Source organism: Peromyscus maniculatus, chromosome 16 (genome assembly GCF_049852395.1).
Source record: "Peromyscus maniculatus bairdii isolate BWxNUB_F1_BW_parent chromosome 16, HU_Pman_BW_mat_3.1, whole genome shotgun sequence".
NCBI classification, from domain to species: Eukaryota; Metazoa; Chordata; class Mammalia; order Rodentia; family Cricetidae; genus Peromyscus; species Peromyscus maniculatus.
In genome coordinates this window covers 33,356,713-33,645,070 of record NC_134867.1, presented here as the reverse complement: position 1 = coordinate 33,645,070, position 288,358 = coordinate 33,356,713, and the positions used below count along the sequence as shown (strand labels likewise).

Below are 288,358 nucleotides of genomic sequence, written 5' to 3'. Positions count from 1 at the left end.
GTACTTTTGGATGAACCTCCTTTTAGTAGATTAGGTTAGGTTCTGTACTTGATCCAACAGGCGAGAGAGTCGTATCTCATGATTTCCTGTAAAAGTTGTCATGTGAACTCAACAACAAGCCTGTGGGTAGTAGTGGAAGAGAAAGCATTACCTATTGAGCATGGGTAGTACTCAATGCTCCAAATTTTACACAGGGTATAGATACAAAGCTCCATGAAAATGAACCACAATAGAACACACAATGTTACTGCCCAGTGTCATCCAATTTCTAGGGAGAATATAAGAAAGAAACTGTATCCTGACCTTATAATTCACATCCTTTTTTTAAAAAAAATTATTTTATATGTGTGGTTGTTTTGCTTGCATGTATGTCTGTGTACCACATGCATGCCTGGTGCCCTTTTCTGAGTCCAGAAAAGGGTGTCAAATCCTCTGGAACTGAAGTTCTAGATACTTGTGGGTTGCCATGTAGGCACTAGGAATGGAACCCAGTGTAGCAGGAATCTTAAAAGTTCTTATTGATAAAATCAAACCTGAGGCCAGTAATTGGGGTCCATGCTGGTAGATCAGAGAGACAGAGCAAGCCACAGCTATCTCACCTCGCCACTTCCTCAGCTGGTCCTGTTTCCTCAGACTGGAAGCTTCTGTGTCCTCATCCAGAATGAATCTCAGCTGAACTATGTTGCTCCATAGCCTGAATGCTTAACCAGGCCAAATGCTTAACCAGCCAAATCCTTAACCAGCCAAAAGCCTCTAGTTTCTGGTCCTCACGCCTTATATATCTTTCTACTTTCTACCACCACTTCCTGGGATTAAAGGCTGGCTTTCTGGGATTAAAGGCGTGTCACCATGCTTGGCTGTTTCCAATGTGGCCTTGAACTCACAGAGATCCAAAGGGATTTCTGTCTCTGGAATACTAGGATTAAAGGCGTGTGCTATCACTGACTAACTAGTGGCTTGTCTGTTCTCTGACCCCAGGTAAGTTTATTAAGGTACACAATATTTTGGTGAACACAATACCACCACAACCCAGGTCCTCAGGAAGAACAGCCAGTGAGTACTCTTAACTGCTGAGCTGTCTTTCCTGCCCAGAATCCACATTTCTTCATTAATGGTTCTCATCACCCTGCGCTTTCACTTTTCTTTAGTTCTCCATTGTTATTCAAACCATATTTATTGAGTACTTACTAAAGCATAAGAATTAGTTTGGATGCTAGGGAATTATCCAGGACTAAAAGTGTGTGGAGACTGAGAAATGAACAGAAAGCTACGACACAAATGTGAGAAGATCTGAATGCTGTCAGGTATGTAAGGCACACACATAACACACTCAGAGAAGGAAACACATATGGCAGAGGTCTTGAACATACACGGCTCGCTCTACCACAAGGGTTCTCAACCTGTGGGTTTCAACCCCTTTGGGGGGTTGAATGACTTTTTCATGGGGGTTGCCTAAGACATCAGAAAACACAGATATTTACATTATGATTCATAACAGTAGCAAAATTGCAGTAATTTTATGAAATTTTATGATTAGGAGGTCACCACAATATGAGGGGGCTATGTTAAAGAGTCACAGCATTAGGAAGATTGAGAACTACTGCTTTAAAATGAGGAAGGAAGAGTGTCTGCCTTGTAAAATCACAAAAGGAATTCTGGTTTTCACTGACTTGGGGAATGTAATTGTAAAAGGACTACACCAAGATTTCCTGGGGAAAGTCTTCTAAGTCTTCAAAAACATGGTCCTGGTGTTACTCAAATTGTTTCTGAGCCTAGAAAAAGAAGAAGAACCATAGACCTTTTGATGAAACAAGGTTTCAAAAGGAGCTCATGACCTCTGGACATATAAACGTGAACTCAACCAGGGAGATCAGGTTGTTTCTGGATAGCTTGGGAAAGCATTATATAGCTACTATTGATTTCCATCTTAATAATAGAGCTACAGTAAAATAACTACAATAAAAATATTTAGATTGCTTTAGGAAGTCAGTCAAGTAGATTGTGAAGTTTCTATGGAAAAATAAAAACTATCCAAGAGAGACTGAAAATAAGATGGGAAGAAAATGGCTTCATTAGATTTTTTTTAAATCAGGTATCATTTATACAGCTTTAGCAAGGTATAAATACAAAAATTACACATTCTAAATGTTTACAATTTGATGAGTCTGCAAGGATTCACCGGTGAAACTGTGATAATGTAGATCGTAAGCAGTCTCATCGCTTCTTCAAGCCTTCATGTATTCCTTGAGGGTTTTGTGTGTACACATGTGTGGTAAGAACTCCTAACAGGAGCTCTGTCTCATGACGCACAGCTTACCACATACTAGAACACGTAGAAATCTTCAATAGCTAAGAGGGTGTGGTGTTGACTCATGGGTTAGTGGAGAGAGAAATGAGAGAGACCAGACAGCTCCCAAGTGAAGATGCCATGGAAATATGCAAAAGGTGTCTTGCTGGACCAGCGTGACATGGAGCTAGGAAATGATAGGTCATATGTAAAAGAGCACGGGTTTGCAACGTTGTCATATTTGGAATAGTTCACATCAGTAAGGAGTGTGGCAGTGCTTTGTTTGTTTGTTTGTTTGTTCCGTTTTGTTTGCAGTGTTGAAGATGAAACCCAGGGCCTCACAGGCTACACACACTCTGTCACGGAACTCAGTGCTGCTCCAAGAATGACAATGTTTAGAGGTTGATTATGAGGTATAGGAGATAAAGATTATAGGGTAGCATAAATAAGTGAATAAAGAATAAATGTGTAACGTAACACCTCAGTAAATAAAGGAAACCTCTGTGTGGAAGAACACCTTTTGCAAACTGTGGGGCAATAGTGAAACTACATTTTCAGTTTTCAACATCCGTGGAAGCAATTGATCCCAGCAAGGTGTTCGAATGGATGCCAAAACCAGTGAAACGTTTTGAGGGAATTCCACCTCAGCGATCACTTATTTATAAAGGATAAACAGGGCCATTAAGACAGAAAGCTCTGGCAGATGCTACCTTTATCAAACGATCAAACTGACCATCATTAATAACGAGATGAGTTACTATTGTGGGTCTTTTTGTATTCAATCGCTTTGTGGCACCATGATACAACATTGAACAGAAACAATGGAAGGCAGAGGGAATTTGCTTGGATTTGTGGTTTATGGAGACTCAGTCCAGCCTGGCAGGGAAGGCAGGAAGGGCTGCTCAGTTCACATCATGACAATCCAGGAAACAGAGAGCAGAATTCTGGAACTTAACCCTCTCTCTCTTGTATTTGGACTCCCATCCCATAGGATGGCACCACCTACATTCTTGGTGGGTCTTCCCTTGCCCCAGTTAATCCTCCACCAAAACCTCCTCACTGACATGGCATCTCCTCGGTGATTCTGAATCCAATCAGGTTCTTAAGATGGTCCACCACATTCCTCATGAGATACAGTGAGAGAGACACAATATGCCCTCGGTTGAGTTCTTTCCAAAGAATCTAACCACAAGGAATCCATCAGAAAAGTTCAAAGTATGACATGCAGGGAAACGACAAACAAATGTGCATTTTGAGTCTTTGATCAATCCTAGGATGCTCTGATTTTGGACAACTGGAGACATTTAAATATGGACTCCATACGAATAGTTTTTTATGCCCATATACGACTGTGTGCACCGTAATAGCTTTGTGGTTTTCTGGAGCAATCTTGTTTCTGTGAGATGTTAGAGAAAATACTTAAGTTCTTTGAAAAAATCCACCTTTATTTTCTGCCATTGAATAGCAAATGTGTTACAATTTCACATAAACATTGAATTTTATACTTTGTCATATTTTTCGAAAAGGCTGTTGTTAAATTTTAAATCATTTAAAGGGGGAACAAATACACATTAGTATAAAAAAGCAGACTATTTTGAAAGTAGGCATAATATATCATGAGGTGTGTGCATAAACTAATATTAATCTATTAATATTGATTAATTAATATTGATTTCTGAAATACCTTTCTTTGAGTAGGTCTTCAGGAAGTTAAACGATAGTGTTACTGAGAATGATATGAGCCTTTGTTAATGAGCATTAAAAATGAATCATGGTTTTCACTGCAGTTTCACTGATGAAAGGAATTTTGTTCAAAACACACAAAGTGAGCAGGCTTCACTATCTGTACATGAATAAAACAGGAGAATCCAGAAAGCCTAGTAGGGTGCATATGATGAGAGATACTCTAGGTTCTTAACCTCCACGTCTTGTTGTTCTGTGATTTTTCTGGAGTAATCTGTTATTCATCCTGTGGGGATGGCTGATCCTTACTTCAGGATATTATTGTGATGTCCCAGAATAAACCTGACAAAGTCAAAGGCATTGTTAAAGTGCCACAAGACAGAGGAGTAGAAGTCACTACATTTAAAACAAAACAAAACAAAAAACACAGATTGTGCAATCACAGCACTCGAGAGGCAGAGGAAGGCAGATCTCTGTGACCCTCCTGTCTCTGCCTCCATCTCCACACGGGAATACTGGGATTACAGATGCACGTTACGAAATCCAGCTTTTCCGTGCACTCCGGGGGATAGATCTCAGTTGCTTGGCACATCCTTCACCGGCTGAACTGTGTTCCCACACCCTCCAGTTACTAAGTTTTAAACAGACACATATGTTGGCTAATTTCATAGGAGAACAATGTTGTCCCGTTTTTTGTTTCAGTGTGCACGTCTTTTTAGTAAAACAAAATCCTGTATTTATTCATTTCGGATGGAAATCTGCTTCTTTCTGTTTTAGCTTAGAAACCCTAATCTCCGAGCTAGCTCCCTGTCCGATTCCAGTTTGGAATTTCTGCCTGAGAGAGAAACTAGGAGAAGCCAAGTCTTTTTATCACCTGAATTAGTTCCTAAGGGTTCAGCATATCTTTGCACTGCAGTATTGGAAGAGACTTGTTAAAATGCAGATGCCAGGGTTAAAAATAAAAATGAAGTTTGAGAAAGGGTATCTAGACTGACACCAAATATGAAGATTATGGGCTAGTATGACTTCTACTAATAGGCTGTGATTTTATGACCTCTAAACTGTGTCTCTTCTGTCAGGTAGTGTAACACAAATCTTAAAAGGTCTTATATAGCTGGAAGTTTTCCTGGTCTTGACCGGCACCAAGGTCTCACAGCCATTTATAAAATTCCTGTGTCCTGCCTGGTCCTGTAACTGCTCAGACTCAAGTAAACACACAGAAGCTTGTATCAATTACAAATTGCATGGCCTATGGCTCAAGCTTCTTGTTAGCTAGCTCTTATATCTTAAATTAACCCATTTCTATTAATCTATGTTTTGCCATGTGTTCCATAGCTTGCTGGTCTGTTAGCATATTGTTTCTCTTTCGGTGGTGGCTGGCGTCTCTCTCCTCCTTCTTTTTGTCTCTCTGTTTGGATTTCCCACCTGCCTCTAAGCTCCCTTGTCATAGACCAAAAGGCTTTATTTATAAACCAATCAGAGCAACACATATTCACAGCATACAGAAAGATATCCCCCATCAGTCTTATAATAAAAAACCCAGAGCCAGATATTGGAGTGAAAGCTGAAAGATCAGAGAAACACAAGAAACCACAGCCAACCTCACTTCACCAACTCCTCTGCTGATCCTGTTTCCACGAATTCTCAGACTGAAAGCCTTACCCCTGAGGGTCTCAGTTGAACTGCTTAAAAACCTCTAGTTCCTGGTCCTCACACCTTATACACCTTTCTGCTTCCTGCTATCACTTCCTGGGATGGAGCAAGATATAGGACAGGCACCAAAACTACATAGAGAAACCCTGTCTCAAAAAACCAAAAAAAAAAAAAAAAAAAAAAGCATGTGTCCTTCCCAAGCAAAGATTTGAGATTTCAATTGCTGGGATTAAAGGTATGTACTACCACACCTGGCTCTGTTCCCAGTGTGGCCTTGAACTCACAGAGATCACAGAACTCACAGATCTCTGCCTCCCGAGTGATAGGATTAAAGGCATGTGTGCCACCACTGTCTGGCATCTATGCCTAATCTAGTAGCTGTTGTGTTCTCGGATCCCCCAGGAAAGCTTTATTAGGGTGCACAATATATCAGCTACAAGGTAGTTTGTCCCTGTCATTAGAAGTACAAAGCACTTCATGATTGGGAGCCAAAAAGTATTTAAAAAAAAACTTAGATCAGCTGGGTGCTGATGGCACATGCCTTTAATCCCAGCATATGGAAGGCAGAGGCAAGCGGATCACTGAGTTTGAGGCCAGCCTGGTCTACAGTGAGAATCCCAGGACAGCTAAGATCATGCAAAGAAACCCTGTTTTATAAATAAATAAATAAATAAATAAATAAATAAATAAATAAATAAATAATCCTAAATCTTCTGATGGGAAAGTCACTTATTTTGTCTCCATTCTGCTTCTTCGCTTATGAGGGCAAATATAACCCTAGCCTGGGTGTTTCCTTGAAGTTTGCTCGGCAGTGTTGTGAAAGTGCCAGCTACACTTGCTTTTTTTCTATTGCTTATTGTGTAGTTATTTGCCCTCATCTCACCTCTTCTTTCTCAGGACAGCCTGGAACTGCTCTGGGCAGGATGTCCGCAGAAAGTACTTTCTGTCTTCTTTTTTTTTTTTTTTTTGTTCCTCGTCTTTATTAGTTCTTAGAGAAGTTTCTACACTGTATTTTGGTCATATTCACTCCTCTTACATCCCTCCCAGATCCTTCCTCCCTTTCCTACCCATCCAGGCTTGTGAACTTTTTTTTTTTCAATTCATCAAGTGTAGTTGGCACTACCCTTATACTCTTGGATGTATGGCCGTCACTGGACATTGTTAATCCACCAGAGGACACATCTGACTCTCCCCCTTCCTCCTGTGCCTATCTCCCCTCTTCATGCTAGGGTTTTGTCTTGCCTGTGTGTGTCTTGTGCATGCTGTCTTGTTGTCATGAATTCGCATATGCCCTGCTGGGTCCAGAAAACCCTGCTTCCTTGAAGCCATCCACCACCTCTGGCTCTAACAATCTTGCTGCCCCCTCTTCCACGATGATCTCCGAGTCTTGGAAGGAGAAAGTATGATATAGATGCTCCCTACAGGGCTACCCTTATTCTCCTCACCTTGACCAGTTGTGGATCTCAGTGTTAATTTTCATCTACTGTGAAAATAAGAATGAGGGTTGATGGATGCATGAATACAGGCCTGAACCACATGAGGAAACTATTTTTCTGATGGTTGATTTCTTATTGTTACCATAAAGGTTGCCTTTACCTTGAGTGGTGTCCTGTGCTTGGGACTCTGACCAGTCATAACAGATGCTCCTTAATTTGAGTGTCCTGGAGGTCTACGCTTCTGTCAGTATTTAAACTATACTGAGTCATACAATTTATATTCAGTGAGCACCTACTATGTGCCAGGAACCAACTATAGATTCATCAGTGAACCAAGTAGACCTATTGCTTCACACCCAGTACCTCCTTAATAAGTACATAGAACACTTAGGCTTGGTATCTTTCAGTATTTATTTGAATAACCATATGCTGAAGATATGCCTTTGCTGTATATTCAATCTCACAAGAGAAATTTAAGACCTACATGAAGAAAATGTGACTGTTGTAGGAGTCATGCCAAGTCAAGACAGGGTAGCAATTAGATTGGAATAGTCCTGCAGCCAGAGTGCTCAGGGTGTCCTAGAGCCTTGTATTATCAGGTCAGGACATTTGCACATGCTCAGAATTTATTGGGGTTCCAGCCTAGTGACCTGTTTTGGTTCTGGGGGATTCAGGAAACTCAAACCAATGCAGCTTTCCTTTAGTCTTTCCTTTTGTAAGTGCAGTCATTACTTAATTTCAACTCAATGAAGATGTGTCATTGTTCAGAGAATGGAAGCTGACATTAATAGATTGTTCAAAGAAGATGACAACTAGTTCGAGGTGTAGAAATTAGTAGGGTATTTTCCTAGCTTGGGAGGCCTGGGGTCTGGTCACCACCATTCTAGTCTCCCACAGAAGATGATAATGTAAAGACTGGCAACAGAAGGTAGTGAGAAAGTAGCTTCAAGGCTCTGGCCATGTCTCAAAGTGTCACTAGCAGCACACTTATGCCACTTCCAGAAGAGTTTCACCATAATATGAAAGGGAAAGAGGGCAGAAGCCTTGAAATTCTCCTCATGCCTATCTTCACACTGGGTTTTTGTCTGGCTTCAGCCTGTGCATGTCTTGTGTGCATTCATAACGTTCTGGATTAGGTAGACTATGATACAAGCTCAGTTCCAGTTGGCTGCTTCCCATGCATGGTCAGACCCATGAGGGCTGTATTTGAGGGTGGGTAGGATGCTAGTGAGCACCCAACAGAGTAGAATTTGTTTTTCTCTCAGAAATTATAAAGGGTGAATGTGGGTGCTGTGTTCCAGAGTAGACAGAGACCACGAAGGAGCCTGTAGAGGCCAGGGACAACCATCTGTAGACTAAATAACCCTGTGAAAGGGTTTTGTGTTTTCACATTTGAGACTGAATCACGGGTCATAGCACATGGAAAACAGACAGTGGATGAGGGTAGACTACCTAAAACCCTTTGTTGCTGACGTCCTGGGGGCCATTGGTGCTGTCAAAGACCTCATTGATCCCAAGGATACACAATGCATTTTGCTTCTTGCTAGCAGGCATAGCTAATAGTCTCTTACATTGTCACTGTCCTTACATTGTCTGGTGCTACAAGATGCTTTCTGGTCCCTGCGGTTTCGAGTTCACTACTCCACAATCCTCTTCCCCTCCTCCCACCTCATCTAAATACCCCCAGAGTGCTTTCTGTGAGGTTTGACTCCAGAGGTTTACAGGATTCTTATCATAAATGTGAATCACAGTTCTTGCCTCGTAGCATTACTGTAAGAATGAAAGGCAACGATGTTTGCCAAGTGCCTACTTGGCACTTGCATGCCTGGGTATTCAATAAAGATCATAACTCAACCCGCTGGGAACTGGGACACCCCTCAAAGTTTCCATCATCAGGACATACTCAGATATTGTAAAGCTGTTCACTGATTATGTATGTTTAGTAATGTTTATTGTGCAAAAGTAAACATGGGCTTAAATAAAACAACAGAATGAATTTCATTTACACTTCACCTAACTTTTCAAATATTAATTCACCTCCGGTCTTATCTCATTTACATTCCTTACTATTTTTTATATGTTCTTTGCACTCTTCATTTTGAAAATCTCCAACTTTTAGGCTATTATATCTGTAAATATCTCTCCATATATCTTTAAGAGTAAAGACTTTAAAAACAGGATATGTATGATCTACAATGTGTTGAGCTAGAACTGATTAGTTGGCAGGCTTTTGTTTTGAGTCTGCCTTGTAGGAATTAGAACATCAAAAGGATAAATAAAAGAGGGCTGAGCCCTGTCACACACAGGCCACGTGAGATATTATCACACTTAAAAAGAAGTAAGAATACTTTAATCACTAACTATTCAAATAGCCAACTATCTCATAAATATCATTATATTTTTATGGTCTGTTTGCTATAGATCCAAACATATTTCTAAATAATGATAGAAATCTTGGCAGCCAGTGAATATCTAGATTGCTACAAAATTCTTATTCATATGTATTGAATGTTATTACAATACAGTAAAATTATTAATAGCATAGTAAAGTTATGTATTCAGCCATTTGGATGCTGTTACTAAATGCCTTCCCATTGATAATTATGTGTGAATTCTGTATGTGTGTGTGTGTGTATGAATGCATATGTGGTTGAGGCAAACTTGTGTGTCCAGGTGTGCATTCCCAGGCACACACAGGGAAGCCAGAAGAGAGAGTTGGGTGTGTTGTTCTGTCAATCTCCACCTTATTCTTTTGAGGCAGGATCTCTCACTGAACCAGGAGCTTGGCTGGCAATCCACAAACTCCCATGATCCTCCTGTCTCTGTCCTGGATAGCACTGGAGTTATAGGCATATGCATGGCCACAGCTGGCTTTTTATGTGGGGGATGGGGATTCGAACTCCGGTCTTCATACTTGTGCACCAACCATTCTTATGCACTGAACCATTTCCCCAGCCCTACATTTTTTTTTTTCTAATTTCAACTGTGCCACTAACTAATCATTATGTCCATGAGCCATTCACCCAGACTATTTAAATGTCAGTTTCAGAATTTAAAGAAGACTGTGTTGAGCTAGAATTATTTGGTGGTGTTTTTATTTTGTGTTTACTATGTGAGAATTGGGATGTCACAGTGCTAAGTAAAATAGAGCCAAACCCTGCCACACATGATCCACATGAGGTGGGCCATCTTTCTTAACTTTCATCTCAGTTTCTGAATCTGTGAAATACAGAGTCATCAGCTAAACCTGGAGAGATTTTTTTTTTGTGTGTGAGCACGTACAAAATGAGAACATATGGGTGTGTTGATGGCTGCATAGCAATCCCCCAACTGTAATAAATATGGCGTGACTAGCAACTGTTGGTGGAGATGAAGCTAAAAGGTCAGGCGGTGATTGGAGCTCCACTGTCAGCTGTGGCACTTGCTAGCCACAGGTGGCTACTGAGCCCTCAAAATACGGCTATCCCAAATTGAGATGTGCTTTATGTCAAGCACATGCTTGATGCCTATGATGTAGCATGAGTAGACACCGTAGTAATGGCTAATGTTTGGTGCATGCTGAAAATAACATCGTGACAAAATTGGATTAAGTAAATAAGAAAATATTATTAAAATTAAGTTCACACTCTCTTTCTCCCTCTCCACCTCCCTCTCGAGATTAAGGTCTTGCTACATGGTTCAGGCTGCCTTGAAGATTGCCACATAGCCCAGGTTGGCTTCAAATCCATGATCTTCTTGTCTTGACCTTCTGAGTCCTGTGAGTACAAGCATACAACATCATGTGCAGCACTCAAGCTTTATACTTGTTTTTGATGAGTGGCCACAGAACGGTCAAAATTCCATATGTGGCTTGCATTATTTCTTTGAGATAGTACCAGGATCTGTCAACTGGTACCATTCCTGTCTTTTGAGACCCGTCTTTCTCCTTCTTGTCTATCCAGTCAAACAGGTCTGAAATTGGGTGATGTAACCCATGGGCCCCTCTCCCTTTCTACTCAATCCTTTTCAAATTTCTTGGCAGCTTCTGTTTCTTTGGTAACTCATGCATCTGTCCTGTTGTCCAGCTCTTTGCTGAGTTGAGTTATTACAATAACAACAACAAAAACAAAAACACTTAAATGTTTTCCCTACCTAATGGTTCCTTACTTTTATACTGCTCCTTTAAGCTTTCAATCTCCAAGGCACTCAGAGGCTCTCCAAATTCTTCAACAAGGCATAAATCACGATTGATCTCAATGTGTGTGTGTGTGTGTGTGTGTGTGTGTGTGTGTATGTGTGTGTGTGTGTACACAACCAGTGACTCTCAGATGAATGGTCCACCTCATTCTATGAAACAGAGTCTCTCACAGAGACCTGGCTGAGGCTTACTGACTAGGTTAATCTGGCTGATCAATGAGTCCCAGAGATCTACTTGTCTATATCTCCCTAGCATGTGCCACTAGTGTCTGGATTTTTACTTGGGTGTTGGGAATTGAACTCTGGTCCTCAGGCTTGCATGGCTGAGCCCTATCCTCAGGATCATGATCTCATCTCTTTTTGACACTGTCCATCTATTCCTCATCTTGTCTGCATGGGGCTTTTCCTTCTCAGTATGACAATTCCTCATGCCTGGTCCAGGTCATCACAAAGAGCATGATGTTTACAATTCAGAGAGCAGGGTTGGAATCCTAGCTCTGCATCTATCACCAAGCTTTGGAAAAGCTGCTAAGCCTCTTTAAGTCTCATTTTTTAAAAAAGTATAATAATATAACTTGCTACTCAGAAATTTTACAAGGCTTGAATGAGGTAAAGCACTTATAACGTCTGATACAAAGTAAAACTATAATAAATATTATTGTCAAGTATTTCCTGCAGAAATTTCCTCTCCCTCAACACCCCCCCCCCATACATCTTTACACCCTTGGTCTCCTGCATGGACATCTGCAACATTCTGAACACCCCTCAGTCACAGCTCTTCCCTCTGTGTTGTGGCTTTCTCTTTTCTTATTGTTGCCTTTACATCACGGCTTTCTAAACACGGTCAGAGATGTACAGACCCAGCATTCCCTGGGACCTCACTAGAACTGCAAATTCCTAGGACTAACCTCAGACCTAGGGCTGAGTCTTTTGGGCCTAGGATATATCCAAGGCCATCTCAGACTACTATCCAAACTCAGTGACTATTTGTCAAATGTACCAGGTATTTAAATGAATCCTAATGACAGTGTGGAACCATAGACAGATGTCAAGCAGGGCAATGTCATGAACTGATGGTCTTTTATGTTAGTTCTTGAAGGCTATGTATAGTAGAGATTAAATGAAGTTACTGGAAGTAAGTAAATCTACTAATAAAAATTTACTATTAAGATTCATAATTTAGTAGAAATGGTAATAATTTACAAAAAGGATACCTTGCTTTAAAAACTTACACATTCACAATAAAATGCATTTGCTGTGGATATTGTTCTATATAAATAAAACACTGGTGGCCAGTGACGAGGCAGGAAGTAGGTGGGACAAGGAGAGAGGAGAATTCTGGGAAGCGGAAGGCTGAGGGGAGAGACACTGCAGCCACGGCCAGGAGAGGCAACCTGTAAAGACGCCGGTAAGCCACCAGCCACGTGCAAGGTATAGATTTATAAAAATGGGTTAATTTAAGATAAAAGAACAGTTAGCAGAAAGCCTGCCACGGCCATACAATTTATAAGTGATATAAGCGTCTGAGTGATTATTTTATAAGTGGATTGTGGGACTGCGGGGCTTGGGGAACCTGGAGAGAAGCCCTCCAGCAACATGCATTCTTTTAATATTACGTTTATATATAAAGTTTTATAAGTTTGTTGGGAAAGTAGGTGTTTTATGTGCAAAATTTATAAACAAATACATTTTCTCACAAAATATGATTTAACTTCTAAAAACCAGTTCTAAAATGTTATATGGGCTTAACGTTTGTCATTTTTCTCTGCAGTATAATTTGATGGATTATGAAAGCAAGATTTCTTAGCAAGTTGGTAACCTTACAAAACTAAAATATATTGACACTTCATTGTTAATATAGAAATAAAAATAGTGTTATATTGTTTGAATATATATTAGTATAAAGATTATATATTATTCATTTTGTTTTGTATTAAAATGAAATAAAGTAATCACCTAGAAATATTTCAAATAGAGACTATTTAAATGAAAAGAAAACAAGTTAATATTAATACATAGTATAATGAGTCCAGCAAGGCCAAAGCCACATGACTCAAGAGAATTAAGAGACAAAGAAGCCCAAGATTGCTCTGTGTTATACATTCCTTTCCCATCTAGACACTCCTCTCAAAAGTTGGGAATTAATTGACCCTGTCTTCATGAGGACATAGTCAAAGGTTTCACATTATCATGGTCATAATGTCATCTCTAGGAAACCAGAGCTTTTAACTGGTTTTAAATCAAGTCCTTCACTTGGGTCACCCTGATAGTTATCCACTCCATGTCTTCTTCCTCACTAATAAAAAAATTTAGGAGATGCTGCCATGAAAGGTTTATAATATTGTGACTTTACTCCTGGGAATAGGCTCTTAACTACCCAAGGGGAAAAAAAAAACTGGGATTCTAGCATTGCAGTCTACTTTCAAACTGGCTCTGGGAAGGCTGGCTGTCTAGAAAAATGAAACTAGATTCCTATCTCTTACCCTGTACAAAAAAATCAACTAGAAATATCTTCATGTAAGACTTGAAACTAACAGAGAAAAGCAGAAGAAGCCATTTAAGATACAGGATTAGGCATATTCTGAAAAGGACGCCTGTAACTCAAAAAATAGTAGAAAGAATTGACAAAGTAGTTGCCTCACAGCAAAGACAACACAAGAATAAAGACACTGACTACAGAATAGCACAACAACTTTGCAAATTATTTATCTGATGGAATTAATACCCATAAAACATGAAGAACTCAAAAACTGAAAACTCAGAAGAACAACATTATCCAATCAATAAATAAATGATCTGAACACTTTTTCAAAAGAAGTACAGATGACCAAAGAGATATGAAAAAAAAATGTTCACTATCACTAGCCATCAGAGAAATACAAACCAAAACTATGTTCAGCTTCATCTCATCAAGATCAGAATGGATATCGCAAAAAGAAATAAAATCCACGGAAGTAAGAATGTCCAATGCTGGCAGGAATGTGGAAGAAACAGTCTTTATACATGAGCAAGAATGTAAATTAGTGCAGCCACTACAGAAATAAGTCTGGAAGGTCTTTAGAATGTAAAAATAAAAATGATGCATGAACCAGTTATGCCTTCCTTATATACAAAAGAACCAAGTTCAGTAACACAGCATGGAGAGCTGTGTGCGCATTTGTTGTGGTACCACTCAGGACAGTCGTGTTATGGAATTAGCTTGTTGCCCATCAGTGCATGAGTGGAGAGAGAAAATGTGGTACACAGATAGAACAAGGTACAAATCCACTATAAAGAATAAAGAATGTATGTCTTTGTCAGGAAAGCTGTGTTCTTACTAATTGAAATAAACTGAACTCAGAAAGACACATATTCCCTGTATTCTCTCGTATATTTAATCTGAGAGATGGGTGGAGAGAGAGAAGTGGGGGGAGAATAAGGAAAAGGGAAGGGGAAGATTCCTGTTAGTGAAGAAGAAGGGGAATGTAGAGAGGAGGGATTATCAAGAGGGATGGCTTGCATGCCATCAAAGTTGATTATATGCATATGCGACAATGTCAGCATGAAATAAATATTTTATGCAAATAATATGAGCAAAAATGTGCATGGGGATGGGGAGCTAGCTTAGCTGATAAAGTGTGTGTAGTCCAAGCGTGAGGATCTGGGCTCAGATCCCACTCTATGTAAAAAGCCAAGCATGGGGGTATGCATCCATAAGCCGAGTAGAAGGACAGAGAGCAGTTGATCCCCAGAGGTAAGCTCATTCAGTGAAATCAGTGAGAGGTACTTCCTTAGAAAATCATTTGGAGAGTGGCAGAAAAGGACACCTCACAGTGATTTCTGGCCTCCATATACACATGCACACACACACACACACACACACACACACACACACACACACACACACACCATGTACATGTATATACAACACACACACATATATACATGTACAAAATGTGGCCATCATGCCTCTACATGCCTGTGGATGTCTCTTGGAGAGAAAATGATGAAAGGAAACTAAGTGTTGAGGGGAAAGACCCAGACTCAAGAGGGAGGAGAGGTTAGAGCGTAAAGCCTGCGAGATATGAAAGGATAAGGATGGGATGAGTATGGAAGGCAGAGGGAAGAGTTCTGGTGTGCAAGTATGGGGGACATAGAGGCCAAGACTAGGAGGGGGTTGAGAATAATGCGGTGAATCTGAGTGGTGCCATTTCCAAAGGTCCCAGAACTCCAGAGTCTGGATTCATACATCCCCTGAGACAAGGTTGCTCATTCATTTTTAGATAGCTGAGAGAGGTAGACTCTTAATAAATCTGTAAATTCAGTTCCGCGGTGACAAAATTAGGCGTGGTATGCAACACCAGTGACTTTCCCCTTGTTTCTAGTGGACAGTGCCTTCTTTATGCAGGCCCATTAGGTTGGAAGATTTCAGTGAATCTATCACCCAGGGAAAACTGATTCCTAAAGTATTGTGTGTTGACTGAGCAAAAAATGATTTTAAACAAATTCCAAAGCAGGGCGACTAAATAGAAAATTTCCCACGTGAAATGTTGACATTTTAAAGAATGTGTTTTTGAAGATAGATGATGGATTCAGGAGGTTTTGATTGTTTCTTGGATTTTTAAGTGTTTCTTCACATGAAACACATATTTATATGTTTTGCTCATTTTTCTCTCCATTTGTTTGCCTTTTGTGGGAATTTATATTGTAGCTATCAAGCCCTTTCCTGTGATATATATGTTTCAAATATTTTCTCCCAATCTCTTCCTTGGCATTTAAGCCTTTAATCCATTTGGAAATTTATTATGGTATTTGGTACAAGACTAGAATCTAATGGGATTTTTTTTCTAGCTGGAAGCCAGACAATTTCACATCTTTTATTGAATAATCCATTGGTCTCCATTAATCTGTATCGCTTTTTGGTGAGGCTCACATGTAGAAGGGTCCATTTCAACATCATCTATTGTGTTTTAATCAATTGCTCTGAAAATTCTTGCAAACGGGCTTAGCCATTAATTGCATTATTATATGTGTGCAGGGGAGTATTATTTCAAAATGACCTCTTATTATTTTTAGTATTATATCTGGGGTTTAGCATGATTTTGTCAAGTTAGGATATAAATATTGTTGTGAGAGTCTACACAATTGATTGTCAACTTGAGAGAACCCAGAGTTATCTTTGGAAACAAATCTATGCCTATGCCTATGAGGGGGTTTGTAAATTGTGTTAATTGAGGTTGTATGACACACCTGATGTGCAGGCAGCATGGGTCCATGGCTGGGGTGCTGGACTATACACAAAGGAAGAATGATCCACCCGCTAGTGTTCTCGTCATCTCCTTCCTGAGTACAGACACATGACCAGCTTGCTTCAAGCTCTGGTCACCATGCCTTCTGTGCCCTGATATACTGGACCATCACACTGTGAACCCAAATCAACCTATCCTTCCTGGATTTTCTTTTTCTTTCTTTTTTCTTTTTTGTCAAGTATTTTATCACAGCAACACGAAAAGTGACGAACACAATTGGCGTGTAGGATGTCTCTTTGGATAAATGCAGGGTGAGTGGTATGGCTCTCTGGACTGCATTGATCCTGGGTGTCATGGTGTGACATGGCAGCTCATTCTGTCTGCAATACCAGGTACTCTGAGTCCCTTTCAGCCACAAGTATTCAAGTAATATGTAGTTTACCAATGCCACACATCAGTTATTCTTCTTTTCCTTGTTAAGTAAGTTATTGTACACAAAAGCTCAGTCCGCTAGATCTCTCCGCCCGATTCCTTACAGGTTGTTCTGCAGAAACCTTCTGGTGTGTGTCATCTTATTCTACACTGTTTACTACCCATCACTGAGCATGTGTTGCCACTCAAGGGAGCGGCAAGATGTCTTCAAACTCGATTTAAAAGTGGACATGGAGTAAAAGGAGTTTATACTTGATGACATGGCTTGATGGATTATAGCTTGTAGATTCTTGATGGCATCTAAAATTTTGTCTTGAAAGTAAATACAAACTAACATTCTGCTATTAAGAATGACCAAAGTCGGGCCAGGCGGTGGTGGCGCATGCCTTTAATCCCAGCACTCGGGAGCCAGAGGCAGGCAGATCTCTGTGAGTTCAAGGCCAGCCTGGGCTACCAAGCGAGTCCCAGGAAAGATGCACAGGTACACAGAGAAACCCTGTATCGAAAAATTAAAAAAAAAAACAAAAAACAAAAAACAAAAATGACAAAAGTCAGTGCCATGAACGAAGCTAGAACCAGGCAGAATTATTTCATACTGCAGGAAAAGTGAAACCATGTTCTTAGGGCTGGTATTGAAACAGAGAGAGTTTGCACTAGACAACATCTGAGAGAGAGCCCACATTCATTTAAGAATTTTCTAAAAACATACTAGACATAAGTTTGGACTGTAAGCCAGGGATGCATTCTGGCCCAGGTTCTTACTAACTTCCTGATTCACTTTTCAGAAGATCAACTGATTGACTTTTATGTGTGTGTGTGTGTGTGCGCGCACGTGTCTGAGTGCGCACACATGTCTGAGTTTATGTGCATCATGCCTAAGCAGGTACTTGCAGAGTATAGATGAGGGAAGACGCCCTTCAACCTGGGTCTTCAACAAAAGCAGGGAGCACATTTAACTGCTGAGCCATCTCTCCAGTTCCATTCTTGATTTGTCTTTAATTAGTCACAGAAGTTCTCTTATTTCAGTGTCTACATTTGTCTAGGGGAAATCATAATCTACAAAAAGGGTTGTCATGAGGACAAAATGAGATAATCTGTGTGCTTTAAAATTACATTTGTTTATTTATTACCTATGTGTATGTATGTGGGTGCATGTACCCACACCCAAGTAGCAGCTTTCTCTTTCCACCATGAGGAGTCAAGGGCTCCAACTGAGGTCGTCAGGGTTAGTGACAAGTGAATTTACCCACTGAACAGTCTCTCCAGCCCAACTGGTGGATTTTAATGATACAATTTGTCAGTTTGAGGCATTTTTGCCATTTTTTTTATCTTAGTCTAGTTGACATTTTTCTCTACAAATTTAAGTTGCCAACACAATTTCCTTAAAATAAATTATATATACTTACAATTAACTTCCTATAAATTGAGTATTTATGTAATTTAATTTTACTATGAAAGCAGAAAATTCCATTTCGCTATGCAAATTAATCCCAAAAATAAATCAACTGACTTTTGCAATGGAAAGAATGTCATTCAGCATGCTTGCTGACATACCCACAGAGGAATGCCCAGTGTATACTCATAATCTCAACTGTGGCCTTGGGCTAGAGATAGTAAAAACTATGCATACTCTTCCTGGCTCTCCAAGCAAATGAGCTGAAGATTCCGAGTTAATGTGAGTCTGTGGTGAGGAATTTTTGTTTGTTTCTTTGTGTTTGGTGGGGGGAAAAAAAGAGTGTCTGTGCAGTCCAGGCTGGCTCCAAAGCTCCCTGCGCCTCCTGCCTGTACCTCACTATTGCTGGGATTGTAAATATGTACCAACACTAGAAGTGGTGGCGCACCCCTTTAATTTCAGCATTAAGGAGCAGAGGCAGGCTGATCTCTGTGAGGCCAGCCTGGTCTATAAAGGGAGTTCCAGACAGCCAAGGCTGTTACACAGAGAAACCCTGTCTCAAAAAAAAAAAAAAAAAACCAAAACAAAACAAAACAAAAACAGACAAAAACTAGCTTTTATTGTTTTCATTGCTTTTAAATAAATACAAGTCAGATTATGTGCATAATTAATGTTATAATAGGTTACTTGTTGGTTATTGTTTGTTTCAAGAGAAATTCAGGCTACATAGCTCAGGATACTCCAAATATTCAGTCTTTCAACCTTAACTTTTCAAGAACTGAGATTTTGGGTGAGGGCTACTTTCCCAGCAGGGATAAAGAATTTGAGATAATTGGACCTTGAAGTTGTTGACAGCAGCTAACTGGTTGACCAGCTGCCCAGGATTTCATTCCTCATCGTAGTCCAGTCCAGGTGTATAACTTATAGACTCAGCTCTAAGAACAGGAAGGAACCTCACAAATTAATCTCTTTACTTTAAGGTTAAGAACTGAAACCCAGAGACCTTAAATGATTTGTCCAAGTTCACAGTTATAACAAGGCTTAGATTTGTGTCTTTTGGCTTCCAAGACCCTGTTCTCTCCATATTAAAGGTTCTCCTCGTTTACTGGACAGAACTACCAAGTTTACAGCTGAGACCTTAAATATAATTAAGATTACTTAATGATCAAAGTGGATTTAAATTTATTTATCGTTTGTTATTATTGTTATTTAAATAGGTGTGTGTGCTTGCATGAGTTTATGTACACCATGTTTGTGCAAACGCCTACTGAGGCCAGATGAAAGTCTCTGGGGTAGAAGTTAAAGATGCTTGTGAGCTGCAAGGTGAATGCTAGGAACTGAACCCAGGTCCTCTTCAAGAGCAATAAGCACTCTTAACCCTAGGCAATCTCTCCAGCCCTGACAAAAGTAGATTTAACTGAGCAGAGAAGGCAATACGGACAAGATGTTCATTGACGGCCATCCTGCCAGCCAGTTTCAAAATGTGCTCAACATAGGTGGGTCAAATGTCCTCATATGTGAAGAGTGAGGTGTAAAGCTTCGATGTACAGACCAGATTGATCTCCCTCAGAGCAAACTTTTCATTTGTAATCTCTCAGGGTGTGGGAACTGGATGTCCTGGCACCATTTGACTTCAAAACACGTCCTTCATGGCTCAACACAAATTATAAAGGTAATTGGTTTTTTTTTTAATCTTTTAATCCTTATTGATAAGTGGACCAAATGCAAGCAAAAATAAAATATTTTGTGAAGTAGAAAGTGCAAAAACATTAGGCTTTTCTTTTGATTATCCGTAGATGACATCTGACTTCATTAGGAAAAGTAGTATCAAAATTTTTAATGTGGAGTCCTCGAGGTGGCCCAGTGAAGCCTGAAAACCTTGGAACCATGGGAACTATGGGAGCCATGGAACCCAGGTGATAAAAAGAGAGGGCCACCTCCTCGGACCTTCACATGTATGCAGGTCGCAATAAATAATACATAGACATTTAAGCGAATATTCCTAGGATGTGGGTAAGAATAGCATAAATGTAGGGAAGGAATTAGAATTCTCACATTTTTTTTCTTTCTTTTTTTTTTTTTTCCGAGACAGGGTTTCTCTGTGTAGCTTTGCGTCTTTCCTGGTACTCACTCTGTAGCCCAGACTAGCCTTGAACTCACAGAGATCTGCCTTCCTCTGCCTCCCGAGTGCTGGGATTAAAGGCATGTGCCACCACCACCCTGTGAATTCTCACATTCTTATGTAAATTTTATTTCATTTTATTATCATCGACACACACAATACATACATAATACATACATGCACATACATACACATACACACACACACACACATATATATATATACATACATATATATATATATATATATATATATATATAGAGAGAGAGAGAGAGAGAGAGAGAGAGAGAGAGAGTGCGCGCTTTGTGCTATTTTTATCCATACCTGTCACTCTTACTCATTTGCTTCTTCCCAAATGCCCTCCATCATCTTCCCTACCTCCCTTTTTCTGGTGTGTTTCTTGCTGCATGTATCCCATTGCAGTAAATACATTTTCAAAAAAAGGGAGAGACATGGCAATGGATTGACACACAAAGTCTTTGTGAGGTACGAGACAGAGTGAAGCGGAGTTTGCACGGCATCGTTTCATTTTTGAGGAACAGACACCACGGTGTGCGTGGAAAGAAGCCCGGAGAATTCTGCATCGAGCCATGCTCTCCCCGCGGTGGTGACAGAGAACCTTCATGTCCTGCTTTGCACATTCCTGCTTTGTTTTGTTTTTCTTCTCCCAACAATGCAGACTTGCTTGCAAAGGAAATGTTCTGTAGCACAGAAGAGGGCGACTGGGGTTGGTGACAATTAATTGGATGTTTCAAAATAGCTAGTGGAGAGATCTGGAAAGCTCCTAACACAAAGAAATAACAATATATGTCTGAGATGACAGATATGCCAGTTAGCCTGAACTATCCGTTACACATCACGTACATGTATCAAAATGCCACACTGCACTCCATAAATAGACATAATTATCACGCATCAATTAAAAAGTAAAAAAAAAAAATCCACTTTACTCCAGGGGGAAACATTAAGAAAGAAGATACTCGGGCGGTGGTGGCACACGCCTTTAATCCCAGCACTCGGGAGGCAGAGCCAGGTGGATCTCTGTGAGTTTGAGGCCAGCCTGGGCTACAGAGTGAGTTCCAGGAAAGACACAAAGCTACACAGAGAAACCCTGTCTTGAAAAACCAAAGAAAGAAAGAAAGAAAGAAAGAAAGAGAGAGAGAGAGAGAGAGAAAGAAAGAAAGAAAGAAAGAAAGAAAGAAAGAAAGAAAGAAAGAAAGAAAGAAAGAAGATACTTAGAAAAAACGTGTCTCTTTTAAATTTGATATGTTTGCACAATAAATAACTTGTATCTCATAAATTCACAAGCCTGGTGTGTTAATAGGTGAACCCTTTTACTCTGATTGTACACAAAGCACACTTGTTTTGGGGCATTCATGAAGAGTTTGCTTCATTTTTAGAAAATTCAAGTTCAACATCATTTTTCTTTGTAAAATAAAACACATAAATCAGGAGAGCTTAAAACACCTAGATATAGAAAAGAGAAAAAGGAAATAAATCATAAATGTACTCTCTCATTGCAGTTATTCCTAATATTATGTTAAATTTCATCCTCCATTTCAAAAAATGTATTGTTGATTCTTTAAACATTAAAATTCACCAGGAAACCACGGAATGATCTTTTCTGGGAAAAAAAACTATGGAAATGTACAAACTTGCCTGAAGCTAGAAAAAAAACAGATTTCAAATAAATATGATTTGTATAGGAAACTTGGTCAGCTAGAATTACTGAATTCTAATAAAAAGTTTAAGATGTCTTCTTCCAATGGATAACCTTGTTTGGGGGCCATTATTGATTCAATTTTGGGTAGCAAAGAATCTGTCAGAGCAAGAGATGTTTATCGTAACAAGGTAGAAGATGTCAAGCACGCTATTAACTTTCTCTTCATGCACTTCCCTATTGAATTGGGTTTGTTTTTGCACCAAGACTGCAAAAATGATAGTTAGTTATTTAAAAAAGTCAGCTATGGACCGTACATGTATTTGGAATAGGGGAAAGATTTCAGACCCATCTGTTCATATTTATTCTTGCCTTTGGGTCAGTCAGTGAGGATGGGATGCCACAGGCTTTGTGGAGAAGAATATTTACATACAGTAGAGGTCAGTGGAGGTCCTTGGGTATCTAACTCAGGTTTCATTGTTATTTTCTTAAAGGAAACACGGATATTTGTGCACAAGTAAGTCCCTAACCTTGTAAATCTTTAATTTGGGGGCTTTGGAGGATGAAGCTTAGTTAGACCGCTTTAATTTTGTTGCTTTGAGAATCTAGGCTTGTCTGATTGGGAGGTAAGTTTCCTGGCAGTCTCAAAGCTCTGGCCTTGGATTTAGGGTCAAGTTTCTGGTCTGTTTCAACAGTTCTGTTGCCCTCAAGCTCAGATGTAGCAATGGCAATGGGAAATGTGCATCCAGTGAGTCTATTTCATGACTAATATCTTTCTGCTGTGTCGCACAGGTCAGTCTAGATCAAACAGTAGTCTGTTCCCAACCCTGCTCATTGTCCTTGAACTCTTCACCTTGAAGGTGATACTGAATTGCTGGTACCCTGGCCTCAAGTTCTGTACTTGGAATTGTGTTTGCTTTCAAACCCTAAGCAAAGCTTAAGTGTTCTTCATCAGTACATGCCAATACACCTTGTGACAAAAGACAAAATTCACCTTCTCCAAGCAGCTTTAAGTTAACTTATAAAATCAAATGTTGACAATAGAAATCTCTCTAGAATGTGTGTGGGAGCCCACAGAGGTTTCCTTGTGAGATCTGAGCTCGTTTTACCCAGAAGGGGTGCATAAGGTGATGACTTGATCACATGAGTGGTTACTAGGTGTTTGAAAGGATTGGCTTTCAATATACTTGGCTGTGCGATGTGCTTTGATCTAGCAAGGGGGAGGTCTTTTGCCTCACCCCTTCGCGTTGTTATAAAAAGGCCTATTGAAGCAACAAAAGGGGCCATTGGGTATTGACCTAGGTCCTCCCAAAGCTATCCCGTGTTTCTGTCTGTCTCATCTTTGCTATCTTTGTATCTAAAATGTTTCTTATTTCTCTCTCCTGCTCATAGGAACCTTTTAAAAAGGTGGGAGGGTCTCCCACAAATGTGGGATGTGGTGGCACAAACCTTTAATCTCAGAACTTGGGAGGCAGAGGCAGATGGATCTCTGTGAGTCTGAGACCAACATGGACTACATAGCAAATTCTAGGCCAGCCCTGGCTACATGGCCAGACCCTGTCTTTTTTTAAAAAAGCTGAGGAAGCAGAAGGAATGTGTACTAGGTGATATCAGTAAGATGCAGCACAATACTTCCTTCCTTGGTTTTAGTGTGCAGAACAGGATGAACTGATAGACATCTGACTTGATGGACAGGCTAACCTGATTTACATTAGTCAAAGGGATTTCCATGCCTTAGAAAAAGGAGTTGATGTGAATTCTCCATTCATTTTCCGAAACCTATTGAGTTAAATGGAATGAGACTGAAGAGGAGCATGAGGGATGCCTTCAGAAGACGTCGCCTGGAACTCGCTTGCTAGATGTCTTTCATATTCTCCCCTGCAATTTCTGGTTTGCTAGTTAATAAATTACCTCCACACAGTAGGAAATAGGGTGATTATTTTACTTTCTGCCCTGCAAAATATCACATTTGCCTGCCTACATGTATTGATTCCAGGATTATATGAACACACCAATCATTTGATAGTTTTAAAGTGAAGGAAAGGGAATTTTTATGGGACTAGTATTATTTACAAAGGGACTTTGGTGGCATATCAAATACATTTGTTAAAGTTGGATGGATCTCTTCCATGAAACTATTATCATCTTTAAAAGGCAAAGGGCTGTCCCTTCATATGCCCAAGGCACCAAGATTTGTGGTCCTGGCCTATAAATAACCAATTTTTTATATTCATTCATGGAAAACCCTGTGTGACAACCAGTGGATTTGGGAGCATTTCCAGCTACACCAGTCATTGATAAGGCTTTATTTCACCTATGGTGATAAACCTTGCTTCTCAGATGACTACCTGAACATACCAAATGATTGCACAAGCACGAAGGAACTTATTTCTAATTAAGCACTGTGTGTACCAAAAGAAAAGAAAATTACCATTGAATAAACCCATTCATCTTTTTATTCCTAAAAACTCAGAACTGAATTTTTTCATTAATTTCATTAATATTTCATACTTCTTAAAATTAGATTCACAATTCAATAGCTGGCCTGCCTGCATGGACTGTGTTGTAACTTCAATGTTAACCACAAAAACTGTGAAACAGAAATTATATTTTGTTGTTGTTTTTTTTAAACATGAGGATAATGAAGATAGAAAATGTGAGAAGTTCTTATCCACATTTGAATTTGGATAAGAGAACATTTGCAAAACTTCAACCAAAAATACTTTGCATGTATGTACATGTGTTTAGGAGTGACTACTTGAGTTTGGATAACCTATCAGGAGCTCCTCCCTGGGGAAGAATGATTCTCCCTCTCCTTGGAGCCACTAATGGCCTGCAGCTCCCCACGCATGGTGGCTTGTCAACTGATCAGTGTAGTGGGTGGCTGCTCCAGCCCTTGACCTGGAAGTACTACCCCCATTGAGGCTTCCAGTAACTGTCACACCTACGAGTCGGGGCCGAGAGAGGAGCCCTTAAGACCTGAGAACCAGATGCGCTGGCTCTCTCCATTCCTGGATCCTGGAAGCTGGAGGTAGACCGAGCAGAGTTCCCCAGAGAACACCGCGGGACTGCGCCACACCTTCCCCGGACCCTGTAACCTATCCCTTCACTTGTAAGTTACCCCACAAAATAAACCTTCTTTTCACTACGTGGAGTGGCCTTAATACTTCCACCAATAGATCAACCTTATGCAGGTCTTGTTAGGTGACAATGTGAACTCTGCAGGTTGTATTTATGCATGTATACATACATCTGCATATATATGTAACAATACCAATTAAAGAAAAAGAGGTCATGCATTTCGGAGGGAAAGGGAGAGACATGGTAGGAAGCATAAGAGTGAGGAGTGAAAATGATAGAAATACAGTGTTCAAGTATAAAGTTCTCTAATTTAAAAAACGATTAAATTTAAAGTAGTTCTTGGCAGATTAAGATTTCATGGTCGTGTGTTAATTGCATTTCAGAATTGTTAAATGTTCTAAGCACAAATAATCACCTTCTTTCTTCTGTTTGCAGTCCTCTTAGTCTCAACAGAAGTCACCTACTTGGTTTGTGGATTGCTTTTTGCTCTGATTGCATAAGAATGGGTTTGGGATTATGTGATTTCCATGACTATACTTCCTGTACTCATCACATCAGCTGGTACGCAAGATAAAATAACAGAAACAAGGAAGGTGTATTATATCTGATGTATCAAAACCACTCTTCTTTTTATTTAAAAATTTTTTTCATTTTACATACCAACCCCAGTTCCCCCTCCCTCCCCTTCTCCCACCCCACCAACCCCCCATCCACTCCTCAGAAAGGGAAAGGCCTCCCTTGGGGAGTCAACAAAGTCTGACAAACCAAGTTGAGGCAGGACCAAGCCCCTCCCCTCTGCATCAAGACTGAGCAAGGCATCCCTCCACAGGGAATGGGCTCCAATAGGCCAGTTCATGTGCCTGGGATAGATCCTGATCCCACTACCAGGGGTCCCACAAAACCACTCTTAAGAGTTGAACTTGTGCTTTGGCAGGGAATGGTTCCCACCAATTCTTTCACTCCAGGGCTGTACTGACATGCAAATGTTCCTCCTCTTTTCACATTTAACTACCATAGGCTTACATAGGCTTTGCCTCCTTAATAATTATTTTTTTTCCCCAAAACTTTTCCCTGGGACCAAAAAGATGAGGAAACAAAGAAAACCTAGTGTATTTACAGGTCAAAGGTTATTTTTCATAGTTCCAGTTCTGAGACAACAAAATGACTAAGGGGGTAACACTTCTGGTCACCAAGTCAGAAGACCTGAGTTCAATTCCTGGGATACACAGGGTGGATAGGAAAGAAATGACTCCAGCAAGTCATCTTTGGACCTGCACATGTGTGTTGTGGCCTGTGCATAGGTGTATTTAAAATGTGAGTGTATGTAACATGAATCTTAAAAGGTCTTATTAATAAAAAACAAAAACGAAAAACAAAAAACACAAAAGACAAAAGAACGCAGAGCCAGATATTGAGGTGAAAGCTGAAAGATCAGAGAAACAAAACAAGCCAGCCAAGTGCTTACCTCCACCAAATCCTCAGCCTCAAGAGAGAGACTTCCTGTTTACTCATACCTTATATAGCTTTCTGTGCCCTGCCATCTTACTTTCTTCCTAGTGCTGGGATTAAAGGCGTGTGCCACTGTTCCCAGTGTGGCCTTGAATTCACAGAGATCCAGATGGATCTCTGCCTCTGGAATGCTAGGATTAAAGGCGTGTGCTACCACTGCCTGACCTCTATGTTTAATATTGTGACTGGCTTTGTCCTCTGATTCCCAAGCAAGCTTTATTGGGGTACATAATATATCACCACACATGTACACATGCACACACACACACACACACACACACACACACACACACACATACGGGGTGGGGGTGGTGAGAATAAACATTAAAAAGGAATATCATTTCTAACATGTCTTTGTTTTTAACTGATGATCTTGGGAGTCAAAATTAAAATACATTTGCTTTGGAGTTCTACCTTTTACTAAGAGGGAAGTCATGAACAAGTCACACCTCCCACACAGATTTCCTTCACTGCAACAGTGGGGAGACCTGGTGGGTGAACTTTCAATGAGATCCTGAGAAACTGTCTGAAGAGCAGTTAGCACATGACACTCAGGGAGAGATAGATAGTTCCACCCATCTCTTCATCCAGCTGTTCAACATTTACTCTTCTCTAATCTTTTCTCCTTTTCTATCCTACATTATTATTATTTTTTTAAAGCATACTAGTCAAAGTGTGGATCATTTTCAAGCATGTTCTACCTCAACGTTAACTGTTGCTTATCACCAACTTAAACCAGTCTTGTATCTCCAGTGCCTTGATATATGGATAGAATGAGCTGCCACCAGCTCAGTAGCACACATGTCCAAGTGAATTGCTTCTTGCCAGCTTCACTGCCTTAGGAAGTCCCAGCCAATTTATCTTCTAGCTTTAGTATCATCAGACACAAGCTCTCCATCTCTCCATCAGTTTGTCAGAGAATCACTGGGTAGTCCCCCCTCCTCCACAGCCCTCTCAGATTCTCTATTTTACCTTAGGGATCTCAGTTTTCTATAAGATAGCCATAAGATAGTTGTTAAAAAAAGGGGGAGCATTTGGGAGCATCATATGGTCCAATCCTTAAGTTTGAGAGGAATTATTAACTCTGTAACCAGAAAAAAATGCTATCAAATTGCCTGATACATGCCATGCAGAAACTATTGAACAAATGCTTGATGGAGCACATATAGATCAAAGCCAGCAGTGTGGTGGTACACACCTGTAATCCCAGCACTCAAGAGACAAAGGTTGGATGATCACAAGTTCTAGGCCAGCTTGGGCTACATAGCAAGATTCTCAAAGCAATTAAAACAAAAGAGAAGTGATTCAGAATCCCTAGGGTGTGAGGTACTGGGTGCTTAGCACAGTCTTGGAATCATCACTACTGCTTATTCCTCCAGATGATCTCCAGACAATTCACGATGCCTTTCCTATGGGGGGTGTTAGAAATATTCACCTGAATAAATGAATGACCTTCTACAGAAGTGGTTCTCAACCTTCCTGGTGCTGCGACCCTTTATTACAGTTCTTTACATTGTGATGACCCCACACCATAAAATTATTTCCATTGCTACTTCATAACTGTAATTTTACTACTGTTTGCACCATAATGTAAATATGTGTTTTCCTATGTTCTTAGGTGACCCCTGTGAAAGGCTCAGTTGACCCCCAAAGGGGTCATGACCCACCAGTTGAGAACTGCTGCTCTACAGCAAAATAAATTTTGGCTACCTAGTTTCATGAGTTCAGACAAAAATGTTGTCATATGGATATATTTGATCAAACATAAATATCTCTTGGTAAGTTAATAAAAATGCATACTTTTGGACATGAATGTCAGCATTTTTTTTTCTTTTTCTATTGCAGATACATTGGCATTCCCCTTGACGTCACATTGGTGGGCTGCTTTAGGTACATGAAGGGCTCAAGTTTAGATGCTCTAATGCACAAAACAATGTTAAGTAGAATAAATGTTGGAAATAGACTTTACCTTAGGCATAGATTTTATTACATTATTCTAAGATAGTTATGAAATTGTCTGAATTATAAAAACCATCACAATTTTATTAAAGATAGAATCTACTGGTTGTCTCTTCTGGCACATACATGCTCCCAGGACAGCCCCAAAATAATCCACACCAGACTTGCTGCATTTTTAGCATGTGTTTGAGTCAAAAATAGATCAGTAAACACACACATACACACACACACACACACACACACACACACACACACACACACACACACACACCCTATACTCTACTTCTCCTTTTTATATAATTTGAACCTATGAAGGATTGCCATAAATGTCCCTTTATGTACTGAGCAATGTATAAGAGATATGAGGGGAAGGGAAAGTGACACAGCCTAGAACAGAACTCATTCCTAGCGATCCTGAGGACCTAAGTGAAGCATGCACAGCTGGGCATCAGGCCAGGCAGCACAGGCATTGCTGGCTCACAGCGGTTCAAATCCAGAACATTCCAAGCCTTATTAATTTTATGCAACACCTAACTTAAAACCAAAGCTGCCCACATCCAGCTCCTCCTTAGTTCTAAGCAAACGAACCTAAAAACTGTGTGTCTTGGAGTTGGATCCCATAGAAATCGTAGGTAGGAAAATCAAGTGAAACAGTCAACATGCAGGAAATGAGACAGTTGGTGTCAGTTTTCTTCCTTAATTATATTGTGTAACGATCAAAGAGTCAGGAAGGAGAGAGAAGTAGGTTCGCAGCTCCATCATTTGTTTATATTAATAAACGACCATGTAAAGCGAAGCCAGGCGTCTCTAAACAGATTTCAGTGCTTGTCAAGTATGGAAACTATTTACTTATAAATCTGTTGTATTTGGCTTCCAAATACAAAGATTATGTAATTTGTAAGAAATATTATTATTCTTGATTTGGCAATAATCTTGTCTAATATTTTCAATCTGTTTTGCAAACAGCAGGCAAACCCAAACATATTCTAGTATTGCTACTCAGTATTAATGGCCCACACAAAATTAAAATATTTAGGTTTATTGATTTCTTAATATGAGCCAGGGCCTTTGTACATATCTCACTAACTTTACTACAATTCTGTAGGGTATTATATTCTAATTTTTCAAATGTGACAACGAAGCTTATGGAGCCAGTGAGTCCTATAAGTAGGCAATTTTTGTGTGCTTCAGGCCACCGTCAAAGGCGCCTTTGCATAGATACCCCAGGACTATCCTACAGAGAGAGAGAGCAGAACTTACAGAAATGTATGGAGCCAACCACTCCTAGGCAATGCAAAGTGCTAACAAAGCTGAAAAAAAAAAAAAAAAAAAAAGCTAGCATGGTCATTGGAATCAACAGTTCCGAGAGGGCTCCCCTGTCTCTTTCTGACCCTAGAAATGTTTCTCCCCATCTCCTTGAACAACAGAAACATCCAAGACAGGTCTTGGGAAATAAGACTTGGTTGAAAAATAGCGAATTTCTATTTCCACTCTTGACAAGAAAATTACAGGATGGCTTTATTTATTTATTTTCAAGTATTTGAAACAACTCCCAAGGGCTATTTATAGCATATTCAGGATCCAACCCCCAGCATAATATCTGACCCATAATGGTGTTAATACATATGTGTTGTGTAAATATGGAAAGAATTAATGAGATGTCAAGAAGTACCAGAGCTTTCCCTTCAGTGTGGTAAGTTCATTGAGTTTCACGTAGGGAACATATTTTAGTGAATTATGAGGGAGGCTGTTGAATCTTTACCTTGGGAGGGTTAAGAAATAAAATAGATGATTGTTTTTGTAGACTATTATAGCTATTGAAAGTTTTACTATGATTACATCACATGATACTTCACTTTCATGTCATATATTTATATAATTATATGCTTGTATATAAAGTGGGAGAATAAAGATAATTTGATGTGGTTCCAGAGGACCACATGACTTTCATTACAAGATTATATGGAATCAAACCCTGGATGTGTATTTGTGACACACTCTTCTCTTCAAAAATGACATTGTCATTTCCACAAGAGTACAGGAAGCCATGGAACCATTGTGACTATTTTTGCTGCTCACACAGGAAACTGAATTCATTGATGTAGTAAGAAAATTAGCCAATGAGCTGGCAAGATGGCCACTGAATAGCTCCAGTGCTGGTATTATCTGTATTCACTACTTACTTTCCTATCTGTGGTTAAGAGCACTGGCTGCTCTTGCAGAGGACCTGAGTCCATTTCCTAGTACCCACATGGCACCTAACAATCATCTGTAACTCCAGTTCCAGAAGCTCCAGTGCCTTCCTCTGGCCTCTGTGGGCACTGTAAGCACACACACACACACACACACACACACAACACACACACACACACACACACACACACACACACACACACACACACACATAGGCCAAACACCCATGCACATAAAATAAAAATTAATGAATCTTTAAAAATAAGAAAGACAATGAATCAAGCCTTTTCATTCCCTTCAGCTGGCTGTTGTCAACAACAATTAATTATCTCTAGTGCCAGTGTTATCTGTATTCACTGCTTACTTTCATATCCATAAGGCCGAAGTCTTAACTTTCTACTTTTTTGCAGATATTGTTTGGTACATTCAGATAACACACATAGAAAGTACTGAGGTTTTATCTGGCATAAACCTTTCAAAGACGCAAATTTTAGTAAGCTTCAAAAAGAGGTGCTAAAATGGAGGAAAGAGGGCAGGTTGAAGGACCATACATAGAAGTTAGGGGTGTGGCACAATTGTGAAGTTCCTGCCTGGCCTGTGTATTATCCCCAGTACAGGAAAATAATGCTGTGGAAGCAATTTCCTTCCAACTGCATCTACAACATACAGAAGTCTACCTCACTGGGGCCCTGGCCGTCTCCCACACATAGAGAATGTCAACTCAAGGCCAGAGAAAGTTGCCTTTTGGACATAATAAACTAGTTCAAGGAATTTCAGTATTGATAGCTGGGGTTGTTTTAAGACGTGGGATTGTTCAGACAACAGTCACAGTATGACACATGACACTGTTGTCTTTGTTTTCCTTTGAGTAAAAATGTAGACAGCAAAGCCGGGCGGTGGTGGCGCACGCCTTTCATCCCAGCACTCGGGAGGCAGAGCCAGGAGGATCTCTGTGAGTTCGAGGCCAGCCTGGGCTACCAAGTGAGATCCAGGAAAGGCGCAAAGCTACACAGAGAAACCCTGTCTCGAAAAACCAAAAAAAAAAAAAAAAAAAAAAAATGTAGACAGCAGACTAAAATGGCTAGGTGTCTTGGAAAGGTGGTCGCTGAGTCTCTCTCATGGGTGAGGAAGCCCGTAATCCTCGGGGCTTCTACCTCAGGGCGGCTTACCTGTCACAGGCACTGTGCTGTTACTGGCACAGAGGCAGCGGCAGATTTATGAGAACTCTGTAATTGGATCAATAGTGGTTGGATCTATATTTTAAAGGGAACAAGAATCACTGAGCAAATGAAACAAAACCTAAAACAGGTCTCATTAAACCAAATAGCACAGATATGTTGAATTCTAGCTTTAAAAACTCGTCCTATACTGAAAGTTTAATGTGGATGGTTTCCTACCATAATTTTAAAAGATCATTTATAAACGCGTGTGGGTGTGCATGCGCGTGTGCTATGTAGTAGCGATACAGTAACAGTAATATCATTAAACAAAGGCAACAGCCAGGTCTGGTAAAACACAGCTGAAATGTTGCACCCCTGAGACAGAGGAATGGGGATTGTTGAGTCTATCCTGGGCTACATAGCATGACCATGTGTAAAACAACAAGAAAACAGTAACAACGGGAACACACGGCAGGCGGGTAAACTGAAAGAATTAAGAACTGTGAATTATATGGCGAGAGCTCTGACATCATGTCTCTGAACTGCCGAGTTTTAAGGGCTCCTTACTATTGATTTGTGCCTGTTCCCTGCAGGAAGTTCTAAAATTCAATGATTTACCAGCCCTAGAATATATGCACCGCTCTCTTCACTGATTCTGTAAATGACTTCATGGCAAATGCTATGTCAGTTTCAGGAACATTATTTTAGTGATGGTGATTGTTCTTATTCATAATCTTAAGCATGAATTATTCATTACTGGCAGTTAACCAGAACTTCCCTTTTATTTACTTGCAGTTTCCGGCTTAATTTCAATGATATGTGGAGGCCAGATTTTAGCATACTGTTTGTTCAAAGACAACTTTATCTATCCAGATCTGGATAATTTTTAACAGTACAACTGGATTCATTTACCTTGGAATTGCTAAGCTATAAATATTGTGTCGAGCTGTATTCCAAAATGAATCACTCCGTATACCTTATAACTATAAAAAGCACAGAAGTGAATGGAGAACAGAGTGATCTTAGCAAAGAATGCGTAAGCAAAATTTTGCAGAACTTCTAAAATGTGATGTTTCTGAAAAATGTTTTCTATAGAATATTAGTTCTGAAGAATGTTAAGGTTGTTGCTAAAGGAAAAATGTTTAATATTTAAGAATATTTGTAGTGTCTTGGGGCTGGAGGGATGTCTCAGTGGTTAAGAGCATTGGCTGTTCTTCAAGAGGACCCAGGTTCAAGTCCCAGCACCCTTATCAAGCAGATGACAACTTCCTGTAATTCCAGTTTCAGGGAAGTTGATATCCTCTTCCAGGCTCTATGAGAACTTGCAAACATGTGATGCCCAACACATATACAGGAACACACATGTGTACACATAAAATAAAATAAAACCTTTTAGGAAAAGAATGATTTGACTCTAGGACTTAAGCAGAACATACTTGTTTCATTGCTTCCGTCTTTGGCACACGATTGTTAGCCAACATTTTCCCACAGATGTTGATATGTTATGCTTATTTCATGGATTCCAAGTAACCCTCCCAAAACTCTGCTGTACTAATCCATTACTGCTTGAGAGAATTTAAAGTGTCATATACACTGTGCACTGTTTCCCTAGCATATTTAGGTAGAAAGCAATTACAGAAGAGGGTAGATTTGAAATCGCTGCAGATCTCTACACCAAAATTAGATTCCATTATTGCAGCACAGTATTTATTCTGGGCGAGAGCACTTCTTATGAAATTATTGCTTTTTTTAAAAACCAGTTTCTATTTCTGTCCCAGACTGCGGTCTTATAACATAGTACTTCTACACATTAACGTACATTTAATTTACCTGGGGATCTTGTTACAGTGCAGATTCTGCCTCAGAAGGGGTGTGCTGGACCCAAGATTCTGGATCTATAAAAATGCTCGTGAAATGCTGGTGCTGTGGGTCTGTGGGCCACATTGGGTAAAATAGGTCTCCATGGTTTGGGGTCTGCTTTGAACTGTGTAGAGCTTTGTATTACCAGTTCCGCAATGCTTACATTTCTGTCATTCAGGGCACTCAGTGAGCTGGATTTAAATGGAGATGAACCGACTTATTTAGCTGTTTTTAACATTTACCACGCTGTTGTTGTCGTTATTGTTGTTTTTGTGTTCTGAGACAGGGTTTCCCTGTGCAGCCCTGGCTGTCCTGGATCTCGCTCTGCAGACCAAGCTGGCCTCAGACTCACAGAGATCCGCCCGCCTCTGCCTTTCACTCTCAAGTGCTGGGATTATAGGCCACCGCCTGGCACACGGACCACTCTTAATAGAGTTAAAAAAAAATCTCTTGATGTAAAAGAAGTACATCATGGTTACAACTGAAACTTGAGTAGACAAAGAGAGACACAGAAGGAACACCCCCACAACCCCACCTCTACACATACGCACACATGCATTTGGGGCAAAAAAAAAAATTAAAAAGGAACCCATCTTTTAGAACTCTCTCTGATAAGTCTTCTTAACACTGAAAATCCATTTTATAAAAACATTCTTTTACTAAGAAATGCTGCTCTAACTTTGTATATTTCAGGTGGTCTTCTGAAGCCTGTGTTGTGATGGCCAGCTGCTCTTTTAGAAAATTAAACTCCCCCTGCCCCTGTGAACATGTCAATACTATTGCCTCTTTGCTTCTTAGTTTTTTTTGTATTCCCATAAGCTTTTGACTTCCATTCATGTTTCCATTCTTCCTGCTAATTTAATCTACAATGTTTGGTCATGGAGATAGCCAAACCTCTGCAAGGGCCTGGAGAGATGGTTTAAAAGCACTGGCTGCTCTCCCGGAGGACATGGGTTCTATTCCCAGCACCAACATGGCAGCTCACACCTTTTTTTTTTTTTTAACTCTAGGCTTAGGAGATTGGATGCCCTCCTCTGACCTCTGCAGGCACCAGGCACATAATTGGCACACAAACACGCAAACAAAGCACCCATACACATATAATAAAGTTTTGTTTTCTGAGACAGGGTTTCCCTGTGTACCAACCTTAGCTGTCCTGGAATTCACTTTGTAGACCAGGCTGTTCTCGAACTCACAGAGATCCCTTGCCTCTGCCTCCTGAGTGCTGGGATCAAAGGCATGCACCACCACACCCAGCTGGTGCCTGAACATGGACCTGAACCACATATAGTAATTTTTAAAAAGAGGGTAGAGGAATGAAGCCCTTTAAATGACTTTTGAGACTGGAGAGATGGCTCAGCATTAAAGAGCCCCTTTGGCTCTTGTGGAGGACCCAAGTTTGGTTCCCAACATCCACTTTGTCGCTCACAACCTCTGTAATGCCAGTGCCAGTGGACCTGGGTCCTTTTTCTGACCTCCCCAGGCACTGCATGGACATGATGTACGTGTGCGTGTGTGTGTGTGTGTGTGTGTGTGTGTGTGTGTGTGTGTGTGTGTGTGTACACAGGCAGGCAAAACACTCATGCAACACAAAATAAAATAAATCTAAAAACAAATTAAAACCTGAAAGGAAGGGTTTTTTAAATCTTTAATGATCACAGCATACGGTAGCTGTGAAAGTCCCACAGTGATGCTATTTGTCTCCTAATTAAAACTCTATTGGCAGCACACAGAAAACTGACTTGTCAGGGATCTAATAAAATCCAGTCCTGCTTCAGGAGAAATGTAGAGCCCCAACCACCCCTGAAGACTCTGAAGGCGGAGCCTGAGCCTCCAAAATGCACACTCGTGGAGGAAATTTATAGAAACATTGAAAGTGCCTAAATAAATTTGTTAATTAAGAAAGATTTGGTTGATTAAGTACTTTTTAATATAATGAGAATTAAGTTCCACTACTAAATCAGAACAGCAATCTCTCCAGACTCCGATCTTAATATCTCATCGTTGTGCAGTGCAGCTTAATTGCCATGTTTATTTCTAGGATTAGAGTTCTGCCTGCTCAGGTAATTACCATTGTGTTAATCTTGCTGATCCCAAGAATAATAGCTTTCCTTTTTCCTTCACAAAAATGATTCTGTGACACCCCTTGATGCACTAAAATTAAAAATAAGCCAGAATGTATGTTTTAGTGCAAAAAAAGTATATTTCAGACATATCAATAAGAATCTGCATTATAATACGCACAGCCTCCCAGGGGGCAAGGATCATACTCATTTCATTCCTTCCCAGGTATCCCCTTGTTATAATTGGCCAGAATCCTTCCTAGTGTCTTGATGCATGATTTCAGGACTAATATTTTTATGTTTTTAAGAAAGATACCTTTGTATATATTTTATAATGTAAAATGTATCATGTAAAACATGTATCTATTTGCAATGTAAACCCACACATATGGTCCTTTAATTACTTTTTACTTAACCGAATTATTACTAAGGAAGTTTGCTGATCCTCACACAATATACAGGAAGACCATTTGTTCCTTTCCAGTCTGTCCTGGGATCCTGTTTCAGGCTTTATGGGCTCTGTTCACTGATTGACCTCGGAGGCTGAGCTGGGCTGTTCTCACCTCGTGCTGTTTAGAATCAGTGAAACTGTAGAGACAGTCCTGTAAGAGGGACAGCAGGTGGGCTGATAGAGTACTTTTGTTTTGGTCAGACATCCCAAGGAAAAGTAAATGTGCTTCCTGAACTTTAGAACCTGAAGAGCTGGGAACATAAACACACGACAAAGGCATCCACAGACGTGATGTACTGAAGAATCGCCATGAAGGAGAGATGAGTTTACACAAAGACCATTGGACTCTCTTCTAGGAAACATCGCCTAAAGTCAACAAAAAGGCCCCAGAAAACATGATAAAACTTTGAGAATGTTGTACCTTTTGAATAGAAGACATTAAACTTGCAATTTTTTTCTATTTATTATTTCTTACTTACTCACCTGAGGCTTCTTACATGTATACTTTTATTCTATGTGAATGTTCCCAATTGTTCAGCCACAATAAACCCAAATGCATCTTAAAAAGCAGGGTTAGTTACTATGTGACATTTTTTCATCTAAAAAACAAACAGGAGGGTAGAAAACGCAAAGACTATCATCAGGGCTAGGGGGCATTGTGGCTACATCCAGTAATACACAATGTTGTGGTGACTTCTGTGGTGGAGCAGTAACTGAAAGCAGATTTTTTTCTTTCATGAGTATCTGGCATTACTGGATCTTTCTGTGAAAAAGTGTTGACCTTGATTTTCAAAACAGAAAATAACAATCAGTTATGAGGGATTTTAACCTTGAAAAGTATTTCCGTAATCTTGAACTCTAAGACCTCTTTCTTCTCTCTTTATCACTTCTTGCTCACCCCTCACCCCCATCAACTGACAGGGCTGTCACAGCCCAGAAGGACCCTGCCTTGCAAACCGTCAACATCCAAGTCATCATCATGGTCAAGGGAACAGTGTGTGGGAATGGAAGGGGGGCGCTGCTCTCCTGCATAAGCACATTTGCTCTCTTAGACCTCGGACCGCAGTGACTTTCAGCACTGAGTTTTCCTCTGGTTTCAAAGGCGTGAGGGCTGGAGACACTTTCTGTGCTCCCCGCTCCTCCCAGCAGCAGCCTGGGGAGTTCTTTTTCAGAAACCTCTCAGGTGAAGCTGGGTGCAATGGTTAGATGAGTTTTAATGGTCAACTTGACACAACTGAGAATTACGTGGGAAGAGAGCTTCACTGAGGGACAGTCCACATCAGGTTGGCTTGTGGGCATGTCGGAGGGGATTGTCTGGAGTGCCTCAGTTGATGTGGAAAGGCCATCTCTCATGTGGGTGATGCCTCCTGCTAGTGGCCCAGATAAAAGGGAATGGAAGAAAGAATCCCTTTTGCTTGCTTGGGCTTCATGCTCACTGGTGAGTTCCTCTATCCTATTGCTGTTCTGCTGATGCCCTTCCTGACATTAGAACTAACTCTTCTGGCTTGCAACACAGATGGAAGACCAGCAGCTTTCCAGGAATCCTCTAGGCCTTTGGTGTTGTGATGGGACTAGCAAGGCACACAACCTCATGGACCGAGCGACTACTAGACTCTCAGAGTGTCCACTGTGAGACAGCCATTGTTGAGCGACTCTGATGGTATTGTCTAATCCAACTTAATAAATATCCCTTTACTATCATTACATTCTCTTGATTCTGTTTCTCTAGCAAACTCTGACTAACACACTGAGATTTGTGACTTAAGCATGGAAAGAAATTCAGGACAAGTCAGTATAACGCAGAGCTGGAATTAATTAAAAAGAGACTTTGTGGTGGTTTGAAAGAAAATGGTCCCGAAAGGGAGTGACACTATTAGGAGGTGTGGCCTTGTTGGAGTAGGTGTGATCTTGTTGAAGGAAGTGTGTCACTGTGGGGGTGGGCTTTGAGGTCTTTTTCTCAGCTTCACTAAGTGAGACAGTCAGTTGGCTTCCTGTTGCCTACAAGACGTAGCACTCTGCTTCAGCACCACATCTGTCTGCCTGCATGCCGCCCTGCTTCCTATCATGATGATAATAGACTGAATCTCTGAAACTGTAAGCGAGCCATCCCAATTAAATGCTTTCTTTATAAGAGTTGCCGTGGCCATGGTATCTCTTCACAGCAATAAAAACCCAGATTAAAACAGACTTTAACACAGATTTAAGCATGGGAGTTTATAAAAAGAGAGACTACTGTGAGGTTGACCATGTTCCAATGAGTATATGGGCAATACAAATTGGACTTAAAAGTTTGATGGTTTTTTTCCCTCGGGGGGGTGGAGGGAGGGTTGCAAGGGTGGAAGGGTGGACCTGGGAGGAATTGGAATCGAATGTGATCTGTTCACTGTACAAAATCCCCCAAATAATTAATTAAGATAGATGTTGGGGAAAAAAGCGAGAGGCACCCAGAGAAAGAATAAGACACACCTGAGAGTGTGATTATGACTTCTCAAAGGACTCTTGTGCCTAAGTGTCTTAGCAGTAACTACAGGGACACTTTCGGGGACTTTAAGAGCTCAAAGAATTCCTGAGAAATGCTTGTTCATTCTTTCTTTCTTTCTTTCTTTCTTTCTTTCTTTCTTTCTTTCTTTCTTTCTTTCTTTCTTTCTTTCTTTCTTTTTTCTTTCTTTCTTTCTTTCTTTCTTTCTTTCTTTCTTTCTTTCTTTCTTTCTTTCTTTCTTTCGTTCTTTCTTTCTTTCTTTCTTTCTCTTTCTTTCTCTTCCTTCCTTCCTTCCTCCCTTCCTCTCTCCCTCCCTTCCTTTCTTCTCCTCTTCTTCTTCTGCTTCTCCTTTTTCTTCTTTTTGGTGAAATTTAATAGAGTGCCTTTAGAGGTACCTTGGATAGGATTATAATATAATCAGAGAAAACTACAGGCCACAAAAGGTTAAACCATTTTAAAACTATAAATGGGGTTCCTTGTGAGAGTCCTAAATAATTTATGTTTACAACTAAAAAAGAGAAAGGCACTCTACACTTAGACCTTAAACGTGACTAGTTGAGAATTTAACATTTTTATTTGAAGCGTGTCTATATAAAAGGAATACTGTCTTTGTGCAGTCAACAATCATAGCAAATGTTGACTGTTGCAATTCTTGACTCCCAGCTGGTTAAAAGACTTCAACCAGATTCCCAAGTGAGGGACTCCTTTCCCTCCCCGGGTGCCCTTAATTTTCCCTGTATGTCCTACCTCAATTCTCAATAAGTTATGAAATGAGTTAGGTTTCATTCACTCATCCATTCATTGGTACTGAAGGTGAACTCAGGGCTCATGCACTGTAAGCAAATATTTCTCCTTTAGCCCTGAATTAGGTTTTAATTGGTCATTTCCCAAAGATATTGTCAAATATTTTGAATTCTATCTTAATAGGAGTCTCACATGCTTATTCCTAAAAATGCTTCATAATCATTTCTTAATTTGGTGGGATTTTAAATTACCAGAACATTGCAGGTTTTTAGTCTTTTGCTTGACATTAGTACAACTTCAGTAAACTAAAATGTATACTTAATTTACCAAGTTGGATTTGGCTGTTTATTTTTTGAGCACATTCCATGTGGTGGTCAAGTCTTTTAATGAGTGCATCAATGGTACGGGGGTATGAATTACAAGGCTCTCCTTCTAGGAAATTGTCATAAGATTACATAGCTGCTAATGAAATGATGTTTTATAGCTGGTAGAAAACTTTCTATTTGGTTCCCTCTGCAAATATCAAAGTTTTTTTCTCTAGTAATCATGTATGACATATCATTGTACAAATGTATCAGATGTTAGCATTCTTTCACTGATCTCTGGCTACTGATCTTTCTCTCTCTCTTTTTCCTCTATCCTCAGTGCTTGGTCTTTGTATAAGATAATTCCTTTGCAAGTTTGATCCGACTTTGAGGCTGAACAAATATTTTGTGCCCAAGCCAGTAAGAGACCTCAATTACCATGAAACTTTCCACTAATGAACAAGACTAGAAACAGAGCTCTAACTAAGTTGCCCTGAGACCTGTCTAAGGTTAGCAAAAGCCATGGGAATATTTGATACAAACTCTGCTGTTTCCCTCTCAACAGCCTCTTTCCCTGAATGTATTATCTTCCTAGATGTTGCTGTAGTCGGGGCCTTCTGATACCCTTACTCTGCTTTCCTGCTTCTACTGAATGGGTGGATATAATGACTTCCCCTTCCCGTTACCCATGCCCCAGAGCTAGGTGATATTGGGATCTCCTTAAAAGTTTAAAGTGAGTGAGGGGGCGTTGCATTTCTCAGGAAACCCACAACTACAGAAGTAGTAAGAGCACAGCTCTGGCCCCTTGTGAAAGGAATTGTTAATGGACATGTCCCTGCTTGAACCAACACCAACACACCCCCTTCTAACACAGTCGAACTCCTCTAGAACAACTGTACAGGCAGTTTGGGGGAGATAGTGTCACAGGTCAGAGAACAGCATAAGATACATGTCAGGGATCTCTCAAAAAACACAAGTCAATTGGAAAAGTATGACCCTATGGAAGAACATTTAAAATAGGAAATAATTTCAACCACAGAAGGAAAAAAACCCAGGAATTTAAAACAAATATATAAATATTCAATACTTTCCTTCAAACAGGGGATATTAATATTTGCAATGAGAACAGTTGATAATCATATAAAAGCAGCTGTGTGTGTGTGTGTGTGTGTGTGTGTGTGTGTGTGTAGAGAGAGAGAGAGACAGACAGAGTATTTATATATACATAAATTTAGAAATCATGAGAGTGAAATATTCAGTCATTGCTATAAAAAGATAAGTACACAGGATAATTAGTGGTATAAATATGACTGAAGAGAAAAATTAATGACATGAAAAAAAGCATTGAGAAGTGCACTCAAAATTCATCACAGGGAGCGGGGATGGAAAGTATGGATGGTATTTTGAACTGTGGAAGATGTCTTGAGAAATATCAACAAGCATTTAACTAGAGCCTGCAAGTGAAAAATGTAGGAGAGAAAAATCTGCAGACCACCGTGGCTTAAAGACTGTTGGAAATGCAGGCCTATGTGTTTCTCGATTTAATTAATGATGTCGCTCAGATGTGGAGAGAACATAAGGAAGTTAGATAAGGAATGTGATGACCATAAAAATCATTAGAAACAGTGCAAGAGAAGAGGCTTTTGGGAATGTTGGTTGGCTTGAGTTACAGAGCCCACCATCAATAGGTATGGCTCTGTCCACCCTGCCCCGCCCCCCTTGACTCCATACCCTCCGCCCCCCCACCCACCCACTGTATCCCAACTTCCACTGATCACCTAAGGATTCAGCCCTGCTGATACTAAATCTGATTTATAAAAGAAAAATCTGACTGAGACTAAGAATCTCTAAATAACAAACAGAAAACTGACCTTCCTAGATCTACATTTCCATTGTCTTGAGTTGTAAATTCAAGTAAAGGAATATAGAAATCATACAAATGTATGGAGCTTAAATAACACACCAACTGAATGATGAGTGAATCAAAGAAGAAATTAATACGTCCTTAGAATTAAATGAAAATGAAAACATGACACAATAAGACCTCTGGGACAGACATAATAAAAGTAAAAGCAATCCTAAGAGAGAAATTTATATCTCTAAGCATGAATATTTAAAAACAAAAAACAACAAGAAAAACAAACAAAGACAATAGAAAGATTACAAATAAATGGCTTAACAATGCAACCCAAGGTTGGGTTGAACAAGAATACATTTGGGTAAACAAGAATAAACTAAACCCAAACCCAACTGACAGGAAGAAACAACAATCAGAACAGAAATTAATGAACTAAACACAAACAAAAGAATCAGTGAATCTATGAACTGGTTCTGTGAAAAGATAAACAAGATCAGCAGGTCCTTAGCCCACTTATGCAAAAGAAAGAGAGAGAGAGAGGACTCAAATGAACAGAATCAGACCTGAGCAGGAAAGCATTACAACAGACACCAAAGAAAGTCAGAACATTACCCAGGTGTACTTTCAAAATCTAGACCGAACTCTATTAAGTTAAGAAACTAAAAGAAGTGGAATTTCTAACTTCCTTAAAACCATCAAAGTTAAAACCAAGAAGAGATTAACAACTGAAAAGGTCCATTGAAATAGTAATAAAAAACATTCCAAATAAGAAAAGTGGTCAGATGGATTCACAGAAGAACTCTACCAACCTTTGAAAGAATTACAACCAATAGTTCTCAAATTATTTTTAAAAATGGAAACAGAAGGAATATTTTCAAGCTTCTTCAATGAAGCCAGAATTACCAAAACCAGGTAAAGATACAGCAAGAAAAGAGAAAACAATGGGCCAATATCCCTGATGAACAGAGATAAAAAAATTCCTGCAAAATGAATACAAGCACACAGGAAAAAGATCATCCATCATATCCAAGTTGACTTTATCCTACAGATGAAGGAATGTTCCACATATGTAAGTCAATAGAGGTAATGTGCTATATAAATGGACTTGAAGACAAAAATTTACATGATTTCCTAAATTGAGGTAGACAAGGCCTTTGACGAAGTTGAACATGCTCATGATAAAAGTCCTAGGGAAAGTGGGGCTGGAGGGAGCATACCTCAATATAATAAAGGCTGTACGTGACAAACCCACAATCAACATCTTCCTAAATGAAGAAAAATTCGATGCAACCTCATTAAAATCAGAAATGAGACAGGGTTGTCCACTTCATCTACTCCCTTTAAGTGTAATTCTTGAAACACAAGCTGAATTAAGGAAATACAAATAAGAAAACAAGCTAAATATCCCTGTGTGTAGGTGACATGATATTATAGGTAATGGATCCCCATAATACCACCAGAAAACGAGAAATGATCGGTAATTTATGCCAGGTGGCAGGTACAAAACCAATTTACAAAGGCCAGCCTTTCTATGCACCCACAACAAATATGCCGAGAAAGAGGTCATGGAAATTCTCCCATTCACAATAGTCTCCAAAGAATTAAATACCTAGGGATAAACCTAAGCAAGAATGTGAAAGATCTCTGTGATGAAAGCTTTAACTCTCGGGAGGAAAAAAGAGATTAAGAAAGAAACTAGACAATGGGAAGATCTTTTGTGCCCACAGATTGATAGACTTAATATTGTGAAGATGACCATCTAGGAAAAGCAATTTGCAGATTGAATGCAATCCCCATCAAAATCCCCATGATCTATAAGGACAGAAAAATCTATCCTTAAATTCACATAGAAGCACAAAGGACCCTTGATAGTCAAAGCAATTTTGATCAAAAATAATTGAGCTGGAAGGATTACCATTCCAGATATAAAGTTATAGAGGTACCATAATAAATGCAACATGGCATTGGCACAAAAACAGACCTGTAGATCATTGGAGTAGGATTGAAGACCCAAAGATGAGTGTTTGTCACTACAGCCACCTCATATTTGACAACGATTCCAAAAATTACATACTGGAAGAAAGACAGCATCTTCAACAAATGGTGCCAAGAAAACTGAATATTCACATGTAGAAGAATGAAATTGGACCCATACCTATAACACCACACAAAAAAATTCAACTCCATATGGGTCCACGGCCACAACCTTAACATGAAACTGAAACTGCTGGAAGAAAGCTTAGGCAGTGCCCTACAAGATACAGAAATAGGAAAGGGTTTTCTAAACAGGATTCCTTCTATTCACTCAGGAACTGACTCAACTCCATAAAACTAAAAAGCTTGTGTAGCAAAGGAAACAATCAATTGAGTAAAGAGGAAGGCCACCAAGTGGGAGAGAATCTTTGTGTGCTACACATCTGATAAAGGATTCCTAGGCAGAACACACAAAGAACTCAAAACTCAAAGAATCAAGAAAATAAATTGCCCAATTAAAAAAAATTGGACTATGGATTTCAACAGAGTTCTCAAAAAGGAGAAATAAAAATGATCAAGAAGTATCCCAAAAATTGTTCAAGATCCTTAGCAACTATGGTAATTCAAATTAAAATTATTTTGAGTTTTTTTTTTTTTTTTTTAATCTTACCCTGGTGAGAAGGGCCAAGGTCAGCAAAACAACCAACAACAAATGCTGCAGGGGGTTTGGGGAGAGGGGGGAACATTCATTCGTTGTTGGTGGGATTGCAGCAAAGTGCGGCAGCCACTCTGAATATCAGTGTGGAGAATTCTCTGAAAGCTAAATAAGATCGACCACATGACCCAGCTCTACCTCTCTTTGACACATACCCAAAGCACTCACCATCCTACGACAGAGACACTTGCTCAGCTGTGTCCATTGTCTCTCTATTCCCAGTAGCTAGGAACTGGAAACAACTTAGATGTCATTCAGTCAGTTAATGGATAATGGATATGTGGTCTACATGCACCATGGAATTCTATTCAGCTGTAAAGAAAAATTAAATCTGCAAGTAAAGGGATGTAATTGGGAAATACTATACTGAGTGTAGTAAGCCAGACCTAGAAAGACAAACGCTGCATCTCCTCTCTTATGGCTCCTAGGTTTGAACGTTTGAATCTCTGCATATAACCTGGAGCAACTGTAGAAGCCAGGAAAGTAGAAGGGGACCCTGAGGTGGGGCAGGGGAGAAGGACCTAGAGAGAGGGATAGTAGAACATTGGTGCCATGAAGGGGAAAGGGGGAACACAGGGAGCAGGGAGAAAGAGACAAGTAACACTAAGGATATCGAAAAAGCCATAGGGAACCATATTATTTTAAAGTCTACTTTAAATACATTGTGTGTGTGTGTGTGTGTGTGTGTGTGTGTGTGTGTGTGTGTGTGTGTGAACAATGATAATTATAGAAGAAGAGGTCATAAAGTTGAGAGGAAATGGGGGACACTAAAGAAGTTGGTAGGGGATAGGGTGCGGGTAGGTGGAGGTAGGGGTGGAAATGATATAAATACATTACTTATGTATGAAATTCTCAAAAAAATTCAAAAAGGGTAAAAGCCATCTAGTTTGTTTTCAAGTTTCACAATGCATCAATACCAAAAAAAATGCACAAATATAAAAATGAAAAATAGTAGATTGGTCTCACTTCGGAAAATATATTCAAAATCAAGGTGAAAATTGGGCCAGCTCACAGGAAATCCAGAAAGACAGTATTTAATAGCCAATAGCTTTTGTACTCTTCAAAAGAAGCTATAGTTTGGCTGTAGGAGAAACATAACTAAATTATCGAATAGACAACACGGCATTGTGTGAAATCTTGCACATAACGTTGTGTGAAATGTTGCACACCAGTAATGCTTTTTAAAATAACCTAATGCATGAAGGTAAGGGAATCAGAGAACATGCTGGCTGTTCCTATCATCAGAATGCTCTCCAAATATTTATCATGCACAAACTCTTGCCAGGAACTGTGTTAGGCTCTGCCACTTGTGAAGCCACTGCCCTCTCTGACCTTTAGATGGGAATATCACCCCAGCTTCCTCAAAGACTCGCAGGTACCAGTGTGTCCAAATGTCGACAGTGCATTGCTCTATGAACATAGCGAATTCTGTTCAATCAAACCAAATCATCTAATATTCTTATGTTCTTTCCCTTCCATAGAATATTTACTTCATGGTTTAGTCAAACCTTAATAGTTATTAAAACCGAACTATAAGATAACTTCCATGTAATATTTACAAGTGTCTACTTCTCTCTCAACTGAGGTAGCTTTAATTACCCATGCTGTAGCTCACTCTGCTCTTGGCTCTGATGTAATAATGAGCATGTGCTTCCTGCCCTGCTGTCTGTAAAGCACTTCCAAGTCCACCCATCCAATGGATCTGACAACTCTGTTGCTGGGAGTGTCATAACTGCTCCCATTTTGTACAAGAGAAACAGAAAACCACTACTAAAATTTCCGTGGTCAGAAGTCAGGTGATCCTACTGCTAAAAGAAGAACAAAACAAGAACAAAAACAAATATAGCTTAGAGATACCAACAAAAAAATTAGATTAGCAGAAGAAATCTAACTCTGCATTAAAAAAATAAATGCAGTGTGGCCAAATAGGACTTATCTCAGAAAGGCAAGTTCATTTCAAAAGTGCAAAATTTACTAAAGAGTCAATGTACATTTTGTTTTCATTTTTCTTTTTGGTTTTTCAAGACAGGGCTTGTCTGTGTAGCCCTGGCTGTCCTGTAACTCATTCTGTAGACCAGCTGTCCTCGACCTTACAAAGATCTGCCTGACTCTGCCTCCAGAATGCAGGGAACACCATGCATAAAAAATTTTAATGAAAAAAAAAATGATATGATAATTGTCACATTTTCTGGTGTTGGGGGAAGCCCTTGAGAAAAAAAATAATACCCTTTTATGATCAAAACATTGAAAAAAATATCTGAATTGATAAACACTTTCGTGTTTTGGTCAAGTATACATTCCTTAGTTTTGAAGCTGTAATCGTCATTGGAAAATGCTGACAAAGAGTACCAAAGCATTTTGCTCAGGCTTGCTGTTAGCACAGAACAGTGGCGTTGTCACACCAATGAATTCATGAGCTGAAATTGACAAATCAAATCAGTCAGAGGATTGCTCTTGGAGGGGTGAGAAATTAAGCTATTTTGAACATAATCTCTGGACTATCTTCCTTTATGCTAAAGGCAAAAAGTCCTCTAAGTATTGAAATATAATGAATACCCCCCAATGAAATGTAGGTCAACCATTCTTAATTATTTTTATATATCCCAACAATTGGACAAGTAGATACGTATATACATAGCTAATAATGGGAGAGAGATATCTTGTGGTTGGAAAAGATAGTGGGAAATATGTAATAAGTCTGGAATTAGAGATATCAGTTTGAACCATTGAGACAAAGATAGTCATGTAGTTATGAATGGATATAGATACGTTTGTCTGTCTCTATGTGTATGAACCTGTCCTGCCTATAACTCCATTGTTTGTATATGTAGTGATTAAGTGTGGGTCTCTCTCTCTTTATCTTTTTCTCTCTCCCACATCTCTTGCTTTTGTTTCTCCCACTCCCTGAGTTTTGTCTTCCAAGGGTACCTAGAAGCACTTATACCCTCTTCACATGAGGCCTTATTTTCCAAACATAATACTTTTTTTAAAAGGAGTGAGGCATCTTTGGGGAGATGGTAGACTAGATCTGGATTAGCAAAAGAACAAGACAGATTGGGAAAAAGTTGTGGTACCTAACACTAAATAAGCCATGAAAGGCTGAGGGGACATATCAGAGTAAATCAGGAGCTTGAAGGAGCTCCCCCTGGCAAAGCCTGGCACAAGTTGAGTATCAAAATAAAGACAATAAAGGACTATGAACTATTGTTAAAGTATCGAGGAGCTACAGTACAACAGACAAATTTGGGAAAGGTAAACTTTGCCTTACAAAAGAGTGCTGGCTCACAAATGGGGATAGAATGACGGAAACACAGACATCGTGATAATCGAGGTAACTTAGTGAAGATCTGTGTTTCTGTTGTTGTTGTTGTTGTTTAAAAGGTTAAAATACTGTTGTAGAAGAAAACCCTGCAGTAGGGACAAGCCACATCAGACAGTGGTTCAGGTAGACATTGCTGGAAACTGGTTCCCTCGGCACCTGGCTTCCTTCTTGGCACTCAGGAGGAGCTGGACATTGCCCTGTGGCCATCTAGTCCCATGTGGATGATCTCAACCTGACACATGCAAGCCACCCCAACAACCCCAACACTAGGGACATTTCTGCTCAACAGCTGCTCTGCACTTTATGAAGCTGCCAAGATTGGAGAAAATAAAAATATCTGAAATTCTTCAAGATGAAAGAAGTCAAAAGAAATCAAAACACCCCCCCAAAAAAACCCAAACCCCAAGCCCCAGTTATCTCAGCACATGGGAGATTGAGAGAGGAGGATTGCCATAGTTTGATGCCAATCTGGGCAGCAGAGTGAGCTCCAGGAAAGCCCGGGATACCATGTGAGACTGTCTCAAACAACAACAATAAATAAAATAAAATTTGAAAATAAAAATAAATATCTTAGCTGAACATGCCTCTAATCCTAGCACACATGTACTTTAATCAAGAAGTTCCACTGTTAGAACTTCCTTCTGCAGTTATAATTACAAAAAGCAAAAGTTGCAGAAGAAATGTTTACATAAATTATTATCCTATGACACAGTTATAAATTATCCTATGATGCATCATAAATAATGGGAGTGATGTATATATAAAATAAATAATGAAGATGAACATACATCTGTTTGGCGAAATGTGACACTACTATAATAAAGAATGAGTGACGTGTGTACAATAAAAAAATTCAAGTTAAGGCTTGTATTGTGGTTTGGATACGAATTGTCACCTGAAGGCTCATGTGACTCATGTATGCGGGCTTAATACTTCATGCAGCAATGTCCTGAGACTCAGCCTTAAGATGGGTTTGGATCACAAGGGCTCAAAACTCATCAATGGATCAATCCATCCGTGAATTCAGAGTTGAATCAACTATGAGGGGTTGGGTCCAAGTTGTACTAAGTAGGTCACTGAAAGCTTGCTTGCCCTTGAAGAAGGTGTCTTGTCTCTGATCTCTCCTCCCCTCCCCTTGCCTCCCTTTCGGTCCCTTTCTTTTCTCCCGCCCTTTCCCCTCCCTGTCATCCTACCTCCTTCCCACTCTCCCTGCCTCCTAGTTGCCAGGAGGCGAGCAGATCTGCTCTCTCATGCCCTCTCCACTGTGATGCTCCCATAGCAGCAGAAACAACAGACCCAAGTGGAAATTTTCAAGCCATGAGCCAAAATTAGTCCTTCGTCCTTTAAATTGTTTCCTCCAGCATTTCACAGCAAGGAGAAGCTAACACAGAAGCCTAGAGGTGGTCAAGATAAAGAGTTAAGTGATACAAATTCAGGGAGTGGCGAGGCTTCACGTCTGGGAACGTTCAGGAGGGACTGCGTACATGCTGGTTTCTAAAACAGCTTGGAGCAAGCCCAGAAGAAACCATTTATGGAAAAGGGGGAGCAGATGTGAAGAACGAAAATGCTTTCTTAATTTTAGGCCTTCCTATGACCTGCATTATCTACATGGAGCATTATCACATTACTTTAAAAGGTCAGAGACACTGTAAACAATAAATAATCACAATAAAAACAATGGGATAATAGTGTCCGTGAGCCATCCATGTGCCTCAGATATTCCACAGCACCTCACAAAGAATAGTTCATTTAATTTTCACACCTCTATAGATAGTAACTACCATTATCCCCACTTGGCACATCAGGAAATTCAAATGCAGAAAGTTAAGCTAGCCAGGCATGGAGAAGCACACCTGTAATTGTAGCGTGTGGGAGATCTTGGATTCAAAAACAGAAAAGAAGAGGGGAAAAAATTAAAAAAGGAGAAATAAGAAGGTTCTATGTCGCACGCTGAGGAAGAGAGATTAAATTGAGATCTCAGTCTAAACCCATGTTTTCACCCATTACTCTTAATGTGTTTTTTTTTTCCTGATTTTTTTTAAATAGCAAAATAAAAAGCCAAGCCAGATGTGTTGGCTCACACCAGTTATTTCAGCACATGGAAGGTTGAGAGAGGAAGACTGCTATAGTTTGAGGCCAAACTGTGCTGCAGAGTGAGCTCCAGGAAAGCTTGGGATACAAAGTGAGACTGTTACAAATAAAAACAATAAATAAAATGAAATTTGAAAATAAAATATATACTTTAACTGGACATAATAGTACATGCCTGTAATCCTAGCACTTGGGAGATGGAGCCAGGAGGAATAGCAGTTCAAGCTACATAATGAGTTTGAAGCCAGTCTAGGCTACTTAGGACCCTGTGTCTAATTAATTAATCAATTAAAAATAATAATGAAAGCAGTAAAGAGATGGCTCAGCACTCACAGATGCTTGTTGCTATTCCAGAAGGATCTGGGTTTGGTTCCTAGCACCGGCATGAGGCAGCTCTCAACTGTCTGTTACTCTACCGCCAGTATACCAGATACCTTCTTTTGACCTCAGTGATCATTGCAGACGTGCGCGCACACACACGCACACACACACACACACACCACCACCACCACCACCAACAACAACAACAACAACAACACAGAACAGGTAACCATAAATTTAAAAATTAAAAGGCAAGAAGAAAATCTTGATATCACTCCATGTCCTAATATCGTACTAATTTTCTTTACCAAAGCATCCAAACCACAGTGTCCTCTTTTGTAGTGGTTCGCAACCTTCCTAATGCTGTGACCCTTTAGTATAGTTCTTCATATTGTGGTGACCCTCCCCCCACCATAAAACTATTCTGGTGCTACTTCATAACTGTAATTTTGCTACTGTTATGAATTGTAAATACCTGGCATGTGACCCCTGCGAAAGGGTCTTTGTACCTTGCAAAGGGGTCTCGACCCACAGCTTGAGAAACCATACTCTAGAGCCCCTCCCTGCTCCACCCACAGGTTGAGAACCACTGATCTAGAGATACCCCACCCCCAACTAATATGGTGTGTATCCGTTAGGTCTTCAGACTCCCTCTGCTGAGTTCCCTCGTGGCTGACTAGGTCTGGTCTGGTGATTCCTCTCTAGTACAGCAAATGGTGTCGTACATGCCTCCAAGCAGTTCCTCAGCTGCATTTCAATAATTGATGTATCATACTAATTTTAACTTTTTTTTCTAATTTTCCATGTGATTTTTTTCATTGTTCATTGTATTATTAGTACATTTTAGATATGTGTTTTAAAACGTTACCGATGTCTCCCAATTATTCATTTGTACAGCAATGCTCTTACGTGCAAATGTTACTGACACATTGTATAGTTTTAATCTTTTAAAGCCCTTTTGAATCTATGACTTAGAACAGGGTTCTAAGTGATGGGATGGTGAATGTTCCACATGCCCTTAAAAAGAATTTGCATTTTGCTATTTGTTTGGTGAACTGTTCTATGAACAACAATTAGATGAAGTTGTCTGATGGAATTTACCTATACATCTAAAAGGTAGAGATGAAGGAATGTAGGTGTGGTTTTTTAATCTGTTTGTTTCTTTCCCTGTGTGTTATCATTGTTAGATATTATTGATGAATATATAAATATTCAACTTTTTTTAATTGGGAAATCTATATTCCCTGGTAACAATTTTTCTTTGGAAATCTACTTTGCCTAACTTTAAACAATAAAATCTTTCAAGCTAGATAGTGGTGGCACATGCCTTTGATACATCCCAGTGCTCAGGAGGCAGAGGCAGGTGTATCTCTCTGAGTTTGAGGCCAGGACAGACAGAGCTGCTACACAGAGAAACCCTGTCTCGAAAAACAAACAAACAAAATCTTTCTTTTGAACAATATTAGCACACGTCTTTTCCATGATATTTTTCACTTATCTGTTGAAAGTATCTTTTGTGTTCGTATTTAAAGAAAAACCTCAGATTTTTCTTTTCTGTTTTTCTGTCTTTTAAGACAAAATCACCCTGTGTAACCTGGGATGCCTGGAACTTACTATGTTGCCCAGGCTGGCCGCAAACTTATGGCAATCATCCTGCCTTAGCCCCTTGAGCCATGAGCCACCATGCCCGGCAAAAGCATATTTTTCTTGTAGAGAGTATCTCATTGTACTTGTTTTCATTCCATCTATCTCTGCTTTTTAATGGAGTTAGGCCATTTATATTTAATGAAATCAATAGACGGGCATATCCCCTACCTTTTCATCTATTTATACTTGTCTTCTGTCATCTTTGTTCCTTTTACCTTTTTATCTACCTTCCTGAGTTTATTTAGTAATTTTCAAGGTTCCACTTTTTTCTCCTCTTTAGGCTTAGTAAGCACAAAGTATTTTATGTGGTTGTATGGGGTTTATGATGTAAATATTTAACTTGTCTGGTTTACTTTCAGATAATACATTGTATTGAGTACTTCAGTTTTTATTTTTTTAATCTTTATTCTATTGTAGTATATTTTCCTTCTACATAAGATAAGAAACATGCACACATTAACTTACAATATATTTTGTCTTTGCTTTAGACCATTATTAATATATGGATTTTAATGGTAAACCTTTATTTTATATTCATCTATATTATTTTTACTATCTTCAGTGTTCTTCATTCCTTTGAATAGGTTCAAGTTTTTCTCAGATATCACACTCCTATCTATCTTCATGTTCTTGTAGTGCTAGTCTAGTGACAAAAAACCTCACTCTACTTTTGTTAGTAGACATGGTAGATAGTATTTGTGCTTTTATTATATTTCTATAACTGTTTGCCTCATTGCCTGACTCTGAACCTCACTCTGTCTCATAGGCTGGCTATCCAGCAAGAAGATCTCAGGATCCACCTGTCTCTATCCTCTCAATGTAGGTTATAGGTATGTGCAGCTGTGACTGTCTATTTATGTGTGTGTTGGAGATTTGAATGCAAATCTTCATATTTGCAGAATTAGCACTCTCACTCACTGAGAAATCTCCCTAATCCAGATACAATTTAAAGATCATATTATATACCAACTGCCCTTTTGCTCTTTAGAAAATAACTCCGTTTTTCATGACACTCAGCCATCTATTCATTTGCTCCTCTACTTGGAACTTTGTGCTAAATCATCTTTGTATCTCAAAGAACTGATGAAGAGCAAACATCCAGAGCCATTGATTTGTATAGGAGACCTTCAGATTTCTAAGCCAATTTTCTTGCTAGAATTAGGACCCCTTAATGAAAGATTCTGTCTGAAAAGTTCTTTACATGGCTGTCAGCCCTTTCCACCCATCCCATCTCTGTATTTATTGTTTTCTTCAAAAGAAGTCAAAGCAAAAATCCTAGATCACTACATAATTAATGCATGATTAGCCTTTTAGTCTTCTAGTACAAACCATTTATTGGCCATGTTGTATAATTTTGTCCTGATCTGCAGTTATTAAAAATGACTTCAGAATTAAGATCAGAATAATTTAATGGGTTCATAAAAACATACTCAAATTAATATGTTCTGATACCATCCAAAACACTGAAGGTTTTCTGAAAATAGAGTAGTTTACATAAGCTGGAAGCTCCCAGGTGGCACTGGCACACATCCCTCAGGAGACAGAGCCAGGAGGATCTCTGTGAGTTCGAGGCCAGCCTAGTCTACAGAGCGAGATCCAGGACGGGCACCAAAACTACACAGAAAAACCCTGTCTTGAATAGCAAAAACAGAAGACAAAAACAAAACAAAAAACCTAAACAAAACATAAGCTGGAAGCTTCTCACATAAAAATACATAGAGATAATGGAAAAGAGAAAATGGTATTTTAAATATATAACTATGCTCACAAGACAGTGAAGGAAGTCTCCAGAAGGAAATGGAATATAATAAGAATAAAAACAATTGATATACCAGCTTTCTAAGATGGATCTTAGACAAACTAGAAAAAAAATTGGTGAATTAAGACTTGGAATTATCAATGACTGAAGGATTGGCAATTAACTGAGAATGAATCCACACTGAAATAGTTTTTAAGGAACTCTGACTATATAGGTAAGAAAATGAAATTATCTGTTCCCAGTGCAGACAGGTTAACAGAGAAAACTATGCATCGCAGTCAAGGCTCTTTCTGAAGGGGGAGGGAAATAAAGCAAACAAAACAATTCTAATCAAGTTGTCAATCTTGGCCTTTCTTATACAGTGCCCCACTGAAGGTTTCAAAGATGTTTATTTGTGGTGTCTTTTAAGGTAAGGTCTCACTCTGTTGACTTGTCTGGCCTCAAACTCATGACAACCCCCCTTTATCAGTCTCCCAAGTGCTGGGATTTGATGTGTATACCCAGTTGTGTGGATATCGCTCTGTATAAATAAAATGCTGATTGGCCAGTAGCTAGGCAGGAAGTATAGGTGGGACAAGCAGAGAAGAGAATTCTGGGAACAGGAAGGCTCAATCAGAGAGACACTGCCAGCCACTGCCATGACAAGCGAGATGTAAGGTACTGGTAAGTCACGAGCCACGTGGCAACTTATAGACTAATAGATATGGGTTAATTTAAGATAGAAGAACTAGATAGCAAGAAGACTGCCACGGCCATACAGTTTGTAAGCAATGTAAGTCTCTTTGTGTTTCCTTGGTTGTGTCTGAGCGGCTGTGGTATTGGCAGGTAAGAGAGATTTGTCCTGACTCTGGGCCAGGCAGGAAAACTCTAGCTACACCCAGTGTGGTATTTTGAATGCAATTGGCCCCCCATAAGCCCATAGGGAGTGGCACTATTAGGAGATGTGGCCTTGTTGGAGGCAGTGTGTCACTGTGGGGGGTGGGCTTTGAGGTCTCATATATGCTCAAGGCATGCCCAGTGTCTCAGTTCCTTTCCTGTAGCCTACAAATCAAAGACTTAGCTCCTTCTCCAGCATCATGTCTGCCTGAACCCTGCCATGTCCCACCATGAGGATAATGGGCTGAACCTCTGAACTGTAAGCTACCCAATTAAATGTTTTCCTTTATAAGAGTTGCCGTGATCATGGTATCTCTTCATAGCTATAGAAATCCTAACTAAGACACCCCCAGCTTAAGAACAAATCTTGAGAACACAAAACAGACATATAATATGAGGAAAATTATCTCTCCAGTTTAAGAAGTAAAACTGAACACCCAATTTCACTATTATACTCACATTGGGGATGAGGTTTGTAACAGTAGGACATCAGTTGGCTCATGCCCCCCTTCCCCATCTCACTGACACTGAGATTTGAAACCAAATTGTCATATACAAGGACATTAGCCTGCAGAAGTTTAATAGTCCAGTGAGCCAGATGACTCTTTTAAGAAATGCTAATCATGGAATGGCATCTACCATTATCTAGAGGCAGGTTTGTTCCATGGACTTTAGGGAATAATACTTGATGGCTTTTGTGAGGAGGCCTGAGGCAAGGTTTCCAGAGTTCAGCTTAGTGTCATCGTAACAATGTGCTGGGATCTACTGTGGGGAACACATGGAGACAGAAGATAAATCCTGCCTTTAAGGAGTCTAAGATTCATTATATATATATATAATGGGGTAAATGTTTGGTGACGAGTAAGGCAGCTGAGCAAGTACTCTCCAACCCCTGGCTACAGGAAATGCCACTCACAAATGGCCTCCACTCTTCTAAAAGTCAATCCTGCAGGGGCCAAGCTGAAGCCACACTCCAAGGCTAGGACAGAGTACGGCAGAGGTCCCTGGGCAGCACAGTCCTGGAAAAAATCCACATTCCTCAGATGGAGGAAGACTGGCTTAAGGATCTCTTCTGAGATTTTATTATACACAACTTTGTTCTCCCTCCTCCCCTCCCTTCCTCCTTCACTCCGCCCTCTCTCCTCTCTTTCTCTTCTGTCCCTCCTTCTCCTTTCTTCTTGTTTCCTCTTCTGCTTCCTTTGTTCCTCTTCTTTCTCCCCTCTCCCCAAGGTCATGCTTACATCATAGTCTGATCACCATAGTCCTGGCTCCTACTCCATTTTTTTGGTCTTGAATATTTTCTCAAATGAACCTATCTTGGCTGCTTGGCTCCTTTGAGAACTCATTTATACACATGAGTACAAAATATATGAAAATGCAGAAATGTTAATTTGGGGGCTGAAAAATATCTTAGTTAGAGGGATAGCCTGGCATAGATGAAGTCTTTCCTTCTACCCTCATCAATGAATAAACTGGGCATAGTGGCATACCTGTAATCCCAGCACTTGAGAAGCAGATGCATGAGGATCAGAAGGTCATGGTCATCCTTGGCTACAAAGTAAATTCAAGGCCAGCCTGGGCTACAGAAAGCTGAGTCTCAATAAACAAACAATGGGGCTGGAGAGATACTTGTAAGCAGAAATTTCTGTTCCATAGTAGCTCCCAAATAACCGACTCAGAGGCTTAATATTAATTATAAATGCTTAGACAATAGCTCAGCTAACTTTTACATTTTAAATTAACCCATATTTCTTATCTATGCTTTGCCACATGGCCTGCACCTTTTCTCAGTATGGCATACCCATTTTACTTCTCCATGTGTCTATTGGCAACTCCAGACTCCACTCCTCTCTCTTCCCAGTCCTTAATTTGGTTGTCCTGCCTATACTTCCTGCCTGGTTACCAGCCAAGCAGCTTTTTATTAACAATGAGTGCAACCCATTTTCACAGTGTACAGGATCACTCCACAGCAGATAGCTCAGTGGTTAAGAGCACTGACTACTTTTTTATAGGACCTGGGTCCAATTCCCAGTAGCCACATGGTGACTCACAGCAGCCTGTCACTTCAGTTCCAACATATTCAACACTCTTTCTGGACTCCCTCAGATACCAGGCATGTCAGCATGTGGTATCAGATACCACAGCATGTGGTATACAGGCATAGAGGCAGGCAAAACACACATAAAATAAAAATTTAAACACAAACAAAGAGAAATAAAAAGAAATATTAATTTGGAAAACCTATCTCAGCTGGGCGGTGGTGGCATACACCTTTAATCCCAGCACTTGGGAGGCAGAGGAAGGCAGGTCTCTGTGAGTTCGAGCCAGCCTGGTCTACAGAGTGAGTCCCAAGACAGCCAGGACTACACAGAGAAACCCTGTCTCAAAAAACCAACAACAAAAAGAAAAAAAAAAGAAGGAAAACATATCTCAGAAAAAAAATGGATCTTGATTTTAAAAGCTGGGTTGGGTAGAGGACACAGGACAAGTAGTTGGCAGATAGATCAGCAAATGGCAAGACGAGAGCACATCTCAGGCATGGCTAGAATATGAAGTACACGGCCAAGTATAATGGGAGCCAATGGTGCCAAGGTAGAAGGGGCCATGGGAAAGCTCTCAAATACTGGGCACTGAATCTACTACAGCCTTGCGCATGCAAAGCAAGCGGCCTACCACTGAACTGTTCACCCAGTTGAGAAATTTAGTATTATTTTAAAGCATTTCAGCATGTTGAATAGGAAAACTTGGAAAGTTTATCTCAGACAAAAGGCTTTGTGACGGCGAGTAGAAAATCTAGTTCATTGGCCTTAAACAGACTTTATTGGTCCAAGGCAGTAGTTTCTCAATCTGTGGGTTGTGATGCCTTTGGGGGAGTCAAACAACTTTTCACATGTGTTGCATGCCAGACATTTACATTACAATTCATAACAGGAGCAGAATTACAGTTATGAAGTAGCAAGGAAAACAATTCTATGGTTTGGGGTCACCGCAACATGAGGAACTGTATTAAAGGGTCACGGCATTAGGAAGATTGAGAATCACTGGTCCAAGAGGTAAGGTGGGCATTTGGGTGTGTCAATCAAATCAGGGGTTCAAGTTTCTCACCTTTAGCTTCGTTTTGTCCAATGTCGGCTCCTTCTTCAGACCAAACTTTTCAGGAATAAAGGTAGTTCCTATAGCATTAGGGATGCCACACTCCCTGGTTTACATCTGCCTCACCAGTGGATTTGCATGAGTCTTGAGGAATGAACATTTCTAATACCACAGACCTGCCTGGCCTTTTCCTTAGTTAAACCCGAGTCACAATATTAGTTATTCTTTTCATTATTTTGACAAAATCCCAAAGAGAAGCAACCTAAGGGAAGAGTGTTTATTTTGGCTCATGACTTAAGAGGCAACCCATGACAAGACAGTTCTGCAGCAGGAACATGAGGCAGCTGGTCTAATTGCATTCATTCTTAAGAAGCAGAGAGAAATGAACGCTGGTGCTCAGTGGTGCCCCCATTTACCCTTTTTATTTTATCTAGAACCCAGTCCATGGGCTCCTGTTGTCTAGATCCAGAGATGTCTATCCCAGATGATTCTAAATTGACAATGAAGATTGTCAGTCTCTATGTTGACAATGAAGTTGACAATGAAGATTAACCGTCACAGTCTCTATGACCTGTTTCTTATTCAGTGCATGGCGAGGGTGTGCTGCTGCCATCATACCAACCAGCTCAGTCAAACGCCTTCAGCTAATGAACTATTGAGGTATGAATGGATAAAGACTAGTAATCTCATTAGAGAAAGCTCATTCTGTCAAAGCAAGAAACAAATTTTGCTGTAATGGTAAAGAAACTTTGAGGGAAGAGACTCTTGGTGGACTGTGATGGCTATTCTTGGTTGTCAACTTAACCTTCTGAAATTAATTAAAACTCTGAGTTTGGCCCTTAGCACTACACAAACTAGGTGAGGTAATACATATCTATAATCCCAGCCCTTGGGAGGAGAAGGCAGAAAAATCAAAAGTTGAAGAACATTATTGGCTATAGCAAGTAAGAAGCCAGTCTGGCATATATTAAGAACCATACTCAAAAAGAAAAGAAGAAAGAAAGAAAGAAAGAAAGAAAGAAAGAAAGAAAGAAAGAAAGAAAGAAAGAAAGAAAGAAAGAAAGAAAGAGAGGGGGAGGGAGGGAGGGAGAAAGGAAGGAAGGAAGAGAGAGAGAAAGAGAGAGAGGAAGGGAGGGAGAGAGAGAAGAGATGGACAGAAGGAAAAATAAAAGGAATATATATAGAGAGAGAGAACAATAGCAGAGTTAAAGATTCCAAAGAGGAAGGGTTTTACAGAGGAGTGAGAACATGTAACTGAGCACTAAAGCATCAAGTCAACTTGGAATTGTCCTTGTTTTCAGCTTTAAGCTCTGCTTCCTTCGGGGAAGGTACCTGAAGCACGGGACTGTGATCTAGACTAAGCATGGGTCAACTCCAGCGCCAAACAGCCTAGAGTTCACACCCACCTTGCTCTACCCGCTAGCTCTTAAACCATATTGGGCTCTTCAAGCCTCAGCTTGCAGCCACAGCAGCAGATAATAATATTCTCTGGCCTTTCATTTACTGACTGTTGTTTGTGTACATTTTTTTCCCCAACATTTCCAAGCATGTTATTTCGTATTGACAATTTTGAATGTGAAATTGTGGTACATGCTACTAAGAGACGCCTCTGGTGGTAACTAAACATGATGCTTACAAAGAACTAAACTGTGCCTGGGAGATCAGGAGGCCCAAGTTAGTGATAGCTATGACCTTGGCATTAAAACTGAGAAAGTCTTGGTTTTGGTAATGAGGACACCATACACAATGTTTAAGAGGCAAGTTCCTGGTGTATCAAGAACGGCAAAAAAAAAAAAAATTGATAAGTTTTTAAATTTGTAGGAAGTGGATGAGGGGGAGGAGGTGAGCTTCAGCCACGAGGCTGAGTGAATGGGCCCGGGGCCTGTAGCAGCAGCAGGTGAATCTCTATTCCTGCTTCTTTGGTGTTGGAATTAAAAGGCGTAGGACAGGGCTGGGGTCGAAGATGGCTCGGGCAGTAAAGTGCTCACCTGGCACACCTGACCCTGAGGACCTGAGTGCCATCCCTAGAATACACGAAAGGAAAAGAAAAGAAGCAAATAACAAAACCCCAGTCCGGGACTGGTACCTAATTGTTATTCTAGTGCTGGGAGGAAGACAGAAGGATCCCTGGGGCTTGCTGGTTAGTGGAGCCCAATTGCTGAGCTCCAGGCTGATGGGAGACTCTGTCTTAAAGGAGAAGCATGACATGGCATTTCTGTGGCCTTCAAATTCATGCAAACACACACACACACACACACACACACACACACACACACACACACACACACACCACAGAACGACTCTACCCTCGTCCTCTGGTCTTGTCAAGTCTGCACAAAGCAGCCCATATCCTCCCTTTCCAGCTATGGGATCTTTGCTTTGGTTGATTCTGAGAAAGTTCTTTCCCCTCCTGGCATCACCTCCTCTAGGAAATGTGTCTAGATGAATGGACTCCATCACTTTCCCAAGTGCCCACCCCGTAGGAGGATTCCTTCCTGTGCCGCCATCTCTTCTGAAAGCTCATGATAACAATAGGGCAGATGTCTACAATCATAGACACAAATGCCCAGCGGGCTCTGCACCAGTGAGGAAATACTTCACTGCTGGGAGTCAGACAGAATTCAACTAGAGACAATTCGAAAGCCGTGGTGATAACGTGGTGAACCCTGAGGAGTAGCAGGGTGGGTAGCCAGATGGGACTCGGATCTTAGGAGACATTCAGCATTTCTAGGGGGGAGATAGAAGGATGTAGAGAAAGGAGCAGTGGGATGGAGAAAGTGGGAGGAGGGAGGAGAGAGAGGAGAGGGAAGAGGAGGAGGAGGAGGAGGAGGAGGAGGAGGAGGAGGAGGAGGAAAAGGTTTTTCTGCCCCTTGGGACTGGATTAGTGAGACTAGGAGACACCTGTAAGGATTCCGGAACTTCCTGACTCCCAGCTCACTTCCATGTTTCCCAATGAATTTAAGAAAAATAATAATTGTGCTGGGGGAGGGGGGTAGTTGTGGGGCACCCATGCCATAGTGTGTCTGTGGCAGCCAGAAGACAACTTTGTAGAATGGATTCTCTCCTTCGGGGGATGAAACCAGGTCTCCCGGACTGCCCGGCAAGTGTATTTGCCTGCCAAGGCATCGCAGAAGCTCTTTCCTATGGACTTTTAACAGGCTGGGCTTTCAGGCTATTTCAGGCTCTTTGAGCCATGAAAGCCTTTTAAATTCGCCCTCTGTGGACTTGACAGTGTAACAGTGTAGCAGCTTTACCAAATGAAATCATTTCTTTATCCACAGTCCATGGAGAGACCTTGTTGGTTTCACTAGTGGCAGAGTACAGGCTGTGAACTTGGCTTAGCCCCAGCAAGGGAAGTAGCATGTTAGGTGCAGGGAAAAGAGAAGGCGGAAAAAATTGACAATTAAAACGTCAAAATACAAACCATCAACAGGCCAATTTGCTTATAGTGGAAATGTACAGTGTATTCTATGTTTAAATACTTGACTAGCCCTATTGGGAAGACAGAGGTCAAGGGCCAAGATCTTTGTTCATATGAAATTCGAGCACACTGACTCGCCAGTTAAGAGCGATGAGCAGATTACCTACCAAACCCGGAGTTCATCCTCTCACAAACATTAAGAGTCCTTGCCCTTTATCAAGCGTGGAGCAAAGATTTATGTTTACAATCTGGAATTAGCAGATGTTCTCTACTGACACTGAGGGTAACACTGAAGTTTCAATGTGTATGTTATTAAAATATATAGATTAACCTATATATCAGCATAATATATAAATTAACATTTCCATCTCACATATTGCAAATCACTTTATAGAACACTGCTTTAAGATATTAGTCTAGGCAGCAGATTATACACTCAGGGATCAATAATTTTGTGGCTCATTGCTTAAACTTTCAAACACAGGCAATTTTATACCTAAGCCATCAATGATAGTAATGGGTTTCACTGCTTATGCCAGGGGCGTTTGACCCCAGGGGCGATTTAATTGCACAGGGACAGTTAAGATTAAAAGCTATCGATAGCTTCCAAAACGGTCCTGTCAACCTGTCAAAAGAATTGCTAAATCCACAGCAATGCATCTTTGTTTCTCTTTTACAGCAGAAGGGTGAGGAAGGAGGTCATGCCCAAATTTAAAATTACCTCCACCGAGGTACTCATCTTGTACCACTTCCTCAGTATCCCTTTTTCATATTTAGAGATGTCAACAGTTGACAGGCCCTGGAGAGACAGCAGGGGCCTGAGCATGCTCAGTAGACCGCCGCTTTCTGTGCTTGCAGAGAGCTTCCCTTGGCACAGCAGCTCGCTCTAGACCTGAAGGCAGCCGGCTTGTGCGCAGCTGCTGCTCCTCGCTGGAAAGCCGATCGCTGCCTAGCGCCGGGCTTTGGATCCTCAGTAGCAGCTGAGCAGTCAGGGGTCCTGAGTGTGCACCAGCTGAAGCTTGTGCAAGCTCGGTGCTTGCGGATCCTCCTCCTCCTCCTCCTCTGGTGCCCACGTGCCCGCAGTCCTTAAAACAGCTGCTGGGATGATGGAGCAGAAATGACAGGTCCCGGATCCCGATTAACCGGAGGGGCCAGTGAGAGACCCAGAGAAGGAGTATCGCGCACAGAGTAAAGCGACTCTCGCCGAGCACTGGTGATCATGTTTTCTCATGATCACATTGCCTCACTTCTTGGGACTCTGGGGTCCCCTGCTCATGACCTGCGGAAGACAGTTACAGCCGTGACTAGGCTCGCACACTGCTTTCACCGCAGGTAAGGCGAGCGTCTCTGCACATTTGGTTAACTTAGAGGGTTGGCAGATCTCAGAGGGAGGGGTAAAGGGCTTTTAACTGTTGATGATATTCCCACAGCAGCGTTAATAGTTTGTTCCTAACGGAGACTGACGAAGGAATCTTTCTAGGATTGAAAACAAAATAAATAAATAAAAATAAATCCTTTCTGATTGAGATTAGACACCGCATTCTTGTTCCTTTTGACTTAAATCTCTTTGGACTCCACGGCTGACCGACCACCTTGGTAGAATCTTGCCTTGACCCTGTCATTTAACTTTCCATTTGCAAGCTCAGGATGAAGGTAATTTATTATTTTTAAAAATCAAGATTACTTTTTTTTTAAAGGAAAGGAACTTCATGCAATACAGGCAAATTGCTTAAAGCAAAACAAAACCAGCAAAAAACAAAAACCCTCCAAATAATTACCATCTCAGCCAAAAAGAGAACAGCTGATATTAAGGTTCGACATTAACTTGGTCAGTACTGAACCGAAGCGGACTGCGTGCATACTGCACTCATCTGATATTTTTATTGCTGTCAAAAAGTGTCCAGGATTTATTTCTTAGAAAAAAAGCACATAACTTTGTGTAATGTTATCATTCATATATCACTTGAATATCATGCAAAACAGACTCTCTGCAGGAGACATCAGCTGAAAAGGGAAGAGCCATTTTCCAAATGCAGTTAGGTGTGTGTGTGTGTGTGTGTGTGTGTTGGAAACTGTGGTATCAGATTTCCAGATGGCTCTTCATATAAGGAAAGCAGGAGAATGGTGGGCCTTTGAAACTTAAACCGAAAGCTTTTGAATAAAATTAAACACACATTTCCAAAGAAAATGCATCCAAATGGCCATTTAATTGCAGCTACAACTTCCATTGCTACCAGTTTGCCTGGATGTTTGCAAAAAAGGGCGTACTCTGCAAGCAAATGACGTGGGGATATAGCGTTGTGAGTATTACCTGATCTTCAGCAACCTGATCAGTCGGCCAGGAAGGTGCCTTCTTCCGACTTTGCATTAGTTGTCTTTCACTCTTACTTAAATGATGAGCATTAATAACTTACCCAAAATAGTAACTTACTTCTCTTAGATCTCAAAAGATTGGAGGTTGTTTTTTTTCCCCCCTATCGAAACTAAAACAAAAAGAAAAACTCTGGGAGCTAAAGCGGAAGCAAACCGCAAGGCTGCATGTGTCTCTCAGTGGTTAATAGTTGGAGAAAAGTTGGACTTTGTGGGCAGGGCTTTTAAAGTCTTTATGAAAATGTCCGCTAGCACTTAGGATGCGTTCCTTTGTGGGCACATGTAACTGTAAACAAGTGACGCTGTCACTCTGGGCACAATCAGCTGTTGCTTTAACACCCACTTTATTACGGAATTGATGCCGACCCTCCCCCCTTCCCCCTCTCCCCCCTCCCTCCTTCCCCCACCCCCGTAAGCCCTTGCTCTTCTCCACATCAGATCTATACAAGTTGTGAACATGGACCTGACACATGAGATTAAGGCAGGTAGACGAGGCCAGGGAGGTGTGCCTCGGCCTTGAAAAGGGCCAATTAAGGATAATGACTGCAGCCAGTCAGCACCTTGTGACAAAGCTAGATGAAAAGGGACACAAAGCACAAACTTGAGCACCTTGCCTCTAGGGAGGGGGCTAAAACTCCCCGTTTCTAGTTTGTTCTGAAGTAGAAGACCCTAACTGCATTGAATTAAGCAGTTTATAGCACAAGAGAAAGTAGCTCTTCATTGGTTTCCCTGGAGACCCATGCCACCCTCCTCCTCTTCATTACCATTACTATCATTATTATTATTATTATTATTATTATTATTATTATTATCATCTAAATACACAGGTAATAATACCATTAGCAACAGCCCCACTATGAGCACTTTGCTTACCTGTGACCCTGCAAAAGCCACCAGGAATCCCCTGTTAAGCCTGCCTCTGACTTGCTCACAGTGTAGATCTCCAAGGTCTCCATTCACAAGTCTCTCTGTGCAGTTAACATAAGCCATGTCTTTTTCAGAATCCCCCAATGACCTAATACCTTACTTGAGAAAATAACAACCACAAAACAAAACAAAAAAAAACCATCTCCCAGACCCTTGCCTTGGCTAGTCTTTTCTCTCTGTGGGGCAATGGCTTTTGGAAAGCGTGTTTCTAAGTCCTTACTTAGAAGTAACTGAGCTGGGTGTAGTTTGACATGTAACGCCCTGTTAAACTCTCTTGTAAGCAGTCACCTGGAATATCTTCATCAAGAAGAAGAAGAAGAAAACGATAAAGTTATTTGCGTATTTGAATGTGCAGGGTAGACAGTATTTTGGGCTCACTCTCTCCTCTTTCTCCATCTCTTAATTCGGACACAGGAGGAGGAGTCAAAATGTGCAATGCGAGTCTTGGTGCTTTCCATTTTAAAGATTGTGAGACTCGTCAGAGCTAGGCGACTCTCCTCTTTTACTGAGTTCCATCCTCACTGGGCACCAGTGTATCTCCAAAACCAGGGAGGAGGGGGATGAGGTTTCTTATAGCGAGTTAAGCTGTGAAGCAGGGCCTGGTGTGGATTTCATTTTCTCTTAGCAATTGAATAGGACTAGACAGATCTCCAGTCCTAACACACCTAAGAGCATGCTTTCCTTGCCCTTCATTGTGTGGGAATGTATGCCTGCCTCTATTATTTCTCCCGATTTTTTGAGATGCACTTAGTGTTTAGTATTTGTACAAAATTTACCTGTGGTCTGTTTATTCTCAAATCCTGGACAAGAAAATAGCCAAGGAGTTTCATTAGACGTCTTCATGAATAAAAGTGGTTTTGTTCCATTGATGAAGTCTAGGTTTTTCAAAACTAAGCACCTCATCAGGAGTTTTCAGCCAGTTTAAAGGAGCTAATCAATTATATTTGTATAACATTCAAGGTTTTAGTCCTGGTTCTTTGCTGGCTCATTTTCAATTGATTGAAGGAATTTTCCATTACTTAGATGACCCCCTAGTTTTCATCTTAGTGATTTACAAAAGAAGATAACTGCCTCTATGCAGGATGAGAAATAAATGTTAACAGGAATCTAGGTAAGAAACCTGAAATGTCCAGTTAAGTCTAGGATTGATATACTTGTGTCCAAATTTGCCAAGGAGTCCATACCATCCTAAAGAACGCTGTTAGCTCCAATCAGGACTTTGGGATTGCCACTGCTAGGAATACAGCCTGAGAACCCAGGCGCATGCTGAGCTTTGAGAAAGCCTGGCTCTGGTTCTCTGTGGCATTATTTGGTCAAGTAGCCCAGCAAGGGAAGATAAGTGTAGGTCATGGCTAGCATCTTTCAAACATTCTAGTCCTCAGAATCGGAATATTTGGACTTTCTCAGAGCTGTGAAGAGCTAAGAAGTAGCATGGAGGAAAGCTTTAGATAGATTCACAGGAACATCACCCCAGTGAGCCTACCCCAATGCAAGCAGGAGCCGGGACTGATCTAGGAGTAGAGTTAAAAACAGGGAACATAGTCCTGTGGTTTTTGTTTGTTTTGTCTTTGTGATAGAGATGCTTTGTTACATACAGCGGAGTTCACTGAAGGATATAGTGTATCCATAATAAGAGTCAATGTGTGTGTCTGAAATAGGCAGTGTCAGCAATGTGTGTAAGCAGGGTGAGGAGGTAAGGCCCACCAGGTGCAAGAAGATGTAGGAGACCAGGCCAGTCATGGACTGCAAAAACTGAATTTCTATTTTATTTTCAATTTAAAAACATTTGAAAATTTTATACCTGATTACTGTATTTGCATTTTCCACCCACTTCCTCCTCCCCACTGCAACTCCTCATTATATCTCCCACTCCCTCTCAAATTCATATCGTCTTTAATTATATTGTTACATGTATGGATACACACACATACACACAACCTACTACATCCATTTAGTGTTACTTGTATGTAAGTATATATACTTGGGATGGGATAATCTATCAGGGAACTTGTCCCTAGAGAAAAATTGACTCTTGCTCAGCAGCTATTGATTGCCTGGAGCTCTTCATCTACGAGAGGGACTTTGTGAATTTTCCTCCGTTTATGTTGACATGTTAATTGGTGACGTCATAATGCAGGTCTTATTTAGGCAATCATATAGTTGAGATTTCAAGGATGAAGCTTCCTTTTCATGTTAAGAAGAATACATGAAATTTGTGGGTAAATGCATAGAACTGGAAAATGTTATACTGAGTGAGGTCACGCCGACCCAGCAAGACAAGTGCAGCATGTTCTCTTCTCCTTGTGGGTCTTAGTTCCTGGTCTTTGGGTTTGAGTATATAACCTGAAGTAGCCAAGGAAGTAGAAAGGGATCATGGGGAATGGAGAGGAGACTGGATTTTTAAGGTACAGCAGAATTCACTGAAGTATTTCACACTTGAAGTGTGGCAGCTTCGTGAAAGAAAAATGCACACAGTAGGACTAAGAAGTTATGCAGTCAAAACCAGTGCACCATAGGTATTGTCGGGTCTGGATTGTTGCTTATTAGCAGTTTGCATTTTCAAGCTCGAGGGGCTTTTCACCTGACTTGTTTTATGAAATAAGTGTGTACTGGTTTGTCTCCAGGTATCTAAAATTCAACAGCCATGACAGAGCAGTTTGTGTTGGTAACCCAAGCTAGTCTTCATATCATATTTCCTGTCTCAGTTAGGAGTTGCAGCCTTTTTTTGTTTGGTTTTGATTTTGGTTTATGAGACTGGTCTTGAACTTATGATCCTTGGAGCGAAGGCTTCCAAGTGTTGTAAATGTGAGTGTGCACCAGCCCACTCAGTCAGGAGTCTTACTTTTCTTTTCTTTCTTTTTAATTTTTATTTTCCAGTCAGGGCTTCTCTGTGTAGTCCTGGCTATCCTAGAACTCACTCTGTAGATCAGACTGGCCCTGAACTCACAGAGATCCACCTGCCTCTACCTCCTGAGTGCTGGGATTAAAAGGCCTGTCATCACTTTCCAAAAGAAAAGGAAGAGGATTCGTCCAGAAGACTGAGTATCTATGCAAATTCAGAAAGACCATGCATAAACATTTCTCCCCTTTATTCTACAAGTGTTTGCTTTAGTTCAATCAACCCTTGACTGTTTGCTGTGATAAACACTATCCTGGAATGGTCCCTGTTGACATTTGATATCAAAGTTCCCCTACAGGCTTAGATGTGTCAATACTTGTTCCTCAGCAGGTGGCACCTTCTGGGAGGTTTTGCAGCCCCTAGGAGTTGGAACCCAGCTGGAGGAAGTAAGCTGCTGAGGTGCAGACCTTTTGGGTCTGAGCGCCACATCTGGCCCTGGTCTCTGTTTCCTAATCTGCAAGATCTGAGTCAAAGCCACATGCTCCTGTGACCACTGACCACACCACCATGGACTATGGCCTCAGAAGCCACAAGCCAAAATGAATCCTTTCTTCCTTAAGTTGCTTCTGTTCAGGGTTTTGATCACAGTGATAAGAAAAGTAACTAACACAATCCCCTATTTCGTCCTCTGTGTTTGAGGACAGTTTTCCTATCTTCTCTTTCCTTTCTTTTCTTAAGCTTGGTCTTGGCAGTTTTAACTTATTTAATACCACATATCTACACAACTCTCAACTTCCCAGATGTCCACCTCGGTTTATCCTAGTTTTCCGTCTTCTTCCCTTCCTTTTATGAGCTCTTTTCCGACTTCCTCAACATTGAGCTGTAAGGTCCCTGCACCTGCTATTTCCTCCAGCTAGATTTCTTTTTTTTTAAACTTTTCTCTACAAGTGGCATAATCCTACCCACGGATTCAGACTTGGGCCTAATGTCATCTGTTTTGTGACTCCAGAGCTTGGTGCTACCATATCCTCACCTGTAGAATAACATGATCAATATTAAAGCATTGTTTCTAAGTGCTTAAAGGCTTGTCTTCTTCTATTGGACCCCCGTCAATGTGACTTCAGCTTAGATGTCTGGTTCTACGTATGTGGATGTACCTAACTGGTATTTTATTGGTTCAAACGTGACATGTGGACAAATGACATTTAGTACCTTTTTCTTTAGCGTCTGTCCTTAAGCAGCTTCCAGACTGGAGACGTTTGTGCTTACAAGAGAGTGCTCATTTCTTGGTATGAGCTGGGAATGTTTTGCTCTGTTTCTGTATTTCTTCCCGGGCTGTTCCGAATTATTTTCTTACACTTAGGAGTTGGGTGAATTATAGCCCTGGGGCCCAATCTGGCCTGCTAGCTGGTTTTGTAACTGAAGGTGTCATCAGAACAAACTGCTTCCGTTCACTTCTGGATTGTATGGGATACCTTTGAGTGTTTGGGACAGAAGCCATAGGACCTGTAAAGGAGAAAATGCTGACGTTGTAGCTGAAGTTCGCTGACCTTTGCTGTGACCTGAGGAAAAAAGCTGCAAGGTAAGATCGGGGTAGCAAATGTGACGACTGTGAGGACATTTTCAAAGTGGCAGCTGCTAGGCCCTTTTATGGAGTAATAAATGCTAATGTTCATGTTGATTGTGAATACAGGGGGAAAAAGCTGGAGCAAGGTCTGGTAGCTTTTAGTTATTATAATTACCTAAGGGCTTGTAGCATCACCTCCTTTGTCCCCTTGGGCCTGAAGGGTCCCTAATTTAGCACGCCTGAGTGATGATCTGCTTTGCATTGGAAGTCAGTTCTCAGCTGGCTCTGGTCTCCAGGTGCCATTCTCAGAAGCATGGTTTAGAATAGTGGTTCACAGCTCTAAGCATTATTTCAGAATCACCTTGGGAGTTTAAAAAGTTGTTTTCTAAAAATGATCATAAGCCTCACCTTGGTCAGACTTTGCAAGTCTGAAGCTCCATGGATGTCCTGCATTTTAAAAAGAATGATCCTAAGGCGGTGGTTCTCAGCCTTCCAAATGCTGCAACCCTTTAATACAGTTCCTCATGTTGTGGTGACCCCTCATTGTAAAATTATTTTCATTGCTACTTCATAACTGTAATTTTGCTACTGTTATGAATTAAAATGTAAATATTTTTGGAGATGTTTGCCAAGGGGTCTCAACCCACAGGTGCAAAACAGCTATCCTGAAGTATGATTGGCTTGCTTTTTGAACTATCTTTTATATAGGTTTTGTCTCAGGTGTGTTTGAGATGTTTTGACTAAAGGTTTGGCTGTAGATTTGAAGCAACAATTTGGTAGGGATTTCATTACATTATTAATTTTAGGAAAAACTTTGAACTGGAGTTTTGTTTATAAAGTGGCTGCTGGGTTTGGCAGAGAACTGCAATATAACCATCAGCTGAAAGGTATACCACGTTCAGCAACACAAGAAAGAGTCTTTCCATTTTTCATAGTGAAGTTAGTAAGAGTGAATCTGGAAACCTATGTTGGGTTCTGTGTGTGAAACTCCTTTTCCCCCTTCCTGGAAAAAGACTAAGACTTTCTTTTGAAGGGGACGTGGGTGATTCACATTTGCCGCTCTTACACAAAGTTCACAGCACCAGTTGGCTTCTAAAAGTGAAAACATTATGGGGGAAGTCTTTCTTGGCTCTTCCTACACTGCTAATGGGAGAAATTGCCTGTTCTCTAAACAGTTAAAGGTCCTGTGCTCTGCGTGTACTTTTGCTTGGAGATTAGTTTCCAGCCTCTGCCACAAGATCTGCATAGTCTATCATTCACTGTTTGTTTCTTTATTAAATTGATCTTTTAAAATGTCTTTATTTTTATGTGCATGTATGTGGGGTTCACATATGTGTGCAGGAGCACAAGTATACACATGCAAGCTAGAGGTGGATGCTATGTGTTCTCCTTTCTAGGTATTTATCTTATTTTTGAGACAGGATTTCTCGATGAGCTCACTGTTTTGGCTAGGCTGGCTGGTACATAATCCCCAGGATCTGCCTCTTCCCTACTCCACCCCCCAAGATGGACAGTGTCACACAGTCTGTATATAGTTGTTGTGAATCCAAATTGAGGTTCTCCACACTTGTGAAGCACGTTACCCACTGGGGCATCTCTCCAGCCTTCATTTTAATTTCTTTTGTTGCTATTTGTATTTCTTTGAAGCAGAGTATTATGCCAGAATACAAATAAGGAAAAACAACAATGAAATAAGAAATGTAGAAATACCAATTCCTTGATGCTTTGGTGATCAGTATAGTGATGGACAAGTGTGAACCATGTCCAAAGCTCCCAAGTTCTGTGTATGAAGAGCTGGCATTTCTGACGTGCTGGGGCCTATATACTTTTTTAAAAAAAAATTGCTCTTAAAAGTCTAGGAATAATTACTGAAACTTTTTTTATAGATTGTCGAATCTATATGACTAAATAACTACCAACTCTCTAGGTATGTAATTCTATACTATGAATCATGATTGTTGATGTATAGTATAGAAATATAAGCTTGACAAATGGCTGAACAAGAATAATAATCTATAGATTGGAAGGGCTCGTGTATTAAGTACATTTGGATTCATTCAAGTTTTGACCTGGCTGGTTTCAGTGAACGTTTACATGTTTTCTTGGGCGTTTCATGAAAATTCAAAGGGATATTTGGAAGCTGTTGTTAAGGTAGACCTGTTGTTCTCTTCTAGTACATGGATGCCACTCATACTTGGCCTCCTTTTGCTCTACAAAGAGGGCCTTTTCTTCCTAAGGGCTTTCCTTGGGAAGGGGACTTATGACATTTCTGTGTTGTCTCAGTTAGCCGCATTCTCAGGCATTATTGAAGTCCACCTGCCTCAGCCCATCTAGCGGGGACAGACACACACCAAAACACTTGCTTCTTCAGGAGTTTATGGTTTCTAGGAAGCTGTAGTGCCCAGAGCAATCACAGAGCAAGAGAGAATATTAATTCATTATTGTTACACTGAATGTGGCTGCAGGATTTTGTTGTTGTTGCTGTTCTTGTTTGTGTGGAGTTATGTTTTTTTGTTTTAAGACATGGTATCACTATGTAGCCTTGGCTGGCTGGGAACTAGTTATGTAGATCAGGCTGGACTTACAGAGATCCGCCTGCCTCTGCCCCTCAAGTGCCTAGATTAAAGGTGTGTACCCTCATGTCCAGCTATGTTGGTACACTCATCTATAAGTGCAAGATTCAGTGAACTACTCAACTGGAAGAACTGATTAAAATGTTTCCTAGGGTTAATACTAGATTGTTAGTATATTGTGAGTAAGTCATCACTATTTATCTATTAATTAAATTTTCGAGTCAAGGAGTTATAGATCCCTTTTACAGGCTAGGCCAATGCCATAGGTGTAGATCTGAGGACGCTCTTTGCTTTGAGAACAAAATTGTGACTTTTGTTTTGTGTTCTACTCATAGGAGGTCATTTACATCATTGAGTTTCTTTGTGAATGGGGTTTTACTTATGCATAGATGCAGTCTGTCCTTGGTTTAATGCTTTGCTCTTGCTTTCTTAAGGTTCTTAATATGTTCTTAACAAGGAACTCTGCATTTTACCTTGAATACTGCCCATAAGGAATGGAGTTATTTTTGCCCATATTAACTTTTTTATTTATCATTAGTTCCCTGTAGAGGTTCAGCATGATGCCTATTGGACAAATGAATAAATCTTTCTCTTACTGAGAGCAAAATGAAGAATCTACCACTGCTCCTGCACTGTTATAGGTCTATACTCTAGGCCACTGTATTCCCAAGTTGAATTCAGATGAATCCTGACACAATGAGGGAAATGGGTGAACAGTGCTTTGGAAGAAGTTCAGGGACTACAAAATTTAAGAAATATAAGTGTGTTTCCTAGATATTAGATGGATAGGTAAAATATCTATCTGTCTGCCTGTCTATCTACTCTCTCTCTCTCTCTCTCTCTCTCTCTCTCTCTCTCTCTCTCTCTGAATGAGGATTTCTTGAAACTGAACCCAGGAATCCATATTAAAAACTCATTAGTTTTGGTTATGACTGTGTATGTTTTCGTCTTCCATTGTAAAGATCTGCAAAGGCTGAAGTTCTGTGCCAAGCTATGCATGAGTTCTGATTGAATGAGACATTTGTCTAGGTGGTTGGAGGTAGGGTGGGAAGGCTTATTATGATACCAAGAGAAATATAAGATAAAATAGGAAAAGTCCACACAAGAGTAAATACAGTTCACTCATGTATGGAATGGTTCTATGTGATGAGATCAGCAAGTCTGCCATTGTCTAACAGCTCTTGCTGCTGCTTCTTGAGAGGGCTATGATGCTCTGTGTAGCTTGTGCTTATAGATGGACTGGAAGATGGTTGGTTAAAACCAGGTCATGATATAAAGTACTGGCTTATTGCCAACTACTGTTTTCTTCATTTTTCCCAGCTGAGATAACTAGAGAATATAAACTATGGAATGCCTTGGATGGTCAGCCTAGTGCCTTTTCAGTACAATCTTGGCATGTATCTGACCAGAACAAACAGTGTGTGAGGGGGTGCTCTGAGGTGAGTTCAGGTTGTGGGTTGATCTCTCTCACAGTATGTAATGATGGTCACATTGCCCTTCAGAAAGCAAGGGTTATTGAAGTGTAGATACATCTCTTGATGACTGATTGCTTAGGAGATGGAAGTGACAATAGAGAATGAAACCTGTAACTCTGGGAATGATGGAAATATGCAAAGTTCACATTCTAAAGGAGAGTGTCTCATCTATTAAAAGACTCACTAGAAAGAAATTTCAAAAGATGCAGAACATTTCTGAAATGTGCCTTGTCTAGAGGGAAGGTCATATATTCAGAGGGTGTGCATCTGCAGAGCTCAGAAGCAAGGGGCTAACATCTAATTCCAAGTCATCATTGTCTACCATTGTGAAGACTTTTCCAATTGAAACACAAGGAGATTGGCCATAGTGAGTAAAGAGACAGAAAGGACAATGACTAGCAGCAAAGGGTAAGGGTCAGAAGTTACCCAGAAAGAGTTTACCATGTTCTGAGTACCTATCCACTATATACATATTAGGTAGTTATATAACCTAGGTACCAGTGATACAGAGATTAGAAGATAAGAGTAGTCCCCAATTTCATGGAACCTGAATTTTGACAGATCAAGAGAAAGATAATATAATATAATATTAACACATCATGATAGGAATGTAATATAGTATAGCCATTATGGAAAACATACAGAGGTTGCTTGACTTAAAAATAAACTGCCATATGGTCCAGCTGTTTCACCACTGGAAATATATCAAAAGATTGTACAACCAGGATGCAAAAAGATGTCTATATTCTTGTGTTCATGGTAGCCAAGAAATGGAGTCAGCCAATGTGCTGGATAAAGAACATGTAGTATAAACGCTCAGTGTGTTACTACTCAGCCTCAAATAAGAAAATTCTGTTATTGGCAACAACATGGAAGAGCCTAAAAGGACACTAAGACAAGTGAGATAAGCCAGGCACAGAAGAACAAACGCCGTGTAATCTTTAATAGGGGGATTGAAAGGAGCCAAACCCAGAGAAACAGGGAGTATGCACGGTAGTTGTGAGTGGGCGAAGTTCAGCGAAGAAGATGGGTTGGTGAAATGGCAGCTGAAGAATGTACAAGACTAAGCTTGAGAGATCTGTTGTGCATGATGACAACGGTAGTTAAGTGTAATATATTAAAGTTGCTAACAGTAGTCTTAAGTATTCTCTCCACAGGTGAGTGTGAGACAATGCATATGTCCATGAACTTAATTAGATATTCCATAATGTATACATAGCTTGAAACAAGCTATAAGCGATAAATGTATCCAATCTTGTCAATTAAAAATTAGAAAATGAGGGCTGGCTAAACGGCTCAGTGGGTAAAAACACTGGCTGCCCAAGCCTGACAACCCGTTAATCCCCGAGGCCCACATGGTGGAAGGAGAGAACTGTGCACTGAATGTTGCTCTCTGCCCTCCACATTCATGCCATGGTATATTCATACTCATATCTACTCACATTCATTATGTAAATAAAACATTCAAAAAATTAAAATTAGAGAATGTGGCTGAGGAGATGACTCTATGATAAAGTATTTTTACAAGTGTGGGGACCTGAGTTCAAATCCTCAGAACCCACATAGAGTTGTGTATGGTAATATGCATCTGGAATTGTAGTGCTTCTATGGAGAGATGGGAAACAGAGACAGGAGAATACCTAGTAGCTCTTGGGTCAGATAGTCTGGCTTATGCAGTAGTGAACAATGGAGAAACCCTGACTCAAACAAGGTAGAAGTCAAAGACCAATTCCTAAGGTGCTGTGCCATGCACATAACCACAGTTATGCCCAAGAATCATATATACACATATACATGACCATATATCATGTGTATGTTACACACACATACTCTCTCTCTCTCTCTCTCTGAGAAAATGAATAAGGGGCATATCAGGGTTGTGAGTACTACAGGGAAGATGCAAATATGAAAGATTACTGATCCTACAGAGGTTCCTGGGAGTATAAAACTGTACTTTTCTTTCCTTTCTCCAAATACAGTTACTACACGATGTGTTGATTTGTTAAGAATGTTATTCTCCTATGTCATAATCTATTCTTGATCAAGACATTGCAGACTTGAGCAGTGTGACTTATGGGTCTTACATTGAATTCAGTGCTCTCTGTCATGCCAATACTATACTATCAAATAGCCCATTTCCAAATGCCAGAGGTATATCAAGTAAGTGATATGGTGGTTAGCTGTAATTGCCAACTTGACACACTCTAGAATCACCTGGGAAGATAGTCTCACTGGGGGATTTTCTAGATCTGGTTAGTCAGTGGGCATGTCTGTACAGTATTGTCTTAATTATATTAATTAAGATAGGAGGATGGTCCACTATGGGCAGCACCATCCCCTAAGTAGAAGATGTGAAACTGTATGAGTGTGTGAAGAGGCTGGCCACTTCAAGTTCCTGCTGTCTTCACTTTCCCACAGTGATGGACTGTATCCTGGAATTGTAAGCTAAAATAACACTTTCTTTCCAAAGTTGTTTTTGCCAGGGTATCTTTAAATCACAAAAACAGGAAATAAAGCTAAGACAAATGCTAAAGCATGGGAGATTACACTGATTTTTCTACCTTCATATTTCTCATGACTATATTTGTCTCATAAGAAAAATAAAAGCAAAGTATCAGAAGATTATTACTATCAATATTTAAGTTACTTGTGGCATGTTTCTCTAATTTACATTTATTAATATAAATTAATAGGATGACTAATAAGGATATATTTTAATTTTCAATATTTAGATATTATGGAGTAAGAAAATATGTGGAATCTAGCAAGTGGCATGATGTTGCCTAATTTAAGAGAGAATACATGATGCATTTGATGCTTCATTTATGCAAGAAGAGTTGGTCATCTTAAATATTTTGAGGTCTAAATTAGTATCTTTGCTCTTACATAGGTAACATTCTTTAAAATACCACTTAGAGAGTCTAACAGAAAAATTCCACTGTGCCCTAAATACTGGTGTCTTGCCCAAATGCAGAGGTTGATACACCCAACCTCATGGAGTGATATTAGGACGGGAGATTGTTGGAAGCAAGCAGGCCTGAGGTTAGGATCCTCTCCTGGTTTGAGTGTGAATGTTTACTGCAGACTCGGTTTTGAGTGCTTGAGCTGGTGGCTACTGGGGTGTAGTGGGTAGTCATTCCAGCTTTGGTCTGGAAGTTCCAACCCCCATTGCAGTTTTGGTAAATATCACACCCACAAGGCAGGCCCAAGGGAGGGCCTGAAGACCCGAGATTGGGAGGTGCTGCGCTCTCTTGCTGCTGGAAGCCCAGATGCTAGAGGTGGATGGAGGAGAGTTCTCCAGAGAACATCACCAAACTACTGCTGCGTCTTTCCGAGAACCCTCAACCTACCTATTCCTTCATTTGTAAGTTACACCATTCAATAAATCTCCTTTTAACTACGTGGAGTGGCCTTAATAATTTCACCAATACTGGCGGGAAGGCGGCGTATATTTATCACTTTCCTTGTTGCTTTGACAAAATAACTGCCAGCAAGCAACTTGAGGAAGAAGTGTTACTTCGGCTCACAGAGGGCACTTTCCACCGTGGAAGGGATGCATGGTGACAGGGATGGAAGGCTGACTCGTCCCAGTCCACCTGCATGTAGGAAGCCAAGTACAAACAAGAAGGGGAGCCAGGCCCTAAAACCTTAAAGTCAGCTCTCAGTGACCCACATCATCGAGCAAAGCTCCGCCTCCTACATGTCAGTAACCTTCCCAAAGCAGCCTCTAATGTGGATCAAGTGTTTGAACGCATGAACCTATATATTTAAGCCATAACAGAGGCTGGGGAATCTTCAGAAGATAAGGTCTAGATGATAGATGTGGGTGACCGGGAGGGGGGGTTGGCTGTTAAAGGTTCAGCCCCATTGTCTCTTCTTGTCTGCTGCTATGTGAACAGCGACCACCTCACTCTCCCACATTCACCTCTACAGACAAAGCCATGTTGCAATGCCTTCCCTGTGCGACAGACTGAAACTGAGCCCAAATAAATCTGTCCTCACTTAAGTCCTTCCTGTCAGGTATTTTACCATGGTGACTCAAAAATAACTGTTACAGTGAATGCCCTCCTAAGAGGCCACAGAGAACTACCTGGACATCCCCGTGTGATGACACAGAACAAGATTGTATTTTTGAACTAGAAAGTGGACCTTTACAAGACACCTCCCCAGTCTGCCTTGATCTTGAACAATGAGAAGTTTCTATTTACTATCCATCTAGTTTATAATATTTTTGTAACAGGCAGTTCAAACAAATGAAAGCAAACCCTTAGCAAATTCCTAGATTTCCCATTCATATCATAGGGTAATAACATTAAGTTACATCTTGGATCATCTGATACAGTCACTGTTGTTTGCATTTAAGAGAAACAGAGATGAAAGCAGTTAAACAGCTTGCTTTAGAAGGTAGAGATTGCTCCCTTCCATTGGAATCCCGTTTCAATGGCTTATAAGAAGAATGGCAGTTTTCTCATCGTTACAACATTCTTAAAGTTTTTGTATGCATGGAGCTGGTTTTTGTGTGTATGCTGGGCCAGTGTTCTACAGAGCTGCATTTCTGGAACTAAAACCGGTTCCTTCTCTTGCCTCATGCACACTAGCTTTGTGACTTACTCCTGTAAGACTTTAGTAATATGTAGATGTTCTACATTGTAGTGTATGTAGACAGCTACATTGTATTGTATGTAGACAGCCACATTGTATTGTGTGTAGATAGCCACATTGTATTGTGTGTAGAAGTCTACATTGTATTATTGTATGTAGAAGTCTACAATGTATTGTATGTAGACAGCTACATTGCATTGTATGTAAAAGCCTACATTGTATTATATGTAGAAGTTTACAGTGTATTCTATGTAGACAGCTACATTGCATTGTATGCAGAAGTCTACAGTGTATTCTATGTAGACAGCTACATTGTATTGTTTGTAGAAGTATACAGTGTATTATTGTATGTAGAAGTATACAGTGTATTATTGTATGTAGAAGTCTACATTGTATTTTATGTAGACAACTTCAATGAATTGTATGTATGTAGATAGCTACATTGTATGTAGAAGTCTATATTGTATTCTATGTAGACAGCTACATTGTATTAATGTAAAATTCTACATTGTATTATTGTATGTAGAAATCTACATTATATTGTATGTAGAAGTCTACATTGTATTGTATGTAGAAGTCTACAGTGTAGTCTATGTACATGGTTACATTGCATTGTGCATACACTGTAGAAAGTTCACGCTCCTCTGCCTTCTGGGTTGTTGTAGAAGTAACAGTTAGGGTAAACGTGGTAGAGAGTAGAGGACAAGGATAAAGGAAAACGATGATTATTGTTTTAACCAAATACTTATTCCAAAAAGATTTTTCAAGAAGATGGTATTTTATCCAGGTGTGGCTGTATATGCCTGTATTCTTCTACTCAGGAAGGTGAGACAGGAGGATTTCAAATCTTAGGTTAGCCTAAGCTACATGATGGAATCCTGTCTCAAAAATAAAAGTTCTCTTAGAAGAATATGATAGAAAACACCCTAACACATTTTCCTAGTTATATGTGATTAAATAACTCAACCTTTATACTGTAGCAGACTTTTGTTGAATTTATATTTTATTAAATATTGGTTTTTGAACAGTAGTATTAGTACGTGTACCAAATAAATTACTTTTTGTTGTTTGGTTTAAGATTACAGCAAATACTTAGGAAGTTCTAAATATGGTGGCTGAGATACTTACGGTCGGTATTAGTAACCCTATTGGACAGATGTTGAAATGTCCCCATTGAGAACTGAATGTAAAGCCCGAGGTCACTTAGCCAGCAAGTGTGAAGAATGATGGGGCTGAGTTCATGCTTGCTTAAACGGCCATTGCTCTTGCCCATGACACCGTACTGCATTAACCCAGGGGAAGAACTGTTGGGGAGTAAAGCATCCATAGTTAGTCACCAGTCTGTGTCTGAGTTGCCCACATGGGTCACAATATTACTTCAGTGTGAACGACGGCTGTTGCCAGTGGACACTGTCATAGGTTATGGGGTCTATTAGGCACTTTGGTATTCTTTCCATGACAACTCTCTGAGGTAGCCATGACAGATAGCTGGTAGATATGATACCCATTCTATAGGTGATAAACTGCCTCTGGATGAAGTATATACGTTACCCAAATTCTCAGTAATTGGTCTAATTTCAACACCACTGTATTGCTTAATTCTTTTCTTTTTCTGTGTTGTGTGTGTGTATAATGTGGGGTATGTATTTGTGTGTAGTGGTGTATATATACATGTATATGTGATTGAACATACAGAGGCCAAAGGAAGATATCAGGTGCTATGTTATTTTAGATTAAACAGTACATTTCCTGCTCTGTCCCAGATTCCTGTCCCAGCCTCCTGCTCTGGAGTCCCTAGTGCTTGGGTTCAAAGCATGTACCACCAGGCCCGGCTTTTTTATGGGTTCTGGGGCCTGAACTCATACCTTAATTCTTGAACACCAAGTTCTCTTGCCCATTGGCTGTTTCTCTAAGAACCTTGTGTGTTTTTTAGTTTTGTTACGCTGAAAGTGATAATGATGAACAGTGAAAGTCAAAATCCAAGAATAAAGTCAAATCCATGATTTGTTAGTAGTTTTCTGTGTTGCACACAACCAGAAAGCAGCAACTTAGCTTCGTGGGGAAAAAAACAAAGGCAAGGCATTGAACTAGATACGGTCTTTGTTGACTAAGGCTTTCGTTTTTCCTAGCCAGGATCCAGCATGAAAATTCAGTGAACTATTCCTCCAATGACCACTAGATGGCGCGTGAGAACAAAAGAGATAGTGATATTTATAGGCCACATGCAATCCTTCTTTCAAACAGTTGTAGAATTTATTTTCTAAGTGTCTTGTTGAATTCGGACTAATAACCAATGTCAGGAACGCCTGACCTTTTATTTCTCCAATATGAAACTCTGCCTTATTTCCAATTTGGGATGGAACTTTGATAAATCTAAGTAGAAAGCCAATTCTTTATTTTTCTTTTCTTTTTTTTTCTTTTTTGGCAGAGGATTAGCCAAAAAGAGCTCCTTGGCATCATGTCTATTCAATAACTCTGGCCCTAGCTGCAGCAAAATTACAGTAAATTGAATGTATGAAAAAGATGACAGAGTCCAGGATTGTTCCTGTGAACTCTGTGAAATGAATTGCAATGCTATTTGGGATGACAATATGTTTGTTATCATGAATACAGGCTTCTCACATTACACAAAGCACTGGGCCAAAATTCTTCTGAGCTCCGTCTGCAGAGGTGAAGCAAAAAGCTAGAGAGGACTGTGTGTTTAGGTTGTAAAATTGGCAGATGGTGGATTCTGTAACTCAATTGGTTTTTATTTCGACTACTACTTATCACTTTAATTTTAAACATTCCCTTATAGTTATTTATTATGTGTGCTGTGGTCTACATGCGGGGTCATGGGCATGTGCTTGTGCATGTCATGGCACATATGTGGAGCTCCAAGCACAGCTTGGGGAAGTGAGTTCTCTTCGGCCAACATGTAGGACCTGAGAATCAAACTCAGGTCCTCAGGCTTGGTGGCAAGCACCCCTACATGCTGAAGCACCTTGTTGACGAGTAATTTTAATTTCTTCACTTCATTACTCCTGTTTTGTTTGAGGCATAGGACCCAGGGACGCAAGTAATAAGAAGCAGTAAATAAAAAGTAGAAAACTAGAGAAGACTATTGTGTAGCTGAGTCAAAGATGGAATGTTTCTATCAGATGATTGAATTTGACCAGCCCCATATGATTTCCCCTCATTTTTTTTAATTTCTCTAATGACAGGGAAATAATGGCGGTTATGATTAGAAGGGTTAGTCTGAGCCTTGTTGCCTTAAATAAGCCAAATCCTCAGTTAGAAAGCGCTTTCCAGTGTAGACTACAGAGGCCATCATCAAGGGACAATGGTAAGAGTCTTTCCTCGTCACAACTGCACAAACAAAGCCATAAAACCCTCACCGTAAGGTGAGCCAAGAGTTCCAACGCAAGTCTGAGAATTAACCTATTACGTACTCACTTGCAACTTAGTGTTTGCTGCCCGATTCTCTCAGTTCTGTGATGAAGGGGGCCTTGATAATCATCCCACTTTACATATGTAATATATGTGTGTGTGTGTGTGTGTGTGTGTGTGTGTGTGTGTGTGTGTGTGTGTGTGTGTGTGTGTAAGGAGGTACAGAAGTAAGCCCAGGGACTGGTGGTTGTCTGTCAAGTGATGGTGCCAGATCTGATTCCTTAAGGTCCAACTTTCAAGCACATCAGTGTCATCTTTCTTGAGATAAGTGACATTCAAATGTTTAGATTAGCATGATCTTTAGCTGCTACCTCCCCTCTCTGGTCCTATGCCCTTCTCTCCCTATTCCAGGGACCACAGAGAAGTAGGTCACTTAAAACATGTTGAAGCATCTCTGGGACCCCCTGACCAACAATTGCACAAGAGGCCCTTTTTTGGTAACCTATGGCTTCAATTAACAGTTGATGGCCATGGACAGTGAAGGTCGGTTTTCTTCAACATTGTGGCCCATGGCAGGTGCCTATGCTCCGGTGGATGACACCCCCGACCCAGGAGAATACGGGCAGCACTCACTAGACTCACTAAAAGAAGAAGAAAGAGTGGGAGAAAGCAAAGATAACAACACAAAGTTGAGAGAGTGATAGAAGAAATGCAGGGAAGGAGAGGGGGCAGGTAGCTATGATCTAAATACATTGTATTGTGTGTGAAGTAACCAAAGAATTAAAACAGATTTTAAGATGTAGATGGAAAAAATAAAAGAAACAGTTTGACCTGTTTTTCCCCACCCTTTACAAATTAAAGAAATTGTTGGAACCCAAATTCTAATGTTAGTCAAGTTGACTTTTCTTTTGTAAAACTCTTGTTTTATCTCTTCATGGATGTTCTGCCTACGTGAATGTCTGTGCATGTATGTCTGTGCGTTGCATGTGGGCCTGGTGGTCTCAGAGACCAGAAGAGGGCGTCAGAGCCCTTGGAACTGGAGTCACAGACAGTTCTATGGCACCAAGTGGGTGCTGGGAATTGGACTTGAGCCCTCTGGAAGAGCAGCCAGTGCTCTTACCTGCTGAGCTGCCTCTCCAGTGCCTAAAGTAGACTTTTCAGTGATTAAGGTTGACTTTCTTGGGCTTAAGTACTTTGTGTCTTTCATCTCCAAAACTGTATGCCATTGATCCTTTCTTCATTGTTTTGATATCCAGTGGGGAACATAAATATTACATAAAACAAATTCAAGGAGGGAAATGCCTTGCCCAAGCCTTCAAGTGAGGCATTATGAGGTTATATTATATTACATTGCATTATATTAATTATAACAGGCATTCCTATCTACTTGTCAACTTTATCTAAGAAAACTCTTCCCATGCTATTCTTTACAATAACTTAGGGGAAAGTGGGTAAAAGATGGAAAGGCTTTATTTTGGCACAAGTGTGGGGAAGGACTTTGGGGTGCAAGGCTCCTTCACTGCACCCATGGTTCTTGCACAGCAGGTGAAATCAGGCATGTCCCGAATTGCGCAGTCTCAGAAATTCGATCTTTAACATGTGAGGGAGGAGCCTCCTGTGCCCCAGAACCTAACCTGCTGGGCTTCTTCAGGCCCCACACCTGAGGAAAGCCCCTGAAAGGAGAGCAAAGATTTTTAATCAAAGCTAAAAATATTATTTCAAGATCATATTATAATTAATACTCAAAAGTTCTTAGAGATACTTAGATGAAAGCTCCAAAGGAAAGAGGATCCTGGCTTAGAAAACTGCATGAGTAATTAATTGCTGATGACTAATGCTCTTTTGCCTGCAGCCCTCCCTCTCCGGAGCCCAGAAGTAGGATAAACGCGATGACTGACTCAAACCTCCCTGCACCCAGAAAAAACAGCTCAGAGATTCCGGATGTGATTCAGTAGATATTCTTTTCTTTCTTTTTCTTCAATTGGTTTTTAAAATAAATTTCTTTGCATGTGTGTGGGAGTGCACACATGTGCATGCTCCATAGCATGCATGTGGAGGAGGTCAGACAACATGTGAGATTCAGTCCTCTCCTACTCGTGGATTTTGGGTGTCCAGTTCAGGTGGACAGGTTTGATGCCAAAGCTCATGTCTGCCACAATATATCACCTGTCTTTGTAGTCATTGTATTGGCAGAAAAGAAAAATGGAAAGCAGATAATTTCGTCCTGTCAGTCAAATTAGTTGATCCCCGCCCCCATTTATTGGTCTTCTACTTTTGTCTTGAGTTATAGGAACAGTTTTGTACATTATGGTGTTTGCAACATCTGACCTATCTGTCGCTTTCAAGAGAAAAGATGTGTAGAATTAACAACCTTTAAAAATGGACTTTTGGGAGCCGGGCAGTGGTGGCGCACGCCTTTAATCCCAGCACTCGGGAGGCAGAGGCAGGCGGATCTCTGTGAGTTCGAGGCCAGCCTGGTCTACCAAGTGAGTTCCAGGAAAGGCACAAAGCTACACAAAGAAACCCTGTCTCGAAAAAACAAAAACAAAAACAAAAACAAAAACAAAAAAAAAAAAATGGACTTTTGGGTGAGTTTATCATATATGCTTTAACATTAATGTTAAAGAAAGTAATGATAGGAATAACAACTAGTGATCTGGTTGGAATGCTGGATGTGTTTGTGGAGCGGCTGAGAACAGCCATGGAGTGCAACAGGCCGGCTCAGTGTCTGTCAGAACTCTTGCATAAGACACAGGCAGCCTCACTGAGGGCACGGCCACCTCTCCTGCCAGGAGCCCTCCCGTGATCTGCCTCCGTCCTGTCTCGCGTGAACAAATGGCAGTGCCACACTGGGGCTGCCCAGTCCCTGCCCAGTGCTGCTTCCGCTAACTCACACCGCATGCGCATGGTTTTGCAGCAGAACAGGAAAATTGCTGCTAGTCTGTAGTAGCTCTAGAATTTTCTACTTCCATTTGTTTCCTCAGAAATACAGAGCAAACCAGTTCCAGATCACAGGACCTAATCATCTTTAATTGAAATGATTTATGTATGTATTAATTTTTCTGCACTGTCCTCTTGAACTAGGTGGCTCCAGATCAGTGCAGATTAATCTCTCTCTCTCTCTCTCTCTCTCTCTCTCTCTCTCTCTCTCTCTCTCTCTCTCTCTCTCTCTCTCTCTCCTTCTCTCCCTCTCCCTCTCCCTCTCCCTCTCCCTCTCCCTCTCCCTCTCCCTCTCCCTCTCCCTCTCCCTCTCCCTCTCCCTCTCCCTCTCCCTCTCCCTCTCCCTCCCCGTATCTCTCCCACTTTCATCCCTTCCTCTCCCTCTCTCTGAAGGGTCTGAGTCAGAGTCTCACTGTGTAGCCTTGCCTGGCCTGAAACACACTATGTAGACCAGTCTGGCCTCCAACTCCTCATGATCCTCCTGCCTCTGCCTCCCAAGTGCTGGAATTAAAGATGTATGATGCCATGCCTGGCTTTCATCTTCTTCTTTAAGTAAATGAAATCTATTCCCAAGACTTTGACCACTGGAGCCAATACCCAGTGCAGAGGACTGAGGCTGATACCCATCATGTGTTGTCGTGTCCTTGGACATGTTGTGCCTGCTCTTGTCTGGAATCCAGGAACCTCTAAAAGTGTCTAGAAGTTTTTCCATTTTCCATATGGATGACAATATAAACAAGTTGGGTAACTCCAGGGAGCTTAAACCTTGCTTTCTTTGCAAATCAACTTTTAGGTACAGTACCTAATGCATAGTAAATGCCAAATATGTAAATAGTGGCTGCTATTTTAGCTTGTCTAATAAATAATTCACTCATCAGAGAAGAAAGAATTGACTAGGGCTTGTTTGCCTGTTTTATTTGTTTAAGCTTTAGTGAAGTATAAGATTTATTGGAAAGGGGAAAATATTAAGCTCTCAAAAGAATTGCTATGATATAATGAAAAGACATAGTCCCAAGTCTGTACACAGGTCTTGTTGAAGTGGTAGTTTACATTGTGGCAAAGCTAGAATTTTTCTTTCATGTTTCTTTCCCATTGCATTTTTTTCTTTTTTAGGTAAACTCTTTAAAAAGCACAAGAAGTCATCCTGAGGATATTTTCCCCTTAAATACTTGGGAATGCATTCTTGTGCTTAATAAGTGCCCTGTCCCTTATAATCAACAGACAGTAAAGCGTCTCTAGTCTGGTGTTGGGAAGTTATGTGATGGTGCTGGTTCTTGATGTTGGTTGATAACTAGCAACAGACATGCTTGGCTGAAGCGCCAGCCTGGGGCCAATCATTGAAAATCCACCAGAAGGCCAGTGACTGGGAGTGATAAGCAAGTCTACGGGCCACTGATAGCAGAAAACAAGCTCAACTTTCTATTCAAATACTACAGGTAGGGCTGGCAAGATAGCATCCACCAACAAATCTGATGACCTGAGTGGGAGCCCCAGAACCCACATGGTGGAAGGAAAAAAATTTACTTCTGCAAATTGTCCTCTGACCTGTTCACTGTAGTATGCATGCATGCACATATACACACACAAATGCACACACAAGTGAATAAATGTTAAACATTTAAAATACTATGAGTAAAGCTAGACCAAAAGCAAAACATCAAGAACTGTGCTGCCAGAAGTAAGAGCCTAAAGACTTCCAATGACTGATGTTTTAGCTCCTAAAAACTGGGTCTTAGATGCTGGAAGCTGAGTGGCAGGGGTAGTTCACCAAAGTCATTAGCCTTTGTGAACACTCCGCCAGTGGGGATCAAAAGTAATTGTCCTGGAATGTTTAGGTATTGATTTTCTTCTCTGTTTTGAGACAAGGTCTCATTATGTAGCCCAGGGTAGCCAGGAACTTGAGATACAATCCAGACTGGCCTGAAACTCACTGTGATCCTCCTGCCTCAGTCCTTCTGAGTGCTGGGATTACAACCATGTGTCACCATACCTGGCTTAGGCATTGGTTGCTTTTTATTCTCTGTGTCTAATCTCATGGCCCTTTTTCTTTTCTTTTTGTAGTTAATGAAAATGTGGTTATTGAAAATGTTGTAGTCGTGTAAAATATTCATTAAAAACGAAATGATGTATGAAAGTTAAACTGTTTGACAGGTGCGGAGGGGTATATGAGGAGTGTGCACTCTTGTGTTGCAGGCATGTGAGTGGACTGGTGTGTACTCACCCTTGTGTGTACATGTGCACACACACCCTTGTGTATACATGCAAGGCCAGAGAAGGCTATCGGGTATCTTCTTCTATTGGTGTCTACCTTATTGCCTTGAGAAAGCATCTCTCACTGAACTAGACCGTTTTGAGCTGGGCTGACTGGCAAGAAAAGCTCTCAAGATCTCTCCATCTCTGCCCCAAGTGCTAGGGACCCAGGGACAGCAGTCATGCCTGGCGTTTTACATGTGTGCTAGGGATTAGAACTAAGATTCTTCTGCGTGCAGAGTAAGTTTTAATTTGTTTGTTTGTTTGTTTGTTTTTTCCCCACTGAACCATCGCTCCAGCCTCACAGCTTGGCAGTCTTTTAAATGCCCACCCTCTCTTGATCCTTTGTGCTATGTACGGCATAGCTTTGCTCTGGGATTCTCTTTTTCCTCTACTTTAACCCACAATCACTTTCTAAACTGTGCTAAACAAAAAGAAGAAACTCGTTTCCAGCTTGCTGTGTGCATCTCCCCATATCTTTCTCTACACTCATACAGCGCGCGCGCGCGTGCGCACACACACACACACACACACACACACACACCCATGGACAAACACCAAGCTTGAAGTGTAATTGTTCTATAAATAAAAATGTTGTGCTAGAGCTAAAAGCCTCCTCAGATGTGGTTGTTGGACTTTTGATTTCTATTATTTCCCTTTCATTGTATGTCAAACTTACCCCATCTTCAGCAGCTGTTTCTCTTGGCGCCCTGCTTTTCTGAAGGACCCTCATGGCATTCAACTTAGTTTTCACAGAAATAATTTTTTTTCCAACCCATGTTCTATCAGTGTGAATGATAATATGTAATTTCCCCACTTAGAATAACAGAGTTGAGTAGTCCAAACAGCCGACTCACTCCTGGTAAGATGTAACTCAAATGAGGAGGGGAAGGCTTCACTAGCCCAGAGAAAAGTTCCTGTGTGCTCCCCTGCCAGAGGTCACCCTTACTCTTATACATACTTGTCCTATGCCTTTTCCCCAGTTGGTAGGAACGATACATGCTATTCCACATCTCTCTCACCATTAGTAGCTTGGTATTATCTAAAGATGCTTTCAAACATGTGGTTATTTGAAGAAAATGGACGGACTTGTGGAAAGCAAGGAAGTTTCCTCTCTCCTATTTCTGAGCATACTATACCTCACAGGACGTTCCAGGAGCAGTTCCCAGTTTGTCCTTCCTCATGCCTTGATGAAAAGCCTTATCTGATGAGAGGTCTTTCTGGAGAATCTCTCATGTGTTTCTTGGTTGGCTCATCGGATTCAGTCTTCACTTCATATACTTCTCCTCTTGAATCATGGGCCTTTTCACACATCCTCAGCTCTGCAGACTTGTCTCTTCCTCACTCTTGAAAGAGAGTGGCATGACTGCAAAATAACCTCACACTCTGATTTATGTGGATCATTTAGTCGAGAAATTGTAATGGAGGTAGCAGGCACACATCTGGAGTTTGGCCAGGTTGGCATCATGAATCTGGAGTGCCTAAAGTCAGGGCGAGTGGGTGTTGGCTAATTTGTGAAGAATGGGCCGGGAAATAGTGCTGGCAAATAGTGTCAACTCCAAGTCAACCAAAGGATGAGTCAGAAGCTCGAGCCTATCTTCCCACGGCCAGAGAAGAGACTTACTCACCTTTACGTGTAAGAATATAAAGTAGGCTACATACTGAAGCAAAATAACAGGATTTGATATTGGAATAACTTGGCAGGAATGGTAGCCCCATGATGAGGAACAGTGAATGGCAGGCAGGGCAGACTTGGTCTGCAGCTTTAATTTTGTGCTAGTTGGTTACATTTCTACAAATGTACCTATCCAGTCAAGATCTTCAAAGAAGTTGGAATCAGGGGCTGGAGAGATGGCTCAGTGGTTAAGACACTGGCTGCTCTTCCAGAGGACATGCGTTTGATTCCCAGCAACCATGTGGCAGCTCACAATTGTAATTCCAATTCCAAGTGATCGAATCTGGAATTCTGGCCTTCATAAACATCAGGGTACATAGACATACCTGCAGACAAAACACCAATATGCATGAAACAAAATAAAAATCTAAAAAAAAAAATTAAAAAAAAGTTGGGAACAAACAAGTGAGAGGTAGTGGGGAGTTCAGTGTCTGGAGTTCAGTGGGTCATTGTCTGCCCAGTGGAGTGAACAGGAAGAAGCTGCTATTTGGTTGGCCATCGCAGTTATGTATAAACTGTTGTGCTACTGTTTTTGAGTCTGGGTTATCTGATTCAGCAAAGTAGTGGAAAAATAAGCTCATTCCTTTAGCGTAGCCATTAAAGATGGTGGTGGGCCTGTTTCCTGTTGCTATTACCAAATACCCGTGGCTGGGTAATTTCCTTTTTAAACACAGAAGTTTAGTTCATGTTCTAGAGGTCTCTTTGGAAAGTCAAAGAGCAGGGCGCTAAACATCGACTGAAGTCTGCCTCATGCTGGGCATTGTACTGCTTCCTGTCATGGGAGAGGGGATTGCGTGGTGGGCTTGAGCAAGGACAGCTCTCCCTTTCTTCCTCATCTAAAGCCACTAATGGTGTCCGAGGACTCCACCTTTATGACCTTATCCAATCCTAATTACCTCCCAAATGACTCACTTCCAAACATCATTGATACAAGAACTTGGGGATTAAGTTCCCAGCCGGCGCTATGGTGGGAAGCTACTCTAGCAATGGCATCTTTTAAAAAGCTACGGAAGAGCAGGGGTTCCTGCCTTGATCTCAGCCACAAGATGCTCCTCCTACCAAATCAGGAAACAGATGATACTTTTCTTGCTTATTTATTTTTTTGCATTTGATTAAGAAAAAGTAACAGCCATAAAGAAAATTCCAGCATTTTTCCTTTCCTTAAAAACTGTTTCCCAGAAAGCACTTTTCTTGTAGCTCAATGACACATGTTATGTGATTAGTTGTTGTTGTTTTCTGCCAGGTCTCACTCTGTAGCCCAGGCTAGCCTAAAGTATGCAGACACTTCTGCTAGAATGGCGGGATGCACCCATTACCTGCTCTAACTGTATTTCCCCCTACTGTTCTGTCAGTTACAGGTTGCTTAGCTTAGAAGGAAACTCTGGGAAGTTGCAGTTGACCGGGTTTTAAAGCATACTTCATTTCAAGGAACATCAGGACAAAGACAATGACCCAAACCAGAACGTGTTGGATCTGTCTGCCTGTTAGTTAGGCGGATGACAGGTCACATGTAAGTGCAGCAGCTCTGTCCAACCTGTGCCACAAATGCCAATGCTTTCAGTTACAGAAAGTAGCTCCTGCCTTCTAGAACTTTACAGTCACTCCAGTGCAGATAAATCCACACGTAGAAATGTCCCCACGGAAGAAAATTTACGAGGAGTAAATGGCTGCGGGATCTGTTTTGACAACTGTGTCTCAGCTGTCAAACTGCTTGCAAACCACGGGCCTGGGATATCTTCTGGAAGAGACTTACGAGCCACATTTAAACAACCCCTTTCATAAACAACGTTTATATGGCATTTGAATGTACTCTATTGTAAAACCAGTTAACTAACTTGGTAATCAACTGCGCGCTATAAGCCACCCCATGCAAATAAAAAGTGGCACTAATGGGGATGTCATTTGCAGTGACTCTGTTCTTATTTTCTCTAATTAAGGAGCTGTTTTAATTTCATAATAAACGGAATATCTTTGTTTCTCTATTGCTTTTTTCGATGGCTTTGCTTTTGTCCTTAGTTTTGTTTCAATTTCATATCAACACATTTAAAAACTGTTGATCTTGCCATGGGTAGTGACACACACCTCTAAACTCGGCACTTGAGACATAGAAGTAGGACAATCAGGAGTTCAAGGTCATCCTCAACAGTATAGTGTAAGGCCTGTTAGGGTTATATAGGAACCTGTCTCAAATAACAATAGTAACAACAACAAAATTGTTGACCTTCTCAATGTGTTTCAAATCATTGTAGGTGTTAATGTTATTCAGTTTTTCTTTCCTGTGATGCTCAGATAAATACTCGTTGGCTTTACTATTGTGTTGAAATGTTAAACAACATAAAATTGATCATTTTAACTGTTTTTAAATGTAGAATTCAGTGGCATATAAGCTGCTTTTTATTCTAACACCTTTTTTCTTTATTAGTGATATTTTTATTGTTTGAGAATTTCATACACATATAATGTATATTGATCATATCCCACTATTGAAAGACAGTGAATCTAAAGTCACCAGATCTGTTCCTGTCCGCTGCAGGAAGCTTCTCCAGTGATGACTGAATAAGGCACTGATACATGAGTATAGCAGAATATCATTAGGAGTCATTTTATTGTTCTTATTTTTTAGACCAGTAGTGTTTGGTGTTTCCCTAGGCCTCTGGGATATTTGGTGTCTAGTTCCTGGTCACCCAAGCAGTGTCGGGCATGGGTTCCATCTCAGGGACGGGCCTTAAGTCACATCGGACAGTCGTTGGCCACTGCCACAACTTCTGTGCCTCCATTAGCCTAGCATGTCTTGCAGGCAGGACAGATTGGAGGTCAAAAACTTTGCGACTGGCTTGGTATTTATGTTTCTCTTTTGGTAGCCTGCAGAGTATCTTCCCACACCAAAGATACAAGAACATAGGGGTGAAGGCTCCATGGAGGCACCAGCTTGATTTCTCTATGTTCAGTGAGTTGTGCGGGTGTTGTCCCTGGCAATGGGGCTCTGCTGTCAGTTTGCAGAGAGCAAACTATTGTCTTGGGCAGCAGCCTGGGTGGTTTGAGGATCTCCATGGAACCCCCATAGCCAATAACTCAATTGAATGCAACCTAGTCCCACTGCTGGAAGCCTTGTTTGGTGACAAGAGATGGCCGGTTGGGATTCTGTCTCCCCATTATTAGGAAACCTCATTAGGATCACTTTCATATATTTTAGGAAGTTTCTACTGCACTAGGTTTCCATACCACCCCTCAATGCCTCTCATTTCTAGCGCTCTCTCTCTCTCTCTCCCTTCCTCTCTCTCTCTCTCTCTCTCCATTCCTTCTCTTAATGCAACTGCCCACCTGATCCTTCTTTTTGTCCCCACTCAACCTCAATCCACCCATAAAATCTATTCTATTCCCCCTCCCAAGGATATCCATGCGTCCCCCTGGTCTCTACCCTTCCTCTATACCTACTCTCTCTGGGTCTACAGATTGTTGGTTGGCTGTCATTTACTTAATGGCTGATATCCACATATAAGTGAATGTATACCTTATTTATCTTTCTGGGTCTGCAGTACCTTACTCAGAATGATTTTTTTCTATTTGCCTGCAAATTTCATGATGTCATTTGGTTTTAAGAGCTGAATAATACTCCATTGTGTAAATGTACCACATTTTCTTTATCCATTCTTTGGTTGAGGGACATCTAGGTTGTTTCCAGTTTCTGGCTATTATGAATAGAGCAGCAATGAACATGGTTGAGTAAGTATCCTTTTGGTAGGGTGAACCATCCTTTGGGTATATGTCCAGGAATCATACTTCTGGATCTTGAGATAGATCAATTCCCCACTTTCAGATGAACTGCCATAGTGATTTCCATAGTGGCTGTACAAGTTTACACTCCCACCAGCAAGGAATGAGTGTTCCCATTATTCCACACCCTTGCCAGCATGAGCTGTCACTTTGCTATTGATCTTAGCCATTCTGACAGGTGTAAGATGAAATCTCAAAGTAGTTTTGATTTTCATTTCCCTGTTGGCGAAGGATGTTGAACATTTCTTTAAGTGTTTCTCGGCCATTTGAGTTTCCTCTACTGAAAATTCTCGGTTTAGATCTGTACCCATTTTTTTTATGAGTTATTTGGGGTTTTTTTATCTAGTTTTTTTGAGTTCTTTATAAGTTTTGGATATCAGTCCTCTACCAGATGTGCAGTTGGTAAAAATCATTTTCCATTCTGTAGGCTGCTGTTTTGTCCAAATGACAGTGTCCTTTGCCTTACAGGAGCATTTCAGTATCCTGAGGACCCATTTATTAATTGTTTATCTCAATGCCTGCGCTGTTGATGTTCTTTTCAGGAAGTTGTCTCCTGTGCCAATGCATTCAAGGCTGTTCTCTTCTATCAGATTTAGTGTTTCTGGCTTTACGTTGAGGTCTTTGATCTACTTGGACTTGAGTTTTGTGCTGGCTGATTAGATATGGATCTATTTGCATTCTTCTGCATGCAGACATCAGTTTGACCAGCACCATTTGTTGAAGAGGCTTATTTCCAGCATGTATTTTAGGCTTTCTTATCAAAAATCAAGTGTCCATAGGTGTGTGGATTGATGTCTGGGTCCTCCATTCCATTCCATTGATCAACATGTCTATTTTTATGTCAATACCATGCATACTCTGTATTACTATACCTCTGTAGTACAACTTGAAACCCAGAATGGGAAGGCCTTCAGCAGTTCTTTTATTGTTCTAGATTGCTTTAGCTTTCTTGGGTTTTTGTTTTTCCACATAAAGTTGGGAATTGTCCTTTCAAGGTCTATGAATAATAATATTGGAATTTTGATGGACATTGCACTGAATCTGTAGATTGCTTTTGGTAGGATGGACATTTTTACTGTTAATTCATTTGAGCATGGGAGATCTTTTCATCTTCTGATATCTTCTTCAATTTCTTTCTTCAAAGACTTGAAGTTTTTATCATACAAGTCTTTTACTTGCTTGGTTAGAGTTACCCCAAAGGTGTTGTTTCCCTGATTCCTTTCTCAGTCCATTCGTCATTTGTGTATAGGAGGAGGGCTACTGATTTTTGTGAGTTAATTTTGTATTCAGAAACTTTGCTAAAAGTATTTATCAGCTGTAGGAGTTACCAGGTATAGTTTTTAGGGTTGTGTGTGTGTGTGTGTGTGTGTGTGTGTGTGTGTGTGTGTATACACACACACACACACACACACACATATATATATACATATATATATATATATACATAATCTTCAAAAAGGAAACAATTGACTTCTTTCTTTCCAATTTATATCACTGTGATCTCCTTCAGTTGTCTTATTGCTCAGGTTAAGGCATTAAGTACTATATCGAATAGGTATGGAGAGAATGGACAACCTTGTCTTTTTCCTGATGTTAGTGGAATTGCTTTGAGTTTCTCTCCATTTCAGTTGATGTTGGCTATGGGTTTGCTTTAAATTGTCTGTATTATATTGAGCTATGTTCCTTGCATCCCTTGTCTCTCCAAAACTTTTTATCATGAAGGGGTGTTGGGTTTTATCAAAGAACTTTTCACTATATAATGAGATAGCCACGTGGGTTTTGCCATTCAGTTTGCTTATATGGTAGATTACATCCCTTGGTTTTCATGTATTGAACCATCCCCACATCTCTAGGATGAAGCCTGCCTGATCATTGTGGATGATCTTGACGTTTTTGGATTGAGTTTACAAGTATTTTATTGACTATTTTTGCATCTATGTTCATAAAAGAAATTGGTCTGTAATTCTCTTTACTTATTGAGTTTTTATGTGGTTTGAGTAACTGTGGCCTCATAAAATGAATTTGACAAGGTTCCTTCTATTTCTTCTTTGTGGAATAATTTGAATGCTATTGGCATTAACTCGTCTTTGAAAGTGTGTTAGAATTCTGAGCAAAATCATCTGGCTCTGGGTTTTTTGTTTGGGATATTTGAATAACTGCTTCTATTTCACTCAGGGTTATAGGTTTGTTTAAATTATTTATATGATCTTGATTTAACTTTGGTAAGTGGTACTTATTGAGAAAATTATCCATTTCTTTAAAATTTTCCAATCTGATGGAGTACAGCTTTTTAAAGTATGTCCTTATGATTCTCTGGATTTTCTATGTGTCTGCTGTCATGGTCCCCTTTTCATTTCTGATTTTTTTAATTTGGATATTCTCTCTCCACATTTTAGTTTGGGTAAGGGTTTGTATATCTTGTTTATTCTCTCAAAGAACCAAGTCTTTGTTTCATTGATTCTTTGTATTGTTCTCTTTGTTTCTATTTTCTTGATTTTTGGCCTTGAGTTTGATTATTTCTTTTCATCTCCATCTCTAGTCCTCTTGGCTGTGATTACTTATTTTTGTTTAGAGCTTCCAAGTGTGCTGTTAAGTTGCTAATTTGAGATTTCCAGGTGGGGGTTTTTGTTTGTTTGTTTGTTTTATATAGGCAGTTACTGCTATGAACTTGCCTTTTAGAACTGTTTTGACTGTGTCCCAGAAGTTGGAAACTTTCTCTTGTTTCTGTTGTTGATATCCAGCTTTAATCTACAGTGATCTGACAGGATGAGGGGAGTTATCTCAATCTTCTTACATCTGTTGAGACTTGCTTTGTATCTGTGTATGTGGTCAGTTTTGGAGTAAGTTCCATGCAGTGAAGAAAAGAAGGTATATTCTTTTGTGTATGGGTAAAATGTCCTATAAATATCTTTTAGGTTCATTTGGTTTTATAACAACTGTTAGCTCCAGCATTTCTCTGTTTAATTTTTTGTCTAGATAACCTGTCTATTGGTGAGAAAAGGGTATTGAAGACTTCCACTCTTGGTGTGTGAGGATCCATATGTGATTTAAGCTGTAGAAGTGTTTCTTTTACAAACTTGGGTGCCCTAGTGTTTGAGGCATAGATGTTAAGATTTAAAATGTCATCTTGGTGGGTTTTTCCTTTGAGTATGTAGTGTCCTATGTCTTCTGATTAGTTTTGGCTTGAAGTCTATTTTCTTAGATATTAAAATGGCTACATGAGCTTGCTTCTTAGGTCCATTTGCTTGGAAAATCTTTTTCCAACCCTTTACCCTGAGGTAATGTCTGTCCTTGAGGCTGAGGTATTTCTTGGATACAGCAGAAGGATGGATCTTGTTTTCACATTCATTCTGTTAGTCTGTGTCTTTTTAGTTCAGGGATTGAGGCCCTGTGTTTTCATGATTATAGTTAACTTCCTTCTAGTACCTTTCATAGGGCTGGATGTGTAGATAGAGATTGTTTAAATTTGGCTTCGTCATGGAATATCTTTTTTTCTTCATCTATGGTGATTGAAAGTTTTACAGCTTATAATAGTCTGGGCTGATATCTGTGGTCTCTTGGGGTCTGCAGTACATCTGTTCAGGCCCTTCTGGCTTTTAGAGTCTCCTTTGAGAAGTTGGGTGCAATTCTAATAGGTCTGCCTTTTTATGTTACTTGGTCTTTTTCCCTTGCAGCTTTTAATATTTTTTTTTCATTCTGAGCATTTAGTATTTTGTTTATTATATACTGAAGTGACTTTCTTTTCTGATCCAATCTATTTAGTGTTCTGTATGCTTCTTGTATCTTTATCAGCATCTCCTTCTTTAGGTTAGAAATTTTCTTCTATGATTTTGTTGAAAATATTTTCTGAGCTTTTGAGCTGGGATTCCTCTCCTTCCTCTATTCCTATTACTCCAATGTTTGGTCTTTTTATAGTGTCCCAGATTCCCTGGATGTTTTGTGTTAGGAGTTTTTTGGATTTAACATTTTCTCTGACCAATATATCTCTTTCTTCTATTGTATCTTCAATGCCTGCAATTCTTTCTTCCATCTCTTGTATTACATTGCTGAAGCTTGCTTGTCAAGTTACTGTTTAATTTCACAAGTTTTTCATTTCTAGAATTCCCTCAGTTTGTATTTTCTTTATTGATTCTATTTTTATTTTCAGGTATTGAACATTTTTATTCATTTCTTTCTGTTGTTTGTGTTTTCCTGGATTTCTTGGAGGGATTTATTTTTTTTCCTTACACTGTTTATTTGTCTTTTTTAAAAAAATGAATTTATTAAGCTGGGTGGCGGCGGCGGCGGCGGCGGCGGCGGCGGCGGCGCACGCCTTTAATCCCAGCATTCGGGAGGCAGAGCCAGGCCTCTCTGAGTTCAAGACCAGCCTGGTCTACAGAGTGAGTTCCAGGACAGGCACTAAAACTACACAGAGAAACCCTGTCTCAAAAGGAAAAAAAAAAAAAGAATTTATTAATTTCCTCTTGAAGGAACATTGTCATCTTATACAGGTAGTTTTCAGGTCTTTTTCTTGTGCTTCAGCTATGTTGGAATATTCAGGACCTTCTGTGGTAGGACAGCTGGCCTCTAATGGAAACATATTGCCCTGGCTCTTATTGATTGTATTCTTATGCTGGCATCTAGGCATCTGGGATTGGGATGGCTATAGGTCTAGTTGCTGATTTCTGGGTTTGTCTTTGTTGGGTGTCTTGTTCCTTGCATTCTGTTTCATCTATGGATTTTCAGAGAGTATGATGGCTGTGTTGCCTGGTAGGAGATTTTCTTTGGACTTGATAGTTGTGGCCACTGGAGGTTCCAGGTAAAATGTGTTTCTGGGTATTGTGAGCTAAGACTTAGGAATGGGGATAGGTTAGGGGTCTGGAGGGGTTCACTGGAAAGAGGAGAGTCGAGTGTTCAGCCAGGATCTGCTTATTTTGTTTTCTTGGAATGGGAGGAGACAGTGATGAGAGGTCGCCCAAAGGGTCTGCTATAGTACTGGGGATGAAACTGGAGGGTTGGATCTAGAGGAACAGAAGGAGAGGGGAAAATCTACAGACAGCCAACCTATTTCTCTGGCAAGAGTAGTCGTTTGTGGGAAGTGCCTGCTGGAGTTGGAGGCTGGAATAAAGCAACAAGTGGAGAGTGGGAGGGTAGGAGGGAAAGGCTTGTGCCATCCACAGGAGATGGAGGGGACAGGGAAGGCTGCCACAGATGTTCTGCCACAGAGCTGGGGATGAGACTGGGGGATTGGGTCTGGGGGAACAGAGGAGGAAGATCCTTCCTGGAACTTAGAGGAATAAAGGGCATTTGCCACCATAGTGTTCACCAGGAGTGGCAGTGAAGCCACGATCATGTCCTCTAGGCGTGGCAGTGAGCTTGCTTCTGGTGGCTCTCTGGGTGTCTCTGAAAGATTGCAGCATTGAAATCAGAGTTAGTCTGTACCCGTAATCTGGTGTTTTCAAAGTTATAGCCTTGCTTTGAGACGTCTTCAGCTGTCACTTGGGAGGAGTAGAAAAACTTAGGTATCCAAACACACTTGGGGAATATTCCATAGAAGCACTGTTTTCTGTTGTAGGATCTTTGAGGAATGACTTCAGTGTGGGAATTCTGATTTCCCTCAAGTGAAAAAAGACACAAACCTTTTCCTTATGTGCATTGAACACTCTCCTCCCCATCCTGGGAAAGGGCTGCCCGGGGCCCCGACTCTCACTCATGCACTTGACTCTCGAGACTTTCAAGTTGTGGAGCCCTTATGTGTTCACAACCTACAAAATCTGCATTCGTATTCACTGAAACCGAGCTGGCACAAGGCCAAGCAAGTCTCAACATACTTGGTTGGTTTTAAAATGTGATTGGAAGTGACTGTAAATGTCACAAAGACCCCTGATCCCTTTATTTAGTGTAGAAAACTTTAGGCAAAACATATTCTAGTTGTTTCCTGTTCCGTTTTGTTCTTTTTAATGAGAAGTAAATCAATTAGAATTGGATTATTTTTTTAATGTTGGAAAGGATCCTTAAATATATGGTTAAAAATTCCTTATTAACTTGGGTATATTCCAGTAACAGAGCAAATAGTTTATTTTGCCACCATGAAAAGAAAATATTCTCAGTGGTGGGACTATAGACAATTTTCTTCATGCTTATTTGGATTTTCTCAGTTTTTTTTCTATGAATACGTAACTATTGTATATTCAGAAAGTATAAATATATTAAACTTTAATATAATAGGATATAATAAAATAGGATGCCAATACGGAGTGCATCTAGAACATCACTATTAGTGGTTTTTCTAGTTATGTATGTTATTCTGGTTAGAAGTTTTTAATCGCTATGTAGCATTCACTTTTCTTCTTTTTTAATACAAGTTCTGCTTAATGCTTGATATTCAATGGTTATGATAAATCCCTGGTGGTAGAAAAGATTTCTTTTAAAGGTGGCCACTCTTTTTTCCTTCAGCATTGGACTTTAGACATGGTTTATGGGTGCACAGAGCCGGTATACTAAGTGCTCAGCTTGATGAACATATAGGAGTCTGTATGATGTATAGTCATCATCTGAGGTCAGGATGAAGAGCACACCCACCACAGTAGCTATCTCTCCTGTGTGCTTTTCAGGCAAACCTAGCTCTAAATCCATCATTCTGATTTTTCTATCATGATTGATTGTTGTTATCTTGCTGGATTTTATTTAAAATAGATCCACAAATTGGTGCTTAGCATTTTTTAAAAAATATTTTTATTTTATAATTAACTTAATTTCACATATCAGCCATGGATTCCTCTGTCCTCCCACCCCCCAGTACTCTCCCCCAATCCACCCCCCCATTCCCACCTCCACCAAGGCAAGGTCTCCCCTGGGGAGTCAGCCCAGCCTGGTAGACTCAGCCGAGGCAGGTCCAGTCCTCTCCTGCCTATACCAAGGCTGAGCAAAGTGTCCCTGCATAGACTCCAGGCTCCAAAAAGCCAGCCCATGCACCAAGGACAGATCCTGGCTCCACTGCCTCCCATAGAGTTCAAGCTAATCAACTGTCTCACTTATCCAGAGGGCCTGGTCCAGTTAGTTCCATGGGGGCTCCTCGGCCATCGGTTCACAGTTCATGCGTTTCCACTAGTTTGGCTATTTGTCCCTGTGCTTTTTCCAATCATGGTCTCAATATCTCTGGCTCATACAATCCTCTCTCTCTCTCTCTCTCTCTCTCTCTCTCTCTCTCTCTCTCTCTCTCTCTCTCTCACCAATTGGACTCCCAGAGCTCCACCTATGGCTCGGCTGTGGATCTCATCCAGTGTCTGATGGAAGTGGATGCAGGGTGCTTAGCATTTTTGTGGGCATTTTTTCTCATGAATTTTTAGATACTCCCATATTCTTGTTTTAAAAGATACTACTTTTTAACCTTTAAACAGTTTATTGCTTTTATCTTTGAAATTATAATGAAATCATTTCCTCATTTCTTTTCATCCCTCTAAACCCTCTAATGTGTACCCCTGCCTTGCTCTCTTTTGAGTTTTTTGGTGTGCCCTTTCCTGGGGAAGACTGTTTCTCCCACACATTCCTTAGTTGTCTGTAGTTCTTTGTGTAGGGTTGAGGTCCTCGTGGTCCTTCCCCCATCCACATTAGCATCTCCATTGTTGTCCTTGCTAGCTCATGCTTAGTCAGTCATGATGGTGAGACTTTATGGGTGTAGCTTCTGACAGTACAAGGAGATTACCCTCTTCCTCAGTGTTCCTGAGTCTTAGGTATGGGACTTGTTTTGTAGATGTGTCCATTGGGATTGGGTTCAATAATTCTGTGTTCTGATTGGTTGCAGTTTTGTGCAATGGACTCCATCTGTTAAGTTTCCTTGATGAGGGTTGAGAACTACTATACTTATTTGTAGAGATAAGGACAAATATTTAGAACATCATTAGGATTATGCTAGTTAAGTGAAGTGGTAGTTGTGTGTTCACCTCTGAAATCCAGGACTTTACAAGCCTTGGGTAGTTGGCTAGATTTCCAGTGCCAGGCATGTTTTTTCTCTTATTGAATGGGTCTTACATCCAATTAGAGAGCTGTTAGTTACTGCCAATGTATGAAGGCCACTACTATACCCGTAGGGTTATTGTGCCACACTGGTCAATGTGAATCATAGGCATTATAGCTGGGTAGGACTATTGGTTGCCTTTGGAAGCTTGCAGGGTGCCTTTTGGCATCATGAAAGCTAGTCCTACCATGAAAGCTGGTCCTTGTGGAGGAGGCATTCAGTCAGTTCCAGCCCACGTACCCTAAGATCCTACATCTAAAGTGCACAGTGTCTTCAGTAATAGGATCTTACCTTCCTCTGGGAGACAGGGAGCAACTAAGGGCAATAGCTATAGTCTGTAATGTTTGGGGAGTCTTTTGGACAACCCCAACTAACACTCAGAAGAGGGCTTCTAATGCCTGGCTGGGATTTTTGTTAGATGGTCTTTGGGTCTTGGAGAAAGTATTCCCATTCCAGATGAGAAAATTTCTTTTTAATGATGTATTATATTTGTAGATAGGCTTATGTGCTTTTATAGGCTTATTTTTTAGAGTGTTAACAGTAGATTCTTTATGACTTTCAGACATCCTTATTTCTATCTTACCAACCTGAGTCTGTATTTATCTTTCCCCTCCCTAATTAGAGTCCCCCTTTCCTATTTCCATAATTAGGTACTTGTACCTGCCATTCCCTGTGTCAATGAGTAAATTAATGATTAAGCCCACAAAACAGAAATAATTACTTGGCCTGTAGTAATCCTTATATTTAAGCTAGAATAAGAAAATAGCTTAATGTTTCCTCCATATGATATCATGCCACCATATATTGTTAAGTCCCATTGGTAAGGAAGTATATAACCATGTAAGAAGAAGATCTAAATAGCAATCATTTGGTGATAGACACTGGGAAAAATACAGCGAAGTTCAGTCCCTGAGTCCTGCATGGTGGGAGGAGAGAACTGATTCCCATAGGTTGTTCTTTGGCTGCCGTACCTGTGCCCACGGCAGGTGCACCCCTCTATACACTACTACATAGCCACACCATCAATACATTTAAAAAGAAATATGTGTTTTAAAAGCTGAACTATCAATGACAGAACAAATAAAAATAAAAACAATCATATAACCCTAAAGCAAATTCTTGGAAGGCCTAATAAAATAACAAAGCACTTCTTAGATGAAGAAAAAAGGCTATCACACTAATCATGAGGAAAAACAACCAAACAAACCATGATATTACTGTGCTTAAGGGGCTTCCAACAGCAACTTTGGACTAATACATGTTGATGTTTGTTTTGGGTTCTTTTGGGGAACCCCCCCCCACTGAACTTCCAAATAAATCTCACATGGAGGGTTATTCTTAATTATGAATGCTCAGCCTTAGATTGGCTTGTTTCTAGCCAGCTGTCCATAACTGATTCCACCTACCTTTTGCCTCTGGGCTTTGCCTGTTCTCTTACTTCTGTGTATCTTACTCTTACTCCATGGCTTGCTGTGTAGTTGAGTGGCTGGCCCCTGGCTCCTCCTTTTTTTCTGGTTACTTCTTTTGTTCCTTGATCTTTTCTCCTCCCAGATTTCTCCTTCTATACAGTCTCTCTGCCTGCCAGCCCAGTCTATTTCTCTTTCCTGTCTTGCTATTGACCATTCAGCTCTTTATTAGACCATCAGGCATTTTAGACAGGCACAGTAACACAGCTTCACAGAGTTAAACAAACGCAACACAAGCAAAAGTAGCACACCTTAAAGTAATATTCTACAGCAAACATATTTGAAAAGTTACTTCAAATTTATACATTACAAGTAAGTATAACATTAAAGAAAAAAAGACATTACAAAGAAAACCCAGGAATTACCATAATAGGTTGAATTTGTAATTAAAGCCTCAATCACAGAGTACCCTCAGCCCAGCTGGCTTCATGTCTGAGCTCCACAGAACACTTAGGATGAGTGTTTCCAAAGAAAATAAGCCAGAATCAGAAAAACAGATATACCATGTGTTTTCTCTTATAGGTGGAATAAACACTTAAGATGGTGTATATATGTAAATATATGTGTGTTTGTATGTATATTTATGTGTGTGAATGCATGGGGGTCATGAAACTAGAAAGTGGATCGTGAGGGGGAGGAAGAGATCTTACAGGAGCAGAGAGATGGAGAAAGGAATGAGATATATGCTTTAGACAGAAGGGAGGGCTAACTGAAGGACGAAAGGGAATCTGCTGGACAGGGAGAGGGAGTCTGGAGAGGACCCTGGGGGAGCGGAACAAATGAGAACTTAACTAAACATAATGCAACATTGTCCAAAGATGTCATAATGAAGCTCTTTGCTTTGTATGCTAACTTGAAAAAATACTGATGTTTACAGTGTTTTTTTAAAAAAAATATATGTGTTTTAAATGAATGTTTCTTAGACACAAGACAGCAAAAAAGGGAAGTACTGAACGTTTTTCATGAGACTGGAATAACTGCACTATCAAACACCGGGAAGATTATCATGAACAGTTAATCTGACCATTCCTCGGGTGTCTTTGTATAGAGACTATCCAAACACATGCAGTACTTTTCTATTGAAGCTGTAGACAAAGGAAGACGTATGTAGCATCTAAAGTGCAAGTGTTATAGCTCTGGAGGGAAAGGTATCCTGACTTGTTGGGAAGTCAGGCTGTAACTGCAAGTGTTACAGTTCTGGACAGAAAGGTATCCTGACTTGTCCTGAAGTCAGGCTATACCTACAGCTGTGAAGGGATGGTATCCTGGATACCTACAGCTGTGAAGAGAAAGATATACTGACTTGTCAGGAAGTCAGGCCATACCTGAAGCTGGGGTCCGATGGGGTATGGTCTCCCCATAGTGTGTGGCAATCCTGCTCATCTCTGAGAGAAAGAGCTATTACAGCTGAGCTCTGCTCCACCCCTTAAGGGAGTTTTCCAGCAGAGGTATCCCTTTCTTCTTCTGCTCTGCCCAGCTAAGGGAGCTTCACAGCAGAGGTATCTGTTTCTTCTTAGCTCCAGCCCAAGATGTTACTTCTTCTGCTTCACTCTGCTAAGAGAGAAACCCCTGCAGAAATGTAGCAATCTGCTCAGGCTCCAGCAAAACGTTGTTGCTTCTCCATTCCCAAGGGAGCTTCCCAGCAGAGATTCTGCTCTGAGCTAGCAAAAGATGATCTTCACCCAAAATTCTTTCAAGAGATTTATTTGGGAAGGAGTCCAGGAGATTGGCTGCCTCTGCCAGGGTGGAGAAGGGACAGCTTATGACTGAATAGGCAGAGGGGCTTATATAGGGATTCTTAGGGGCGGAGTTTTTCCAGGAAGATGATTTTTCAGGGAGGGAATTGATCAGATTTTTATCTCATTGAGCTTGGACAAGCTCAGATTGGCTAGATTTTTGTGCTCAGGGATTGGTTGGTTTTCTGCTCAGGGATTGGTTGGTTTTGTGTTCAGTTGGTCGGGCAGATTTGGCTCTGGTTTCAGGGCCAAAGCATGTTTCCTTCACTGGCTCTCAGGGCCAGGGTGTGTTTCTTTCATTGGCTCTGATTCCAGGGCCAAATTGTGTTTCTTTGTCTCTGGTTTCAGGGTCAAGGTATGTTTCTTTGGTTCTGGTTTCGGACCAAAGTGTTTCTTTCTCTGGCTCTGGGTTCAGGGCCAGGGTGTGTTTCTTTCACTGACTCTGGGTTCAAGGCTGGGGTGGAATTCTGTGGCTGGTCCTTTTGCCCTATATAAAGTATTCTGGATTCGTTATCTGACAGTTATATGTATTACAAATGGAGCTGAAATCTGTGTAGGCCATGTGCCTGCTGCAGGTTCAAGTAGAGGACCCTGACCCCTTTTCCAGCTGCCTGCCTGTCTTATCTCTGCAGCCACCTTTATCTAAATGCCAACAACAGCAATCTAGTCCTGACTGTGTGCTATCCTCGGGGCCTCTTCTGCTTCCTCTCACTTCTAAGGATTTTTTTCTTGTTTCTGATTAATATGGATAATCCAGGCCAGTTTCCCGTTTTATGGTCAGTTGATTGACAGCCTTGGTTTCTCATTGCTGTATAGTATGACCTTCACATGTTCCAGGGATCAGGACATTTTATGGAGAAGGGCATTATTGTGCCTGCTATGATGTTATTCATGAACCTGGATGCACATAAATTCTGATAAAGTACAGAAAGCCTACTATATAGCCACCATGTAGGCTTACTCCAGAAACCTTACACTGGTTTAACACCAAAAGGATTCATACAATTTACCACAATACCAAAAGATAAATGATTGTCATGATTGTCTGATTAGATGTATGCAATGTTTGATAAAGTTCAACTCTATGATTTTATACTAGGTGGTGATGTAGACATGTAATCTTAACATTAGGAAAGCTGAGGCAGGGTCATGAGTTGAAGGCTACCTTGGACTACATAGCATGGTCTTGCCTAAATGAGAAAATCCTCACTTAATAAATTGGCTACAATTCAAAAGGCTGACAATGTCACATGATGGCAGTGTTACAGTGTCAAACCCTCTGGGAATGGTTTAGAATTTTCTGCTAAAGTTGATAATATGTGTGCCAATAACCCAGCAAGGTAGATATCCAACTGAAAAGTGTTTGCAGATGGGCTAATACACGAAGAATATTCATCATGGCAAATTCTTTATATGGATTAAAAAATGGAAATAGCCCCAATTTCTATTTATGATAGAGTGGATAAATAGCATTATACCTGTAATGGAGTGCTATGAAGTAATCAAAAAATTAACATCATTTAAAAATATGCAGATATTATCAGCATAATTCTAAGAGAAAAAGAAACATTAAAGAACAGATACTATATTTTTGTATTTGTATCAATTTCAGAAAACAAGTAAATCTAAACCACCATCTTAGGATTGCATGCTTAGGCATTAAGTTTATTTTTTAAAAGTCATAAGTCCTGATCATAGAGACTGGTTACTGAGAAAGAAAAGATGGAGGTTTCTGGGGCTGTCAATTGCCCATTTCTTCACTGTGGTAGAGTTACTTTACTATTTGTGTTGTGATAAACCATGTCACTACATAGTTCTGTATTACATTTATTTGGCTTATTACAAGGGTAAAATATTTAGGAAGGTGTAGTCAACTCACATTTTTGTTTATATATCTGTGTGAGTGTATATACCAGTCAGCCAGAAGAGGGCATCAGGTGTCCTTTATCACTCTCCACCTAGTCCTTTGAGGCAGGGTCTCTCCCTGAACATGGGACTAGAAGCTATCAAATCCCAATGACTTTCCTGTCTCTGCCCTCCTTGGAGTTACAGGTGTATGTGTGATGCCCTGCTTGTTACCCAGGTACTGGGATCTTGAGTTCTCATGTTGCACAGTGAGTACTCTTAACTGCTGAGCCTATCCTATCAAGTATGTTAGAAGCCATTATGTTTACACAGTATGAGCAGCTACTGTTTACAGTATGAGTATGACAGAGATGAGTACGGTTTTTACTTCTAGGCTCATCTGAAGCCATGTCATTAAAAAAATCAACAAAATCAAGAGTTCATATATATACTAGTCTTAGGATGATCCCAGTTGACTAAATTTAGCTACCTCATGTCCAGCTGACATGGCTCTTGGACATTTCCCTGTACATCTGGTCCCTGTTTACCTCTCTTGTCCAGATCTCCCTTTCCTGGATTCCTTGGCTTCACATCATCTTTCCTCGGATATATCAACTCAATGCATTGTAAACTAGTCCCCCTAATTATTCTCCTACAATCCTAGTTGTTATTCTGTCTTTCAAGTCAACTTTGAGTCCATCCTAACACATTTTCAATGCCCCTGAGCCATCTCTGTCTATAATTTTCACACACAGGATGAACAAAGAGAATTAGATGCTGAAGGAATTTCCATAGGGCATGTCTACCAGGTAATCTAAAGTGCAGAAACTGGCATTAAAATGGAGAAATTCAGCAAGGGGAGCTGACGGGCTCTGGGAGCCCCGCTTTGTCCATTACTGGCTAATGGCAGTCCCAGTCTTGTGCTGGCCCAGCATAGGTAGACTCAGTTGCTGTGTAGTCATGGTTGCCATGGAGACATCATACCCAGAAGGCAGCATTCCAAAGCCCTTCTCCCTGTCTTTTGCCTTTTAGGTTCTTTTGCAGAATCCCAAAGGAAAGGCAGCCTTTGTCTTTATTGAGTACTCATGGGTGAGCCCAGCCCCACGTACTGGACAGCCCCAAGCTCCCAGTGACACAGCCCTGCTTCAGTTAAACTCTGTGGATCACAAAATAAAAGACAGGAAGAGGAGAAAGGGATTTGTAGGAGAGAGAGGGGATTGGCAAGAGTGAGAAGGAGACGAGGAAGGGTTGGGGGACAAAAAGAACCAGAATGCAGACTTGTAGACATGTATGAAACTGTTAACACATTTAATAAAAATTAGAATAGAATGGAGGGAAATTAAGATAGGAATGACAGTTTTTAATTTTTAGAGCATAATGGGTTTTCCATCAATATCTAGCTTTAACCAGAACCTTGTTTTGATAGAAAAATAATGAGCATTATCATCAAAAAGTTTAAATCTGAGAAAGCATTTTGTTCAATATAGGCTGTCAACATGAAAGGTTTTTGCTGATTGTGGATGTTTGAAAACATTCTTCATCTGTAGTGCCAAATTATATTTCAACTGTTTGAAATTACTATTGTAATTTTAGCAATTGAGGGACTCCAAATTTGATTTGTTTGAAAGACATTGCTTCAAAGATAGAAAAATAATAACAATTAGAATTAAATTTAGAATTTTATTAGAAAATTTGAACACAGACTTGGCTTTCGGTTCAGTGTGCTATTTGGAGCCACATCAAATATATTGCTAAAATGTCAAGTATATTCAACGCTCACTGAGATTAAGACCTGTAGTTTCACTCATTTATTCTCAGTCTACACATTTTACTGTTTCATTTTACACAAAGGGCACCAGAAAAACACATACATCTTAGACAATCTCTATGTGATTTCATTCCTCCTAATTGTACCATCTACAGCCAAAAACAAACAAAACAACAACAAAACAAACAAAACATCCAACTTATTCCAGTTTGATATATCGTCAGATACCCATAGTCATATAAGTCCTTGTTTGTGCATGGAGTTCACAACTGGCTTAAAGCCATATTCCCAGGCTGGAGGCAACAGTTCCAAGTAGCACAGTCTTCAGCCGAGCTGGGCCCTTGTCTATGGAGGACACGGTTCCTAGAGTGGTCTGAAAGGCTGGAATGTGACACAGATCACAGATGTGTCACAGCCCCTCTAGCCAACCTGGGATCTTGGATAACTATGGAGTACTGAGTATCCCGGTCCTCAATTTCTTCATCTGCAAAGTTGAATCATACCTCATGCTGTAGCAATCACTGAACAACATAATGTAAACCATTTAACATGCTCTCTGATATACATCAGAACATCAGACACAGTCAGCAAACATTTGCTGCCATTTATTATTTCTTTTTAAATAATGATTTAAAAATATTATTAGTGTGTGTGTAGTCTGGGGTGTGGAGACCAACTGACAACTTTCAGGAGTTGGTTCTCTTGTTCCACCTTCCGGGGTTTTCTGGGCCTGAACTGAGGACACTGGGCTTGCTTAACAATGCTTTCTACCTGCTGAGCCATCTTGCCGGCCTGGCTTTTCCTTCTTGAAGGGCTGTGTCCCTATTTCCTTTCACTTTTCCTTATAGAATATGTTTTGGGAATTTCATGCCGCCATGATGATCCTCTCTAGATGAACATTTCTCTTGAACTGTTCTGTTAAATATAATTTATTTAGCTTTAGGATAGAGTATCATGCATGCCTTTTCAGGAAGTTGGCAGCGATGAAGAAGTATTTTAGGACACTAGAGGTTGTAATATTGCTGTAAAATTTTCTCTTGGGTCTTCATCACATACACATGGTACTTTCCATTCTCTCCATCACACTTTCACATTCCTCTGGCCTACATCTAAAGGGTTTGTCTTATGATATGGTGTGTGGGGGGGGAAGGGGGTGCCTTTTAATCACCAATTCCCTGAGAAGTTGAATAAAAGGAGTCAAAGAAGAAATGCCTGTCAACTCACTGGTGATCATTAGCCGTGATTTTGTGTCTATTTAATTTTGGACAGGTTAATTTTTCCTGATTCGTCGTCCTCATTATGCACTGCCTTTGGTGTCATTATTTTGTTTGATCGGTGATAAGTGCGAGTCATAACTACCGCTTTCAATTACAGCAGTCACCGACGAGCGTGAGAAATGGTTCTGAAATGGTAATCATTATTCCTTTCCAAAACTTCCAAATGAAGTCTCCTCTGGGATAATCATGTAGTGTGGGGTGACTTTCAGAAGGGTGCTGGATGTGGATTGTGATTCTTACCTCTTTCCCATGGACTCTAGACTATTAAGCTGACATTTGAATTTAGCCCGCAAGTTGACAGCTGTTCTGGTGTGATTAAACCATGTTGATGAGCATTCAAGTGTTTCTTCAGAGTACATACGAGCACTCGCTGAGAAGCATGGTCATTGCTTCTCATCTATAGAGGTGCTTCTTCACGCCAGGTTTTCCATGGAAGGGAGCTGGCTTCCAAGTTAGAGGAGAGGAACTCATGGCTTGGAGTAAGCCTCCTTTGTGTCAGCTCATCTGTAGTTCTTCTCTCAACAACCTGATCTCGAGGTTCCTTAAGCGATGTGTAGGGTTATTTTTCATGTTTGTGGTGATATGATTATTCACTCAATTTACTATTACTAATGTGGGGAGGGTGCGTATGCCACGCATAGGTGGAAGTCAGAGGACAGCTTTTGGGAGTCAGTTCCAGGAATCCAACTCATACTGTGAAGCTTCTGGGCCACAAACCTTTACCTGCTGAGCCAGCTCTCCATCTACCTGATATCATTGTTCTTGTTTTCAAAATCAAATGATGATAGGAAACAGGCTTAACAGATCATCTAAGGGTTAATCCCCCTTCTGTCTTTGCCTGCTGCATACCTGCAGAGAAGCTGATCAGTCACTGATCTTTCTCTCTATTCTTCTGATCAGCTAGAGCAATCACCTTTCTCTTAGAGGTTACAGATGTGAACTGTGCAGGGAGCCTGGGTTTACACACCGCTTCTATCATTTGAGAGGGCGTTGTGGAATTCCACAAGTTGCTTTCCTTCACATCCATTAAAGAAAGAGCAAGATACCAGTTCTCCTCTTAAAAACGCCAGTGCTTTCTTATCACCGTGTGAAGATTTAGTTATAAAGTGCTGAGACAATGCCTGACACAGTTAATCCCTCAGCCATTAGCCATCCAGGAATGCCTCTCAGACCTAAAGAAGAGATAGTAGAAGGGCAGAGGAAAGTCCAGTATTGATGTGCCTATCTAGCCAGGCCATGAATTGTCTGAGACCAGCCCGAAACGTTGTGTGTCTCAGGTAGCAGCACCCAATCAGTACAGGGAGTCAAGGGAACACGGGTAAGCATTGAGTGGAGCAAATGAAATAGGCATTCCCTCTTCTTCCATAATCATTTTAGCTGAAGAGTTGAATGAATGTTTATCATGAATTTATATTAAAAAAAAAAATCCTGGTCCCCCGTTGCTGCCTCTTAGTGTTCTTAACTCTATTGCATTTTGACTCGTTAGCATCTGCTCCCCCTGCAGGAGTGATGGAATGTTTTCCTGGTCTGCCTCTGCTTGGCTGGGAAATCCTCTGAATGCTCTGTGACTTGGCAGCCCCTTGCAGCCTTGCAGTAAGGCTTTCAGTCAGCATTTTCTATGTGCTGTGAGGTTACCTGGGCATCCCAGGGTGGAGGAAGCTTATGGGACGATAGAAAGAGGATATGCTGGGGATGGAGAAACACTCTGTCCGGCTTGTTTTGGGGTTCATCATCGCTCTTTGGTGGTATCTTCTAATGCCAGTTGCTTCTCCTTTCTTTCTTCAAAATGGTGGGCTGTCACATGGGTTATGGGTGAGTACAAGCAGCAACATGTCTGGAGAATCAGTGTAGTGTCAGGTCTGCAACACACACACACTCATACTCTCAGTATCGGCTCCCCTCTAATTTACAAGGAAGCCCAAACTCATCCACTATTTCTCTGCTGAGGGTTAGGATTTCTTTTGTTTACATGTTTCCTTCTCAGTCACTGAGCAGTTTCTGCGGCAGAGGGATTTTTTTTTTTTTTTTGTCTTTCAGCCAGCAGGTGGCAACCAAATTAAAGCTAAGAGCGCACCTAATTTCAGCCCAGGTGAAAACATTGGCTTTTGCATAACGGAAGTGACAGGGACTGGGGAGCTTTTGGACCTGAAGGGCAAGCACACCATGAATGTTCTCACTAGACCATAGGTGGGAAAGCTGGGTTTCTTGTGCCTGTCTTTGATTTCCATTCCTACATATCACTGTCATGCGCCTTCTTAGGAGATTGTTGGAGGAATCACCCCGTTTTATGCAGCATTGTGCTTAAAGTAATGAATATTCCCTTGATCTGGCAGTTGAAAAAGTGGGATGAAGAGTGAAGTCATGAGTTGGTGTGATAGAATGCTTATACAGATCCCATTTCATTGTGCTTTCAGTCCCGGTCTGAGGCTATGCATTTCTGGTTATCTGCTGTTTGTGGGTTTGCATGTTTTTGTTTTAGTTTTTCATTTATAAAATGATGAATATGTCATCACTATTCTGAGTATTAAGGTAGACATGAAAATGCACTTAGCATAGTTCATGGCACCTAGTGAGCATATGTTGTGGACTGTACATTTTAGATGATGTGTGCTATGCTTGTAGACACACCACTGATGGAAAGTGGTAGCCCATGTGGTCTGACTGGCCTTTCCCTTGTTGGCTGAGGCAGTGGAGACCTGGAAAGATTAATTTGCATACAGTTACAGAGCCTATTCATTTTTTTGGAATACAAATCATGGAAAGCACAACTCCCAAGCCAGTAGTCTTTTGTATCCCAATACCCCAGGGTTACTTATTATTTCTAGCTGGAGTCTGGTAGTACCGAGCCTGACTCACCATTGAGGGCTAACTGTCCTGTTTTGAGAGATTGTGGCCAGGTTGGGTAGTGTGGCAGGCACCATGATGGCTACATTCAGAAGTGTCCCAAGTCACCATCACATGATACATGCTGCTGACATCCCTTAGATAAAGTCAGTCCTGAACAGAAGAGATAACCTCCCATACTAGTTTTCTCTTCCAAGGAAAAGTCACTGCTGTCCACCTTTCTCTCCACTAGAAGATTATACCCACTAGCTATCGTCCTGATTACATAGCCAGTGTCATGTGATTGTAGGAATGGATAGTAGATATCTCTACTGCTATATTCCAGGAAAAGGAATCACTGACACTCACTGGCTTAGCAGCTACCCTATAAGTTTGCTTGGGATTAACCAAATCCTCTAAAGGACTAGCTAGGAAGGCAAACATTTCCCCCATTTAACTTGCTGCTGACCACTGTATGATATTTGATATCTGTAGAGGTAAGGAAGAGCTGGTCAATGTCTCTGTGGTTAGCTGATGACTGTCACTATCCTTTGTATATAACTGACAATGTGTGGTCTGTGAGTTACCAGACGATCAGTGTCAATCAACCGATCACAAACTTACCATATTGGAGATGAAAGAAGTTCAGAGGTTACTGAGCGCAATGTGGCCCTCCTTTTTATTTTATTTCTAAATCTCTGTCTGTCTGTCCCTACTCCACTTCACTCCCGCCCCCCTTGTGTGTGTGTGTGTGTGTGTGTGTGTGTGTGTGTGTGTGTGTGTGTGTTATGGTTATGGTTGTGTACATGTTTCTGTGCATGTGCAGGTGCATGCACAGAGGTCATAGAACATTAGATGTTCGTTCTTACTACTTATACCTTGTTAGTGACAGGTTCTGCCTTCTGTTGTTTGACACAGTATGCCAGGCTGGCTGGCTCATCAATGTTGGAGATTCGGCTGCTTCTGCCTGCCATCCTGCCATAGTATACAGATTTGGTTACTGTACCTGACATTACATGAATTCTGGGGATTCGAACTCAGGTCCTCATGCTTTACCCAATGAAACCTTTCCCCAGCCCCACAACCCTCCTTTTATACATGGAAAATCTCAGTATGATGTCATTGGACCACCAGCTCTCAGATGACTAGAATATTATTTATGTTATTACTTATCGTAGAGATAACCCATTTCAGTCATTTCAATTTGGATAAAATGCTCCAAACCCAACAGAACATAACTGATGGTGTTTGGAAACTAGAAACAAGAGGCTTACCTCCTTTGCTATGAACTTGTGTGTATTACAGTACAAATTTATCTCTTTCTGAGTCTTCCTTTCCAGTGTTGGGGATTTCTCTCCGGCTTTTGTTAAACTCACAGGGCTTGGATTTACCATATGCCCCATGATAAATAGATCAGGAGACTGAAAAAAACAAAATCTTAAACTCACAGAGATAAATGAAGTATAAAGAAAAGTGAGTTCTGAGTGGGAAACATTCGGATGCCCTGTCAGAGATTCCATTTCATGTTAAGTGATAGCTGGCCCTAGAGCTAGAAGATCCTGGTCGCCTGTCTGTTTCCAGGCCATGCAGAGGAGGCAAGAACCCACAAAGGAGGTTTCTAGCCTTGGAATAATTTCAAATAGTGAAGTTAATAATGTCTCTAATGTCTAGGATTTATAAAGCAAAGGTCTTCTAAAATTAGGTACTTGTAATTTATAATTAGACTTAATTATAGTTGTTGATTAGTTGGAAGTGGTAATTTAATGCTGTGCTGAGGAGGATTACGGACTTTGTGTTCTTGTGAATTTTTTTTAAAGCTTGTATACTGAAGCTTCAATAAGACAAAGACAGGTTGTGACTATTGACAAATTAGCAGTTCTAAGTGGTGATGATTCTGGATTCTTTACAAGGGGGTAGATAAAAGAACAGAGGGAAGGGCTGGAGAGATGGCTCAGCAGTTAAGAAGACTTTCTGCTCTTGTGAAGGACCTGGGTTCAGTTCCCAGCACCCACATGGTGGCTTGCACTATCCCTAACTCCAGTTCCAGGGTATCTGATGCCCTCAATTTGACGTCTGTGGGCACTGGGCATGTGTGTGGTGCACATAGATACTGCAGGTATAATGCTCACACTCATAAAATAAATAAATCCAAAGAAAGAATGAAAACTAGATTCCTTCTTATTTCAGAATGTGTAAGTAGGCACTGGATTTCCTTCTCAGGCGATAGAAGGTTTTATTAACCATGACCAATTCAGTAATGGTTTATTCTTAACTACAGACTTCCAACATCTATTCTTCCTACCAGGGAAGAATTCTACTATCAGGACTCTGAATATACTTCATTTCTTCATTATGCTCTCAGTGTTGTACTAATGCGCCTGCCTGTGCTCTGGAGAAGCAGGGCACCTGACATCCTGTGTCCTTGGCCAGATCTGTGGCATTTGGATTAGCAGCAATATCAACAAGTAACTGTATCCCTGGTATTACTTTGAAGACAGGGTGACAGTGGGAACTTTCTGCCCTCAGAGAATGTAGAGTTTGATGTGGTCTGTACTTGTGGCAGGTGAGGAGGAAGGCTTGAGAGAAAGATAAGTCTCTTCAGTATGGCATGGTCGAGGGCTAGAAGTATTGAAAAAGAATATAATAGAAGCAACATGATTATACATTGCAATGTCACTCAGATGTCAGTGGTTAGCCCTTTCTTGAAGGTATCTGAGAGAGATCTAAGTTAATGCCGAGGTCTTCTATATGAGAGCACACACACAAAAAAAGAAAAAGCTTTAACTTTAAGAACTATTAGGCTCTGATGGTTTTAGTCACACTTATTTAAAACACCTAAAAAGACAGTCTCAAGCAATTTTTACATGGGACAAGGAAGCAGGCAGGAAGTAGGTGTATACTTTCCTGCAATGCTGACTTTGACCCAGTGTGTTTGGATTATTGGGCCCAGAATTTTCTCAGTGTAAAAGTGGGTCACTTTGGGAAGTGGGTCCTCATTATAGAGTTGGAATTTATTATAAAAAGGTTATACTGCTGGTTACCATGGGGACGCCTGTAAGTCCAATACTCATGAGTTAGAGGCAGGTAGATTTGTTCCACATTTGAGGCCAGTCTCGTCTATGTAGCAAGTTCTAGGGTAGCTTGAGCTACATAGTGAGACCTGTTTACACCATACCCTCCAACACACATGAAGTATTCCAGAGTTATCATCATGCCTTTAAAGTATAAGAAGTCTAAGAAATATTCATGCTTAATATTTGCTTGCTGTGAGCACAGCACAAAGGTCTCTGAGCCCACAGATCTCTGGGGAGACCAGAGTATTAAGCGCTTTGGGTTGTCTTTCCAATGGGAAAGATGTAAAACCTGTTCTTCCATCCAGAAAGCTGGGAATTGGAGGTGGTTAATACCCTGGTGATCTGCGTTATCTGTTGGGTTAGGCCATGTCAAGCTCCTGTGACTGGGACAGGAGGCAGCTAGTAATCTGAATGACTCTTACAGTCAGGGGCTCCCTAAGATTTCACAACCAGGACCCAGAGATACCTAATAGTTTAAATGACTCTTCCATTATTTGTATAGCCAGAGGCTGCCCCAAGCTCCCACAACCAGGACCAGAGGTTGCCAATAGCCCAACTGACTTCTACACTATCTGTATGACTCAGAATAGGCCAGACCCTTAGGCCCTTAGGCTAATACAGGTAGCCTATCTCTAGAAACTATCTCGGAAGAAATGACATGTGCCCCGAGTTGAGTTTCTATGTAATTATGCTTCCTTATGCACCAGGGATTGTATTATAGCAGGAAACTTCGATTTTCCAAATTACAGTGTTTAAATTTGTTGGGAATAAACCACTTGGCATCAGACTCCCGAAAGTCTTGGACCGAACTTTATTCACCTCTTTGTGGACTGCATCCCTGCCTGCCATGAACCACCTGCAGGGTCCCTCTCATTTCATTTCCAAAGGTAAGACTAATTTACTGCAGAGAAAATATATGAAGCCCCTGTATGATTGCCTTGGATCTGTGTTGTTTTCCTTTGTCAGATGTAATAAGCATGCAGGCATCTTGGTTACCTATTTCTCCAAAAGCCCTCACAGTGTTTAGAATGCTATAGTGGTTCTGGTTGCTTTTGTACTCTATGGTTTCATTAGTCACACAAAAGGATGCTCAAATCTGACCCTGTTGCAAGGACTTCTGGGTTACTCGGCGAGGCAGCCAGTCTTTAAGATGAAGAAGGATACCTAAATAAATCTAGAGTTGGAGTTGCTGGGCTGAGAAGATAGCAGTCTGTAAAGTGTTTGCCTTGTAAGTATGACAACCAGGGTTCAGTGCCCAGAATCTATGTCAATAGAGAACCAGGCATGCTAGCATGTGCTCGGTAATCCCAGCACTGATGAGGTGAAGACAGGTAGATTCCCGGGGCTCTCTGGCCAGACAGTCAACCTATTACATAGTCTAGTTAATAAGTTCTAGGCCAATAAATGAACCTGTCTTAATTTAAAGAAAAGGAGGGGAGTGGCTCCTGAGGAATAACACCCAAGACTATCCTTTGGCCTCTATAAGTAGGCATGTGAGCATGTGCATATGTACACACACACACACACACACACACACACACACACACACACACATCCTACACAAGTAGAGGCTACCATTTTGAAATGAATGCCAGTTACTTTTTTTTTATACAAAACAAAAGGGGGTAACTACCTATAACTAACCTGCCCTTTGTGTTTATCACAAAAAGGTTGATGCATGTTCTGCTCCCAGAGTGACCCCCATTGTGTGTGCTCTCTTACCTTTTCTGTCAACTGTTCTCATCATCAGAACATTTAATTACCGTTTATCAGTAACATACCTCTTTCCTTGAGGGTCAGAACAGTACACAGAATTTTAAAAGATTATTGACCAAATACATGCATATATTGACAGTACTTATCTGTATTTACATTTATGAAAAATACAAAATACCTACTAAAAGAATCAAATTTGTTAAAATTATCCTGCACAGTGGCTTTCTGCAATCACAGTACCCAGGAGGCTGAGGTGGGAGAACAGGCAGGGGGATCACCACCATGAGTTTGAGGTCAGCCTGAGCTACCTAAGGAGGTTCCAAGCTAGTCTGACCTATAACATGAGATCTTGTCTCAACACCCCATCCCCCAACATTGGTTACACTGGAACATTTTATTCCTGTGTTTTATTGATCCTGCGATGTTTCTTTTATTCATATTAGTACTTCTCAAATTGGCATGTCAGATATCATTTTTGATATCCATAATATTATTGCCCATGCTATTTATTTACCTGTGACAAGCAAAGTAATGAATAATCATACAACTAACAAAGGGGAGCTCCTTTAGATTAGGGAAGTTATCATGTCACTACTAAACTCCCCTTAAAAGTCCCCATGATGTTTTGTATGTAGACTAGAATAATGGAAAAATCTAGACTTTCAGATCAAAAGAATTTTATTCTGGATTCGAGCCCTGCCTCCTTTCTTTGTGCCTTTCTCTTTAAACCTGACCCACTGATCTTTGAATGTGGTGGGGATGAAGTGCTGGTGTGAAACAGCTGCCTTGTGGAGCTGTTCAAAGAAGAGTAGCCAGGGATGCCCATCCTTTCTCCCCAGCCCAGTTGTACTCCAGGGCAGCCCTGCTCCTGCTCTGTAAGAATGCATCATTCCCACAGGCTCCAGAGCAGGAGCTTACTGGCTTCAGTGAGTGAAGACAGAGGCCTTCCAGGAGCCTTTGGTTTCAGAGCCTCCCTTGCTCCCACAGGCTTCTCCCAGGCTGCGGCTGTTGAGTGCTTCAGCGACTCCTATCCTGATAGCCTACTTGAGCAGCCGATGTGACAGCTTCACACAATAACTTCATAACCCTAACAAGCACTGCATCCTTTTTGGGAAGAATTTTTACCTCTTGCCCTTATCCTGTAAACAAGGATGGCCTCTGTTTAAATGAGAGGAAAGGGAAGAGGGAAGAGGATGTTGTATCACCTGGCCTGCTGGTTTGGGGGAACAGATGTTTTCCTTGTTTCATTGTTCCCAGAGAATGCTTTCAGGATAGGATAAACTAAATGCTCAAAAACACTGTCTTCCGTGAAGCAGCTCATACTTTTCTGGAGTATTAGAAGACAAAAACTTCTTGGATGGATTGGGGGGAATTATGGATACTTTTTTAAGACTTCTGAGTCTAGCCTCATCTGTGTGTGTGTGTGTGTGTGTGTATGTATGTATGTATATATATGTATATATGTATATGTACATAATTTTAAGGCACAGTTTTGCTATGTAACTAGCTATGGCTCACTGCAGTACTCACTATGTATAGCCCACACTTGCCTCAAACTCTCAAATGCTGAGATGACAGCCAAGTGCCAGAATGCCTATCATTTTCAATTATGAGATTTTATTTTGCTTTAGTGTTTTTCAAGTAGGCTACAAAGTGTCAAACAACAGGAAATAGATTTATTTCCGTAATAAAATATCAAACCAAAATGAAGAAGATACTGGTGGCTGCCATAAGAAGTTCAAGTTAGGTGTCTGAGTGGGTCTAGCCTATTCCCCGGCTACCACGGCTCGGCTGTGTGATGCCTTGGCTCATCTTTAATAGTGTCAGCCTGGAAGGCAATCGGGCAACACAGGAGAGAAAAGACTTGGAAGGGCTTCTCAGGAACTTCACAGCTGCTCCATAAGTTCACAAGTCTTTAGCCTCAAATCACAAAACAAACACAAAAGAGTCTGAAGTTTAATGCTCCAAGGAGACTCCCCTAATAGAAGTTAAGCATCCTTGATAAATGACCAAATACACCATTCAATAAGGAAGGCGCAGGAACAGCACACACACACACTCACACTCACACACACACACTTTGGCCAAATTACTCTCTTGGGGAAGAATGTCTAGAGATCTGCAAGTTCAGTCATGAAAGCTTTAATGCGTTCCCTTCACCTGTCACAAAGTTAGTTCATAACCACATGTCTTCTGAGGCCTTCCTACTATGGGGTTATATCAGGGCAGTTCTTCTCACTGTGTGTTAGATATCTACATTCATCCAGACTATAAACTTGCATAATTGTGTGCACTCTTCCAGTTCTTGAAGATTCTTTTGCCATGATGTCCCTCTGCATCATCCCTGCCTTGAGCAGCCCAGGCTGGGTGGAGGAGATGGGGTCCCAACAAGTCTGTCACTGCTGAAACATCACCCCAATGACCCATACTAACTACAGGGACCTTATAGCTGATTTCTGTCCTCTGTCTTCCATCCGTGTGATTCAGAACCAGGCAGCATTCCTTCTTTGCATGGATTTGATTATGTTTCTACTCTGTTCATTCATTTTGGGTTGTTTTCTACTGCTTCCAGAATATAAATATATAACGCACTAGAAGTTCCTAATGGTCTGGTACAAACTTATTTATTTTTATATTGACTCCTACTACCTCCCTCTCTCCATAGCACAATCTTCCCAGCACGTTTTAGAAATTGACATATGGTAATCATGCATATTTATGGAGTATAATATGATAATTTATACATGTATACAATGATCAAATCAGTGTAATTAGCATGTCCATTCCTTACTTTATCATTTCTTTATGTTGAGAAACTTTTAACTGTTTTCTAGTTCTTTGTAAACTGTGTTACAAATTATTTTGAACTACAGTCACCTTACAACACCAGATATAGAACATCAGAGCTAAACTCTTACGTAACTCACAACATGTTGACCTTGAACATAGACCGGATCTGCGTCTTCGCTTCTAATGGTTGTCACTCTCTTGAAGGAAGCTTTGCTCTTCCACCACCATTCAATTCTCTGTTGCCATTGCTTTGTGTAGGTTTGCAAGCATTTCTCTAGGCATGAAGTAGTAAATGGTCATGCAGAAACCTCAGCGCAGGTGAATCAGATGCAGTGTTCAGTGGTGCCCTCTTCCTTGGTACTTGGGTACACCCTGAAATTATTTGCCTTTTATTTGACATGTTCCCTGTCTTAATATTGAAATGTACTTTTTTTTCTGCACATCTGATCTAATGCTCAATATCACAGATAGTTACACTGTAGCCCACCCTCACTGAAAATAAATGTCAGAGGGCTGTGTAGTATCTAGCTGATTAAGCCTCTCCAGAAGTGTTTGTTAGTGTCTATGTAAGATGAGCCGGCCTGTGGCTTTAATGGAGACATGAATTGTGACAGCATATATATATTAGATATAGATATAGATTAGATATAGATATAGATATAGATATAGATATAGATATAGATATAGATATAGATATAGATATAGATATAGATATAGATATAGATATAGATATGGATGGATAGATAGACAGACAGACAGACTGACAGATAGATAGACAGAGAGAGAGAGAGAGGCAGGCTTGCTCATCTCAAAGCACTTCATTGAAGACATCATTAGAGGGCGGGGCTTCCTCTCGGATAGTGGAGGACTCTGCGATACTTTTATTCTATGGCTCTCATTCACATTTGAGGTGGTAGAATTTTAGCTCTGGACTGAAATCTTTGAAAAAGCCTTTTAAAGAACATGTCTGATGGTGGACTCCACTGATTTTCTTTTGATATTCCTGTAATACAGGTACATTCCCGACAGACTGTGTAGAATAGAGTAAAGGCAGTCTCCCTTGACAGAAATCAAAGTGTCCCTGTTTTTGACTGCTTCTGTGTGTGTGTGTGTGCGTGTGTGTGTGTGTGTGTGTGTGTGTGTGTGTGTGTGTGTGTGTGTATGTGTGTGTGTTTCTGAGTGATGTATTCATTTCACCCACCACAGCTTTTGTTTTGATGATCTTTGCAAGGTTAAGACAAATATTGCTTCTGAGCTAGCCAGGCTTACAGTAGGGAGGATTTCGGAATATGACTCATCTTTCTGACCAAACGTGTGATTCTACTGTGTTGATTCAAATCCTTGATAACTTAGAGAGAGATGCATTTCTCAGAACAACATCACAGCATGGAGTTTAAATTCAACGACTTAGAAGGTTATATTCACCTTCTGGAAAGATTTTTAAGACTGCTTCTGTTGAAGCAGAAGAGGCAACATGTTACCACATGTGTGTGTGAAGACTCCCAGAGATTTCATCACACCTAGGTTTCCTGCTTTCTGCCTTTCACACCAGTTGTGATGGAAAGCTGCGTTTTATGAATGTCCACTGTGTTCCAGACTATTTTATGTATGTACGAAAGGTATTGCCTCACGCTTGGAAGATGATGACCACATGGGATTTTATTATGTTTACTTCTGCTTATTAATTCTTACCTGTAGGAATGGGATGCATCTAATATTACAGTGTAAGTTTTTATTGAGAAAGGAAAAACACATAATAGATACTCTTAAAGAAAACTATAGAGATGAAATACTGGGAAAACAGACTGAGGGAAAATAGGCTTACTTTGTAGTGGAAGTCACTTGAGTTTTTTGTTTGTTTGTTTTTCTTGCTATTTGAATTATAGACAATCTTAGAGTTTTGCGGAGATTTTATTTTTATTTTCCCTAGGAGGTAGGGTATGACACAGGAGTTTAAAAAACGAAGTTATTTGAAAGGGATTAGTTGAGCTAGCAAGATGGCTCAGTAAGTAGGGAGACCGGCCACTAAGCCCAGTGACCTGTGTTTGACCCCTGGAACCTATCTGCAGGAGGGTTGTCCTCTAACTCTCCACATATCCTGTGATGCACACCCTCCCCCCCTACACAAAATAATTGTTTGAATATGGATTCATAAAGGCTGCCATAAATGCTGATAGTAGATTCTTTTGACTGTGCTGAGGCAGGTCCTAAACTTGAACTATTTAGGGAAAGTATATTGGTACTTTGGTACCAGGAGATGGAATTTTCCTGGTCTCTCAGTCTTGGCTCCATAACCATTTGACCTGCTCCTCCCCAACCCACCCCCTGCTGACTAGTAGCTGCTTCTATAAAAAGAGTAGCTTAGACTGGATGTAGATAACTTTTGGATAGCCTCAGCCCTATAATTTTGAGTCTCTCTTTAAAATTTCATAAGGCTTAGATCCTCTTGATTATAGCTGTGTTCTCAGTGCCTTGGTAACGACCAGAGGTCAGCAAATTATTAAACAGAATGATGGAAAATGCTTTTCTACATATTTTCAGAGGAGATTTCAAGAGCACAAGCTGTTTGGGTACAAGGACATTTAAGGATCTTGTCTCCATTTGAGTGAGAGCAGGGCATTTGGGGGAAATCCTTCGTAGTAATAAATCCAAAGAATGGTGGTTCTTGAATCACTGTAACAATCTGTGGAAACTTAGGCCATTGACCTGGTTTTGAAGTGGGATTGCTATGTGTGTCCAACCAGGCCTCAGGCCACCCACCCCAGGGTAGCCATAAAGCCCAACACAAAATTGTAAGGTGACTTAAAACACTGAGAATTTTTAGTGTGTGAAAAAAATTTTTTTAGCAGATTATATAGTTCTTGAGCACGAACCTTGTAGATGACAATGTCTGTTGCCACATCAAATGTGGGATTCTCTTGAATTAATTGTATTGCAAATTTTCTAAGTAATTCACTAGTTTTCCTGAAAATTCTTTCACAGAGAAAAAATGCAGCCAATGATACAAAGACATAAATTCAAGAAAGAAAACATCATACAGAAAGATTTTTTTCCCCCTGTGACTCTAGGCTGCTATTGGTGGATGAGTCAACTTTAATAGATTCTTGGGAAATAAAGTCTTGCCACAATATCAAATTGTTTCAAGGACTTAAAAGTATATACCATATTAAATAAAAAAAGCTAACAGTTATTTCCAAGGACTCTGTATTCACACACACACACACACACACACACACACACACACACACACACACTCAAAACTGAGTCAGTTACCCCAAACAAATTTTAATATAAAGCTTTGTTTTTAATTCAGAAATAATTTTACTTTCATTTCAGTAGCAGTAAGTTCTGTAAAGCCTGATTCTCAGAGTTCTGTGTGAACAGAGGAAGTAACAAGTCACATGACCAGCTCTGCTGGACTCAGGCCTATGTGAAGGCAGGCCTATGTAGAATCCTCCAAGAACCAGAGTGGATGGACATCGTATCAGGAAGTCAAGAACGAATTTCTGTTGAGCAGAAAATCCTGCAGAAGGGCTCTCAGATGTTTGTGTACAGAGACATGGAGAGGCTCTTCTCACCTACACCAGCCCCAGAATTACATCCTATGAAACATGGGCTTCAAAGACTGGCTTAGCATTTCAGCTGCCAACCTTGGTGGACTAGGAGGCTGCTGGTTTTGTAAAACAATGCCACATGTTCTCTATCTTTTGTTTTTAAGAAGATTATTTTTGTATTTTAATTATTGAACGTGCGTGTCTATGTAGGTATGCAGGGGAGAGTGCCAGGTGCCTACAGACCAGAGCACTGGAGCTGGAGTTCTAGACAGTTGTGACCTGCCCACTGTGGGTGTTGGGAACTGAGCTCAGTTCTTCCTGTGCCTTTCACTACAGAGGCATCTCTCCGGCAACCATGTGCTGTATCTTTAAAAATGAAAGGAGTTTCTTATTTAGCTGAGCAGAAAGAATTACTACTGAATAAGCCAAGCTCCCCCCAATTAAGTTCCTCACTGGAATTACTGTTAAAGATTCCTCACTGAAATTACTGTTGAAAAGTTTTTTTTTTTTTCTCTTGGAAACTGAAGCTTGTCCATAAAGCACAAACATGCTTAGATATACTCTAGCGAATTACTCAAACGCTGTCACTAAAGAAGGGATACTAGGATTTCCCTGTTGTTTCTTTCTGAAAAAGGTATTCATTTTATTTTTATTTATGTATATGTGTCTGTGTGTCACGTGTGTGGGTGACCCCAGAGACCAGAAGAGGGCATTGGATCTACTGCCCCAGGACTGGCAGGAGGTAGTGAACCATTCGTTGGAGGTGCTGGAAACTGAACTTGGGTCCTCTGGAAGAGTAGCAAGTGCTCTTGGCGGCTGAGCCATCTCTCCAGGCCCTTCCTGTTGTCTCTGATGGCCCAGTCTGAGAACTCAGTGAACAAGGCCCAAACTGTGATGAGGCTGATAATCACAGTGGTCCTGGGATAGTTGCTTTTGCCTTCAGACTGGGTCCTTCCAGAGAGCACGAGACAGGAGCATGTGCTTACATTGTCTTCACTCGAGAAAGAAAGTGGGGGTGTGGTACTGATGTTTGAGGTGCCCCAGTGGTGAGTACAGCATATAGGATGTTTTTAATTCTAGTAGATTACTTTTCCAGTTCTGAAGATCTCCCTGAAATTCTAAGCTTCTGGTAAGCCTCTCAACACAAATTCCTTTGGATGGCACCAGTGTGTGCAGTTGTAGTTAAGTATTCTAGTCAAACAGTGTGCTTATTCTGGACGTTTCTGTGGGACATTGGAACTGTCTTCATTTGCAAAGGGATACTACCCTTTTAAAAACAAAACAACAGAACAAAACAGGAAATGGTTTTTATTTCTATTTTCCTCCAAGGCACAAATCAACCCATCCCTGTTCTTTTTCTCCTTAATTTACTTTTTTTTTTTTGAGAGAGAGAGAGAGAGAAAGGGGTTGTGCCCTTGGTGTGTAGGTCAGAGGGTAGCTTTCAGGAGTTCGTTCTCTCCTTCGACCGTGTGAGGTCCCTGCCCTCACCTCCTGAGCCCTCTTGTTCCTTTACTTCCTCTTCCTGTACAGGAGACTTCCCCAAGTTTCTCTCAGCACTTTTGATCTGTCTGTTGTCCCCCCTACACACACCTCTATCCAGGAAGGAACCTAACCCCCCCCCCAGTGGTTTCTTTCTGTGAGGTAGAAGCATCCCTGGAGACTTTACCATCTATTTCTAGCTAAGACTTTTGTATTTTGAACAAATCGACAGCTTCAACTCTAGATTTTCCAAATTGCATCTCTATGCTAGGTAAAACTCAACTTCTCTAGTATGTGGAGCCCTAGGATGTTCTTCACTTGTATTTAAAACTTGATTCTTCAGCTGTATTTAAAACAAAGCTCTCACTAAACCGAGTAATGAGGAGAAAGAAAACTAATGGAAAAGTTAGTCATGCACTGCACTTGGCCTTGTTGGATGGTGTCTAGTTTCAACATGACAAGTGGGTTCACCGTGGAGCCCTATGACCTTGACCATGGACAGCTGTGTTCTAACACAGGCCCTTTTCCAAGACCCAGTGCTTAAGAAATTGGTGCTAATTGTCTCTGGGTTTACAAACTTAATCTGTCTGCCATTGCTGGACTTTTTTTTTTTTTTTTTTTTTTCCAAAAACAATGGAAGGATGTTGACAATGACCAAAGTGGTTTTGTTTCATTTCTATGGACAGAACACTTTCAGATAGGTTGTCTCTTAGAATGCCATACACCTCTAGTGTTTTGACGTAAGAAACATTTTCAAGGTACCAAGAAATACATTTGTGTGCTGGCGAGAATGCCAATCTCCAACCCAGTGCATTTTTTCTGTTTGCTTGAACACAATAAATTTGCTTTATGCTCTTCTCCTTTCTTGTCATCTACAGGGCTCTTTCTATAAAGGAAATAGCGTCAGTACTGAGACAGCTGTAGCTTTAACACTCACCAGTCACACACACACACACACACACACACACACACACACACACACACGTACACACACACACACATACACACGTACACACACGTGCATGCACACTGGCTCCTATCCTTGCTTCTGCTACCTACAAGCTAGATGTCACAACCCTCATGTCTAGAATAGGCATAATTTTAATATATCTTTTAGCATTCTTGTATGAGTAAATAAGAAACCTTATCATCCAAGTCTAAAAAAAAAAGTACACAAATATTAGCAAGTGTCATTTTTTAGCAGCAAACTCCTTAACTGTAAGAAAGGGCTTTTCTTTCCCCCTTAAATGTTTGCAAGAAGCCCTAAATTAGCCCCCCAGCTGTAACAGTTGCCTATTATTCTGGGTATGATTCATACATATTTTCCCTGGAGGGACAGTTAAAATAACTTTGATAATGAGGTAGAAATGTTTGAAGCTGTCCAGATAAAGGCAGACTCATCCCTCATTGACCCAGATAGAATTAGTAACGAGTGACATTTCCAAGGAAGTCCATTTCAGTTCTGTAGACAGAATGTTTTTTAGCTATAGTTCCTTTGCACAGAATTGACCAGAATGGAAGCTTTCAAGAATTATTCATGATAAAGGCCCATCAGCAAGACAGCATAGAAAACTCCCTCCTCATCACTCAGTACTACTCTAGATCCATTGTATCACTTAGGTTGAAAAAATAAAACTGTGACTGATTCATCTATTCAAGTTCTCATTATAACACATAATTAGAGATGGGGTTCAGTGTTGCCATTGGAAAGATCATTTTCCAAATGACTTTGTTTCTGTATAGGTTTTACATCACCATATAGAAGTGGATGATTTTTCCTTCACTTACTGGCATTTCCTTCACTGATGTAGACTGATGAGGAGGGAAAATATTAATAAATGTGTTAATGCCACTGCAATTTTGGTTTCTTCCCAGTCTAATTCTACATTACTAAATAAAGGCCCATGTCAAAATATGAACAGTTAGTAAATTCCTCCATACTAGTAGCACTGAACTTACGAATTTTTAAAATGAGTTTTGAACATGGTTGTCAAATTGTCAAACACTCCAGCACTGTATCGCCAACCTATTTTTAACAATTCATTTGAGTGCACAAATTACAGCTTTCTTCCCCCTTTCTGTGACATCCAGTACACCACACTTGAAGAGGATGAATGAAATGCATGGTTAAACTGTCTTGATGTTTTTAATTACTTTCTAAGATGACTCATAACAGGAAGCATTTGGAATGAGCTCAACAGCTTGGAAGATTCACATTTTCAAGGACATGAAATGTCTGAAGTAGGAGACACTAAAGTGTATGTTTATTGCATTCTACTTTTTTTTTTTTTTTGTAAAGATGATCTGTACAAGAATGCTGGCTGGTAGAGAACCAAAACTGAACTATGAATGTTGGTAGAGTTAAGGTTATGAAATAAGAACACTCTTTCATTGGTCCATGTTGGTGGTTAGGTTTACTTCTATGATGACATAGTAAAATTCTGACACTATTTTTAACTCCCTTGAGCTTAAGTCTGAAGCTGGGTCCACCACTCCTACCAGCTGTCTATCTGCCTGTGGCAGGCGTATCCTCAGACCAGTGACAACAGCACTTGGAAGAAATGAAGAGGAGCATGAGGAATTTCCATGTAATGAGTACGATTCAAAATTTATAATGTTTTGGAGTTTAATCTGTATCACAGTTCATTTTCTGCCTGGACCCAACTATTACTTGAACTTGTGAAATAGTTACATTTTAACCTATGCATTATGGTTAATTTATTCAATAAGTGAAGATGCTATAATTAGGTAGAGATATGACTTAATGACTGTTTGGGTTCCCAGTGGACAACATCTGTCATTATCAATTGACTCATGAGAGCTGGCAGTGTCCCCTGTGTGACACCCAGAGACTGGAGGTTCAGTGAAGGAAGGAGGGAGTAGAGAAGAGAAGTGAAGATATAAAGGAGGCCCAGGGAAGAGAAGGGAGGGAAGGAGTGGAGCAGAGAAAAGGAAAGAAAAAGAGAGTTTCCAAAACACAGAGGGGTTACCCTTAAGCGAGATGGTGGGATGGCCGGGTGGTGGTGGTGCACACCTTTAATCCCAGCCCTTGGGAGGCAGAGACAGGTGGATCTCTGTGAGTATGAGGCCAGCCTGGACTACAGAGTGAGATCCAGGACAGCCAGGACTGTTTCACAGAGAAACCCTGTCTCAGGGAATAAAAAAAAAAAAAAAAGATACTGGGATGTAAGAACCCTTTACCATTTTCCCATACAAGGTCATTTAAAAGGTAAAAACACCCAGTCTAACTTACAGACCTTCTGGCTGTCTCTTCCCTTCCTGTATTTTTTTCTTCTTCATTTTACCTGAAATGGTAAACTCTTCAGGGGTACTAGTATGTGCATGGGAGCCACTTGTCTGGCCAATTTTAATTCCAGGTTGATATTGAAGGAACGTGCAGATTCCCTTACCTCTTCCTCCATTTAGCATTGACTTAAGAGCCTGGGATACGGAAAAAATGAGAGGTCAGATGCAGAGGGAAGAGAAAGGAAGACAGTGTGCCCCGAGGGAAGAAGGATATGTAGGTGAGGTGAAAGCCTCACTTAGGGCAGGAAGTGACTGTCTGCAGATCAGGGAACTGTCTCCTTGGGCACTAGGGAATCAGTGAAGGCTTGGAAGGAGTCACATCATCTCAGTAGTGCTGGGGCAGATTCAGTAAGTACGTGCAGAATTTAGCGGAGGTGACAAGATGGACTAAAGACCAGTCAGTCCTAAGAGTGGAGCCATCACCCAGGTGGTGGCTCACACGTTTAATCCCAGCACCCAGAGGCAGAGGCAGGCAGATCTTCAAGTTTGGGACTAGCCTGGGCTACAGAGTGAGTTGCAGAGCAGCCAGGGCTACAAAAAGAAAACCTGTATTGAAAAACCAAAAAAAAAAAAAGAAAGAAAGAAAAAAGTAAGTAGAGTATAGCTAACACTAATTCTAAATCCCAGTGGAGAGGTGAGTGCAGCAGCGAGCCCTCAGGAGGAGGGATGGGAATATCCAGCAACTAATTGTGAAGAGAAAGGGAAGAATATATATAGTAGGGTCTTTTAAAAGAAAGATGTGGCCGGGCGGTAGTGGCCCACACCTTTAATCCCAGTGCTCGGGAGCAGAGAAAGGTGGATCTCTGTGAGTTCAAGGCCAGCCTGGGCTATAGTGTGAGTTTCTGGACAGCTAGGACTGTATTACAGAGAAATCCTGTCTTGAAAAACCAAAAAAAAAATAAATAAATAAATAAAAATAAAAAAAATTAAATAAAAATAAAAGAATAAAAATAAAAGCAAGGTGTGTGTGTGTGTGTGTGTGCGCGCGCGCGCCGAGTTCACTGCAGACATGACAGAAAAGACATTTTTTGAAAAATGGAGATACATCAGAAGTATATATGTGTGCATATATATTTATTTATATTTATATATTAATTTAATATTTATATGTTTATTTTATATTTATTTTTTCACCACAGGGTTTCTCTGTGTAGCCTTGGCTGTCCTGGATCTTGCCCTGTAGACCAGGCTGGCCTTGAACTCAGAGATCTACCTACCTGCCTCTGTTGGGACTAAGAGTGTGTGCCACCACACCCAGCTGACAGTGGATATTTTAAATATAAATAAAGTTATTTTTCAGTTTTTAAATATTGAAAAAATGCAAATCATATATGTATATGGAATGGCAAAATCAAAGGCAAAATCCTCTGAGGAATTTTAGCTAGATTAACCGAGAGTGGTCGCAAAGATAACCAAGAATTTTAGCTGGATTAACCAAGAGTCATCACAAAGATAGCCAAGAATTTTAGCTGGCTTAACCAAGAGTGATCACAAAGGTAACCAAGAATTTTAGGTTGTGGCTGGAGATTTGGATCCTTTGGTAGCTTCCTTCCCTTGCAAGTTCTGGATCCAGTGACCCCACCCCCCCACACTGGCAGCCATAGGGACAACTGGCAGACCTGCTGGTGTATGCCTGGCAAGAGAATCCCAAATTTAATGTTGTTTTCAACTGGGTAGCAAGTTCAAGTTGAAGGCCATCTTGGCTCTCATGAGATCTTGCCTCAACAACAACAACAATCAGGGCCGAAAGATGGCTCAGTAGTGAAGAGCACACACTATTTTTCCAAATGGCTCCCGGCACCCATGTTGGCCAGTTTACAACTTCCTTATAACTTCATCTCTGAGGAATCGGAAACTCTCTTCTAACCTCTGGCGAACCAGAACACATGTGGCAGACACATAGACAGACATACAACCATACACATGAATAATCCCTGCCCCCCGCCCCACCTAACAGTAATGACAATAACAGCAACAAATCAGTGTGTGGTGTCCTGAACAGCACTTGGGAGGCAGAAAGCTGGAGAATCTTGAATCTCTGAGTTTGAGGGCGGCCTGGTTTACACAGCAAATTCCAGGCCAGCCAGGGTTACAAAGATCCCATCTAATAGAGATATAATAATATACATGATAAGGAAATCCATATCAAGCAAAAGTGTTTCAATTCAGATTGCTACGTAGATCACAGTAGAAAGAGAACACAGAAAATGATTTTTTAAATCACTTTTGAGCTTGCTTTTTCATCAAACAAAACAGTCAAGATGGGCTTCCGCTGCCATTTCCTGACTTATTTTGGTCGAGGTATTTCACCTGTCCCTTGGCTATAATTCTTCTTACAATATTGATACATGTGCGCGCGCAAGCTGAAGTGCTCCTGGGCACCCGCCCGCCCACACACAGACATAGCTCCACCCCCCTCCCCCCCCCCCCACACACCACTGTAAAATAATAGATTCCCAGTAAATGTCGGGTCTTGTTTTATTTTTGAGCGATACCTCTTGACAGGTCGTTTAGCTGGCTATTTCCCCCTCTAAAGAGTGTTTTGATAAAACAAGAGGTATGTTTGACATTCCAGGGTACACAGTAACACAATATTTTTAATGTGAAAGCGAAGCCTTTCTCGGGGTGGCCAGATGGCACTGGGATGTTGGACGGGGGCTCCTCGGGTTTTGCTGTGGTGAATGTGGACGCCTTGCCTTGAAGGGGTTAAAGGAATGCCTTTCTCGAGTTACATGAAGTAGCAGAAATTATCAGATGGAAACAGGAATGGGGTAAGGGGAAAGGGCTCTGCCCCAACCCATGGTTTCCTTTCTCACTAGGCTTGTATTTACACCGGTTAGCTGTTCTTACTTTGGGCGCAGGGACCACCACACAACACCCGGGCCCCCTTAACTGCTGCTGCTGCCGCCGGCTGGGATGGCCCGGTTTAAACAAAGCTGTGAGTCACCCACAGCCTGTGACTGCAGGGCCAGGAAGCCCTGCCGGAGAGGCCACGCCCCTCTCCCTGTGAATCGCTGGCCGGGACAAGGGAGGGGCTGGCCCTTGCTAATGAGCAAGTTGCCAAGGCGAGACAGGAACTTCATTCCTCTCTGTGTCAGGATCCCAGAAATTATGCCCCTTCTCTCATCATGAGCTGGCTCTCGAGTTCCCCGGGAGTTGTGCTAACCGCTTACCACCCCAGCGGCAAGGACCAGGTCGTTGGGGAGAGCCATGCAAAGGGAGGCGACGAAGCCACCTCCAGGTAAGGAGACCAACCAACAAAAAAAATCCCCCACCTGCCCCAGGAACAAAGTGACAGGGAAGTTGTCATGAGGGAAGAGAATCACCTCTACACTTGAAGCCTGACCTCAGGCTGCAGCCTGGACCTTTGGCTCGTCCTTTGCATCTCAGCCGCTCCGCCGTGTGTGTGTGTGTGCAAGAGTCCTTCGGATTACCGGTGGAGGATGGGGGGACGTGGCTCTGTGGCGCTCTACCAGTTACTTAGCAGGTGCATGGGCAAATGCTGACTGATCAAATGACTGTATCGGAAACACTCTCTGTGAGATGGAATTCTTGAATGGGCTCAAAACTCCGCTGGAACTGGAAGCTGGGAAAGTCTGCCAAAAAACGCAGGGAGGCTGGTCACTCCGCTAGCTGTTTTGAGAGTGCCACCCTCCGCCCAGAGCGCTGAAAGCAGACCTCTTGGGCAAAATGCCCAAGATACTGGCCTGTGGCAGAGTTCACGCTCTTCAGTGTACGTAGATTACCGCCACAGCGCAACACACCCCCTACGAAAGGGATTTCAAAAGGGAGTTTTTGTCAGCAGCGTGGTTAATGTTAAATCACTTGATAGGCAGACAGGGTAAATGTTCTATAGACTATGGAGGCGCTTAGAGTCATCTGGGTACTTTGTTCTGTTTTTCAAGGTTGGTTCCCGCCCCCCTCTTCCTCTCTCTCCTTAATGACCTTCTCCCTAGCTGAAACTTTTAACCTCCAGTCTTAGATATACATTGCAAATATTGGCCTGGAAGATTGCCAAACCAAAAAAAAAATTAGTTATCAGCAAGTCTAATTCCATCTTGATGCTAAAAGTGATCATGAAAACGTCATTGTTCTTGGGTGACTTAACGCCCAGGACTTACACGAAAAGAATGCCTCCTTTCATTGGTTTTTCCAAATCCCCAAACATAAGGACGTGGGAAAGTCAAAGGAAAAGCTGTAGTATTCCGGGTTAGATCTTGGCTGAAGAACTTCGCCTCTCACATGTTGCCCATTGTATGGAAGCCATTGAATGAACTCATTTCCAAAGTTAAAAGCGAATGGCTGCCCTTGCGCCCCATGCGTTACCATTTTGCTTTCTGTTGTTTTGGGGGGTTATCTGTCGTTTCCATCCATGCTTCTGAACAACAGCAAAATATTCACCTTCGAGCAGCAAACAGCCAGCGACAGCTAACCGGTAGCTGGCCTAATTTGTCTTCTGCACAGGCAGTCAAAATAGCCAGAACTGTGCGAGCTTGCATATTCTTCAGTTGTAATGGCTTCAGGCTGGGTGGGCCTGAGGACTGGAGCTGAGTCATGGAGGTCTTGGTTGTAAGAATGAATGAAACTCGGGGGGGGGGGGGGGGCTTGTGTCCAAACCTCTCATCCCCATTGTTCAGGCTCAAACCCCAGCAATTCCTTCAGTTGGAGTCAAGTTTGTTTTTGCATGAGTCGGCGGCGGATGTTCCTAGACATTTTTTCCTGTTGTCTGCACTTTGATAGCTTGTGATGCATGGTTTAGACTTGAGCGGGTTGAACAAACGAGGAGGAATGGATTGTTTTCAGCTATTTTGGAAGTAGAACTCAAGTGGGTGGAGGAGCAGGGTGAACAGTAGCCCATGCAGTGTGTGTGTGTGTGGGGGGGGGGGCACGTCTCTAGGATGGCTCCAAAAGGCCTTTCTGCTGACTGCCATACTGCTTACCCACCCTGTTCTGGGATTTGGTTTTCATGGGGGATAGTAACTGATTGGAGAGTGGGGGAGAAGATGGAAGACTTGTTTGAGGCAGGAAGGAGAGAGGAGGGGGTTACTCCTCACTAATTTTTACCCTGATACTTAGTGTAAATTATCAGCCAAGCAGAATGTAGCTTTGGGATGTACCTTGTTTAGCCTCAAAGGGGTTAAGATATTAGAATTGGTGTGGAGTAAGGCTTGATGGAAGGAGGAGGGATTTGAGGGGTGGATCAGGAGTGACCATCTAAAGACAGTGATGTTGGTTAGGGGTGAATAGGATGTTGGCTGGGTGGGCTGGTTGGCCGGTAGTTTAAGCATTAGAAAGATGCTCCAAGGTTTCAGTGATGGTTGATGCCTAAAGGTTTCAGTGATGGTTGATGCCTATTTTGTAAATAAAGCCAATCTGGGCAGTGGTGGCGCATGCCCATAATCCCAGCACTCGGGAGGCAGAGGCAGGCAGATCTCTGTGAGTTCGAGAATAGCCTGGGCTACAAAGTGAGTTCCAGGAGAGCTACACAGAGAAACCCTGTCTCAAAAAAAAAAAAAAAGGTAAATAAAGCTGAAGTAAAATACATATAAAGAGGCTAATTTAGATCCTGCATGTCTTCATATCTATTTAAAAGTAGATGGAGGTATCTTAAAATTCTGACCTTGCTTATCAAAAGACTCCGTTTAGTCTAAATAATATATACATTGATGAACTATTTAATCAAACAAATGGTTCAATACATATATATATATACACACATACATAATGCAGTTAAAAAACACACAGTGTTATGTTCATGATTTCAGATGTTTATAGCAAATGTTTGATTTTTAGCTTTCTCTTGCCAAGTCTTTATTGCTGTTCCGGTCTTATGAAAACTTAGGATAGTGAGAAATTAACATTTTGTAAGTAGTCTGATATCCTCAGATTCCTCAGATTCCATTATCTCTCTTTATCAGAACACACATCCAGATCCCAGGTTGAAGAATTCCTCTTACTCCTGGTTGGGGCTTTGCAATTATAGAATCGTGTGTGTGTGTGTGTGTGTGTGTGTGTGTGTGTGTGTGTGTGTTGTTTTTTGAGGCAGGGTTTCTTTCTCTGTGTAGCCCTGGCTCTCCTGGAACTCACTCTGTAGACCAGGCTGACATCAGTCTCACAGAGATCTTACTGCCTCTTGAATGCTGGGATTAAAGGCATGTACCACCACGCCCAGATAGAACCCTGTTTTCTTATTTTCTTTTTTGTAATGTTTTTTTTCCTCCAACTACTGGGACTTGAAAGAGCATGGTAGCATTAGTTTTCTGGCTGACTGTATACAAATGTTTCCAAAGGAAACCACTTTTTATGGGCAGCTATATTTACAAGACTTTATTTACTTACTTGTTTCCCAGGCTGGCCTCTCAGTATTTGCTTTAGGAAAAGTAAGTTTTCAACAAAACTGTATTACATTACCATTCTCTTGACTTGAGCATCATTTTAAGGGGGAAAAAAAACTCTATGATTGCTTTATATGTTTTTGTTTTTGTTCTTTTAATATTATTGTCAAATGATATTTTCTGTCTTATTGGAAACTAACTCAAAAAAAATTAATAGTTTAAAATGGTTTGGAGAATGAGCTTTTTGTGTCTCTCTTGAACAAATATGGTGTTCCTTATATAAGGGTTATCACAAACCTGAAACCCAAGGCTGGGAGACCAACATGGCTGGATTCACACTCTGACTGACTCTTATAGTCATTATCAGTGTGAACCACCGGAGAGTTCATTCAGTCTCTGCCTGGAAGTTGGATGTCACGTTAGCCCTCCCCTTGCTGGGACAATGAAGTTAGAAATCCATGCAAAGCCCATGGGGCAGTGTCTGGCTCAAAGCCAGCCTGATGTTTTCCTTAACACTTTATGCCCTGTAGAGTATTTTTCCTCAGTTTGACACCGTGCTTGGGAATCTCATTTTGTCATGGGTTGAGGAATAGATGCATAGTCACCATGCTTAGTCAAGAATGATATTAGAAGCTAGATGTGATGGTACATAGCTATATGGGAGTGAAGGAGTGAAGGAGGATCAGAAATTCAAGCTAGCCTTGTCTATCCAGAAAGTTCAAGGTCAACCTGGGTCATATAATGCCATGTCTCAAACAAACTATCCACCACCACAATATCCAAGTAAATAAACAAATAAAATGACTTATTGGAAACTGGGTGTGGCTGGTAAATACCTATAATTTCAGCATACAAGAGGAACTAGGAAGATGAGGATTTCAAAGCCATCTTCAGCTGTATAACAAGTTTGAGTCTCATCTATAAAACTCCATCTCTCGCTCACTCTCTCCCCATTCCAGGTCAAAGAAAAAAGACATTGTAAAATGAAGATCAGTGTAAATCTTCTAGACTTTTGGAATCAGAAAGTCCTTGGAAATGTGTTTTGTTCCGCAGCAGTTTTGAGTTGGCCAGGAGACAGCTGCACATGGAAGTTGGGCACTGAAGTCCATAAACGTTGATGGAATGTGGGTGGGTCCTTTTTTGGCAGCTAGACTCGCCCCTGTCTTCATACCTCCCTCCTCCACCTTCAGGGACTTGGCCCAACAGCATGCCAAGCAGAAAGCGCTGTCACTTTCATACCCATATTTCAGCTCTAACCATGTTCGGGTTTCATCCATTGCTTTGTTCTATAAGCCTGGCCATCCAGTTGCTCAGTTACTCCAAATACAATCTCTAAGTTGTCACTGAGAATCAGACAAAGTGTCCCTTTGCTGGGGTTTCATGGAGAATGTGACCAGTTGCTTTTTCTCACTGTGACAAGTACCTGAGAAAAGCGAGAGAGTAAGCACTGTCCTTGAGTTCCACTTAGAGGCTTCAGCCCATGAATCCCATGGATTTAGGCTTGAGTCAAGGGTAAGCAGCTTGGTAGCAGGAGTGTGTGGTGGAGGAGGCAGCCAAGAAGCAACAAGACAGATAGGAGTCTGCGTTTAGCTAGAGCTGCCCAAGACACACCCCAAGTGGTTTATTTCTTCCTATCAGGCCTTACTTCCAGAAGCACTTTATCACCTCCCCAAATAGTGCCTCCAGCTGGGACCACTGTTTCAACACAGGAGCCCATAGAAGACATGTCAGATTCAAAATTTGTCAAAAAGTATGTCTTGGGGTAGAGAGAGGTATCCAGATGTCGACAATAAACCCTGAGCTGCTGATGGTCAGGATTAGCAGGTATCTGAGAGCAAGGGCTATTAAGGCAGAGAGGTCAAGAGGAATAAGAGCCATAGGTCTAGAGGAAGTCCTAGAGCAGATAACAGAGGCAAAGAGCCCTGCATGGCCAGAGGGCTGGGGAGAGAAGGAAGCTACCAGGCCGATGACAGCTGCTAGAACATTTGGGCTTTTTGATTATACTTAAAAAAAAAAAAAAAAAAAAAAAAAGGGTAATGTGGAGGGGAGATGGTTTTGAGCAGAGGAAGGACACAGAGGAGACTTCAGTTTTAAAAGGTCACTTTAGAATAGGGGGTCGATTATAAACTGTAGAAACAGCAGCCACATGTAGAAGGTAAAGGTAACAGTGGCCTGGGCCAAGGTCTTAGTCACTTCAGTCATAGAGGGAGTGGGTCATGAATTCCCTGAGGAAGAGTCTGCAGGATTTCCTGATGCCTGATGTGTGAGCAAATGAGAATAAAGGTTGTCACAGGGATCTGGATCTAAACTCTTGTAAGGATGGAGTTGTCACTGCTTTAGATGGGGAAACGTCCTACAGTGGATAAGGAAGTTGTATTGGGAAGACTCAGAAACCAGCCTTGAGTATATGTTTTAAGAAAAAGACATGATTGCTTTTCTTGACAAGGTCAGCATTTTGTTTGTCTCTCATGGTGCTGGGGATTGAACTCAGGGACCTGTGCATGCTAGGCAAGCACTCTACCACTGAGCTATGCACTGAGTCTGGGACCATCATTTTTATGTGATTGCCCATTGTATTTAAAAATCCGATGTATGGTACCATTAGTAATTCCTTCCAAATTTATATATCATCTGAAACTTTTATTATTTTGTGAAAGGGATACTTGTTAATAAGTTTTATTTTGAAGTTAGTTAAAGCATATTTCCTGGTCCTACTTTCACAGGATTTAATGAGGAAATGCATTCTTTGTACCCATCCATGTTGTTGATTGTTTTCTTAGTCTTGCCCTCAACTGAATGACATGAAGACTTTAAGACTTGTTGTCTGGCCGGGCGGTGGTGGCGCACGCCTTTAATCCCAGCACTCGGGAGGCAGAGCCAGGTGGATCTCTGTGAGTTCGAGGCCAGCCTGGGCTACCAAGTGAGCTCCAGGAAAGGCGCAAAACTATGCAGAGAAACCCTGTCTCGAAAAAAAAAAAAAACAAAACAAAAAACAAAAAAAACAAAACAAAACAAAACAAAAAAAAGACTTGTTGTCTTTGGTCTGTAGTACAGAAGCCCTGTCTATAATTTCCTCTCCAGTTGTTAAGATGCACACACTCTTGACTGGGCAGATCTTACCTTCATTTAGGCGGCAAAACATTGTCTTTTCATCATCCACATCTTTAAGGGGGGGGGGTAGAGGAAGTTATTTAAAGTTATCTCCATGGAACTTATTAAGTTTATGGTTTTCAAATGTAAGGGTTTAGTGATCACGTACTGTATCCCCAACCTCCTACTCAAACATCCCTTGTTATTCACACACACTGCTTCCTCCTCTTGCTGTGTTACAGCTCTGTCCTCTCTTGCCTCCTCTCAGTGGGGTTTGCTTGCTCTCATGGACAGCCTTATCACTGTTATCTCTTTAGTGGTGTATGTGGCAGACTATGTGCTGCATCCGATGTGTGGACGTCAGAGGACAACTTGAGGGAGTTGGTGTTCTCTTTTTACCACATAGATTCCTGGGGTCAAGCTCAGGTCCTCAGGCTTGGTGACATGGCTCTCACCAGCCCTTGTTATTCTTTTGATGTGGTTCTACTAAGTGTTGAAGCAAGATGGACTCAACAGTTGCTTGTTTAGCATGATGCGCAGGTTCAAGGATCGGCGGCACAGCAGCTGGACCTAAGTCCCCTTTTAAATTTTTATTTTATGCGCATCAGTGTTTTGCCTGCATGTATGTCTGTGCTAGGGTGTCAGACCTTAGAGTTAGAGCCAGCTGTGAATTGCCATGTGGGTGCTGGGATTTGAACCTGAGTTCTCCGGAAGAGCAATCAGTGCTCTTAACCGCTGAGCCACCTCTCCAGTCCCGAAGTCACTTTTAATATCGATGGGACACCAGACCAAATACTCCTTTTCTTTTAGTTCTCACTTCCTGTAAACATCAGTCTCCCCTATTTGGATAAACCCCTAGCACACCAGAGACCAAGGCTGCCCTGCTGGGAATTCTTTCTCCATGCTTCCAGCTCTTGAATGAATGAGGTCGCATTATTATAATCTGCTACCTTCTCTCCACTTCTTTATTGAGCTCTGCCTGAGCGTCCTGAGAAAGCTCTCTCTGCCATCTTTGGGGCATCACTGTGTGTGCTCAGACCTGCAGAAAACACAGGCTGGCAGGTCTTCTTACCCTGCTTGTTTGCATGGAGGAGGAGGGTGCACTAAGATGGTGTGATGACACGCCTCACATGAATTTCTCCCTCCGATGTTTACTCTCCTGGTCCAAACCTTTCATTTTTACCAAGTGCTAGGAGATGGGCTGTTTTGCTTTGTTTGATGGGTCATGAGCCTTTTCATTTGGTAAGATGTGGAACACAAGCTCATTATTAGAGGAGAGAGGGGATGCATTGAAGTGTCTGGAGTGAATTCAGGCAGGAGCAGCAGAAAGCGTGTCTAGATCTTTCTGTAGACATATTCTTTTCAATGCTGCATTTGTCACTTTGTACTGGCAAGGTATTTATTTGTAGAAGTAAACAGGAACCATAGAGACCTGTCTGGCCACTCCCCGTGTCTTGAGTCCTGTAAATACCAAGTCCACCAAATTATCTGTGTAGAGAGAGTGGCAAAACTTGTGTCTTGCAGTTGTATTTGGTAGCTGCTTTTTGGCTGAGAAAAGACATTTTTATAGGGGAAGTGGGGTTTATCATGTACAAGGATCTTGGTCACAGGGAAGGGATCCATTCCCTTTTCAGTCCAGTGACTGGTCATGTGGTGTCACTTGTGACAGACTTACTTTTTCTTTAAGACCATTACCCATCCATTAGCTTTATTGACTGATCATTTCAGCTTGACCATGGTGGCTCTTCATGGGGGTCTTTCTACCCTCTTGTGTCTTAGAGCTAAATGAATCATCTTTTTATTAAAAATTTTAAATTGGGATTTGACTTGCCTAGTTCATCTTGTTTTGATGCATGTATGTGGTGTGTGTGTGTGTGTGTGTGTGTGTGTGTGTGTGTGTGTGTGTGTGTGTGTTTGTATGTCTGAGAGGGAGAGGGAGGCAGAGGGAGATATGAATGTTCAGTGTGTGTATGGTAAGGTGTGAGTATGGAGGCCAGAGGAAGATGTTAGTCACCCTGCTCTGTCACTCTCTGTCCTATTTCTTTGGGGCAGAGTCTCTCGCTGAACTTGGACCTAGGTTGGTGGCCAGAAAGCCCCAGCATCCTTTCTATCTCTCTCTAGCACAGTGCTGGAATTAAAGGCATGTGAGTGGGAGTTACAGGCATGTGAGCGGCTACGCCCCACTTATTTATGGAGTGCTAGAATTCAAATTCAGGCCTTTCTGCTTACACACAAGCTTCCTTAACCCCTGAACCCCAGTTTAGTAGTAGGCCATAACCAGTCTCCAGGCAGTGGACTATTTAGTCAATCTGAATCTTTTTAGAGGTAAGGCCTGTGGATAGAGTAGGTTCCCATAGAAAGGATGTGTCATCTTTTCTAAGAAGTTTAGGACACAGTACTTTTATAGATTTCCTTTATCTATGAACTCAGTATAGCAACACTCTTATTCCCTTCACCTGATTAATTCTAAAAGAAATGTAAAATGAAGTTGAGAATGACCAGAAACCATTTTCTGTGTCTTAGGTTTTTCTCCAGAACTTTCATTTAGCCAGACCCCTGACATTTTGGTAAGATTTGTGCTGTCAATACTCAGGTATAAGATCTTGTACTCAGGGATCTTGTCTGTGGGTGGTTTCAGTGGACAGATTGGTTAGTTGTCTTAGCAGAGGTCTTGTTCCACTTTAGGCAGTCAGTAAAATGAGTAAATGAATCAATAAATGAGTGGGAGAGGGAAAAGGTGTAGACATTGCACACACAGACTGGGAGCCAGACTGCCTGGCTGGGACAGTCTGAGTTCTGGGCTGAAGCCACAGCAATTTACTGATAGTCTGGGGGCATCAGTTTGTTTCTTTTCTTTCTATTCCAGAGCTGTTCTGGTATTGACTGGGTTAACTTGGAGCATCCTAAGGAGAGTGCTTGTCTTAGAGGGCAGCTCCTTTCCCGTGGTGATGGAGGGCAGCGAGAGCCTGCTGCCTGTCAGTTGAACAAACGTGGACAAGTATTGAAAAGCAGTTTTGAAGCTAATTTGTTAATAGTTTCTGCAATGAATGTTTGCTTTGTTGCACTTACAGAATAACATCATTATCTTAAAAACCATTTTGGAGTAAGTCATGCATTTCAGATTGCCTATCTTAAGAACTATAAAGAATGCACAAAAAGTATCTTAAGGAAGGCTCCTAAGTATTGAAACATTAATCGGGGAGACTGCTTCGAGCAGCTTTTGTTTCTTACTTTTGGAGCATGGAAACTTATAAATCATTTGTTACCTTCAATAAACTATGAAGTTATCTAGGTTAGCAAGAAAAGCTGTTTGTTCATGGGCCTCCATGTAAAGATTGACTGTGGCTTACCTCAGTATTTGCAGGTACATTACTTTGTAGCTTACTGTATTTATACGCCCTGTTTTTGCCCTTAAAATGTAAATATATATTTAATGGGCTACTGTTAACCTCATAAACAGGAAGCAATTAATGCTTCCTGGAGCAGATATCCACAGCTATCCCATCTGGTTAAAAAAAAAGTTTGAAAACATGGGTTGCAGAGATAGCCCCGAGGACAAGGGCAGTTGCCATCCAGCTAACTGACACCCAGCTGATGACCTGAGTTGAGTTCCTGGGACCCTGCCCACAAGACAGAAGGAGAGAACAGACTCCTGCAAGCTGTCCTCTGACCTTCGGGTGTGGAAACTTTCCAGATGTTACCATTTCTCTCTATGTGACCCATAATGCCTTTCTTCAGCTGTCTGTGATGCACTGGGCTGTAGATCTGGAGAGTGTCCTACTAGCCTGCACTTTATACTCTTTTCAAGATCCTGCTTATGAAATGTCCACAGGGACAGGCCGCTCTGCTTCCATCGCAGAGGCAGTAGTGGAAGTAACTAGAAGGAAGAAATGAAGGTGAGACCCATGGAGGTCAGATCTGTGAGCCTCTTAAAAAGGCAAAAGCCATTTTCCGTAGGGGAGAAAGAATGTGGACGTGATGCCAAAGTTCTGTGGATCCTCCAATCATCCAGTTCTGCCCATTGTTAATTGGTTCCTTTTTAAAAAAATTCTTCTGTCATATATGTACACCCTGACCTCAGTTCCCCTCCCTCCTCTCCTCCTCGTGACCCAGTCCCCCCAAATCCACTCCTCTTCCATGTCCCTTCAGAAAAGAACAGGCTTCCAGTGATAGGTTCCTTTTTTAGGCAAAAAATGCCACTTAGTTGTAGCACTGCTGGGGAAATGCATTCTAATTTCCCATTAAATTTAGAAATAAACTTTCTGAACCCAAATAAAATCTTCAACTCTGCTGACAATTGCCATTCAGAGTGTAGAGTTCTTTGCTCTCAGGCCTTTTGTGTTTTGAGAAATGAAAAAAAAAAAATCTCTATCTTTTCTTGTGTTTAGTTTTGTTTTTCTATAACATAATATTCCTTTCCAAAGTATAAGAGACCTTGGCATAACTTCAATAACTATGTCTTCCTGTGTGCCCTAAAAAACTTTTTTTCTTTTTGAGACAAGGTTGAACTGTGTAGCCTTGTGGGCCTGAATGGCCTTGAACTCAGAGATCCTCCTTCCTCCACTTCCCTAGTGCTAGAATTAAAAGCATTTGGTACCACGCCTAGCCTACCTTGGAAAAAAAATTTAAATTCTTCCATCTATCATGTCTCTGCATGTGAGTGGGCATGTGTGCCATGGTGTGCCTGTGGAGGACAGAGGACAAGTGTTTGAGTAGATTCTCTTCTTCCACCCTGCGGGGCCTTGGGATGGGATTCAGGATGTCCTTGGTAGCAAGCTGAGTCATCCTGCCGGCCTTTGCCATCCATTTTGAAAGATTCAGGAAGGTGGAAATTGACATCTGTTCTTATGCCCTATCAAATCAGGTTTGAACTGGGATGGTGTCATTAATTTAGTGAAATAAAACATGCTTTACCTCCAAGCTGCTATATACCTGGAGTGGAAGAGCTGGGGAGATGACTCAGTGGGTAAAGGCTTGCTGTGTAAACTCGGGCCTGAGTTCAGATCCTCAGAACCCGTATAAAGCCTGGGTGATAGCAATCCAGTGAGATGGGAGGGAGGTGGAAATAGGACAAATCCCAGGGCCTTCCAGGCCAGCCTGTGTGGTGTACAGAGCAGGAAGCAGTAAGAGATACACATGAATGGAACATAACATACACCCACACTCACATAAAGATAAAACAAAAACAAAATAACTCCCAGACCCACATTAACTTGGAATGGTAAGATAATCTTTGGATTTTTACAAATCAGAATTGTGGATTTTGTATGGTTTAGCATTAGAGAGTTGATGTATCATCTCTGAAAGCCAATGATATCAAATATCATATATATTTGAGGAAAGCAATAGGTATTGTATTATATATTATTGATGAAATGAACAGCATATTCAAATTCAAATTCCTAGTTGGGTTTACTTGGGTGATATTTAGACAACTCAAACATTCTTTTAAGAATATGTAAGTATAAAATATCTTAAATCTGATATAGGTAAATATATATGTAAGGGTACATAAGTATAGAATATCTTAAATCATATATATATACACACTTTTAAATATCTGCTTTTTAAACTAAGTATCTACAGAGGTCTTTAGTGTGTAAAAATGATGAGTCTGGAGGAAAGCAAATATAAGAATTCCTGCTTTAAACAAGGTTGCAAGGAAATTCAATGAAATTCAGATATATTCTAGAACCACGTTTTTTAGAGTACCTCTTTTAAAGGACAGAATTCTTCAAGAATTTGGGCTGAGTTATTGAGGTTCAGTTTGGCTAAGAAAAGACAAGTTAGCTGCAGGAAGTTGAAAGGAACAAGCTATTTATAGGTGGTCTAGAAACATGTAACTTGATGAACGTGTTCTATAATTGATGCTTCACTAGGGTTACTCGTGTGGACCTGTTTATTTCTCTCTGTTCAAATAATACGGTCGAAGGCGTCATTGTCATCTGAGAAAAAATGATTTAGGGTAGACACAGATGTGTATAGTATTAGACACAGATGTGTATAGTATTTTATTTTTTAAACTCATTTTCATTGATAACAACTTTAGCTTTGAGGGCATGGACAGGTACAGTTATATTTCTAGACTATCTGAATTATAGCATCCTGAAATACTCTGTATTATAGTGGAGGTGGGTGGTTTTATATTTAGATGTGGTTGGGTAATTATATAAATCCCCTCCCTTTTTTTAGATTTATTTTTATTTATAAGGGTGTGTGTGTTTGTGATGTTCATATCGTGTGGATATCCATGGAGCCACAGAGGGTGTCCAATCTCCTGAAGCTGGAGTTACATGTCATTTTGAGCCTTGTAATGTAGGTGTTGGGAACCGAACATGGGTCCTGTGGAACAGCAGTGAGTACTCTGATGCTGAACCATCTCTCTAGCCCGTAACTCCCCCTTTTTCTTGAGTAAGGGTCTATCGTTAAGAATCAATAGAAGCTGGACAGTGGTGGTGCACACCTTTAATTCCAGCACTCAGGGGGCAGAGGCAGGTGGATCTTTGTGAGTTCGAGGCCAGCCTATTCTACAGAGTGAGTTCCAGGACAGCCAGGGCTACGCAGAGAAACCTTGTCTTGAAAACCAACCAAACAAGAAAGAATCAATAGACAAAAGTATGCTATGATATGTGTCTCTAACCCCAGTACTTGGGAGGCAGAGGATTGCCACAGGTTTGAGACAAGCCTGGGTTACATAGCAAATGCTAGGCCAGCTGTGCTATATAGAGAAGCCCTGTCTCAAAAAGAATCAATAGAGGTCTGACAGATAACATAGTGTGTGAAAGAAATGATGTTCTATAAAAAGCATGTTGATCTCAATTTTGGGTTTTAGTAAAATCTGTGAACAAAAAACGTAAGGATCCGGAATATGTGACTTAAATGTGAAATGCCTCCTCTGTAGGCTTAGGTGTTTGAACACTTTGTCCAGGCTGGTGGCTCTGTTTTTGGCTGTTATGAAACATTTTCATATGAGTCCACAGTGGGAAAGCTAGGGGGTTGTTGGCTAGTTCCCATTCTGGCCTGTGTTTTCTCTATCAACTGAGTCATGAAGGACTCTTTGGTTTGCATATCCCTTTTGGTTTGAGCCATCATGAGCTTTTCCTGACGTGACCCAAAATAAATCTTTCTCTTTTCTTGCTTCTCATAGGTGTTTTGTCACAGTTAGGAAAAGAACTAGGTAACTATATGGAGCCATCATACAGAAAGGGCTGAGCTGCTGTCATCAGTGCCTCCATATTGACGCATTTGCGCATAGGCAGGGAGGCAGCTCTTTTCTCCTTATGTAACATCTCTGCTTGGTTAGCTGAGGTTTCTTCGAGTATGGCCATGTCAAAGGTTGTCAGCTGTTTTACACTCTTATTGACTTTTTTCACAATGAATGTCCCAGGAAATCTAAGAGGACGCTACTAACTGGACTTGAGGAACCAATCAGAAGTGAGTGAGTTGAGCGGCATGCTATTTGCCAGTTGAATAAATCATAGGCCAGCTCAGATTCAAGAGCATGGAGGAATAGAAGGCAGCAGGGATACTATATAGGACATTCTCATTTAATGTTAGCTAACTATTATCCTGTGTGGTTTCCATTTGCTGGCAGCCATGTTGCCAAAGACCCCTGTTTGTTTACATCCAGTGAAATTTACTCTGAGGGGTTGTTGGTATTTTGTAGTACATGATAGTTTTGAGATCACATAGTACATATGAAAACATCCAAGAGATGGTGGGAAATTAATCTACAGTGTTTGAGTAACTTATGTCCCAACTCCCAGTACTTTGGTGCCTGTGTACATCCCGGCATCTTCAGAGACTGTGAACACTCAGCCAGACATACCTGAACAGCAGTCCTGTAAATTTTCCTTTCTTTCTTGTTTTAGAAGTGTTTGCTTTATTTGTGTCTATTATTAGATTATGCTTTCTTTCCACCATACTTCCATTATTTATTTTTAATGTTTTAATTTATTCTTTGAAGATTTTATAATATATTTTGATCATATTTAATCATATTCTTTCTTTCCCTTCCTCTAACTGCTTCCAGACCACATGCCCCTGGAAACTTCATGTTCTTTCTCCCTCTTCGTAAATTAAGGGGCTAGAGTGATGACTCAGAAGTTATGAGCACTGGCTGCTCTTCCAGAGGTCCTGAGTTCAATTCCCAGCACCCACATGGTGGCTCACAGCCATCTGTAGTGGAGTCTGATGTCCTCTTCTGGCATAAAGGCATATATGCAGATAGAGCACTCATACATTAGATAGGTAGATAGATAGATAGGTAGGTAGATAGATAGATAGATAGATAGATAGATAGATAGATAGATAGATAGATAGATAGTTAAAGAAGAAAAAAATTAAATAGAAAGAAAACAAAACAGAATAAATAAAACAAAACATGGAGGCTGATTTGTCTTGGCCAATTACTTGTGAGCACGGGGCCTGCCCTGGAGTATGGTTGATACTTAATGCCACTTCTTTGACAAAAACTGAGTTTCCCTCTCCAGCAGCTTTCAGTTGTGAATAGCTTCTTGTTTAGGGGAGGGGCTTTGTGTCCATTTGCCCTCTGGCATGCTGGGATTTTGTCTGGTTTCAGCTGATGCTGGTCTTGTGTATGCTTTCAGTCTCTGTGAGTTCATTTATGCATCTGCCCTGTCACATCTGGAAAACACTGTTTCCCGGAAGTCACCTGTCCCCTCTGGCTCTTACAATCTTTCCTCCCCACTCTTTCACCTGAGGTCCTTGAAGGGAGGGGGCAGTAACTGCATGTTGTTCAGATGTGGGTCTCAGTGTGAATTACCATCTACTGGAAGAAGAACCCTCTCTGAAGAGGGTTGAGCAGTGCACTGGTCTACAGGGTATTGCAATGTGTCATGAAGAGTTGTTTTACTGCTCTATTCATTTAGCAGAATGTTAGTTGTAGACCCCATTACCTCTATAGTCTCAGTTTCTGGGCCTACTGAACGTTGTCAGGTATGGGCTCAATAAAGTGAGCCTTAAGTCTAATTTTTATAAAAGTTGTTGGTCACTCCACCAATATTCATGCCGCTGTTGCACTCGAGGGCCTGTCTTGCACGCAGGTCATTATTGTAGCTCATAATGTTAATATCCAGATGAGACTGATGATTGCTTTCTCCTCTAATAGCGTGTATAGCTTCTTTCAGCACTAGCCAGTAGGGTTGAAGCTTCCAGTTGAGTATCCTTTTTCTTCATGCTTTTTGTCATAAGTAAGCTTGTGGTATCTTTAGCAATAGGGTCTTACTTATCCAATCGTATAGGGGTATCAATAGCATTGGCAATTGCCTGTAATTTGGGTATGTGTATCTAAAAGACTTCTTTGGCCAAATATTCAAAAAAGATGTGACCCATTCTTGGACTGGGAGTTTTATCTGGTAAAATAAAAATGTCTAGTTGAAGTATTATCTCCATCATTATATTCATTTAAATTCCTTTTCTATAGGTATAATCATTGGAAGCATCTACAGTGGTAGGTTCGAAAATGGCCTTTCAAAGGCTTTTCGTGCTGAGTATCTTTCCCCACGTCCCATCCTCTACCCTTCCTCCCCATTCCCATTTAATCCTCCTGTTCTCATTTCTTCTTTATCCACTTATGGCACTATACTTATTTTCTCTTCCTTAGAAGTTGTACTTCCTTTAAAAGGGAGGAAAACTATCACTTAATTAGCAAACTCTTTGAACTCTGGGGTGGGAGGTTTTCATCCAAATAAGGATTTTTATTTTGAAACAGCACTTTAGGATGTTTGTATTTCTTTAATATTACTTTCTATCTTCAATTTAGGATTGCCGTTGTTTAGGGTGGGACATAATGCATATTTAAATAACTTGTCTATAGAAATGATGGTATACTTTGTTAGATCATGTAACTTAGAGAACTAATTTTTAAACCACCTTTCTTATTTCTTAGACTTATTTATTAGGAATTTCTGGGACCTTCCTTCTGTAGGAGTGGGATGAGGCTAATTCTTTTTAAAAAGTTTTTTTAAGCTTTTATTGCTGTTATGATTGTTATCATTGTGTCTGTGGGCCTGTGTGGGCACAGTGCATGTATGGGGATTAGAGATCAGTATTGTGGAGTTTGTTCTCTCCTTCCACCATTATCTGGGTTCTGGGGATTGAACACAGGTTATCAGACTTCCAAGTGCTCTGCCCACTGAACCATCTCACCAGCTCCCTGACTCATTTTTTCAGCTTAGTTTGAAGGTTGAGGCTTAAAGACAGAGTCTAGGCATGACACCTCTAACACAAAAGACCCACTCTAATTGCTGTGTACTATGTACTATGTACCCCTCTCTCCAGGGGGACAAACACTTTGCCTATTTGCTTAAAGTACATGTTCTTGCATGAATTAGTGTTAGGTCCTTATTTCCCAAATTGCACGTGGAGTACTGTTGTTACTAAGTGTTATATTAAGAGGGATTTTGTGTGCCAGGCGACGGTGGCGCACATCTTTAACCCCAGCACTTGGGAGGCAGAGCCAGGCGGATCTCTGTGAGTTTGAGGCCAGCCTGGTCTACAGAGCGAGATCCAGGACAGGCACCAAAACTACACGGAGAAACCCTGCCTTGAAAAACAAAACAACACCAACAAAAAAGGATTTTATAGCTCAGTGTTTCAGTGTTTGGGTGTAAGCAACACTTGCAAGCCTTCTTGTAGCATACACTGTCCAGGTAGAATTTAAAGCCTCAAAAAAAAATAGAAGAAAAATTGTAGCAAGTAATAAATTCTGAATTTGATGAAAGAGCCCCTGTTTTGTGAAACACTTGAAGTTAACATTCTGGGGAACATAGTCTGTGAGAACTAAAAATATTATTTTCTGTTTACGTGTAGAAAAGTGTTAGGTATTGTATCCTTGGAATCAGTAAGGCACTTTGGTTCTTTTATACTGTGACATCAGCAGTTTTTAGCTTCCCTTCTGCTGCTGTCCACTGCACATTTATACCTACAGAACCGCTTCTTGGTAATCCTGTTCCCACAGTAGGAGAGTCTCTCCCTGCTGCCCCCAACTTGGAGACAGAGTCTCACTGTATATCCCTAGCTGTCCTGGAACTCACTCTGTAGACCAGGCTAGCCTCAAACTCACAGAGGTCCACCTGCCTCTGTCTCTTGAGTTCTGGGATTAAGGAGGTATACCATCACGATAGGCTGTAAGAGTGTTTCTTCTTTTTAGATATTTAAGTTTCAGCTGGGCATGGTGCTACACACTCACCATCTGAGCTCTGGACAGGTGGAAACAGTCGTGTTGAAAGTTCAGCTCACATAGTCTGTTCGGGATAGCTGGGGGTTTAGAAGGAAAAAAAGGGGAAAAGTTCATATAAGACATGTCTTTCAGAAAAAAAAATTATTACCTAGTATTTTTATAGGCAAAATTTACATGTATATCCCCAAACCTAACATGACAGTGAGGTATAGTTAAGGAGGAACTACCTTAGGGCAGTTTTAGTGTTGATATGTGGGAAACAGTGTCAAGAGGAACTGTGGCCTGGCCAAGCAAAGATTGGCTTTCAGATTTAGCTATTCTCCATTCCAGTATGGTGATTTTGTCCATTGTATCAGACATAGGTTGTATATTTTGGTTTAGGAAAATTCAATTGTATCTTGGGTATATATGTTACATGTTTTGTTACTTAAAAGAATTGGACAGTCTTAGTCACCACCTTTTCCTCTAGAACATCAGTCTTTAGCTATTTCACCTCCTTTAAGATGGTGAAGACACAGTAGTCCAGAGAAGTCAAGCAAGCTGCCCGAGGCTGTCCTGTTGTGGCAATCCTGGGATTTGGAGCTCGGCCCTGGGAACCTGGCTGTCAGGATCTTCACCACTATGCCATTCAAAAGAATAGTTTTAATTCCAACTTTTGTAAACTGAAAGTGATGTTTTGGAAGCGTACACAGCACAAGTTGAAGAGCAGTGAAATGTTTGAATTCTGGCTGATTTATGTTCATTTCCATAATAAAAGCTCCTCGGCTTTAGTCTTTAAAGGGAGTATTGCCAATCTGCATCTGGGACAACTCATGGATGGTAAAGCAGTCATTTTGGGGAAATCACTTTAGCAACTTTCAGACACCAAGATGATATTTATCCCAATGAGTAGTGGTTTTTTTTTTTTAACCCATTCTGCCATTTAATAAGTAATTTTATGTAATGTTAAGGTGTTCCTTGGAATTTTGTGGTTGGCTAGTCATGTAATTGGAGCAAATTGCATTGTAGAGGAAACGCAAAACAAACATTTGTTGAGCATACTCTGTGTTCCTGCGAACTTTAAAATGTACTTTATTTAATCCCTGTAAGATGAAGAAAATTGACACCCTTCTCCAAATGAGGGAAAGAACTGGTGTTTATAAATGAGCTCTGGCTTAAAGTCTGGCCACATAGTCATAGAATAAGTGACGTTGGCATGTTGGTGTCTGAATGGCACCAGGGTTTCAGTTTTCAGGGAAGACCTTGTCTGTGGCAGATGTGATGTGGGTTGTCCAGCAGTCCTGAGATGTAGGGCTGTGGCGGGCGCTGCAGAACCAGATGAGGAAGTCTGGGCTTCTGTAGATAGAGCAGAGGAGATAAGCCTGGGCAAGGACTTCTCTATCAGTAGCTTTTGTAAACTGGAAAGGCTTCCAAGGTTGACAGGGATACACTAACAAAATGCTTTTTACATCAGTCCCACTGCCATTATTAATAGTTGCATTTTTTTTTTAAAGATGAATAAGATTTTCCTTAAGCCTTAGAAAAAGGACAGTAAGGCTGCACTGGGACCACATTATCTCCAGGTCATCCCCAACAACTCAGTTAGTTTTAGTGTCCTCTCATTGTGTGAGAGTTTTCCACGGACAGTTGGGTTAGTACTCTTCTTTAGCCGTGAAGTTGGAGTTCTCACAGAGGCTCCTTTCACACTGATGAAGATGTTTAAATAGTTAGGGTTAGGGCGGCATGGGGCCATGAGGACATGAAAACCATGGCCTACCACAGACCCAGAGATCTCAAAATAAAATCACCTACTTCGTGGGTACTTTTTGATTAAGTTATTGTAGGTGTTTAAGAAGGTGGTGAGTGGGGGCTGACTGAGGCACGTGGACTACTATCTGTCACTCAGGCGCAGGTCATTCAGCCCCGTCTCTCATAATATTTAGACTCTTGGCTTATAAATGGTAATCAGGTAATAGACACACTGCACCTCTTTCAGGGGCATATCTCCAGTTTTAGGCTACGTAATTTGAAATGTGTCGGCAAACAAACCGAAGGTAAGTGAACTGGCTTATTCTTGCTCCTAAACCTAGACCTGAGTATAAACAGTTGATTTCCAGGCCAAGGTGTCCCTGTATGACATGCACCTAAAAAGTTCCTGCTGCCACAAGCTGCCAATCTTAGCCAAAATAGAGTTTTGTGTCTGTCCAGTCTGTTCTCGTCATAGGTCACTGTTGCTGGGGAGACTCTCTGAGAGAGTCAGCAAGCTTTCAAACTGGTGCTAAAATTTGACACTGACTGCTGAAGTTCCTTGGCTTTATACCATCCCTCCATGCTTAGGAAAGCAGTTTATTTTGAAAGATTTTTTTTTTCAAAACTGCAAAGTCTGGAGGCCCAGTCAGTGCAGGCAGGACAGGAAGGCCAGAGAAGAAAATGACCCATGTGTTGCAGGGAACCCAAGTTTAGTGGAGTTGTTTTTTTTTTTGAAAAAGGGGTCTGCTCAGTTATGCCTCACTCGACTGAGAGTCTGCCTTCTTGGGGAAAAGAAGGAAGGACGCATGCGTTTTGTAAACATTTCACAATGTAAAAATAAGATCCATAGACACGCTCATGCTGCCAAGTCCTTATCCTGGCCCAGGGGGCCCTGAGATCTCAGTCTAAGGGAAGATGGGATTTTTGAGGCTTCGGGGTCAAGAATGAAACAATGGTAAGAGGACTGAAGGAGGACCAGCTGTGGGTGGGAGGGACATTTTCGTCTTGTCACCATTCAGAGGTACTGACCGCATCAGCACTAAGGGAGCCCCAGGCCAGGCCCGGGTGGCCACAGAGGGACTGAACCTGAGATGCAATTGGCATTGGAAGTGGTGTGTTGGCACAGTCCAAGACACAGGAGAGTCCACCTTGGGCAGACTAGGAGTAGGGACAGAGCAATTACTAGAAAGCATGGCTGCAGCCTGGGTTATATGTTGCCTCTCGGCAGCCTTCTGGGAGCTTGCAAACTGGCTGTGACTAAGAGGATAATTATGTGGGTGAAGTACCAGGCAGACATCTTTCAGATGTTGCCTTTGTGGGTTGTTCATACCTGGGTCCACTGTACTTTCTAGCACAATAGCCTGGGAAGCTTTTGTTTGGACATGCTTGCTTACACTTTTTAATATTCCCGATATTAAAAGTGACTCTTCTAAAACTTTTTTCTTACGACCCATTGACCATTAAGTTTTGATACTTGCAAGACCATTGCTTTTAGGATTTCCTCCTGAAACTGTTACAACAAATGCATAATGAAATGATTGAAATAGTGAGTTTCATTAAAAAGTCAGCTTTGAAAACTGTCAACAGTAACAGAATAACTTCAAGGTCAAGGGAGATCTTTCCATGGGGAGAGCAACAGGGTTGGTCTGCATGATTCAATGTTAATCTACCACCATTTCCTATTTCCTTGATCTTTAAGTGGGTGTTCCCCAGGCTTCTGAGGGCCCCGTGCTGATGAGAGCTGGGGTCAAACTCTGTACAGCTTTTTATTGAGGACCAGGGCTATGGAAAGTATGTTGTGTATTTATGTTGAAGGTGAACAATTCTGGACCACTCACTTCCTCCCCTCATGCACACCCTCCTCATGGCCAGACAAAATAAATTATTGAACAGACAGATTGTGAGGTGTCTGTACAGTAGTGTGGCTGGCATGCTTTGTATTACTAGCCAGAAGATCGAACGAAGGACTTAAATGAGCCCCATGTGTAAATGAGACAGAGGGACAGCCATTGTTTCGTGGTGTTTTTGCACACAACCAGACTCGTGAGAAAAAAAAATAACTCCAAAGTTATTTGTATTGAATAAAATGTCAGTAGCATTGAAGTGAATTTACAATTTCAGAGATTTAAAGAAAAACTTCCCAATACTGTGCAAGCATATGTAATTGATTTGCTCCTCCATGAATCTTCTAGATTGTGACATATGTTGTTAGGCTCATGAAATTGTACTAGCACACATATCACACATTTATCTTCTTTTTGAAAGGAATATGAAATGCCACAAATCTTTACAATGGTGTGTTTTTGATATGTATCCTCTGTGTATGAATATTTTCAAAGTGAATATTTTATACCCCTGGATATTTGTATTATGTCTTCAGAAAACGTAAATCAGGAAAAAAAAATGTTTGTTTGAAAATGAGCCTTTTCTATAGATTCCGAAGCTGTGTTTGTGAGTTACGTGGTCAGTGGCTTCTTTACTGTGGGGATCACGTGTCTGGTTGTGCCGGGAATATCAGTCCTTATCCATTTGGGGCATCTACATGTAGTATATAATGCTAGATGATTTGAGATGAGGGTAAAATGTCCCTCTCCTGTTACAACCATATCACTTGTTGAAGTGTTTCTCAAAGTATAACGTTTGTAGGCATATACATGATAAACATATGTTTAGTTTACCAGTGGTGGTATTGTTTTTCATGGGTTGAACCTCTTTAGGCCTGGTGTGCATATGAAGATGTTAGTATTATGGATAAACAACTGTGCATATTTATATATCCTATGCCAATCACACATGTATTTTTACATGGGCAGGATATTTATGTTGATTTTTGTAATGAATACATATTGTAGATGGCCTAGTTATCCAAAGCACTTGCAGGCCTGCTCATTATTGACATTAGACTCAATTCAAATGCATCTGACTAGTTAAAACAAGAACAAATCTGCCTCCTTTTAAAATTGGATATGTTCTCTTCTCTGTAGTTGTAAGATTTAGAATGGAAATTTGAAAGCCAGGATGCCAGGCGCTGGGGTGGTAGAGAAAGTATGTTTTTTTCTAGGTCTTTATGAAAAGCAAATGTGTGATTTTTTTTTTCTGAATGAAGAAATGTAGGTGTTTCTGCTGTTATCAGGTGTCCATATGTACCAACCTCGCACAGAGTGAGTCATTTCTCAATTGAAGCTATCAGAATAGTTAGTGAGATGCTGCTGTAATGTGTAAGTAGATCTTCAAGCCTGTACCTAAGGGAAATACACTGCTAACATTTTCAAAGGCCATTCCGGCACGGGCCCATATCTCCATCTTGAGGGAAAGTTCTTTTCCTCTGAGAGGGCTGCCCTTGCACAGGCTACGTGAGGACTCAGACATGATTATTAGTGTTAGCAGTCCGTTATTCCTGTACGAATTAAAGATGACCCTCTGGGTTCAGCTCGTTCACTATGTTCTAAAGAAGACGAAGTTATTTGTATGTTAACAAATAACTCAGAGGGCTGGAGAGTTGGCTCAGTGGGGGAAGGGGTTTGCTGTGTAAGCATAAGGACCTGAGTCTTGTATTCACATACGAAAAGCCTGGCATGACGTTGTGTGCCTAGAATCCCAGTGCTGGACGGCAGATACAGGAGCCTAGAGGTCCCTTAGCCAGCAAGTATAGCTCACTGGATGAGCTCAGTGAGACATCCTCTCACAAAATATAAGATAGAGGGAGAGTAATTAAGGAAGACATCTGATGTCAACATTTGTCCCCCACACATGCACATGCCTGCGAATTTATGTGCATAGGCATGTACACACACACACACACACACACACACACACACACACACACACACACACACAAGAATAACATTTTCCTGGTTTGGGCCCTTCAGCACTTTGATTGTCAAGAAGCCAAAGAGAAAAACACTTATTTGTCTGTTAGGCAGTAGTACTTACTATAGGTGACGAGTGAGTTTTTTCTGTCAGTCTATGAAGTTCCAAAAGGCAGAGTTGTCGTCATTGGTAGTAGCTTTGTTCAGTGTTCACTACCCAGGATAGCAGCTGCCAGTGATGAGACATTTTCTTTTAAAGATTGTTCCACGTGAGTCCTTGGAGTTGGTTGGGTGTGAGCTTTGTTCACTGTCTCATGCTAGGCACACTGCTTTCCAGAGAGAAAGTTCTGGAAGGAGTTTCACAATTTCTACCAAGGATAATGAACTCGGTCACCTCTCCATGTTCCAGAATGGGAGGTTATATTCACTGCAGCAGCGACTCAGCTCAAGTATGCTCTACGTGTTTACAGACAGAAGACATCTTCCATCACCTGAGGACCAGAGAAGCTTGTAAGCTTCATTGGTCTGTCAGCTCTTACTGGTCCTGACTGAGCTTTAGGGGAGGGGATAGATGCACACTAAGGAGAGGGAGGAATATTATGAGGATGTTAACTTAGGTAGAGGACAGGACCCTTGGAATAGGGAGAACGCAAAACTGGAGAGTTGGGGCCAATTTACTCCAGGTCTGAAGAATTGGGATTTCTCCACATGATGATCTACCCACTTTATTTAAAAAATACTAAAGCGCCGTATCATAGACCCCTCGAATCCATTGAACTGGGATGTCTGTACTGAATAGCGCAGTGTTGGAAGGGAAGAGTCCTGGATTATGAGGTGGCAGGGTGTCGTGACTTTGATCTCTCAATTTCTGGTTATCTGACCTTGGCCAAGTGTCAAAACCACTTTGTACCTTAGGGATGTTGTGCAGACTAAGTGAGGTGAGCCAGGGATGGCATGGAGGCCCACTGCAAACAAGGAAAAAAAAAAAAAAACACCACAAACCAAAACACTTGGTCCCTGACGAACTTGTGCCATCTAAAAGTCTCCCCTGCTATCCCGTCAGGAGCGTAGTGGTGAATTCAGGGAGTGTCATGAGGAGTGAGAGAGGTGGCCAGCACAGGTGAACATGGAGACGAAATAGGAGTAGTTACATTTGTTTGCAATGAGACTTATCTTCCCAGAACACGCATGTGCCCGGGCTTCCTTTCTTTGCTCTGGTAAGAGAGGGAAAGGCGTGTGTGTCTCCATGTCAGGGCTGCTGTGGTCTAAGTCTGAATTAAGATATCTGGACATGTCCTATTTGGTAGCTGATTAGAGGGAAGGCGCTATGGCTTTTTTTCCCCTGGTCTCAGACAGACAGGAAACACTTTGAAATGCTGGTAGTCACATTTCAATCCCAGGCTCTGTCAACAGGCCCCCAGACCCTTGGCATTTCCAGACTCTGCAGGTGCAGTTTCTACTGTTTGTATTAACTTGGAAGGCTGGGCACCAGTGATTTACAGCTGCTCTGGGACCTGTGAACCACAGTTAAAAGTCCTGAGGGTGTGGTGTGGAGAAGCTGGTTTCTGGCCTGTAAGCAGAATCCCTGATCACCATCTGCAGCTAATTGTACTCAAGTAGAGAAACTGTACTTATGAAGAATGGCCTTTTAATGAAGGGGTGACGAGGTGGCTTCGTTAACTACTGAAAGATATAGAACTCTGGGAAAAGACCAGAATTCTGCATCAGTGCTTCTGTGGTTACATACCTGAAGATTCTGGAAGCTGTCAGCCCATAATTCTCCCAACTCTACTTGGAGGTGGCTGAACCTTGAAGAAATTAGAGCCCCCTGGAGAGCCAAGGAGATTTTTTGGGAAAACCTCTGGCAGATACCGGTTTAATTAAGGAAGGAACTTTTAGCCTGACATTTTACTGATGGCGTGGCTGGATGGAAGCTACACTTCTATTTGACAGAGTTGAGGTTGGGGAGGCATGGCTGGACCCCCGCCCCACAACCATGGTCACATTGGGTGTGCATAAGAGCTTTGTGTAATGGCCAAGACAAGCAGCTCACACATGAGCATATGACCAAGGATGATAGCGTAGTAGTAGGTAGCCCACGGTAGGGGGTCAGTACTGGTGGGTGTCAGTACTGGTGGGTGTCAGGACCTCTTACAATTCTGGTTCCTATCACATAGAGGATGACCCTGTTATTGGAAAGGTGACCTGAGGACACATTCATTGCTAGGCTCGGAGACCCTGTGTGGCCTTGAAGGAAATCATTGGGTTATTATAAGCCTCTGTAAAATAGAAATGTAGACACAGGTCCCCAGAGCAGACTTTTCCTTTTACAATAGGGACAGCTTGCTTCTGGCTTTAAAATGTTGTGCAACACATTGGGATTGTCAATAAAGAAATGGCCTTCCATTTCTAGGGGTAAGGAGAATGAGGTACAGTGGAGGAGGGAAAAAAAACAATAACAACAACAACAACAAAACACCCCAGCTAGGCCTCTCTTACCCCTGGGATGCTGTAAGTTTTGAGGAACTCTAGAATGATCTGCTTTAATCTTCATCGGTCAAAGGGGAAGAAGAGAGGAAGTGAAAAGACACAAAGTGACCTTGGCTAGGCTGGGTTTGGAAAAACTGTCGAATGGCCTCTAACACAGTCCGTCCAGTTCAGGGTCACATTTGAGCAGACTCCTTTAGAAGGCTGCACTTATTCCCTCCTTGATGGAAAATATCTAATAACTCATCCCCACTTAGTAACTTGGGCTCGCATGCTGCTGTCTTGTGTGTACCGAAATGGTCTGTGTATGCACACTGGTTGATATGAGCTTCATAACACCATAGGGGTAGATAGGGTAGCAACTTGCATTTTATGACTTGGGAAACCAAAGTACAGGAGTTATGAAACTCACTCAAGGTGACATGTCAGGATAGTGAAGCTGGATTTCAAACTCGGGTTTGGTTCCAGTCACTTAATTACCATGCCGTGACCCCTGTCTATAGCCTAAGCCAGAGGAAAGACCTGATTCTGTTCTGTACTTCAGTGACTTTGCCCACTAGGTTGTTTGAACCCTTGATTACTGGCTGGTGGCACTGTTTTAGGAAGTTATAGACCCTTTAGGAGGTGAAGGCAGGCTATTGGGTGTGGTCGCTGGCTGCTAGTCTTTCAGGTTTGCATCAAGGACCTGTTTTGTATTTTTCTTTTTTCTGTGAAGGCCAGAGTGGGTATTGGATCCCTTGGAACCAGAGTTATAGATGGTGGTTAGCTGTCATGTGTGTGCTGGGAATCGAACCCAGGTCCTCACCCAGCCAGTACTCTTAACCTACTAAATCAACTCTTGAACATGGACCTTCTTTTTTCCTTCCTTCCTTCCTTCCTTCCTTCCTTCCTTCCTTCCTTCCTTCCTTCCTTCCTTCCTTCCTTCCTTCCTTCCTTCCTTCCTTCCTTCCTTCCTTCTTTCCTTCATTTATATTTTGTCTGGCACCTTGTGTAAACTGCTACTGAATACTTGTGCCTCTGGAGAGAGGTGCCTCAGCTAGCAGATGTTCCCCACCATGGCGGACTGAAATCTACCTGAATCTATCTTCCCTTCTCTAAGTTTTTTTCCCTGCCAGATACATTGTCACAGTGATGAAAAAGGCAAGTCACACACCCAGGGTACCTTGTTTTGTTTTGGTACCAGAGCTTATGAATCCGGGTCAGGCTTAAGCTTGTGATCATCCTGTTTCAGCCTCGAGAGTACCAGGGTCACAAGCCTGTGCAAACACATCCAGCTCCCAGCATACTTGGTACATGATCCACATTTTTATGACTGAAGAGCTATATTTAGTACTGTAAACATGTTAGTGCTGATATCCTCTGTAATTGGAGAGGGTTTGTCATAGATCATAGGGAAAGCTTCCTGAGAAAAGGGCGGGGTCAATCAAGCTTTAGGTTATAACTTGGGTCCTCACTAGGGCTTCTCGACCTTTGTGGTTTGGCTGCAGTACAGTCAATCTGTCCAGCTGACACGTGAATAATAAGTGAAACTCATCAAGTGGCCAGCCACGATGGTCCTCGATGACTTCAGAGTCTCCCAGTGTGGTAAAAGCTCTGCATACTTAGTGAATTCATACTGTGTGCATCCGTGAAGCTGGTAAGTGAACACACGGCACTCTGACATTCTCAGCAGTGACATTAAATAGTATTTTCATTTTAAAAAAAATGAGAAAACTCTCAAGAGGAAATGTAGATCATTTACAGCATGATTTCAGAGCTAGCCACTGGTGAATTTTACTTTCAGGTTTGTTTGGGTTTTTTTTTTTCTGTCTTTTTTTTTTTCCATTGCACATACATTCTTAGACATGCTGTCTTAACGAAGTGGTTTGTATAGCTTAGACATTGTTACCTCCACAGTTAAATTTTAACCCAGCTGCAGAATGCAGAATAGACGTCTCAGCAGGCGTTTTCAGCTGGGGAAACCACAGATATGTCAGCATGTGTATGTTGCTAAGCCACTGCACACACACATCATTTCCTTCCCCACTTCCCCCGGTCACTGGCGGTCCTGTTGCGGCTCTCTACACATGATGGCTGAGTCATCACGGACACCTCTCTCAGGCCTGCTCCAGGGGCCTGTGACGGAGCTGGGTGGCTTTTTCTCTGCCCAAGCTTTCGTAGTTTGCAAGCGCCTCAACTCGACTTAATCTGTACTTCAATCCTCTCACACTGTCAAGGTCTGTCTGTGTCTTGGGCCCTGGCTTCTTCTCTTTTTCAGCCCTCAGTTTTTTTAAAAAAGTAATTTTCTAGGGCTCGGGGTATAGCCCAGTGGTACAGCATGTGCTTAGCATGCACCGAGGCCTGGTTTCAGCCTTCAGCACCATCACCAATGGAAATGAAATCATTGCTCATGTTTTCTCAGTGTTCTCTTAGCCAGTGTCCTGTGATAACGCCCCTGCCCTTCTCTCCAGCCCTCTTTCCACTGTTTATGTTCTCATTCACCTCACTCATCAAAAGTACACCATGCTTCTTCTTTCCTGTGCTGTTTAAGGTAAATCGTGCTGGCTCTAGGGCACAGTGTGGCGTAGGGAAAAATCTCTGACATTTCTAGCCTCTACCCTTCATGTCTTTATGACCCATTAGGGCTTTCTCTCTTCCTACTTATTATTGTGCTCCATAATTCACACTCCAATAAAAATATAAACAAACCAAAACCGTCATATTGGTTTATACTTGGGTGAGTTTGATGACAAATTTCCCTCCTTCCGACTCCTTTTTCAGACAAGCTTTCACTTCACAGTCCAGGTTAACCCCTAATTTGTCATCTTCCTGCCTCGGACTCTGAAGTGCTGGGGTTACTGGTATATGCTACAGCACTGATCACAAATTACTTCCTGTGATCAGATATTTTGATGAAATGGGGCTAATGAAAATAGTGGGTTTTTTCCCTTTAATTCCTTTCAGAGGGGCCCTTATTTGGCCAATTAAATAGATTGCAATACTGTGTTTGTTACTTTCCCCCCAAATCTAAAACAAGAATGGAACTGTGGTGGGGTTTATGTTCTGATGTGTAAGGCCATGTAAGTCTGAGAAAACTATTTCAAACTATAGCATCAAAAAGGGAAGAAGAGCAGGAGAGAGAGGAGAGAGAGATAGAGATGGGGGGGCTGTCAATATGAGATAGTTATATGATTATCTAAGTATGTGTTTTGATGAAAATGCATTTCTACAGGAATGTTGTTCTTTGACAAAAATGCATATGTGTGTGAATTTTTAAAAGCCACATTTTGTGTGTGTGTGTTCTCTTCAGTCTCTGTATTTCTTCTCAGCCACATGTGACCAGCCATCACATCTGTCTTAGACTGTACACTCAATGTCTTTGAGCCGGTTGTTTCCTGTATTCCGGGTCTCAACATCAAGTTTATATCAGCCATCATGTGTGCAAGTCAGTGTGTGCACACTGTGTGATGATGCTTCAGAATAATTTTCCTTGTATTTTTAGAGTTTGGGTTGATTTTCATAATAGGGATTAAGAATTTCTTCGTCCATCCCCGCTGTCAGAAATCCATGTTTCAGTTACTCCACCCACTTGACAACACTAGTTATCCACAAGGAGCAGCCCTTTGCAGCTTGTTTCCATTCCGCTGGGGCCATGTTCTCCTTGGGGCGGAGATCCTCTTTTTTTCCTCCCTGGGTTCCGTAAAACTTGGATACTAGCCCGAGGCCACATGGAAATGAAGCACGTGGTTCTGTGGTCAAGTCAGGATCCTAGCTTGGTAACAAGGAATGGTATAGGCTGTTTTCAATTCCAAAGCTACGGTTATCTCTTTGTGCCCGGTTAGATGCCTTCATACTCCCAGCTACCAATACTCTTTCTGTGGTTTGGCCAAACCCCAAGGGTGGGAAGAGATGGGAAAAGTCTTTTGTTCAGAAACAATGTTGGAGAATTTTTTGATGTCTGTGACATCACAAACAGTATTGGTACTGTCTACCAACGATTCTTCATGTTAAAAGGGTCTGTGGTTCTATGATTACAATGTGGTCTGTTTTTTATTTTTATTTATTTTTTTATTTAAGAATTTTTTTTTATTCATTTTACATACCAGCCACAAGTCCCCCTGTCATCCCTCTTCCTGCTCCCCTCAAGCCTTCTCCCTCCCCCTCCCCTTCTCCAAAAGGGCAAGGCCTCCCATGAGGAGTCAGCAAAGCCTGGTGCATTCATTTGAGGCAGGACCAAGCCCCTTCTCCATGCATCAAGGCTGGGCAAAGTGTCCCGCCATAGGTAATGGGCTCCAAAAAGCCAGCTCATGCACCACGGATGGATCCTGATCTCATTGCCAGGGGCCCTTCATGTGCATGTGGTCTTTATATACATGTGAACGTGTATGGGCATATGTGTGTATGTGGGTAGCATGCATGCACCAACAGAGGTTAGTGCCAATTGAATATCTTCTTCTATCGTTCTCTGTGTTATATATTGAAGCAGAGTTGCTCTCTGGAACCCAGAACTCTCTGCTTCAGCTTGTCTAGCTAGCCAGTTTCCTCCCTGGATTCTCTCTCTCATCCTCCGAGCACTGACTGGGGTTGCAGGTAGGCACTGCCACTCACCTGGCATTTATTTGTGAGGGTGCTGCGGACCTGAGCTCTAATTGTAAAATTATCTCTGGTAAGTTAAACGGAACTCTTGAAAGAGAACGTAGCGTTTTACTGGCATGGCAGGAATGTAGTGAGATCCAGTTGCGAGGAGACAAAGGACTTTTCATGTAGCTGCAGAGTACTTCTGCTTCCTGAGGTAAGGGTCTAAGGAGGGCAGAGCGGACAATGGTTTTCCTAACTCATGAGCTTGCTTATCATGCTGTTTGAGAATTAGGGGGATTTTGATGCTTGATGTCTTTGGACTGTCTCAAGGTGCTTGCCCTACATCAGGCTTACTTAACGAATGCCCAGTGGATTTTGAGTATTTATTTGAAATTCGCTTCTTCATTAGGTGTGTGTGTGTGTGTGTGTGTGTGTGTGTGTGTGCCCGCGCGTGCATGAGTGCGTGCGTTTTAAGCCAACACAAAAGTGAAGTAAATTATTTTGTCCATTCATTTTCCTTTTAAAGGTAAAAGGACATGAATGGCCCTGGCAAAACAGAAAAGCTTTTACACTGTAGTCTTACTGTGTGAGGTGACAGTTGTATTTCACTCAAGAGGCTAACGATGGAAGCCTTAAATGAAGGACAGTGCAGACCTAGCATGGGAAGAGAGCGGATATTCATATATGCTAGCAACCGTGGAATTACCCTTTCTTATTCAGTCTTCTACATCAGGGTATTTCCCATTTTGAGAATACCTTTAAGTATTAATCCCATTAAGAAATACTCTTGAATAAGAATCCTTCTTATATCCACATGTAGCACAATGTGGGCTTAATATTTGAAGATGAAGTCGGAACCGCTTGTATACAAGTTTCAGCAAAGAGTCACATGGGGCATACAGATTCTAGAACGGCGGCAGTTCCCCATCCAGGCTGCCGGAGCAGGAGGCGGGTCAGGCTGATATCGGTTCTACTGAAATTATCTGGCTGATCCCCCATTATAACAATTTCTGAAGTGGAAGTAGGATATTGGCATCTCAGTGTTGTTTTCTGTTTGTTTGTTTAATAATGTAAGATCTTATATAAATGCAGGCTTTGGATTTGCTGTGTAGCCAAGGATAACTTTCCAGTAGCCAAGGATGACCTCCCATCTCCACCTCCCAATGTGCTAGTTTTATAGGCTGATTGGCATGCTCCATGGCCTGCGTGTTTCAGGTTGTGACTGGAATGTCAAAGTTTCTCCCTCCTTCATGCATTATACAAATGATTATGGTCTTGGACTTCGTAGCCAAGACTGACTTTTGTAGTTACTGGGAAGTGACTGCTTATAGGGTCCCTAGACTGAATGCCATGCCCCTCTTCCAGTTCTGGAGGCTGGAAGGAACCCAGCTCCAGTGTTCTACCAACCCAGGCTTTGCCTGTGCCCAGGTTCTTTTCTTTTGTTCTAAGGACTCCTGGGAACTGGCACTTGGACTTCCTGGCCATCGTTGGGTTCTTTCTCTCAGTGCTTGTCAAATGAGGCCATAGGCTAGAACCAGGAAATGGATGAGTGTCTTAGTTACGCTTTTTTATCGCTGTGAAGAGACACCATGACCACAGCAACTCTTATGAATGAAAACATTTAATTGAGAAAGATCACTTAACAGTTTCAGAGGTTCAGTCCATTATCACATGGCGGGAGCATGGCAGCCTGCAGGCAGATGTGGTACTGGAGCTGAGCGTCCTACACCTTGACTCAGAGGCAACAGGAAGTTGACTGACCCTCACACTGAGGGAAGCTTGAGAAAAAGACCTCAAAGCCTGCCCCCACAGTGACACACTTCCTCCAACAAGGCCACACCTCTTAATATTGACACTCCCTTTGGGGCCATTTTCTTTTCTTTTTCTTTTTCTTTTTTTCTTTTTTAATTTTTCATGACAGGGTTTCTCTGTGTAGCTTTGCGCCTTTCCTGGAACTCACTCTGTAGCCCAGGCTGGCCTCGAACTCACAGAGATCCGCCTGCCTCTGCCTCCTGAGTGCTGGGATTAAAGGCATGCGCCATCACTGCCCAGTGGGGCCATTTTCTTTCAAACCAGCGCAATGAGTAAAAGTCATGGGTGGTGACTGAGGAGAAGGAAGAGGAAAACATGAAGGTAACATCATCAGTTTTAGTTGCGTGATGCTTTCCAGTTCTCATCTAATTAAATTCTCCATATAGCTTATCAATGGACGGAGGAGTAAATATTTGTCTATCCTTCAAAGATAGACAAATTCTTTAAATACATATTACAAATATTTTCATAAATGCTCTGGCTAATCAACTTGGATTTTCTACCTATTTCTATCATTTCCGTGCCTAGATTTTTTTTTTCCTTGTAAGTGTGGTGGTAAATCAGATAGTGGCTGTTAAAAAAGTCTCAACAAAGAATCTATGAATAATGGGTCGTTTGGCAAAGTGGGGTCCTTGTGGATGTGATTAAGGATCTTTTGAGAAGGCATTATCATGGATTACCCATTTTTACTCTAAGTGGGACTACACAAGTCCTTGTGTGGGGCACAGGGAGATTTGACTCCCATGGAGGGGAAGGCTGGGAGGCTGGAGGTTGGAGGACACATGGACATAAGGAATGCCAGCATCATCAGATACTGTGAGAGACAGAGACTCTCTTGGGGCCCTGGTGGGAGCCCAGCACTGCTCCCATTTTTATCTCAGCCCAAGGATCTTGGTTTGGATTTCACATTTCCAAACAGATGACAGTTTCCTGTTGACTTCAGCCTCCCACGTTCATGGTCACTAGTTACAGTACCGTGTACAACTATGGCAGGAAGAAAAGCAAAAATGAAATGTGAGGCATTTGATCAGGATGACTGCGGCACCATGCTCTGATGGAAGAATTCTCTTTTCTTTCCTTGTGTCATTGTGCATTCTGAAGGAAAAGGGGAGCCTAGTTCAATGCCATTCTTACTTTCAGATTAATTTCCCCCAAACAGCTCTCTAACTGGGTCATGAGTAATTGTCTGAAGTCCCAATTTGACTATAAATTTGCGGTTCTGTTTGGCCTGTTTATAATTATATCCATATTTTCTGGCACACAGTAGGTTCTCAGTGAATATTTTCCGAATGAGCACATCTCTAAGTATGAGTACTTTCCTAATTGGGGCCCCGGTCTGCCACTCCAGCTATTTCTCTTCCCAATTTTTTTCCATATTCTTGCCAAGGGGGAATCAAGTTGGTAAGATAATAAATAATGAATAGCAACTACAATTTCTCTTTTGAATAATAACTGTCCAGATGACAGATGGCACCAGAATAGACTGATTGGGTAATAAATATTAATTGAAACATTTTTGCTACATCTCTTAGGAAAGAGAGGCAAATTAGGACAAATCAAATGTGTATTAAAGATTTAGTAAAAAATGTACTTTGGAGTGTATTTTTAGAGTCGGTACAGATAAGACTCAAATGCATCCTACACCTGCAGAAGTCTACAAGATTGTGCTATTCACATTGTCAGTTAGGCTCCGAACCACACATTTTTAAAACGTGCTGGGGAGTGTTGAAACTAAAATTGTTTCAGTAGTGGAAATTGCAGCTCTTTGGTGAATTACTAACCATTCTTCCCACCTGACAGTAATGAGCTGCTGACCTTTGGGCTGGGGCCATTATCTTGTCTAGGACAGCAGGTGGAGAAATGGGTTTCCTCAACTCGTGAAAAATTCCAGCACTCGGAAATGTTTTCACGGCAGCTTAATGAATACAGATACATTTACATCGGAATTCAAAGTTTTCAATTGAGGAAAGTTAAAAATTCAACAGCTCAAGCCACATCCAAGACAAATGAATCTCAGTCCCCGGGCATTCAGCTTTTTGCTTCTTGGTTTTCGTGACACCCAGAGTGGTGTGGTGGGAATGCAGACGCTTTTGACAACGACGACTTTGTTCTACTATTCAGTCTATATTAAGATGCCCAGGCCCCTTCCATCTGAGACAGGGTCTCATGTGTACTAGCAGGGCTTGAACTCAAACTTGATATGTAACCAAGAATGACCTTGAACCCTCGACCTTCCTACCTCTACCCCCTAATTCCTTGGGACAACAGGCCTGATGCTGAGGATCAAACCCTGAGCTTCTTGAATATCAAGCAAGCCCTCTACCCACTGACCTATGCCTGCAGCCTGACCTCCCAGATGGTCTTTACAGCTAATTTTTGTTGGAAACTATAATATTTTGTTACTCCAGTTCCTGATTTTTGTACTCTGTATTCACTGTTGTATCCTAGTGTGTAATCAGGAGACTGGTACAGAGTGATGGATAACCGTGATTTTGTGAATTTATTCAGTGGCGTTGGCATCTTGCCAAACATCTGTTAAATCATCTTCCACTGACCAACTGTATGAGGCATGAGGAACAGCCATACAGCTTTGCTTGAGCCGGTAGTTGTATCACTTGTGGATTTTAAAAAAAGAGATCAGTGGAGAATGCAACTCTGTGATCAATTATGCATTTAGGTTCAAATATATATGCAGAGATGTAAGGTGGAATTTTATTTCATGTTTTGTGTAAACATTGCTCGATGACTCAAGGAGGCCCCCTTGTCCATGGATCCCTAGGGCTCAGTGGGGCCCCGTTTGAAAGAAACCCAGCTAGAAGATTGTTCTTCCTCCCGAGAGAGCTAGTCATTCTGCCAAATAGTCATTTTTCATCTTGCAACATCAAGTTGTATCATACGTTGGCAGAAATGGAAGGTATAATTTTGTTTTGTTTTCTTCAGTGTGAATGATACGTATCCATCTTTTATTTCTTAACTTATTTTTAATTTTTTTTTGAGATAATTTTCTGTAGCCCAGGCTCCACGGGAGCTCATTAGTGTTATTCCTAGTGGTCTTCCTGGCTCAGCCTCCCAATTGCTGGAATTACAGGAATGAGCTGCCATGCTAGGCATGTGTTACTTTTTACTTGCTGCTCTTTTGCATACTCTTTCCACTTTCCACATTCAACTTGTAGATTCAAGGGCAGTCATATGTTCTGTGTGGAAATTCACATGCCAGCTGCTGATGGGTTTGTTGAATTTTGGGAGCAAAGGTATCTGCAAAGCTATGGATTAATGATGATAGAAAGAGGTGGCTTTGGGGAATGGTGCCAAACACCAGGGCTAGAGAGGTGTGTCCAGGGAAAGAGCTGGAGAACCTTTCAAAGTACTCTCATTGATAACAAAAGTCTGCGAAAGAACTCACTCGTTGTTAATGTGTCTACGGTTGAATATTCTGTAAGCACCAACATTCCATTTTAGAAGAGCCTTGGTGATTTCCCAATAGTACACCCAAATCTAAGCAAGAGATGGAAACTTTTAGAAGTGGAATTGTTAAGTTGGTGTGCCTAGCGAAAGCAAACACTCACCACATTAGTTAACCAGGTGCCCGTCACCATAAACATGTGTGATTTTCATGGAGGTGACATGAGTCAGGGAAGGCAACTTATTCTTTAAACCTGATCTTTGGTGCAGGACTCTGACAAGCTCTTAATTCTGGCCTTGTGGTTTATTTTAATCTAGGTTTACTGATGTGAAAATTCAATATTTTTGCTGGATATTAATTGCTATTCTATTTTTCTCCCTTTAAAAAACACACAATTTTGTCTTCACCTGTTTTCATGCAAGCCACTGATTCTTAGTTCTCAAACATATTGCCTTTCCTCTCATATACCTTTTGGCATTTAAAGGACTTTGACTGTCATTAGCTTTATTGATTTCTATCCATTTATTGAATATGTACATGTATGGGCAAATATATGATGTGTATGTGTATGCATGTATGGGGTGCCTGAGCCTATGGGCATAGCTATGGAGGCCAGAGGAGAATGTTAAGTGTTCTGCTCTATCACTCTGCCTTATCCCCATGAGGCAGAGTCCTTACTGAGCCTGGAGATAACTGTTTTTCAACTGTGCTGGTGGCTAGAGAGCTGAGGATCCACCTATCTCCACCCACATCAACTCTGGGGTTGCAAGTGTGCATGACTTTTTCACATGGATGCTGGACATTCGAACTCAGGTGCTCATACTTGCACACTCTTATTTTTTTCCCCTCTTGTATGTGACAAAAACAGAGGCCCTGCCTGCCAAAATAACCGGTGAAAATAGCTCACACCTGGCTGGCAATGGAAGGAACAGAAGTCGGGCTGCCCCATGGATGTAACCTCAAGAAGCACTGTCTGAATGCTGTTTCCCTTCCAAGAGTTTTGAAGAGTGTAGTCTCATTTAACTTCCAGGTTAAGGGTGGATAGGGAATGCTCTTTGAGTAAGCATTGGGGACATGCTGAAGGCCCGGTGGCTTAGAAACCAGCCACAGTACCATGGCCCATAGGACAAAGGGTGAGCATGGCCGTCTTGGGGTCCATGTTTGCTTTTTGGATAGTTTGGTGCTTTATCTAAGATGTTTATGAACGTTCAGTGGCTAAGTACCTGAAGCACTATTAGTGGATCACCTTATGACATAGGTCTGCGTGGTGTCTGCCCTTTGCCAGTCTATAGTCCATGGGTTCATTCACCTTTATGACGGTCAGGAAGCATATACCATTCTCACTTTCACTGCTGACAGACACTGACTCCGGACTACAGGAGCCTTGACCACATGTGTAAGAGGGGTTCTCCCTTGGCTCCCCTTCCAGCAACCTTTTCTAGAATATAGGGGCAAAGAATCAAGAGGCTGACAGTAGATAGGATGGATCAAGTGCCTGATCAATGATGGTTGTCATGGAGAAGAAGGGGTTACTGCAAATTCAAGACCAGCCTGGTCTACATGGTAAGTTCTAGGCCAGCCAAGGTTATAGGGGAAGACATTGTTTTAACAGGCTCTCTTTTTCCAACCCTGCCATGTAGTGGTCCTTTGGCTACTTAGTCAGTTCCTACATATGGTTCCATTCCTTGTGCCTTCAGTGGTGGAGCGGAGTTTGGAGGAGTGATGGGGTGAGATGGCTATTGGTTAAACGTGGAGTGGAAGGTGGTCTGGAGTTATTTGATGGACAGCACCAGGAAGGTGTTTTTTTTTTTTTTAAACATAGGTCCCAAGGAATACATGGTGAAGAAAATCCAGTCTGTTTTTTTTCTTCATTTACTTAAATTTAAATTTCATTTTATGACTGGGGGGGGCAGTTTATTACTATGTCCATCTCTCAGAATATTAGTACTAGGTTTTTTTCCCCCCTAGGGTCATGGTTCTCAACCTTCCAAATGCTGTGACCCTTTAATACAGTTCCTCATGTTATGGTGACCCCCCAACCATAAATTTATTTTTGTTGCTACTTTATAACTGAAGTTTTGCAACTGTTATGAATTGTAATGGAAATATCTGATATGTGACCCCATGAAAGGGTCATTTCACCCCCCAATAGGGAGGGTTGTGACCCACAGGTTGAGAAACACTGCCCTAGGGTCTATGACTTAGCCAGGTAGGCAGGGCTGGCTCCGTTAACAGCCCCAGGAATGAGTTTGTCTTTGTGGAGTGGGCTCTAATTTCAAGCAAAGGGTGGTTGGTTACTTCCACTAACATCCATGGCACCGTTGTGCCTGGAGGTATATCTTTTAGTGCCAGCTATTGTTGTAGCTGAAAGGACTCACAACCAGGTTAGACTGTTGATGACTCTTCTCCTCTGGGAGCATATGGAATCTTCCAGCACTGTGAGAACTAAACAATAGTCATGAATCTTCCAGGACAGTAACAGCTTGATTTTCTCCATGTTCTCTGTGATTCCACTATGTGGTATCTTCGGTAACAGGCTCTGACCATTGTTCCAGAGAATAATGAAGTAGACAATGGCAATAGCCAGCAATGTCCATTTCTACTTTAAATAGGGGCGATAAGATGGCTTGCTACCGAACTGGACCTGAGTTTGGTTCCTGGAGCCCACATGGTAGAAAGAGAAAGCCAAGTTGTTTTCTACCTTCCACGAGCACACTGTGGCCCTAGCTCCTGCCCTACACACAAAATAAATAAATGTAAAGCAAAATGTCATGAGTGATTATAAAAATAAAAGTTGTGAATTAGTGATAGAATCAGCTACATTTAACATGTATAATGAGTTGATGTTACAAACATCAGGGACTGATAGTTAATTTAAGAAATTTGTCAAGGGACTTTAGTCATTTTATGGAAAAATGGTTCAGAACATTTATTATAATTTCCTAGAACCACAGAATGCTGATGATTAAGCAGATAACCATGTTCACATTCTCTACACTTGATTTGTAAGGAAGGAAGTGGGCCAGAGAAGTTAAGTGACATTTCCAAAAATTAAGCAGTTAATGATAGAGCCAGGCAAGCAGCCCAGGGCCTCTTCTTTTACCTTGTAGGCATATGCTATAAATCTTCATGTGAATCTCCTGTCTGGTTAACATCACACAGTGGTTTGCTTTAATTCTAAGTGGTTGTAATAATGAGAATTTCAGCCAATAGTTTTCATGTGGATAAAATATTGAAAATTTTGGACAGGTTATAAACCAGTGCTATGAAATATAGTTCCCTAATGATAGATTAAAAGCAGCCACAGCTGGGACGAAGCTCAGATCAGAGTGGCAACGGTCATCTTTGCAAAGAGAAGGGTGTGGGTGTGAGGAGGAGGGAGGGAGAGAAGGAGACAGAGAGGGGAGAGGAAGAGGGAGAGAAAGAATGAAAGGGAGAGGGAGGGAGGGACCGAGGGGGGGAAGAGGGAGAAAGGGAGAAAGAAGAGAGAGGGAGGAGGGAAGGAGGGAGAGAAGGAAGTGGAAGAGGAAGGGAGGAATGGGGGAGAGAGAGAAAGAGGGAGGAAGAAGAGAGAAAGAAGGAGAGAGAGAGAGAGAGAGAGAGAGAGAGAGAGAGAGAGAGAGAGAGAGAGAGAGAGAGAGAGACCTTCATAGTTAAGAGCAAGTACAGCTTCCTTTTTCTAGATGACCCAATTCAGTTCCTAGCACCCAAGTCGGACCCATCACAACCATCTGTTAACTCTGCCTCTAAGGGATGTGGTGCCCTCTTCTGGCCTCTGCAAGCAGTTGCACAGAAATAAAAATAAGGAAAGAAGAAATAAAGATTTGGGGGGGGGGATGGGGGCAGGGGGTGGAGGTGGGGGGTCGCTGGGGCTGGTAGCATGTACCTGAAGTCCCAGCACTTAGCAGGCTAAAGCAGGAATGTTACTTGAGTTCATGCGTTCAGGATGGACTTTGGCAATATAGTAAGACTTCATCTATGAAATTGTAAAATATTAAGGATTTCTTTATTGAGGACCTAACTATTTTGACTGGAGGCAACCTGTAGATGGTTTTGAGTTTGGGGAAAATGAGATTTAGCAAGGAAAATAGGAAACACATATTTGCATCAAATTTCCATGTAGTATGAAAATAATGTAACAAAACCATTTCCATTTTAAAGTACTCATGAATGGTAATTGTGAAGCACAGTAATATGAGCTTTCTAAAATTTATGCAAAAGCATAGTTTTTAAAGAAAAGTGTTCCGATATTTTTCAAGGCATATAAATATTATGGAAAATGACTCACCCACGTGTTTGAAAGGAGCTGGCCAGGGAGTGAAGATATCCAATTTGCAGCCTGTATGCAGACAGCTAGTCATATCACCAGATACGGCCTGCTCACCTCTCAGAGTCCTAGGACTATCTTTGATCTGTAAAATCAAATGACAAGACTGGGTGATCTAAAGATCCTTTTCACCTCTGCAATTCTGTTGTTGTTAATAATTTGAGAAATCAGAAATCAGTTTTAGTCAAGGGCCTGAAAGTTTTATTGAGGATGTTAATAGGAGCCAGATTCTGAATGAAATCTAAAACTTGATATTTTAGGAATAGCACATTCTATCTGGACATAGGGCATGAACAAGACAGGTCTAAAGGGGGGCATTTCACTATTTATTGTCCTGTTGTCTCATTATTTTTTTTTTTTTTTTTTTTGAGACAGGGTTTCTCTGTGTAGCTTTGCGCCTTTCCTGGGACTCACTTGGTAGTCCAGGCTGGCCTCGAACTCACAAAGATCCGCCTGGCTCTGCCTCCCGAGTGCTGGGATTAAAGGCGTGCGCCACCAACGCCCGGCCGTGTTGTCTCATTATTATGAAAGCAAAATTGTTCATTATTGGAGATTGAATAGGGGATTGGCTCACATTGGAGATATATATATATATATATATATATATATATATATATATATATATATGAAGTAGCCTAGATGAAGCAAGGACTAAAGGCAGTAACCAAAGCTCAGAATGCACACCATGCTCATTAGTTACTCTGTATGCCATTTGTGTTGATGTGAGGATATGTTGTAGCATATTTTAAGGTGTGTTACTTTTGTTTATGTTGCATTTGTTTAACTCTGAAGCTGTTGTTACTGTGCCTGTGTAAAACACCTGATAGTATAATTAAGAGCTGAACGGCCAGTGGCAAGGCAGGAGAAAGGATGGGTGGGGAGGGCTGGCAGAGAGAATATATAGACGGAGAAATCTGGGGGGAGAGGAACAAAAGAGATGGAGGAGTGAAAGGAAGTAGCCAGAGAAGGAGAAGGACTCCAGGGGCCAGCCACCCAGCTACACACACAGCAAGTCACGGAGTAAGAGTAAGATTTACAGAAGTAAGAAAACGAGAAAAGCCCAGAAGGCAAATAAATAAATAAATAAATAAATAAATAAATAAATAAATAAATAAATAAAAAAATAAAAAAATAAAAAGATAGATGGGATAATTTAAGAAAAGTTGGCTAGAAACTAAGCCAAGCTAAGACTGGGCATTCATAATTAATAATAAGCCTCCATGTGTGAATTTATTTGGGAGCTGGGTGGCTGGCCTTTGGGTCCCCCCCAAAAGAGTTAAATAACAGCCACAAGGAGGAACTAACAGAATGGGCTCTTTGGAAACCAGATAATGTCAATGACAGGAGGAAGGTCAGCCATTGTTCAGGAAGGGAAAGACTGAACTAGCCATCTTCATGTGTATGAGTGCCACAGAGCATGTGGAGGTCAGCAGACAACTTTTGGGTGTTACTTCTTTTCTTCCACCATGTGTTTGGGTTCCTATGATCAAACTCTGAGCCATCTCACCAGCCCCTGAATTACACATCATCGTGACTTGTGTTTTAAAAGGTGGTCTGTGACTCTGTTAGCAAGATGTACAGATGGAGAACCCTTTTGGCAGATACACTCAGGGAAGAGGTACATTTTCTGATTTTATTTTATTTTTTTGTAAATCTAAGCTTATTATCATCACATATGAAAAGTTTATTATCAAGTCTGCTATATGCCTTTTTGTATGACATTCAAGCACTTGCTGAAATGTGTGGTTTGTTTTATATTATTTCCCTTTATTTCGACATAATATGAGAAAGAGAATGTCTATATATCCACACGAGTATACATAGGCAAGTTGTCTAAATTTCTCTATAGAATGGTGAAGGTGAAGCAAAAGGTTGAGCGTTTTGTTACGGGTAAGTATGTTAAGACTGAGAGTCCTTCCCTCAATGGTTCCAAGCTTCCACTCAATGCATCTCAAGACAGACCTCTCAAAACGATACAGTTCTATGAATGTTAGGATGCCAAAAGGTTGGTTTTCTATCCAGAGAGTTTTAAGAACCTGACCACAGCAGCTTGGGAAGTGTGTGGGAACCCACACCTACTGGAGTCCAGGACCCAAAGAGGGTAAGACCCCTCTGTTAGAGACAGGGATGGTAGATGGGCAGCTATGGTAACAATGGAGAGGGTTGTTCTAGTTCCTAGCTTATAAACCTGTGGGAAACTTGGGAAAGATTCGGCAACAGTAGAAGAGTTTTTCACTGCACAATGGCTAAAAATTCAAACTCAAACATGTAACGAGCCCCAGTCATTTCTGACAATGCTTGTCATGTGGCATCTTGCCGTTTCACCGCGGCTTTGGTTCTGTGTACACAACATACACTGTGGGTCTGTCATCATGCTACTCAGCACCAACCAACGCTGCCCGGACACTTGCCTGGATTTGAGATGCTTGAATTAGGAAGCATAGTGTTTATACTATATGCACAAACTTTTCTGCAGTTCCAGAAGCATGATGGTTTCATTGTAGGGGAAAATGCTTTTATGTTTTATTTTCCTGCTGTCATTTTTCAGTATGTAACAAATTAACATATTGCTAGGTCATGTTCTGTTAAAATATTTACTTTAAAAAAACAAGGAAGACACCAACAAATATGCCGATCAGGACCAGGGACACCTGTGAGGAGTCTTCATTCCTTTACAAAGGACTCTAGGCAACTAAGGAAAGCTGAGATTCAGAGAGGTGGAAGTCCCCAGGGAAGAGGACACCGATTGATTGTCCAAACAGTCAATCCTGAAATCATACATACATGTAACATTATACAGACTGAATTATACATGCATGTATACACACACACACACACACACACACACACACACATATGCATGCAATAACAAACAGTGAAAAAAGTGTCCTTGAGTTGAGTGGGGGAGGGGGATATGGGAGAGTCCGGAGGGAAGGAAGGGAAGAAAAAAATATTGTTATTAAATTATAATTTCAAAAAAATAATTTTTTAAAAAATGACTGCTTGATTGAGTTGTTAATTTGAGTTTTATTAAATTGAATGAATTTTATCCTGGGATTAGGATATCATTTCCAACAATTTCTGAAATAGTCCTAAGCACACTTGTGTTATTTACGAGGTATATGAAGTGATTCTTTCAATTATGAGTATAAGATCAAAATATCCATGAGCTCTCATGTTCTGCATCCCGTAGTATCAAATATTCAGCCAACACTTAATTTGGTCTCTAGAAATGAGCAAGCACATCATTTCACTGGCGTGCAAATTCTATTTCTTTAATAAAGGCAAAGAATTGTTTGAAAACCAAACCTCATTTTTTTTTATTATTAAATGTTGATTTTCATACCTATCTTATATACCTATATGTAGGGTGGCATAAGATATCTGAGGTGAAAAGGGGTTGTCAGGGGAAAGAGTTCAGAAGCCTTGTGTAGTTTGAGAACCTACAGAATGGAGGAGAGTCAGTGGAGGGCTGGGTGGGGTGAGGGCCACTAAAACGTGGGTGCTTGAGTTACGACTTCACAGAGTTCTTTGGTGGAATTTGGATGATAGATTTTTTTTAGTGTGAAGTAGGTAGTATAAAAGATTTCTCAAGTCACTGAGGCATCCGTAAATACTTCTCTTCTGCAGTTGGTCTCAGCCCGAAAGCAGAGGAGGAGCAACATTCCTCTCCAGGTGCTTTACCTCACTTTTAACTATAAAACGCTGCTTCCCCCAAAGGAAGGAAAACAGTCGTCCCACACTAAGGGACCATCCTTTAATTTTCATAGGTGCGCAGCCATCTGCCATCACTTCAGCCCTGAGTTAGTGGATTTGTTTCCCATCTGTAAGCTTACATGATATTTTAAAATTTCTCTAATATGTGCTAAGAATGTGAGTGACTGTCAACAACTGCCCAGAGGAAATAAAATGTCAAAACAATGAGACATCCATAAAGCTCTGGTGTAGAATTTCTACCTTTTTTTTTTTTTTTTTTTTTTTTTTTTGGTATAAGGTTGATTTTAGACCAGGAAAATATAAAATAAATAAATAAATAAATAAATAAAAATAAAATAAAAACCTTTAAAACTTATATCTGGATTAAAACTCATTATGGTCACAACTAAAATTGTTAGGGCATGTTTTTGACTCAGATTTAAGGCCAATTTTAATTCAAATTGTCCTTTACTTCAGTCTAGAAAAAGTTGAGGAGAAAAAACCTGAGGAGGAAATTGAGACAAATTACCAAAGAAATAAGTAGACATAAAGAATAGGGAACCAAACCAAAACCAACCAACAAACCAAAGAACAATGTATTTTCATTTGCAGTGTATAACAGGGACCCCAAATTATTGAATATATTTAGCCTAACTTTGATAATATTTGTTCACTGTAGAAAACAGAGGTAGGTACAGTTGCTCACAATATTGTCTTTAAAGCTTGTTTCATGAATATCTTGGTGCAAATTATTTTAGGGTTTTATTTTATTTTTTTAAATGTTTATTCTGTAAAGTACCTGTTCAATGTTAAGCATAGAGGTTAAATTAGGAAGTGTCTGCTCTTGAGCCCACAGTATGTGGCTCATTCCTCTTTTTCTGGACTTGAAGCAATCACTCTGTTGGTTTTGTTTTTGTTTTGTTTTTCATTTTTGAATTAGAATCTTTATTTTTAGGGTTTTTTTTTTTTTTTTTTTTTTTTCAAGACAGAGTCTCAGTATGTAGCTCTGATTATCCTGGAACTCCCTATGTAGACCAGGCTGGACATTAACTCCCAGAGATCCACCTACACCTGTCTTCCAAGTGCTGGGATTAAAGGCATGTACCACTGTATGCCTAGCTTAATTTATTAGGTATTCCATGATAATCCAGGTTGCTACCCCTTATCTGAGATGCTTTAGACCAAATGCATTCCAGCTTTGAGGGTGGGAGTGGGGAGATTTTGCATTTGGGCAGAGTTGTATAGATCCTATAGGTTGATCACCACTAGTCTAAACTACATAATGCTCCAAATGTGGGATTTCAGGAGCACATGCGTTTCCGATTTTGGATACTTGATTTAGGTGCCTTGAACCTGTTATTTGGGCCTATTATGTAAATTATTTCTAATTCTCTTAACAACATGCAAGGTAGGTACTGTTTTGTTTTACAAATGAGAAAATGGTGGTATTCAAAGAGTTCAGATGGTTTGCTCTGAGCACTGCATCTAGTAAACTGCAGGTTACTGGGCTCCGATAATTGACTGTGCAACTTCCTATCCATTCACTAAAGGGAGCTCATTCCGCTGTTGGGGTGGTTCTGTGAGTGAACTTGGATGAAGACAGTGTGCAGTGGCAGAAGTTTGGATGTTGGATGGAGGGGCATTCTTGTGGTGTGGGGGTTAAGGAAAGAGGGAAGTTGTTAGTCGAGATGAGCATTGTACATACAGGGCTCTTGAGGTAGGGAAGTCCATGGGCCGCACAGGTCTCTTGCATTGGAGTGGGGTGCTTGTGAGAAAAGAGGGAGATAAGCCTGAGCCAGTGGGTCAGGGAAGTTGGGCCAGAGCTCATGGGGTCTGGAATGTCAGACTGAAGAGTCTAGGAACTTGAGGAACCAGGCTACTCTTATATTTGCTGCTTTTGTAGTGTAGAGACTTAAAAAAAAAAAGTTTCTGAGGACATGAAATGTGCTGAGTCCACAGCCTGTTTTGTGTATTTTGTGCTGAATATGTGGATAAGCTGATGTTTTTGAACTGATGGCTGAAGATACTGCATTTACACTGCATGTGTTGTTCATGCAGTGACAACCTTCTTCAGAAAAAGATCGCTCTGTAGTGGATTACAGCAGAAGGAGACAGCGGCCTTGCAACAGCAGCTTTGCTTGGGAAATAGGCCTTTCTGTGTCTTTAGAAAGCACAGGGACAAATATCCAAACGAAAGGAAACACATGAACTCTGAACCAATAGCTGAGGAGCCCCAACTGGATCAGGCCCTCTGAATAGGTGAGACAGTTGATTGGCTTGATCTGTTTGGGAGGCATCCAGGCAGTGGGACGGGGTCCTGTCCTCAGTGCATGAGTTAGCTGTTTGGAACCTGGGGCTTATACAGGGACTCTTGGCTCAGCCTGGGAGGAGGGGACTGGACCTGCCTGGACTGAATCTACCAGGTTGAACTCAATCCTCGGGGGAATCTTTGTCCTGGAGGAGATGGGAATGGGGGGTGGACTGGGGGGAAGTCGGGGGCGGGAGGAGATGGGAGCGGGGAGAACAAGGGAACCCATGGCTGATATGTAAAATTAAATTTCATAAATAAATTAAAAAAAAAAAGAATGGGGGCAGTGACTATAGATATAAACAGGTTAGCCTGTTACATGATAATTCCAAGGAGTACAGGCAGTGGCCAGCGAACCTTAAGTGTCTGTGGTGTCTCTAATTTGTACCCTGACTTTGTATTATCAAGGGTGTTTATGATTCAGAGGGAGGAGATAATTGAGGATTATGGTCAGTCTTTCTTCACTCCATTTTTACTATGCATGTATTTATATATGTATCATCTATCTATCTATCTATCTATCTATCTATCTATCTATCTATCTATCTATCTATCTACCTACCTACCTACCTATTTATTATCTATCATCTATCTTTCTATCATCTACCATCTGTCCATCCATCTATCCATCCGTCTGTCTATCTATCTATCTATCTATCTATCTATCTATCTATCTATCTATCTATCTATCTATCTGGGACAGGGTCTCTCTATATAGTTCAAGCTGGCCTCACTCAACTGTCTAGCCCAGGCTCGATCACTATGTCCCCTTTTCTGCCTCCCAAACGCTGGCATTGCAACCGATTTTATTCCTGTTGTAGGTGATGAACAAGGGACTACCACTGCTGCCTCCTCTTTGTTTCCCATCATCCCATTTTTTCATCACTGACTTCTTCCTTTTTCCTTTCTGTCCTTTTGCCCAGGCATGTATTTGAATGCCCAGTATCCTTCTGTTTCTTGGCTGAGAACCCAGCGGACATGACTAGACTCTTGCGCTGCCAGGAGCCTGCTGAGAACCCCTGAGGTTCTTGTCAGTTTCTTTTGCCCTCCGTGTACCTACTGCCATTGCTTGGCAGATCTTGATCTGACAGTAGCCAGGACCTCACAAGACAACTGGGGTCATGGTAAATGTTTCCAGAAGGAGCTCATTATGCATGAGGGAGAGGACCCTTTTATAAAGGACTTCCCCGTTGAGTACCTGGAGATCAAATATATTACTTTTCCTTTCCTGTAATCTGATTAATACCTGCCTTAATATTGCATGTCTTAATTTATTTTAAAAAATCTAAATGTTTTGTGCAAGAAGCATTTGTTGAAGACTGAGTAGTGGGTTGTCATGCACACCTATAATCTTAATACCTGTGGCTATAAGTTTGGGGTTGGACCACACTGCATAATGAGGGCCAGGGCAATTGGGGATACCCAGCAGAACCACACATCTCAAGAAAGCAAACAATGACCCCAGAAAACTTCTGACTTCTGGGACAAACACTGGTTATAATTCAGTTCTGTCAGTTCGTGAGAAAGGTAAGGACATGTCACTGCTTTCAGTCTTTACTAGTTTTGGAAATGTTGAGTAGTTGTTAACTCTCTGGAATGGGTGCTCCTTTTTGTCTTAAGAAAGGTAGAATCACCAACTCTTCAAAGTGGGAAGATGGCTTTTTTTTATAAGAAAATAAAGAGGAAAAATTACATTTATGGTTCATGAGATGGCTCAGTGGATAGGTGCTTGCTGCCAATTCTGACAACCCAAGTTCAATTCCTAGAGGCCATGAGGTGAAAAGGGATAAAAGTCTGTAGCAAGTTGTCCTCTGACTTCCATAGGTTTTTTGTTGTTGTTAATAAAGGAGTTTTTATTGAACACCCATTTAATGCTCAATATACCTTCATTCTGGACTTAAAAGGAAGAGGGTTAAGCATTGGCAAAGAGCAGGAAATAGGCTTCTGAGGGGCACAGTGCTGTGGAATGAATGGTCTGTATGTCAAATTACTCTGATTGGTCAATAAATAAAACACTGGCCAGTGGCTAGGCAGGAAGTATAGGCGGGACTAACAGAGGAGAAAAGAAAGAACAGAAAGGTAGAAGGAGTCACTGCCAGCCGCCACCATGACAAGCTGTATGTCAAGATGCCGGTAAGCTACGTGGCAAGGTATAGATTTATGGAAATGGATTAATTTAAGCTATGAACAGTTAGCAAGAAGCCTGCCATGGCCATACAGTTTGTAAGCAATACAAGTCTCTGTGTGTTTACTTGGTTGGGTCGGAGCAGCTGTGGGACTGGCCGGTGAGAGAGATTTGTCCTGACTGTGGGCCAGGCAGGACCAGAAAAACTCTAGCTACAGCACAGGGACAAAGAATGTGTTCCCTGTCATCAAGACTTACGATCTCATTTGGAGGATGAGGTCCACACACATGAAATTAGTGCACATGGCAGTGTTATTTAGAACCTGCATCATCTGTTTTCAATTTCTAGTCTGTATTCTCAAATGAGTTGGTATCTGTCGACATATGGGCGTATATAGTCAGGGTGTAAATCTGTTATAATAGGGTGCCCTGGAAGAGAATGAGCTGGGAAAGTGGGGGAGGAGGTCCCGGAGTTGGCTCGAAAGGATTTCCAGCATGGTTGTTTAGGGTGGAGTTGAACAGCAATGGGAGGGCCAGGAACATTCTTGGGATGGGAACTGTTTGATGATTAGTCGTGGGGTTGGTGAAGAATCTTCTTTATTGTCGCAGTGACGTGTGCTCTGATACTTAACGTTCTTTGGTTGTGTCCGTCTGCGTACCCATTCTGGGTTAGGAAAGTCCTACCTTCCAAGCCATGCTGAGAGGGAGCACTCTCCTTTCATTCACAGAGAAGTTGATGACTAGTGCAGCAGGCATGGGTGGCATGAGCAGAGCCATCTGCACCTCCCCACCCTCCACCCCCACCCCCATGCTCCTGAACCACACTCAAGCATGACTCGGAGTGGGACAATCTGGGAGTTACCCAGTAAACTTGTAGAAAACAATAGTCTTCTCTTTGGACAGAATTAAGTTTCATTAACTTCTGTAAACCTTACGGGACTAGTTAGATAGCATTGTGTTTGTATTGTCCTCCGTGGCCAGGAGCAGAATGGGTTTTGTCTACATCATCTTACTCGAGCTCCATCTCATCACTCAAAGGGGGTGCCGTTGTTGGTTCCAGTTCACAGAGAGGATGTACCACTGGGTCAAGGTCCCATAGACAGCGGATAGCTAGGAAGTAGCTCAGGGATTTCTGCCACAGAGACTGACCTACATCTCAGAGGCTTGGCCTTTCCTGCTGAGGAGAGTGGTTCAAAATGTTAGCACCCTGCATGTAGGTTGATGTGTGTTATCCTTCAAAGGTTCTTCTGAAAATACGAACTGAGGTAGGGTTTGGATCTGACCAGTGTAGCTTATCATCGTTGTTGTGTAGAATGTGAAGTTCAAGGCAGGCTTTCTGACCCTTCGCTTTGGTGCCTTTGGTGCTGACTGGAAATCGAAAAAGATAGACTGGGTCCCTAAGCCAGATGAGGGAATGAGGAAATGTAGAAGTGGAAAGTGATGAACGTGCATTCCAAACACACGCCGATGACTGTGTCCCGAGTTCTGTGTGTCATGCCACCATTTCATGATGCTGGGCATTTGCGGAAAGTGTCTGCGCTATAGATATCTGCACAGCCAACCTTGCCCCTCCCTCCTCCATCAAATCCTTCAAATTTGTTCATGCATCATCTTGCCAGCTCAAGAGGCCTTCAGCTCTGTGGTGATTCCACCCCATTCTCTTAGCTGCCATCATTTATTTTCAGGGCACTTCTCTCCACCTGGCAGTTCATAAATCCTTTTGTTTTCTGTCTCTTTGCTATTGTGTTTCACTAGAGTAAAGACTCTGATTGGCTGCTGAGTCCCCGTGTTTTGGATGGATTTGTTCTTTGGCAAATGTCTGGTTAATCATTTTGAATAGATGGAGGAATGTGAGAAAACCGAGGTGTAGAGTTTTAGATAATTTGCTTGCGACCTCAATGAAAAACTGATGCAATTAGGTTTTAGATTCTGTTTTACAATAATAGGTCTTATGATTGATTACATTGTGCCTCTACCATTCTCCCCTTCACCAGTGTCCCTCTGAGAAAAGTCTATTTTCCATAACTTATCTAAGATGTGTACCTTGGGATTTGGGGATAAAGGTAAAAATCCAAAGTAACCAGTCCATCTTTTTCCTTTTACAAATGAGAATTTCACCATGATGTGGATAACTTAATCAAAGTCGTACCACCATCGGGCCAGACTTGCGACTCCTGCTATCTACTCTGCCAAATTCACTTTATTCTTGCCATAGCAAACCCTATTTTGCTGCGGAACTTAGCTCATTGGTGATGGGTTTGAAATAGAGGACCTGTACTTTGAAATCATAGTAGGAATCTACTTGAACATTGGCTGCCATTCACCTCCCCCAAGGGCCTAGTGGATAGCATAAAATGAAACAAGACTGGGAGAAGCTGGGAAGTATTTCTCCAGTATAAAAAGAGACTAGCCCACTAGCACCTGCTATTGCTCCAAGAAGCAGGTTACAAGAGAAAAGGGTGGTACCCCAACCAAAAAGATCCAATGCTTGCTCTTGCCAAATAAACCCCTCTGCCTGCCAAATCTCCTTTGCAGATTCCTCAATGTGAGGTTTTCCCGTGCATTCTTAGCCTGTTTTTTTTTTTTTTTTCTTTTTTTCAAAGGAAGATGGGCCTAAGTAGGGAGGACTGCGTTGGAGAATAAGGTAGTATCGTTGGTTAATTGTTCTTTGGACTCACCCAAGCATCAGTGGGTTGGGTTGTCAAAGTTCACAAAGGGAAAATAACGATCAATAAAAGAGTATTTATTGCCCATCTTTATGACCCTGGCGATAAGGGTGAAGAGTAATGTGTTTTCTCTGCCCTAATGCCATCTCTCCTAATGGATGGTACTTGGTCATGCCATTTCCTCCCAGGGAGTCAGCATCAAAGAGCTTTGGCATGGATACAAACCACCTGGGTGTTCCTGGGAGCCTTACCCAAGTTGTCTGCTCTGCCAGCTACACAATGGATAATGGTTCAGGGCTGGACCCTGAGGCTGAGGCAAGAAATGATGCAGCAGATCTGATGTAGGATTTTAGTCTGAATTGTTACCTTCATCTCTTAAAAAAAAATCTATTATCAGAGGCAAGACCAGTTGTATTTACCATTTACGTACCTTGGACACAAGGGTAATCAAAATGTATTTGCCTTGTTTTCCCTAAAGTGAGCTCTGAAGCTGTGCATATGAGCAGACTAGTGACCTCTAGGGTCATTTTGGCTCTAATCTCCACCATAACTTGATGCCCTTTCTGAGAACTGGTGCCAGAACCCGTTACCCCATAGAGATGAAGAGTGTGGGTCTGGGGCCCCTTGACTTGGGTTGTAGTCTTTCCTAGTGAAGGGGCGTTATTTCTCCAAATTTCCATTTCTCATCTGTAAAATACAGGCCCAAATGCGAACCACCTCTTAGTATTATTGTAGCCACCATCCTTGGCACATTACCAAGCACCCCTTTTCTGAGGACAGAGCAACTGAGGGTGGAAATAACAAAAGCTGAATTAATTAACATTTACATTTCAGATGCAGAATGAGAGAAGGCTTCCCCCCCCCCCGCCCCCGCTTTCCCAGAAGATTTTCAGTCATTAAATTTCTCATTAATAACAGAGATGTGTTGGAATTAAAAGCTGTGAGACTTAAGCATGTGCTTGCTTACACATTCCATCCAGCCTAGTGTGCCTCTCTGTGTGCGATCCATTTATTCGTCCTTTGAGGTAGGGTCTGACTACGGAGCCCAGATAGGTTGCAAACTCACTATCTGAAGAAGTGTTGGGGTGACAGGAGTCATGCCTGGCTCCATAACTGAATAGTTCCAGTTCACTAAGGGGCAGAGCCTCGTGAATCTTACATCCAGATGTTAATGAGTAGGTTAGCTATATATATGGCCAGGAAGTCTCATACCGTGATGTGGAAAGTAGGCATGCACGTGGAGATTTGATGTCACTTAAAGGAGACCATTTGAAAGCAACTTTGCTAGATGGAGAAGTGTTTACCACACGGAAGAGACTTGTGGTTTTCATGGGCTAATGGGAAGGACCTCTGCGCGGGAAGAGCAAAACCATCTCTCCAGATCCACACTGGACATTATTTAAGGCAAGAGGCTGAAAGGACAAATTGCTTCCACTTCAGAAGGAGAGTGTGGGAGCACACTGGGTATTTGTTCCAAAGGGCTCAGAAGTAGGCATCGTGCCCTGATGGGCCTTTCACACTGGGGGCTGCTGTCGCTGCTGAAAGAGCAGCCTGTCCCTGTCTGCTCATTTTCATCTTCTGTCATATCTGTATTCATGTGCGCCAGTCCCCACATAAAAGAGCACAGCTTGCTATTCCTGTCTTTGCTTCTGTGACCTGCAGTAAAGCCATTAAAAGTATATTTTAAGGCTTTTACATGGAATAGTAATTTATGCATGGTGGGTTTTTTTTTTTTATTTATTTAAATCATTTGGCCTCCAGCAAGAAGCAGTAGTCAGAGGCTCTAATGCCTCAGGGAGCAGCAGCTAGCAGCTTGCAGGGGCCTTGGAAGGGCTGGGTTTCAAGGGCATTCATTGCACACCGTGTATATATGTGTGTGTGTGTGTGTGTGTGTGTGTGTGTGTGTGTGTGTGTGTGTGTGTGTGTATGTGTGTGTATGTGTGTGTGTCTTGGCAACACCAAGCAACTATAACAGTGTCACCCGGGAAACAGGATCTAGACAACTGCTTGGTGGACTTGAAACCTGCTTCAAACAGCCATTGCCTTCTGAAGAGGACTTCAGGAACCTTCTTTAGGCCGGTGAGCTGGTAGTCTGAGGAGTTTGGGGTGGTCCAAGAGTGGAGAATGTGGCAGCTGCTGCGTACATTCTCCATGTTAGTCTCAAAGGAGTGTTTGGAGTAGAATTGAATCCCACCTTGCAGGAACTTGGAGCACAGATAGTCACAGCCGGGAAAAGAGAATATTTTGTTCCCAAGGTTCTCATTATCCAGCTGATGGGACCCTGGTATATAGAGTGGTGAGGGCCTGCTTGAGGCCAGGCAGTACCTGGAGAAGCTAGCCTGAAGTCTAGACCTCTGACTGTCTACCTTCTTTGGCAATGGTCCTTTAAAAATTGTCTCATTTAAAGGAAAACAGCACTATATATTAACAAAATCAGTCGGGTGGGGTGGATTAGTAGACAAAATATTCAATGTCATACATAAATGTATACTTTTACCGAAGAACCATTCTTATTAACTTTATATTGATCATCTTGAATTTGTTTTTATTGTCTAGTACCCTTGAATATTAAATAAGTTTAACTTAATCATATGTGAGGGTGTTTGTTCTGTTATTTTTGTGGTATTAGACATTGAGCCCATGGCCTCCTACATGCTAAGGGAGCACTCCAGCAGTGATGAGCCCATGGCCTCCTACATGCTAAGGGAGCACTCCAGCAGTGATGAGTCCATGGCCTCCTACATGCTAAGGGAGCACTCCAGCAGTGATGAGTCCATGGCCTCCTACATGCTAAGGGAGCACTCCAGCAGTGATGAGCCCATGGCCTCCTGCATGCTAAGGGAGCACTCCAGCAGTGATGAGCCCATGGCCTCCTACATGCTAAGGGAGCACTCCAGCACTGAGCTACACTCCCCGCTACCCAACCTTCCTGCCCTCCCTTTTTAACTCAAAAGTTGCCCAGATTGCCCTTGAAATTTACTCTCTAGTGCAAGCCAAACTCAGACATGCAATCCTCCTGCCCCAGCCTTCTGAGTAGCAGTCATCACAGGCCTTTGGGACCATGACTGGCTAGTAGAAGCTCTTTGTAGCTTTAATGTGGATTCATTCCTCTTTTCCTTGCTTTTCTTCTTGTTTGTATTTATTTAGTGTACTTAGCAAGTGAGCTGCTATTTAACTTGATGATGTTTTATTTCCATTCCACACATGCAGCCTCTTCCACACCGTGCAGATTCTTTTATCCTGTATAAGTTTGTTTTCTGTGGGTAAGCTTTTCTTTTTTCAGTCCCATAGTTTTAACTCTCATGTATATGTTAATGATTCTAAAATTATCCTCTAGCCAATAACTCTTTCCTGAGCTCCCTTTACAAACGCCTGGAGCAATTGTTCTTGGTTGCTGGGACTCGGGAGTTACCTGAGGATGCTGAGTTGCAGACTGAGATTGAGCAAGTGTGAGGTGAAGTCTGAGATCCTACTTTCCTGGCAACCTTATGCCTGGTGCAGCTGGGTGGTAGTGATGAAGGGAACTTCCCTCTCTGGAGGTTCATTAATTCAGCTGAAATGATCAACAATGGACTGAGGAACTGAAGAAAAGGCTTGATGACCTATTTATGTACACAGGGCACTGTAGGAAAGTGAGCACCAACAGCCTGAAGAGATTTTTTTTTTTTTGGTTTTTTTTGAGACAGGGTTTCTCTGTGTAGCTTTGCGCCTTTCCTGGGACTCACTTGGTAGCCCAGGCTGGTCTCGAACTCACAGAGATCCGCCTGGCTCTGCCTCCCGAGTCCTGGGATTAAAGGCATGCGCCACCACCGCCCGGCAGCCTGAAGAGATTTAAAAGCTCATCAGCATCTAGCGTGGTGGCTCATGCTTATAATCTCTTTGTTTTGAGTTGGAGACCGTTCAGTTACATGGCAAACATGCACCTCAGAACAAAACAAACAAGAAATATTAAAAAGACTAAACTACCACAACAACAAAAAACAGCTTCATGTGTACCGTACCTAGGCTAGAGGGAGATGGGGTTGTTTATAGACATTTTATAATGGGTAAGAATGACTTGGCAGGCAGGTGAATAGGCCTAATATAAAAAGACAGTAGTTTGGGGGAGAAGTCACTCGATGTGTTAGGCGCTTTTCTTGTTGCCGTGATCAAACCCTTGACAAGAAGCAACTTCCTGGAGAAAGGGCTTCTTTTGGCTCTCAGTTTCAGGGCGTGCAGTCCACCATGGCAGGGGAGGTACAGTGGCTAGAGCAGGAAGGGGTTGGTCACCATACATTTGTAGTTGTGGAGCAGAGCGGGAGAGAAAATAGGGAATGTGGCCAACTTAAGAAGCTTCAGTGCACACCCCTGGTGACTTACCTGCAGGCCTGCCCCCAGCTGGGGCCCAAGTATTCAAACACAAGTGCCATTTCCCCTTCAAAGCCCAACACCTGTGCTCAGGATGTGGTTTTCCGTTCTGGTGTCTTCCTGCAGGTTGCTAATCGTTGAATTCTTCTCCAGGAACTGACTTTGAAGTGAGTAGTAGGACTTCAGAGAAAAGTTCCCATTGTGCTTCAGGAAGGAAAGGGGTGAGGGATGGAAGGGACGACAGGAGATCCAAGCGAATGTGGTTCTCCTTTAATTTAAAACATTCACTGCACCAAAACGCTTGACCTGGAAACATGATTTGGATAGCAAATGTTCTGAGCAAGTCTCCAATCTAGACTGAGGTCATGATATTCTCTATCAAAACTTACCTGGCAGTGGGAGATATGGCTTTAGATGGCCAATTGTGCAGCCTATGGAATTTCCTTACTTCTACTCAGGGAAGGCCAGTATGGTGACTGATATCACAGTAAAGAATCTCAGCATGAGCCAGCATGAGCCAGCATGAGCCAACATGAAGCAAGGAGTTAGTGTTCCTTAAGGAAAGTATGGGGCTTGGATTTAAACATAGTAGAGATGGTGTTGTGTTGTTAGATGTGTGGTGGATACTAGTAATTTTGCAAGGCTTAGGACGTGCTTCTCTAGAATGTCTCCAAACTCTGTGTGTGTGTGTGTGTGTGTGTGTGTGTGTGTGTGTGTGTTGACACCTGTGTGCCACAGCAGGCATATAGAGGTAAGGGCCAATTTACAACTTGCCAAGGTCAAGGACAATTCTATTAGAATTTAAAAGAAAAAAAAAAAAACTCGGGGCAGGCAAGCTATAATTAAACCTCAGTGTCTGCTCAGAGGAAGAGAGTGGAAGAGGAAAGACAAAAGGCTGTGATAGCGTGGTGGATAAGCAGCCACATCGTAAGGAAGACTACTTTAAAGAAAAAGTTAGGAGGTCCAAAATGTCAGGGAAACCCAAAGTATTAAGGACATCATGCTTAGAAAAGAGATAGAAGAGGACATTTCAGAAAGCAGACAGATACACAATGCTGCATAATATGACCCAGTCGCTACGCTGCTAGCGACAGGGATGCTGGGAAGGAAAAGTCCACTACTGTGTCACTAAGGGGCCAATTATTCTACCCATCTCTTTAGTGTGGCTTAAGGTGAGCCTGTGTCTAGAGACAGTCCCTTGGCCAAGTGATTGAACACACCCAACTGGAATGTTAGGTTCCCACACCAGCCAGAGATTGTATTCTCTTGACCAAAAGGAGATATTTTTCTGCTCTAACCTTATCACCTTTTGCCTTATTCTCTTGAGACAAAAGCTTACCTGTGGGCTAGGCTATGCTGGCTGGCCATCAGGTTTCCAGGACCCACTGATCTATTTCCCCCAGAATGCTTGTTTTGGTTGTAGATATGAGTGGCTATGTCTGCCTGTTTTTTTTTTTTTTTTTTTTTTTTTTTTTTCCCCACAGCTTCTGGAGACTCCAACTCAGTGGTTCTCAACCTGTATGTCATCACTCTTTGGGGGGGGGTGTGTGTCCAGTGACCCTTTCACAGGGGTCACCTAGGACCATAAGAAAACAGATATTTACATTGTGATGCACAGCAGTAGCAAAGTTACAGTTATGAAGTAGCAAGGAAAATAATTTTATGGCGGGGGGGGGGGGGGGTGTCACCACAACATGAAGAACTGTATTAAAGGGTCGCAGCTCCAACTCACATCCTTGTGCCTGCGGAGCAAGCGCTTTTTTTTACCCACTGAGCCACCTCCCCAGCTCCCAGTGGAGTCCTTAACAAGTGTCCCTACTAGAATGAGTGACTCCTGTGGTCTGTTTCCATAGCAGCCACTGCTTAGCATATTGTGTTGGAGTTGTACATGTCTTGCTTACTGAATGTTTGGCCTGTTTTTATCTAAAACGTATCTTCATTTCATTGTTTAAGGTAATAGAGAGCAAAGCAGGTTTTCAGTACATCTTGACTCAATAGACAACCAGACGTTCTGTGGACAATGGGCATCATATGTTGGAAGTAGAAGGAAATCTAGCAGTTGTGTGCATTGGGCTGCCTGGGGAGAACAGTTTACTGCCTCTCTCTCTCTGTCTCTCTGTCTCTCTCTGTGTCTCTGTCTCTGTCTCTCTGTGTAGCTGCTGTTGTCAGTATGGGAGTTACCAGCCATCTATGATGACTGAACATGAGAAATGTGTTGTTCAAACTGGGCTGAAAATTACAAAAGAAATTTCAAGGTCTGAGAATGAAGTAAAGGAGCTGGATGTAGTCCAAGCACTTGGGAGGCAGAGCCAGGCAGATCTCTGAGTTCGAGGCCAGCCTGGTCTACAGAGAGAGTTCCAGGACAGGCTCCAAAACTACATAGAGAAACCCTGTCTTGAAAAACAAACAAGCAAACAAACAAAAAAGAATGAAGTAAGGGATTTTGTTAATTTGCTTATTAATGATATGTTGCAATGATAGCATTTGGGGTGTATTGAGTTTAACTATATTGGCATTTAACATGGATTTTACCTACTTACTTTTTTTTTTTAAATTGCAGCAACTAGAAAATTTTAAATTTCTTTTGTGCTTCTGTTTATTTCGCTGGCCCTGGTTTCTAACATAATTTTTCCTTTACTCAGAACACATTCAGAACTTTTCCTACCACTCTAGTTGCTTTCTAAGATTTGGTTGAGCATTTACTTCTTAGCTGTTTGCAATCTTAGGAGTTAATAAATGACACAAAACAAATGCTAAGATACCACCTGTGAGCCTAGTTCTTCAGGTTAGATCTTGGAGATGATTTTTCTTATCACTGTATGTTAGAAGTTGTTGTTACTTATAAACGTGAAACTTGATGCGTGTCTTTATACTATGACCTACAAAATGATAGAAATCAGAAAATGAAACTGGAATGACACATCTAGGAAGCTGAGGCAGGGGGATAAAGAATTCAAGGGCAGCCTAGGCTGCACAGTGAAACTCTGTCTACAAATAAAAACTAAGTAGAAAATGAGAAATGTTATTTAAATTTAAAACTTCATTTGTGTGTGTGTGTGTGTGTGTGTGTGTGTGTGTGTGTGTGTGTATAATAGGCAGGTGTATGTGTGCCTACACTTGGGTTTGCGGAGGCTGAAGGAGGACTTTCATTGTCTTCTCCTATTACTTTTAACCTTATTGCTTTGAGACAGGATCTCCCATTGAACTTGTATCCTAACTATTTTGGCTAGCCTGCCTGGCCAGCAAGCTCCTAGACTCCACCTGGCTCTGCCCTCCAATGCTGGGTTTCAGACATATGAGGTCATGCCTGGTTTATTTATATGAATGCTGTGGATTTGAACTCAGGTCCTCATGATTGTAGAGCAAGTGCTCTAACCCACTAAGGCATTTATTTAGCCTGAGAAATTTTAATGTAAGGTTACCAGTCCATATTGTCTACACAGCATCTTGCTTATTCAAAATTGCAAGGCCTGGGATTTTATCCTGGATATTTTCTGCTTCATTGCTTTTTCAGTATTTAAAACTTAAAAATTTTACAACTTTAGATCTCTCTCTCTCTCTCAAACATACAGTGTCTAAGGCAGTTTTTTCTTTAAATTTCTATAGTCATGTAGTCCTTTTCTAGTGTATCCTAAAATATGTCTCCAAACAGCAAACCAATTAAAATGAAGCTGATGAGGTTGAGGGTTGGGATTGGTGGAGACCTAGAGATACCTTCCTCTGCTACATGGTCTTTAAAAGAGAGGGGGTGGGGGGAGGCGACCTAGTGGGCTGAATTAAGGTATGATGGTGAACGGCAGTGTTGACAGTGTAGAGTGGATACCACGTTTAGAACTGGATGTGACTTGAGGTACTGTCCTTGCATTTGTAGGATGAATGTATCTGTCAGGCCGACACACACACACACACACACACACACACACACACACACACACACACACAAAACCAAACCAAAACAACAACAAAAAAAAAAACCCCACCACAGTAGAGCTGGAAACAGGCCAAGTTTTTTTTATCTCCCAGTAGAATCTTCTTTCACAAACTACCCTGTGATAATAAACATAAAAAATAGACTGTCTTGGGCTATTAGTATGGGCTAAGAAAGAGGAGGACACTTCAGGTGTGAGAATGCACCAGAGATAAGATGTGGGTGCAACCACTGTGATTCATGGAGCAGTCGCCCCAAGTGAGAATTAGGCGGATGTTCAGGAGGTAGCTTAATAAATTTCTCTTCTCTCCGGTACACTCCATCGCTTACTGCAATGCACTGATTAGGGTTTAAAATGGCCCAATGAATTATGCAAAAACTGCATCTGCAGAAGGGGCTGTCTTGCAGCCTAATGCAGCACAGATGGAAAGACCCTCTTTTAATCATTGTTCCCACAGTACTTGGAAGCGTTTTGAGGAATAAGCACTCAGAAGTAGAAGTGAATGGCCTTCACCAGTAAATGAGTTCCTTCTGCAGGGAGGAACCGAGAGGTATTTGTGATGCAGATGGCTGCTCTGGGTTTGAATGTGCATCCTTATCATTTGAGATTTATAGAAGCAAAATGGAAATACTTGCTTTTAAGATGGTTCCACTAGAGAAATTACTTCTGCCCGCCTGGCCCAACATGCATTATTATTATTATTTTCAAAAATGGTGACAATGAACGTTTAAATGCCAATTCACTCCAATCAAGAAAACATGCAAATTACCTCTCTCTCTCTGATCCTTAGTTACTACTGAAGAGATGGAATTAGTTAGCATGCCCTCACTTTTATTAGCATAATATTAATGCAAATGATCAGGAAGGGCTTTTCTTGAAAAAGAAGGAGCCATGGAAAGCAATTAATAACAGTGCTTATTTCTTCAGAAAGGAAGCAAAAAAAACATTGATGGTTAGACCTTTAACTCTGTTATCTGTGCCAAAGACCTACTCCTTGGACCTAAACAGGTACCTGCTTCTAAAATCAATATCAGTTTAGCTCTTCCTCTCACAGAAGAGCAGACAGTGCACAGAAGCATTTCAGAACAAAAATGGTCTGTTGTCACCTCCCCTCAGTCCTTTCGGGGCCCATAACCCTGGGTGACCGTCTCCATTGGGGGGCTGCTTCAGGAGGATGGAGCATTCAAGGCCAGCTGGGCTGCCTCGCCAGTCCCTGTCTCAGCAGCACAAGCAGCAGCAGCAGCAGCAGCAGCAGCAGCAGCAGCAAATCCCAAACCGTCGCATAGGTTCTGGGAGGAAAAATCTAAAGTGATACTTATCGGCCAACTCCAGATGCCTTAAGGACTGGGTTCAAGGGGTGCCAGCAGCGGGACTACTATGAAAAGGACACTAATTCCTTATTTGCTCAGCGGAAATGGCCTTAAACTAAAGGGAAGTAAAGTTGAATTAAATAACAGGAAGGCATCCTTGGCCGTGGAGAGTTTTATAAAATTAGAACAAGGTATAGGAAGAGGCTGGGATTTCCTTCTTACCTCCCTACAATGCTACCATTTTTTTTTTTTCCTACTTTCTGGCATCTCATCCTTGTTTGTCCAGCCACAATACCTAGTGTCCCCACAGTCAGCCAGACCACACGCCGCAGCCCCTCCCCCACCGTGCCCTGCATTGTTCTTTTCCTGACCTCTTTGAACAATGCAGACTCTGGTCAGAGGTGACATCCAGGGCCTCTTTGGACTTTGGACATCAACATGGATTAGCACCTTGCAACTCACACGGAGCCAGTGTTTGCTGAATGAATGTCTAAATCACTGACTGCAAGTCTGTTGATTATTAGCAAGCAAGGGCCCCAGCTCTGGAGTATCACTGTACAAAAATGTTCAAGTGTTGCCACCATTAAATCTCAGTGATCTTTGTCATATTCATTACTTACAGAGGAAATATATGGGACAGGAATTTAGCTCAGTAGAGAGCATGTACTTAGCATACACAAGATCAGTGGTTCTCAACCTTCCTAATGCTGCAACCCTTTAATACAGTTCCTGGTGTTTGTTGTGGTGATTCCCCCCCCCCAGCCATAAAATTATTTCATTGCTACTTCATAGCTGTAATTGTGCTACTGTAATGAATTGTAATGCAAGTATATGATATGCGGGAGATCTGACAGGCAGCCCCAAAGGGGTCCAGACCCACAGGTTGAGAACTGCTACTCTAGATTTAATCCCCAGCAAACACCCACACTCACATACGCACATAACATACATAAGCACAAAATAAATATTAATTTCACTTTAAATCATAATTATAATTATTTTTAAAATTGAGCTTAAATGCAGCATTCAAATTAATATTTATAAAGGAGCAGTAATGAATAAATGTAGTCATTGTTTACTGAAACTGTATTGATGAAGTGATTAGATTAAAAAATTATCTTTCCTAGGCTGGGGAGATAGGTGAGTGAACAGAGTGCTTTCCACACAAGCTTGAGGACTTGGGTACAACCCCCCAAAACCCAAATAAATAGGCTGGGTTTGGTGGCATATGCGTGTAATCCCAGTATGGAGGAGGCAGAGCTTGGCGGATCTCCCAGGCTTGCTGTCAAGCTAGTCCAGGTTCTACCTATCTGGTGAGTCCCAGGCCAATGAGAGACCGCATCTCAAAAACCAAGATGGGTGGCTCCTGGGGAATGACATCAAATGTGAAACTCTGGCTTCCACACTTGTGTCTTCTTGTATGTACACCTGTGTACCCATGTCAACATCCCCCTCCACACACACACAAACACATACACAGACATTCCTGTGTTAGGTGAGTTTGCATATGCAAGTATGTTTAAGGACTTGATTGAAAAAAAAAGGTGAAAAAGGTAAGGAGGAGGACATGACTGCTTCTAGGTATGGTGGAGGAGCTGGTTTATTGTGGGTATGAGGCAGATCTTAGCCAGAGGCATCCAGAAGGATCTAGACTGAACATGATCCTGAGCTGGGCCATATGAAGAGAGGGAAGAAGGAGAGAGTGGAGACCAGGGGAGGGGCCAGGTGGCCAAAAGGCGAAAAAGGGCTGGTGTCGCCAAAATGGCTGAATTTATATAGGAAAGAACAGCTGGGGGAAGGGCAGCCCAGCCACTGGGCTGGAGAGTTTAGGGTAGTGGTGGTGGTGGGGGGGTGAGTTATGCCTGCCAGAAGGATCCTGTAGCCTGTAGGGACTAATGGATGCTGGAAGAACCTGATGGCTAAGGTCTGCTTTGATATGTTAAATGGGCACCTCAACTTTTTATCCCAGGTTTGAGAACAGGGCTAACAACATTTTTCATATGAAAGTCAGGCCTTTTACTTTACAGAGCTGCTTCAGCAAACAACTAGATTCATTGATGAGCCTGCACTCAGACATGAGATTGAAACAACCAAACCAAACAAAAAAAACCCCCCGAAAGACATCTAAGTATTGGATCCATACCTTAGCACAATGGTTCTTGACCTGTGGGTCACAATCCCTTTGGAGTCCAATGACCCTTTCACCGGAGTCCCTTATCAGATATCCAGCATATCAGATATTTACATTACGATTTATAGCAGTAGCAAAATTATAATTGTGAAGTTACAATGAAATAATTTTTGGTTGGGCGTCACCACAACATGAGGAACTGTATTAAAGGGTCCCAGCATTAGGAAGGTTGAGAATTGTAGTTGGAATTTTCTTTGGGCTACCAACCAGCTCCCAAATAAAGACACGGAGACTTATTATTAATTATGAATGCTCGGCCTTAGTTTAAGCTTCTCCCACTACCTTTTTTTTTTTTTTTAAGCTTCATTTAACTTTTTCCCTTCATCTACATTTTGCTTTAGGTTTTTTTTTTAAACCTTTCTTTCATTCTGTATGTCCTACTTTTCTGCTTCTTCCATGTCTGTCTAGCTGACGGCTGGCATCTCCTTTTCTTTCTTCTCTGAGCCTAATTTCCTTCTCCTACTTACTCTCCCTGCCCAGAAGTCCCACCTATACCTCCTCCCTCACTATTGACCGGCCAGCTTTTCATTAGATCAGTCAGGTGCCTTAGGCAGGCAAGGTAAAGAGAGCAACACATCTTTACATAATTAAACAGACGAAACACTTCTTCACATAGTTAATCAGATATTCCACAACATAAACACAACACATCTTTATATAGTTAAACAAATGTGACACATCTTTGCATAGTTAAACAAATATTCCACAATGGAGAACCATTGTTTTAGCATATCAGACAACAGCTTAGACCTTTTTGTAGACATTACCTTGGCAACCTAGCAAAGGAAGTTCTTTCTTTGATGCCATCATTTCCAATGGCCTCTATGCATGGTTTCCTCTGTGTGGATGTTGCCTTGTGTTCTAATGGGCACCCTGTACTCTTTTGAAACCTGTTCAGTCTATTCTGGTCCTTAGAGACTCTGCTCTCTGTTTAATAGCATCCTGATTAATGTCTTATGCAGTGATGGTTTTCTGCGACAACAGATTTTTCTTCTATGTATTTCTTGGTGAACTTGGGATGTAGATGAAACATGAGTCCTAGGAACCTTAGCCAGTGTCAAATTGGGGCCTGGAAGCTTTGTCTTAGAGTTGGCATTTTGTGAAAAAAGAATATATATATATATATATATATATATAACACCAACCTGTATTGTTTTCTTTGTAGAAATTTAGCAAGAAGGGAATCTGGGCCTGGAGCAATTATAGAGAATAGATGAATACAGAACACTGGAGAGGGAAATCCCTGAGTGGGAAATTCTGTCCTAATCCCAAGCCACAGTTCATTTAATGGATTTTTTTTTTAAAATACAGCTTAAGGCAGTAACTCAAATGCCAACTTTAAAAATCAAAACATTCCAAAAAATCCATTACAGAGATACACTAATTGGGTACTTGCATACTGAGAAATGGTGGTAGAAAAATATTACAAATTCTTGTTTCCCATAGTTAAATTATCATGTTTAATAAGAACAGAAGGCTTTTTATATAGTGAAAACACTGTAATTCTTCATTATATAGCCCTTTATTGTGCCAAATGTGCTCTCTCTCTCCTTCTCTTTCTCTCCCTCCCCCTCGTTCCCTCTCCTCCGCCCCCCTGCCCCATTCAGCTACAGGAGTCCAGATCTCACGTAACCCACGGTTTCAGAAGTGGTGTGCTAGATGGCACAGCATGCTACTGGCCAGGAGTAACATCAGTCGTGCTAGAGATTTCTGTTTCATCTACCTTTAGCATTTCCTCTTCTCCCACCTAGTCATTTAGGTCTCCCTGCTAGAGGTCCCCCTTGCCCTGCTAGAGATAGATATCCCTGAGTACCTTCTAAATGCAGTTTACTGTCTCTTACTGAAAAAATGCTTGTTTTTCTTTTTCTAGTCATTTTATTATTATTTATTATTATTGAGTGGCAAAGTAAGGCTTCACTCCCTCATGTCTTCGCTGTAGTTTTCAGTTAGAAAGTGAACTTCATTTCCTGTGCTGGTGTTTTTATCCTTCATAGACCTTTTGGGCTGCCTGTCCTCTCGTCTATTGGATCAGCTCAGGATCCAAAGCGTGCTAAGAAAAATGGATTTAGCCAGTATTATGAAATCGAACCTTCTAGATGGAGGTAGCCTTCAAATAAAAGGGTCTATTGAACAGTTAGAGATTCTAGCCTGAGAAAAGGGCCAGGTCCCGGGGTAAGATGGTTTACCTTCAAGTAACAAGGCTTTGAAGCAGGTGAAAAATAAAATGTTCACTGGACCTAAAGCTGGGAGTATTTGTATAAGGAAAATTTAGAGACAAAAAGTATAAGTTGGCTTTTTGAACCTACATTGTCTAGAGGTGTGAGGGACTGGATAAGGAAATGGGGAAGCCTTGGGGTAAGAAGACCATTCATAAGCAGCTGTACCCACTGCTTCTGGGTTGGCTGAAGTTGCAAGCAGAATGTGGTGGTACATGGAATACCTGGCACCCAATGGACTTGTATAAGGGTTTTAACATGGATTCACACATGTGTAAGGCTCTTGTTTTCAGCTATAGCTGTTCTTTCCCAATCACTCCTCCTTTCCATTCTCTAGGTTTGTGATGAAATGTAGGGCATCTGAATTTTTTTTTTTTTTATTATCAATCTCTGTTTAAAAGGAAAAATTGTCTTGATGTAGTCACAACATGTACTTTGTGACTGACTGCTGAGCACACTTTGAAGGAAATATAGGTGGATTGTTTTTAAGGTTGTCTACTTATTTTAAGCTGGAAGTTATTTCTTCACCCTCTATTTCGAAGCAGAGCTGACGTTGGCGCTTGATAAACACACTTACTGTCCTTCTGTGTCTTAAGGATCTTTGAAGGTCATTTGGAACTCCCAATAAAATTATGGTTTGCAGCCGACAGAATGCAGCCTGTTTTCTTTCTCATGTGGCATTTGCCACAGGGTTGCTGATGTTCCAAACTGTCCAGTTTGACCACTGGACAACATTACTCTGTATACACTTTTCCTTTTTTATAGTCTAATACCAGAGGTTCTCAACCTTTCTAATTCTGCGACCCTTTAATACAGTTCCTCTTGTTGTGGTGACCCCCCCTCTCCAACAACCATAAAATTATCTTCATTGCTGCCTCATAACTATAATTTTGCTGCTGTTATGGGTTATAGGATACATATCAGATAGGCAGGATATTTGATATGTGACACCTGGTGAAAGTTGTTTGACACCCCCCCTCCCTACCTCTAAGCGGATCAGGACCCACAAGTTGAGAACCACTGGTCTAACACAAATATGGATATCCTTTTATATTTAGTGTTTTCTTCCAGTGTTTGTCTGGCTACTGGAAGCTAGGTTTTATACCGTTGTAGCTTTCCTAAGGTACAGGATGACTTCTCTACTTTATTGGAATAATTAGGAAGAAGTAAGAAGGGTGGCTATTAACTTTCTCTTGTCCAGAACATGCCTACCTATTTAATTATTATCAGGAGATTTTTGCTTTTTTAAAATTGAACTTATTTATATATTCTTTTTGTTTGTTTGTTTGGCTTTTCAAGTCAGGGTTTTTCTGTGTAGCCTTGACTGTCCTGGAACTCACACTGTAGACCAGGGTGGCCTCAAACTCACAGAATTCTGCCACTTCTGCCTGCCTCTGCCTCCGGAGTGTTGGGATTAAAGTTGTCCACTACCACTACCCAGCTGTATTCATGTTTTAAAAGAGCATATGACAGTTGATGTTAGTATGCACATGAACGTCCTCCTGAAGGACAAGACATTGCCCATAATTTAGCATTATTGTCATTAGTACTATTTTAATATTACATTTTAAAATATTATTTGAAATTTTGTGTTGTCAACACATATTTTGTTAGTATTTATTTAAGATGTTGTAAGTCAATAGCAACTTTTGTTTTTATAAATTTGTGAGATTAAGAGCATTATATTTGAGGCCTGGAGTATAAATGATGAGGGCTGGCCTAGGCTAACATGCAAGAAGCTAGAGTTTGATACCTGGTAGAAAGTGGGGGTGGGTGGGTGGGGGTGGGGGTGAAAGAGAGAGGGAGGGAGAAAGAGAGGAAAATATGAATAAGAATGAGTATGAGGCTATGAACGAGGACATGAAAGACTATAGATCTGTTGTCACTCAGCACACAGAAATTTCTGGCCAAAATCCAATGTATATTTTCTAGATCTCAGATCGTGAAGTTAACTAATAAGGCTTATGTTTGTTTGTTTGTTTTGTTTTGTGTTCTTTTTTTTTTTTTTAAGGCAAGCTCCCATATGCCTCAGACTGACTTCAAACTCAATAGATAGCAGAGGGTGATCTTGGACTCCTGATCCTGCTCTTCTTGAATGTTGGATTGTAAGCAGGCACCACCAGTCATGACTGATTTTATGCAATGTTGAAGACCAAACCCAAGGCTTTGTGTGTTCTCAGCAAGTGGTCTATCAACCGAACTGCATCCTCTGCTCCCTGTTGCTAAGTCTTGAGGGGATTTTTCACCTTGATGTTCATTTATGATATTCATTGATGTTTGTATTCATCTCTGTCTAAGAGGTGTTGGCAAGTGGAACTTGGAGATTTTTTTTCTTTTTTCTTTTTTCTTTCTTCTTCTTCTTTTTTTTTTTTTTTTTTTTTGTTTTGTTTTGTTTTGTTTTGTTTTGGTTTTTGGTTTTTGGTTTTTCCTGACAGGGTATCTCCATGTAGCTTTGTGCCTTTCCTGGAACTCACTCTGTAGCCCAGGCTGGCCTTGAACTCAGAGAGATCCACCTGCCTCTGCCTGCCGAGTGCTGGGATTAAAGGCATGCGCCACCACTGCCCAGCTGGAACTTGGAGATTTTGAGGACTAATAAAAGTTGTGATAGGGGACTTCAGACATTGAGTTTGGGAGTATCAGGCTGTGGAATGGCCTTTGTTTGGTCTTTGTTGGTAAGCCTCCTCTTTGAGTTGCCCCTGAAAGTGTTTTTGGTAACTTGGTCTCCTCAGAGGAAAAGCAGGAGCAGACCTTGGAAAACTAAAAAGGAAAAAAAATGTAATGTCCAAGTGCAGTGAAAATAAATGGATGAAAGGTTGATTTAAGCTTACACTAATCAAAGCCATTGGACTGATTAAAGCCATTGGACAGGTATGGAAAAGAGCAAGCATTACCTATGTACTAGAGAATTGTGAGGAAGCCAGGTTCCATCTCAGAAAAGGAAAGCTTTAATCATGGGTTTCAGGCAAACCTTGGAAGGCTGGGAGAAAGAGACCCAGGGAGGGAAGGGTTCCAGGAAGAATGTCTTCATACATTGCTATTGCTAAGCACCGTAAACTGGGTGGCTTATAAAAGACAGAATTTTCTTACAGTTCCAGATGTTGGGAAATGCAAGATGAGAATACTGTCAGGGTCAGTTATGGTGGCCTACACCTATGATCCCAGCACTCCGAGGCTGAGACAGGAAGGTCCTATGTTCCAGGCCAGTCTAGACTATACAGCATGACCATGCCATAAAAGGGGCCGGGGTGAGGGGCGTTTTCTCTTTGTGTCTTCAGATGGTAGAAGAAGCAATGGAGCTTTCTTGGGCTCCTTTAGAAGGACAGCTTCTGTTACCATCACCTTGAGTACCCAGAGGTTGATGTGTGTATTTGGAGGTTTAAAAAAAAATCTATTTAGACCACAGCAAGGATGAGTGTTTCGCAGTGACAGGAGAGAGGAAGTGAAATTCTTACTGTGGAAGGTGTGGTAGTTACCACAGGGCTTGGGTCTGTGAAAGGAAGTAAGTACCACAGGGGTCATGACTTGGCTGCTCACACTGGAGAGCTGTCAGACTATTATAGTTCAGGAAGAGCTAGAATATTCTACCTACAACGTGTGTGGGTATCACTCATCATGTACCTCAGGCAAAAGGTTTGGAGAGCTTGCCTAAATGGTCATCTCTGAGAAAGGTGCTCTGCTCAGAATGCATTCAATGCCTAGTTTCTTATTATAGACATTGAGGGACCAGAATAGAACATTGACATGCATGTTTTACAAACTACAGGCCAAGGCTTTCTTGCAACTAAGTATTAGTTACAGTCTGGCATCATATCAGCTCCCCCTTGTGTATGCATCTGTTAGGAAGCTGGCTTTCAATCGCATATTGGAGAGAAGCATCATAGAGACATAGGACAATGAATGCTTTGGTCAGTGTTAGAATTTCTCACTTCACTTTTTTCATGTCTCTAATTTCTGTGTCGTTTTATGCAACTAAATAAAAAAAAAGTTGGAGCTGCTAGTTCAGAAAGAGGCTGAATTCATTATTAATTGAAAAGCTCACAAGTATCTGTGAGGCTCGAACCCAGGAAGACGAAGATGAAGAGAAACACACAGTTTTGTTCTAAGACACATGTTGAGAGGTAGAAACAGGAGCATGAGCAAGGCCACCAGAGTACCGGGTGTGGTAAGGGCTGTGGGAAGTCTGTAGGGGTAAGATGATACCAGCTCCCACAGGGAAAAAAAAAATAGGCACCAAGAAATGAAATTGAGTCAAGGCAGCAGGAGAGCAGAGCACGCTGCAGGGTTTTGCACAGAATGCAAAGCAGCTGCTAGTGTTTATATTCCAGGAGGCTGTTAGCTGCCTAAACCCAAAGAGGAAGGAGCCCTAGAGCAAGGGCTTGTGGGTCCTGGTGTCAGTGGTGACATAATCAGTGGAGTAGATATGCTAACTCCACTTGATGGTCTTTGGACCGATATCTCATGATCCTGGGATTTTTATGTCCAGCCCTACTATACATAACTTCATTCTTAGAAGATAATCTTGAGAATGAAGAACTCCCTGTTCCTGTCTGGCTAGTTATTATGTCTGTAAATTAGGAGGAAATACTGCCTCTAAGGAGAGGTTGGGAGAACTGAGGATCAACAGGAGCCAAGTCTACCAGGAACCAGAGTTCTAAATAAGAGCCTTGTCTGTGACCACTGTGTTATGAGTCTTCTGTCTGTGCCAAAGAAAGGAGTGGATGACTGCAACTTGTCTCCCAGTCACTTCTCCCAAGTCCTCTTTGTGCCTTCCCGAACTTCTTAATAGACTTTATGGCAGTTTTTGCCTGTCTCTTGATTCTTGTGGTGATCTTGACATAGAACGAAACATGTTGTTGTTGTTGTTGTTTTTCTGAGAAAGGGTTTCTCCTTGTAGTTTTGGTGCCTGGCTCTTGTTCTGTAGACCAGGCTGGCCTTGAACTCACAGAGATCCGCCTGGCTCTGCCTCCCAAGTGCTGGGATTAAAGATGTGTGCCACCACTGCCAGGCCGAAAATCTTTTAATGCAAAACAAAAGGAACAATTACAAAATCCCAAAGAGGCATGAGTTCAGCTTAGCCATATTTTTTTGGTGGAAGTGATATAGCCAAGTATTCAAAGGTACTTGTGAATTTTGCCAATACGCTTCTTTACTTTCTTCTTAGTTTTGTTGAGGTAAATGCTGTGTAAATAGACGACAGTCCATTCATTTGCTCATTGTTTTTCTGTGTAAATCCAGGTGTGGTTGAACACATCTGCATTCCTAGTCAGTGCTCAGAAGGCTGAAGCAGAATGACTCTGAGGTCTAGGACAGCCTGGGATATATGTCAAGACCCCTTCCCCCCTCTTCCATCCCCACAAACCTTCATTTCCTGTTGCTGTACTATAGGCTACCATCGGATGGATGCTCTAGACAATCGGAAAGCAACACGCAAGATGTTGAGTGACTTCTCTTTAATGGAAAATCTGAAAGAAATGAATCAATTCTCTTTTTCTCCTCTATGCAAATCACAGAGGATGGCAGTTTACATGAAAAGTGAAAATTAGCCTAGTAGCCCTTAAAAGGATGGCAATTAAACTGGATATATAGAGAGAAAGGTCTTCTTTCCCTGGAGTGTTATGTCCCCCGAATGTGGGGAGGGGCACTGTGGTACAGTTTGCTCACCAGTTTCTCTCTGTCCATAGGCATTGTCGGGGTTCTTTGTTCCTGGATGTCACAGACACTCCTAATAATTGCTACTTACAGCTAAACCATAGCCAGCATTCCCTTCCAAAGGAAAGCAAAGGACTTGGGTCATTCACAGGCTGTAGCTCTTCACAGTCATTCCAACCGAGCAGCTGCAGATAGACAGGGCCATTACACAGTATTAATAGCTTAGCCACTCACTGTAGTACTGATGACTTCTTTGATATCTCGGCTGCAGTGAAAGGAACCCGCTGATTAGAAGCACACTTCTTATATTTAACATGGAGATAACGTAGATGAGGAAGAGTGAAATTTGAAAAATGTAAAAAAAAAAAGTTTGCAAAGTTTTGTTTGTTTTTAATGGGTTAGATTTGAAGGCATGCTCCAGGATGACACCAATTATGTTTTAGAACATGGACTAGAAAAATGTTTCTGCCATGTCAAATGGTATCTGGAAGGGTGGGGGCCTAAGTGGGTAAACAGAATTTACTACGGGCTTGAGAAAACAAAAGAGAGACTTTATTGTAGCAGGCTGTAAGAGGAGTAGAGGGTGAGTTCCCAGAGAGATAATCACAACCCTGAAAGAGAATGTGTTTTTTGTTTTGTTTTAAATAACAGTTAAGTGAGTAGTTACTTGGTCTTTTCTCATGTATGGGCAATAATATGTACAATGGCCATATCTCTATCTATCTATCTATCTATCTATCTATCTATCTATCTATCTATCTATCTATCTATCTATCTATGTAAGCATCTCACTATCTGGTTCAAGTAATATATTTTACTGCAAATTACTCTTCTTGAGGCTGATCATCTAGGTAAAGTGCCCCAGAATCTTTAGAATACAGGCTTCAGATATTTATATGTGACACTTGAAGTCATTGGGTTCTGACTCCAAGTAATTATGGCCTAGCTGTTAATATGTGGATTTTTTTTGCCCTTTGCCTTTATATTTCATTCCCTGAAAGATCATTAGTATAAAATAATTAACAAAGTGTGAATGTGTATCTTCTGGAGTCACTTTGGAGCTGAATAGGTGTATGGAGGGTGGGGGTCCTGGTTGGTGCTACTTAGAAGCATAAGGCTGAAAAGGCTTGAACAGCATGGTAGAGAAGTCGGGGAATGTGTATTCCTAAAGGTTGAAGAGGAGAGGATGACTTAGTAAATGAAATGGCTGGGTAGGAGTTTTCAGTCCAATTGGGAGTTCAAGGCAGGCCACGCGGGCAGGCCTCTGTGAAGACTGAGTTGTATTTGATGAGATTGTGGAAAAGGCAATGGGGGAGTTGTCCATAAGATGTGGGGATAGGAGTAGGAAGGACCCCAAAAGTCACAATGGTTCAAAGGGTACCATAAGGTGATTTCAGGCAGATAGATGGGAGGCATGACAGTAGTGATTATGACGATGAGAAGAAACCCTAGGCCTATAATAGGTGCCCAGTGATGCCGCAGGAAGGGCAGAGAAGGGAAAACAGGACATAACTTGAGGGAAGTGGCGACACTAGCTAGCTGAGCAGTGTCTTCAGAATTCTCTCAGAAGGAAAGGGTTGAGGATGATTGCCCTCTGAGTTGGGTCTTTTAGGATGGGAAGGGAGGGAAAAGAATGAGCTAAGCTTCTAAAACTATGTGGTTAAATTTAGAAAGGTAAGAAAAAGATTCATGACTCTTTATTAGGGTCTAAAGGTGTTTAAGCATGGGTTTTACCTGGCCCTTACCAGAAAAGGAAAAAGGAGAACTCCAAGAGGATCAGAGTGGTGGGTAGGCCTTATAGCCTGACAGACAAGAAGTGGATACATGAGTAGGACATGATAAGAGCTAAGCCAATCAGATTTGAGTATTTTTTAATCCTGTGGGAGGGTTTTCTGAAAGTCCTTGTGTTATCTCTTGTAATTTGTTATAAGATAACAGCTTTGATAACAGCCTTCTTTATTCCTCCTAAGAGACAGGTAATCATATAGTTCTGACAGGTCCTTCCCCTATCATCTCTACCACTGGCCCATTATAACCAGCATGGTTCAGTATCAGCTTCTAACTAGAATGGAGTCTGCCCTGGCTGTGCCTGGATTAACTGCTTATAAACCTGCTAAAGGCCAAATTCAGATTCTGTACTTTAAGAGTACAGCAGGTGGGTCAGAATGATAAAAATGTCTGGCCAGGTTAGGGCAAAGGTCACAGACCTTTGCATTCCTTAATGAAGGTAGACACCTTGTCTAGGTAATGTTACTTCAAACTAGATTTGAGATGCATCACAGAGAAAAGGATGTGAATCCAGATGGTGCTAAGGTCCTCCCACCAACCACACCACAAAGGGGAGGATATTTTCCTGTGGAATGAGTATGGCTTCTACTTGTTCCCTGAGAGTCCAGAAGTGAATGTGGGAGGGATAGAATACATCTGGGTCAGGGGAAGAGCTGGTTGGGAAGGTTCCCTAGATAAAGGGAGGAACCAAAGGCATTTGAGGAGTAGAAAGGGGACGGTAGAGGCTTATCAGATGGATGGATGGGAGGTTGTCGACACAGAAAGGGGAGTGGAGCTCTAGGTTGAGCAGGAACTTGAATGCATCCAAAGCGGAATCATCAAGATTATCATTGGGGGCTGGTTTGTTTAAGGAAAACAAGCTATTGTTAGTAGGTCTGGTAAGAAATTTACTAGATATTTCCTACAATGGAAAGTCCTGTGATAAGTTCATTAAAATCTGAATATAGGAACCTTGGAGTTCTTTCCTTAACAATAGAGATATAGAATGATATTGTGGTAGTCAACAAGGACATTAAGGGGCCAATATTACTTATCTTATGAGAGTTTACCAAGGCCCTTCTTTATGAGGTTCTAAAGACAAATGTACACTAATTTTGAAGAGTACATCCCAGGGATGAGTCAGAGTGAATGAAGAATGAATAACCAATGGAGGGTCAATTGAGGGGTGACTTCCATCCAGAATGTTTCCTCTGTGGGTGATGGATCACTCAATTGTCTGCAAGAGACCTGAGGCAAGCATTCTTAGGCATTCCCTGAGAATAAAGGTGAAGTGGCTCATGAGATTGAAACCCAGTTTTGCTGTAGAGTCACCTACATTCCTGGCTAGGTTGAACCTGTCCTTAAAAGGGAACTCATAAACTGAACTTGGCTATAGGTTTGCCATGAGGGAAAAAGAGTGACTCACTGTCAGAAAGAAGTGAAAGTCTGGTCACTCAGTCTCTGAGATCAAGATCAGGAAGTCATCTGGGAGAGGGGATGTTGGCATGCAAACAATGGCCATGCACACTGAGTTGTAGATGCTGGGAAAGAAGGTTGAACTCAGGAGGCACCAGCCACATACTCTTTGGTCCCTCCAACTCCTGAGAGACGAAAAGAGAGCTGAGAGCAATGGGAGAAGTGGGGCTCTTTGAGAAAGAATTAGCCATGAACATGCTTTCAAGACAACTGTACCAAGGAGAAAGAGGGAGAGGATTCATAAAATAAGAAAAGCAGCACCTGATGCTATGGATCATAGTTGTCTGTCCTCTTTTATCCAGAGCCTTTAGGTTCCATCAAAGTGTTGCCTGGTCTGGGTACCTTCAGTTGTGAACAAGATGTAAGGCTTTTGAAAAAGGACAGAAAGGAACTCTTTAGTTTGTATCATATAGGACAAGAGTGGCCCAGAGTTCCCAGTCCAGGGGTCCTTTGAGTCACACTGGGGAGAAGCCCTGGCCAGAGACCTTCGGTCATTCACAGACCTTTTGATTGATCACTACAAATACCAGAGAGAAGAGAGACAAAGAGGGAGGGGGCCCATAGAGGCCACAAACATGTCGTATGAAATGGAATTTGGAAGGCCAGTGACAGGAATGGGTGTAAAAAGAGTTTATCAAGGACATGAAAAGACAATGAATTTTTTGAAAAGCACCATAAAAGAAGCAGCGTAGAAAAGACCCTGCCACCAAGTAATAGTTACTTGCTCTTATTTTGTGGGCTATTTGTGCAAGATCCATACCTGGGTACATAGGTAGGTACCTTACTCTTTTATGAAGAAGTTCGTATCATAAAATAAATTGTATTTCTTGAGACTGGACATTTGGGGAGGGTGATGTGGGTCATAGGATTAACATTTCAGATTTCTGTAAAAAGCACCATAAGTCTCTGGGTCGGGTTCTAGGTAGTCATGGCTCATGTGTGGGCATTTAGCTTTTGTTTTTGGCTTTTTAGCCTCTATGGTTTTCAGTGCTCTTTAAAGAAGTATGGTTTGACTTAAATGCATTTTTCTCTTGATTGCTATATTAACCAGGGTTCTGTAGAGGAACAGAACCAATAGAATGATTATATGTTAAAAGAGATTTTGTTACATTGGCTTACATGATAACATCTAGGTAGTGTAACAGTGGACATTTTCATACTAGAGAGGCTGAGAACCTGGTAGTTCATAAGGCTGAATGTCTCAGCAATTCTGGTCTGGCATTGAAGCTCTGGACGATTCCTGGAGAGCTGCTGGTCTTCAGTCTCCATTGGAAGGCAAAAGAAACTGGGTTTTGACGTCAGTAATGGAGGCAGCCGTACTGACTGGACAATGAACTTGACAGTGAGAAGGAAATAGGGCAGATGTGCTGGTTTGAAGGAGAATGGCCCCCATAGGGTTACATATTTGAATTGATAGTGGGAAGGATTAGGAGGTGTGTCCTTGTTGGAGAAGACATTGTCATTGGGGGCGGGGGTCAGATTTGAGGTTTCAATAGCGCACACCATTCCCAGCTAATTCTCTTTCTGCCTCGTGCTTATGGGTAAGGTGTAAAGTTTCTCCTACTGCTCCTGAAGCATACCTGCCTGCCTGCGGCCATATGCCCCACCATGATGGTCATGGACTCATCCGCTGGAATTATAAGCCCCCATTAAAGGCTTACTTCTATATGTTGCCTTGGTCATGGTATCCCTTCACAGTGTCGCTATATGACCGCGCATGCTCGGTCCAGTAGCCAAGCAAGAGGCTTAGTCATCCTGGGGTCTTACCTCCTATGCAGTCTGTGTGCTGCATGATCACTTAATCTGTGTGGCATAGCTACGTAAGCCCATATGCGCATGTGTGAGGGAATCCATGAAAAGCGGGTCACAGACTCCTCTTCCCCCTCTTCTTCCTCTCTCTTTCCCTGCACTATCTTCCATAGGTCTAAGCACATCTTTCCTTAGTAAACTCTTATAGCGGGCTTTGTTGTGCCTCGTGGCTTTTCTTGCATGTTAAACAGTGCCTCTTAACACAGCAGCTCATAATAATAACTAACACACAGTAATAGAAAAGTAACTAAGACAGGCGATGGCCTGGCCAGACACATAGGAAGGCAGCCCAGAGGCAAACAGGTGAAAAGCAGAGTGCAAAAGCTTTGCCCTTAGGGCCTTCTTTGATTTGGCTGCCGCTGGAATGTACCGTCCACGTTCAGGGTATGTCTGTCCACTGAAAATAACCTGCTTAAGAAGATTGTGCCCAGAGCCTTATCTCTTAGTTGATTACCTTTCCAGTCCTCTTAGATGGGTCATTCCAATGTGTATAATAGTCATTTAAGGATGGTGATTCTAGACTGTTTCATCAAGATAAATTTGGCCTAGCTAAATGCACCATAAGCTCAGAAAACTGCAACTGTTGAGACAGGACCAAGCTCTATCCTTGTGAATCTGTTTGGTATCATTAACTGATCCCTGAAAAAGGAATGATTCTGTTAATCCAAGTTTTCTCATCCCTTTGCTGAGGTAACTTGGAGAAAGATTGAGTATCTAGACCTTGTTACCTCATCTAGAAAAGGATGAGAGAGGTTGAAAACCTGTTTTTAATATTACCTTTAAGTTAATGTTTCAATAAATATAAAATTATTTTATATAAAATATTTGTAACCATTATGATTGATAACAATATTGTAGCCTGAATGGAAACTTTTTTCTCTGATTAGTCTAAAACACAAAAATAAATGCGATTCTTCTGTTTTATGTCCCCAACTCTGGCTACTTCTTGTCTTGTATAGAAATAAAGTAAAGGGGGAAGGAAGGATTCAAAATGGCTCAGAGAGTGAAGTCCTTGCTACAGAAGCCTGATGGCCTGAGTTCAGGTCCCCCTTCAAACTCATAGGAACAGAAGTTAACTCCCAATAGTTGTCCTCTGACCTTCATGCACTCGTGTGCACGCACGCATACACACACACACACACACACACACACACACACACACACACACGACGACGACGACGACAACGATGATGAGTAAAACTAATATTTTCATACTTAGAAAAGACTTTCTTTTTTAAGAAAATGAAATACAAAACCATGGTCAATTATCCAAGGACTTCAAAAAACAGAAGGTCACAAAAAGTTTGCCTCTGAAAGGGACAAAGGAGGGGGTGAGACTTGAAGCATTGCTTGCAGACCTGAAGGGAGGGGGGATTCTCTCCCCCTTCCAAAGGTCTTCTGACATGCATTGTCAATGGTCAGATTGGCAGGAAAAGGGGCTTATACATGTGTTTAATGTGCTTGTGTGCATCAGAGGCCCTAAGATAAGCAACTCAGAGAGGGTCAGATGGATGAAACATAAATTCTCTCTAATAGGGGAGAAAAAATAGAGCAGGGAATGCTTGACACCTTCAGGGGATAGTAAATGAGTTTTAGTAGAAATGAATGAGCCCCAAAGGCAGCCCACAGATTGGGACCAAGTTGCTCTCAGCTCTGGGGGTGGCAGCTACCAGGTAAGGAAGCAGGATGTCAATGTAAATCTGACCTTACATACACAAAAGTTTCTCCAGAAATCCTGCAAATCATAACATCGTAATTCCATCATCATACCCTTCTGAATATTGGGAGGGTTGTTGGTACATTTTCCTCTCCACTGGTTAACATTTCCTGGTTACTTGGTGAGGTTCCTAGGGAGGATGCTTAAGGAGGTTGTATTTCATTGAGAAGATATTTATTCTGTCAGAGAAGAGGATGTGAGAGAGTCCTTGCATGCTTTGGGGCAGAAGAAAGAAGAGAAAATTAGGTAGCCTTGCTTCAGAGGAAGCTCCTAAGGCTTTCCACTTTCTTTTAATTCAAAAGCATGCCCCAACCATACTTTGAAGTGTTGTTTTCTAAGCCTTAAGGAGGTAGAATACAAAAAATAAAAACTGGACCAGATTACTAAATCTGCATTCCAGTTCACAGCCTATAGTTACAAATAAATCTGCCTTGTAGTGACTTCAGAAAGAGACCATGGATGACCAAGGAGCACAGAGGTAAATACATATCATGAAACACCCCACCAGAGGGGAAAGTTGCTCACCCTTATTAGGGATGGATATGAGTGAATGATTAAGGACATTGGCAAGGTGGGGCTCTTAAATGATATCTTTATTCTTTGTCATTGTAATATCAATATGAAGATACTATTGGAATATATCCAGGTTGTTTTTTTTTTAATGAAATCCTGCAAAACTAAATGAAAACAAACAAAGAAGTAGGTCAAGAGGCACCAGGAAAGCATTCCTGTTTCTCTCAGTAGGGACTTCTGGAACACTGCCCACAGAATAAGATGCCCCCTTATTAGGATCCATTAGGAGTGTATTTGAGAAATGGAAGATCAGTGGTTTTCAGGGTGTGTGTGTGGGGGCGGGGGGCATGAGGGAATCTAAGAATCCTTTCAGGGAACTAGCAATCTAAACTGTTTTCCTAGTGTCCTCAGGATTCTCTTTGCTTCTTTGGTTCCCGTTCTGTCATGAGAACATAGTGGGGGATCCCAGAACATGTGGGATACAGCTAGTGATTGACTGCAGCAGCAGATGTGAGCATCCAGATGCCTCTGGGAAGCTGGACCATTAAAGGCCATTCCACAAACAGAACAGTACTGCTCATCTTGATTTTTTTTAACTTTCTTTTTACTTATTCTTTGTATCTTTCATATCATGAGTCTAGATCACATTCATTTCCCCATCCCTTTGTATCCACCCTCCACTCTTGCAATGCCCCCCCCCCAAAGAGACAAAATAAAATAAAATTGAAGAGGAAAAAAAAGGAAATAATGGAGAAAAGGAAAAAAAAACTCATCATGGAATCTGTAGTGTGATACAGTGAGTCACGCAGTATATTCTTTTGTTCATATATCTTTGTTTGCAAGTGTTCATTGAAAAGAGTCACTAGTCAGGTTTGAGGCCTTTGATATATGCTACATGATTGATGCTAGGACTCCTCTTGGATATCCTGTTGCTGCCCTGTGTTGTGGAGATCCTGCAGCTTTGGCTCTGCAGGACTGGCCCCTTCACAAGCTCCCGAAGATCATGGGTGGGGTGGGCCAACTCATAATCCTGGTTCTGGGCCTGGGTAGTTGCAGGGTTGGTCAGCCTGCCAGCTCTCCCTTGTCCTCAGCACCAGGGTGAGCTTGCTGGTGTTGCAAAAGCAAAAACAGGCATTCCTAATACCTTGAAGAGTATGGATACCTTTTAAATTTTCTGATCAGCTGGCAAAAATTATTGCAGCAAAATGAGATAAGTTATACCTAGGAAAAATACAGTAAAAAAGAGGTCCAATTATCTTTATAAGCATAGAAGACATGGTAGCAAGTTGGAAAAAGACCATTCCAGGAAGGCCCTTAAGTGTCTATGAAGTGAGTATTTCTTGGTGGTTTTGGTGGCCATGAAAAAAGGCAAAAGGACAATGCATGTATTAGGAAGAGCATGATATATGCACAACCAGGCTGGGAGCAACTGCCAGACAACTTCCCTGAGAGAACTATTTTCAGTTTGGTTATTATAGTTACAGGAGGTGAGTGATGCAGGATGCTTGAAGCCTGGCTCTAGGATGACCAGCGCAGAGGCTGCTGCAGGGAGAGAAAAGAACTTGGATAGTTGATTGACAGGAGGTCCGGAGGGGCCGTTGGTAGCCGCCTATGGTATAGTCTCTGTTTCCTTGATTTTACTACCATGTGCTGTGGCTGAGATCGTGTGGAAATGAATTCCCTTTCAGCTCTACTTCATTACACCTAGCAGATGGTGCTTTATGATTCTGAACTCAATTTTCAGAATGAGTGTTAAGATAAAAGACACAGTCCTCAAAAATCAAAAAGAGGAAATCGGGTAACTGGCCACTTACCAGGGCAGTCTTAGGAAGGTTCTAGACTTTGAGCTCTTGCCTGTCCTAAGTATAAAAGTTAAGTATGTTCTCAAAAGGGAAGTGATACAGCATATTAACTGTCTTCACTTGAAATGTTTGCTTTAAAGGAAAAAAAAAATAGCTTAACAGAATTCAGCAAAGAGTAGTTTATTACTGAACATTCCTCACCCTAATATTTAAAATGGAAAATATAGTCCAACAATACTTACCAGTGGTGGGAAAGAGAAAAAAAAAGAAAAAAAATGGAAAAGGCCCATGATTTAGTGATTTTCAAGTTATCACAAATTGACTCAGCACCCAAATCCAAGCAAAGTCACAATATTGAGTCATTTCATCAGCACTGAGATATAAGAGTGGTGCTGTGTGCATGTTTTGAAGGCAGGGCTTGACAGAGAAGATACGTTTATGTAACAACGCTGTGACTCAGTGCCCTGAATTTTTCTGCACATGCTATCTTAATGGGAATTTACTGGAAATTTCTTGCCAGAATAAACACATTCCTGCAGGAGTGAAAGGCTTAATGTTCTTCTATTCAGCTGCACTACTTTCCTGTGTGCAGATAAAACAAATTATTTGGTATTATTAGTTATTATGCTTCTCACAGTTCACAGGACACATTGTCGTCTCCAACAGAGACCATAGAGCTAGAGGTAGAAAACAAGAAAATGGCAGCCAATTTTATACTCTAATGAGAGAGAGAACAAGAGCAAAGACGTGATGCCGGCATAGTTAACATGGTGAAATAAACAAGAGCAAAAATGAATGGGGAACACTGTGAATCCGCCTTAGCTATCCAGACGGGCTGAGAAAGGAGGCGGACCCCACACAGGTGAATGATGTGTCTGATCCTGGAACTGTAAACATTTTATGAGAGGGCTGATTTTCATGAACGATTTGTAAATCAAGATTGAAAATTCTGCAGTGACAGTTGTGACTACACGTTGATAATGGGGCCAGTCACCTGGCTTGGGAGTTACATACACAGTGACCTAGACAGGGTGGGTGGGGCTCAGAGGGAGGAAGTAGCCCTTGAGTTAGGAGTGAGGGAGGCAGGCAATGGAGACTGGATGAAAGATTCCCAAACATTCCTGCCACTTCCTCTTGTTAACCCTGCTCCTGAAGTCCACCCATCCCATCACCACTCCATGGTTACTGACAGGAAAAGAGGCATTATTTGTGGGGTAGTGAATCTCACTCCACAACCCAAGGTGGCCTTGAATTTGCAAACCCGTTGGCTTAGTCTACGCAGCGTTGACATTGATAGGTTAGGGTTCCATACCCTACTCCAAGGAGAGATTTTAATGACCCTTCTTTTGATTCTCGCAAGCAGCATTAATAAAGTCCTTAGGATCTAAAGAACCAGCTGTAATGAATAAAATTTGCCTACTAGCACATCATAGCTAACTGGTTATGCTCTATTTCTTCAGAAGTTCTTTGACTTTTTTTTGGTTTAACAAATCATTTGGAATTCAACTGGATCGATTTGCCAGAGTTTAGGGACCTGCTCCTTCACACAGTGTTAAGATCCTATGCTTTTAAATATCAGAAAGACCAGTTAACTATCACTCATGCAATACTAAAGAATTTCATTTTATTATGTTTCTCTTTATTTTCAATATGTACAGGAAATAAAACCGGTCTAGCAAGTATTGCTTCTTAGTAGTCTTCGAGAGTTAAAATAGCATTTTGAAATTAGAATAATAAAACTCTTCTACCAATGATTATCCCCACTCAAATTGTACTCTATAAAAAGAAAATTATTTTATATGAAGCAAAGACACCAGAAATGAAAATGTATCTCTTTGAGGTACTGAAGGGCTGTTTTCTTTCTATCTGTAAATAATAAAAATAAAAAGTTCTGTTTTATATAGGTTTTTTATTGTAAATTCTCAAAATTCAATTTCAGAAGTTGGTGGGATAGGAGTATCATGGAAATGAAGTCATAAAAATCTCATTCAAGGGCTGATAAAGCAGCCAGTAGGTAAAGGCACTTGCTGACAAGCACATTGACCAGAGTTCCATCTCTGGGACCTACACCATGGAAGGAACTGATGGTCCTGAGCTGTCCTCTGACTTCCACACACTCTCCATGACTCCAGAGCCCTCTCCTGCCCATAATAAATAAATGACTGAGGGAAGCGGATGCAGAGATCCACGGCCAGGCCCCAGGTGGAGCTCCAGGAGTCCAATTGGCGAGAAAGAGGAGGGGTTGTATGAGTGAGAATTGTTGAGACCAAGATTGGAAAAAGCACAGGGACAAATAGCCAAACAAATGGAAACACATGAACTATGAACCAATAGCTGAGGAGCCCCCAACTGGATCAGGCCCTCTGGATAAGTGAGACAGTTGATTAGCTTGATCTGTTTGGGAGGCATCCAGGCAGTGGGACCGGGTCCTGTACTCAGTGCATGAGTTGGCTGTTTGAAACCTGGGGCTTATACAGGGACACTTGGCTCAGCCTGGGAGGAGGGGACTGGACCTGCCTGGACTGAGTCTACCAGGTTGATCTCAGTTCTCAGGGGAGTCTTTGCCCTGGAGGAGATGGGAATGGGGGGTGGGCTGGTGGGAAGGGGGAGAACAAGGGAATCCGTGGCTGATATGTAAAATTAAATTAAATTATAAAAGAAAAAAATGTAATGAAAACAAGTCTCATTCAATTTATCTTTTTCTTCATAAATAATAAGTATTTTGAGGCAATTTCAAGTTGTTCAGAATTTCCAGTAAATGAGTATTTAGTCGTGTTAGAAATTATTTATATGTATGTCATGAGTCCATTTATAAGTTTTAAAAGTGCTTTCTTAGAATTTCATAAATTAACTCCTATATATTTCAACATCAAAAATAAGATAGAAATTGAAATTAACACTTTATTCACTGATAGGAGCTATTGGCTATAAGTTGATTGAGTTTGGTATATATAATTGATAAAAATTATGCTTACATAAAATTTGTTCCCAATATATTTGTGAATAGCCAATAATCTAGGCTCACTCTATTGCTTTCTAAATACAAAATTTCAGATTTAAATGAATCTAAGCAAAAAGGTAAATTAGTAGCTGCTCCTTATTCTTTGTCATTATTTTCTGTAGAGCCTGAGACTCAGATGAATCATCAAACTGTTTCCCTTTAGGTGTTACTGACCATCATATATCCAAGTAAACAAAACAAGGGTGAACTTAAGTAGTTTCCAGATTTCCCAGCTCAGTGCTGTGGTGTTTTAGAAATGGTGCTAGTTTCTCTTGCTGAAATGAACCATGTTTTGTTCTATATTTATAGTCGCAGATATGGCCAGTACACCATGAACCAAGAAAGTTCCACCAAAGTTACAGAGAGGCCTCCATTTGATCGATCAAGTTCCCAGGATTCTTTGGACGAAGTATCGATGGAGGACTATTGGACGGAACTAGAAAATATCAAAAGGTCTAATGAAAATCGCCAAGAAGGTCAAGAGGCCGTTGTTGTCAAAGAGCCTGATGGTAATGACTGAGTGAATAAAATGTGTGTATACTAGTAGAAAACGGACATCCAGAAGGAAAGAGAACAGACCCTAAGTAGTCCTGCTGGTTGCCTTTGAACTTGAAGGTTATTAGACTGTAGCAGGTGTAAGAATCCAGTTACTAGGTACAAGTGTTATGAGCAAACTCACTTTGTAAAGATAGCTAAGCCCATTACACTGGAGATTCAGTGAGTTAGATTTGCTGTTTAAAATCATACACACTGATTTTAATTCCTTGCATAATATACTAGCATTATGGCTGTTTGGTTTCCAAGAAGTGTGGACGGCAACAGTAAGCTCTCTACTTTGCAGTGATTCTGTTTTTCCATTTGTTAAGTAGCTGGATATGTTAGAACTACGTTGGTTTGCAGTCTGTGTTCTTCTAACTCAGATTGCTTTAAGGAAGTTCATCCTACTTTCCCATATATGGTAGTCGTTTGAGCATTTGCGGGTATATATCTCGTTTCTAACCAGTACATCTCTACACTGCAGATGTGCATAAGCAACCTGTGTGGGTGGTTTTTTCAGACCTCTGGTAGATCTGAGTACCTACCAGATTCAGCACAGTATCCAGATCAGAGGCAACACAGCATGCTTCACTGATGGAAGGGTGCAGATTTCAATGCTGGAAGACAGTATTAGCATTTTCACCTTCCCGAGTTGCTTCTTTTTGGTATTTAATGCACTGTTTTTTGTTTCTTTTTCTTACATCTCTTTCCAATAGTATTTTATATTCACCTCACTACTATACTTGATATTCTGGAGGAAACATGCAAAACTTCACTTTAAAAATATTTTTCTTAATTTTTTTTCACTAATTCCTTTAATCTTATAAATTAAAGAAGTCCCCATATTTGTGATGCCAAATTTTGTTATCAAAACTATGACTTTCTTTCTATGCTATCCATTGTATATATGTTTTGGTGTACTAGTAGATATATAAATGTCAAAAAAGTAAAGTCATAATCAGTTCTGTGATCTACTAATACAGACATTCTTTTTTTTTTTTTTTTTTTTTTTGGTTTTTCGAGACAGGGTTTCTCTGTGTAGCTTTGCGCCTTTCCTGGAACTCACTTGGTAGTCCAGGCTGGCCTCAAACTCACAGAGATCCGCCTGGCTCTGCCTCCCGAGTGCTGGGATTAAAGGCGTGCGCCACCACCGCCCGGCTAATACAGACATTCTTAACTTACTGTCTACTGAACTACTGAGTTAAGTAACTATAAATAGGGTTTTCTCCTTTGCTACAATGTTGCTTTAAAAATAATCTACCAATAGTAATCTGGTGTAGGTGGAATTTTTCATTGGGACTGCTGGTCAGCTTTGTTTAACCAGCTGGCTCACAAATGACCACATAGAGACTTAATGTTAAGTATAAATGCTCATATGATAGCTTAGGCTTGTTACTAACTAGCTCTTACAACTCTAATTCACCCATATTTCTATCTATGTCCTACCACATGGCCCAGTACCTTATCTCAGTACAGCATGTTCATCTCTTGCTCCTCTGCATCTCCTTGAGACTCCTGAGACTTCCATGACTCCATCCTTCCTCTTCCCAGTGTCCTTTCTGCCTGAAAATCCTGCCTAACTATAGGCCATCATCTCTTTATTAGCCAATTAAAGTAATACATATTCGTATTGTACAAAACGATTGTTCCACAGCAATCTGGGGCCTGACTTCAGTGCTCTTCTTAAACAGGGTCTCACTATGTAGACTAGGATTATCTTGAATTTGTACTTCTCTTGCTTCAGCCTTCTAACAGCTGGCATCACATGTGTGTGTCATTGTACCAGGCTTGGATACTTTTCTCAATATTTTTCAGACTGATAAAAGAAAGTCATAGTTAGCTAATCTGATTTCTCATTTATTTTCCTCCACTTCTTTTCTAAATACATTATGAACAAAACATATATTGTTTATAATAATTAAAAAATATCATCTTTCAGTCTGTGTTTCAAGACAGACGCAACTTACCAGTTGCTCAGTAGGAAACAATATGCTAGGGAAAACCATATTTAAGTCTTATGTGTAGGAATGTGCTTTTGGCTGTTTGACACATCTCCGAAGTTAAATTGAATTCACAGATGATGAAGAACAATGGTCATTATTTTGTATACTCATATTTTCTTAGGTATTTTTTTTAAAGATTTATTTATTTATTATGTAGAAGAGGGTGCCAGATATCATTACAGATGGTTGTGAGCCACCATGTGGGTGCTGGGAATTGAACTCAGGACCTCTGGAAGAGCAGTCGGTGCTCTTAAGCCCTGAGCCTTCTCTCCAGCCCAGGTATTTTTATTATTATTATTATTTGAGACATGGTCTCCCTATATAGCCCTGGCTGTCCTGGGACTTGCTATATAGACCAAGCTGGCCTCCCATACATGGAGATCCGACTGTCTCTGCCACTTGGGCTGAGATTAAAGGTGGGAGCCACCATGCCTCCTGGCTTTTCTTAGATTTTAAACAGTTTGAATTTTTCTTATATTTTTAATGTACTAAATGGCTATAATCATCTTGTTCTCCTTGTCATGATAATGTCAAGCGTTCTTTCTTCTCCTCAGCACTCTGGGTTTATACACCTGTAGTGTGTTTTATCTATTCAGCAGTAATGACAATGGCCAGTTGTTTTATTCATGGCCAGGTCTATTGACATTTGATTTCTACATTCAAGGAGTGTCTAGTGTAGAAGGACAGAAATCAGTCACTAGTAATACAGATGATAATATTTGCAATATGTCTTGACCTTTGGTCATGAAGTAGCTCTGGTGGCCCTCATTTAGTTTTATGGAAGAAAAAGCAGAATTAGCTTGAGGCTGACTTGTTCAAAATGACATGGCTGTCAAGCTTCTGAAATGGGGTGTAGACTCTTTGTGTCTTTTGTGACCTGCCATTACTTTTTTATTTCTCTCTATAAACATGGTGCTTGAAGTGACTCTATTCTAGTTTTCCATCTGTTTTTCTACAAGCTTCATTAGGTCTTATAAAATATAGCATCCCTTGATATTTAGGAATGATTGGTTCCAGACCACACAAACAGATAGATGCTAAAATGTCTTTTATAAAAGCATAGAATCTGTGTAAACCTATTTACATACTCTTGTATACTTGAAACCAGCTCTAGTATTTATATATAGTACATGATACAACATGAAGTATTATATAGATACAATGTTGTTTTTAGGGAATGACAAGAAATGAAATGTCTATCGTTAGGCCTGGTAGGGCATGAAGGAGTCTGCTGTAGGAAGTCAAAAATTTAGAGCCTGCCCGAACTATGTAATGATACTCTGTCTAAAGAATAAAAGGTAAAAGGAAAAGGAAAAAAATAGTTCATACCAATGTTCAGCTCAGACACATTTGTTTTTTAGCAGTATATCCAATCCAGGATATTTGAGATGAATATCGAACATTGAATATTGAGATGCAGAGATCACAGATGTGGAAGAAACCCTATTTAAGTGACAGCCGAATCCCCACGTTCTGTGTTCTCAATTGATTCAGTTATTTAATTAGTCTACATACAAGCTCTTTTTTTTTTGTTGTTGTTGCTGCTGAAAGCCATGTGCTTTTAAAAGTTCTTTAATATCTATATTCTCTCATTTGAGGAAAAAAAAAGTAGAAAATTTAATTTGAAATTGAATAGTTCCCCATGCCCAGATTTTTTTTTCACTACCTTGCCATATGCCTCACTAGCTACACAGAACTGAGAAAACAAACCCTTTTAGAGATTAGTGTTGGACCCCAAGAGAGCCTTGAAATGAAGCCAAGAAACAGCCTGCACGTGTACTGTCAGCACCAACTTCCTGTGCCACCTGTTGGAGCAAGTTGTCTCTTCATGACTTGCTTGCTCACCCGCCCGCCTCTAAAAGGAGCACAGTACCGTCCTCCTTAGTTAGTATGCAGAAAGCTGTGGAGGTTAATTACATATGAAGCAATTTAAAAATTTTTAATTAAGTATATATGAAATTGACCCAAAATTTGCTATCACTATGGCCAGAATGGATGGCAGTTATCCAAGTTTCAGATAATGATTCTCAGCATTGGCTTGGTTATAATAGAAGAAGCGTTTCAGTCAGGGTTACTGATGGTCTAAAAACACGAACATTTTCATACTTCGTGACTTCAAAACTCTTTCTTTCTCTTCTTTTACAAAACTGTTTTAGAGGGAGAATTGGAAGAAGAATGGCTCAAAGAGGCTGGGTTGTCCAATCTTTTTGGAGAGTCTGCCGATGACCCCCAGGAAAGCATCGTGTTCTTAGCCACACTGACCCGGACTCAGGCAGCAGCTGTTCAGAAGCGGGTAGAAACGGTCTCCCAGACCTTGAGGAAGAAAAACAAACAGTACCACATTCCTGACGTCAGAGACATATTTGCTCAACAGAGAGAAGCACGAGAAAAAGTAAGATTCTTTACTTGATATGAAGGCAAACGATGAAATGCTTGGAGTCATCTGGACCAATCCAGTTTCATTCAAGTCTTTCCAGACTTAATGAGCACCTGTGATCTACCCTGTGTCAACGCCCCGTGTTGGTAGTCAACCAGTGGTCTTGAATTTTGCCGTTTTACAAGTTACCCCAGTGACACAAATACCTAAGCAAGTTCAAATTCAGTGCAATAATCCTGTGGGAGGTAGGATGGAGTCTTTGGGGGCATTTGGTTGTACCTGTCACACTATTGGCTGTGACAGAGTGGTGGAGGAGGCCTTATACACAGCCTGCCTGCCATTGGTTGTTTCTGATAGAGATGTTTGATTGAGGGGTGGGTGGGTTATTTCCTATCCTTTTTTTTTGTTTTTCAAGACAGGGTTTCTCTCTGTAGCCCTGGTTGTCCTGGAACTCACTCTGTTCACCAGGCTGGCCTCTAACTCACAAAGATTCCCCTTGCCTCTGCCTCCTGAGTCCTGGAATAAAGGTGTGTGCCACCACCAACTGGTCCTTATCTATTATTGCCTGAAGAAATCTTTGAAGTTTCAACCCACCCAAGGATGAGTAGAAGTGGAGTATGAGAAAAGGGATGGAAACTGAACTGTGAAGTTTGGGACCATGAGATGTGAAGGAATATCCTCTGTGTGTCTAACTCTAGGCACCTTCCGTGGCATATAGATTTGAGTTAACCCAGATGGTTAGTGTTTCCATGGAAGATGCTGGATTCTGGTGGAAACAGAGGACTAGTAAATGAAGAAGAGATTTTAGGGAGGTGGTAAAATTAGTAGATCCATGTGGCCCTGAAAAACACTGTGCAGAATAGCCAGTTGGAAATCATTCATTGCTTACCTATGAGGAAATAAAGAGCTTGCATGGGATTGAAATGATCATACTTAAGAAATTCTTGCTACCAACAAGGACAAGTCAGCTGAACTAAATGGTGTTTTTAAGAGCACAGAAAATTTGCCTTCTGGCCCCATCAGCTCTGGTTTAGAAAATTCAGTGAAGTCATTGGGAGGGTAACGAAAGGATTCTTGAATAATGGGTATAATGACAACATTTGCAGTAGCAATTGCTGCCACAGCTACTGAGCTAACTGCTTCACCTGCATAATCTCAATGAAGCCACACAGCTGTCTTATGAGTGAGGTGTTATCGTTTCCATCCTATGGCTGGGGTTCATAGACTTTAAGTAACTTGCTCAATGTCCCGTAGATACTAAACTCAAATTTGTCTGACTTTAAAGCGTTCTTTCTCCTCCTGTATTTCTACTTCCAAACATGACTCTGATGCTAAGCAGTCTGAATTTGAGAATCCATTTATAGTATAAGCAAAGGGCAATAAAATTTTCATGATTCTTCATAAAAAGTAGAATGGAAGAGCTTATATTTAAGGCACTTTTTTTTTTTTGGTTGTTGTTATGTAGAGAGCCTTTACTTTTTTCAATCATTTCACTCTTCTGCAAAAATCCTTTCAGTTACAGGCTATTATTCTGCTTGCATGGCCAACTGTGGATCAAACTCAGCCCATTTACAGGAATTCAGGGTCACTGGATTGCTCCAGGCACTTGTCTAAGTTACTTTCTTGCTTACTAGCCAGTGGTTATTTGGGACATCTACCAGTGCTAAAAGATAGAACTAGGTTTCCCGTTACAGAAAAATGAATGGTAAGGCTATACAATATGACATTTCCTTCCTAATTAAAAAGCATTGCTACCTCCCTGGCCTTACCCACCTATAAAACTCAGAGGAAGTGAGAAGCAAGAATGGGCAGAGAGCTGAACCTTTGCAAAATAGGTGGTGGGGGGTTCCTGCCAGTCTTGAGGACAACATTGTTACTTGGTGCTAAAATAAACTCTTTTTTTTTTTTTTTTCTCCGCGAATTTCTGGAAAAGTCTAACCCACGTGGTTTAGAATCTAAAATAATTGGTTTTTATTATCTGCTGGTCTCATGAAGAGAGAATAACACATGCATATTAAGATAATGTTTTCTTTTGCTGGATACCTTTAATTGAAATACTACTACCCTTTAGAAGATGTTTTTTCCATTGCCCATCCCTTAAGCATCCATCTTTGTTTGTGGCTCTTCTATTCTGGGATAAACGTGTATTCAGCTTTTCCAGTATCCATATTTAAGCCTATGCCAGGAAATTTAATGCCTAAATGTATCCATCTGAGTGCCTATCTTCAATTACTCACAAAAACAGTCTGACCACATACTCCAAATATATATCTATATGTAAAATTAGACTCCCTGGCTGTGTTCACTGTGCCATGGGAGGCCGATCCTCTGCAGACTTACAGGCAGAGGGAAGGAGAACGCTGTACGGCTGTCACCTAAGGTATACCACATGCCATGTGTCACTTGTGTGTCTATAGGCCTCTAACTCGTATGTTAATGACTTATTGGCACTAGTCCTTGTGAGTTTTGTCAAACTGTGGGTGAGGGAAAGGAGCCCTTTGTGGATAACAGCTGGTGACTAATTGTGTTTAGAGGGAACTAGAAGGGCCTTTTCTTTTTTAAGTGTGGAGGTGGAATCCAGTAGAGTGATTATCAAAACTAATGCATTCGAATAGGCTTCTTTGTATGATTGGCCAAGGCGCGCTTTCCTGACCCCCCTAAAACTGTCCCAGAGCCTTATCTGGAAAAGGAAGAACTGCTGTCTGATATAGGCATGGACAGAGTCAGTCCTGGCTCACCATGTTCACCAAACCCTAAAGGGCCGTCTTGTAGGTACCATGGCTCATGACACTAATCCCTTTATAGAAAGAAAAGAATTCTTTTCAATGTGTCAGTGCTTATTGCAAGCTTGGCAATTAGTTTTGATTCATCATTTCTTCTTTAAACAACTTATGCTGTGCATGCATATTAGTGCATATGGGTGTGTGTACACATATATGGAGGTCAGAGGTCGACATTGAGTGTCTTCCTCAATCACTCTCCACCATACTTTTTTGAGGTAGAATCTTTCACTGAACCCAAAGCTAACCAATTTAGCTAGAATGGCTAGCCAAAAAGCTTTAGGAATCCACCTGTCACGGTTTATTTAAAATAAAAATATTTTAAAACCAATAACAAAAGAGGTATATATAATCCTGTGATTTCCCTACCGTCATGATCAACTAGAACACGTTTTTATTATTCTCCCCATAGAAAGCTCATATCCATCAGTAATTACTTCTCTTGTCCTGAATACTCAGGCAAACATGCATCTTTAGGTCTGTGTGATTTGCCTGTTCTAGATACTTTCATATACATGGAATCATAACATATGTGGTTCTTTGTGATGATTCCTTTCACATAGCATAATATCCTCAGCGTTTATTCATGTTGAAGCATGATTTTGGACTTTATTTTTGTTGTTGTTACTATGTCACATATATCTTCTTATCGCTGGATATTGCTAGCATTGCTCTTTCATCTAGATAGTGGTGGTTCAGATGACAGGGACACTCTTGACATCTTTCCTGTTCCCAGTTGTGCTTGGTATGTGTCTCACCCACCGTCATGAGTCATCACACACTTGTTGGATGATTGTCTGTTGATTATAACCACGGCCATTTGTTCCCTCGCTGCGACTTGTATACTTCCGAGTACATTTCTTGTTCTCTGAAGGTTACGATGGGATTATTTACGACACCATGTTCTCTAGTTGTGAGTTGGAGATGACTAAGTGACTCCTTTCCTGTGTTTAGTCTCCAGATGGCTCAGAACCGCAGTCAGTCAGAACGAATGAAAACAAATGCCAAGGAAAAGACGGTAGGTCAGACCCATGCTCTTGACTGTCCCCTTTAATTACTGCCATAAACAGCTGTAACTCTAACACATCACCTTCTTTCTATTAAGCAACTTCTGTTAAAATACTAATGTAAGGTCAACATAGGTGAATGCATGATTCTGAACGTGGGGTGGGCCCTTTATTATTTTTATGTGTATTTCCATCTGATCCAAATTTGTATATATATCTTTCTGACTGTTTATCATATCCTAAGTAGTATGTAGAGCTTTTTTTTTTCATTTAGTACACTCATGAATTGTACCTGGTAGGTACTGCTTTCGACCCATTTTACAGATGAGAGAACTGATATTCAGACTTAGGAAGCTGTGTTCCCAAGACCATGCATCCTGGATGTGGAGTTAGTGCCTCATTCATGAATCAAAAGCTCCAAGTCAATAAATGGTTTCATTTTCAGGAAGTTTAGAGAAACCTTTAAGAAAAAAAGATTTTTTTTGAAATTTATTATAATTCTCTTTCTCATGCATTTTCACATTAAACATTTCTTAGTTCAGAGATGAATTAGAAATTCAGTGTCTAGAAGAAAATGAATACCAAGGATTCTATTAGACACCACCAAGAAAATGGTTACAGCTATTGTGTTTACAAGAAGGGAAAATGTCCTTAGCTAAGGTCCTAGATTAAAGCTTAAAATTCAGTCCTAGTTACGTAACAAACAGTGACGTAGATGAACTGTGTGTTTATTACGTTCTCACATCTTAGTGTCTGAGGCATCTGTGCATAATGGCGTTGCCTTCGGCTTTCAAGGGGCAGGGTCAAGGAGTGGCTGTCGATAAACTAGAGGACTGGGAAGCATTCCCAACTTTCCTCTAGAAATAACTCATTAGGACAAGGTTGTATGGGATGTTTTAGAAATCTGAGAGCATAGATCATCTTAGTTTTGTCAGAACTTTCTCAGTACTTCTTGCTTGTACCCCTGGTTAAAAATATGAAGGCATGCAATGTACACATGAACATTATGAGTCTGAGCACAAACACACACACACACACACACACACACACACACACACACACACACGCACGCACGCACACACATACATACATCTAAAAAATCACTTTTTTCTTTCTCTTCTGTGGACGCCTCTGTAGCTACATGTGTTGTATCAGAATGAGCTGTTGGGTTTTTCCCCCTGTCTGTGTGCCAGCAGACACGGAAGCAGCAGGCAGTCTGGCTGTGCCAGCCCTAGCCTGCTGGAGAGCCAGGTCCTCAGAGAGACAGACGAATCTTTTGTACCAGTGTCAATATGCTTTGGGCTTTGGGGAAGAGTGACTGCCAGTTGTTTAAGAGATATTGAGGAAAACATTGTCCTTTCTTCACATTTTTCTCTCTTGCCCGAGATCATAATGTTGGCTTTATCAACAAAGGTTCTGTGAGACAAGTCCATTATATGAGCGTTTTCAGGCTGGGGATGGATGCAGCAGGCAAGGGAGATGTGACAAACTGGTGGCCTGATTTATATCTGTTTCTGCTGGAAGCCTGAGCAATAGGAATCAAGCTGCCAGGCTCAATACCAGGAGACTGGGTATAGCCAGTCATGTCTCCAGGTAGCTGCGGCTGCACCTGTTTAGGCGATGCCCTACTCTTTTGCTTGTCTGTGGACTAATGGTGATTTGAACACATTGGAAAGTTCTGAGAGAAATTATACTAGGCTTTTGTTTTATTGTTGTAGTCCTGTGATAAGACATTAATCAAGAGCAGCTTGAGGGAGGAAAGAATTGAGTTGACTTACAGGTTGACTTACAGCCCATCATCCAGGGAAGCCAAGGCAAGAACTCATGCAGAGACCATAGGCCAATGGTGCTTATTGGCCTCCTCCCAGGTTCATGTGAAGCTATGTTTCTCATGCAATTTGGGGACACCTGCCAAGCGATTGCCCTGCCAACAGTAGGCTGAATCCCCCTACATCAGTTAGCAATCAAGGAAATGCCCCACAGACATGCCCACAGGCCAATCTGATGGAGGCAATTTCTCCATTCAGATTCCCTCTTCCCAAGTTGACAATCAAGCTTAGCCATGATATATATGCATGGAAACATTATCTGGAGTTTGGAAAGGGAGGCTGGTTCTGATTAAAATCTCAAAACACGAGTATCAGTCTAATCTAAATGTTTTCTCCACACTTGAGTTTTTATTTCATTCAAGACTATCTATTTGGGGGCAGGAGAGATGGCTCAGCAGTTAAGAGCACCCTGGTCCCATTCCCAGCACCCCAGCTTACCACCGTTTATAACATCAGTTGCAGGGTATTTAGCATCCTCATTGGCATGCTTGTGATACAGAGACATATGTATACTAAACAGTAATACAAATAAAATTTAAAAAAATTTACAAAACAATTTAAAACTAAAAAATAATAGACTTTGAAAGTATTGACACATTTCACATTAACCCACTTTTTTTCACTCTTCATAAAATCATACAACTCGTGAAAGGCCCACTATTTGTATTTACTTAGAAATATTAATATGTTAATAATTTAACATTGTCATATTGGTTTGTATATTTTTGATTTTTCATGAGAGAAGAAAACTAAAGATATTTCTGTATATTTTGGACAGCTAGACAATTTCTAAAAAAATAATTATAACTGAAACGTACCGTGTTCTTCAAAATCAGAAGAAAGGGCTAAAGGTGGTTTGATCAGTTAAGTGCTTGTGAGCTAAATGCTTGCCTTGTAAGCATGCAAGGACCTGGGTATGATTCCTGGGACCTGTGTGAAAAAGCCGCACACACAAATGTTTGTAATCCCAGCACTGGGAGCCTTAAACAGATAGATGCCGAGGTTTGCTGCCCAGCCAGATTAGCATACTTGTTGAGCTCTAGGCCAATGCAATGGCCCTAGGTCACTTGTCTCAAGAGTAAAGTGGACAATGCTGGATGATTGGCATCTGAGGTTTTTCTCTAACCTCCACATGCATGTAGACACATCTGTGAGTCCACTTGCACAAACAAACAAATACACACAGAGAGAGGGGTGGGGAGAGAGAGAGAGAGAGGAAAATAGCACTTGTGGCCTTAACAAGCAAGAAATTTGCCTCAATATTTCCCTTTAACTTCTCTATATGAGGGTAAACAGGTGAAGTTTTCCTGCCCCGACCATCCGGTCCCAAATAAACACACAAAAGCTTATATTAATTACAAAATACTCAGCCCACAGCTTAGGCTTATTGCTAACTAGCTCTTACATTTAAACGAACCCATTTCTATTAATCTGTATATTGCCACGTGGCACATGTCTTTTCTGTCCTCTAGCACCTTGTTTCTTGGGCAGTTTGCCATCTTGGGATGACTTTGCCCTTCTTCATCTGAGTCCTCAGTTTGATTGTCCCGCCTAACTGTATCCTACCTTGCTATAGACCAATCAGCTTTACTTTTAAGCAGTGGAAGTAATACATATTCACAGTTTACAGAAGGATTATTCCATAGCACATGAAAATGATGAGTCCATCATTTTTCTTAGCCAGGTTACTGTTGGTCCCCTAGCAGTGCCCAGCCGTTCCCCCACCCCCTGCTCCCTGCCACACACACTGATTTTATCTCCTCCCTGCCTGAACTTGATTATACATTGCAACTGTGTATTTTGTATTTTTTGTTCCTGTTGTCATGTTTTCTGGAGGAAATCAATTTGTTTTAAATGTGTTCTGAGTGGCTCAGTTTTGAATTCAGCACAGCATATTTATTTGGGTATGCATGAGGAGGAGGTGGTTATTGTAACTGACATGGAAGCATTGAAGAGAATCATTTTTAAATTCTTGTCCACCAACATCCAGCCGCTGAACGTACCTTCTAATTTACAAAAATGACTAATCATTTTTTTTTCTCATTGAATTGTTTCCTAGGAAACCAATAATGTATTCACAGCAAAATGTATAACCATATAAACTAATGGGAAAATAAAATTAATTTTTTTGTTTTGACATTTATGATAATTTTAAAATTAATCATAAAAGTTATTAAGTATTCTACTAAAAATTGTCATAGGCTGTTGAAAAACACAAATATAGCTTAGATGGGAACAGATAATACCATCATTGAGATTGCAGTTCATTTTTATTTGGGGGTGTAACACAGGTACATATTTGCTTGCTTGCCTAACTGAAAGATTGTCTGAGAGCCAGCTGGGGTGGCTCATGCCGAAAATCTAGGCTTTTTGTAGGTTTCAATTTGGCCATAGGAAACATTAAAGAAAGACGAGACCCCTTTGAGTTAACAGCCCCATAGACCTGCATGGCCACGTGCTCATGAAGCTCATTCTGCTTGTTCAGTGGGAATGAATAAGACTAGATTCCTATTGAATTCTTAATTTTATTTTGATCAAAACAAAGATTTTTGTTTTATATTAACCAATGACAAAAATACCTCCGAACAGTAGGCTCAGGAACAGTACACCTCTGGATTTCTGACGTGTACTTATTAGATTTTTTAAAACTAACTTCATCTTCTGTCATTTTGTTGCATATTATTAGTAGATAACCATATAAGGCATCGTTTTTTGCTTTTTTAATTTATTTTTTATTGTTTTTTTATTTTTTGAGACAAGGCTTCATTTGCTCAGTCAGGAAATTAACTCACTATTTGGATTGGAGGTATGCATCATGACCATGCCCAAGTATCGCTTTGCTTATTCATTTGGAGTTTATTTATTTATTTAAATTTATTTACTATTATGTATCTATGTATGGTGTGTGTGTGTGTGTGTGTGTGTGTGTGTGTGTATGTGTGTGTGTGTAGGTATGCACATGCTATGGTATACGTGTGGAAACCAGAGAACAACCTTCAGGCGTTGCTTCTTTCCTTCACTGTGGGGCCCAGGGATAAAACTCAAGTTGTGAGGCTTCTATGGCAACGCCCTTACCCTCTGAACCACCTCACCAATCCTATTTTTGCTTTTGAAGTTGAGTTCTCATAGCTCCCGTGGCCTCAAACTCACTGTGCAGTTGAAAATGACCTTGGACTCCTGGTTTCTTACCTCCTACGTGCTGGAGTCACAAGCCACCATGTCAGTCTGTCCCTTTTTCGGTTCACAGCATCCTACTCTGAATCAAGCGTCAGCAGTGAAAAGAACCTCAATGTTCATGCCAGGGCTTTTCTAAAGAGAGATGTACAAAAGCCAAAAAATTACCAAGGAAATTTGGAAGTGTTTTCTTCCATCCTTGTAACTGTTGTTTCTATCAAAGAAAAAAAAATTCAACGTTAATTATTTCCTAGAGGACCAGCATGAAATGAAAAAGCCAAAACAAAGTTTGAAAATGTTGATGCAAATCTCCACAGCTTGTTTGACTCAGGGTAGAAGGGATCTTTATGTTCTTGGATAGAATTGGGTACCGAGCCTGTCGGCTCTCGTACCAGGTGCCTCCAGATCCGACTTTCAGAGCGATGAGTGGTTGGCATCAGCTTCTGTTTTGGAATTTTGACCGTGGTACACAGGTAACATTCCAGGGTGTGGAGGAGGTCTGCCCCTGGATGTGTTCCACTCCGAAGAAGTTAAAGCAAAGGCACCAGGCGGAGGTTACAAGAACGCTCTCCTCTCATGCGCCTGCTTCTAAGTTCCTCAATGTGGAAGAAAAAATAGTTGCATCCACTAAGCTTTATGAGACTTTCTGTTGAGTTTGAGCCTTCTAGTAGGGTTTGAATTTGTACCCAGTCAAAAACCTGTGATCACAAAGAATCCACAGTTGAAGCCTGGTTTGCTGGTCATCCCCATCTCCCAGCTTTTAAACCATGAACCATGGGTACAATTCCTTGTGTAGACATTTTATGAAAATAAATTTATGAAAATAAATTGTTTCCCTGAGTAAGGGATACTCTTCCCCAAGGGTCTTGTTAATATATTTGAAGGTTTTTAAATAAAAGGCATGGAGTTGAATTGTCTTTTTTCTCCTAGACCAGGGATCCAGTGGGGCTGTTGATAACAAGGAGCTGATCCCACGGGTGCCTGAGGACACACCTGCCCCTGAAACAGACATCAACCTGGAGGTGTCCTTTGCGGAGCAAGCTGTCAATCAGAAAGAACTCAGCAAGGAGAGGATGCAGAAGATGAGAGGCAATGATGCCTCATTGCCTGTATGTAACACACATTCAGATACCTCTCAAAGAATGTCTTTGGAATGAGCTTTGCATTTTTAAAATTTAGAAGCCACAGGAAAGTTGAAAGCATAACAGTAATTATTACATTGCCATCCACAGTTGATTCAAGTTATTAACATTTTCCTAACCGTTCTTTCTATAGCTGTCTATCTGTATATATACTGTTCTAACAAGTACAGATTCACTTTGTATTTCGAGATTTTTCAAGGACCGTTCAAAACAGAGTTGGAATTGGAGCGATGGCCCAGTGATTAGGAGCACTGGCTGCTCTGTGAGGGTCCGAGTTTGATTCCCAGCACCTACATGGCTGCTCACAGTCATGTAACTCCGATTCCAGGGACTCTGATTCTCTCTTCTGATATCTGTGGGCACCAGGCATGTGGTGTCAGGTGTACAGACACACAGGCAGGAAAAACACCATGTACACGTAAAAATAAACATTTTTTTAAAAACTAAAATAAATAAAAAGGAGACAAAGTCTTAAGACTTAAAAAGTTAGATTCTAAAGTCATAGTTAACATTTAACAGACAACCATGAAAACCTCAGGAGTTGTCACAGACTGTCCGCATTAGCATCTCCATTCTTCACACCCTGTTGAGATTCGAATGAGGAGTATACATTGCATTCGTTTCCCTCTCTTTCTGGGTTGCTTGAATTGAGACTCCTCCTTTTTCTTTTGTCCACATTTTTAAAAACATTATAAAAAGAGTTCATAACATTAAAAAACTCATCTGATCCTTTCATCATGATTAGAGACAAGTTAAACATTGAAGTAAACCCACTGTCCCTCTGAAGTGATACAAGCTCCTCTCTGTGATGCAAGTTTTGTTACTGAGTTGGCTAAGGGAGGTGCTCCCTAGTTCTCATGACGTGAAGATGCCTTTCTTGCCTATAATTTATGCTAGACCCGTCCTTGAATTGGGGACCATCCTATTTTATCCCTTCCTGCGCCGTAGTTTGGTTTCCATTTTATCCTTCTCTGGAGCAGTCACTAAGCTGGGCTTTGCGAAACATCGATTTCCTAATCCCGTTGTCCCTTCCACATTAGTTGACAGCAGTGTTCCTCAGTAATTGGTAGCTCCCCTTCTCTTTTTGGCTTTGCAGCGCCACTGTAGACCTGCTGACTTTTTTCCTTAAGCATTTTATAGATACCATCACTTGGCTTTGATGGTCAGAGTTACGTCGCCTAGGCCGCCTTGCCCGGTGGGGGCCTGCAGCTGGCTCCCAGGCTGTTTCATCATGCCCTCTTTATCCTTTTTTCTTCTTCGTTCTCCAGTACAGGACGTTCCAGGCTCACCTTGTCATTTTCTCCCTCTTGGACTTGAAAGCAGCCGTTTCTTAAAGAAACATGTTCCTTTTAGCAACAAATGGTATTTAGGACCTGGGCCTTCTGTACAGAGTGTTCCCTTTGCTGTGAATGCCTTGCATTTTTTTTTCATACATTCTAAAGCAAAAGCTAAAATATGACAAAAGAAAAATATGACAAACTTCTAAGTACTTACCTCTCAGCCTCGACCTCACTTACACGGCTGGCCTGGACCCCTCCGTAACTCTGTCCAGTTTCCTTATCTGGGTTATGTTGAAACACATGTCTGAAGTTTGATTATCATCTGTAAAGGTTTATATTGCTAACAACAAAACAAAAACAGAGGTTTTAAAAACTGCACACCCATGTTATCCTTTTCATACCTTTAAAATACATTTAAACTGGGTATTTTAATCTCAAATACCCAGTTTTCAAACTTCAAATTGTATCTTAGTTACCATGATTGTTTCTGCAGTGTGAGAAACTGTTTGGAGCCAGGCTCCAGATAAAATCTGTGCCTTGAATTTGGCTGATATGACACTCAGGCTCTCCATCTTTCCCTCACTCCCCGCCCCCCACCCTCCACTCCTCTAATTCCTCTTCTGCTTTCCCATGTACCTCGACTCTCTTGTTTTTTTTACTTTCCCATTCTCTCCCCACCCATCTTTTGTCATTTTATGTCCCATCACTACTTCTAAGTTCACTTATTTGCCTTGTCACATGCATATATGTGTGGCACATGTATGTACATGCTCATGTATGTGTGGGCACATGTATATGTGTACAAGTGTGTGCATGTGGAGGCCTGAGGGTAGACATTAGGAATCATCTCCAATCCCTCTTTCACCGTACTTCTTATTGCTGCTACAGGGTCTCTGAAGCAAACCCAGGGCTTGCTGAAGCAGCTAATCTGGCCAGCCATCTTGTCAGGAATCCATGTCTTTTGTCTTCGGGGACTTGGATTACAGGCAGCCCTTACACACACACACACACACACACACACACACTCAGACACACATACAGACACAGACACAGACACACACACACACACATACACACACACACACACACACACACACACACACACACACGAGCACACGCGCTTGCACATATGCACATGCACATGCACACACAGGGATCCAAACTCTGGTCCCCTCTCTTGTGTAGCAAGTGCTGTATCTGCTGTACCATCTTCCAGCCGTGTCCTCAAAGCTTCTTGAAAGAGCCTTGTAATTAAATTCAGGTGACTCCCACCCTCTGACTCATTCTGTCCCCATAGTATAGTTAGTTCCACATCTTCTATGTATTTATACATCAGTTGTTGACATTAGTTCTATCGGATTTAATTCCTGGTTGTTTTGATTTGGTCTAGATACTTTAGGTATGTTGCTTTGTGTTCTCTACTGGGGATTATCTGGCTATCTTTTTTTTTTTTTTGTCTGATTAAAGCTGTGGTTCAGAGCCATACCTGACTCCATTAATTTATTAATGATCCAAAAGGATGAGGTTCTAATAGTTTCTTCTTTTTCATTTATTTATTATTCTACACATTTCCTTTAAGAAAACAGTTATCAAAATGGTTACGGTCTCCATTTACATAAGTTTTCAAAATTTAATTTTTTCTTTCTTGGCATCTGTTGTCAGTGATCAGCTTGTGTCAGTGTGTTTATAAAAATGGCGTCTTAACCTATGGGTTCATACATGTCTCATGATACCATAGGAAAATCTCGCTGGGCTTATCTAGTGTATTTCCTGCTCAAGACTTAGTGTCTTTTTTTCTTTTTTAGCATTCATAGTTCCATTTAGTAGAAGTAGAGATCGCTGCCTGTGGCCAAGACCCTAGGAGTGTTCAGTTTTCTGGGTCTGGTTATCACGTGGGAGCCCTTTGCAGTGGAGTTGTAGATTTTTCTCTTCTTTCTCCCATGCTGAGAATCGTAGTTCTTAGGACATGGCAGGTGACAGTGTTCCGATGTCAGAAACCCACTTGTTTGTTTAGTCTACATTAATGCGCGATGTTCTCAGAATGCCAGTGGTGACCACACTCAGAGCGAGTGCTTCAGGATGATTGAAAGTTGCTTCTCTCCAGCCCTTTGTGTCCTTGGGATATATGGCAGAGGGGACTTGATATAGCAAAGTTACTGAGCTGCAGCTTTTTTAGGGTGGTTATTCTCTGCGTGCTTAAGCTCCCAACTGTGTATCTAATGGGGTTCATTTGCTTTGGCTTATTCTCCATTTTTAAAGGTTGCTCTTTTTGAAGTATCATTTTATTCTGTAAGACTGTGAAATAGTTATATGACCCAAAAGGCAAATATAAATCAAAGTAAAGCAAGTTTAGCCTTTATCTTTGACCGACCACCCTGTTCAGGCTCTCCTTTTAGAGAATCCTCTTTAATTTCTTTTTCAAATTTTAAAATATTTATTTATATTTTTATCTGACTAGTGTTTGGCATGCATGAATGTGTGTGCACCTTGCGTGTGCCTGGTGCCTACACAGGTCAGAAGAGGGTGTTAGATCCCCTGAAGCTGGAGATATAGGTGGCTATGAGCCAACATCCCAGATGTGGGTGCTGAGAACCACACCTGCATCTCCTGCAAGAACAGCAAATGCTCTTAACCAGAACCATTTCTCTTGCCCCCGAGAACCGTCTTTATTTTGATACTGTCTTATCTATCCATTTTCTATAGATATTAGCCCACTGTTCCCATTTTTCTCCATCTTTGTTTTATTTTAACTATTTTTCAGAGACCCTGACATAATAATACAAAGACATACTTTCCATTTCTTTTTCTGGATGCACACTTCTCTACTGTGAGGACGCATCATGATTTTTTGAAGCAGTCCCTTAGTGATAGACATCTGGTTGTTTCCAGGCTTTCTCATAAATTTTGAGGGATCTGTTTTCAGTGCCAAATGGGGAAAGTAAAGGAGTTTTCAAGATTTGGCATAAAGCAGTGATCCACACTCCCAGATTCTCCTTAGGAAGAATAAAACTCTCAGCATGTGACAGTCTTCATCACCGAAGATGGAAATCCTTGAAACTGCAGGAGGGAGGCAATAATTAAACAAAATAGATGCAGCATTTTTTAAGTTGACTCCCTAAACAATAAAGTGAAATGTAATCTCCGTTTGAAGGTCTTAGAAACAAAACTTGGTCTGTCATTCATTTTTTCCTACCAAGTTAATTTGTGATTGACTACCTTCTGGATTTTGTTCGTGTTGTGCCCAAGTTATACAATAACTCCCCCTTCCCCCCACCATGTGCTGTTTCATGCTTACCTGGGAAACCTCTGGCTGCCTTGTGTCTAGCTTAACAGCTCACTTTTAAATTCAGTTTTGCTGGACTCTGAACTCAAGTCTATAAAATATTTGAAAGTGCCTTTTCAGTGACCAGTACCATAGTTATGGTGACTGGCGATCATCTCTGCATTTGGTTTTCATCTGCGTGTACCTGTCCCTCTCTATAACCATGGTTCAGAAATGCCTTCTATGGGCATGTTGTAACATTCCCATAAGTCCATAACATGGTTGATGAAATGAGTATTTGCTGGCACAACATTGAAGCAGGTGTCTAAACAGATAGAGCCCTAAAGTTCCATTTTGTTGCTACACTTCCCTTCCCCTGGAAATAAACAGTGGGCTGTAGGTAATGAGCTGCTCTCGCTGACCTCATTTCTCATTCACACCCCTATTCCTGCAGCATCGAGCAGTCTTTGTAAATTCTTTATGGTCTCACAGTGGATTCACGTTGCTTCTCTTACACTTGGAGATTACGTTCAATATCTTTCAAGGTGCAGCCGTCTACAAACGTAGCTACATTGTGTGCATTGTGTGCATGTCATAGTCCAGGCATGGTGCTCTGTAACTGCTACTCATTTCTGGAGGGACCTTTGGAGAGAGATGCTATCATCCCTCGTTTTTAAATGTGCAAACAAGTTAGAGAGATGATGTAACATGCTAGGGCTGGACTCTGAGCATTTTCTGCTTTTGATGTCTGACTTGACTCAAGAGTGGGAGTGGTTAGTGAATAAAAGATTCGACTTCAACATTACTAATAAAGTCCCTAAGACACCCCCACCACCTGCTGTGCTTCACAGCCCACAAAAGAGGGGTACAGTTGGAGAGAACCATCTCACTAGTTTATGCTGTATAAAGCTTGAACAACCTTATGCATTTTGGAAAAATTTTAGTTCTTTTCTAAAAAAAAAAAAATACATTCTTCCAAAGGTAAGGCACTTTACTCTTACTGAAATTTCACTATTTTTTGTCAGCCAAGGAAATGAAGCATCCAGTCTACACACACACACACACACACACACACACACACACACACACACACAAAATGACAGGAAACTTCATAAATATTTAAAACAGCTGCTATGAATTAAACATTGGGATAAAGAACCAACTCCTTTATTAAGCACAATGTTTAAATAAATAAATAAACAAGCTCATGACATATATTGCTAGGTAAATGAAATGTTTGCACTAATAACATTTCAGGTTTCTCTAAACATTTACCTTGGGTAATACTTTTATGTAATTATATTACATGGCTTATTAGACCCAAAGCAACTGATTTTAATGAAACACTTGAACTGTTTTTTTTTTTTAAACATGTAAATGGCTAGATAGGGTTGGTTCAACCATTCTGGAAATAAAGCCATTAGCAGACGCACACACAGAGCCATGTGTGAAGGAAATAGGTCATGTTTTATGTGGGTTTTAAGAAGTAAAGCTCAGGGCTGACTGATGGTGTGCTCAAGGACAGGTTATTTGCCTAGCATGTGCAAGGTCCACCACTGCCTTTAACCAATGAAAGCTCAGGAAATATGACAGGCTATCAGGGAACACAGAAGAAGATGAGTAAGAGTAAATGTAGCGAACAGGAGCATAGTACTAAAATCCTCTATGTGGCAGGTAGAGGCTGGAGGATATTGAATATGAGGGTTTTTTGTTGTTGTTGTTTTTTCCTGGGCTGCTAAGAGAGACCCTGTGTCAATCAACACCAAAAAACAAAACAAAAAACCAACCAACTAAACAAACAAACCAACCCACTGGTGTAGTGCTTCCCACGGTTGTCCTCTCTGTGTGGGGTGTGTGTCTTCATCCCTCACTAGACTGTGGGAGAGCACCTGCAGCATGCTGAGCCAGAGATCCTGGGGCTGGAGCGGTGATCTAGATGTAGCCTACCCTGCCTTTGATGGTCTCCCTGTCCTGCATCAACAGGCACTGTTCCCTCCCCGCCTAAGGATGAGGAAGTTGAGCAGAACAGAAAAGTTACCTGAACTTTCAGGCAACAAAAGCAGACAGGGACCATCCGAGAATGATGTCCGTTGTCTATGCGGCCAGGCTTGAGTCTCTCTAAAAGTCTGGTTCTCCACACCTATCGTATGCCCTGATTCTTATCCCGGTGGAATTTTTGCAGAATATACTGAGTTACCATGTATCAAGTATTATCCTTATTATTATTTTTTTCTTTCCTGACCGTACCATGCAGGAAAAACAAAACCAAAAACATTTTCAAATGATTTTTAAAGTTCACGGAAGAAGAAAAAAAAAATAGAGTCATAGATTAGGCACGGAGACAAGTGTCTACATCTCAGCACTTTGATGGAGAGGGCCAGGAGAATCAGAAGTTCAAGGCCAGACTTGGCAATATGGGAAATTTGCAGACAGCTTTGGCTATGTGAGAGATATTTTCTCAAATACACCCATATATTTGGTGCAAATATATGGTGTGTGTGTGTGTGTGTGTGTGTGTGTGTGTACTTAATACTTTCTACATGTGTCATTGGATCCTCACTCTGTGTGGTAGGGTGGTAGGATCTTATTTCTATTTTACAGATCTCTCTCCCCCTTTTCCCCTTCCCCCTCCCCCGCCCACATCTCTTCTTTTCTGTCCCTCTTTTCCTTCTTCCATTCCTCCCTTCCTCCCCTCCTGTTTCCTGGCCACTAAGAGATGAATTTGACCACAATGCCTGCCCCCCCCCACCATGGTCTAATACTGCGAGCAGAAATAAACATTCTCCCTTAAGTCGTATTTTCTCAAGACTTTGTCACAGTGATGAAAACCTGACACAACCAGGAAGTGATGGAGACAGGATGTGGCTCCTGCTGGGTAGCCCCACACTCTCCACTCTATGGCACCATGGAGGTCAAATAAATAATGAACTTAGAATCTGCCTTCCATGATGCCCCTTACTGTTTTGTTTAATATTCTCACAGGAAAAATGTACTTCCAGAAGTTCAGAAAGACATCTTTTTGTGTGTGTGTGTGGATACTCAAGCTCTCTGGAGTTGAGTATACATGAGTAGCTATGCAGTCTCCAAAAGTCGCTGATATAGGGAGTTCTATGTTCTGTTGACAAATGTTCTCTCAAATATTTATGGTCTCAATTTCATTATGGTTTTAAAATGATTTAAGATGAATAAAAAATGATTTAAGACCTCAACAAGCTTTTGTTTATGTTAACTGAGCTACAGATAATACAAGTTCTTAAGACAGAGTCTTACTCTTTAGCTAGGCTACCCTGAAATTCACTATGTTACCCATGTGGGCCCTTAGTCACAGCAATCCCACTGCCTCAGCTTTCTTTGGGATTACAGATGTGAGCCACCATGTCCGATACTCTGTGGATATTTATTATATCAGAAGTTAACATTTCAGTGTGAGACTGTATCTCAGTCGTAGACTGCTGGGTAAAGGGAAGTTCCTTGCCAAGCATGCACAAGATGCCAATTTTAATTGTCAGTATGCAAAAAAGAAAAAATAAAGAATCCTGCATTTGATTTCTAGGACCAAAAAAATCCTTAAGTTAAAAAATTAAAATAATACATTAAAGTTAACTATTATTGGCATACATACCCTTTTAAAAATGGAAACGACTCTTTTGCATTCTGTTTGTCAGAATATACATGTCATTTACTTCTGGAAAACTCCATTTTATACACTCATGAGAGAATTAGAGTAGAAAAGAAAGAATTATGTCTTAGTATTATTATTAAAATGAATTTTTGGCTCATAAGCTTGACCTCTTGGACTAATCGGTACCCACAAGGTTCCCTGAACCAAACTCTGAGAATGGATGCTTGAGAGGGAACTTTTGACTGATCTTAGCAACTTAATGAAGGAATTAGGGCAAACCCCAAAGAAACAGTCTTGATGACATGATTTTTAATTAAACTAGTGGAGAATGATCATTGTTTTATTCAGTAAATACAGTGGGACTGTAATCTGCATTAAATATGCTAAAGAAATGTCTTTTATTTTGTGCCTTGTTTTCTTATATTTAATGTGTTTAATGATAAAGGAGGTTAAGTCATTGGGAGATGAAATTTGAGGAAGGCACAAAACAGCAAAGACACCACTTATAGACCTGTGATCCTGGGTGGGATCTTGGCCTGTGTAGGTTCAACAGTGAATAGCAATAATAGCAGACACAAAGGTAGTGTGGTTGTGTTGACCATCTAAGCCTCACAATAGCCCTCTGAATGAGGGGACCTTTTCTTTCTGTCTCCCCTCTTCCTCTTTCTCATCCTATTTGATAGAAAGAAAGGTTCAGCAATCGCCCAATCCCATAACTAGTAAGTAGCTGGAAACTGATAAGCCTCTGGCTCTGAAGTTCACACCTCTCCCACTCTAATGATGGATATCTATTCTTTACTAATCACACTGTTTTTTTTTTAATTTTTTTATTTATTTTTTAAATTACATTCATGATATTCATTACTTACACTCATGATATTAATCACATTTGTGGTATTCATAGATTACATTCACAGTAGTCATTCAAATATATATATATATATATATATATATATATATATATATATATATAAATTTTAAATGTAGAATGTCATTTCTTGAAGGGGGTAGGAGGTTAAATACAGGCTTACAGCACAATGGGAGGACCCCAGAAGGCAGAAGTTCGCTACTGCGCACTGGTTTTTTATGACAATGAAGAGTGCATCATGCATGTGGAGGGTACCTGGAACATTCCAAGTACATCCTCATGAACGCAATTCCTCTTTCTCTTCCTTCTGTTTCTATGCAGCAGGTCATCTAACGTCTCTTCCTGTCTGTGCCTCCTCCTTATGGTCCCTGCCTGACATCCAGCCTTTCGTTCTTGAAGGCCCATGAGATAGAAATCATTTTTTCTGCTCTCCGATCCACTGGCATGAGTTCTTGCATTACTTGGCTTAGCTTCACTTTATGGCAGACATCAGATGTGAGTTATAGAACTCTCCATAGTGTGGGGGCTCTCCATGGTGAACCCACTCTGCCTTCTGACTGAGACATTCTACTGTGGCTTTCATTGTCATTTAATCTGAGTATAGTTTTTTTTTTCCATAGTTAGAATGCTTTCTCCTTTCATTACAAAAGGAGTTAGATACTGATAATCTTTACTGTTTTATTTATCTATTGTTTGTTTGTTTGTTTTTTTTGTTCTAGAGTTTCAGAGTGCCAAAAGATAAAACCGGTACTACAAGGATTGGGGACTTGGCCTCCCAAGACATGAAGAAAGTTTGCCATCTAGCCCTGATTGAACTCACTGCCCTGTATGAAGTATTAGGCGTGGAACTCAAACAACAGAAAGCTGTGAAAATTAAAACAAAAGGTAAAGTTAGATTTGGTTCCAAAGTAGCAAAAATGCTCTTGGCCCTTGGGTGGTATTGGTGGTGGTGGGACAGAACACCAACCAAATGAGCTGAGGCTCAAGTACCTCTAGAGTTCAAAGTCTCAACATTGCCTTTGAATGTTTTATAAATCCATAAACAGAGAATATACAGCCAAATAATTTAATTCCCACTAAAGGGAATTGTTATTCAAGGAATTGTAATGCTCATGTTTTCCTCTTTAGAAAACTATATGTTTGAGAAAGAGACACTTGGCAAACATGTCTATTTCCAAAACCAAATCTTCTTAAAATGACTTTTAAGGGGTTGTTCTTGAGTGATTACTTTTGTAATTTCATGATGAAATATGGGGTGATTAATAATCTGTCCCCATGTGGACTTGCATTCTATTTTTAAACTTAAATTTAACTTAACTATTGTGTACGTGTCATGTACACGTGAGTGTGGTCATATAAGTGCCACAAGGCGTGTATGGATGTCAGAGGACAACTCTCATATGTCAGTGCTCTCCTTCCACTATGGTTTCCAGGGATCAAGCTCTTGACTTTCCAGCTTGGATGGCATGCCCTTTGACGTGATGAGTCATCTTATTAGCCCTACATTGTATTTTTAGCTATTTAACAAAAACATTTTTTTTTCTCTGTAAAGAAAATAATGCTGTTGTGAGACGTTGACTGTGCATTGTATTCACTTCCCACATGTCATTTCAATTTTGCAAGCAGCTTGCTTACCTATTTCATCAATGAACTAATTCTGATAACATGATGAAGAATAGATACCCTTTAGTCTTTGCTTCTTTTATTTTCTTGATCTGGAAATCCAGGTAATTCTCTACTGACAAAGCTTTCCCTTTTAGGAATCTCTGTCCTCTTGTTTAACCTTACAGGTGTCTCCTAAAGAGGCACTGGGAATGAGGATTATTGAGTTGCTATGGTAACATGAGCCAAGACAAGTATGTACCTGATTTAAGTTATAGAGACAGTTTCTCTGTAGGACTGAAGTGTGCCTTTCCTGTCCTTCCCATGTGTCCCTGTCATGGTGGACCCTAAAGACCTTCTCCTACATTCAGTTCTCTGGAATATTTTAGCTTAAAGCTTGCAGTGGTGACTTTCTGAGTTCAAGGGTGTGTGTGGTTTCCCCTAAGTCCTTGTGAAGAATGAAGATTTCAGATGCTTCTGTCCAAAGTCGTCATGACGCTTTCTCCAGTGATGGAGGAGGGATACCGTTTGCATAGCTAGAACTCCATGCCCAAGGTTTTAAAAGGGCTGACAGATGTGTAAAGGCGCTGACAGATGTGTAAAAGGGCTGACAGATGTGGTTTTGGTGCTGTTCTTGTTGTATGTCTGTTGTTGTTGTTTTAATTTTTGGTTTTGTTATATGGTGAAGAGAGAAATATTAAAATGTTCTTATAAAAGCTGTCACTGTTTAAAAGGTAACAGAGGAAGTTCTTTGTTGTTTTTAAAAATACCTGTAGTTCTTATCCAAGAAACTCCTATCTTGGGTATTTGGAGTCCTTGAGAATACACCTCTTTTTGATGATCAGATGAAAAGGCAATTTATTATGTTTTAAATGGCTTCTCAGTGTCCAGTATCTGTCCTTGAACCACAGGCCCATCCCTTCTTTTTGTCCACAGATGAATGTTTTTTACTTGATTGTGTCATTCCTAAAGGACAGAACCCTTGCTTCTGTGGTAAATATCAACCCAGAAGAGAGGTGGAAAAAAGTTGTCTGTAGGAGTTATGTTCATTTCAAACTTAAGGCATAAGAGATGAGTTTAGAAAATGTACAAATATTATCCATCACAGACACACACAGAGAGAGAGAGAGAGAGAGAGAGAGAGAGAGAGAGAGAGAGAGAGAGAGAGAGAGAGAGAGAGAGAAGTTAAAGGTAAGAATACTAGATATCTACTACATTTTTGAAAGACACATTTATAGACCAGGATTGTAATTCTCAAAAAGCAAATATTTATATTCAGCTGTATCAGGGAGTGTTCAACGTCCATTCAGTAAGGGAGAGATAAGTGGTGTTTGATTATACGTCAGAACTTTTCATTGGGTTGCACTTCGTCAACTGTTCAAACAGTGCACATGTCCTCATGGTCGTGTTTGTCTTATAGAGTAGTTTGATCTCTCTAATTGCAATCATTTGTTCAGATACCTATCCCTGCCAGATTGTTCTAGAAGATAGAGCTATGCTTTGGCTGTGTTGGCCTGTGTCTACTTACTGGCATTGTGGTTTCATTCCCTTAGTAGGTGCTCAATAAATAATCTGATAATAAATGACAATGTAAGAAATCTCATATTTTCAGTTTTTACTCCTATTTTATAGGTTGGTGGAAGTGAAGAGCTTTTGTTTTCTTGTTGCAGACTCTGGTCTTTTTGGTGTTCCATTAACCATGTTGTTAGAACAAGATCAAAGGAAAGTGCCAGGAACTCGAATACCCTTGATCTTTCAAAAAGTAAGTAGGCCTGAATTGGCCAGTGTAGCAAGAACATACTTAGGCTAATAGTGGCGTTTTACACTCAGACTGTTATAATAGAGTTTGCCAATTGATATGCTGTTTTGTTTTATACTTTGATTTTCTATTCAGGAAGCAAATTTGTTTCAAGGGCTCATAATTTTTATCTCATGGTGATACTTTCTGTGATATTACTGTATCTGTGATTACCTGGCATCATTTTCCTGTCTTACATTAGCTGCTTTTGTGTAATTGAGATTTCAGTTCTATAATACATAGGAGTGGGAACTGTGTATAAATTCCTAGGGAACTGAATCCTCATGAATATTTCATGCATGTATGTATTTCTCAAGCTTTCCTATTTGCAGTGAGGATGTCCAACTCAATTTACCAGTGCCTACGTCCAGAGTAGGCAAAGAAACCATGAAGTAGAATTAGAAAATGATTGCTAAACTATCAAGTTGCTTGTGTAGTCAACACTCAATTATTCATAAGGGGATTATGTGTAGCAATAAAAAAAAATTCAGCTCAACCTCTGAGCCATCGATGTGCAGAAGAATAGATTACATTTGATAAAGCCTAAGAAAACACAATAAGGAAGACAGGCCGAACAGCCATGGACTACCCAATAGATCCTTTGCAACAGCCTCGGCGTATCAGTTTCCATAATTTCCCAGGACAGCGGAGATCGTTTTTTCAGTTGACTGACTCAGCCGGTCCTAAGGCTCAGTCTATTTGGTACTCACTGTGCTGTTCCAAATCAGTCACTACCCTTGTTAGCCACTTGCTGTGGGGGCCTCACTCCTCTTTCCTGTCATTGCCTCCAAACTTGTATCTAACATGTCTCTTGATGAATATTCTGTAGAGTTGTTCTGACACTACCTGTTGGACCTGTGTCTGTATTAATAGCCGATAACAGTTATTCTGATTAAGATAAAGCAAATAGAGACTGTGCATTCCATTTTTTTTCTTGCGTTGGAAGGATGGAGTTACTATTCAAAGATGCATTGTAAAGCATTATCTCTGCAGTGTCTTCCTTAGGTCAAGCTCCTCCAGAATCAATAGAATCTATATCTATGTATCTGTCTCTAACTATATATCTCTATATCTGTCTACACCTATACCTATATCTATCTATGTGGAAAGGGTTCTTTTTAATTATTTTGTTCATGCAGTTCATGGGATCCAGCAAGTCTGATATATGTGGAACAGGACACCAGGAGAGCAACTTGGCCAAGAGTTGGTACCGCAGTCTTGAGGAAGAACAGTTTCTGTGCAAACCTCAGGCTTTGCTTTTGCATCTTCTCCTGATGGGATGGGGCTCCCCATATTGCAGACGGTGACTTGCATGGCTTAAACTCTGCAATTCAACACTCGGCCACTTCTAAAAAGATACCATCACTGCAGCATCTAGACTAGTGTTTGACTGGCCCATTGGGCATTCAACACTAACCAGGTTGCCACACACAGTTTATCATCCCATGGGGAAGTCTGTTGAGTTTAGCTTCATATAAGGTGGCTGAATGGAAGTTCCTCGGTTGGCTGAATACTGACTACTTGTGCTCTCTTAAGAACAAAAAAAACTTTTTTTCAGTTTTCCCAAAATTTTGATTCCATTTATTTAATTAGTTATTTTTCAGTTTTGTTCTCCTGAACACACCAGAGACTCCTGCAGTCTACTCTCTTGAATTTGTGTTTCAGTTTTGTTCCTATTAAAAATAAAAAGTCTTTAAAGAGTTGATGGGTCAGAAGCGCTCGCCAGTTTTCATCTGCTTTGCGTTGTAAGAAATTAACCATGGAGACATGTTGGAAGAAGCATCATTTGATCACCAACGCACAGCCCTATTGTCTGTCCTTCAATTTTGTAAAAGGGGGGGAAAAAGGAAACACCCGATTTGCAGAAACTCACTCCCAGACTCTAGAGGGTCCATCTTTAATGTAAAGGGAAAGTGTCTGGCACTAACCAAAGGTTATCTCATATCAGTTAATTTAATTTTTTTTCTTTTTCTTGCTCTCCTTGCCCCCCATCCTCAAGGCATGTTGTTCAACCATGTTTTTAGAAGGGGTTGGGTAAAGAAAAATATTCATTTTACTTTATAGAAAAAGTGCATTTTTTGCACAAATTTGTGAATCCAATGTCTTTTTGTCAAGACAATCATTCAAATCAGTGTTCTGCCAAAGGGTCTGATTTCATTTTCACTATAAACACACACACACACACACACACACACACACACACACACACATACATACACACACATGCACACACACGTGCACACACACACACACAATTTATATTTTGAGAAATATTATGGATCACTGATAAAGTATAGAATACCTAAGTTTCCTCAAGCAGCATGATGAAGTATAGTTAATTTTTCTCTATTTGAGGTCTTAAAAATTGAAAGAAAGCTACAATGTTTTCTATTAATATAAAATTATTAATATAAAAGCTAGCAATATAGATAATTAATAATGTAGCTAAAATATGTTATTTTCCAAGTGAGAAATAGGAGCTAGCACATGGTATTGTTTCAGACAGCACACACATAACTCTTGATATTGGGATCCAACATTAGAGAACATGAGAAAAAGATTCAAATATAGAATTCAGAAATGAATCCCATTCAGCTGTTTAGAAGCCAGGATTTTCTTCTGTACTTAATGAAAGTGAAAAGTGTAGACTGCTAAAATCTAACTGACTTCAGCAGTCTGCATTCAAATGGATGTTTTAATAAGACATGCAAATATTTTATAAGGGGAAATCAAATGAAAATTGGCCGTACATGGAATATTTTAAAATTTGGCATGAAATACTTGATTGAATAACATCCTTCTAATCTCAGATAATTCCTAATTCTTTTTGCTCTGAGTTTTTATATAGTGGTACTTGAAAGATGTGGTCTAAGAAAATTTTGAATTTTAAAAATTGATGTACATCGTTGACTGGTCAGGGATGGATGCTTCAGCCAATAATGTAATGTATTTTTAGAATTTGATGCTATTATTGGCATTTTCTCAGAATCCCTCTATATCAGTGAATTTCCTGGTCAAAATTGATTCACAGGATAGGACAGATAAGGTCATTAAAGAAAAATCACCATCACTTCTAGGATCCACATGCTATGGTACATCTGATTTTGGAACATGCAGACAGAGGTCCACAAACCTCCCTGAGAAGGCTTTCTCACAACAGACACTTTTATATGCAAGGGGAAAGCAATAAGCTCTCTGTGTTCTATGAAGCCTGATTAATCATTAACAGGGGATTCCCTGAAGAAAACAACATTCTTTTGCAGCCTGGAGGATTTTATGCCTCAAGGTGTGCAGAGAACTTTAAACTAAGATTGGAGATACAGGAAGACGGTATCTGGTTTTCATAAAGTGGAAGACTTTTGAGTAAAGGGGGGTGGGCTACAGAAAAGAAACACCTAGTGCTAGTCAGTGCCTTGCGTTTAAAAGGAGGAGCTAGAAAGTGATCTCTCTAAACACCTCAGAGGATACTCTGCCCTCTGCATGCTCCACCTACTGCTCAAGGAATGTGTGACCCAGGCTTTCCAACTGGAAGCTCCTTGTCAGGGAGCAGACCACTCTTCCTATCTTCACAGCTTTTAACAGCTTGCCTCTGTAATAGTCTCTACTTGCCTGATTTTTGTGATATGTCTTTTAATAATTATTGACTCATTTAAAAAAATTATGTGTGTTTGTGTGGGGGTATGGGCATGTGACTACAGGGGACCGCAAAGACCACCTGGGGTTCCAGGCAGCTGGGAGCCACCTGTATAGTTGCTGAGATCCGAATTTGGGTCCTCTGTGAGAGCAGTTTATGCTCTCAACCACTGAGTCATGACTCCATCCCCATGGCTGCTACATTTTTCACTTTAGTTTATTTTAGTGGAGTCATTGAAATAGATATGTACCTATTCATTGAGTGTTGGTCTTTAGAAGCCCAATTTGAAAGCATTCTTCTTTAAGCTTACCACCAGTAGCTTAAAATGAATATTAGCAATCGTTTCCTTCATATAAAAATATTGTTTCTTGCCGGGCGGTGGTGGCGCACGCCTTTAATCCCAGCACTTGGGAGGCAGAGCCAGGCGAATCGCTGTGAGTTCGAGGCCAGCCTGGGCTACCAAGTGAGCTCCAGGAAAGGCGCAAAACTACACAGAGAAACCCTGTCTCGAAAAACCAAAAAAAAAAAAAAAAAAAAAATATTGTTTCTTGGAACAGACTAGACACAGTATATAAATGTGCAAATACTGGAATTGCATGACATTTCTTTGAGTGCACAATGCATGCTGCTGGAGAAGCAGAATGATGTTCTGAGTTGCTTTTACACAGTGAACATCTTTTCCCTGATCCCGCGGAGAGCCGCAGCTGTCGTGTGAAATATCCATTTCTTTTACAAAGGAGAATAAGACGAACTTTTTCAAAACTATAACTCAGGTTTTCGTACATAGAGTTTTGAAGCTGTTGGTCCAGTAGCACTCAAAACCTCATCCAATGCAGTCTGCATGCCATCCGAATCAGCTTTCACTTACTGATACGGTGGGGGCAGGTGTGAAGCTGTACCTGTTACAAACACCACGATCAGAATGTTTGTTTGTTTACCCACAGCTCGTTTCTCGAATTGAAGAAGGCGGTCTGGAAACGGAAGGCCTCCTACGAATACCGGGAGCTGCCATGAGAATCAAGGTAACTGAAACACTTTAGTTCTGTTAATGTACAATTTTATTATTTAATTATGCTTGTGCATTTTAAAGGCCAACTTAGCCTCCTGCCCCTTATTCTTGTTAGCAAAGCAGATAAAATAAAACAATAAAGCCTCTTAACATCCAGTTTATAGTTTCTCTACAAACCCCTTCTGTCTTTTTCTATAAGTCTTTTTTTTTTTTTTTCCAAATCCCCACGTCACCTATTCTAATCCTATGATAATGAGCACATCATGACTCAGAAAGGTAGTAGGGAGCTGGGTGAAAGATTTAGGCTGGATGAGTAATAGCAATTGAGTTTTGGTTTTAAAGGGAGCAGGAGCATAGCACTCCAGGTGGGGAGCAGATTAGGGCCCTTGACAAGAGCCAGTGTTGACAGAAGGAACAGCTAGTGTATTTTCAACAGCCAGTTAAGTGGGTTCAACTGTGCTAGCTGGTCCACCCAGCCTGTTGTCATACATAGGCCAGGTCATGCTGCAGCTAGCCCCTTGTAAAGGATTTAAAGATGGTGAGCCAAAGTTTGGTCTCCCTGGCCTACTGAATTTTCTGCACTCCTCCTCTTTCTTGCCTCCTCCCCTTTAGACTCTTCTCTCTCTCTCTCTCTCTCTCTCTCTCTCTCTCTCTCTCTCTCTCTCTCTCTCTCTCTCTCCATCTTTTCTCCTTTCCTGCTCCTTTTTCTCCCCTTGCTCCACTCCCAATTTCTGAGTTTAGCATCCATGTCTTTTACCCATTTAAAAAAAAAAGGGGGCAAAAAAAAAAATGAGGGTTTTGTTGGGGGAAAATGTGGCAATTCACTCTTTGAGCAGAAGAGCAACAGAGAGTGTAGCTCAGTCGTGGAACACTTTCCTAGCACACAGCGGGGTATAGGGTTCCATCCCCAGCAGCATAGCAAAAGAAATCAAACAAAGAACTATAAGCCAAAACCATCCTTTGGGAAAGTGATTCCAGTCATAGAAACCGAGAAGGATTTCTGACAGAATAGGGCTTATGCACCATTAAAAATGAATCCAGAAAAATAGTACTTATGAAACTAACTTGATTGAGTAGTAGTTAGGAGTAGTGGGAATCATAAGGGTAGTTAGGTTGGCCCATCTCATGGAGTGTTTAAAATGAATGACCTCAGTATCTTGATTCTACGCGGACTCCAAATGTTAACCCGGGCTAGCAGCAGGATGGTGGTGTAGTGAAGGTATCATATATATATATATATATATATATATATATATATATATATATATATATGGTATATATCATATATATCATATATATATACATATTTGACATCTTATTTATAGGATTTGGTTTTTGCATTTCCCAGAGGTAACAAATCAGAGGTAACCTTTTGCTTGCCCAGGGATGGATTTATGTGTTTTGTTATGTAATATACCTCTAAACAGCTCAAAAACATCATGTTGAATTTTGAATGGTCTGTTTTAATATAATGACACATTGTAGGGTCTAGGTGATATGCCCAGTGGAAAGTGATTTTAATCAATCTTTTAATTAAACCTTTGCTAATTAAAGTGTGTGAAGATGTTTAAATTTTTTTTCTTAACCTTGGGCGTAATTTCTCCACGTAAAGGTCAGTCAAGGTTGGGGATGGCATTTTTCTGAGAAACAGAGAAATGTTGGCTTTTACTACTTGGTAGCTTATAGATTACAATTCTTCTAAGGTAGAAAACATATCATACTCTCAGTAGGGAAACAAATGTGCTTCCTGCTAATTCCTCTCTTCCCTTGTGCCATTTAGAATCTTTGCCAAGAACTAGAAGCGAAGTTTTATGAAGGGACTTTTAACTGGGAAAGTGTCAAACAGCATGATGCAGCCAGCCTGCTGAAGCTCTTTCTCAGAGAGCTGCCCCAGCCACTGCTGAGTGTGGAGTATCTCAAAGCCTTCCAGGCTGTTCAGAGTAAGTGGTTTCCATCTGCAATTAGCCTGGGAGTGGGTGCCACTCACACTTAGTGGCTCAGTGACCATTGGCATCATAGGGCACATGACCAGATGTCTTTGGCTAGATGTGTTGTTTCACAGATGGCAAGGGTTGCTCAAGTGCCACACACCACTTTCCTTCCATAAATAAGCATACCAGAATGTTCTCTTCAGGTGCAGATTAGGTGCATGGCCTTTAAGGACACAATACATCTAGAGTTAAAGCCTGGAAACTTCAAGTTTCTCCCTTAATTGTGTGAGTCACATAGATCTCTGATGCTGTTTTCTTGCCAAGTGTTGAAAGCGGCATACACTGAAGAAGCTGTGAATTACCAGTTATAAGAGCACAAGGCGATATCATGGTATCTATGACCATTTCCTAAAAACTTAAATCCTTGATTGTGTAGGGAAATGAATCCCTAGTGCTTTGCTGCCTCATTGGTAGAGGGCCACAGGATTCTGATTTGTTGCCATTTTGTGGTTCTGGAAAACTCCAAATTAAGATAAGTAATTACTCTTGATTCCTTTCCAGGGAACACAGAGATCTTACAAAGTTTATATACTGCTATGATTGTTCCATTTACTCCTAGGGGCCATCACGAAAGGAAACAGTACTGTAATGATGTTCAAATAATCATATCTTTATTTTCCAAACTGGAACACTTATGAATGAATGAGCGCATTATTAGTAATGACAGAGAGGTATCATCCCTTTTGCACAGCAGTGTACTATTTGTTAGGTGTGCAATTTTGGGGTGAATGCCTAAGTTATCTTGTGTCATAACATTTTTTTTCTTTCAAAACCCATAAAGATGATAAGAACCACTATTTAAAATATCTCCTCTAAACAACAAAAAAAGCATATTTTGTTTAAAATATTTGTAATGATTCAGTTGCATTATTTTGAATACATTTCCTGGATATGGATCAAATTTGTTGCTGGCTGGCAAAGCAGTGCTCTAAATCTCTGGGAATATTAGATGCCAATAATAATAATAATAATAATAATAATAATAAATACCTCTTGGAAGCTTCACTTGCTGATTGGTTCCTCATCCATGCCATAAGCATTTATTGGACACCTGTTCTATTCCAGGCTCCATTTTTTTCTATGCCTGTCAGGGCTCTCCTCTTATATTTTGTTCCCTTGACATTAAAGGAGACAAACTTCAGTGTGAAGGAAGCACCCTACCCTTCTCCATGTCTCCATTGGAGGAGAATAACCATGTGGGAGTTAGAATGGTTTTCAAATCACTGTTGTGTGTCTGCAAACATACTGCCACTCGTCATGTGATCCCAGCTGGAAGTTCGCATCCTAGGATCAAGGGTGCTCTGGGCAGCTGCTTCTCCTGATCTCCAACCCCCTCTGTGAGGCTGGCTGCCCAGTCACCATGTCTTACATTTCACTGTAATGGTTACACCAAATTACTTTTTTTTCTTTAAAAATGGGAAAAGAAAGCAAAGTGTTCCCTAAAATTTTCAGATTTCTCTCATTTATCTACAGATCTTTCAACCAAAAAGCAACAGTTGCAGGCTTTGAACCTCCTTGTCATCCTTCTGCCTGATGCAAACAGAGACACACTGAAGGTCAGCTGGTTAATTTACACTAAATATCCCTGAGAACGGCGCACAGTAATTTTTCATTATTTGTGGAAAAACAGTATGATGCTTGCTTTAGAAACAGCCATGTACATCTAAAATGGGAAGAGTGCTTTTAAGGACAGATAGTGAGAAGCAGCCTTTTACCTTTCCTCAGTTTACTAGATTGCTAATTTTATTAATGTCACTAAGGGTTTTAAAGAGGGTTTATTTATTTTATTTATATATCTGCATGCCTGCTTCTATGTATGTGCACCATGTTTGTGCAAGTACCCATGGTAGCCAGAAAAGGGCACCAGACCCCTTGGAGCTGGAGTTTTTTGAGTCTTTTGAGTCTCCCCATGTAGATGTTGAGCATTGAATGATGGTCTCCTGCAACAATAACAAATGCTTTTAACCACTAAGTCACCTCTATAGCCCCTAGGTTGTTTTGTTTTGTAGCATTTGTGTCTCTTTGAAAGAGAGTGTTTGTGTGTATGCACGTGCGTGTGCATACATGTTTGTACAGTTGTATGTGTGCATATAAATGTGTGTGGTGGCCAAAGATGAACATGTGGTGTCTTCCTTCTTTGCATTCTGCCTCATATATTGAGGCAGGGTCTCTCTTAAAAAAAAAACAAAACACTTATTTAGCTTTAATTTTGTGTATGTGTGTACCTGTGTGCTGGTTTGTGCTTAAGACTGCCTACAGTGCTTACAGAGGCCACACCCGATCTCCTGGAGTTAGAATGATAGATGGTCCCAAGCCATCTGACGTTTGTGTTGCCAACAGGTCCTCTGTAGGAGTGGAAAGAGCCCTAAACTGCTCTAGGCTTGAGACGGGGTATCTTAACAGAACCTAGAGCTTTCTGATTGAGCAAATCTAGCAAGTTCCCAGGATCTCCAGTCTCCACCTCCCTCCCATGTGTGGGATTACCGGTGGGTTACAATACCCACCTAACATTTCAGTGAGCTCTGAGGATGCAAATTCTGCTTCTCAAGCTTGTGTGGTAGTGGTTTGCCCTTGGAGCTATCTCCCTGGTATAGTTTTGGGTTTGAGATGTGACTGGACAAGCAGCCCTAGCTGGGCTTGAATTTAAGGTGTATTCCCCACGCCCACCACTGTGCACCACCACTGCTTGTTCTAAGCTTTGCTTTTCCAGTTTTCACAATACTAGTTCTTTTGGAAGAGCAGATGATTAAAGTTCATTGATTAATAGAAAACATGGACTTCTTTTGTGTTTCCTTCTTCCCATTTTTTTTGTTTTTATTTTTTTTGGGGGGAGGCAGGATTTCTCTATGTAGTTTTGGTGCCTGTCCTGGATCTCGCTTTGTAGACCAGGCTGGCCTCGAACTCATAGGGATCTGCCTGGCTCTGCCTCCTGAGTGCTGGGATTAAAGGCATGTGGCACCACCGCCCAGCTCTTCCCATTTTTTCTTATATTTTCCCAATGTTATTTTGTGAGCATGTACAATAAAGCAAATAACAGGCATTTAAAATGCAAGTGCTAGTGATCATCAAGTATGATGTATTATTTCCTGAAGACATGACAGGTATTTATACTTAGAAGTGGTAAAGTTTGAAATAAGTCGCAATGGCCAGCTGAAATGTTCATTAACATTAAGTTACTTCTCTAAGGGCTGGAAGTTCTGATTTGTATAATTATAATGAAGTAATTTGGTAAAGTACTCACTCATCTGGTTTAATGCTCTTAGTAGTAGAATCATTAGAGGTTCTTAGGATTGGTGAGGATTGTTTTCACACTAGTTAATTTTCCTTAGCTGCAAATATTTAAGCTAGTGTTGCTAGGCATTGTGGTTTGAATGAGAAGTCTTCCATAGGTTCATTTGTTTAAATACTTGGTCCCCAGTTGGTGGAACAGTTTGGGAAGGATTAGGTGGTGTGGCCTTATTGGAGGGGGTATGTCGATAAGGGCAGATTTGGAGGGTCCATTGCCTTCTGCTTGTGGATCAAGATATAGGCTCTCAGCTACTGCCTCAGTGCCATGCTTGCTGCCTGCTCCCTGCTCCCCCGATGCCATGCTCCCTGCCATGATGGTCATGGACTCACCCTCTGAACTGTAAGCCCCCAAATAAACTCTCCTATAAATTGCTTTGGTCATGGTTTCTTATCATGGGCATAGAAAAGTAACTAAGATAGTAGGGCATACGTATATTCCCAACACACAGGAGGCTAAGAAGTGAAGGTTGCAAGTTTGAGGCCAGCCTTGGCACGTTTGCAGAGTAAGGCCCTGACCTTGAAAATAAATGAAAGTTTATCATGTGGTGAGAAGGGGTTAATTGCAAACCTTTGAAAACAAGACAGTAAAAAAAATTCAATATATGATTCAGAAACAATGTTAATCTGTTTCTGTTACTGCTCATTCTCTCTCTCTCTCTCTCTCTCTCTCTCTCTCTCTCTCTCTCTCTCTCTCTCTGTGTGTGTGTGTGTGTGTGTGTGTGTGTGTGTGTGTGTGTGTGTATGTGCACGCATGCCTATATAGTACTTTCAAGGTTCAGAAGAGAGTGTCAGATCCCCATGGAGCTGGAGTTATAGGCAGTTGTGAGCTGTCCAACATGGGTACTGGGAACTGAACTCTGGTTTGCAAGAACAGTAACTACTCTTCACCACCGAGCTACCTGACCAGCTCTCACCCCCCTTTAAAAGGGTTTATTTTTATTTATGTGTGGGAAGGCGCAATATGAGTGCCTGTAGAGGCCAGGAGAGGGCCTGAGTTACAGGTGATTGTGAGCCACCCCCATATGGGTACCGGGAATCAAACTCTGGCCCTCTGCAAGAACAAATCTCTTTCAGGGCTGAGCCATTTCTCTGGCTCTCTCTTTTGCAATTAATATTATTTAATTTTAAAACTGTGTTATATATATATCGTCACAGTCCTTAAAGACTAGGAGAGTTGTATCTCCATTTTACATAGGGACACATTTTTACAGAGGCAGTGAAAACAGATACCCAATGACCACTCATGGCTAACAAGTAACTACCATCCTGGCCTCAGTGTTTACAAGCACTCAGTCTTCTCACACCAGGCTCTTTGTGTGGTTTGTAGCTGCTTAAAATGGTCCATTCCTCAGTGTAGCTTTGTCAAGGGCTGAGCCAGCATCTTATGAACTTATCCTCTCTTTCCTCTCCTCCATCTCTTCCCCTCCCTTTTCCTCTCCCTCCTTTTTCTCGCTGGCATTCCTCTGGTAATATTGTGAACACTCTTATTGCATATGCTCACCACAATTAAAATAATTATCTAATCTCTGTAATTTATGCTCATAAAGAAAGAGATACACTGGTCCCCGAGAAACCATTCTGGTCTCTGTGGAACAAAATTAAATATTTTTTCCTAAACTTCAATTAATCTTTTGTCCTCATTTGTGAACATGTTGCTTCAACGCAGCACAATGCTTGGATTACAATTTAGCTTTCCAAGCACTGTACCAGATATTAGATACATAAATTTTGCTGTTAGATATTAAGCCTTTAGTTTGCTTCAGATGTCTGAGGTCTGTATTGCAACTAAACCTGATATAAGATCAACCTGTTAGCACTAGAGACTTTTTTTTTTGCATTTTTGTTTTTGTTTCTGCCCTGAAATCTTATTTAAAAGGCCAGTTTTATTTGGCTTTGTTCCTTCCATTTGGGTCTAGCCTATTTATTTTGACTTCTTCAGGTGGGGATCTCAGGCTGACTATGAAAATGTGATGCTTTGCATAGTTAAGAGTTCAGATTCAAAAGCCATAGAGACCCGGGATTAAATTCCGTCCTCAGCATCTGCTAGTTGTGTGCTCTCCGGTAAGGCTCCGTGTGACACCACTTCCTCATCTGCAAACTCGGGTAGCTTTAGTGTCAGCCTCTCGTGAGGATTAAAGGATGCTCTCTAAAAGGTCCACTATGCTGCCTCATTCATGGAGAACATTGAACACACATGTAGTTAGTGTTGTTCTTGAGAAAATCAACTGAAAAAAAAAATGGCAAAAGAACCCTGGGCCTTGCCAGAGAAGGGCGCCTCAGCAGCGGCTGGCTTTGGGGGCCCGACAGCTCAGAGTGTGTGGTAGAACTGGGAGTGGGAACGTTGGTGCCGAGTAAGACCTAGTCTTCAAAATTCCAGTTCATTCATTCCCTCAGTTTCTAAAAACCTCTCTTTTCTTTGGTATTTCTTGGGGTAGCTCTTGTTTTTTTTTCTTCTTTTTCACAAGAAAGCTCATTTTGTTTAGGTTTGGGGCCAGCAGGCTATGGAGTCCCCTAGTGAGAATGAAACTAAGGTAGAGTGTAATTTCTCAAAGATTTCTTCCCCCTTTTTATTTTCTATCCTTCCCTTTCCTTTACCCCCTTCCCTCCCTCCCTCCCTCCCTCATTCCTTTTTTCCTTCCTTGAGGTGAAAGGATTAGCACTTTTTGAAACCCATAAATATTTATATATTTTTTAAACTGCTTTTCAGTGCTCTGTGGTTCCTGTACGTTTAGAGGCCTGGATTGCTACACATTTCTCTGCCATGTCAGATGCACTCTCTGCCTTTACTGCCCAGTGCTATGGTTTTGGAAAAGCAAAGCACCATTATGGGCTTTATCAATCTCTTTGAGGATCTAAGGAGCTTTGCTGACAAGGCTTGTTGGTTATAGATAGGTGGTTATGCATAACTCATATGTGCATGTGTGCATGCATGCTTATACTGTGTGTGTGTGTGTGTGTGTGTGTGTGTGTGTGTGTTTGTGTGTTTGTGTGTTGTGTATGTAGGCCAGAGGTCAACCTTGGGTGTCATTCCAAGGAACCAACTATGTTGTTCTTTGAGAGAGGGTCTCTCACTAACACTGGAATGACTGGATTTAGGCTGGGCAGCTTGGAGAATAAGCCCATTTCTGCCTCTTCAGATACATACTATCTAACCCAACTTTTTACATGGGTTCTAGGACTCAAACTTGGGTCTTCAGCCTTGCCTAGCAGGCACTTTACCATCTGAGCTCTCCTCAGCTCTGACAACTTGTTTTTTTTTTTCTTTTGACATTTGTTTATTTGTGTGTTTATGTACATAGGTGCATGTGTGTCAAGGCACACATGTGAAGTTCAGAGAATAAATTCCAGAGTTGGTTGTTTCCCTCCACCATGTAGGTTCTGATGACCGACCTCTTGTTGACAGGCCTGAAGGCACATCTTCTTTTTACTAATTCTTTGATAATTAACAATTTTATTGATTTTTTTGAGAATTTCCTACAGTGTATTTTGATTATTTCAACCCTTCCCCCAAGCTCCTCCTGGATCCACCCTCATCTCCCTCCCTACCCAACTTCATGTTCTTCTTCTTTTTTTTTTTTTTCCTTTAAGACCACTGAATCCTGTTTGTGTAGACCAGGTACTCCTCCCAGAAGTTGTCAAGTGCGAGTAGCTCTTTTGTTAGGCATGTGACACTCCGCTCCTTCTTCCTCCATGCTGAGGTTGAGACTGGCTTATGATTGTGTAGGTCTTATTAATTCTGTGGCAGCCACAGTGACTTCCTAAGTGCAATTGTACTACTGTGCTTGTTAAACATTGTTTCTTTGTATTCATTGATCACCTCTGGCTCTTAAAATCCTCCTGTCCCCATTCCCTTATGATACTCCAGCCTTGAGGGAAGACATGTGATAGAGATGTATAATTTAGGGCTGAGTATTCTGTCATCTCTTATTCTCTGCACCTTGGCCAGTTGTGGGTCTCTGTATCAATTGCCATCTCAAGAATAAGCCTTTCTGATGAGGATTAAGAGTGACACTGATCGACAGGTCTAGCAGTAAGTCATTAGGAGTTGGTTTAATACTATTTCCACTTAGCACAATAATAGTAGTAAGTTCTTCCCTAGGGTCTATGATCTGTGTAGGCATAGATTCTTGGCCCAGAATATGGTGACAAGTATAGTTTCCTTCTTGTGGAGTAGGGTTTGAATCCAGTTAGAGAGTGGTTGGTTATTCCCATGACATTTTTGCCACTACTACACCAGTGGGCATGTCTTGTTGGGTCAGTCATTATTGCAGTTCACAGAGTTCATGACTGGATGAAATTGATGCTTACCTTTGTCTTCTGGTAGCATGCATAGCCCCTTCCAGCACCATGAAAACTAGCAAGTAGGGATGAAGCTTTGAGATCACTGCTATCTTGATTTCTCTGTGTTCTGTGAGCCAAGTATGTGGTGTCTTCAGCCACAGGGTCATATTGTTAAATTCTGAAGGATGATGAAAAACAACGGAAATAGCTGTTGGCCAACAGCTCCAAAAGAGGTAGCCTGTCTCTGGCACTGGGCTTTTCATTTGTTAGCCTGTGGTGTTAAGTAGGGGTATTGTCCCCTTCAAGGTAACTCCATTTAAACTCTTTTTACGTTATGAATCTATTTAGGAAGATTATGTAATAGGTGGTTTCCATACGACTTTTCCGAAAGGCATTTAGAGGTAAATAACATCATTTTAAAAATGACTTGCCGGGCGGTGGTGGCGCACGCCTTTAATCCCAGCACTCGGGAGGCAGAGGCAGGCGGATCTCCGTGAGTTCGAGGCCAGCCTGGTCTCCAAAGTGAGTTCCAGGAAAGGCGCAAAGCTACACAGAGAAACCCTGTCTCGAAAAACCAAAAAAAAAAAAAAAAAAAAAAAAAAAAAAAAAAAAAAAAAAAAATGACTTAAAAATCCTATTGCTACAGTGCCTTCATCTCTTATCTCCATGTATGACAGAAATCTCGGTCATTTTTGTTGTTGTTGTTGTTGTTGTTCTAGGCCTTGCTTGAATTTCTGCAACGAGTCATTGATAATAAAGAGAAGAATAAAATGACTGTTGTGAATGTAGCAATGGTCATGGCCCCAAATCTCTTCATGTGCCATACACTGGGTCTGAAGTCCAGTGAACAGCGAGAGTTTGAAATGGCCGCTGGGACGGCCAATGTCATGCACTTACTGATTAAGAACCAGAAACTTCTATGGACAGTAAGTATATGTTTTTAACTGAATTTTTTTTAGGTCAGTGTACAAAGTCTTGAGTTTCATAGTGACGTCTTCATATATATTTGTCATTATATATATATATATATATATATATATATATATATATATATATATATATATATTTTAAATACATGCCTTCATTTCTTCTGGCAGGTTCTCTTCTCTCCCTGCAGTTGGGGCTCTCTTTTATCTTTTTATTGTATGTATTCTATAATCCTCCTTTCCCCTCTACTGTAAGATCTCTTCCTTCTCTTGTCATTCCTTTTCTAATACACATGGACATGTACACACATGCTTATACATAGACTAAATTTTAGATCTAGGTTCCGCATATAAGAAAAAACATGTATTTGTTTTAAAACTGCAGTAATGGCCTTGTAATTTCCCAGCATAATTGTTCATAGTAATCAGGAAAATAACTTTTATAAAGTTGATATTTAAAAGCAATGTGCTTTTTTTTCTCCCAATGACTTAAAAATACACTCCATGTTGGCTGGCAACCTTATAAAATTACAATGACCATGTGTGAGTGTGAAGGTATTAAAGGCATTTCATTCACAGAGGTAAGGAGGGCCTTGTGAATGTCTATTTTAAAATCATAAAATTAGGTCAAGAAAGCATGCCCTGTGACAGGTACTTCTTAGGTAGTTCCATCAGCGCCATTTCCCCTTTGCTGGGTGTGCAGGCTGTCACGTTTTAAAGAGCTCATGCTGTCTTTGCTCCATCATTCCCTTATTTTCCACAGAACTGTTATTTAAAGGGACATACACATTCTGCACTCTGGTTGCCGAGGTCTTGAATGCGGTTTCCTGCTTTACTCTTACATTGATCTTAAGTTTTGACAGATAATCAACATGGATGTTGATGAGAGGTTTAGTTGATTATAGTCTCATTTTTCAATGAAATTTATATTTTTCCCAGAGAGTCCTTTTTACAAGCATTTAGAAAAATGAACTGAAGAAATTTCAAGCCAAATTATAATATTAACTATTTTAAACCTTAATGTGAGCCTCTCCCAATCCCATTATTTTTTAAAAATACAAAAATGATGCTTCCTAGACTCTCAAGGCTTTTTTATATTCTATCCAAAGGCAAGTGATATGGTTTATTTCAAATATATATAAAGTAATGCTTAGTTATCATGTCTGCTTCTGTTAAGAGCCACATTATTCTATAGTTTAACATTTTAATTGCCTAAAAGATTTTGTTCTTAATATAATTTCTAAAGATGAGTTTTTACTCATCTTTAGAAATATTGTATATCTTTAGGAGTGCTGATAGCAGTTGTCGTTGCCTTTTGTTGATGGGTGAGTTGTTTTTTTTTTTATCTGACAGCAGAGGCTATCTGGATTATTGGAAGGGACCTGTAGGTTAGCTTATAGGAGCTGGAGAGAGCTGGTTGCCAAGGGGACAGCAACTGTAGAGGTGATGGCCTCCACAAGGGTCTCCTCAGGGAGTCTTCTGTGTTGACATCCATGGCATGGAAGTGGCCAGTATGCCCTTGACTTCACAAAGTCCCTTTTGCACCCTTGTGCGGTGGGTGGTAAATTACACCAAGCGGATGCCCTGTTCCTGGTCTCTCAGTAAGTGCATGGTTCATTTCTTTCTGCAGAGTTAATGGATGGCACATTTCAATGGCTTAGTCTTGAGAAACAGAACCTTGATTCCTCTTGAAATTAAAAACAGGAAAAGAAGTATTTAGTTTAAAATGGTTCCATATCTATTATGTCTTTTTCTTCCTCAAACTGAATTTCTTTTGTCCGTAGATTCCAAAGTTTCTCGTAAACCAAGTCAGGAAGCAAAATACTGAAAATCAAAAAAAGGAAAAGAGAGCCATGAAGAAATTGCTGAAGAAAATGGCTTATGACCGGGAAAAACATGAAAAGCAAGATAAACCTACAAATGACGTAAGACAGTTTTGAAGGTCTATTGTTACTGTGATTAAATCATTCCACTAGATGACTTCCTCCCAATTATTGGGCTTTGGTAATACTCATAAGTGAAAGATACCAGTTCCTTTTCTTCTAATGATCAATATTGAAAGTTGGTCAGATGTTGGGACTCAACATGTGGTTTAGTAATGGTGAACAAGGAAATATGTCAAGAGAAGACTGTTGCCTGTGCTTGCACGCAGGCACACACACACACACACACACACACACACACACACACACACACACACACACACGCACACCATCCTTTTGCATACTCTACATGCCCACTGATTTCATGATATATAGGGAGTGGAATTCCTCTGTATTCCACTAACCTTCTTCATAAGGATTCACCCAGTTACTTGACTGGGCTGGGGATATTTTTGGACCCTGTAAGTATTTAAGGTTTGTAATTTAGTCAGAAGAATTTTATCTGATGTTGTAGAGAAGAAAATTAAGATAAAAAATCCATTATTTCCAAACTGCAGTAAGAATATATTAAGAACCATGTTTACAATAATGAAATATGCATGAAAATATATTTATGAATTGAGTTAACAAAGCTCTGGCGGCAGATCTCAGAACGATGGAAAGGCCTTCTATTGTTCTACTGAAGGGAAAACACCCCTCACCCCAACTGAAGTTGCTCAGTTACATGCTGACATCTTGTGGAATACCATGAAAATGCAATTATCAGCCTTTGTCCAATTTTTCTGCTTTGGTTTGCTTAGCAAGGGTACCAAAATAATATTAAATTTTTTTCTCTTAAACTTATTTTAGCTCCCTTAAAAATAATCCTTTCTTAGAGATGTAAAAAGTATCTTTAAAATCAATTTTAGTATCTTTAAAAGATACAAAATATAAAAAAGGGAAATTATCAAAGTTGTTTATATTTTTAAGAACTTAATTTTTGTCATAGGGCTAGAAAGGATTTGTGACATACCATTTTTCTTTCACTTAGAATGCTCTGTTACCTCAAACACAACTGTAAAAGAGGGGACTGGGATTGTAGTCCCAGCTGTTCAGATTAAGTGAGTGCATATTACCTCTTTCTTTTCTGAAAATCCAGGTATTTAACAAAATGCTGCTAGTCCAAGATATTAAACCTCAATCCTCCATTAGGTATTCCAAGAGGCCCAAAGTTGGGTGTTTGCCTTCCCACCCCGTCCAGAAGTAGGTAGCTCAGATGAACGTGGATGTATGAGGGAAGCCTGCCCGAGATACTGTAGACTAGGAAGCAGGAAGTGGGCATTTAGAGGGTTCAGTGGGGACTCCAACTTAGTTGTGAAAACAAGTACTATGTGCTAGAGGTAAGAAGTGTAGCCTGCAAAGGACATTCTCTAGGGTCACAGCCCCACAGTTGGGGTCCAGTTTGGCTCATCCTTGAGGTTGAAAGTTTTTAATTTAATCCCAGAAATTTGTTTTTCAAGTTGGTATCATTTTCTTAAGAGTCATAGGCACAGGAAAAAGTTACAAAGATCAAACAAATGTACAAAATGAAATTAAATTGTGTATACATGCTTTCTTAGGAAAGCATCCATCCATTGCTAGAAAGGGAAAGGCTAAAAGATGGAAAACATAAACTTTGGCCTAGATTTTGGGACAAATATGAGGTAGGGGCATCCTGTCCCTTGGGCCACAGGGGCTATTTAGCACTTGCCTGGCTCTGCCACTGATCCCTTTGAATGCAGTGTGAGCCACCTCACCCCACACTTCCCTGTACGTTGTCACATTATTTGCTTGGTTCTTCCTCCAAATAATCTGACTGTGCAGCCCAGCACCTAAATGGTAGGGCTGGGACACTGCCAGAAGTGTGCTCTTACCGCTTACACGGTTCTTAGGTATTTAGTGCTTGAAAAACATTGGACAAAATAGACAAACATCCCTACTCCTCATGGAAGTTAACATTATTGAAGTAAAATAAATATAAGTAGATTACATAGTGTTTTGCTATGTGGTATGGGCAATGTTTTAAATTTATGTGTGTGTGTATTTATATAGGAAGAGGGGAGAGAGAGAGAGAGAGAGAGAGAGAGAGAGAGAGAGAGAGAGAGAGAGAGAGAATGAGAATGAGGCTATAAATTAAATATGTGATCGTCCAGGAGACCCAACCATGGCCCGAATCTCACAACTAGCAGAAGATAACCTGGAACTTCTGATCATCCTGCTCCATCCCTTAGAGCTAGATTGCAGATAAACACTACCATGCCCAGCTTACGTACAGTGCTTGGGCAGTGGTTATTCATGCTAAACACATTTCCTACTATGCAGCTAGAGCAAGATCACCAGTAGTCCCCTCTTTAGCGTTAATATAAAATGTTGTGAATCTAGGAAACAAAATGTTTATCTCATTGCATTTACCGTCTTACCTGCAGCAATTTTCTTGATGAATACATGTATCATATTTTCATCTTACTTCTAAATTCTCTTCTATCCATGGTACTTGGGACAACCATTTACACTGATTATCATTTAGCAAAAAAAAAAATAACCATTTCGGTTTTCTTCAGATACAAAAGTAAACAGGAATAGGGAACTAAGAATTGAGTCTCATGGAGAAGCCCCAGCTCTACTGACTCCCTATGCAAACTAGGTTGGCTTGGAACACACAGACATCCGCTGCCTCTACCTCCCTAGAAATGGGATTAAAGGCATGTGCCACCACATCTGGCTTAAAAATACCTTTTAAAAAATAAAAAAAAAATAGAAAAATAATTTGGAGAGGAGCCTCTTGCCACATTAACCTAGCTAGCTTGGGTGTTATTCATTGTAACAAGTATGAAGGAAGATGTAAGATTGCACCCTGTGTCTGTCTCAGGAAGCTCATACAGGGCAGAGGGCATAGTCTACCAAGCCATAAGGCAAGAGGTTGGTTGGGGTATTTGAGCACTAGCAAGGTGTGAATGTGCTGGAGTAAAGTCAGCTTGACAGCAGGGGTGATGAAATGAGGTCAGAAGGGCAGTGGGAGGAAATCGCATAGAGCCTTGGAATTTGAATTTAACCCAAGCAAAATGAGGTCATTGTACGAAATCTGTAGGATGTTTTAGGATGAGTGGTACTTAAAAGTAGTAGAAGGTCCTTCTAACCAAGGTGAGAGACAGTGGTGGCTCAGACCAAAGTATCAGTGGAGGAGTCGTTGATATATTTTAAAGTTGTTTTTTTTAATAACTTTTAAAAATAAAGACATATTTTAAAGTTAGGTTCATTTGGCTCTCTTACTGGCAAATGATGTAAGTTGTAAAGGAATGAAAGAAAAGGTAAAAGAATGACTGATCCAAAATTTAAGATATGAAAAGTTGGAATGATAGGAAAAATCATAATTTCATTTTAGGACCCTTTTAGTATGGGATGTCTGGTAGACATGTAAAGGTAAGGGCAGATGTTTAAATCAGTTTGGAGGGCAAATCAGGATGTATTGATCAGCCAGAGGCTGTCAGCGAGGTTTGTTAGAACCCACTGAGTGACATGGTGCTTGACGAGACTACATAAATTAGAAGGCACTATTTAAAGAACATTTGTTGACAAGTGGCAACCACCTGAAAATTATGCTCCTTATTGGACTTTCTGTCTTTTAATTTTTAAAAGTGTGTGTGTGTGTGTGTGTGTGTGTGTGTGTGTGTGTGTGTGTAAGTGCCTGTGTAGGCAAGAAGAGGGGGTTGGATCACCTGGAACTGGAGTTGCAAGTGATCATAACCGCTCCTATGTGGGTGCTGGGAACGGAACTCTGGTCTTCTAGAAAAGCAGAACATGCTCGTCACCACTCGCCAACTCTTTGTTGCACATTCATTCATATTTTCTCTAGTGACATTTGAAAATAGTCTAATCACAAAGAGGTGTCTAGTTAGAAGATATATCATGGCATATTTATATCATGAAGTATAAAATGTGCATGATATAAAAGTTTTATATCATGAAGTACAAAAAAAAAAAAGGAAAATAATAAGTGACAAGCCAGTAACTAGTAGAAAACAAGACTTGTGAGGGGTGAGAATTAGGATTTTTTTTTCTAATACTGGAAACTGAACCCAGAGCTTTAACACACTACCGCTGAGCTAAATTCCCCAACCTCTGAATTTTGTAAATGTTTGCCTGAGGCAAGGCACATTGATAAAGATTTTACAAGCAGTATCTCATTTAAAAACCCTGTTTGCCTAGTTAGAGTATATTGTCTTATTTTTCTCAGATAACAAAAAGGACAGAACAGTGGACAGAACAGCAATTTTAAGATTCTCAAAAAGAAAAAAAAAAGAAAATGGAGTTGGAATTGAAGACCAACTATGACTTTAAAATCCCTCATTTTTCTCAATATTCCCACAGATTATAACCTCTAAGAAGAATATATACCAGAACTCACTCTTTATTGTGTTGTCTCTGAATCTTTGTTGCTGATGGAATAAAATGACTTCCAGATAGCTTTTTAAATGGTTGAAGGCAAGGTCCCATTGGAAAAGGAAAGAAAAAAAAAAAAGCCAGCAGGAGTCACAAAATGTGGATATTGGTTGAATGTTAGGAATATAGAAAAATGAATGTAGAATGACATTGAATTTTGTTTGTGAAATTTGCCTATACAGGGGTGGGGTGGACTTAGAGCATCACTCAGGGCTTCAGGTGCATCTTTGGAATTAGCCTAGAAGTTATACTTGTGGCAACGGAATGCTTGTATAACTCAAGAAAGACTTGACGATAAGAAACTAGAAAGACAAATCCAAGGCATGCCAGTATTTTCACAGTGACCCACTGAAGATGGTGAAAGAGTTGATAGAATTAAGAGAAACCCATGCACAATATATATTGTCTTAGAATCTCAGGGAAGAAGGGCAAAATGAGTTAGTGCTGAGTTAGAAACACAAATACAGCAGAGAGCTAGCTCAATAAAAGTGTTTGCCTTTGTAGGCCAGTGGTGACTGCCTCTAGAGCATTGCCAGTAATGTGATGATGCAGCCAGATAGCTGGGGACTGGAGAATGAGAAACCAATTCTAAGGTACTATGCATGCTATTAAAGCTAAGTAGACAAAGGCAGGCATTCATATTATTAAGATACGCTTGACTAGATAAATGAGTGCTTTGATCCCAGTTGTAAGATAAATACTCCAATTTACCTAATAAGACAAATGTTTTAATGACTACAGCAAATTAATTATTTGGTATGAATGTGAATGTCCTTAAATACTATTAAGTTTTGTCCATTAATTATACCAAGAGGAAACAATAACAAAATTGTAGACCATTAAAAATAGTTATTTTCTGATAGTATTTAACTTGTTGGGATCTTGCTCTCTCCATGTGCCCAGTTTTGATGTATGCACACCTACATATTTAATTGTATTGTGGATTTGGGGGAGAGGGAACTGAGGTTTCTTCTTTGACAAATGGTGTACCGCTGCACTGTACCCCAAAATATGCATCTTTTCCAATATTGAAAAAGTAGAACCAAGAGCATATGAGCCCCAACATCAAATCCTCTTACTTTGTTCTTCTTCCAACCTGTTCCACACACTTTTTTTTTCCTTTTAGCCTTTTTATGCTAATCACAGACATCCCATCATTTCACCCATAATTACCTCGGATGGCCTCTGTCTAATGAGGATGTAGGGGCAGCTTTGATGATCACTTAGTGACAAATTGCTGAAGCTCCCAGGCTTCATTTCCAGCGTAGGCTTTGATTTACATGATCTTCCCTCTGCTGTCCTTGCTCGCCTCCTAGAGGGAAGCTGGACTTGTATGAGTCTGTGTGGGCTGTGAGAGTAGGCGATCCCCAGTGCTGTTCCCCACTTCGGTCTCACCGGCTAAGGAAACAAAAGTTCCCATAGTGTCCTCAACTTAAACGTTCACTCTGGATGATCTAGCTTCAGGCACTAAAGCAGAGCTCGGGTTTTGGAACGGATATGTGATTTTGCTAGAAGACCACAATGATCTTATAAGGGTTTGGGGTTTAGGAACTCAGGCCAGAGATTGCTGGAGTTGACTGAGGAGCAAGCAAGGCTTGGTGGTTTGTGCAGATTTGGGCATGAGCCTCAGCTTTCCTTGACACTTACCTGGAGTTCCATTCTGAGGCTTTTACCCCATAGCATCATCACAGGTATTGGTTCTGGTGCCCACTTTTTAGGTCTGGACTGCAGGCTCTGGCTTAACTCAGAGATGCATGTGGAAAATCAAGTCAAACCATGTCACACAATCTTCTCTCATGGTATGATTCACCCTGATCTTAAATAGAGCATAAAATATGTAAATACGTCAAGAAAGAAAAACATTAGGACTTAACTTCAATGTGAATTAAATCCTTATCAACATAAGCATTAGGGCCCTTAACTTCTGAATCTATGAGTCAGATTAAAGTTTAAGGCATCATGATAACAAAGACAACATTTGGAGCATTGTTTAAGACAGTAGAAGATCTTTTTATATGGCCACCTCCTGGTATTGGTAGTTCACACTAAGATGATGAGCATGTAGCACGAATCTTAAAAGTTCTTATTAATAAAAACAAACCTGGAGCCAGGTATTGGGGTGAATCCTGGAAGATCAGAGAAGCAGAACAAGCCACAGTTTCCTTACCTTGCCAGTTCCTCATCTGATCCTATTTCCTCATACTGGAAGCCTCTGTGTCCTCATCAGAATGGATCTCAGCTGAACTACTGCTAAAAAGCCTTAAAGCTTAACTAGTCCAAAAGCTCTAGTTTCTGGTTTTCATGCCTTATATACCTTTCTGCTTTCTGCCATCACTTCTTAGGATTAAAGGCGTGAGTCATCATGCCTGGCTGTTTCCAGTGTGGCTTTAAACTCACAGAGATCCAAATGGATCTCTGCCTCGCAAGTGATAGGATTAAAGGCATGTGTGCTACCATTTTCTGTCCTCTGTATCTAGTGGCTGTTCTGTTCTCTGACCCCAGATAAGTTTATTAGGGTGCACAATATTTTGAGAAACAAAATATCACCACAATCAGCATATATTTTAGTTGAGATACTTTGACCAAATGTCCTCATTTAATTTTCTAAAATGTATATTACATCTGGACTTCTTTTAAAGAAATTTTTATTTCTAATTTGCTCTTTTGATGATAGAGAGGTTTTTTTTTTGTATCATTAACAGCATTAGCTTTCCCTTCAAATGAGTGTTAATGGAAAAGAAGAATGTCTTCTTGTGATCTTACATTAAATTTCTGGAGTGCAAAACTATAAGGAATGTAATGTTTACACCTGACCAAAAAAAAAAAAAAAAAAAAGAAAAAGAAAAAAGAAAAAAATCATGGTTTATTTAACCAAACTCAAACTACAATCAGATTTCTCTAAATACACCTTAGTTCAATCTATGACATGTGTGAGGTTTATTTGAGATCATTTTTCTGCTACAGTATATGTTTTTGATATACATAGGAAATTAACGTTCTTTAAGTTGTAAACTTATTGGGAACTGAACTTCAGTGGCACGTTAGTCCATTATCTACTTCAGACTTCTGTACAATAGATGACTTCAATTCATAGGCATACTGTCCCCCAATGTACTGGATGGTATCATAGCTGTCAGCCAGTGTATTAGTCAGGGTTCTCTAGGGAAACAGAATTTATAGAATAAATATATAAAGGGGATTTATTAATGTGGCTTATAGGCTGTGGTCCAGCTAATCCAACAATGACTGTCTACCAACAGAAGGCTCAAGAATCCAGTAGTTGTTCAGTCTACAAGGCTAGATTTCTCAGCCAATATTCAGTGTATGCTTGAGTACTGAAGAAGTACACTCTATTGTCAGTGAAGTAATAGACTTATTGGCAGGAGTGGGAGTAAGAGCAAGCAGGCAAAGAGAACAGGTTTCCCTTTTCCATGGCTGCTAGCAGAAGGTGTGGCCCAGGTTAAAGGTGGATCTTCACCTCCCAAAAGATCTGTATTAAAATTGGATCTTCCCACTTTAAGTGACTTAATTAAGAAAAAAAAATTCTTCACAGGTATGCCCAACCATTTGGGCTTTAGTTAATTCCAGATGTAATCAAGTTTACTAACCAAGAATAGCCATCACAAGTCTACCCCCTGTCAACACACAATCATATCTCTTTATTTCATGTTTACTTTCTGAAAATAATAATCAGGTCATAATTATACCCAACATGATATAACCATCCTACATGCAATCCCCAACACCTTAAATATTTTTACCAGGTCATAATTACACCTAACATGATATAACTATCCCTTGTACAACTGCAAATGCATTATAAATATACAATAGGTGACTATGTCCCTTGAGAGACATTCTTTTAGTATCTCAAAATTAAATATGACAACCCCTGGTATTCTCTTAACTGATGTTATACGATGTGATAAAGAAATAGAGAAAACAAAACACAAATATCTATATAAACACATTCTTAACGAAATGTAACAGAAACAGTTCTGTCAGTTATCTTCATTTCTACAACTGGTCCCATGGTCTTAGCTGGTATTTATAACAGCCTTCCTCTACTACCCATTTTGTGTTTCCTCCACCCTCGGCAAGCATCTCATTGTGGTGATAATCTAATTGTACTGAATTATTATTTTGATTGTATGTTAATAAATAAAGTTGTCTGGGAGTCAGAGCTATTAGAGCCATAGCAAGAGTGTGGCGGTGGTGGCACACGCCTTTAATCCCATAGATATCTGTGTGTTCAGGGTCAGAGCTATTAGAGCCATAGCAAGAGTGTGGCGGTGGCGGCACACGCCTTTAATCCCATAAGATCTCTGTGTGTTCAGGGATACAGCCAGCATTGGAGACATATGCCTTTAAGACCTAGGGGGCTGTACATTCAGACAGTGACGAGGCAGTCATGTGTTTGGGTTTACAACCAATGAGAAGGCAGAACAACATACTTTAAAAATACGAACCGACAGGAAGTAGGTCTCTTTTCGCGAAGCTGGGACAGCAGGAGGAAGGGTGAGATTTTAGCTCTGAGCTCTGACTTCTCGGCTTTCTCTTTTACATTGTTTCTGTGTTTCTTATTTAATAAGACGGTTGGTTACATCTACATCTCATCAGGTCTTCTTGGCCCTGTTCCTGGAGGAGTTACTCATACCTTCATTCCTAAAGGAATTATGCCCTTTGTCATCCTGCTTAAATTTTAATTACAGGACATGGTAGCACCAAGAGATGTCCTAAAGGATCTCCTGTACTCTGATATAATCTTTCTTACCTCCATTGTGGAGAAGCAATCTAATTCCCCCTTGGTAATCTGGTTCAATCACCCCCCTGCTTAAAACTGTTATTCCTTTTTTAGCTTGTTGAGCTTAAGGGACTTAGAAACCTGTAGTGGCCAGGGGAAGTCTGACCTTCTAGTTCGATGAAATATCCTGTCTCCTAGCAGGAATACTCCCCGCTCTGGAACCAAGACTTCTAGGCCAGCAGAACTTAAGGTCATGGCAAGAGGAAGCCAAATTTTTCCTAGTGGGCTACTAACTTTAATAGTAAGTGGAACTGTTCCCTTTTACACTCCTTGATTCCTGGTCCCTTGGATCCTGACTATGGGAGAAACCATATGATGTACTGGACACTTATTCAAAGCATATACTGCCTTCTGGAGAATGCTACTTCAGCCCTCCAGGCTGCTGCCACCTAATTGGCACTGTAACTGTGTCTTCAAAAGGCCGTTCCTTCTTTTTATTAGGCCAGCTGCTTTAGGATGGTGGGAAATATGGTAAGACCAGTGGATTCCCTGATCATGGGCCCACTGTCATACTTCTCTGGCTATGAAGTGAATCCCTTGCTCAGCAGATAATGTATGGAATACCATGACAGTGGATAAGGCATTCTGTAAGTTCATGGATGGTGGGTTGTTTTTTTTTTTTTTTTTTTTCATAAACAAATGCAGGAAAGGAAATCCATCACCAGAATAAATATCTACTTCAGTAACGACAAAGGGTTATCCTTTCTATGGAGGAAGTGGTCCAATGTAGTCAACCTGCTACAAGGTCACTGGCTGACCACCCCAGGGGATAATGTCATATCTGTGGGTCAGTGTTTGTCTCTGCTTTTGGCAGATCTGGCAGTCAGCAGTAGCATTAGCCCGGTCAGTCTTAAAAAGTCAATGTTGTTGAGCCCATGCATAACCTCCATCTCTGCCACCGTGGCCATTTTGTTCATGGGCCCATTGAACAATGGCAGGGATAGTTGGGGAAAGAGGTTGACTGTCCACAGAGTAGGACCTCTTATCTACCAAATTATTGAGAACTCCTCCTCTGTTGAAGTCACATTTGATGAACATTTACAAATATCTTCACATCCTTCATCCTCTTGGAGAGATCTACCTACATTCTTCTTCCCCAGATGTCTTTCTCACAGATTTTCCAATCATGCTCTAAGTCCCTGACCACAGAGGCAATCCATTAGTTACACCCTATGAATCAGTGAACAATCACACATCTGGCCATTTCCCCTTCCAAACAAAATGTATGGCCATGTGTACTGCCCAAAATTCTTCTCACTGTGAAGATTTCCCCTTGCTGGTGTCTTTCAAGGTTGTCTCAGAAAGGGGTTGTAATTCTGCATCTGGCCACTTCTAAGTGGTACCTTCATAATGTACAGAACCATCAGTAAACCAGGCCCTAGTCTTTTCTTCCTCAGTCAATCAATCATAGGACACACCCCATGAGGCTCTAGGTCCATGCCTGTCCACAGCATTGTAATGGGTGTATAAACCATAGGCATTTGGGCAATTTCTTCATGTAACTTGCTTGTACCTTCAGGACATGCCCAGCTCAATCTCTCTGTCTGTCTCTGCCTCTCTGTCTCTGTCTCTGTCTGTCTCTGTCTGTCTCTGTCTCTGTCTCTGTCTCTCTCTCTCTCTCTCTCTCTCACACACACACACACACACACACACACACACACACACACACAAACACCACTTCCATTTGATAGTAGATTGCTGCTATGCATGTCCTACTTTATGACTTGATGACTTGGTATGTTAGATAACACCCAGCTCATGATGGGTTGCATGGTAATCCATCTCAGGTTAAATGGTAAGTTGGTGGCCCATTGTCAAATGTTCGTGTTCCACTAAGGTCCAAGAGCAAGCCAAGAGTTGTTTTTCAAAGAGAGAATAGTTGTCTATAGATGATGGTAGAGTCTTGCTCCCAAATTCCAAAGGTCTCTCCTGTGACTCATCTATTGATAAAGGCCAGACAAAGGCTTGAAACAGATCCCTGTCTGCCACTGCATCTCATGTACCATCGAGTCTGCTGAATCATATGATCTAATTGGTAGAGCAGCCTGCACAGCAGTCTGGAGCTGTTGTAGAGCCTTCCCTGTTCTAGGACACACACAAAGCTAGCAGCTTTCCAATTCACTTGGTATATGAGCTGGAGTTATACAGCCAAGTGATGAATGTACTGTCTCCAAAATCCAAATAGACCTATTAAATCTTGTGCTTCTTTCTTGGTGGTGGGAGGGGCCAGGTTCAATAATTTATTCTTTACCTTAGAGCAAATATCTCTACCCACACTACTGGACTCCTGAGAATTTCACTGAGGTAGAAGCCCATTGAACTCTGGATGGTTTTATTTCCCATCCTCTGGTGTTCAGATGTGTTATCAATAAATCCAAAGTGGTTGCTACCTCCTGCTCACTTGGTTCAATTAGTGTAATGTTGTCAATATAGTGCACCAATGTGATATTTTGTGGAAGAGACAGATGATCAAGATCCCTTCTAAGTAAGTTCTGACACAGGGCTTGAGAATTAATCTATTCTTGAAAGCAAAGGGCTTCTGGTGGTCTTTATGGACAGGTATCAAGAAAAAGGCATTTGCTAGATCAATAGCTGCATATCATGTACCAGAAGATGCGTTAATCTGCTCAAGTAAGGACACCATATCTTGTACAGGAACTGTAATTGGAGTCACTAACTCATTGAGATTTTGATAGTCAACTGTCATTCTCTATGATCCATGTTCTGCACTGGCAGGGTAGAGTTAAAGAGAGATGCTGTGGGAACCACCACCCCTGCATCTTTCAAGTCTTTGATGGTGACATTAACTTCTGCAGTTCCCTCAGGGATGTAATACTGTTTTTGATTCACTATTTTTCCTGGCAGAGGTAACTCTAAAGCCTTTCTATCCATAATAGCCCTCACTCCACAGGTCAGGAACCAATGTGAAAATTCTGCCAACTTCCATCCCAATTTTAAATGGTAGGACTGAGAAAATAATCACAGGATTAGTTTGGGGACCCACTGGACCTACTGTTAGTTGGACTTTAGCCAAATCTCCATTAATCACCTGACCTCCAAAAGCCCCTACTTTAACTGGAGGGCCACAATGTTTTGTGGGATCTCCTGGAGTCAGGATCAATTCGGAACCAGCATCCAATAGACTTTGGAAAGTTTGATTGAATAAAAAATTTCTTAATAAAGAAAAAAAAAACATTTCCATACTAACCACAGATCTCCCTCTCTTCCTTCCTCCAGCCCCTTCAGCCTTACCCCTGCCAACTGCCCCCTATTCCCTCCTCTGAAGGTTAAGGCCTCCCATGCGGAGTCAGCAAAGCTTGGTACATTCAGTTAAGGCAAGTCCAACCCCCACCCCCGCCCCCTGCATCAAGACTGTGCAAGGTGTCCCACCATAGGTAATGGGCTCATGCACCAGAAATGGATCCTGATTCTACTGCCAGGGAGTCCCTTAAGCAGACCAAGCTTCACAAATGTCTCACTTATGCAGAGTGCCTAGTCCAGTCCCACGGAGGCTCCACAGCTGTTGGTCTAAAGTTTATGAGTTTCTACTAGCTTGGTTTGGCTGTCTCTGTACATTTCCCCATCATGATCTTGATTGTTTCTTTACCCCAGTGTATAGTGCTTTTGTAAAGGGCTGTAGGTCCCTCTGGGGGAAGGAATGGGGGAAGGCTAATAATAAAAATTTCAAGTATTTTATCAAGGTCCTTCCGCAGGAGAAACTAACCATCCCTCCATTCAAAAGGTTCTGGGTCTACAAATTGACTCGTTTGAAAATCGTTTCACAGGCCAAGATTCCTTTTTGTAATGATCCAATGGAGACTTACATTTATTTGTTATTTATTTTTCTGCTTATACAGATCAACTAAAGATGCAGTAACTTTCTTATCTATGCCATGCCTGGGAACACCATAATTGATTCGCGAGTACCAAAGGTCCATATTAGTCACACCACCACAGAACTCCCTTTGCCTATGCTGACCATTATCAATCAGGCCGTTATGGATATTGCTTTGTCTATGCTGCCCATTATGATAACTGTAATCACCTTGTCTTTGGTGATTTGGTGCTGCCACCTGGCTCCTGCTTCCAGGCCCAACTTAACCCACTGCATTTAAGCCATCCAACTGAGCAGCAGCATCTCCAACCCTAAGGTCTGGCGCAAGGAAAAGGACGACAACAAAGCTCTTCAAATGTGCCAGTGACCCTTTCACCATTTGGGGCCTCATAAGATTAGCGAAGGGCATGTCTTCTGGGTCTTCCCATTGTGGAGGATTAGGTTTTATACAGCATGTCCACGCTAGTATTGTAATTTCATTGAACATTAAAATTCCTTCATTGACACTAAGCTAAGGGATACCAGGCATCTCCAGCTCCTTTTCAATAGGCCATCTATTGTCAAATGCTTCAGTCAACCATTCAACCAGTCAACCATTTTGACACATTTCTTTTTAACTGTGGAAGCTTCCATATTAAACCTAGAATCTCTACGCAGTGGGCCTATATCAATAAACTCAGCCTCATCCAGTTTTATGTTCCTTCCAATCTCCCCTCTAGGAACCTGCTCAGGATTAAGTCAGGTTACAGGTCTAGAGCCAACTGTGGATGCGCCCTGATGGACATCAATATTGTCTTGTCTGGCATCTCCTTCAAAGAAAGTCACTGCTGTGTTAGCAGACAACAAAGGATTAACTTACTCAGTCAGAGGTGGAAAAGGCACTGTTTCAGGGGGTGGGAGTACATCTTCTGCTGAAGATGGAGAGACAACTTCCTCAGGTGAGATAAACCCCCAAGAATTTGAGGGTTCAAAGTTCTCGACTTCAATAGAGTCCTCCCACACTCCTTTATCCCAAGTTACAGGATCCCATTCTTTACCAAGTAATGCCCTCACTTTAGCTGCTGACACCCTCCAAGGCTGGGACTTGAATTTTTGCTGTAATTCAGCCAACCTTATAATGAGGGCTTTGGTTTGATTTTCTGCAACTTGAGCTCTGTGGCTGCTGGAGAGAAGAGTCTCTTCCAGGGCAGCCTTAGAAACCATTGGACTGTCTGTGTGCATCTGGAGCTGGTCAGTTTTATCACTGAGTTCATTGTTGTCCTTTTCCCTACTCTGAGATGCTAGAAGTTGGTTAATTTTATCATGGAGCTCATTCTTTTCCTTTGTCAGTTTATCCAGAGATGCAGGAGCAACCAAGCAGCATCTTCAGTCTCCTTGTTCTCCCACAAATTGTCAAAAGTTTTGTGTACAGATTCACTGAATCCATTGCTTCTCACAACTACACAAACAGGATAATCACGTGCATTTGTCTAAGTTTGTAAAATAGTTCAGACCATGGGCTTTCAGAATTCTCCAAGCTTCCAGGAGAGGCTTCAGTAACTAGGTGTTGGCAAATTGGAAAGTCTATTCCAGATACTTAAACAATTCATCCTTATACTTTTGTTGCTTTAGAACCACTTCTGGACCAAAATCTATATTAGTCAGTGTTCTGTAGGGGATCAGAACTTATAGAATGAATCTATCTATGTATCTGTCTATGTATCTATCTGTATGTATGTATATAAAGAGGATTTATTTGAATGGCTTTCAGGCTGTGGTCCAGTTAATTCAACAATAGCTGTCTACTAACAGAAGGCCCATGAATCCAATAGTTGTCTAGTTCATGAGGCTTGATTTCTCAGCTGTTCTTCAGTATATGCCTGAATCCTAAAGAAGTAGACTCTAATGCCAGTGAAGGAATGTACTTGCCAGCAACGGCAAGAGCAATCGGGCAAAAAAACAAAAACAAACAAATAAAAAACCAAAACCAAAAAAACCCAAGCAAACAAACAAACAAAAAATAATCAACCTTCTTCCATATCCAGAAGGTATGTCCCAGATTAAAGGTGAATCTTCCCACCTCAAAATATCTGGATTAAAAGTCGGTCTCCCCACTTGAAGTGATTTAATTAAGAAAAAAAATATCTCACAGCTGTATCCAGCCACATGAGTTTTAGTTAATTCCAGATGTAGTCAAGTTGTCAGCCAAGAATATCCATCACAGCCATGACATGTGAAGGTCACAAAGATTATTCTGTATATAGTTTCAGCTACTATTATGGCATAAATAAGAACATATTGTTTGGCTTGCTGATCAGGCATGGTGTCTTTTCAAAGCTTGGCAGCTCAATGTAATTAGTATACTAATAGCATTCGTATTGGATACAGTGTGAGTTTGGAGCGTGATCAGAGCTGTCATACACCATTTAAATGAGATCCTTGGTATCATTTATTGTTTATCATCTCTGTGTAAATATCACTTGCCCTCCTTTGCTAATATACTCAGCAAGAACTTCCAAAAACATGACATTTTTCGTCTTTACCATCTATTGGCTACACTTCAGCAAAAGTGTAAGGAACTTAGTAGAGTCCTATTGAGTTACATTCTCAGTTTCCGTACTTTGTGTGTGTGGGCATTTGGATGGGATACATTAAATAAGTGGAGATTGCCTCTGTCTTAGATATAAACAGCACTACTCACACCCTGTTTTAGGGCAAGTTCTCTAGTTTCCAGGAATGTCAACGGTCAACCTGAGAAAGTGCCATGTGCTACCAGTGGCTGAATGAAAGCCTTTTAGAGGCAGTGATGTATCTACTTGCTGTGATGAGTCAACATTTGTTACAGCCCCTAGTTTGGGAAGGGTTAACACTGAACTCAAGTTGGCCTAACTTCACCCATTTTCGTGGAGGGCTAGAAATGGAGGGGATGGTTTTATCTACAGCCATAAGGAGTCTGTGGTAGAATGCCCGTGTGACTCTCCAAATTGGGCAAAAGTCAACTCTGGTGCCACCATATATGCATAGCATGACAATTTCCGAACATTACATGTGTACTTGAAAATTCTGGGATATCTCAGAAACAAGTTCCTGAGACTATTCCTTCCAAAATCCTCTAAGTGTGTGGGAGGTGGTGTTCTCTTAGACGTTCTGTTACCATACTAAAACTCAGTGCTGTGTTTCTTAAGAAAGCCTGTTGCCCTCTCCAAGGCCACACTTCCTGAACTCATTTAGAGGGCGTAGGGCGTTGATCATGTTATTACAGGTCTTCAACAATTCTAGAGATGTCTTAGGAGGAGAGTGGCTACTCTTGAAGCAAGTGTCCGCTAATGCTGGGAACCTTGGACTTTTTGTTGTCTTCCTGGAGGAGCAAACAACTGAATTTACCTTTTGTAGCATTGTTAAATTCCTTTTCTACAGTTCTGTCCCTTGTCTTTGTAGAGTGTGGGGAACACCACCAAGTGATAGAGGCAATTCAATGCATTCATCTTAGTTAAAGTGCATATGAATGTTTTATAACCAGTAAGAAAATGCACACTGGTATATCTTCTTATAGAGAAATTTTATTGTTATTATTCCATTGTTTTTGATGAAAATATTGTTGAGTGATTTTATTTCTTTTGATTCTGTTAGCCATAGTAGAGTAGGTTCCATGGAGTCTGAGGTGTTTGAAATGAGTCTTGGTACAGGGTTGGTTGAGAGATACCCAATGGAGATGAGGACCTACCAGAAAGAATAGATTTATTTTTTCCAAACAGGAAAATAAACCACAAGGAATAATGGAATGAAAGGGAAGTAGCTGCTGGGGTTGCCATACTGTTGAGATCCCCACAACATTCTATTATTTTTCTGGCCCATTTTTGTTTGGAAAGTATTCATTATAGATCTTCTGTATATACAATTTGATCTTATTTACCTGATCTTATTTGACTATTAATTTAGCCACGCACTTATGTGTTCATGCCCTTGGGCTGGGTAATAGGTGACTATGGAAACAATTGTTATTGTTATTACTTTCTTTAAGCAAATTTAAAAATAGCTGGCACTATGAATTAACCAGGATTTTCTAACGTCAACATCATCGTAAGTATGTGGGTGTATGCAAACCCTGGCCTTCCACTGAGGGCCTTGCACAAAGTAAGGATAGAGTATGTTGATTCACAGTACCATTGTTTGCTGCTTTCACTGTGTGAACAAGGTACACAGGGTGTTATGAATGCAGCCTCAGTATTTCTAATGTCACCTTTACTGTTTTCACCCCGACATTCAAGTTGTCAGTAGCAGCTTCTTGTTTCCACTGCCCCTGGAGGAAACAGATTGCTGAGACCAAGCCATTGTGTGGAATGACCGCACAGAAGCTGGAGAACAACCCCAAGGGAGAAGCTCCTGCAGTCTCTGGGTGTGCTTCACCATTGATAGCTGCTCAGAAAGGAACACACGCACACACACACACACAGTCATGCAATATCACACTCACACAATATATATACAGTCATATTCACACAACACAGTCACACAATATCACACTCACACAATACACACACATCACTTTCATACAACACACAGGCAAACAATATCACACTCACACAATACACACACAATCACATTCACACAACACACAGTCACATAATATCACACTTACACAATACACACACACATATAATCACATTCACACAACACACACTTACACAATATCACATTCATATAATACACACACAATCACATTCATATAACACAGCCACACAATATCAAACTCACATAATACACACATATATATATAATCACATTCACACAGCACACAGTCACACAATATCACACTCACACAATACACACACACATCACAGTCACACAACACACAGTCACACAATATCACACGCACATACAATTGCACACACACACATAACACAATCACAGGAAATGTCCCATCTACTGTTAAAGTAGCTCATTTTCTAGTATGTGACAGATGAAAGCAATGTATCTCCTGGTTAAAAGAAAAAGGTAAATTGGGCTTGACACATAGGGGTAAGGGTCATGCCAAGGTCAGAGTGTACCGAGGTACTCAGGCCACATTACATACCCCAGAAAGGAGAAGTCAAAACCACCAATTCCAAGATGGAGTGGAGTTGACAATCTGCCTGTGACTTGGACCGGGTGGTTGGAACCCATGCTTGCTGGCCATTCCTCAGAAACACGATTTCTTTTCTGTGTCCTTCCAATATGAGCTTTCTCCTGTTACTGAGAAACAATTTTAAATTGTTTGGGGGCATCTGATTCTAGAAGACTACTTTTGTTTGCTTTCCAAAGACATCAATGGCATCTGTAGTGTATTCATGCTTTATGGTTAAACCCAAAAGGAATTAAAGGCTGTATCCATTTAATAGGCACAGCAGTAATGGATGCTAAAGGATTTGAGTATCTTTTTTAACCTTTTAGGGAAGTAGACCTAACATAGTACTCAGTAGATACAAATTTTGGTTGAAGTAAGTGATGGTATTTGTAATATTTAAGGAATTATACTTAAACATAATTTGAGCATGCTGTTCTAAAGTCTGTTTAAGACATATGGTTATAAATAATAAATTAGTATTTATTTTAGCAAAAACCATTTAGGAATTAATTAAGCCTATTATTTTGAATGTTATAGCTGATGTTTTGATATTACAAACCTCAAAAATGTTTCACTGGTATCTCTAAATCCATAAATCGTCCTGCAGATCCATGGGTGGAGGGAGGGCTTAGAATCAGTCTTCTTAAGTTCACTGTGTACAGTCAAAAATATAATAAGCTTGGTAACCAAGCAGGAAGCAAATAGTACAAATACATCAGGAAAAGTCCATTTCTTTTTCACACCCAGGGACATAAAAGATGGAGGAAATTTTGGTACTGGGTGGGAAGGTTTTTATAAAAGCACACATAGGCATAGCATCAAGTGACTTCTTTCTGATTCAATTTCATAAATTGCTACACGAGGAAGCCCTCTCCAGTAGACAACACTCAGAAATCAGCACTTAATATGGCAGTAATGGTTATTGCTGTCATTCTTTACATCTTTAAAAATAATTAAGCATTACTGCACAGGCATTACAAAGTTCCCCTATCACCATTAAGAGGATATTTGAGGTTTGATGTAATTTAGCAAATTACATTATACAGTAGTTAAGGTTTTATGCAGTGGGGTAAAATGAGGAGTAGTTAAGCACACTTACCATACAATGCATGGTACAGAGTTACATGTTCCAGCTGCTGTCAGCTTTGTTCCAGTGTCATTATTGCTTTGCAGGCTGACGTTCCTCAGGGAGTGATTCGAGTACAAGCTCCCCATCTTTCAAAAGTTTCCATGGCAATACAGCTAACTGAGGAACTAAGAGCCAGCGATGTGCTTGCCAGGTTTCTCAGCCAAGAAAGGTAAAGGCCTGTTTTAATTATTCTGTGGGATAACTCACTTTTATATTTATACGCCTCTCTCTCTCTCTCTCTCTCTCTCTCTCTCTCTCTCTCTCTCTCTCTCTCTCTCTCTCTCGTGTGTGTGTGTGTGTGTGTGTGTGTGTGTGTGTGTGTGTGTGTGTATGTGCGCGTGCGCATATATGTGTCTTCCCGTCAGAAGAACAAAGCAGATTTGACAGTTAGACCACTGGAGTGAAGGGTGGGAATTTGTCAGAGGTAGCTTGTGTTCAAGTTGTGCCTGTTTCAAGCAGCATGTGTGAGCAGCCCTCCACCATTTGCCTGCAATGAGCTTGGCAAGTGAAACTACTCTGTGGTCTTTCCAGAACACGTTGGTTGGAGGTTAATTACTGTTTGTAGGCTGTTACGAAGATTGCTAATTAGGATGCAGCAAGATTAAAATGAAGACGTAACTTTCTCTATGAAACTTAATGAATAAGAAAGAAATGTTCCAATTTGAAAACTGAAAGCGTGGATGATTGAGAGAGGCCACCCAGTCCCTGAGGTCTGAAGTCACGAGAACAAGCTGTCCTCATTAGGGACAACCACGTCCTTCTTTGTCCTGGGCAGATGCTACAGAGTCTTTAGAAAGCTCTGCTGCCCCTCACTGTACTCACTAGAGTCTGTGTAGCCTCCCATTCATCCTGTCTCGAAGTTGAGAGGTCGTGGGAATCTTACAGGGATTTTTAACTTTTCCCCTTTAAATATCTTATTTTTGGCTAAAGTCAGTTTTAATGATTTTCCTCTGATTTATGCTATGAAATTAAAATTCTTTTTTAAAAAAATGTGTTATTAGAGTGTGTGTGTGTGTGTGTATGTGTGTGTGTGTGTGTGTGTGCATTCACACACATGTTTGTATGTATACAAATTTGTGGAGTCCATTCTCTTTCCATTGTGATTTGGATTCTAAGTACTGAACTCAGGTCACCAGGTTTGTGCCACAAGCACCTTTAACCACTACGCCATCTTACCAGCCTCAATCTAAAAATTCTTGAAAGAAATCTAGCATCACAGTTTATAGGTATCCCATTTTAGGCCTTCCTTGAGGTTAACCTCATTCTAACAGTGTGTGTGTGTGTGTTGGGGGTGGGGTGGCTTTCATCCAGTTTGTCTGCTGATGCCTCTGCAGCATCAGTACAGGATCTTTTGTTAATGTTTATATTCTGATTAAGCCTCTGCAGCAGGTGTGAGAGAAGTAGAAACCTTCAAATAACCACCTCTCCCCCATCTCATAAGCTGGGAGAACGGATGGATCTCTAAAGCTCACAGATGGTGTTGAAGTGGGATGGGGACATCCTGGGTCGTAACTCAGCCCCCTGCAAACCAGGATGAATTTCCTTGCAGTTCCTTCTGTTTCACTGATAGGCGCTTGACCAGGGAATATATTTGCTCTGGGTCACACAGCTGGAAATTGGAACCTGTATTTGTGTCCACAGAGGCAGCCCCTAAAGTCCTCTCCACACTAGCTCCTGGGAGTCATGCCTGGCATTGAGCCCTGAGTTGAATCTCCCAGAATTGGGGGCTGGGAGCACTACGAATTTCTCAGATTGATCCTTTCTCCCTGGGTTGTCTCAGCCACGATGAAGTCAACCCTCTTCCTCGCTCCTCCTCAACTTTGACCTGCAGATGCCACCTTTGACCCTTCTTTCCTCCAATCGCATGTTCCATTCCCTCCCAGAATGTGTCTGCAGATTTGGATGACTTGAGTCAGGAGCATCCCACAAGTTCCAAGAACATCTTCCCTAACTTTGACTGTCAAAGCACAAATCCTTATGAAGCTGTACAGTCCATTCAGCGGGGTCTTTAATATTTTGGGGCACAACATGAAACATTAGTCAGTATATTCAGATTCTTGCTATTCTTCCTTCAACATAGGCTGGTGTTTTAAATAACATTTTAATTTGTTTTGTGTACATTTCTATGTGCATGGTGCACAAACCACAGTACTTGAATCAGTTTTCTCCTTCCACCATGTGGGCTCTGGGGCATCAGGTTTGGCAAGTTCCTGCTGAACGTGCCCCATGTCTTAGGTTAAAGCCTCCATTCTCCATTAGCAAGACAGAATAGGACTCCTTACAGTCTTGTAAGAGGGGTCTAGGAAAGTGCCCATTGAGTCCTATTGCTGTTTATCTGGGCCTCGGAGTGAGGAAAGTGCTCAATAAATGTTTGTACTATGGTTTTCCCCGACCACATACCCGTGTTTTCCCCATTTATCCTCTACTGTTTGGGACAGTTAGGAAGCTCACTTTCCTTCATCACTCACTTTCCAACTCTCTCTGTCAAAGCCACGAGCACATATGTGAGCAAAAAGTACAATAAATTGCCCATTCATTCATCCATTTGGGTAAAGTATTGATGCCTTTCCATCAATACTTATGAATTTGTTGACTTTATATGAAAGCTGTCCTGTGTCAGAAAATTTGTTCAGCTTTCGGTAAAAGGAAAGAACCATACAGACCCTTGAGAATCACTCTGAGAGCAGTATTGGACTAGATTGTTAAAAATCGAGTCTTTTACAACATTCTTTGGGAGTTTTTATAGCCCCAGTAATTCTGGGTTGGAATCAGTGTGACCACTGGATGGTATACAAGGTAGCAGGTCGAACTGAAGTGTGTGTGCATAGCCCTGGGCAGACAGTGATGCCATGGGCATAGAAAGGGAGAGAAGATCAGATGACCAGAGAACCATTAGCTGGCTGCTTAGGAAAGCTGCTGTTATGCCAGGAACTCCTCATAGGTGGAGTAAAGTCAGACTTGCTAATTTTCTTCCCGAGTACATGATATATCTGTTCTAGGCTTCCTACATGTGTGTCTCTAAATCTTGTGTGTACAGTGTCTGTGGCAATCCAAAGAGAGTATTTGATCCCTTGGATCAAACTGAAGTTAATGATTGGTTGTGAGCCACCTTGTGGGTGCTGGTGATTGGACCCCAGTCCGCTGGAAGAATAGTCAGTGCTCTTAACTACTGAGCCAGCTCTCCAGCTCCACTCCTCTGGACCTTCATCAGCAGCCCACAACTTCTCTGTTCACCTAATCCACACACCACAGAGAATTTTAAAAGCAAATTCTTGAGCTTTGGTTCTAAAGTTTTAGAAGGTTTCTGAAGTAATTCTTTCACAGAAACCTTTGATAAATCACTGAATTGTAACTTGTGTGTGTGTGTGTGTGTGTGTGTGTGTGTGTGTGTGTGTGTGTATGTATGTACTTAACATTTTAGAAAAGTTCACTTTTGTAACTAACATGTAAAACCTAAAAGTATACAGAGTTATGGAGTCCTGAGAAGTTCCCATTGGAGGATATACTATGTAATGTCAGAATGTAGCTAATTGTACCTGTGGGCTTAACTTTCAACAACTCTTTATGGTAGGTGGAAAATGCTATTCTTTGAAGAATATAAATGTATATATGTAACATACTGAGTGAACAAAAACTAAGTGCAATGAGGAAACCGAGTCAGTATCTTGGCCCTATGAAGAGCAGATAATCATATCAATAATCATGCAATATCAATGTTCTATTAACTTGACTTTTTGGTATTTACAAATTTAGATACTGATTTATTCTTTTGCCTTCAGATGTCTATTTCTATTTATTTCATTTCCAAGTGTGACATTTTTTATTACCTGTAGGGCACATTTAACAGATGGGAAAATACAAAAGTATATAATTGCAGTATGTCTAAGTTATGAATTTTCTGTGCTAGCTAGAATTTCCAAGTCTGCTAAACTGATTTACGTATAAGCTATTACGTACAAGCTATTTGATGATGCAACTCATCTGTTTGTTTTGTCCCTAATAGTGGGGTTGCCCAGACACTTAAGAAAGGAGAAGTTTTCCTGTATGAAATCGGAGGCAATATTGGTAAGCACATTTTCACTCTCTATGTTGACTTGATGTTGCCAACGTTTATTATTTATAATTTTGGGACAAAAGTGTTTCTAGATTTGAAAGTAAGCATACCAAGTCTTAGACACTTGCTGGATAGTATGGGTTTGTTAAGTGCTCTGACCTTTCTTCCTGCGGCCTTTTTTTGAGCTCCCACTGTTTAAATCATCATTCACACTCAGCCTTTGCACATTTGATTTTTCATTTCACAATCAGATCTTGGAAATTAGTGTGGTTTCTTAGCTGCATTCAAAACTAGTTATGTTTAATACAGGTAAGGATGATTTTACAGAAGCAGTTAAAGTCCATCCCACGAAGTATTTTCGCTTCTTTATTTAATTTGATACCAGCGTTAGGGAATGACTACCCAATTAGCGTTTTTAATGCCTTGGCCAATTCTTTGAGTGTTGTCATGAGAAATAAGAAAGAAGGACAAAGACTTTGAAAACTAAGATTTTTAACCATTGGGATCAATTTTACGATTGCATCTGCCCTCACCCACTGTGTTAACTGATACCACATCTCCTTCACAGGGGAACGCTGCCTTGATGAGGACACATACATGAAGGACTTATACCAGCTGAACCCAAATGCTGAGTGGGTCATAAAATCCAAGCCACGGTAGAAGACTAACCAGAGGACTAGTATCATCATTCTTGCTGGGTCAAGAGTGTCAATAAAAGTCACAGGTTTCTTAATTATTCAGCTGTACCCAGTTATTACAAAGTGACACCCCAAGCCTTAAAATTATATGTTTTTGTGGCTGCCACATTGTTAATTTTAACAATTTAATTAAAAATATTTTTGGAGTAAGAGGAAGGGGTTTAATTAGCCTGTGGGCTGTTTATACACAGTTTAAAATGTGTTCAGATGCGACAGCTGTTTGTTTGTTTTTTCTTTGTTTTTTTGTTTGTTTTCTATGAAATAAATTCTCTACCATATTTTTTTTTTTTGGTACTGGGTATTGAACTAGAATTTTGCTCAAGATGGGCAAGTGCTTTATGACACCTAGTAATATCCCCAGCAGATTAAATAATCTTTACTGATAGATTTACCAATGAAGTTTTGGTTTATTTACATTTTAAGAATGTTGTCTCCCCTTTCTTACCTCTTCTTATCTACCTTCCCTCAATAAAATTTGTTTTTTTAACCAGAAAGAGATAGTTAATAGCAGGAATGGAATGCTATGAAGGCAAACAGTCCTTCCTACAGCATCCCAGACAGTTATTTTTTCAGCTTATCTGACATATGTGCACGAATCTGTATCCATCATCAAAACCCAAACTGTCAGGAATGTCCAATCATCACCAAAGCATGAAATGCTTAAATACTCAGGAGATATAATGTGGATCCACACAGAATAACTGGATCACCTCTGACCACAATGTGAAAAGCCAGATCACTTCGTGTGTACCACACTATTCCAGATGGAATCTGAAAAGTAACATATAAGGTTGCCTGGCAACATTATCAATATCATAATAGTACAATCTGGAACAACTGGAGAATGCATTGTGAAATGGCACCTTCCACAATCCCCCTCCCCGCAGAATGAGTCTTCTGAGTATGACGATCACTGATGTGAACAGTTTTGCCTGTTTTCCTATTTTAAATCATCTGTGTCAGTTTGTTAAGATGTTATGGAAAGTATTATTCCCAGGGCTTTTCGTGCACAGACCACACTGTGACAAAACACGGACCTCTGCTGTAAATAAGAGACATGAAATAAGAGCAGTGTTTGCTGTTTCACGAGGGTAGGGTGTCATCGATAAAAGGTGGCATGTGTAGATGAGGCACCGATGTGCTGATGACACTGTGCATAGTTCTTTAGGGGAAGCTCCGCACTCTCAGAAGCTCTTGATGTCACTCTAATTGGAAAGGAAAGTGCCGTTAATGAGAACAGAGAAATGCTCAGCGTATAATTACAAGAGCAGCCTGTGGATGGATGCTTCGGTAACACTGTGGTGATTCGTGCCATTGCTTTTTTATTTAAAGAAATTTTATAATTAAATGCCTTTTTCTAAACGATCTTCTCTTGGAATTATTGCTTTTATTCCAGCGTGTTCATGGGTCTCCTTTTGTCTTTGTAAGTTATTTTAATTAACGGTCTGTTTTCATTGTAATTAAGCCTCATCTGCTCTTTTATCAGTTCTACATTCCTGTCTTGTTTTAAATTTGAAAGATGTATGAGACAAGTTTATTTCCTTCCTTAGGTTTCTTCTTCTTATTATTTTTTTCCTTTACATAAATGTCTATCCTTTAGGGTTTTCAAAAGACATTCTGTGCTGTTTCTTATTATAGGAATATATTCATTTCATGGGTAGCAAAATTTATTGATGGTTCAGTGCAAGCAATGAACAGTTCTAAAGAAAAATTATGTGCTTAAAACATTTAGGGATCCATAACAACAACAAAAGGACAAGAGTCAGGATAGGGATTTAAAGAAATGTTTCTAGAACACATGTCAATTGATTCTTAGCACACTGACTGCCTACCCAGGGAGGCTGGCAGAAAAATTCCCAGGGTTTTTTTTTTTTTTCCTCAAGACAGGGTTTCTCTGTGTAGCTCTGGCTATTCTAGTATACACTCTGTAGATCAGGCTGGCTTCGAACTCAGAGATGCCCCTGAATGCTGGGATTAAAGGCATGTGCCACCACCACCCAGCTGAGTTCCCAGGTTTTGATGGAGGAAATAACAAAGGCCTTTTTATTCTGAGTCATTCCTAGAACTCATGGCCTAAATTTATTGGCACTATACAGTGAATTTAAATAACACACACACACACACACACACACACACACACACACACACACACACACACAAAATGTAATATATAGATACATCATATACATATATATTTGTGTATTATAATTTTACAGAAAAGAATTTCATATTGTAGAGCTTCAGATACATGTCCTGGCATTAATTCAAATGCTTTTACTGTGATTTTTTTTTCTTCTCTCCAGTAAGTTTTCATTTTCAGTGTACATCTGTTTGGTTGAGAAAAGGACAGTGATGTGAGAACAAACACATTTGCTTTGAGCCTAAAACATTTTAACACTTATGGGAGTTGCTGGTGGAAAAATCTGAGAGCCAGTGTTTACAGAAAAATGTTCACCCTGCTTACCCTTCTGTGGGGCTTCCTGTTCTCATCTCCTTATTCTTGCTTTCCTGCTTTGCCACATCCCCCGTTAGCATAATCCTTCTGGGATATTTCTGGTCCTTGTTATTCCTTTCACTTATACCCCCTTTACTGAAGTTAAGGAAGTTGATATAGTTAAGGAAGTTGATATAAATTCCTTGTTGACCTGGGAAAAGTTGATTGTTTTCTCAAGTTTGTAGAACTGGTTTACACTGTGTGATTGTCTCTGATTTCCCACCTACTTGTCAGTAGGTGGCAGTATTAGGCAGAGATTCCTTTAAATCTAAAGAAGTTTTAGACAATGAACAGGCGTTTCTAACATATGTTGCTGTGACTTGGTGGGTGCCAGCCACCTCCAGCTCTTAGATGATAACATTGTGGGGCTCTGTTTTAGTTACTCATTCTGAAGTTGAAAATAATCGTTTTCCTCAGGTTTGGTGTGTGTGTGTGTGTGTGTGTGTGTGTGTGTGTGTGTGTGTGTGTGTGTGTTTTTAATGAATTAGTCTGCTTTAGTCCTTCATCCATCGAACAGATATGGGACAGGTATATCAGACCCAGAATTAAATTTTCAGTAATGTCTAGTTTGAACAGAAGTGCTGTGAGTCAAGGTGGAAAACCAGGAGGATAGGGACAAGGAGCTGAGAAACAGGAGCGCTTCGGTGGCATTTGTTCTAATGTATACATGTTTCTGCATTTCAGCGAAGACTTATTTGTCAAGTAGGTTGTACCCTGGAGATTCCTTAGTGGGCAAAATAACCAAAAGTATCAGTCCTATTGGATTCAAGTCTTCATGAGGGAGAGGAGTAATGAATTAAACAAAAGCAGTAAGTGAATAGAACTCTAGAGTAATGAAAGGCAGTGAGTACAGTGGGCATAGAAAGTTGAACAGAGCGGGAAGGACAAGGGCCGGAGCGTATGAGAGCATGAAATGAGGGATCGCCTTGAATAGTTGACAACTCAATAAAGACTTGGAGAAAGAGAAGGCTTTTCTGTGTGGATATTTGGAATGGTGTTCTAGACAAAGGGAACATTTAGGACCAAGGTCCACTGTAGGAATGTGCCTTGTCAACACTGTGGCCGGAGTGGCGTTAGCGCCAGCGAAAGCAAAGGTCAGAGAGGGAAATGCAAAGACAGGGTCCAAGATCATGAGAGCCTTGGATTAGAGGGGTGGCAATTTATTGTTCACATCTGAACAGTCAGTAAAAGGGCACCATTGGCAAAAGCTAGAGCTGTGAAGTAATGGGACATCCTGGTCACCCCACACAGTGGAAGGCAGAGCCAACAGGCTTTCTGGCAGGAGACAGGAATGCACAATCATAAGATTTTTGTCTTGGCTGTTAGTAGGGTGGAGTCTGGATAAACTGTGCCCTTGGCTAAGATTAAGGGAGGGAGTCTGGATTTTATAGGGAAAACAGGGAATGGAGCCCTAGAGCTCCATTTGAGACCAGGAAGTGAAGGAAGCAGGGAAGTATTAGAAAGAAACCCCTCCTAAAGTTTAAGTGAGCATAGTGCATGAATAGTCATGTGAAGGAAAGCCACCAAAGTCACAGTAGACCTTCCTTGTAGCTCGGATGAGCTAGGATTGATTGATCATGGATTTTTCTGTTCGGGGTCTTTGTTGATCTTGATGCCTAGTTGAAAACATTAGGGGTGACTATAGCAGGGCAAAATTCTCTTAATGCGAACTGTTGCTGCACTAAGAAGACTATAAGTGGGGCTAACTGCCGAGAGAAGCGTTTGGGTCTAATGGAGGTTTTGAGTTTATTTATTTAAGTAATGTTTTGAGGAAAGCTGTCATGGGTGCAGGAGACATTATTAATGTGACTATTTTAATGTGACCTTGGACACACTTCTTACCTGAGCTTCATTTTCTGTTTTGTGTAAAGATAATAATGGGAGTGTTCACTTTTTAGTAGCTTATTAGAATCTACCTCTGTCAAGAGCTCAGCAGCATACTAACTAGATAACAAGCAGTAATAAATGACAGTATTTTCATTAGTGGTTATAATGATTAATATCAGAACTATAGGGTAAGAATTCTCACAATGTCATGCTAGTGTTCTACTCTATTTCCACTCAGCCTAGAGCAAAGGTATAATAGACATAGTAATACCAGCTTACAATAAACAAGAGAATCAGAGAAGAGGCGTAGCAGCTATGTTGAGAATGGTAAGGGCCTCCCCTCAGGTAATCCTCACAGCCTCTCTTAGGAATATCCCTTTCTCCAAGCTAGGAATCACTTCCTACCTAGATACTTAAGGACTTCTCTCCTCCCCCTTTTCTTGCTCAAAGTAATCAGTCAAAAGCCAAACTATTCCACTGGAAGTCTGTCCGTTACCAACTCTTCCTTGGAAGAGTGGTGCCATTGTCATCTGGACAGACCATCTTTTTCTCTACCTCACATGAGCTCAGTCAACGTTAAAGGTGGTTTGTTTGTTTCATTTACAGTAAAGAATGCCAGAGGGCCAGAGTTCTCTCCCATCATGTGAGACCTGGAAGGACAGGGGCAAAGCAGACCTAGACCCACTTTTTGTACTTGATATGCCTGGGAAGACACTGGCTTCTTGTGTCAGCTGTTCCCATTGGTTAAGATCCTACTTTCCTATCCTGGTTTGCTTGGGCCAAGGGTTTCTCAAATTCCACACTGAACATCCATATTCCTTCTGCTTCTACTGACCTCTCACCCTGGGATCTGGACTTCACGTCACTTCCTCTTTCCACTTGTGACCACAAGTGTTGTGTGGAGCAGCCTGCTTCTGGTCAGAAGGGTGTGACAGGAAACAGGAGAATTCTTTCCCCATTGTAACCATTTCTTTGACTCTTTAAAGGTTCCTTTGAAGGGACTCCTGGACTATTTTCCCATATAGCTGCACATAGTACCAGTGAAAGCAACTGACTGCCAGGAATGGTACTTGAGGCCTTTGTACCTGAAGCCAAGACACTGGCTCTGTCTAGCAAGCTCTTCATCTTGAGCTTTGAAGTCTCTGTGTCTCAACTAAAGCAGCTCAGATATGCTTCAGAGAAAGAGGCTCCACTCCCGCTGTTTACCCTGCCTTTGATGTTTACCCCTCACCACATCTCAGCTGTTGAGTTCTGTGTCTTATTGTATCTCCCCTAACCTTTACAAAATGACAACTTTCATGTACTCTCTGCCTTAGGTCGCCTTCCCTTCCAGCCAGAAGCCGCCAAGAACAAGGCACATCCCTTAGAGGGAGGTTCATAAGGGGAATGACCCTGGCATAATTCTTGGAAGTTCATCAGTTAACATTTTCTTTCTTTCATATCCTTGTAGCCATGCTACAAGGACAAAAAGGAGACCATTGAACCATGCCTTGTGCCTTTACAACTATCAGTCAGTGGGGGGAATCATGGGTATTTTACCTGTGTCTACTTGTATCACCTAGTTTGGCAAAAAGTCCAAGAAGATGAATCAGCTACAGATAATACATTTCCTGAAGTACAAGTCTTCAAATGTGTCCTAGGTCATGCTTCACTAATTCCCATGCTTACCTAATGTTAAGAGGGAAGAAATGGTCATGTTTTATTTCACTTGCCTATTTATGTTTGGTCCCTAGAATTAAACTCAGGGCCTTGTACATGTTGGGTAAATGCTATACTGCTAAGCAACATTCCTAGCATGCTTTATGATTTCATTTATTTGAGACAAGATTTTTACTATGTAGCCCAAGCTGTTTTTGAACTCAGGATTCTCCTGCCTCAACCTCCTGAATGCAACATGTTGGATTTTCAAGAATGAAGAACTAAGGAATTCTTAGGTACACTAGATAATGCCTTAAGGCACTGAGTTCATTAGATAGTATTACAAATTATGTTACTAGTTAAGAAAGAAATATGGCCATCATGTTTTTGTTTCTCCCATTCTTTCCTTCCCCAATACATTTTGATGTTTACTCTATATTATACTGTGGTTATGTGGTGGTAATGTAAAAAGCAATTATGTGATACATGTCCACAGGGAAATTACATTTACACTTGTGAATTGGAGCTATAGGGAAAGAATTCTTTACAAATCAACTCAGATTGGATGAAGACAGGTAAGTGTACAACTAACTGTAGGATAAAACAGAGTGAGAACATAAAGAGAGGATGATAGTAGCTGGGAAAATGAAAACAGAAACATGAATACATAAGTTGCTGAACCATTAGAATACTAAAGACTAGATCAGGTCCAAAAGAACGAAGTTCAGAATTAGACCTGGACAACAGAAAGTGAGAGTGGGTGAAACTGATGTTGTGTGGTTGGAATCAAGAGTCTGAATGATTCCACAGACTGCAGGGGAGTGACGGGTGGGTATGAAATTGCCAAATAATAAATTACAAAATGTAAACAGCCCTGAGAAAAAAGGATGCAACTTTGCAACCAATCTCAAATTGGAGTGAAGTACTGATTTGAGATAAAAGGATTTGAAAGAGAGGAGAGGAAGAGGGGAAAGAGAAAATAGAATGTAGGGAGAGAAAAGGAGGACATGAAGCTTGAGGTGAGGTGTATGCAAAGTTAAAAGGAGGCATCCTTAGGAAGTGCTTTTTGAAAGATGTGTGTTTAGATACTTGTTGGAATATGGTAGTAAACGTGATACGGGCTAAGAGAGGGGTAAGCACTGCCTTGAAACCGTGACAGTATGAGATGAGTAAAACTCAAGAGATTCTGAGGATAACAGTTTTAACACATTAAATGACCACCCGTGGCAGATAATTAAGACAACAAGACAAGAATTGAGCTGGAAGGATCAGAGCTGGATTTCAGGGTGAACCCTCCAGAAGTAGGCCAAGAGTGCTTGGGCCTGGTGGGAACACATGTCTTTCAATAGAGCAAGACGCAAGCAGGAACTGAAAGATATGAACTTTGGTGGGATTGTTGGAGGGAGGGGTGGTGGGAATGAAGTTTATCAAGGCTTTTTTTTTTTTTTGGTCATTCTTTGATATTATTTTGCATAAGGGAAAATCATCTGAAAATAGTTTTTATATAGACTTTTTAACTTTTGAACGATCTTTACCTCCGCATTTAGTTAATTCAAGATTTTTGATGAAGTCCTGTTCTCTAAAATAGTGTTTAACATAAAGTGATTTCTTTTTGAGATGATGTCTCTTGTACCTCTCACTGTATAGCGGAGGATGATCTTGAATCTTGAATCCCCGACCCCCCACCCCAAGTGCTGTGAGTATAGGTGTGTAACACCATGCTGGGTTCATGTGGTGCTGGTGAAACAGGGCTGTGATTGTGCTAGACAAGCACTCTCCCAACTAAATTATATCTACACACCCAAATAATTAACTTTTGAAGAAAATTGACTGTGCCAAATACAAAAATAATCTCCAAGATTTTGTCAAGCCTTAAGAGATATTGCTCATTTACATTTTACTTCTGTGATATTTTAAGTGCCTTTCCAAGTTTAAATTAAATGATTTTAAAAATATACTTATTTGGAAGTTGGTCTTTAGTAAGGGCTGATCACAGAGATGCACTAAAGGTTATTCTATGTTAGTAACTCTCTATATCAGGGGTAAAGAGCACAGTGAAGGGGCCAGAGGGATGAGGAGGTAAAGAAGGGAGACCAAACAAAATGAAATAAGTATAAAAACCCATTAGGAAACACAGTACTTTGGAAGCAAATTCAAAAATTACTAAAAGTTAAATTAAAAAAAAATCCTTTATTGGAGATGCTGTGCCTTCTGTCACTACTCCTCACTGTCCCTATATTATACTAAGGATTATTACTTATCCTACTTTAATTTACTAAAGCCTGGGGAACATACACTAGATAAATTCTGATTATGTCACTCAAAACAAGGATGAGAACAAATGTTATACAAAGCATTGGTTCCCAGGGCTGGAGAGATGGCTCAGAGGTTAAGAGCATTGTCAGTTCTTCCAGAGGTCCAGAGTTCAATTCCCACCAACCACGTGGGGCTCACAACCATCTATAATGGGATCTGATGCCCTATTCTGGCATGCAGGTGTACATGCAGATGGAGTACTACATACATAAGAATAAATAAATCTTAAAAGACTATTTAAAAAAAAGCATTGGTTCCCATGTTTAATTGTTGAAATGTAAGCAATTCACTAGATGCTCTAGAATTCTGTTCTT

At 40.9% G+C, this 288,358-nt stretch overlaps 2 protein-coding genes across 4 annotated transcripts; both read left to right on the top strand.

The window, feature by feature from the left end:
- Positions 1 to 16,826: 16,826 nt before the first annotated feature.
- On the top strand, positions 16,827 to 28,558 carry Tmem244 (transmembrane protein 244). The gene is given in 5 exon segments (XM_076552995.1): positions 16,827 to 16,855; positions 17,002 to 17,088; positions 19,887 to 19,960; positions 25,587 to 25,712; positions 28,506 to 28,558. Coding segments are annotated over 5 exon segments (369 nt in total).
- A 33,266-nt stretch (positions 28,559 to 61,824) lies between these two features.
- Positions 61,825 to 281,134, top strand: Arhgap18 (Rho GTPase activating protein 18). Of its 3 annotated transcripts, none has more exons than XM_016005245.3 (15): positions 61,825 to 62,283; positions 211,725 to 211,924; positions 216,112 to 216,347; positions 220,067 to 220,130; positions 226,053 to 226,231; positions 236,016 to 236,181; positions 238,569 to 238,660; positions 243,275 to 243,352; positions 245,120 to 245,279; positions 246,804 to 246,886; positions 253,619 to 253,825; positions 255,610 to 255,750; positions 275,062 to 275,186; positions 279,021 to 279,082; positions 279,640 to 281,134. In XM_016005245.3, the coding sequence occupies exons 1-15, from the start codon at positions 62,171 to 62,173 to the stop codon at positions 279,729 to 279,731; spliced, it is 1,998 nt and encodes a 665-aa protein (XP_015860731.1). In that variant the 5' UTR covers positions 61,825 to 62,170; the 3' UTR covers positions 279,732 to 281,134. The 3 variants fall into 3 exon arrangements, with proteins under 3 accessions (XP_015860731.1, XP_006986771.1, XP_042118103.1); XM_006986709.4 differs by lacking the exon at positions 61,825 to 62,283 and adding an exon at positions 129,181 to 129,383; XM_042262169.2 differs by lacking the exon at positions 61,825 to 62,283 and adding an exon at positions 181,684 to 181,767.
- Positions 281,135 to 288,358: the final 7,224 nt, after the last annotated feature.

Bases quoted from the DNA above. Each gene is read 5' to 3' on its own strand.
- Arhgap18 (XM_016005245.3), top strand. From the start codon at position 62,171: ATGTTTTCTCATGATCACATTGCCTCACTTCTTGGGACTCTGGGGTCC. The intron at 211,925-216,111 runs GTAATGACTGAG...AAACTGTTTTAG, and splicing joins TGTTGTCAAAGAGCCTGATG to AGGGAGAATTGGAAGAAGAA. The intron at 275,187-279,020 runs GTAAAGGCCTGT...TGTCCCTAATAG, and splicing joins AGGTTTCTCAGCCAAGAAAG to TGGGGTTGCCCAGACACTTA.